The 288,358-nt window shown below is 38.6% G+C and overlaps 1 long non-coding RNA gene across 1 annotated transcript; it reads left to right on the top strand.

Annotated features, from left to right (window-relative positions):
• Positions 1–102,469: 102,469 nt before the first annotated feature.
• LOC131420646 (uncharacterized) lies at positions 102,470–237,715 on the top strand. Its single transcript, XR_009223608.1, has 3 exons — positions 102,470–102,709; positions 131,930–132,028; positions 237,664–237,715. It is a non-coding gene; the product is annotated as an uncharacterized LOC131420646 (long non-coding RNA).
• Positions 237,716–288,358: the final 50,643 nt, after the last annotated feature.

The raw sequence follows: 288,358 nt of genomic DNA, 5'->3' as shown, positions 1-288,358 counted from the left end.
TAAAGAGTTTTCGGGACAAGATGAAATTAAGCAATTTTTGAGGAGGAAAAGGAAGATTGACCCCTAAACAGAAGACAAGCTATCAGAGAGCAAGAAAGAGTTACTGAGAAGGAGCTGTAGGGGAAACAACTAAAAATTTTATCTCTGTCTCTGTCTGTCTCTCTCTCTCTATCTCCATCTCCCTCTTAAATGATCCTGAAGGTATTAACACAGAGGCAGGCTCAGAGGGACCAGAAGTGAACAGAGAAGATGCAAAAGATTAAAACATTATCTTTTACACTCAATTGAGAGTGAATTTCAAATATAAATGACTCAAAATCTATCAAATCAAACTGAGGAATAGATTTTCAGGAACTAAGCCATTCAGTAAGTTATCAATGGGTCAAATTCATGTTTATTCAATGATTTGGTTAGAACCCAGTCCAAAAATAGCTTCCATGGTAAATAAACACAAAAACTGAAAAATATCTTAAAGCAATATGCAAGGTGTTTCTTACTAAGTTTAACTACCACATATCTAATCTATATCTAGATTAATATAATTTAGGGAAAGAGTTTTAACATAGAAATTGTGTGCTAAACTTACCCTAGTTTTATTTAATGTAAACTTCCAACATAAAAACAAAAAAATAAGTTAAACTTTTTGCCCTGTTCTATGGTGATGTTTATTTGTGTATTCATATGTGTTAATTATCAGTATGTCATTGGTCATTTCAGCATTGAAAGGATTAGGTACAGGGAAGATGGAAATGATATGTACTGCCTTAAATGTGTTTTAAGATCGTTAGAGTTTTTCCTTTGCTCTGATTAAAAAAAAATATTTTTTGATGTCATTAATAGTATTCCAGGCCCTTCTGGCAAGCGTAAATGTTGGGAATGACTTAACAGAGTATTTTGAAGAGATGACATTAATATTGTGTTGGGCAGAAAACCTAGGAATGTCTGAATCATCTGCCAGACCAATAACCCCTCCCTGGGAGGTCACTGGGAGAGATAATGTACAAGACAATGAGTGGCAAAAGCAAGAATTAATGCTTTTTATCATTAGCTAGCCTAATAGTCTAATGCAGAGCTTCAGTGAGTCAGGAAGGATAATGTACAGGAGTCTTTTTCTTTTTATTACAGGTAGGTCTTAAAACCAGAGCAGGCCATAGGTGAGGTTTGTCTACTTCAACCCTAAAGACCAGACCATGACTAGGATCCTCCCACTGCAATGGAAGAAGAGAGAAATCCACAGCATATCCATCAACACAGAGGCAAGGGACAGAGGGTGACCAAGACGCACTGGACAAGGCCGGCAGCCCTGGGCTCCACTGCCGCGTGGAAGAATAAACATTCTCAAGAGAAAAGAATGAAGGTGGCCAGAGCAGTCCTGGATCTCTTATCATTCTGGTTGAACAAACGAAACACAGCTGCTTAGTGCTATGAAGAAAAGAAAGCAGACTAAGGTGACGGAAAGTGACAGGGCGACAGCGTCTATTTTAGACACTGGAGACAGAAGGGGACTCGTTAAGGAAATGACATTTAAGTAGATACCTACCTCACGTGAAAGAGTAACTCCAGCAGAGATGCGGAGAAGAGTGTTCCCAGAAGTGGGACTATGGAGTATAATGGTCTTGATATGGAAACAAGCTGGAGTGTTTCAGGAGGAGCAAGAAGTCCAGCGTGGCCGGAGTGGTCTGAGGGCTGAGGAGAGGGCTGGAAGATGAGCCTGGAGAGGAAGGCAGCGGCCAGTAAGGTAGGGCCTTGCAGGCCATGTAAAAGAGCTTGGATTTTATTCTTACCATAAGGGGAAGCTATTGGCAGACTTTTAAGCAGAGTGCGATAGGAACTTTGTTTTTAAAAGATCACTCTGACTATTCTATTGACAATAGATCCTGGGAAGGAACAATGGATTTGAGAGACCAAGAAGGAGGAAGTTCCTGCATTTGTTTAAAAGATGATGGGGGTCTGCCCAGTGGTGCAAGCAGTTAAGTGCACGCGATCCGCTGCGGCGGCCCGGGGTTCGCCGGTTCGGATCCCAGGCGCGCACCGACACACTGCTTGGCAAGCCATGCTGTGGCGACGTCCCATATAAAGTGGAGGAAGATGGGCACGGATGTTAGCCCAGGGCCAGTCTTCCTCAGCAAAAAGAGGATTGGCAGATGTTAGCTCAGGGCTGATCTTCCTCACACACACACAAAAAATGATGATGGGCCTGCAGATTAACAATCCAGCACTCAACTAGAGATGGGGCCATCACCCTTGAGAGACAAATTTAGCAAAATGTCAGAGATGTCCCACCTGCATCATTGTGGGGCTGTTTTCCTAGTCTTTGGCCACTATGTCGCCACAGGGGACCAATGAAACGGTCAGTTCAGTCCCCAAGGCACTTCATGAATGCCTGTTTAATGTTGTCTCCAGAAGCTTCTGAGAGGGCTCAGTACAGGATATGAATATTCCCCCAATGTAACATTATACAGTATCTCCAATTGTTACCTTCCATTCTATTTTCCATCTTGATTTATGCTCTGCTCTAATTCTACCCAGGTTCACCAGAAAGGGTTATACAATGAGTGCTAGATTACAACAGAGACCGAGTAACTCAATGCCAACATCGAGTGTCTGGTGTTTCCTGCCACCCTATAAAATTTAACAATGCAACCCGCCCCCCCATTATCAAACTCTCACGAAGTCCCTACAATGAATCAAACACCCCATTCTCCTACAAATAAATTTTATCCCCTGCCCAAAATGAATCTTCCCTCCCTTGATCCCACTAAGAAATGAAGGTCTGCAATATTAAAGTCTTCATACCAAGGCCATCTCCCTGTCTGTTTCACCCTTTCTGTCAGTGAAGCTTGTGTAGCAACTTCAGCAAATTACAAAGCTTGATCATTCCAACTCTATGTCTGTCACATTTTTCACTTTTCCAAAATTCTGCAGGGTCAAAAGCACCTGTAAGAACATCACTAATCTAACCTCATATCCATTCAACACTAAATATAAAACATTCAAGTGTCAATGCCATTATGCAATAGGAACCTTTTCTAGAATAAAAGATTGAGACCCACAGATATCCTACAAAAGCCTCTCATCAAACTCAGAGTAAAGTAACTCCAAACCATGGCTCCTGGTTTGGAGTGATCTCGTCCCTATCTACCTCTCCAAACTCATCCTCGGTCAGAGCTGCTCATTTGGCATGTCCAGGAACATAGAGAATGACCAACTCTTCCCAGTTTGCCCAGAACTTTCCTTGTTTTAGCACTAGAAGTCCTGCGTCCTGAGAACCCCTCCCGGTTCTGGGCAACTGGTACGGATGGTCAGCCCACACAGCTTGCTTTCTTTTTCTTACATATGCAGGCTGATTTCTCTGCATGGAGCATTCATCTCCCAGATGCTTTACTGGCTCACTCCTTCTCATCATTTAGTTCTCTAGTCAAATAAATTTTTTCAGAAAGGCCACCTCTAACCACCTGTATTATTAGTAGTAGCATTCATCAGTATCTGATACTAGATCTTCCATTCTTCCTTTTAATTATTTATTGCATGTCTTCTCCTCTAGCAGGTAAACTCCATGAAGAATTTTACCTTTTTCTCTGCTGTATCCCCACCTCCAAGAACAGTACCTAATACATGGTAGACTCTCCAAAAATATTTGTTGAGTCCATGAATAATTTTTTCATTCTTTTAAAATAAATAAATACACATTTATTATAGTCTTTATGTCCTGAACCATAGACATCATAATCATCACTACCAACACAGTGATTTTACTCATTCATTCAACAATTTAAAATTTCAGAGCTAGTAAAATTTTATGAACTATGGCAAACCAGCAAGTGGAGGAAGTCAGTGAATTCAGTCAGTCAATGATGAAAGGCGTAACCAGATGGACAAAACATTTAAGTGGTACTTGATGAAGAGATTGCTTCCTTCACATCCTTCTGGAACTGTTATGACTCACCTTCCCCTTTTCTAATATGAATTGGTTCTTTACAATATGGATACCACTTTCTGCAAATATTGTCTGTGGTCCTACAGAGGGCAGAAGGCTTGCCATGTCCTTGAACTTATTCCAAGCACACTCAGTATCAGACGCCTAGAAGTTCTGGAAGCTTCCTCAAGTCCCGGTCTTTTTGTTGTTATTTCTAATTCTAAGATTTTCCAAAATAGATGTGGAAGACTTTTTCAGCTCAAATTACCACACCAGGCCTTTTAGAAACCCTCTCTCCCCCTCCCCCATGTTCCTACCTAGGTTCTTGGGTTCTTGAGCTGCTACTAGAAAGTCTATACACCATAAGGTTTTGCAACCCCCAAAGAACATTATGCATGAGAGACTGGGATACAAAAAGTCCTCTTTTACCCTAAGCTCCGTGCCTATGTTGCCGGGTTTATAGCTTGATGACTTGGAAGTCCCTCCCAGCAACGGACGACTAACCTCATTTGAAAAACTAATCGGAATAAACCTCACCCAGGCCAGCCTCTCCCTAGCCTTACAGATGAACGAAAGGCTGGAGAGGTGGAGAGGTGGGGATGGGGAGGCTGCATCACTGACCCTCCAGAAGGTTCTCTAGTGACCCTGCCACAAAGGTAGGTGGACCCCTGAGGATAAATAAATTGGAAGAGCCTATTTTAAAATAGGCTCCGGGAACCTGGCTGCACAATGTTTACTGGGTCGTCTCCTGGAGGTGACTAAGCTGTCGGGCATCTCCCGGAGGCCGGCCAGGAGAGCCTTCCCCGCCTCCCACACTCCAGTGCCGTCCTGCCGCGGGGCGGGGGCAGTGAGGCGGGAGATACAGCTGGTCTACCAGAGGTGCTCTCAAGACATCAGTGGGAATGATGAAAAGCTAAAGGGAGAGACCACAGCTTATTTTCAAATTCTGTCTTTCGAAACCATGTTTCCCCCTAAAACGCGTGGTCCTCTTTGGAGGATTGTGGTGTTGGCCTGTTGCTTGTGAAGAAGGCCGAGGCGCATCCTCGTCCGGGAGCCCCCTTGCAGACTGCAGAGATTCCGTGGTTCAGGAGCGGCCTTCCCACCTGGCACAGCTCTGGAATTTCAGAGGCGGAACCCAGCCCCCCTCCCTGTTTTCCCTCTCACCAGACCTCCATCCTCCTCAACCTCAGGGGCTTTGGTCTGGGCAGTAAGAAATGAAACATATTTCCCAATGTGTTTTCTTTCTTTTTTAATAAAAATATCAAAGGCATAGTTATCCGTGGCTGAGGAGGGAAAGCTGCGGCAAAGGCTATTTTTTACCTGGAACATGCCCCGTGCTGTGACACACTCATCCAGGGGCGGCGGAAGATTGATGGCTGGACATGTGGAGGGAACTGCCACTGATTGAAATCAGACAACTGCAAGCTGTGAGGGAGGGCGGGGGAAACCGGTCCAGCCGCAGCCAGCCCGTCTTAGCACACTTGGCCTTGGCCGGGCGTCTCCTCGGCCGGCCTGCCGTCTGCACCACGGAGCTCAGAGGAGCTGGGCAACCAGGGGCCAAGCGCAGAGCGAGGGGCTGTGCCGGCCTCCAGGCTGCGCGCGCCTCCATGTCTCCATCTCCCCTGCATCTTTCTAAAAAGCCCACGGCCGAAGGGAACACTCCCTGTCAATCACCCATCACAGGCTCAGGACTGGACAGGAAAAACAAGCAGTCCACTTCCACCAGCAGAGAAAAGAGATAAACACGATAAACCCCACTGCCTCCCTGGCCTCAATCCCTGATGCTACTGTCCTTAATTTTGTGCGGGATTCTTTTATTTGCTTTTCAATGGGCAGGGGCTGAAAGGAAGTGAGTCCTGGGAAATTGTCAGGGCGCCGCTCGGTACCCATCACCAGGCCCGCAGCCAGGGTTCAGGGTGGTTCACAATTGTGCAGCTCTGCACTTGAACTGAGACATTTTTATTTCATTAGGGGTGTCAGTTTACAGCCATTAGCTGAGCGATCAGCCAGGCCCGAAAGGCCTTTTTGTGCCTTATCGCCAGATCTCTCTTCCATTATTCAGGTCTTTAAAAAAGAGAGAAAGGGAGGGAGAGCAGCTTTAAACACATTATGTTTTGTGACTTGTCTCTATCCTCTGGCCCGAAGAGTCTAAAATCGGTTTTATTAGAAATCGTTATTTAAATCCCTGCCCAGGAGCATATCGATCTCTGGAGTATAATGGTTCCCAGATCAGGGAAAGTAGCAGAGAGGGTCTCCAATGGGCTGACATAATGTCACTGACAATTCATTTTTTTCCCAGTTAGGATGCTGGTTTAATATCCTGAAAAAGGCACTTAACACCACCCTTTCATAACATCTGTCAGGGCCCGGCCAGTGGCTTGTTCCTCACGCTGTGGGCTCCCAGGCGTTTGGGGCCCTTCTCTGAAACACACTTCTCTCAGAGGCCTCGGAATTCCTCAGACATTCACCCACCCCAGCCCCGGGCCCAACACTCGCAGACCAGCTGTTACAACTTTCCAGGACACTCCTAAATTTTCTAAATGTGTGCCATATAAAAATAAAATTTAGGACGGTGAGTGTTCAGGAGCTTTGTCTGTAAGGATATAACTCATCCAGAGTCTGGGGTCATTATTCCACATGCTTCTAAAGCACTCGCGGCTCCATCTTGGTCCTCAGAACATTCAGCAGGAATGCCAGGACTTCAGATTTGGGTCAAGGGATCATTTTTTTCCCTTACCTTTTTCTAAAGTCCCATTTTTACTTGGAAAAAATTTTTATATACAAAATGTTGAGAGAAAATTATAATATACACTGGGATTTAGCAATTGTTAAGGTTTCATCTCAATTGCTGTAATTTGCTCAAACTGTTATACTCACGCATACATTGACACACTATCACACATACTCACACACAAACACACACGTGCAAAATCACCCTCACTCACACACACACACTCATGCAGTTTTTTCTGAACCATTGAAACTAAGTTGCAGGCACCCTGACACTCGGTCTCTAAGTGCATCAGTGAGCACTTTCTAAGAGCCATATCACAGCAATACCTTATCACACCTAAGAAAATTAACAATGATTTCATGATATAATCTAGTATCCATTCCATATTCACATATCCCTAATTGCCCCCCAAATACTTTGTAGCTATTTCCCCCTAATCCAGGATCCAGGGGAGATTCACGTATTGCATCTGGTTGTTTTTTGTTTTGGTTTGTTTTATGATGACATTTTTAAGAATCCAGATCAGTTGTCTTTTGCAGTGTCCCTTCGTAGTTTTGGTAAACTGTGTTACTGAAATATAACATACAGCGAAGTACACAGGTCTTAAGTGAACAGTTCCATTAATTTTTACAAAGTGAACACACCTATGAGCTTGTACCCAGCTCAAGCTATGCAACGTTAGCTGGACCCGTCAGCCCCACTCCAGCTCCCCTCGAGTCGTTGCCCTCCGCCTAGAGTCCCCACCCTTCTGACTCCATCCCAGTAGACTCATTTCCTCCCTTTCCTCCTTGGGCTCTGTTCAGTGAGTGCTGCGGTAGCACAGGGAGTCCGCCGTCGCTGGAGTCTGCTGAGATCACTTTGAAGCATCTATCCCACCAGAATTGATCTCTATTTCAGGGCCCTGGTATAAACTCTTTAAAAAATAATTATGCAAAGGCCAGTACAATAAAATCTGCATAAGCCAGTAAAATTTAAAAATTTTAATTGATTTTTCCTCCCTTCAAACTGCAATTTTGTCACGCTGCTTTTTATAAAGTTTTTAAGAACCTATAATATGTTAAAGTTTTAATATTGTTTTCTCAATTAGATAATAACTTATAAAGATGTTTTGTTAGTTGCATTGGATTCCTTGGCAAGTTTAGCAGTGTTTTTATTTTTTAAACAAGAATAAAGGTTTAAGAAACCTAGACCCTAGGATGCTTTCTAAATGCTCTCTCCTTCCCTTTAGGGAATTAGACCATAAAACAAAAAGAAGATTGCTGAGTGGAATACATCATTATGTTATAACTAAAAATTGTTACTTAGAGCAATTGAAAACAGGTTCTTCATGCATAAGCCATGAAAGAACATTTCATATAGCCCTGACCTTCATTTAAAGCCATGGCTGCTCTCTGATGATTTATTTTTGCCAAGAAGCAAAGAATTATTTGTGTCTTTTCAAAGCTATATTCTACATTCATTATAGTTGTTGAATCTCTCTGCTCATAATATTCAGGGAGATGTGAAAGGATATTTTATACTAAAATTTTAAGTATCAGGAGGTAACTGATGATTTTTAAATATCCATGTAATATTTCTACTCCACATGTAATCAACTTCCATCTGACTGAATTTGACCACAGAGGGATGATAGTTGCCTCTTTATTATGGTTCTTTAATTCCCTGACAAATGTTATTAGTGTTTTGACTCTGAATATAATCTTATTTTGGAAGCCTGCATGTAATACAAAAGGAAAAAGCTCAGAGTTGGCTCAGGTTGATTCACAGTCTTTGTTTGAATGCCACAAATTATAGTATTTAAGAACTGGATCAGAGTCATCGTTTTGAAGGAAAAAAACGATGACAGAGTTCAAATAAAATTGGGGCATACATTAGGATTTGATGTCACATTCTTATAGAGAGGGTCCTGAAATCTTTAAAGCAATAAGAGGTTAGGAAGTAGGGTTTGCCGTCTCCTTTAAGTAATGGCCTCTTCCACCACATTAGGGGTTTAACCAATTTCCAACTTAAACCTGAGAGCAACTACTACAAGCTCCATCAAATCATCACACGTTCTCAACGTTATCCAACACCAATTTGTTTCTGACATTTGTCAAAATCCCAATATGGCTACAGATTCATAAACTGTTCCTCAATCTTCTCATTCAAGTCGTCATTGTCTTTTCTCTACGTAAACTGTTAACTGGTTTCCCTAAGTAACTGAATAAGGCATAATTATTAGCCTTCCACACTGAAGCTTTGAAGTAGAATTTTCAGTTTTAACCTTGGTTGGGTAATAACACAACAGTTACATCTAATTTTAGCATTTCAGTGTAAAATTATTCTGTTATATAAGCAGAAGAAGAGACAGTACAAAACAATGAAAAATATTCAAACTGTTTCAACAAACCTAGAAGTCAAATGCTACTGATAAGCAGTAGAAGCTCCTACAACTCACGTAATAGTCACACATTGCAATATAGTTGAAACACTTGCAGAAAACAGTGATCAGTAGTTTTCAGTACACAGCGAAGTGGTAAGATCTCTATTGTGATTTAATATTAAATGTCTTCTTGTCTAGCCATTTTATAATATCTTACTTTTTTTTTTTTTTGTGAGGGAGATCAGCCCTGAGCTAACATCTGTGCTAATCCTCCTCTTTTTGCTGAGGAAGACCGGCTCTGAGCTAACATCTATTGCCAATCCTCCTCCTTTTTTTCCTTTCCCAAAGCCCCAGTGGATAGTTGCATGTCATAGTTGCACATCCTTCTAGCTGCTGTATGTGGGACGCGGCCTCAGCATGGCTGGAGAAGCAGTGCATCGGCACGCGCCTGGGATCCGAACCCGGGCTGCCAGTAGCGGAGTGCACGCACTTAACCGCTAAGCCACCGGGCCGGCCCTATCTTATGTTTTTAAGGATATAAAAAATGATGTATTAAAAATATATTATAGTGAATATATTTCCTGACATGTGTAATGCTTATTACTTTTATCCTGGATAATTTGCTATAAAATGCTGATGCTCGATGAAACAATGAGAACAAAGAGAATTGAAAAATAGAATCATGCAAAGAAATAGTCTTTCAAATATGAAACTGATGTTAATAACAATAGTTAATAGTTACCATTGCCTTCATAGAAAATATATAGTTATTTTTAGTGGAAAGTGATCTTAGAAAATGTTAATTAACATTTTATTTTATAATCAGAGACATTAAAATGATATGATTTGCCCCCAGTTTACATAGGGAGATAATGAAAAATTTGAAAATCTATTCATCCAATTAATATTTCCTTAGTGTCTACTGTGTGGTACACACTGCCCTTGGTCTCAGGATTCCTAATCCATTAATTTTTCTCCTATCCTAGAAGAATGTTTTGATTGCAAATAATGTAAATTTCAATTCAGACTGGCCTAAAAATAAAGGATATTTATTTGCTCATGTGACTGAAGAAATTCTAGAGGAAGTGTGGTTATTTTATCTGTTTGTTTTGTTTTCCATATGCCCACTTGATACTTTACCTAGATCCCCATAATTCCAAGAATAGATGCTTTCTTACCTACATTGGAGAGAGGAGAGAGAGTGGTAAAGAGAGAGAATCAAATTGGAGTAAGGCTGAATAATATTCCCTTGTAAATATATACCACATTTTCTTTATCCATTCATCCCTCAATGGACACTTAGGTTATTTCCATATCTTGGCTATGATGAATAACACTGCAGTGAGAATGGGAGTGCAGATATCTCTTCAAGATCTCAATTTCAATTCTTTTGGGGCGGAGTCAAGATGGCGGCGTAGGCAGACTGGGAACTCACCTCCTCCCGCGGACACAGCCAATTTACAACTACTCGTGGAAAAATTACCCCTGAGACAGAACTGAAAACTGGATGAGAGGAACTCCTGCAACAATGGACAATCCTAACTGGGGTAGAAGAGGGAGAGACTCCCTTCTGGAGAGGAAAAACGCCGCCTTCACAAGCCGCCAGCTTCACGGCCGCCGGGAGCAGCTCACAGGTCCGCAGCCTCCCTGGAGGCGCGGGGTCCTGAGCCGGGGAGCGCCCCCGCTGGGGGCATTTTGTGGACCCAGCACAATCGACACCAGCGGCATAATATCTGACTGTGCCTGCTACTAAAACACTGGGGAGCACCCCCAGAAAACCCGGTTCACAAAGAAACTAAAACTGGCTCTTAAAGGGCCCGCGCACAAACTCACCCGTTCCAGAAAGCATTCTAAAATCACCAGAAAGAAAGGTGCACAGTGCTTTGGTGACAAAAGACTCACCTAATAGGCCCTGAGTGCATCTGGGTGAGGGGTGAGACCTCTCCAGGGACTGGGACATTGGCGGCGGCCATTGTTGTGGCCTGGTGTGAGCGTGCTGACACAGACGCCATTGGAGTTCTCCCTGAGGCCTGCTAGCCCAGGGTCTGCTCCACCCCCCAGAGCACCGATTTAATCCAGTTCAGCCAGGGCAGGCAGCCCACCCTAGAGACTGGCCCCACCCAACAACAAGCCCTCAGGCAACGTGTGGGCCTGCATAGATTGGTGACTGGATTCTCTGCAGCCTGGCAACTGAGCTGACTTGAGCGGGGCAGGGTGTGCACAAGGAGCGGGTGGAGAGTGTGGGGCTCTTGCCTTGGAGAGACTGGGTCCGCTTCGGGAGGTCGGGGCGCTCACACGGGGCAGGGCTGTGTTGACTGTGTGTGTGGACCTGTAGGCGGCAGGGCTTGTCAGCCGCAGAAGACTTGTGCTTCTCAAAGACCCACATAGGAGGTTTGCCCCACCTTCCAAAGCCTGAAACAATTGGGTGCTCCTGTGCCTGAGGCCAGCCCCACCCAGCTGCAATCCTCAGAGAGCTGACAAGAGACATAATAGGCTAGAGGCTTACTGCAATTGTAAGGCCCTGAGCCTAACAACCTGCCACGCTGGGGGCTACTCAGTTAAAAGAAATACTGCAACACAAATGTGGTATTAGAACTTACAGCCAACTGTGCTGGGGCTCCCCACACCTGATAAAGACACTGAAGGGCCCACAACAACTACAAGCAGCTGAGCATTACAACAGCTGGCCAGAAGCATAACTCAGCCTCCCTGGGTGCCTATAGGGAGAGCTAACAGGCCACAATAGAAGGACACACGTAGCCCACATAGGAGCCACCCCTGGAACATTGAGAACTGAGGGAAGCACACTGGAAGCCTCCTAAGGCATCATTTACATAAGGTCACCTATCCAAGAGCAGGAGACGTAGCTGACCTACCTAATATGTAGACACAAGCACAGGGAAAGAGGCAAAATGAGGAGGCAAAAGAATACATTCCAAGTAAGGGAACAGGACAAAACCCCAGAAAAGGAACTAAGTGAAACAGAAATGAGCAACCTACCCGACAGAGAGTTCAAACTAAGAGTGTTAAGGATGCTCACTGATCTGGGGAGAAGAATAGATGAACTCAGTGAGAATGTCAACAAAGAAATGGAAGATATAAAAAAGAACCAATCAGAAATGAAGAATACAATACTGGAAATGAAAAATTCATTAGAGGGACTCAAAAGCAGAGTAGAGAATACAGAAGAACGGATCTGTGAGCTGGAAGAAAGACTAGAAGAAATTACCCAAGGTGAACAGGTAAAAGAGAAGAGAATTAAAAAGAGTGAGGACAGTCTAAGGGACCTCTGGGACAACATCAAGCGCACTAACATCCGTGTTATAGGTGTCCCGGAAGGAGAAGAGCGAGACGAGGGGGCAGAGAATCTATTTCAAGAAATAATAGATGAAAACTTCCCTAACCTAAGGAAGGAAACAGACATCCAGGTAGAGGAAGCACAGAGAGCCCCAAACAAGATAAACCCAAAGAGGCCCACACCAAGACACATCATAATCAAAATGTCCAGAATTAAAGATAAAGAGAGAATCCTAAAAGCCGCAAGAGAATGTCAAGTTACATACAAAGGAAACCCCATAAGACTATCAGCTGACTTCTCAGCAGAAACCTTACAGGCTAGAAGAGAATGGCACGATATATTTAAAGTGCTAAAAGGAAAAAACTTACAGCCAAGAATACTCTACCCAGCAAGGTTATCATTCGAAATGGAAGGAGAGATCAAAATTTTCCCAGATAAGCAAAAATTAAAGGAGTTTGTCACCAAGAAACCAGTGCTACAAGAAATGTTAAAGGGACTGATTTAAGGGGAAAAGAGAAGACCACAAATAGGAAAAATTATCTATTTCCATGATTAGAACGTAATGGATACAAATACACAAAAAAGAGGTTAGATATGATATTAAAAACATAAAAGGAGGGAGGAGGGGAGTTAAAGAGTAGAGCTTTCAGACAGAGGTCAAACTAAAGTGACCATCAATTCTGTATAGAAGAAGTAAGGTACAGAGAAGGAATACTAAAACACTGAGAAAAAAAAAAAGTTAAAAAATGGCAGTAAGTACATACTTATCAATAGCTACTTTAAACGTCAATGGACTAAATGCTCCCATTAAAAGGCATAGGGTGGCTGACTGGATAAAAAAACAAGACCCATATATATGCTGCATACAAGAGACACACTTCAGACCTAAAGACACTCACAAACTGAAAGTGAAGGGATGGAAAAAGATACTCCACGCAAATGGCAATGAAAAGAAAGCTGGGGTAGCAGTACTCATATCAGACAAAATAGACTTTAAAACAAAAACTGTAAAAAGAGACAAAGAAGGGCATTACATAAAGATCAAGGGAACAATCCAACAAGAGGATGTAACACTTGTAAATATCTACGCACCCAATGTAGGTGCACCTAAATATATAAAGCAATTATTAACAGACATAAAAACGGAAATAGACAGTAACACAATAATAGTAGGGGACTTTAACACTCCACTTACACCAACGGATAGATCATCCAAACAGAAGATCAATAAGGAAACATTGGCCTTAAACGACACACTAGAACAGATGGACCTAGTAGATATATACAGAGCATTCCATCCAAAAACCGAAGAATACACGTTCTTTTCAAATGCACATGGAACATTCTCCAGGATTGATCACATATTAGGCCACAAAACAAGTCTCCATAAATTTAAGAAGATTGAAATAATACCAAGCATCTTTTCTGACCACAACGGTATGAAACTAGAAATCAACTATAGGAAGAAAATCAGAAAGGCCACAAATACGTGGAGATTAAACAAAATGCTACTGAACAACAGCTGGGTTAACGAAGAAATCAAAGAAGAAATCAAAAAATACCTGGAGACAAATGAAAATGAAAATACGACATGCCAGAATTTATGGGATACAGCAAAAGCGGTTCTAAGAGGGAAGTTTATAGCGATACAGGCCTATCTCAACAAACAAGAAAAATCTCAAATAAACAATCTAACAATGCACCTAAAGGAACTGGAAAAAGAAGAACAAACAAAGCCCAAAATCAGTAGAAGAAGGGAAATAATAAAAATCAGAGCAGAAATAAATGAAATAGAGACCAAAAAAAAATAGAAAAAATTAATAAAACCAAGAGCTGGTTCTTTGAAAAGATCAAAAAAATTGACAAACCTTTAGCTAGACTCACCAAGAAAAAAAGAGAGAAGGCACAAATAAGTAAAATCAGAAATGAAAGAGGAGAGGTTACAACAGACACCTCAGAAATACAAAGGATTATAAGAGAATACTATGAAAAGCTATATGCCAACAAATTTGACACTCTGGAAGAAATGGATAAATTCTTAGAATCATACAACCTTCCAAAACTGGATCAAGAAGAAGTAGAGAATTTGAATAGACCAATCACCAGTAAGGAGATCGAAACAGTAATCAAAAACCTCCCCAAAAATAAAAGTCCAGGACCAGACGGCTTCCCTGGTGAATTCTACCAAACATTCAAAGAAGACTTAATACCTATCCTTCTCAAACTCTTCCAAAAAATTGAGGAGGAGGGGAAGCTCCCTAACTCATTCTACAAAGTTGACATTACCCTGATACCAAAACCAGACAAGGACAACACAAAAAAAAGAAAATTACAGGCCAATATCACTGATGAACATCGATGCGAAAATCCTCAACAAAATACTAGCAAATCGCATACAACAATACGTTAAAAAGATTATACACCATGATCAAGTGGGATTTATTCCAGGTATGCAGGGATGGTTTAACATTCGCAAATCAATCAACATAATACACCACATTAATAAAATGAAGAACAAAAATCAATTCTTTTGGATACGTACCCAGAAGAGAGATTGCTGGATCACATGGTAGTTCTAGTTTTAATTTTTTAACAAATAACCTGATTAAAAATGGGCAAAATACTTGAACAGACCTTTTTCCAAAGAAGATATACAAATGGCCAAAAGGTGTATGAAAAGATGCTCAACATCACTAATCATCAGCGAAATGCAAATCTAAACCACAATGAGCTATTACTTCACACCTGTTAGGAAGGCTATTATAAAAAATAATAATAATAGCAAATGTTGGACAGGATGTGGAGAAATAGGAACCCTTGTGCACTGTTGATGGAAATGTAAAATGGTGCAGCCATTATGGAAAATGATTTGGAGTTTCCTCAAAAAAAGAGAAAGATAGTTGTAGTTTTATGTGTCTCCTTAATCCTTCTACCTCATACTCATCATCAAATGCCAAAAAAGAAACAACAGTTGATATCAAGTGAGATGTAAGTGTGGTGTTTGGGTGGGATAATGAAGAAAATTAAAAAAGAAGAAAAGCTATCTGGGCAAACTACGAGAAAGGAAGCAGTTTGAAGTGAATTCAGAATTTATGGTCATTAAATACTAGAAGCATCAACAGTCATGAAGCTTCCATAGATAACGTCAATGATACTTTCCCTTAAATTCCAGAATCATTATCTTCCAACTTATTTGGGTTCTAAATCTAAGCATAAGAGGACAAAACAAAAGAAGAAAAAATGTAGATGTGACCCTAGTACACTGAAATACGCAAGGGCACCAAACTTCAAATATACGTTTTATGTAGATACTTGCCAGAAAATAAAGAAAAATTTTAATGCCATTCTCTTTTTCCCATCAAAATGAAAACATATTGGAAATAAAAAAGATCTGATTCGATCAAGGACAAAATTAGTGGTAGGAAATATGTCAAATTAAATTACTTCTCAGTCTTAGATTCTCTAGTTTACTCAATCACTTCACTTTACTGTGTAAGAGAGCCACAGGGCAATAAAGTGAGAAGATGGAAAGGAGAGGAGACGTTACACAGAAGGAAGAAAGTGGAGAATCACCATGGAAGACACTTTGGAACCATTTCCATCCAAAGGCATTCCCAAAATTTGACTTATTATCTCAAGTTTCTTGCTGTATCCATGCCCTTGCCCCTGTGACAATTCAGGTGACAGAAACCCAGTGGGTCATGAACTGGTTTGATTTTTTTTTTTTAATGCTGTCTTCTGAATACAGCTATTTTCTCTAAAAGTAGTTTTGAGAAAGTATTAAAAATTGGCTTGGTTTAGTTTTAAAATGTTTTTCTAAAACAATGTGGTCTAACCAGAGTTCCTTCCTCACTACTTCTCATTCTTTAACTCCTTAGCTATTTGGCTTTCAACTCTAAAAAAGTTTATCTATCTCCATCCTTCTCAACTTCTTTCTAGTCTGTGGTCCTCAAACATGACCACACCCCAGGTGATTCTAATGGGAAGCTCTCATGGAGAATTATTGATAGCTGCTCATGATGACGATCACCTGAATGCTTCCGAAACTCTTTCGTCCCTTCGCCTTGGTGACTGTGCTGCTTCTTTTGCTAGAATTCTAAGCACTTCCATGTCTCTTGCTTCTCCTGACTCCCTAATCCTAATTGCCTTCTCTGCTCATCCATGCTCAAAGCTTTAAAAATCCCCTTGCAAATCAACAGCTCCTCCTCCATCTTCTTTCCAGAACTCCAACTTACATTTCCTATAACCAGCTGGAACTAGCCACCTGAATATTCTAATAACCTCTCAAATTCAAACGTAGCCTTTCTTTGCTCACCAAACCCATCTCTTTCTGCTGGCCAAACAGCTCATATTCTTGATTTTCCTTTTTTAGAAAATATTTTAAATAATAATAATACAATTTAATAATTAAAAAAAAACCTGATGTCGAAGTCCTGCAAGAGACAAATGAAACAGGAATTTTGAGGATGGAGCCTGTACATCAGGATTTTAAAAAGCTCTCCAGGTGTTATAATGTGAAGGTTAAGAAATATTACTAATCAAAATTCAGCATTTCATGAACATCTCTGCTTTTACTCGTGTTTTCGGTTCATCTAGAGCGTAACTCCTCCAAATGCCAACCATAGAGATACTACATATTCTCCCAGGAAGTTTATCTCAAACACTCCTTCTTTCTTAAATACTTTCAGATGCTTCTTGCCGGGCATAATTTCTCCCTTTTAAAAATCTAAATAGCAGTTTCCAGCTCTCCTGTTATGGAAATTAAATTATGCCATGTATCATAGTAGCTTGTTAGTTTGTTTTATTTCTTCATTGAACGGAAGCTTGAGATCAGTGGTTCTCACACTTCAGAATACATAAAAATTGCCGGGAAGAAGGTTAAACTACCTATTTCCAGGCCAAACCATCCAAAATTCTTCTTCAATAACCTGGATGGTGCCCAGGTTATTGACATACAGCTCTGCTGTAGATGGTGCTAGAACCACCCCTTGAGAAACATTCTCTCAGACCAGAAATCTGTGTCTTTCTCACTCCACTCTGTGTGTCCGGCAGCAGCTTGTATACAATAGATGCTCACTGTATGGCGAATACTGGGTCAACATTGGTGCTTGATTAGTAAGAATCACCTCTCTTCAGTCAAAGGAACTTTGAGCCTTCGTCCACCACTGGTTGGCTACAATTCCTCCAGACCTTGAAGCTCTTGGTGAAATGCTATGAGAAACCACCAGCAAAGATGGTGCTTTTCCAGCCCTCCCCTCCCACGTGTCACTCCCTAACACTATTCCCATAGAAGCAGTGTACTTCCAAATCTGTTCAATCTTATCCATGAAATAAGTTGAGAATTTCTCACAGTGAGAAACACTTGACTTTGTTACCATGCCAAAGCTCTCTGAATTAATCACACTGTCCAGAGATTGGAATAGTTCCACCAGTCTGGATTTCATAGTTATTTAAAGCCGAGCAGACAAGAATTGCTCAGCTATGGAAAAGGAGCTCACAGACTCTCTGAGGCATAATCAATTGGATTAGGAGCCTCTCTTCCGAAGCTGGTTTTGTAACTTTGTCCCTTCTGAATTTTCCCAGTCAGCAGTCGTTTGGCCTTTCAAGCCCAGTTGAAGGAAGATGACTTGCTCACATGATTCAATAGGTAAAAATAATCATAATGCAATTAACAGCAAATTTAATTGTCACAATGGTATTTCTGTGCCAAATCAAAGGTTAAAAATTATAGATTTATCTTGTGTTCAGATTCCTCAGAGAGCCACAGAATTGTTTTCTTTGATTGACACTGTAATGCTAAATGCAATGCAATGTTGTTCTTTATTTCACCACGGCTTAGTGTGAGAATGTTTTCATTAAGGTAGAAAGCAATAAAGAAGGAAATTTGAAAAAATTTGGCCTGATTGTATTACCACTCTTTATCCTCAGCAGCCTTTTTAATTAAGAAAGAACAACCATTATACAAAATCAAAGTGGAAAACCAGGAAGTAGCGAATACCTTGAAAGCATTGTGTTGTTTTAAGATTACCTAAGAAAATATGACAAAATGAATTAAAATATAACTACACTATTACTGCTAGAGTAAAAAGGTGGTTTTAAGTCAGTTTTATTCTCTTATTAACAGTTTTATACATTTTTTTTTTTTTACTTAAAACACTGGCAATGTTATGATCAAATAACTTTGTTTTAACTCCCATAATGGGAGAACTAGGATATGTGAGCTGTATGAACATCAAGATCTCACTGGGCTCAGAGAGAGATACAAATCTAGATGATGGAGTCTGTGGAATAATTTATTGATGGAAAGTATGATGTAAACCTGTTTCTCCTTTCTAGGAGAGATGCTTGGATGATTCCTGAAATAATTTTTACCTTCAGGACATATTTAGAACAGTAACAATAGTTGGCTCTTGTGTATTATGATTTTATAAAAGAAATTTATATTTTTACCTTTTGGTCTTGAGATCATACATTTACTTAACAAAAATTTATTGAGCTTCACTACCTGCTGGGGAGAAAGTCAAATAAAGTAGTCTCTGCCCTCAAAAGCTCACAGTCAAATGGAAAACATATATAAGATAAATAATGTCAACCCATCAAGAGTGTAATCATAGTAGCTTGAACAGGGTGCTCTGGGACTATGGAAGAGGTAGAGCAAAGCTCCTTGGTGAATTGGAGAGAAAACTTGACAAAAAGTGATTTGAATTTTTCTCCAAGGGATAATCAGGTGTCTGTCTGACACGTAAGAGAGGTAGAAGCTTTAAATCAAGGAAAAAACTATGTTTGCACAATAAAGGAGTTCAAAAAATTATAGTTTCTTGGGAGAACTCCAAGTTATTCTACATGGTAGGAACACAGGATGTGCATGGAGGAATTGCAGAAGACCATGTCATCAAAAACCTGACCAGCCAAGGGGCTGGCTTCTTTCTCAGGCTATGGAAGCTCTAAAGAATTTTAACCAGGAAAGTGACATGATCCCATTTGTTTTATTGTTTTATAAATAGCTTTACTGTGGTTTTATTGTTATATAATACACTATTTTTGCATGGAATTATATATATCTATAGCCACTATCAAGGCAATGATCATATCTATCACATCCAAAAGTATTCTTGGACACTTTTGTCATCCCTCTCTTTCTCCTCTCTTCCACAACCAAACCCAGGAAACCACTAAACCACTGATCTTCTTTCTGTCACCATAGACTAATATTTTCTAGAGTTTCTATGAATGGAATAAGACAGTATGTACTCATTTTGTCTGGTTTCATTCAGCATAATTATTTTGAGATTCATCAATGTATGTATCGATGAGTCACTCCTGTTTATTACTCAGTTGTATATGGACACACCAGAAATTGTCATCCATTTACTTATTGATGAACATGTGGGTTGTTTCTAGTTTTTATTACAAATAAAGCTGCAATGGATACTCATGCATAGGTCTTTGTAAGGACATATGCTTTCATTGTCTTGGGTAAATACCTAGAAGTGGAATGGCTGTATCATACGATAGATCATGTTTAAATTTTTAAAACATTTCCCAATAGTTTTCCAAAGTGATTGTACCATTTTACATTCACATCGATAGTGTATGAGAGGTCCAGTCCCTCCATATCCTCGCCAGCAGTTGGTGTGGTCAGACTTCTAAATTTTAGCAATTTTAATAGGTGTGTAGTGTTATTCCTCATGGTTTAAAAATGCATTTCCCTAATGAATACTGATATTGACTATCTTTTTATGTGTTTATTTGCTACCTGTATATCTTCTTTGATGAAGTGTCTATTCAAATCTTTGCCTGTTTTTTAATTGGAATTTTTAGTTTCCTTATTGCTACATTTTTAGAGTTCCTTTGATATTCTCGATACAAGTCCTTTATCAGATATATGAGCTGGAATATTTTCTCCAGCAATGTGGCTTATTTTGTGAAGAATAGATGTTTTTAATTTTTATGAAGTCCAACTTATGTTTGTTCTTTAGTGAATCATGATTCTAGTTTCATTTCTAAGAAATCTTTGCCTAACTCAAGGTCACAAAGATTTTCTCCTACCTTTTTTTTTTTCCTAGAAACTTATAATTTTCTACAATTTGTGTGTGTGTGTGAGGAAGATCAGCCCTGAGCTAACATCCGATGCCAATCCTCCTCTTTTTGCTGAGGAAGACTGGCCCTGGGCTAACATCATGCCCATCCTCCTCTACTTTATATGGGACGCTGCCCAAGCATGGCCTGACAAGCGCTGCATCTGTGCGTGCCCAGGATCGGAACCGGCGAACCACTGCCCGGCGAAATGGAGCACACACACTTAACCGCTACACCACTGGGCCGGCCCCTATAATTTTCTACAATTTTATAATTTACCTTATGTGCATGATCCATTTTGAGTTAATTTTTGTATGCTGTGGCAGGTGTGGATAGAAGGCGGTTTTTTTGCATATGGATATCCAATTGATCCAGCACTATTTGAAAATATTTTCCCTTCGCCGTTGAATAGCTTTTGTACCTTTGTCAAAAATCAGTATTCCAACCTAACAGACATCTATAGAACACTTCACCCAGCAACAGCATAATGCACATTCTTCTCAAGTGCACATGGACCATTCTTCATGATAGACCATCTGTTAGGCCACAAAACAAGTCTCAATAAACTTATAAAGATTTAAACCATACAAAGTATCTTCTCCGACCACAAATGGAATGAAACTAGAAATCAATAACAGAAATAAATCTGGAAAATTACAAATATGTGGATATTAAACAACATACTCTTCAACAACAAATAGGTCAAAGAAAAAATCACAAGGGAAATTAGAAAATGCTCTGAGATGAATGAAAACAAAAACAAAACATACCAAAACTTATGTGGGGCAGTAAAAGCAGTGATCAGAGGAAAATTGATAACTGTCAATGCCTATATTAAAAATAAGAAAGATCTCAAATCAATAATTTACGTTTACACCGTAAGGAACTAGAAAAAGAAGAGCAAACCAAACCCAAAGCCAGCAGAAGGAAGGAAATAATCGTCCACAAAATCCTGAAAAAGAGAGAACAAAAGAGGCAGCCTGCTTTTTGACCCTCAGCATACTGGATATATTATACACTTAAAATAATGGCATTGTCATAAGGAAATTTTATTGTAGGGTCAAAATAATAATAGATGTGTAGCTGTTAGGTACATAATAAAGTTGACATTTGTATGTCATTTATTATGAAAGAGACTATGACTTTGGAGAACATAGATTTAACACAACTTGACCCCAAAATTCTACACATGGTGTTTCCATAGTACAGATGTTCACTCTGAGCTTATAGCTTATTACATAACATACCAGTGGGAGAAATATTCATTTCAACAATACGTGGCCAATGTTATTCACCATAAAATTCTGTCTGAGCAACAAGTCCCTGAAATATACCCTATTTGTGCATTAAAAAATAGACTGGAAATTTTAAGAGGAAATTATAAGGTTGGATTCAAGTAAATTTTTTAAAAGATAAGCATAGAAATCAATCTCATGGATTTAAGAAAGTGTGCTCTTACCCAGAGTACTTTGAATTAACATAAAAATGAAAAGTCCTCCACATCTGTGGATTATGGAGAAAACTGAGTAAAATCCAGTTTTATATATGTGGGGAATGTTTTGTTACTGTTCAGTTTCTGGGAAGAAAGAGAAAGCTCTCTGTTTGGGCTGATGTACTGAAGAAGCTAGATGATTATCCTAAGAGCGGCTGCAGGAAAACCACTGTGAGCTGTTGCCATGTGCTATAAGATTTACATAAACTTAAAACATACAAAGACCTGAAAAAAAGGATAGAGTTACATAACAAGTAAACAAAAATCAGTTCTTTTAATTTTTCTGTATACGGTCTCGTTCATACAGCAGACAATGCCTGGTCATAAGCATAACAGATCACTACCTCTGCCCTCCACACCATGTTCTACATGAAGCTAGCTGAGATCCAATGTGGTAAATCACAGGACAATGCTAGCTTGAGATCAGGTACTCACAGAACATCTAATATGAGCAGTGCAAGGAAATCCAAGATCTGATATAGCCAGAGGGTCAGGGCAGCAGCATTTCAATTCAAAGTCTGAAGGAAAATAGTCTCAGTAGAAAATCATTGGGTTTCAGGGCCATCACGTACTCTAGACTTAGGTACAGTTTCCATACTGTCAAAAACTTCTTAGCATCCACTCTTATATGGATAATCATCTTTTTCCAGGAGGTGGAATTCACAGTGTGTGAATTCTTAAACAAAAATAAAAAGGAAAATATAAAATAACCCATTTTAGAAATTCAGGAAACTCAGGAAGACAGGAAGTTAAATCTGGAGTAGGAATACCTTAAGATTTAGATATTATCATGTTCATCCCTTTATTCAATAACCAATTATTGAATATTGTTAGTGTGTGAGATGAAACAAGCTGTCCCAATTAACTTCCCATGTGAGCAGGGAGGCTGAGAATACTGGTCTTGTCTGCATTAAGAGTCTGGGGCTGGGTGTAGGATTGAGCTGGAATGGTGACTGGCTGTGGAGCATCCCAAACCACAGAGCTGTCCAAAGCATCACTTCCTAAGGGGAAATGGGCACAAAAGGCAAAGAATCAAGACTTAGCAGAGAGATTGGGGTGCAGCAAGATTGTGCGGGCAAGACCACAAACAGGAGACAGAACCAAAAGAGACGGCTTCAGACATCAGCATGGAGAAGGCAGCCTTCCTGCAAAGAGAACTATCTTGTGCAATAATGCAACGAAGACACTAATTCTTGTTTTACGGCAACCGTTGAAGACTTCTTAAAATCTTTTCCGTTAACTCCTTAATCAAAATATAGTGTCTTTTGGGAATGGACGCTTATATATTTAATTTTATATTTCTAGCCACCCACTCAGTGTTTTACAGGCAGTAAGGGCCTAACAATTATTTGGTGACATTGGATTTAAATTTATTATGTAAACGTTGTAGCAGTCCAATATATCCTTGAAACATCTGACTATGATAAATTTCTGGACATTATTGCCAAGTGAATAATCATAACTACCTGGTGCCAGATATTAGGAGTTGCTGGGTTTCAGCCTGAGAGTTTACAAACACTGTTCTGTGCAGCTGGATCTTCCTCTTATAAAACCTATACTGTTGAGACTCGACTCAGCAATCAGCACACTGATTAGGTTTTCTGCCAGCAGAGCCAGGGGGTGGTGGTGTCTAAACACTTTCTGGAGCACATATTTCAACGCTCTGCTGAACCCATTGGACATAAATTTCTGCATACACGATATGGACAATATGCATTTGAAAAGCTGCTTCTTTAATATTTTGTGATACGAAAAGTGTGTTTCGTACTTTAAATAATCTTACAACAGTCACCAAAAGCTTTCCTGCTAGGAGAGACAGAGCTGATAATAAATCATCTTACTGTATATCATCAACCACAGGGGTTTTCCCAAGCGCACCATGCTTCTATTCAGGATTCCAACTCTTGTTTGTCTTTGATATTTATTCTAACTTATTAGATACAAAGCTGAAACTTTCAGATCCTCTGTTAACATAACCAAATAACTCATAGATTTCTATCACATTACTTTAACTCCCATATTTATATTCAACACATAACTCCTCTTCCTTTTTCCCATATTCACATCCAACACATAACTCCTTCCTCAACACAAAAACTTCCCTCCAAACATCTACAATCAGTCTTATAAGGAGGAAAGACATAGTCTCACACAGAGGAAACTTTATTCAAAAGATGCATAACAAGCCAGTTACAGTAAAGAGCAATGGGCACATGAGATTCAAGCTAGATGCCAATGACACATATTACAGAAGAGTTCAATGTGCCACAAAGTCATTAATTTGAATTTAATTCTCCCTTGAAGAAAATAACTCTGTTTTTTCTCTTCTATCCTCTATTCCTCATCTCTTCCTCCCAAAACACGAAAGACAACCCTGGCAGAACGACCAGATTGATCTAATTACTGTTTTGTTTTGTTTTTCTGGCCAGTGACCACAACTGATAACAGATATGAAAATGTAAATGCAAAACTCACTGAAGAAAATTGTTTGTAATTAGATTTAATCTCCGAATAAATATAATATATAAGCCTGTGTACCTATGTGTGCTTCAAGTTAATTAAGCTCAGTTATAAGATCACTAATTAACATAGAAAAGTCCATCAGTGGCAAGCTGTGTTTGACTTTAGAATATTTTTCTTCTGCTGCTATGCTCTAAGAAAGAAATGTTTGATCATATTTGCTTTAGTAGTAACGGTATTTGACACCCGCATGGTGTTTTACACATTTTGGCAGCCCGTATAAAAACAAACTCTGGATCTATAAACAGTATTATTATACTGAAATATACATAGCACACACACAAAACTCATGAAGGTGTGGCCTTCATGTCCAACGCCACCAAACTGAACAAAAAGTATAATAAACCGGGTCATGACTTGATTGCTTTCCAGAATGTTAAGACAAAATTTTTTATCTGGAATCAAACATTTTCAGAAATGCTAGCCTATAATAAAGTTTTAATGGATAAGCTCTCCTTATTCTTTGTAGGAAATTATAGTGATTTTTCTTCATTGTCTGCTTCAGATATTTTGGTATTATAAAATTATCATTACAGCTTTCAGGAGACCATCCTCCTGGATGGCACTCGAATTGATTCCTAGGAAGAATCAGGGGAAAGTTGATGAACCTGAGAGCTTGAAGGTGAATATTTATTGAATTTAGGATGTGTCCCATGATGTGATATAGATGTGTCATCTAGACAACATTTGGACTAGAAATAAGAACATACTGGACTGTCCAGCAAGAGTAACAAAAGTAGGTAGCAGTTAGGCGTGGTCAGAGAGACAAACAGTGTAGACGGCAGCAGGCTTTGGGATGGCAGTGCCAAAGCTGAATCCAGACACCGGCTTAGAATGTAAACTGAGCTGCAGTACCTAAATTTGGAAGTGATGACTTCAGGGGAAAAAAATTGAATCAGAAAAAAATGAGTGGAAGAAGCTAGGACATTGGAGTCATCCAAAAAGAATAAAGAAAAAGATTATCAAGACATTCCAGGTCCGGCCCCGTGGCTTAGCAGTTAAGTGCGCGCGCTCCGCTACTGGCGGCCCGGGTTCGGATCCCGGGCGCACACCGACGCACGGCTTCTCCGGCCACGTTGAGGCTGCATCCCACATACAGCAACTAGAAGGATGTGCAACTGTGACATACAACTATCTACTGGGCTTTGGGGAAAAAAAAAAAGGAGGAGGATTGGCAATAGATGTTAGCTCAGAGCCGGTCTTCCTCAGCAAAAAGAGTAGGATTAGCACAGATGTTAGCTCAGGGCTGATCTTCCTCACACACACACAAAAAAAGACGTTCCAGATCCTGGGGAGGAATCTTTGGGGAGGTCATAGAAGAAAATTCTTATCTCAACTAAGAAAGCAAGGGCTACCCACAGAACCCAAGAAAACTAGAAGAACAACATAATTGAGGAAGCTCAGCTGATTGGCCAGAGGAATCAATCTTAGGGCCAGGACCTGAACAAAAGTTTTAGAAGTGAGTTTCCGAAAATCCCCCAGATTTGGAAGTCCAGTTTTTCCCCAATCTATCTATTGCTAAAGGCTGTGTACTGTTGTCTAGCGTTCCACCAAGATAAGACTGGATGTGCCTTGCTCCCAAATTGGAACCAAAGTAAACAAGGGAGCCCTTTACATGTTAATGAACTGAAACTAATATCATTAATACTTCTAAGAAATTCTGTTGGGCTGGCAGAGTGGACATGAGGACCAGTACTCAACATTGAGTAGGTGCCTGAAAATTCTATGCTGTTTTACTCTCAGGTGTCATAACTAACCCAGATATCCTCTCTTCCAGGACTATCCTCTGCTCAAAGGCACCAAACAGGGACCTGGTCACTTAAAATCACTGTGCAAGTCACTTCAGGGGCGTGTATAAGTGATTTTGTGAATTGGTGTTTAAGACTTTTTGTGTCAGAGTACTTCTCTGTTGGCCTCTCATCATGCTAGTCTCTTTAATGTCTTAAATAAAGCAAATAATAATATTAACTCCACTAGAAGGGTGTTATTACTGGTTTCTCAACACCTTGGAGATGACTTTTTGGTGACTCTGTGGCTGCGTAGCTGAGATTCCTTAAAATTACAACAGAATTTACAAAATATTTTAGAGACTGCAATGGCAGCCATAAGTGATTTCACATGTCCTTGGGAGATGCTCTCTAACAAATTGGTAAAATATAAGTAACTTTACTATTTGTTGTATTTAGGTAATCTCTGATTACTTTTGGTTTCTTTCAGGTAAAGTGATCCGAGTGGTTGTTGTAGAGACAATGGCAAAGAGACTATCCTGCTTTGTAGGATAAGAGCACCAAATGGAAATGAGATGGTGGTAGCTGTAGACAGGTCAGACACCTAAGGCCTGAAGAAGATGAAAAGGGGTCAGTAAGATACCTAACTTGACCCTAAACATTATCCTAGACCTTTAAGTGAAAAGGAGCCAGTGTTCCACCCTCAAAGCTATACTACACCAATAGTTCTCTGATTCTGATGAGAAATCACTGCGAGGTAGGAAACAGTGTGCTGAGTATACACAATAACAAAAGTTTCATGGGTGATCTACAGAAGAGTTGTTTGAAAAACCTAGTTATCAACGGAAAGAAAGAAATGGTGTCTTTCTTTCTAATTATCAAAAGGAACAAAAGAAAGAAATGGCTACATGGGAAGGGAACTAACATTTGCTGAGAGTCTTCATATTATTACATTAATCTCAGCAACATTGGTGTAAGGTAGGTAATTAATCCCGATTTTCAGAGAAGGTAACTGAAGCTTTAGAAGGTGATGCAATTTGTTTGAGATGTGGATTTAGATATGTCCGCTGAGTTAGGGCTACAGTGAAAAATGCAGGTGTGGCCTCTTCTTCTTGATGTTGATTATCATAAAAATGTATCTGCTTCGTGCCTATTAACTCTTAACACCTACAGCTGAAAGACTAAAATAAAACCTTCGAAGCCTTGTTTCCAGGCTTTGCTTTTCAGAGCCTTAATCTCCTCCGAGTTGACTCAGAAATCATCTTAAACAGCAAAAACTGGGCTGAGCTGATGAGACTCTAAACTCCACTTTGATCAGAAACTTTGTCTTTTTATATGCTGGGATATATAAGAACATTTAATTTTGAGGAAGGTCTCTACTACTAAGAAAAGTTTGAAAAATAGATATTAGAAGTACCTAAAGGCAAACCACCTTCATGGAAATTTTCAAAAGACAATACAACTGTTTTAGGAAAAAAAGTGTTTCTTTTTTTGAAACCAGAGAATTTGCTATGGCAAGAATCAAATAATTTCTTGAAAATATCTATGCCATATTCTAATTGTCAGTTGATCACAGCTTTTTTGTTCTATTCAACAAGAGATAATTTCATTGCTTGGGAAGACACCTATCTTTAAACCAGAAGACCAGCACCTGGGTGCCTCTGTGAAGTCATAGTACAGTCTGTAACAGGCCAAGGAATGGAGTGGCATCTTAGGCAATGGTAGAGGACCTGGCTACCATGCAAAGGCCATGTATGGCGGTGCTGATCAGATAACATCTCTCAACTGCAGTAGCTTTCTCTATGTGAGTGGATGAATCAGAGGGGCAGAAAAACTAAGCTTCATTTCTCTGCACTCTCTGGAAAGGTCTTCTTAACTGGTATTTCAAAAACATCTTGGAAGGAAGCTTACTACACTTTCATCCATTGAATCTAAAACATTAGTCTAAAAGATTACCTTCTGGAAGAATGACCTCCAGCAATCAGCCATTTGAGTGTTTCAGTCATTTTTCCAGTTTTTCTGAGGTTTGGTGAGATATGCTAAATAGGAAAAAATGACTGACATATTTTGAGGCAGACTTGTCCTCCACCAAAAGCTAAAATTATTAACTTTTAAACAAAGACCAAGTTGGACAAGAGTCCCTTTAATTTTAGAAATTTTTGTGGGAAGGTCTGGAAATAAAAAATGACAAGTGAATGAGTTGGAAATTACTACAGTAATTATACAACTTTGAACTTACCACCATAAATTGTGGATGCTTGTTAGAATGCATACTACAGTTTCAACAAAGCAATACTAATGGGCATCATAAATCTTCAACTGGAGCACCCAACTATTTAAAACAAGCACTAGACCAACCAAAGAAAATATTTTAAATGAGCAATGCTAAATGAATCAAGTCCTTTTCAGGTAGCATGTGTCTCCTGGATCTCACGGTCTGGAGCATACCAGATGGTTTTTGCACGTGTTCAAATCCTATTTGTGAGTATTAGTAATGGGGCAAAAAGTAATAATGAGATAGAACATTAAGGATGTAATAGAAGTTCTAACACTGTTCAGGCCAATGATAGAAGGTAAAAAATTAGTAGGATGTTTTTAAATGGAACAGTAGAAAAAAAGAAAGGAATATAGAATACTTGGATCTTTATTAGAAAGTCATCCACACAAGAGTAGTCATTTCTTTTTTCTAAAAACCATTACAGAAATAAAACTAAAAACTTTTAGATAAATGATGGCATGATCACTAAGTATTGAAAAGTAATATAATAAACCTATAGTATCTATATTGTATATAAATTCTTGGATCAATGAACAAGACTCAAATGCTTGACATATATCGTGTAGTCATTCATTCCTTCAGAAGGATACTTTCTTCTCTGGCCCCCCTGCATTGATCACTAGCTGTAAGGAATATAGAGCAATTGTTCTGAGAATATGAAAGTGCAACAATAAAAACTAAAGTCTACGTAAGTTGTCAGCACTGTTTTTATAGATGCAAACAGAGCATAATTACTTGGTGTGTTTGCATTTCTCATTTTCCTTCCTCACCAGTACAATGGAATGGCTATTTTAAACCATTTAAACCAATTTCAGCTATTTCCACTCTCATAATATGTGTTTGTGATGAGAAATCTGGCATCGTTCGCTGGGAGGTTTACATAGTTGGCAGACTGAGATGCTCTCTTTCAAGTGTGTGTGGGGAAGTGAGGAGCGGGGGCAGTATGCATGAGTGGAATTCACAATGCTGAAAATTTTAGAAAAAAGGGGGAAATGGGAAATGCCTTTGTTACCTCAATCATCTTCTGCTGACAGTAGCCTAGCCTTGGGGAAAAGGAATGCATTTATGTGATTCTCTTCTCTATTAACCTTCAGGCTGATTCAAACGTGGATTTTCCTCTTTTACTCAACAGGGTGCAATGAACCTGATTTCCTCTTTCTCTCTGGAGGACCTTGGCTGTTCCCATTGCTGATGAATCTACGCAAAACAGCCCTGCAGAATAGCAGAGGCTATCCTGGTGCTTCTTACATCAAGTCTTATTTTCAAATGCCAGAAAAGGAGAACAAATAGTCTATTTGTACTTTACTTTATCCCTCAGCTGTGGGGAAGTGCTCAGGGTCCCGCTCTAACATCCTGATTCTCTGTATTTCTACACACCAGTCCATAGTGAAGGGCATTTTAATGCCATGAAAGTGATCAGAGTCATCAGTATTCTTCCTCTGCCTCTTGAGTCTTTTATTTTTAAAAGACTTTATTTTTTAGAGCAGTTTTAGGTTCACAGCAAAATTGAAAGGTACAGAGATTTCCAATATACCTCCTGCCCTGACACATGCATAGCTTCCCCCATTATCAACATCCCCCTCATTATCAATATTTGTTACAATTGATGAACCTTCTCTGACACATCACAATCACCCAAAGTCTATAGTTTACACTAGGGTTCACTCTTGGTGCTGTACAGTCTATGGGTTTGGACAAAAGGATAATGACGTGTCCATCACCATAGTGTCATACAGAGCATTTTCACTGTCCTAAAAATCTTCTGTGCTCCACCTATTCACCCCTTTCTTGAGTCCTTTTTATTTCCAGCTCAATCTATACATGTCACACAGTGGTGAATGTTATAGCTCTTAACAAATATATACTGAATTAGTAAGGGAGTCTTTGAAAGATCATAACAACATGCAGGTTAACTCAGCAAAGATCAGCTAGGTTACTAACTTTCTGGTTCAAATAGATCTGAGCCTTTTCTCTCTGAAACACATGACCTAGGAAGAGTTTTTTGCTTCACTATGCCACCGGTGCAGCAAATCAAACACAGAGGAACAGCTGGGAGAGGAAGAAGCTGTTACGAAGCATTCCACGTGATAGCCCCTTCTGCTACCGTCCATTCATCGGAAATAATGTCAGGTAGGATGTGCTCAATAAGTATTTGTTTTGATTAATAACTTGTTGATTATAGAAAATAGGCGAGGGTTTCTAATAAATAGTTTGTTTACACATGCTATTGATTTTAGTTCTAAGCCTTCATTACTTAGTTCTCGGGAGAATAACCAGGAAGTCACAGGTGCTCTGTGAGCAGCGGGCAACTACAACAAGCTCAGAGAGTTCTCTTAAACAGTGTTTGATGTTCAGTGCTGGACCTGCCGGGGAGAGAGCCTGGACGACAGCAGTGGATCACAGGCAAATCAATTTCCTCCTGCAGTAGTACTGTCCTCTGCAAGCCTCTTACCACGTGTCACGTCTAAAAATCCAAATAGTTTTGGCAGGGAATGCTAGGCAAGTGATTTTCTTGTCCCATCTTGAGTCAAGTTAGCAGCTGGTTTTTACGAAGCTGTAATTCTGTAAAGTGAAATCCACTATGTGATGCTCACATTCATCTTCTTTTCCCAAGGGAATATGCATAAGTGGCAACAAATATTATTTTTGAAAGAGATCTTATTTAAAAAGCTTCTCAATGAAAAATTGGTTCATAGTTAGAAGTTATAGTTTTCACATTAATGTCACAACGTGAAACATTGTTTTTATTAATGCATTAAGTATGTAAGTTAAAAGAAAACAATGATTTAAGGCCTAGAGTCCCAAACTTTTGTTGTATGAAGATCTTATTTTATATGTCAAAAATTCCATAAATTGCCACGTAATATAATCTGTGAAACTCTTACTACCCCTTGATTGGAAACTTATATATAAGGGGAAAGACGTGAATGAGTTCAGTGGTGTTTTCAATTGTTAGTATTTTGTTAATCACAATAGAAATTCATTACATGTGAAACTCACATTGCATAAATGTGCAAAATATATTGTTCATTCACTCAATAGCCAATGCTCGACTTTATTGGAAAATGCATTTGTAGACTCTCCTTGCAACAGCTTTCTGACCCACTGGATTTTGTGGCCACAGCTAGGGACCTACTAATCTAGAGAATAAACCAGCTTGTGTAAGAAAGATCTCATCAGTATTTCAGGAGGCCATTAGACAGCCTTCTGGAGGAGAACCTTGGGAAATACTCTTTCTGGATAAGCATCTGTACAGAATGCTGTGTGTCTACACGATGGGGGCAGTGAGCAGACCACACTCCATGTGGACATCTGAAGGCATCACTCATGGACTTTTCACCTCATCCATCACTGACAGTTTACTGCCATTACCAGAAAAAGCCACATAAACCTCTGTCCATTTACATCAATCCAAATAATTTTGGAATTCAATTCATATTTTGGATAGGTTGATTGGAAACATTCTTCACAATAATAGTTTAAAGAACACACATACACAAGGATTTTTGAATGGTTCAAGCCTGTTAGTGGTAGTAATTAAATTTTAAGTCATAAGCTATGTATATGATACCAAAATAAATATAGAAAGGACAAATTTATAAACTATGCCACTTTTTCATAGATTTATAACAGATATTATATTAAAATTATGACACACAACAGTAAGCTTTTTTCTATTAATATTGACAAAAAATCTCTTAAAAGAAATTATTAAAATTCATACTCTCACTGAGGCATTTTGGAAATGTCTGATATCCAATAACTGAAACCATGCTCTTTGGTACATTAGTGACCCAAAATCTTTAGCTTACAAGAAACTCTGACATTGTAGATTCCATGCTTTAGAAGAAGTTTTATATAATTATATGAGTTTCTATGAATAGGAAAAGACATAGACTAGAGTTTAAGGAATTGAGAATGTGATTTATGAGAATAACTAAAATGTAGGCTTCCAAAAAAACATCCAACAAATCTAAGAAATACAGACTGGAATACAGTTTCATTGGTTCAATTATCATTAAGGTAGAAGCTTTTATTAAACTATTAGCCTGAGAAATTGAAGACTAAACAGAACTACAATATACAATCTTGCCAATTACCGTCCCCTCACAATGGCCATTGTCTTCAACCATAAGAAAGTACCTCACTTGGGAAATTGTTCTGGCAAAGATATCTACCATCCATATGGAGTCTGTAAGATTTTAGTGAGCATATCAAACACAGTTTAACAGCCAGTATATTAAAAAGCTAACCAGATTAATATAATTTTTCATAGATTTAGAACAATTCTATATTATATGCTATATGTTATATACTAAGTTCACACAACACTTTACATTTTATATACAGAAAACCTCCAAGTGCATATTATATTTGCATTTGCTTAGTTTTAGTTATAAGACATTTAGATCATGAATACAACCAAGAATTATTCCACAAAAAGCTGTTTTCTAATTTTCATGTTTTTTCTTCATTTTTAAGTACCGTATGTTAATTTTTATGCATTCTAATACTACATTGTGCTTGACAATGGTGGAGAGAGTCTTGCTTTCCAGGTATGATTTTAAAACACAAGTAAGCTAGAAATTGAATTACAAGGTATTTTATACCTCAGTAAACAGTATATTTAAAATTAATTCATTGAGACTGTCATTCTCATACTCAACAAAAATTTATTAAATTTCTACCATAGTCTGAGCACAGTGTGAATAGAAATATCAAGTCATGTGCCCTTATGGAGCTCAGGTCTAATAGAAGTGATAGATACCTTATGTAGTGACATACAGTAAGATAAGTTCTGACACATGTACATATGTGGCCTGCATCAACATGCCAAGATGGGCACATGTACTCAGAGGTCCAGCAGGGTCTAGGAGTATTAGAAATCGTTCACATCCATAAATGTGATCAGAAATGCTTTTAAAAGAAAAAGTGAGTCACTGTTGGGGCAGAATGAGGATGGTGGAGGGGCATTTTCTAACAGCATGAGGAATACCTACTCACTATCATGTTAGGCCTCAAGTGACAATCCTCAATGCTCCTGGAAAGAGACCAGAATCTCCAAATCATTCTCAGTAAACTTAAGTACAAAATGACTGAATCAAGAGAAAATGCGAGCAGAGAAATGAACACACAAGCGTGGTCTCCTTAGTTCTTAAAACACCTGGGAGTCACTATGGAGCCCCTCAAGGCTGTGGAATGTTGTGAGTGTAGAAACTTTAATAACTGTATTGTAATGGGATTTGTCCCTCTTGGTCAACAGTGAGGAGAGTGGATTCCTCTAGAGGGTCATAGTGTAAGCTATATTCCCAGGGGAACTGGGAAGTAATCTGACCCCCCTATAACCTCCACAGGACAAGACTTCTATGTTCTGATTTACCAAGGTGGTAGGCCACTGTTGCTCCCTCTTTCTGCCATCGCTGTGGCCTGAGGCAAACCGGTCCTGTGCACGCCCAGCTTTGGCCCTGTTTCTTCAATCCACCTCTGGAATGCTAGAGTATCAATTTCTACTTTGTTTTGTCTTTTGTTTTTCTTAGTCTTGGGAAGATGATGAGGTATCAAGATGCTAATAAGCTGGGGCCGGCCCAGTGGCTTAACGGTTAAGTGCTCGCGCTCCACTACTGGCGGCCCGGGTTCGGATCCCGGGCGCGCACCGACGCACCGCTTGTCTGGCCATGTTGAGGCGGCATCCCACATACAGCAACTAGAGGGATGTGCAACTGTGACATACAACTATCTACTGGGGCCTTGGGGAGAAAACGGAAAAAAAGGAGGAGGATTGGCAATAGATGTTAGCTCAGGGCCGGTCTCCCTCAGCAAAAAGAGGAGGATTGCCATGGATGTTAGCTCAGGGCTGATCTTCTTCGCACACACAAAAAAAATGCTAATAAGCTAAAAACAAATAAAAAATTGGATACAGATCAAGGGAAAGACAAAGCTTTAAAATAAATAGAATAGTGATAGAAAGAAAAAAAATTTATTCCACAATAAGGTCTTGACTAAACTTTGATTCAAATTGCAATCCTCAATTAATCCAATTCATTTTCTTTAAACTGCTTTTAGGGGAAACAAGCAAATCATAAGAATTTTTGAATGCTCCCAAATATAACTTTCATGGTATATACTTGGACAATATAAATTTATCCTAAATTTCTATATTTCCTGTACCTTCTTTTATTGTCATAGCAAGAGAATTATTTGCTATTCAGTACACTGTTATTATAAAATATGCATTCATCAAAAAAATCACTAATATTCAGGATTTTAGTGTTTATAAATGTGTGGTATCACATTTTATGAATATTTCAAGAACAAAGATTGAAATCTATAACTAGAATGTTTCATTTCCCAATGATCCCAGAGAGTTAGAGTTTTACTATATGTGTATCTTGTCTGGGACATGTTCAAAAGAATCTATTCTGACCAATTTTTAAGAAATAATTTATTAGTGTGATATATATTATTATTAGAATTATACCCCTATTCCTTCCTTAGAGCTTTTATTTTTCAGCCAGTTTTAATAGGCAAAGTTAAAATGGTGATGTTTATGGTTTTAGGTTACAGGGAGTTTTGACTCCAAAAATCTAACTTATAAAAGGCTGTTCCCATTATAAATGGATCCATTCATAAAGCAAATATTTGTTGAGCATCAACTGCCAGGTACTCATCTATGTGCTCATGATACATCCATGAACAGAGCAGACTAAACTCCATGGCCTCTGAGACTTACCTTCCAGAGGGGAGAGACAGATAACAGAACATAATAAATAAGAAAATTACATCGAATCATTATGTTGTATTCCTGAACTAATATAATGTTACATGTCAATTATACCTCAATAAAAAAATTAAAAATTAAGAAATAAAAGAAAATTACATGTATGTTGGAAAGTGATAAGGGCTATGAAAAAAATAAAAATGCTCAGCAGCATAAACGGTGCTGGGTATGCTGTGGTCGGGGAGAGCGTGAAGAAGAAGGATGGATTGAGTCTTCAGTTGGGCAGGCAAGGTGAGCCTTTTTGAGAAGGTAAAAGGTGAGCAAAGACTTGATGGAAGTGAGTGAGCAAGTGGGCATTTGGAAGAGCAGTGGTCCAGGCAGAGGGAACAGGGGGAGCAAATATTCTGCTCCAGAAGTTCCCTAGGGAACTGGGAATGTCCCCAGATGGTGGACTTTAGGGTTGGCTGAGCCATTAGAAATCATATTTTTTCAACTTCTTTCTTCACTGATAATGAAACTAAGGCTGCATAAGGTCAATGATCTCTCCAGGATTCCGCATCTAGTTAATGGTAGAGGTAGGACTAGAACTCAAGTCTAACAGCTCCTAGCCAAGTTCTCATAAAATTCCACCACACAGACTTTCTTACAATTATCTTCAAGAATTAATCTTCAAGATAGTATTGAACACTTCATTTGAGATGCAATTCCACAAAATATTAAATGCACTTATTTTCTATAAAGGACTTAAAATTTAGATATAGAAATAAGATTTACATAAAATAAGAGATAACACTTGGTAGTGAATAATTAAATATTAAATCGTTTAACATGGTTTAAGCTTGAAAGAGTTTAAAGATGAGAACAATCAGTTACTGTGGAAGTGATCAGGAATGAGACATGAGCTGTGCCTTAAAGGAAGGATCCAGTAGACCAGCAAGCATGAGATGGGGGAATTCCAAATAAGGAGATCAGGGTGAAATCAGTCATTCAATTGTCCCTTGAATCCTTCATCCACAGTCCCCAGGGACTGTGCAAAGTACTGGATTCAGAGGTGCATGAAACCCTGCCCTCAAGAAGCCAGCTCTTAGAGCTGAGGATGCACAAGGACAAGTGGAGAAGATACTACCCCGTAAACAGGACGGGGCTCGCCTTGGTAAGACCTTGACATCATGTCACAGGAGTGCTGAGTTTCAACAGGTAACAGCCAGAGAAAAGAGCGGCATGGATGATTTTAAAGGGAAAGGAACCATTATAGGAGCTTGGGAATCAGGAAGGAAGGGTTTCCAGGGCACGTGTATCTTTGTAAAGTAGGAGCAATGCTTAAGACATTAGGTAACAGGCCATTCAGAGACTAAAATCTTGTATTTCTAAACTTCTCGCTGAAGAAGGTCCCAGGGCATCTGCTGAGCATGGTGGTAAAGCCGAGAGGTTATTTGGACATGGGGAGAGATAAGGTCTAAAAGGGCTACTATTAGTACAATAGGAAAATCAATCAATAATGAATAAAATAATCGCTGGGATTTAGCAAAGCCCAGGTTGAAGCTGAACATTATTCATTTGTAGAAAACCGTATCTCCGCATTGTTCATATTTCTCCAGTATCCTGAGGCCTGGAACTGGATTTGGAAAAGCAAACAGTAGGAGGTTCGGTACTGGAACTATGAAAATTCAAGATAAGAATTTTGGTAGCATTGGGATATCTGACAATGAAGTTGAAGAAGAATTTAAAAAGGGGGCTAGCTCAAGCTAATCTTATAAAGTCCACCAATACTGGTCAATGGACTAGCTGCATCAGAATCCCCTGGGGGGGTGGTCAATAATATAGATTCCTCGGGAGTAACGTCAGAGATTTTGATTACACAGTCAAGCTTGGAACAAACTGGCATCGCCCATAGTGGACATAATGGATTGAAGGGGCAGTCAGGCTTAAAGAGTGGCACAAATCAATGGCAAAGCTATGATGAGATGTGAAGAGATGGCGGTGGCCATGCTTAGAGCATCACCCTTAACTGATTTGAGTGGAATAGAAAAATGTGGAGCTTCTCTGGAAGAGGGCAAGTGCTACAGTGTCACAAGACAGTGACCTTTCAATTAGGTCCTTTCAATTAGGTCAAAGACTTCATAAGAAAGATTTGGTCTTGGGTAAGTTTTATATCAGTACTACAAGTGGTGATATAAAATGAAGCAACAGCATTTGCCAAAGGACCTACCTTTGGCAAAATTGTTAAGTCATTGAGAAATGGCCACTAGCTCAAATTAAATCTAGAAAATCATTTTGTTAAGGTTGAAGCATTTATATGTGGACAGAGTCGCACCTCTTCCCTCTGGTTTTGGTGTGACTCCTTATTCTATAGCTGTAATCTCCAAAAGGTCCTTAATTTCATGCTTTGGTCTTGACAGGAAATGAGATAAAAGGTGTATGCTTGTCGGGTTTCCTTATTCCCAGTTAGCACTGTCTTTCCTATAGCCAAGATGCTCGCAGAGGCACAACTTCATGCTCGGAGGAGAAGTCACTGAAGAAGTCCTTGGGAGAGTTGATGTGTCCTGGAGTAAAGTCTGAGAAACTTTCCGGGAGTGCTCAAAGTGGGCAGAGAGCTCAGACCATGGAGGAAGCTCCACAGAGTGTTTGGGTTCTATCCCACACACGAGGTGATGTAAGTGGAGAGAAATATTTCCAGGCTTCTTGTTGCATGCCTAGGAGGTTAGGAGGAAAATACAGCTGTATGAAAGAGCAAGGCCCTCTCCAGAGGGAATTCAAAGTCGATATGGTGTAATGTTCTAATTATAAAGTTTACGATCCTTCCACTACATTATACTGCCTCTGACTATCCCCGGTGTCTTTGAATAGCTCCACCATGCCTCTTCTATCAAATTATTATAACTCTTTTATAACATTGCTATAACGTGTATGCAAGGGGCCGGCACAATATGTTACACATTTACTTCTCTCCCTTTAAGATTTTTAACACGTGTCAATACATATGGATAGAATGATTGTGGAAAGTATCGTTTATTGCCTTTCTGAGATATGAGGACAATTTAAATAACATTTATTTAATTGTACTATTTGTTGGGGGTGATTTGAAATGGCACAACAGTTCTAAGGGGGTGTGGGTTTTCAATCTATAGCTTAAACGCTTGGCATTTACCTCTTGATGTTGGCTTTCTCTGAAAAGGGTGTCCTTTTCAGGAAGACCCGCTGCTTTTAGTCATGCTATGTAAAACAGAATCTAAGTATCTTGCAAAGGCTATTGCCTTTCACCATTCTCGCTGAGTCCTTTATTCCTGTGCAAATCAAGCCAAGAAGAATCAATGAAGCGCCACCAGGCAAAGATCCAAAGATTCACCACCCTGTTGGCTAACCTAGAGACTTTATTTTCTCTTGGCATGAATAGCCCAGATCTATAACAAATCACCTACATGACCTAACTCTTCCGGATGTTTAGAATTACTCTCCCGGGTCCAAGCTAAACACAGAGCCATCACTCCATGTCGCTTTTAAAAATTCACCAAAGACAAACTATAGCAAAAATCTTGAAACTTTAGGGAGAATATGGAGAAAGGGTTGCCAGCTAAAATAAAAATAAACAAACAACATTTTAGTATAAGTATGTTCCCCATATTTCATGGAACATACCTATGCTAAAAACATATTCATGGTTTATCTGAAATTCAGATTTAACTGGGCTTCCCATATTTTTATTTGGTAGATCTGGCGATCCTAACTAGGGTGAAAGAAAATCCATATTGTGTTTTCCTTCAGCTGGAACAAAATTAAGATCTGGCTTAATTTCTGGGTTTGGAGATGAACAAAAAATTCTGAGCTGAGGCTGCTTACCATGTATCGGGATACTTCATACCAACTTTGACTGTTTGGACAGCTTTCCATCAGATTCTGACCTGATACCGATACCATCTGATGGCCTGTATAAGGCCCTGTTAGTCATCACGTGTGAATGAGTTCCAGTTCCAGCATCTCTCAGCATCGTCTAGAATAAAATCAGCTACTGTTCCCTGAGTTGAAAGGATGCCTTTTTCTTTATTACTCAATCTCTTGAAGCATCCAGTCCCTACTTCCTACTCTTTACGACAGTCAGCATACAGAACTTTTTGTTCTAACAGGTGTATAATGATGTATCTGACTACTTATCACAAGGCATTTTGTTTTTCAAGACACTAACAGAACGCCAGTGTAAGAAGCCTGGTCCTACTTCAACATCTACCAAGAGCTGTAAAATCCTTAAACGGAGAGGTGTTTTGCTAGATGTCTTTTAGTTTATTTGAGGTCATGTGCACCAGGCACATTATCCCCCTTTGTTTGCCTGCATAAACAGCAAAACTAGCTTAGCGTGTTGACCGAGAGTCCTTGTCTAAGCCTGAATAAGAACTATCAGCTTTCCACCTATTTGATTAAACAAAAAAATTGTACTTTCATTCCATTGTGTGAAGTGGAAACAAATTAATGACATTATTCTTTCAGTTCAAAAAAAAACCCTCTCCATAATTTCAGAGCAACAGTGGTAGAAACATTTCATTATAACAATGCAGTTTCCACATCCTATGTATAGAATTGTAGTAAGCGAAACACCTGTAAAAATACAAAATCAAAACTTAAAATAGCATATGAATGGGACCATCCAAACATCTGTCTCCAGAGACAGGATGCAATGCCTGATTAGAGACTCTATATTAATAATCAGACAATATCCGTGCTGTCCGGTTCATCACCGTTAGAGTGGGGCAGGGACCTCCTCCGAATCTCTATAGCATGTACACAATAAAACTCGTAGTTTTGAATTTTTATAAAGAGTAGAGAAATATATTCTGCCCATTAATACTTTTACAAAAAATGACAAGTGTAAATATTTTAGAATTATAAACGTGCATAAAATACAATTGACTCTACAATGTCTGATATGCTCTTTTTAAGAGTTATTTACTAAGTCATCCTCCATCACCTCGCTAGGTTAGCACCAAAATCACAATTGCTTTTGGAAACAATGTATTGCTACACTTTGTGAAACCTAGCAAATGCTCAGAAACTTTTTTCAAAAAATATATTAATAACAAAATTTTTACATAAGAATATTGTCTGAAGCATGCATGCATGTTAAAATCTGCCACCCTTGTGAAGTAGAATATTTCCAACACTTTGAAGTCCCATGCGTACCCCTGAAAGGGTTCATTGCTATTCTCCTGGATTTTACATTTATCACTGTGTTCCTTTATGGTTTCACCACGTATGTATGTATCCTCCCAAAAAATGTTGCCTAGTGTTTTATACATTTACCTCATCTTTCTTTTAATAGAATTTGAGTGGTTCTCAGTATTTTATAACTATAAACGACGTTGGTAAGAATTTTGAGTACAGGATTCCTGTGTACATGTGAAAGTATTTATCTGGAGTGGAAATGCTCCCAAGAGTGCACCTCTTAAACTCTGTTAGAAAAAGCCCACTGTTCCCAAAGTTGTTGCATTTATCTTCCCAGCAGCAGTTATAAGTGTCTTTGCTTCACTAACCCTTGATGTTGTCAGACATTTAAAAATTTTTCCCATCCTAGTGGGTGTAAATATATATCTCAGCGGGATTTCCTGAGTACTAATGAGATCAGTATCTCTTCTTGTTTATCAGTCTTTTGAGTTTCTTTTCCTATGAAATGTCTATTCAAATCTTTTTTCTACTTGGTTATTTGCCTTTTCAAAAATCAGTTTGTAGGAATTCCTTATACATTTTGAGTACTAATCCTTTGGCGACTAAAGATATTGCAAATAATTTCTACCAGTTTCTGGCTCATCTTTCCACTTTCTATATGCTGTCTTTTGATAATAGAATTCTCAGTTTTAATATTATTGAATTTATAAATCTTTTCCTTTTTAGTTTGTGCCTTATTTAAAAAATTCTTCCCTGTGTCAAGGTTACAAAGATATTCACTCACATTGTCTCCTAAAAGTCTTAAAATCTTTGTCGTTCACATATGTTCATAATCCATCTGAAATTTATGGCACAAGTTAGAGATTTTATTTAGTTTTCGTTAACAAGTGGGTAACCAACTGGATACGTTACATTTTGTTGAACTCTTTTCCCAGTGATCTGTTGTCCGTCTTGGTCATGTATGAAGCCCCTGTGTTTGCATGAGACCACTGAGGTCTCTGTTCTGTGCCTCTGGGAGGTTTGTTTGTCTTTGCACCCAATCACACTTACTAAATTGTAGTTACTTTATCATGAGTCATGATATCTGTTAGTTCTTCCTGTAGACAATCTTGACTGTACTTGACTTTTGTTCTTCCATATATATTTCAAAATTAACCTGGGATTTTAATTGGAATCAAGTTAAATATTTTGATTATTTGGAAAGAACTGATATCTTCCAAATATTGGGTCTTCTTATGCACAAATATCGTCGGTTTCTCTATTATTCTTTTCTTTAATGTCTTATATTAAAGCTTATAATTTTCTCCATAATGGTCTTATCTATCTTTTGTTAGATTTATTTATAGGTACATTATATATTATTGTAAAACAATACTGCTTTAAAATTTTATTCTGTATTTTGTTGCTACTGTACAGAAATGAAATTGAATTTGATTACTGACCTTATATCAGCAAAAGAGCTTAAAAAGTTATAACTTCTGCTAATATCTGTGAATTATTTAGGATTTCTATGTAGATGATCATATTATATGAGAATAATGACAGTTTATTATTCATTTTCCAATATTTTGTATCTTATTTATTTTTCTCACATTATTATATTGGTGAGGTCTTATAATTCAATGTTGAATAAAAATGATCATAGCAACCATTCTTGTTTTTTTCTTGACTTTAAAGAAAATGTTTAGTGCTTCCCCATTAATGATGCTTACTATAGGATCTTTTTAGATATTATATTTATCAGTTAAGAGATTTTTATTTTATCTTTTTTAAAGTATGAATGAATATTGAATTTTGTTGAATGCTGTTTCTAAATGTGAGAGAAGTATATTTTTTTTTAATCTGTTAAAGTAGTGAATTACATTAAATCATTTTCTAGCATAGTAATGTTGCTTTCCTGAGATAAATCCAATTGGTCATAACATAGAATCTTTTTATACATTGCTAGCTTCATACGCTAATATTTTGTTTTTATTTTTCCCTCTGTGTTCATGAGTAAGAATGTCCTATAGTTTTCTTCTATACTTCCTTCTCTGACTTTTTGAATCCAGGTAATCTCTTACAAAATAAATTAGGGAATGTTCTCTCATTTGTTTGGTCTCTGGAGAGTTGGTGGAAATGGGAATTCTCTCTTCCTTGAATATTTTATAGAACTCATGATTAAAATTGCTCAGTTCTGTTGTTTTTTTCTGGGAAGATTTTAAATGACATTGATTTTCTAGTACGATAGAACACTTCAGATGTTCTTTTTTTTGTAGTCAGCATTTGCTAGTTATATTTTCCTCGAAATTTCAATTCAAGTTTTCGAACTTAGTGGCATAATAGTCATCTTTTTAATCTGTTCTGCAAGTTCAATCTTTCTTTACTTCCCAATTTTGCTTATTTGTGTCTTCTCCAATTTATTTATTTATGCATTTACACATGCATGCATGTATATATCTTGTGTCTAGTAGTTTAGCAGTTCTACACTCTATTTTTATTCTATTAGTGTTTACTCAAGAAATTTTAAAATTAGTAATTACCTTAATAAAGTCCACATTTAATCAATATATTTACTCCTCTCAAGCAATTCTAGAAATTCAGAATGCATTCTAAACACCCTTTTCCCCAATTTATGTTATTCTCACCCATCATTTTAGTTCTGTTTTTTTAACCTCATAGATTAAACAATTATCATTTTATATAATCAAATTCTGTGTAGATCACCTTCACATTTATTATTTTCTTTTGCTCGCCATTCCTATTTGCACCTCAGACTTTTCTTTTGGGAACGTTATTGTTCTTCTTGAAGCTGGTTCTTTGGATGTTCCTTTAGAGAGGGTAGGTTGATAGCAAACTTCCTTAGTTTCAGTGTAAAATATTTTTATAGACCCTTTCACATAATTCTAGGTTTGCAAGTAATTGTCTCAGGACTTTAAAGCTCTATCATGCTGTCTTCTAGATGTTTTTCTTCCTGTTGAGAGATCAGCCTAGCTTTCATTCCTTCATAAGTTATCTCATTTTCCTCAGTTCTTTTTGTCTTGAAGTGCTTTTACTACAATTTGTTCAAGTGTGGATTCCTGTTTATATATCCTGCTTGGACTCATTAAATTGTCTAAATCTGAATTTTTCTATCAGTTATGGAAAGATCTTGGACATTACTTCTTTAAATATTGTGTTTTCCACATTCTCTGTACTCTCTCATTCTAGAATTCCAAATAGTTGTGTTTCACCTTCTAATTCCACCTGTTGTTAATATTTCCTATCTCTGTGTCTCTCTGTACTACAAGCTGAATAACTTCTTAGACATCTTCCAGTCTACTGCATCTCTCTTCAGCTGTGTCAAATCTTTTATTTAGCCTATCCATTGAGTTTTCATTATAATTATTCTGTTTTTCATTTATAGAGGTTCTATTAGTTGGGTATTTTCCCTCAAATATTCCTGAACATTTGGGATAGTCTGTTATTTCTTTTTCATACTCTTTCTACCTTTTTTTCTTCCAAGTGCATTGAGCATACATATTTTACAATAAGTAAATCAGTAGTCTATGTGTATTTTCTAATTTTTCAATTGAGACCTCACATTTGTAATATTTTATAGGGATATCTTTTGTGGCCCTGATTTAACATGTTTTCCCCATAGAAGATAAATGTTTGCTTCTGCCAGGTGGCTAGAGGCACTAGCAACCCAGGATCAATTTTAACTAAATTTTCATCTTGGGGTTTTTAGACCACACAAATAGAATGAATTCTGGTCCAGAACTTGAGTAATGCCTTGCTTGTGGTTACAAATTCTCAGGAAAGGCTTTTTTTCTCCTTCCATCCACAGCCAAATTTGTTAGTTTTTCTCTTTGGTGTGGTACTAATTCTAGTTCATTCTTTACTAAAGATATTGCCTTTTGAAGGTTCTGGCATGATGAGGACATTTATAATTAAATTTCCCATCTTAATTAGTCCATAGGCTTTACCACCTATAGCCCACTCACTTGGTCTGTTGAAAGAAAGCTCTGGGCCACCAGGGCTTGGCAGATGTCCCCCCCGGGCAGCTGTCCAATTCAGTGCTGTAAGAGATCTCTGGATTTGTGCTTGCTTGTTCTTTTTGGCCTCTATGAATCTGCCTCCTTTATTTCTTGCCAGAATAGTTAAGCATTTAAAAAGATGTTTTTTTTAAAAAAATTTATCCAGCATTTTTAGGATTTTTGTACAAGGAGTTTTTTTTTTTTTAAGGATATCTAATCTGCATATTGTCAGCAATGAAAGTCCAGAAACTATCTATGCAAATAATTTCATAAGTCTCTCTTTCTTCTTAAAAATATCTGAAGGCAGTTTTACGTTATAATGTTAAGAGACAAGAAAAAGGTTGCTAAATCAGGTTTTCACTTGTACTGTGTTGCTTAAATCATAAATTTGAAGGCTCACTCTTTCCATATCTGAAGTTTATTTAACTGTAAATATTTTTGCTTATGTTCCACTATGAATTTGCTTCTTCAGAAGTGTATCCAGAACTCACAATGAAACCTATTACGTGTTTTGATTCACACACAACTATGTTATAAGAACACATCATCTTATCATGAGAACCGACTCATTTTTCCACGCGCTCTTGAGGATTTTCATCTTTCAGTCTACACTTCCGTGTGTGGGAGGGGCAGCTGGTGGAGGGTGGTGGCGCTGGGGTGATTTCAGCAGGTAACCACCAACATTCGTTCAAAGCCATAGGTTTCAAAACATTCTAAGGACATTATTCCCAAACTTTTGAGTAGGAATAATACATTCACTATTTTTCAGTATAAATTATAATTTCCATTGCAACTTTACCAGATAATTCTTTCAGAGGAATTTTCAACCTCAAACTACATGTGTATTAGCCCAACTCTGTACAGTGGGCTAACGCACTATACCATGAATCGGAATTGACTGTGTTCCTTTAGAAAGAAAAAAAAAATGTCTTTAGCCAAAAGTAATGAAGATTACTGAAATGAAAATTAAACACTTCCCAAAGTTTAAGACTAAGAATAGGGCAACAGTTGAAAGGGCAGGGTAGTAGACAATGCCCTTTTTCATCTGAGTTTTATTTCTCCCATTTATAACAAGAAAACTGTCCTACCAGTTGAACTGATCCGAAGTAACCAAGTACACTTTGCAGTTACTTTTACCTACTAATTTAGGGTCATTTTTACTAAATGTTGTTATTTCATCAAAAAGCTACTTAAATGCTAATTATAAACACATTTTAACCTTCCTAGAATTGAAATAAATGTACTAGGGCATTTGACTTGTATGATTTTGGCTGGACAGTCTAGGTAAATACTTCTCACAGTCTGGATACTTACTTAAGGAATTGTTTTAAATTCATAGTTAGTAACATATTATCCTTGAAACTTTTTGATCATCTGTGAAAATACAGAAAAATATAATTTTTGAAATTTGTTCCTTGGAAGGATGCATAGGATAAGCTCTCTGTGAATAATACTGGGAGGGGGAAACATTTACTTTGTGTTTTCTTTTTATCTTCTATGTGTGTTATTTTTTAAAGAATTATTACAGATGTGTTGACCTTTGTGGTTAACTTGTATCCTTTTTGGTGTCTACTTTCCAGGTAGGCACAGTCTTTTCCAGTCGCTAAAAGTACAGTTTTCCTATGATAGCTGTATATTCAATCTCTAGTATAATGTTTGGATTAGGATTAAGAAGGTATTCTAAAAATAAGATAATTTTCTTTTTTTAAAGGCAATGTGTTTTTTTAAATTATTATTAATTTTCCAGTTGATTACCTTGGATTTTCCAGATTTGTACTGTATTCTCTGTATGTGTACACATATATTTATACATATATGTTATATATAATTTTATTACAAATGTTATTTATAATAATAACAAATTCTTAATATTTCATCCTCTTGTGCAACTGGATTGATAACTCCTCAAGACCAATATCAGGAAAAAAATTGTAGTTATGTGAGGTGATGGATGTGTTAAATAATCTTACTGTGGTAATCATTCTGTAATATATATATGTATCAAATCATCCCATTGTACATCTTAAACTTACCCAATGTTATATGTCAATTATATCTCAATAAAGCTGGAAAAAAATATCAGAGATGGCAATCCTTCTTGCTTCATTCCTGAAATAATGGCAATACTTTGTTTCACCAATAAGTATGCACATTTTAATTGCATTAAAGTCTCTTTTTAGTCCAAAATGAATGTAAAATATTATCAGATGGTTTTTGCAGAATTTTTCAAAACTATCATGTAGTTTTACCCTTTTGATTCATGGCTCTGAAGTACTTTACCAGTAGATATCTAAATTTAAACCATCAAGTGTTCTCGGAATAACCTCATTGGGAGCCTTACATAGTCACTCCCTTTGACTTCTCTTCTCCTCATTCTTAGTATGAATTTATCTGAAAATGATAGTTACAATATACTGCCTGCCTCATATTTTACATGCCTTATCTCATTTAATTCTCACAACCAGCCTGCTAGTTAAATACAATTATCCTAACATTTTGGAATTAGAATATGAGGTTCAATGAAAGTAAAGAACTAGCTTTGTTTCTAACAGCTGGTGACCAGAAATGTTTCCTGCCAAAATTTGGGCTCACCCCACAGCACTGACTACTGAGCCTAGGATCAAGTCAGTGGATGTTAATATTTATTTCAAAGACTTCTGGGAAAAGTAATGTGGTTCTGAGCTCCACTGTTCTTCCTTGCCAATGGCCAAACTTCTTACCTTCCTGGCTGTGCTGAGTGCCCCTCACCAATGCCCCATTCCTATAGATGCTCACCCAAGAATATCCACAGTACCAGGAAAGACATACAGATGAGGCCAGTTGATTTTCCCTGTGGAGCCTAGATGATTATGTAAACACCTGACTGAAGTCTCTTCCCCTCTTTATTTCTTAGATCCTTTACTCTTTCTTATATCATCATCTACCTTTTTTTCTTGCTTCTGTGTCATCTCTAACTGCCGCCAGACTGAGCCTCTCCTGAGCATGTATGAGATTGTTCATTCTTATCATATTGTAGGAAGTACTAACAGTAGCAAGTATGATTACCCATTAGTTGTTTTTTCCCTGATTCTAAAAGTTCCATCATCAGAGTTACCTTAAAATGACATATTTTCATCTTCCAATTCTAAATTCCAAGAAGAGTTCTGGAAAACCAGAAGTTGAAGCCAGTAACTAATTTATCCAAAGTCCACAGAATTTAGTAATTCTGGAAAAGTTTTTTCCAAGTAAATAAAAGATAGAGCATAGGTAGTTAACTAAATATCAAACTTAAAATAAAGGCGATGTTAGCTTTGTAGAGGGCAAAGGTATATTTTATTACCTCCATTATGTTCATCAAGTTTGAAAGCCATTCCATGCACCTTTTAAAAAATATTTGTGTCTATGAGAAAGCAAAGGAGAACACTTTTTAACCATTACTGTTTAATCTTCCTTGAAAGGCAAAATCAAACATGGGCACTGATACATAATTATCTGATTTCTGCTTTGAGTGTGTCATCTTGGAATGCAATAATCTGATTCTCAAACTTGATAAAATATATCGTATACATTCTCTTTGCCTGCATTGAGCTTCTAAGAAGACTGTTTCTGTCTTGCAGGGTGAAGAGTGTGGCCGGGGGTAGGAAGTGGGGGGAGTCCAGAAAGGTAACAGACAGCTGAACAATTTAAAATACATGGCAACTCCAGAGAAAGAAAGCCATGTGCACATTTCATTTTGATAACAAATAGCCCCATTTCTGTTGCCTTTACGTTTTTAATCTGTGTGAAGAATACACGGATTAGGGTCAATCTTTCAAGGACACAGGAATATTCTCTTCTAGTCCTAAGTTATTTAAAAACATGGATCTTATTCTTCTCATCACCAAGCATGAGATCTTGTTCAAGAAATATTTCATTCAATTTCTCTTCACATGCACTTAACAACTAACTCTAATAGAGGCTAAGCACATAGGATAAAGGAAGGTAATTTGGGAACAGGTACGGGACCTCAGCATTTTGAAAGTGTCGTGAATAGAATAAGGCATTAGAGTGGGGAATTCTGAAAAGCACCACAGATGGAGTACAGCCATCAGTAATGGCACCTTCGAGCAGACTTCTATAGAAGCTGCATAATAAGCAATGGTAAACCAAAAGTGTTCGTTCAAAACCCTGTGTTCTTGCAACTGTGTTCGTTGAAAAAAATAGATGTATGAAACGCAACCCTTGTCCTCTAGGAGTTAACAGACCAACTCAATTTAAAAATCTCTCTCCACATATCTTCAGGTGTTGGGGGAGGGGGAAACTCTGCTCATCCTATAAATGGAATCATATCTCACGGTGAATTACAGTAACGATGGCGATAATAGCAATATTGGCCAATTAATTACTAATATTTTCACCAAAAAGCAAATTAGAGAAATATGTTTTATGCTTTTTTTTGTGATTTATTTTAAAAGTAGTTTACCATTTTGCACAAGTGCACACGTTATCTTATACATATTTTAAGAGGGGAGGCATGCGAGAAAATATAAACACCCTCTTAATATATGTGTTCTAGTTAATTTACGGAAAATACATATCACCAAAAAGTGAGGAATAGTTAATTTAAGGACCATGAATGTCTTCATGTCTTCTAGAATTTCAAATGCATATATTTTTAAATTTCAAAAGAACAAAGATTTGTGGCTGAAAACAAAACAGAACACACTGTCACCGTAGAAGTAGTAGAGAGATGGAGCATATAACTGAGATTTCACTTTTAACCACAAATTCCTGACTATTAGTAAGAAGCTGTGTGATCTCTACTGGTCCCTTAGCCTCTCTGGGTCTCCTTGACCAAAGGAAGCTGGAGTTAGATCAGTAGGGTCTCTCTAGCCCTTTCCCACTTCCGAATCATGTAATCTGCTGGACGTCACGCTATAGAGCAGAGAAAACAAGGTTCAGGGACCAAGAACCTGGGTTCCAGTCCCCACTCTGCCACTAATTTCATCCACGACGGTAACGTCATTAGGCCTCAGCTTCTGCACATCTAAAATTTTGAACTCAAATCAGATTATTTTTAATATCCCTTAAACTTCTGAAATTTGATATTGATTATGAACATTTGGAAGTATATTTCTGGGTACATCATGCGTTATTGTGAATCAATAGGGGGAGCTCTCACATTGCTTTTTTTATGTATCCCACAAATAATAGACTTTACATTATGTTAATTGCAAAGATTGGGGTGGAGTATTTAACTACAATCAGGTATTTATAAGCCCTGGGAATCTCATTACCCACCACAACAGTATTGAGGTAGGCCGTCTACTCAGCGGTGCCCCCTTAACTTTGAGAGCTTTTTAATCATCCATCAAAGCACACGCTTGTTAGTCTGTTTAAGCCATTTCAGAAGTTGTTTTGTTTTCTGTTTGTCTTCTGGCCTCCAGCTCCAGATGAAGTTAAGGTCCACGTTTGATTTGTATTCAAACCTATACGAGTTAAAAGCAGCAGGAAAGGTTTATGGAGATCAAAAAGCAAGATAGCGTTTCGTTGGGTCTGTGCTTCTGTGGGTTGAGCTTGCTACACATACAACCTGACGTGTGTCCTTAAATTATTATTATTCAATTACATATTTCAGGGGTTGCCATCTTTGTTCTTTATTGTTTTTTTCCCAAGTGTATTACCTATAATTTACTGCCCTCGCTCACAGAATATAAAAGCAGTTCTTCACTGAATCTTTAGGAAGTTTGCTTTCTTTAATTGAAACTGATCTCTTTTATGTTAATTAGAATATGAAACATGGGTTGTGAACTGTTAGCTTTCAAATGAAACTCATACATTAATGTTCAGGTAAAATGAAAACGAGAAAACACAATTTTAATAGATAGTTCTTCAATAAAGTTGTGGTTTATTTTAGGACGGAATTTTATTGCTTACCGTGATTTATACCTACTTTATCTAAAGGTTCGTGGTGGCCAACAAATAACGGCTCATATTTTTGGGCCATTTTTCCCTGAAAACATAACTACATTTTAAAATATGGAAAAGTAATTTATAAGGGAAATGAAAAAAGCTTACATGGAAGATTACATAAAATACATCTGTCTTTTCAAGCCATTGAGATATATAAACAACTCGTTAAAACCTTAAAATGCCAAGAGGAAGAACAAAAGATTCTTTTATTGCAAGGAAATTTGAAAATATGTCTTTTTTTAACTTTAGAGGAGTAAGATTTTACTTCACATCTAAATAAAGATCTCGATTAAATGGGTGTGCCTATATATTTTAAAATAATATCGCTTGAGGATCTTTCTTCAAAGAACTCAGTGGTAGGGCAAAAACATAGGAAAAATAAACATGTTTAGCAGCCAAGAATCTTTTTTCAAGGAAAATCCAGACTTTTGTTTTTGACAGCAAAGGGTTTTCTTTCTATGTCAAATGAAATTTTAAGATCACCTATGAGTTTGGAACTGAATCCGTTACTGCCAAATCTGATCCCAATCCTTAAAATCTGTTTTTGTAATACTGCCAGCAGTGCACTAACTTTAAATAGGTAGCCAGACATATTGGCACAAATATACGTGGTTAATCAAATAAAACTATGTAGCAGTTTGGGACCAATCAATCAACTTTCAGAATCTTTTAAGTCTGAAGCTGCTGTGAAGACATGGTGGCTTGCAGTGAAATACTGCAATCAAACTGCATACACAGCTGCTTTTGAATTCATCTTCTCCTTTGTTTTTAAGTTTTCATAGACCTGCCTCTTAACTATGAATTTTATAAGCTTTTGAAAGAAAAAACCTGGCAGGCCTGCTACTTCAACCAACAAAGAAACGAGAGCTGGAATCCAGTTGGAAGCTGAACGCCCTGCGAGAACTGCCAACTTGAACTTATCTGGTTAACTATTATCGTATGGATTGCACTCGAAATTCCTCCTGATGACTGACGTGATCACACTGAAAAAGAGCATTTGTGTGAAGGGACTTAAACATCTTTTATTGTGCTTTGTAACTTGATTGTGATTCTTTTCAAATAAAAGATAGCTTTACCTAAAAACAAATCCTGATACCCAAATATTAACATGTTTCATTCTTTACAAACTACATTTCTGTCATGTGAGAAAATTATTACCATCCTTCATTACATGCCAATGCCAACCCCACAAGGACTCCACTTATTTTAAAAATTTTTTGGTTTTAAATCGGGAACCAAAATTGCATTTTACAAATGAACTATTTATGAAACAATTCTAGGCCCTGTAGTTAGAAGGTTTTACTATTTATTTGTTATGCATTCTTCTTTGTTGTAATTAATTAGAATTTTAAAGATTTGAAATGCTAATGAACAATTTGGCTCTATCAAACCAAAATGTTGGGTCTGACCAAAATTAAAACTCAACTTCTAAACACTTGAACAAAAACGTCCCCCTTCTTTTCGGTGTCTGAGGCCAATTTTGCTGAATCTCGATAGGGGCCAATAACGTCAGCTTCTAACATATTATGATTCTGCATAAGGTTTCTTCAAGTGTGTGTGTGAGATGGGTTCTCATTTTAGTAAACAGTCTTAGGATGTTTTTTCTCATACATTTTATCATATAGCCCCAGATTTATTCATAGATGAAAATCTGAGAATTATGTCTGAAGTGGAGAAGAATGCATATTTGGAAAATACATGGCTTACAGTGGTAAAGTTTGGTTTTGAGCAATGCTCATAAAAGCATAGCAATGTTAGACGTAATGCTGAATTCAGAGCTGGAGAAAGAAAACTTTTGGTGAAACAGCTAATTTATAATTTAAACATAAATATACCTGTATAGCGAGTACTCTTGTTTTCTTTAATAAAAGCATCACCTATGGAAGTCAAAACGTAGGATATCATAAATAAAGCCAAGACAAAACAAGAGACAGACCAACCCCTGGCTCACCCACCCTGTCCCCCAGCCCCACCCTTGGCTGCCCGGACTCCTTCTAATTCCTAAAACGCAGGAGAGGAGCCTTCTCCGCCCAGATCTGAGCATACCCCTCTCTCCCTTCAACCCTGCCACTCCTTCCACACCCTGCCTAGGCCAGGTAACCCTCTCGGCATGCCCCAATTCCCTTCCCGATACCTGTATCACTGCACTTGCAATGTGTTTAATGTATATTTCATGTGTATCTCTTCATTTCCGACTAAACTGTAATCTTGAAGGTAGAATTGCCTTATCATCTTGTCATCCCCAAGGTTCATAAAATGCTGGCCCAAAAGTCATGGACTGAATGACTGCATAGTTAAACCACACGTTCTACCCAAAGGCCTCGTACTCACAGGGGCAGACTCAGAAGCAGTTCTAGCCAGTTGACTAGTAGAAAGCTAACCATAGAAGAGAGAGGAGGGGTGATGAAGGAATGACAGCTTGGTTATTCTAGGCTCGCACACTTCAGGTTCCGGCAGGAAACGGTAACCGAGTCTTGTACAATCACTCCTGCCGCAACCCAGTGCTCCGCTCCTGTCAGTGTTCGCTGTGAGGGAATGTAGGTGTGTGTTGCCAGAGCTTAAGACTTTTCGAGTAATTGAGAAGCTTAGATTTTTTCTTTTAATGTAAAATATCCTGTTTTTTAAATTATGTCTTAGTGTTTTTTTAAAACACCCTGTGAGCCAAGAAAATATGAGAACAAGCCATAGATGGCACCTGGGCCATGAATATGGCCTCGAAGTAGGAAAAGGATGCCATGAGCATCATCCTCGAATTAAAACAGCAACGAAAATAATCAACAACCTTCCTACCAATTTGGAAAAATATATTTATATGTATGTTTTTGTTATATTTAAACTTATACTCAAGCTTATATATAAACTTAAAATACTTATACTTTTATTCAAACAGATACACGTTTATATTTGTATTTATATTTATACGGCCAGATTCGGCAGGTTAGGGCTCAGACTGAGAAAATTTAAGGTCAGTAGAGACCTGGATGGCTACAGGAGGAGTAAAATTGTAAAAATGCCGACCTTATTACTTGGGTTTGAATCCAAGTCTTCAGACAGCTTGTTTTTCTGACCTTTAAAACCACCTCTGAATCTCTGATCAGCACAGAACTAAGCTGAGAAGAAAAGGTATTTACAACAGCACCTTTGGATAACTTGAAAGCTGCTCAAGTATTTTTGCAGCAACTGCAGGGGACGGAATGCTGGGAAAATAACAGCGTTGGAAACAAAGCTGACTGGTTTTACCTGGACTTTTATATCCAACTGAAGCACACTTCACCTGTGAATAGTGATGATTAAGTTTCTTTCAGGGGACTGGGCTGGTGATTCATGAATGCCACAGGTGTGAGCCACCATGAGCCCTTTTCTCCTGTGAAAGAACGTTAATCATTATTCATGGGTGACATAGTCCATTTATTTCTCAGCAGAGAAAGAATTCCTTTTTTTATCTTCTTAAAACATGAGACCTTCAATTTTATAAGCTTCACAACAATAAAAGATTCCTTCCTAGAATTATGTTTATTAGGCTTGTTCTCATCTCATGCTTGATTTTTAAATATCTGAATTTGTGTAGTTACTAAAATGTCAGGAAGAATCTGCAGTTAAAAATAGCAATTAATTACTCAATAAAATTTCCAAAGACACTGGTTATTCTAAACCAATATTCATACCTATGAACACAGAATAAATCCCATCAGAATGAAATCTGAGGGAGTGGTTGTATTGGATTTTGTTGGTATCAAGTGTTGCTTGAAACAAGTGAGTTGTTGGCTGAAGCTTAGACATCTTTTGATTGTGTAGAGATTTTAATTTGTTGTGAAAATCAACTGACAGTGTACATTCATAAATATTATATTACTTGACAAGCTTTTACCTAATATTCTTATTTAATTCTTCACTTCATACATTTCACCATTTTTCTAGCCATTTTTTTCAAATATTGAAAATGTATTTGAAGTATATATACTTCTTTATATACGTATGGCTAGTCTTTCCTTGTTTTTATTTTCAACCAACAGAGTACACGTGGTATAAATTCTTTCAGTTCACTTGGGTGTCAGATTGGTGCTGAAGACAAATCAGGTGTTTTAATGGTTTAAAATCATTTTTCATTTGCCTTTAGCACTATCATGCCAGATTAAAAACAAATACTTTACTACCTAACCAGATTATGTTCAGAATATATGCTGAGTGACCAAAGAGATTACTTCTTCCCTACTGAGGTACAGATTACATATATGATGTAATAGAGAAATTCAGTCATGTCAAACAACGAACGGTTGCATAAAACTATGAGAGATGTTGGAAGAGAAACTGTAAATATTAAATTAACAAAGGCAACAACTAAATGGCTGCTTTATTCAGTTTAATCAGGTTATCTATTTATATACTGAAACCGAACACCAAAGTAGGGATTAACACCATATCCACTTCTCACTAATATTTTACTCTTAAAACAAAAAGACCCTGTAATCCCAAATGTGGTCAGAGAGAAGATGGTAAGGTAATAGTTTATGTTCCTCTTGAAAGAGTTAGACAAGGTTTGTTCTGTGTTCAGATCTATGGAGATTTTATCTTAGAACTAGTCTAAGTAAGTAGGCATCTCATCTAGATTTGCGTTTATTTTTTTTTTCACTTTATTTGGGAAATTTACCCAAATATTAGCCAATACATATTGAAAGTTTGGGCATGTTAGCAGGGAGTATCAGTTCTTTGGGGGAATGACGGGAAATTTAGCCACTACAAGTCCAGAAAAGTATTTGTCTTTCATTCACTGGAAAGACCAGACTCACAGCCTATTCTACGATGTTCTGTGACAAGACATTCATTTATTGTAGTGGGGAAATGGCCTCCCATATTTCATCAATCATCTGGGTGAAGAATCACAAGGTAGTTCTCATGGCTATGTCCAGCACAAGGACCTAAAGCCAGAGACACTCATAAATAATAAGCTATCAGCCAATCATTCCACAATTTATTTCTATTTGCCAAGAAAATGTGCCCATTAAAATTCATAGAGAATTGAACCATCTTCTCCAAAGGCAAAGATAAGTCAGACATTGCAGACCTACACATTCATCAACTGTATCGTAAATGTAAGAGCTTCAAGAGCCATCTTAGCTGACCTGACTTCTCATATCCAAATGGCTTCTTGTTGCCCCTACTGGACTGTGATGGTTTCTTCTCTAGCTACGTGGTGCAGCTTCCTCAATCCTTCCTTGGTGACATGAAACATGTTTACTGCCTCTCTCTTGCTCTCTCTCCTTAGGGGTGTGAATTAAATCTATTTTTAGGTCCTGCCTATTCTTCAGACTGTCTCAGTCTTGGCTTATGAGAAGACCACTGTCCAGTTCGGAGAGCTGTCAGAGCACCCCACCAGTGTATGTGTGGTACACTTTCCATCCACTGAGAAATCCACTTCCCATTAAAAAGCAAATTCTAGAAGGGAAGATGTATTTCATTGTTACATCTTTCCAAACTTGGTTGAATCAACACAAATGAACTGGATTGTTGAATTTAAACACTTGGTCTGTATTTCTCAAGAATCGTCGGAGAAACAGAGCCGAACCGCTTCCCCAACAACTTTCGCAAAATAAAGTAGAAATTGCTCTCAAATGCTAGTTATAAATGTGTAATCTGAACTCCAGCCACTCCACAGGGCTGCAGAAGAATTTACGATGTGCTAAATATTTCCTTTGTTCTTCCCAGTAGTAGCCTGCTGTAGCAATTAGAAAGCAACTGGCTCCACATGTAAACTGCTAGAATTTTCTAAAGAATTGTTGATAACTGTTCAACAGTCTCAATGAACAGGATTTTCTTATTGTGCAGAATTCTGATTTTTAATTTCCTTTCAAGGTCGTATTTTCTGAAATGTTTTCTAAAATTTTCTTCCTGCTTCCCTGGTGCCTTTCCTTTGCCTCTTTACAAGGAGGGAGGGGGGCCAAGATGACTGTCGTAAGCCAATGGAAGCTCGGGTTCTCAGACTCCTAACACTGCAATCCTTCTTAAAGCCATATAAAGGTCCTTTGTGTTGCTATCAAAAACACCTCTGACCTCCTCGTTCTCATTTTCATAGAAAGTGACAGCCCAGTCCCATCCTTCATAAAAAGGCAAAAAAATCTGCCAATACTGTCCTTCCTCAGAAGCCAGACACTATTAATCATCAGCAGGAGGCAGTATGGCTTCAATTAGCTACATAGTATACAATAAATTCTCAGTTATTCAGTGTGTGTGTGTGTGTGTGCACACGTGGGTGTGTGTGGTGGGCTTATTCAGTGCTGGACACTTTTCTAAGTGCTTTATATGTATTAATTCCGTGAGGATGGTACTATTATTATTCCCATTTTAGAACTGAAAAAAATTAAAAGTACAGAGAAGTTAAACAACTTGCCCAAAAGCATGTGGCTAGTTAGTGGCAGGGCTGAAAATGGTTCTAAAATAAAGGACTCTGGTTGAGAGATCAAATGTTTTTGAGAGGTGGTTTGGCAAAATGGTTAACGGCTAAATTGTAGCATTTGCCACTCAGTTGCTGTGTAATCTCAAGCAAGTTCCTGAGCCTGTCTGTGCCTCTGATTCATCATCTATAAAATGGGATAATAGTAGTACCCAGCTCATTTTGTGAAGATTCAATGAGTTAATCCCTATTAAGCACTTAGAACAATGCCAGGCATACCGCATGCACAATGTAGATGCTACTTTTTATAATCCACATTAATTTTTCTAAGCCTTAAAGAATAGAGGGAAATTAGCTGCACCCTTACTTCTAGTCTCCTTATTTAATCCCACACACTGAGCTAGTTGCAAGAGATCCAGGATGAACTAGATACTGTATCCAACCTGAAGTGTGTTAGAGTTTCATGGAGAAAAAAATCTGTACACAAATTATAAGAAAGTATAATACATATGATAACACATGTGATATTGATAACACATGGATGTTAAATTTTTTTAAAGCCAGCATCATGACAGCAGGATAGTGAACACCACCACTTCCACGTTTCGGGAAGACTTCCTAAAGTGTGTTAGATATTATCCTATGTATTCTGAATGTGATTAAAACACTTGAGACAATCAGCATTGAAGGAAGAGTAGGAGTTAGTCATAAGTGGGGTAGAGAAATCCCAGGAGTGGGAACAGCATAGGCAAGGGCAGAGAGGAGAAAAAGCTATGGTGGATGTCAGGAACACTTGGTTATAGTGTCTGTGTGTGTTTGGATATAGGTCAAAGGAGGGAGGATGTGGCTAGAGACCTTGAGAGGCTGATTCACACAGATTACTCTTGCCGAAGGACAATTCTCATCAGGACCCTCCCCTATAACAAAGCCACCAACATTTCCTCACTGATGAGTGTGGAATTGTGACCCTCCAAAATTTGTATGTTGAACTCTTGACCCCCAGTACCTCAGAATGTGAGCTTATTTGGAAATAGGGTCATCATAGATACAATTAGTGAACTTAAGATGAGGTCATATTGGAGTAAGGTCAGCCTCTAATTCAATATGACTGTGTCCTTATAAAAAGGGGACAGACGTTTGAACACATAGAAACACCTAGAGAGAACACCACGTGAGGATGAAGGCAGAGATTGGGGATGATGCATCTGCGAGCCAAGGAAAGCCAGAAAACCACCAAAAGGTAGGAGAGAGGCCTGGAACAAGCTCTTCCTCATAGCATTCAGAAGAAACCACCCCTGTCAACACCTAGATCTTGGACTTCTAGCCTTCAGAGCTATGAGGCAATACATGTCTGACATTTAAACCACCCAGTTTGTGGTACTTTGTAATGGCAGCCGCAGCAAGCTAATACACCCACCACTACAACATAATGACTGCATTTCTAATTTTTTCCCTGAATTTCCTAAAATAATTGGTAAAGGCAGTGGAAATTAATAAGGAAGTAAGAGGATTGTACCTACGCCAGCTCCCTTTCTGACATTCTGAACTGATATGCCTCCTTCCCAAATTAATGAACACCACTCCAGCACTTAGTACTCTTAAAACATACTGCTCATTCTCTTGTATTCTTGCCTTCATTCTTAATCATTTCTTATATCTAGAATATATTTTCTGAGCCCCACAATTCTGACTCAGATTTCTACTCATTCTCAAATACCCAGGTGAAGTGTCCCCTCCTCCACAAAGCATTTCTCTGAGCCTGGCTCTTAAATTTTATGTTTCTTTATGGCACTTCATATATTCAGATATTCTGCCATGTACCAGACAAATAGCAAACCTCCTACTTGCCTTCTGGCTCTGAAGAGAATTTGAAATCCTTAAAGCAAGTGCAGTAGGTACTTTTGTCCTCATTTATTACATGAATTATTATGGTATTTGACATATGGTAAGTGATCATTACTTGCATATGCATTGCTCTTTACATTGAAACTATACTGACCGTAATTAGTGATTCATAAGATGGATTTAGTTCTGCATTATTGTGGTTGGACTCCAATTACACACATGTTATCCCACTTGACACTGTCCCTCATTCACTGATACTCTGTTCCTCTCATTTCATAACAGCTGTTCTAATGTCCCTATGTACTAATTCTATCATCTTTGTCATTGCTGGATCTGTTTCTATTGATTGATTTTTCTCCTCATTACAGGTTGTATCATTGTGCTTCTTTTGCTGCCTGCTAAATTTTGATTGAATGCCTAATTTTGATTAGGTGCTAGATATTTTATACTTTTTTGTATTAAATTTAATATTTATATAATTTTAGTCTTTGTTCTAGCATACAGATAAATTTTTGGAATCAGTTTTAAGATTTGCTTTTAAGTTTTGTTAGAGTATGTCCAGAATCTCCTTTAGTCTAGGCCTAATTTGTCTTCACTACTGATGCAATACCTCCTAAAGATTCTCTGCCTCATATACCAGGTCCTTGCATTCTTGCTGAGAACACAATCTATTCCTAGTCTTGTATGAGCTTTGGGGAGATTTTTCCAGATATTTCTTTCTGGTGATTCTTTCTCTGAATTCAGGTATTTTCTTCTCATGTATCCATAGTGTTCAGCCAGAGATTTAAGGCAGCTCCTCTATAGATCTCTGGAGTTCTCTTTCTGTCCAGATCCATTTTCTCTGATTCTGCCACTCAATTCTAGCCACCCTAGCCTCCCCAAACTCCCAGCTCTGTCTCCTCAACTCAACGGGACCATGAAGCCCTGTTTGGGCTCACCCTCCATTCACCGTGGCCTGGCACCTCTCTCCTAGCAGACAACTGGAGCGACTTCATTTGTTCCCTTCTCTCAGGAATCACGGACTGCGCTGACTGCTCTCTCGTGCCTGAACACCGTAGTTTTAGAGATTTAGTCTAATTTTCTAGTTGTTTAATGGAGAAGAGTAAGTTTAATCTCAGTTACTCTACAAAAGCCAGCGAAGTACCTACACTGTGTACTGTGAACACTGATTAGAAAGTGCTGTACAGAGTACAGTGACTGAGCTAAATGAATGTGCCCTTGTGAATAAATATCTGGCGTTATTTATTGCCTCTGAATCTTTCACTTTGTTTCTTTTTTCTCGTGGCAGGACTATTTAAAATAAAGTTTGGGTGAAAGATCTACAAGTGGATAAATACAGAGCTTTGGAGTTCTGCAAACCTAGGTTCCAATTCTTTTTTCACCCCCTCAAGCACCATAATCCTTCTGAGCTGCCCTTCATCAATTGTAAAATAGAAGCTAACACAATAATTCCACACGGTTATTGTGAGGATTAAATGTCTGCCACGTCTCTGCAGCTTCTATGGTGAGGCTTTGTTCTGAGATCTCTGCAACAGGATGGATCAAGAACTGGATGTGAAGTTCTTAGTGGAGTCTACCCCAACACAAGCACCTAGTAAGTTCCCTTCTGCACTGTCTTCCCCTGCAAACTACAGGAAACTTATTGTATTGGGAATGCAAGAGAGTTGAAGGTCTAATTTCTGCTAACGTCTCAAATTTTGGGTATTTTTCAAGGTGCTTCTTTACTCAAATAAATAGGCGGATAAACCTATTTTACCACTTTGCATCTTGAATATGAGAGTCTGAAGTGTAATGATGAATTAGTCCATTTTTCATTTTGACAGGCTTTCTTCGTATTCTTCCTAAACTCTTCTTCCAGGCACCTACACCATATGATTTTGCTTATAGTTGAAACAATATTTCTCTTACCTTTTATTTCCTGTTTTACAGTTTCTTCCTATTCTCACTTCCTTCACTGGGCTTCCCCAAAGATTCATTTGTGATCCCTGTGCAATATGCTAGTAACTCCCAAATATTCACTTTAGTTCTGTCTTTGAAATTCCTGCTGATACCATTTAGTTATCCTTTATCAGAGCTTTATTCTCAATGTCTCATCGCTTTCCCCATTAGCACACTGTCATTCCAGTCACAAAGACTCGCACGTCTTCTTCTAATGTTCTCTTATTTAAATTCTCGCATTACAAAGCCCTGACAATCATTCCTCTGTGAGACTTCACCCATAGAAAATGCCTTCTCACAAGAAGTAGTTTGTGGTGAAGTGGAAAGAGCATAGAATGTGCTCACCAAAAATTCAAGTTTAAATCCATGTTTGCAACACATTAAGACCCAGGGTGAAGTCCTTAAACTCTCTAAGCTTCAGTTTACTCATCTGTAAAACAATGATAATAATAAACCCATAGAGTTGATACAAAAATTAAAATAAGATAACCTATGAAATACTTAATAGAGTAATCAGCATATAGAAGATGCTTGGGGCAAGCCCTGTGGCATAGCATTAAGTTTGGTGTGCTCCATTTGGGCGCTCTGAGTTCACAGGTTTGGATCCTTGGCACTGACCTACACCACTCATCAGCCATACTGTGGTGGCAATCCACATACAAAATAGAGGAAGATTGACACAGATGTTAGCTCAGGGACAATCTTCCTCACCAAAAAAAAAGAAGAAGAAGATGCTCAATGACGGTTAGATTGCTTCCTGACTGTATATTCCTAAATCCCAAAGCTTCATGCTTGGACTTTGGTAAAAACTTTGTGGTATTTTCTTCAGTTTTAAGTTTTTTCTTTTCTATTTTTATTAGCAGGGAATATTCATCCTGAACAATGTTGCTGAAGATCACATGAGCTATGTAAAAATTGTTTTGCATATATATCAGCTAAGATGTATTTTGCTGTAAGTAAAACTACTCAAGCTTAAACAGTTAAAAAAAAAAATGAATTCGTTGATATAAGAAAAAGACCAGGGATTGTGCAGGATTCTGGGATGGTGGATTCAGCAGGTTCTTTCCATATCTCCTTTCCTCCAACAACAGCTGACTTTACCTGTGTGTGATGGATTGACCAGACAGGAGAAGATGGAGGAGAATCACATGTGATCAGAACCACAAATGGTTTCTTCAGGCCACGGGGACAAGTGAGGCCCCTGGGCTTGAAGGCCACTGTACTATGAATCAGCAGAAGGCAGGTGTTGTGAGTGACTGCCTCTGATTTCTGTCTGGAATCAAAGTGATTCATCTCCATGAGGCAAGTGAGTGCTACTGGCTGCTCCATCCAGAAAATAAGCTTCTCAAACCTGAGACACTCTATGCCAGGGTTCAAAACACAGAGGCAGCCCAAGAAAACCTTTTTTTCCCCCACTTATTAATAATGATGGAAATTGCAGCTTAAACCTAGCAACTTATAAGGAGCAGCAATTATTTTACATTAACAATATATCATTAGCATAATTTTTTAAGAAAGAAATGCCAATATATTGACAGAGTGGCTGAGACGTATTGTTTACTTGTAGAGTTTAGATTGGAGTAGACTCAATCTCGCAGGGCTGGCAGGGGCAGGGCCAGGTGTGAGGAAAGCCCTGCTGTTCTATACTTAGCACACGGGAAATAGGCCACTGAGGGTGGCCGAGGAAACAGGCTTTCCCCTTATAATGAAAACATTCTCTGCCTTTGCCACATATCTCTACTGACATTTCTCTTTTATCATCTTTCCAAGGAGTCCACTTGCTGGACAAAATGCTAGATGGTAAAATTGGAGACACTGGAGTTAGTTCTTCCCTTTGGAGGGGGACCAAGGAATGAAGGAAGTTGGTTCTGTGCCCAGAAAGAAGCCAACTTGAAGAGCCAAAAGTTATGCAGAAGACAGAGAACATTAAATGGGAAATTAGCTAATTTTCCTACCCTCTTACGTGCTAATGACAATCTTTTAAAATCTGTATAACTCAAACTCATGCCAGCTGCTACCTAATCCTCTCCTTGGAGCTTCCTTCCAACCCGCCCCCATTTCAATCTTTAGCCTCAGCCTTCCTCACATATGCAAACCCACTTCCATCAAAACATTAGCAAGAAACCGTAGATTTCATTTTAAGATGAAGAGAGGAGAAAATTTTATCATAAAACCAGCAACCACTGTTTGAAATATTTCCTTAGACATTTCTACAATGTCTCCGTCTACTGAACTGCCTGGGAAGTTTCCCCTTTTCCCCTCCTCCCCTCCCCTCTCCTTCTCTCCCCTCTTCCTCTCTCTTCAATCAGGCAGAGCAATTCTGCCCAAGCTACCAACTTGCCAATCACTCCTGGTTCTTAGCAGGGAAAAGGTCTCAAATTTAAAAGGAGAGGGTATCTTTATTCCTCTTATTATTGTATCTATATAACTTTGTTGTTTTGCCTACTTTCCCTTTATTTTTGCTATCAGTGAAAAAAAAATCAGAATAGCTAGGTGAGGGGGGCAGTATTTTCATAGTTATATCTGCAGCAAATTGTGGGACTGAGAGAAGCCTCAGAATTTCTTTCTGAGTGTTTCTCGGTGAGTTTATTCCATGCCGGCCACAGCGTCGGGTGCCGGGACCTCTGCATTGCAGCAAGTGCCTGTACAGTGATGGAGCCCAGCCCAGCACCCGTATATCTCAGATTCTGAACAGTGATATTTCAAATGAGCATTTCACAGGGTGTCCTCAGGCAACTCTTCCCCATGGTCCTAACAACTGGCAGGTGAATATATTACCTTTAAAAATTGTTGAAAAGAGGATAAAGTAGGAGAATTTTTCTTGGTGTTGAACCACTCTTTCAGTCCCCCCAGCCAAGATGCTGACTACATCCCAATCACGGCAGAAAGGGAGCATTTGGTCCAGACCTCAACTGGCCCCAGAACTAATCTGTCAAGACCCAAGGTAGAGAAGAATCCAGCAAGTAGTCTTTTACTTGCAGTTTGAGTCATAAATTCAATCCAACTGTGGAACTCAAAATGAGAACTGGAGGTAACGAAGTGGCAGGGCCAGGTACCAAATCTGTGAAATGAAAATGAAAGGAAAGGAAAATGAAAACGCAAGGCCCCTTGCTCAAAAGGCAGGAAAACGTGTTGTTAAAGGTTCTACAATAGAAAGCTTTTCCCTTTCTTCTGTGGTCTCTCTCTCAACTTGTCATGGTGTTTTTTTAAATTTGCTTTTAACATTCTAAGTAAAGAATAATTAAAATTTCTAATTAATGTGAATTTTGCCATTCATCTTCATATGTGCATTGCCAGTTTTAAATGCAAATATAACAGCATTTAAGTTATATGTGAAATCACCAAAATCACACAATTCATATTTCATAGCTTGCACATGCATATGTTGGTGGTCTAGTGGTTAAGATCTGGCACTCTCGCAGTCATGCTCCCGGTTTGTGTCCTGGCTGGAGAACCACACCACCCATCTGTCGGTTGTTGTACTGTGGTGGCTGCATGTTGCTGTGATGCTGAAAGCTCTGACACCGGTATTTCACATACCAGCAGGGTCACCCGTGGTGGTAAGGTTTCAGCAGATCTTCCAGACTAAGATAGACTAGAAGAAGGACCTGGCCACCCACTTCCGAAAAATTTGGCCATGAAAACTCTGTGAATAGCAGCGGAGCGTTGTCTGATCTAGCACCGGAAGGACACTCAGGGTGGCTAGGAGTCGGAATCCACTCCATGGCACTAACAACAAAGAATAGCAGAACCGCTGCACAAAACACAATTATTTGTATCTCATTCGTGATACGCATACATTCCTACCAACAGTCTCTACTTTTGGCTTCCTGATGGATAAGAAAGACTGAAAGGAAAAGAACCAATGAGTTGCCCTGTTTTTCCCTTTCCTCCTACGTCATCATTTTTAGCACAAGTGGTTAGCTAATTGAGGGAAGCAGCGCAAGGAAGAAAGGATATGAGAGGTTCTTGGCCATTGTGTTTCTTTGAACGTCATTGTGTGATTTCTGCATTGGAAATATGTTCTGCTTCTTAGGGAAAGTGTGGTCTCTTGGACCTGTCAGCACCCTGCTCACTCAGCTGTAGACACAGCATACTTAGCATGTACTCAGAGTCTCGATGAACTCAATGAGTCCACTGGAACTCTGTGCTCCTGGGGAGGTGAGGAACAGTGGACACATATATTGAGCATATCTCCACTCTCAAATGCTCAATTGTCTCGTTAGATTTCAGTTGTAAAACACAAGTTCAAAAATAAAATTATGAAGAATTTCAAGATGGTGACAGCAGAACGTTAACCCAAGTGTGAGGCCCTTCTGAATGTGGGGTCCTGTGCAACTGGCCAGCTTACGTGTGCAGGACGCCGGCCCTGAGAAGCGGCCCTTATGCTTTATCCCTCCCACCACTGCCCCCCAGTTATCCTCACCGGCATTGGGCATCTACTCGGCCAACTCCTCAGAATTGGCAGAGAAATTTTGCCTTCTCCTTTCTTCCTCATTTCCATGGTTCTTCCCTTCTTTTATCTTTTTGGTTATTCACCCCACAATCAGGCTCTTCTCATACTAGTTGGCAATATTTTAGCTCCATGTGTACCTGCGAAAATGGGTAGGAGTGGTTTGAGAGAAAGATCCCCATGCTAGTGGACCTTCTTCAGGAGGTGCTGTAGAAGTAGTCGGTCTAGTATGCCAAAGGTGAAGGATATTTTATGATGTTTTTGGAGCGTATGCTTGCTTGGAATCACTCATAAATACAGGTAATGTGGAGCCACGGAAGATTTAAAATAGGAAAGGAAATGGAAAAAATAGGAAATATTTCCTTTTAGGAAAGTCTTTCTGGCATATAGCATGGACTTAAATTGAAGGAATCTGGAATAAATCTTGGAGACTAGTTAAAAGGAAGCCATTCTCACAGCCCTTCACAAAATGTTAGTTGCCCACATCTCTAGTACTGACAACACTATGATACCTTGATTTCACTTACGTGGTAGGGATGAGGAGTCAAGAATTATTTAGTTCACAGCTTCAGGACTGGGGAACAATGTCTCCCAACTAGAAGCGGCTGATGGCAGAAACGGGACAGAAGGCAGGCAACTCTTCCAGGAGCTTGAGAGGAGGATGACTGGGCCAAGAGACCTGGTCTTCACAAAGTCGGCGGGCAGCTGTGGCTCCTCACGAGGTTACACCAGCTTGGGGGTGGCATTGAGCCCGTTGTGTTGAACAACCCTGGAATGCCTTGGGATATAAGTTTCCGGAGTCCAGCGCCTCCCTGCCCCGCTTCCGGATTGAGCTCTTCTGCAGTGCTCTCACACCCTCCATAGTGGCTCAGTCTAAAGATGGGAGAAGGTAGAGAAAGTCATCACCATTCTCTACAAAATCTACAGACTCATAGGCTCTTGAGAGCCTACTCCCTGCCCAGACAACTGAATTAACTGAACTCTTTGTTCCAGCCTATTAGAACCGGAAGGAATCCTATTAGTTAGCAGAAGCTGTTCCATGTAAGTTCCGAATTTACCTGGGTGTTTTGGTTTCTGCTTTTGCGTTTTTGGGTTTTGGTCTTTCTTCATACGACGACACAGGGAATTCAAGGGATTTCTTGGGATGCTTACCTGCATTTGGCTTGTGAAATTGCTTCTTGTTTGAATTAAAGCTGTGTGTGGAAGACTGAGGGCATTGTTGGGCTCTTGTACCATACGTTTTGGATTTTAAGAAAGTTTAGGTAGTTTGTCTTAAATAACAAAGTCAGGACAAATGGAAACAAAACTTGTGAATGCTTACTGTTGTTTTATGTCAATCTTTTTTTACTTACTGTTAGCATAGTGTAAAAACTGCTAGTGAAATATCATATGCCTGCTACCTCATTTGGAAATTCCCATGTGAGAATTCCAAGTTAACATTTTTAAACGAATAAATACAAATAAATCAAGCTCTGAAAGGTAATATGTTTTTTGATTCTACTTTTGTGTGTATGTGTGAGGAACATTAGCCCTGAGCTAACATCCATTGCTAATCCTCCTCTTTTTGCTGACGAAGATCGGCCCTGGGCTAACATCCATGCCCATCTTCCTCTACTTTATATGGGACGCTGCCACAGCATGACTTGACAAGAGGTGTCTAGGTCCATGCCTGGGGTTCTGGGCCTGCGAACTCCGGTGCTGCCCAAGTGGAGCACGTGCACTTAACTGCTACACCACCGGGCTGGCCCCTTTAATTCTACTTTTAAATGTATAAATGAATCCAAATTTCTCCTTAAAATTTGATGACCTAAAAACACTTTTAAAAGTTACATTAAAGAGGTAACGTAGTTAGAAAGACCCAGAACATTCTTTCCTCCAAAGGTTGATATTCTCAAATCTAGAAATAAATATAAAATTTCAGCAAAGTGGAATTTTATTATACGGTTATTGTCCATTCCATGGAATAAAGAATGAAATGTATGTATTTTTGTGAAAGCTTTCCAAACCATGCCCCAAAGATACTCCAACGTCAGACTGATATTAGAGAACGGATAGTACTTAGAATTATTTCAGAGTCAATTCTATTCAAATATTTCAAAAATCCTTTCAAAATTGCTTTACAAAAGGAATTTAAAGATATTGTTTTGACTATACTATATTTAAATCACTATATGTTTCAAGTCCTGTGTATAACTATTTGGCAAGCAACGCAACAGTCAGATACAGGTAAAGTAGAGGATATTATGTGTACCACTCAGGCATCCATAGTTTGGGACACCAGACTGATTCTTTTTATACTTTGTTTGCCAGAAACTTCGGAAAATGTCTTATTGCTTCACATCGTCAGCACAGCCCCAGCCAAGTTCTTCACAGATCTTTAAAGACTGCTAAGTTGATAGGCATTCGCTCACCCCGTCCCTACAAGAATCCTGGGGTTGATGGACAAGAAAAACCACTTCTTTGGCTCTCTCTCTCTCACTTCCTCTTGCTCTCCCTCGCACTTTTTCCCTCTCTTTCTTTAATGAAGCAGTTGCACTCTAAACTTGATCCCATGTGGTCCTATTTAAGAAAAGAAGGGGGAAAAAATTAAAATCAGTTCTCACTAATTAGAGGAAAATTGTAAGTAACTAATTGAAAGGGCTTTTCATGCCTACAGCTGACGTTTCTACCAAGGCCTTAGCTGACTGCTGGGTCTAAAGGTGTTTGTGCTTTTTTTAAGCGACATGTGCTCCTCGCCAAGTACTCGCTGGGACATGCTGTGAGTAGTGTTAGATCACCAGCAGCTCTTGCTATTTTGGTCCAAGTCACTGCTTGAAGTTGTAGTTAATTTGGATGGTCCTAAAAATCATAATTATGACAGTTCTGATATTTGATAAGAATAACTTACATTCAGTCTTGCCAAGAAAGTCATGGAGCTTTTAGCAGAAGGGCAAAAAAATCTATACGGTGACAACGAATATCTCACATAGAAGCAGACCGCAGAAGCCTTGACAGGGCTTAGCTGATCCTTGTGAGTAATTTGTGGAATATTCCGTGCTTACTAATTAATTATTCTGCATTTTAATTGTATTTTCTATCAGTAGTGTGTGTGTTGCATTTGTTTTTGTTTTTAATCTAAAAGCTCATTCACGGACAACATTTATAGCCAATGCCAATTTAGCTCATTCTTGTACATATAAATGACATTTGTACCCACATTGCACAGTATTTCATTTTTTTCTTAACTAAATCACCATGATAAAAAAAACACTAGTATCATTGCTACATTTCTCTCTTTTTTGCTACTGATTTCTTTTCTTCTTTTTATTCAGTTTTACTTGTAACAGCTAAGTTCCCTAATAGGTTTTCTCATTCTTCAAACTATAAAAGAAAAAGAATGTAGAAAGGAAAAGTTTAAGGTTTAAGGAATGTCTAAGATGTTGAAGTATGATCTTTTTCTGATTTTGAAACATTGAAAAAAAGTACTTTGCCGGTGTAAACACTGATCTTCCGAGCACTCATACATTTTTATAAAGTCTCTCTGAAAATTACTGAAAAATTATACTTTTAGTATGTGTTCCTATTGGGTTGATAATGGGCTTTGTAATAAATTATTTTTTAGAAAAACATTTATGTAGATTCATTAGAGTTATAGGTGCATGATTAAAGGAAATGAAATGTAGTTTAGAGTCAGAGTTCTGTGTTTAAATATTGACTGTGGTCTGTATCAGCAGTTTGATTTTTGATAAATTATTTTCTTTGAACCTCTGGTTCTTCTATAAAATGAGGATGATAATAATAATAATCTACTCCACAGAGTTGTAAGGACCAATAAGCACAAGAATAGTAAAGTAGACATTGACAGTTTGTATAAACAATTAGTCAAGAATTAGTATTCTAGTCTACAAAAATTGTTTCTTGCTTAACAGTGTTTAGGGGGGAAATGACTAAATAAGTAAAGAGGGGAGAAAGTATAAACTAATTTGTTTTTATTTCCTTACTGGTTTTTTATTGTTAATTTTTTTCATATTTATTTTAGAAAAGTTGATAAGCAGGAGTATGACTTTATTATGCCTTTAGTACTAAGCAGCAGTTACGAGGAGGTAGTGAGTGCTGAATTGATAGAACTGTGTTCTGTTTTCACCCGTTGCTGAGTCGGTAGAGCCGGATAGAAGGCCTTGCACTGCTCCAGGAGGAGGCCGGCTCTCCGTCCATAAAATGGGAGCAGTGAGCGTGGAAAATCGAATCACGCCCGTGCATTGCTCTTGCTCTCCCGAACCACACAGGGGCCCGCTCTTCCGAGTGGGCAGGACTCAGTCGTGCGGGGAGCTCACCTCCCTGTCACCTCCCTGAGGAGTCCAGAGGGAGCAGGCGCTGGGGGTCAGGCCTCAAGTCTCCTACCGGGCGCTGGACACCTGCAGCTCATCCCTGCCTCCCTGATTCACTTCCTCGGGGCTGCGGGATGCTCGGAGGAGAGGAAAGCCGCTCTCCTCCTACAAGCGTTTCCAGGCGCGAGGGTACCAGAACCCGTTCTTTGTACCTCGCGGGATGGCGTGCGGCTGTTGGGTATGGTCCTTCAGAGTGTTTGCAGCTCCTCCTTGGAGAGAAGCAGCCATAATATAATATAGGTGGGTGTTTTTGTTTTTTGTTTCTCTTGAGGTACTTTTTTTTTTTGATCCTCTGGAAGAAATTGTTTACTTGCTTCTTGTGCCATGATTTTTTTTTTCCTGGTAATGTGAGTAACTTTGTGCTCCTAGGAAGTAAAAAAAGAAAGAGAAAAAGAAAAAAAGAGTTGCACCAGTATATGTACATAATAGGCTCCAAATGAAGGAAATTTTGCGTTTGTTCTATGGATTCGTGTAAACCATATTTTAGAATCTGATATTTCTTTCTGCAAAGTGAATTTCTATGTAGTAGTAAGTTTTGAAAAAACTGCACATACTTGAAAGTACATATTTTTATTTAGATGGATGCATCACTTTTTGTTTCTCCTTTAGAAAACTGATAAAAACACTCAGTTAAAATCTGATATATTTTAGTGGTAAAAATATTATTCTAAAAAATAGCTTTGAGCTAATACTTTTCCAGAATATAAGCAGCCCATAGCTACAGAAAAAAAAAAAAAAAAGCTAAAATGCTGTGGATTTACTTTTTTAGTTGACATTTCAGTTCTTACTCCTCAAATCCTGTTACTTTTATTTTTTTCTAAATACTACTTAATTTAGATTTGTAATAGGAGTTAGTATGGGTTGCCTAGACAGTAACTAGATATTAGTTATGGGCTATTTTGTTTTTGTGGTATGTCCCATAAATGAATGACTTGAATATTCTTAAGTAAAAATTTTTAAAAACACTCTGTCATTAAAAATATATCAACTAAAGTTTTCAATAATCTTCTTTTTTAAGAGTACAATCCATGCTCCTGAATTCAATTTTACTTGCTCTCTATGTTCGATTTTTATTTCCTTCACATCACATTTCTTTGCATGCTTTCTCTCAAGCATACCTACAATAAAGCCATCTGTTGTCCAAGGGGTCGTTCCTACATGAATCATGCTCTGTCAAAATTTTGAGGTTATAAATGTTCAGCTAATTGAGCAGTCTGACTAGCCGAATACTTGTAAGTGCTTTATAATATCTTTCAACACTTCAAAACTCTGGCCCACTTAAAACTCCAGAATCCCAGAGCAAATGGGACAAGTCATTCACATGGATTCTTGCTGATAAAACTAAAAACGTTTATGAATTTCTCAGAATTTGGAATAAAGTGAATGTAGTTCTACTCTTAAATGTTTAGTTTTGAGCTGTGTCTATATTGTGCCATAGCAAGTGGTTGGGAAGTGAAAAATTCATGCAATCAGCCAATTATTTTGACTACTCCATATTAAACATTAACTTGACTTTTTTTTTCTCACCAGTTGGATGTTTTGGCATCATGAATGCTTGTAGTTTCTAAGAAAGAAGTCAGTCTCTCTCTCTCTCTCTCTCTCTTTTTCTGTCTCCTTCAATTCTTCTCTTTTTCTGCTAGTGAGGAGACACTGAAAATGGATGCACAAATAAATAAACACATCCATAGCTTACACGCGAGCGCAAGCCACCCACCCCCTGCTCTTCCTAAGATTTCTATGCCTTCCTGGGGGACTTACATTTTCATGGTCCCTTCTGGCCTAAAGTGCCAGATTTCACCCGCTTCTGAGTCTCGCTGCTGTATCAGTGCCATTCTTTCTGCTTGGCATCAGTGCAAACAAGGAACTAAATCAGCCCTTTTCCTTGATTCCCTCAAAAAAAGAAAATCTGCTCACAAAAAGTATCTTTCAGCATAGCTGACTTTACTGAAAATTTGACGAGACTAAAGCAGTTTACATAGCAATTACACAATTTTGAATATTGGTGATTTCTCTACTTAAAAATATGTAGGCCTCCAGCCGTCTATCACATGGGCTAAACACCCTCTTCTTCTCTACAGGATAATTCCACTTTCTTTGACCAACCTCAAACTTGGCTCTGAGTTTCCGAGACACGTACAAGGACTCCCTGGGTGTACTTCTGAACGTCTATTTCAGGTAGTACCCATTCTCAGTCCTTCACCAATCTCTACAAGGGGAAGTGAGGAGTATAAAAAGTTTCACCTCACTCTTAAGAAATATTCATACCCAAGCCACACACTCACACACACGCAAGTGTGTGCCACTCGCCCCACACTCACACTCTTAAAGGCAGAAGCATCTATAGTCAGTTTGGGTTTTAAGCAAAAATTCCCCTTGAATACATTCATATTAATGTTTACAAGCTCTTAGTTGTTGTAGATGTATAATGTTTCAGTGGAAACCCTTGTTCTCCCAGCTGGCCCTTGCCTGTCCCTCAGGCCAGATCCCGTACCGTGTCACCCTGGCCTTCTTTCTGTTCTTCAAAGGGCAAGCTCATTCCCTCTGTTTGAGTTTTGCGCCTCCTGTCTCTGTGCCTCTCAGCATAGCTGATTTATTCTGATGATGTGTGCCTTAGCCCAGATTTCTGCCTTTTGGAAGTGACCATCCAGTCTACAGCAGCATCTTCCCACCCCACAATCACATCACCCAGCGTTCTCTAGAAAAATCACTCTTTTATGTCTTTAAAAGAAATTACCACATCTGGGATTATCTTTATTTTTTTATTTAAATAGTCTCAATTCTCTATCCTTACGTACAGCGTCCTTTTTTATATTGTTTACTGCTGTATCTACAGGACCGAGAAATGTGGGTGACACTCAGGAAGTGCTTAATATATTTATTAAAACAAATAATTGTGTCTGTGGTTAAAAAATGAAAAAATAAGATTTACTTAATAACTTTAAAAAGTACAACTTATCTGATATATTTTAAAGGGCATATCCTATTATCTGTCCCGTAACAGTTAATATTAATTGAGTAATAATTATGATTATTATTATAACCAGGACTTCCTGAAATGTGATGGTAAAGACTACTGTTTACTATGCTCATATTTAGAATGTAAATGTTCAGAAGAAATAGTAATAGCCTGTGAATTAAAATAGCCTAGTTAAAGATTAGCATCATGAAATTCTAACCCAATCCTCTCATTTAACATTTGTGGCAACTGAGACATAGAAAAACTATCTTGCTCAATATTAATGGCAAATTTGAGTCTAGAATTCAGGTTTCTTGAATCTCAAATGACTAATTTTTCCCCCAAACCATGTCCCCAGTCCTAATCTCAGAGTAATCAGTTACTTCATGTTTTCATTTATAGAATAAGCAGGTGAAATTAGATGAGCTCTCAGCATTTGCAGTTCAATTATTCTCTTTCTTCCTTCCCATCTGTTCATCAATTATTCTACAACTTTACTGGAAGTAATCTCCTTAAATTCTCATGACGTTGTCAAGCTCCTATTCAATGATACCTTGAGTCCCTAACAGCTCTAGACGTCTATTACTCAGGGGTATTGGTGGCATCTGAATGGTTGCTGATGATACACAGCACAGCGGAACTCACAACTACTGAATCTACACAAGTAGATGATAGGATTGGTTGACCATTCGCACGCACTTCTTTGGAGGACTTCCTGAGTATTGAAGAGTCAGGCATAGCCAATCAAATATAATGTAATAAGATCAATTACACTCAAATGAAAGTTAAAGTTGCATTTAGTATAGACTAAAGGTAAAATTAAAGCACCTGAGGATGACATTGTTAGGACTTTTTGGTAACCAGTGTATTTGATTTAGAATTAAATTGCCTTGTTCATCGTGGGGAGATAGTTTGTCCTGTCTGTTTCCTCTGTTCTCAGTGGTACTAGTTTTGGCTTTCAAATAAAGCAGATTACCTATAAGTCTATGAATATTACAGACTATAAAGAAATCTCATTCACTGATGTAAAAGCCCTTGGATGAATCAAATTTAGTCTACTTTAATTAGATTTTTATCAGTTTATTTTAATATATCACAAAAAAATCACAAAATCTACCAGGTTAGTTTTCTGTAGTCTAGTAAAAACTTTTTTTTAAGAAGGAAACTGGATTGAAGTGCATTTCCTAAGCTGTTACACAAGTTTAGAACCTTTAATTTTTCTATGTTTTAGAATTTTCAAATACGCCAAAGAATTAAAATTTTTTTTAATGTGCTATCTTTGTGGCTGAAGAGGAGTTTCCTAACACTGGTTATATAAGAGTGAGAAAAAAAAGGATAATTTATCCTATACACAGAGGTAATCCCCTGCCTTGTTCCCTCGGTTGCTCTCTGCAGAGTCTAGAGCGTTTGGTTAAGTCAGCCCTGGTCTAACCATTAGAAAACAGTAGAGGTGTATACAGGAAGTAATAGAATGGGATAAAAAATCTGAGGGGTGTTTCATAGGAATATAGAACAATTGAGATTTACTATGTTTATATTATATGATACTCAGTGTTAATCTGGGATCTATGGCTCTTCTGAAACATTCAGGGGGAGTCCATACACTCCCTGAATTTTAATGTAAAATTGTGAGTGTGCATTTTTTGGGAGGCGAGAGACAATCCATAGTTTTCATTGTATTTGCAAAGGGGTCTGTGACCCAAAAGGCTAAGAAAAACACAATATTATTTCAATAGGTTTTCAGGAAATAAGCTCATAAAGATGGAAAACAGTTAATTATAATTAAATTAGCATATCTCCTCTTACCATGTCCACTGGTATTTGACATTTTTCATTCCCAGACTTGGGAATCATATCTAGCTTAGGGCTGTACAGCTGAGGAGATGAAGATAATTTAGTGAAGATTTAGGGAAGAGCGATTAGGATGAGTAAAAGGTATGAAAGTAAGATTTACTGGGAAAAAAACAAAAATAAGTTTCAACTAAATGGTAAAATAATAGTGATTTTTCTGTGTAGCAAACTTTAATATAAATATCTGAAACAACTGTTTTCCATCCCCCATTAAATTTTGTTTCATTGGTAACAAGAGCCAATATCTGTTGAGAACTTACCATGTGCCTGAGATAGTGCATAAGCATATCTTTTTACATTGAGTTCTTACAACAAACCAACGGAGGAAGGAAATTTTTCTCTCCACTTTTCAGGCATGCAAACCGTAAGTCATCCTGGCAGATCAGGAAGGACTTTCAGGAGATGATACTTAGTGCTGAATTTTAAAAGACCAGTGTATACATTTGGGGAGTGGTATGGAGTTCAAGATGGAAAGGAGCGGATAGAGGGGCTGGCAAAGGGGCGGAGTAGGAAGATTAACAGCAAAGTTAGATTTCAAATAGCTGTGAAGAATCTGCTCTTGAGAGAGACTGTTGAAACCAGGAAGAGATTGATGAGGAAGGCTTTGACATTTTGTCTTCCAGAGATCTGCAACAGAAGAAAGTTACATTGAATCAGGATGAGGCTCTACATGAAGGCTGGGGAATGGGCATGTGTAGGATTTTTTTCCACGTTTCTTCCAGCTTTGATTCTTCAAAAGCTAAAATTTAAGCCCCTTTAAGCAAAATGAATATTCAGAATTTATAAACAAGTCAAAAATGGTAGACCTTCCTAAGAAGCCTCTTTTTATTGTTTTGTAAGAAATCTTTCAACCCTTCCAGGGTAGAGAGACATGGAGCGGAAATATGTTGACCATGAAGACTCCAAGGGGAGGATATGGTGACACTGTGTTCCTCAAAACAGCAAAAACCATCTTTAAAATATGAAATAAGGGGGCTGGCCCGGTGGCGCAAGCGGTTAAGTGCGCGCGCTCCGCTGCGGCGGCCCGGGGTTCGCTGGTTCGGATCCCGGGCGCGCACCAACGCACTGCTTGGCAAGCCATGCTGTGGCGGCGTCCCATATAAAGTGGAGGAAGATGGGCACAGATGTTAGCCCAGGGCCGTCTTCCTCAGCAAAAAAAAAAAAGAGGAGGATTGGCGGGTGTTAGCACAGGGCTGATCTCCTCACAAAAAAAAAAAATATGAAATAAGCCCATGGGTAGATCTGAGAACTTATTAAAAATGTATAGAAAGAACCCAGAAATAACACCTCTGGGTGTATACACAAAAGAATTGAAATCAGAGACTTGAACAGGTCTTTGTACACCCATGTTCATAGCAGTGTTATTCACAACAGGCAAAAAGTGGAAGAAACCCAAGTGTCCATTGATGGATGAATGAATAAACAAAATGTAGTCTATACATACAATGAAATATTATTCAACCTTAAAAAGGAAGGAAATTCTAACACATGCTACAGCATGGATGGACCTTGAAAACATTATGCTAAGTAAAATAAGCCAGTCACAAAAGGACAAATACTGTATGATTCCACTTATATGAGGTACCTAGAGTAGTCAAATTCATAGAGACAGAAAGTAGAATGGTGGTTTCCAGAAATTGGCAGGAGTGGGTAATCGTGAGTTATTGTCTAATGGGTACAAAGTTTCAGTTTAGGATGATGGAAAAAGTTCTGGAGATGGATGGTGGTGATGGTTGCACAACAATGTGAATGTACTTAATGCCACTGAATTGTACAGTTAAAATGGTAAATTTTATTTTATGTATATTCTATCCATCTATCTAGAGAAAAGAGCTTAATTTATTGGATATTTTTAAAACAGATTTCTGTTTCTAGTCTTTAAATACATATATGTAATTAAATTCCATTCTGGAGAAGGCTGGGTTAAAAATTATACATTTGTAAAACATAGTAGTTAATAGATTTACATATGTACAGTCAACGTAAATGTTTTGCCTTAAATTCCTGTATGTTATATAGCTTAATTTAAATATGCTTAAAATATTATATGGTGAACATTATATATCTCTGGATTATTTATTGAGTATAGTCAACTTAGAATTTCATTATCCAAATTGAAAATGTTGTTTGACATGGTTGATGACTAGTGGCTTATGTGGTAGGAAAATATTGTACCAGGAACTCTTGGCTAGCGGCAAGGCCAGTAAGATGTATTATCAACACTTTAAAACGGTGGTATAGTCACAGAGTGCACCCAGTCTAATAGACGGCTAACAATTTGATAAATATCATTTTTAAAAAATTAAATACCCTGGAATGTCTTTATAATGTTTTCCAGGGATCTGGAATTTTTTTCAGTGTTAACGTGATCCTCTTTGGGCCCTTAGCCAGCCCTTTAAAAAATGAACATTAGCTGCAGGAAAATGTTAAATGGACGCATATTGTGATGAATTTCACTGTCTCATATTTATTTTAAAGAGTTTAACCTAATATACAATAGAGTGAAACTTTGCTTTCTCGTACATAATGTATCTAAAAATCTAGTCCCTTAGAAAACATTACCAATGAGTCACATTGGATAACAAATCCATATACTCAGAGCTAGAATTTTTTCAGTACAGTTTATTTTTTCATAGCTGTCTTGAATGGATATTTTAAACTTAAATGGGTTCCATTTCTCCTAAAATAAAGCATCTTTAGAGGAGAAGTTTTAAGGGAACAGATGAAATTTCGTTACCATGCTTGTGGTCACACCTTGTCAGAATTTGGGTCCTAAATTTCACTGTGATATTGATATTTGCACACATTTAAAGTGACATTATTTGGCAAAAGAACAAGTACCTAGTTTGAGTTAGTGGTGCACTTGGTGATGACTAACCACGTACTACAAGGTTAAAACAATTTTTAAAATCACTTGTTAATGTGATAAGACCAGGCTTGTGTTTTTCCTAACCTCATTTTCAATGGCCCTTTTTGTTCAGCCAATAGGTGAATAAATGTTTGCAAGTGACAGATGTATTCTTTACTCAAATGGAAAGGACATGAGGGTGAGATATTAACTGGTTGATTCACACCTTCGTGGGCATTAATCCCTTATTCTAAAATTGAGTAGTGTTTTTAGTATAACTGTACCTAGTTGGAGCCTAAACCAAGGATTTCATCTATGTGAATGGACTAATGGGATTGGTCTTGTTGGAAAAATGTATTTCTGGAAGCATTCTGTTCCAGAGAATAATTTATTGAGTATAAAATTATATTTGAATTTCTCTCCTTTCTCCCTATTACTCCTCCTCTCTCAGATCATCATTCCACAAAAAACAATCTGCCCAGCTAAACAAATTCTACCAAATGCTTAGACTTTACCTTCTTTGTTATTCTCACTCTGCAGTGGTGTTCCGCATGGTCAATGAGTCTTTTGGATATGGAATTTAGTAGGTATTTAACAGATTCCATTTTGATTTTTTTTAATGTTTGTGGATTGACCTTGTCAATGATCCTTAATAATTATTTAAGACATTTTTGGTTTTGTTTGATCATTTGAAAAATTAAAGCTTGTCTTTATTATTTTTTTGTCTAAATTTTGCCTTTATGATTATGGTCACTGTTGCTATGCAATATATCCAGTTGTATCTTCCGTTCTTCCTCTCATTTTTCCCCCCCACCTCCCATGCTCCTAACACAGCAAACTCTGCAATCTTCCTTCACTGCTCTGCTTCACAGGAGCTACTCTCTGCTGGGCCTCACGGAGTCTTACCCTGTACAGGCAGAATCCAGACCAAGGCCAAGGAAGTGATGGAATCCCCATGCATACTTATCCCCACCCATCTGAGTAGCTCCCACGATACTGGGAACCTGTCTCTCAAATTTCGTCTTCTTCCACACCTTTGAAATCAGATAATTGCCTCCTCAGCTACACAAAGTTACTATGTTTTATTTGGGCTCTATCTTCAGATACTCAAGTTCAGAAAAGATGAGGGTCTTCTCATACTTTTCCATTCACTTAAAAATGACAGTTCTTTTGCCTGTCACCTATTGCCCAATGCTTCAAAAGTCTCTATCACAAATTTTATCCATGTTTATAGTGATTAACAGTGAAAGGACAATTTCTTAGCAATTACTATATCACAATCAGAATTGGAAATCCTATAGAATTCTTTTAAAAAATTTTCTTTAGATATAATTCACACATCACAAAATGCATCCTTTTAGAGTACACAATTCACTGGTTTTAGTATAGTCACAAAGTTATGCAACCATCACCACAATCTAATTCCAAAGTTAGATTTTCAGCACCCCAAAAAGAAACCCCGTATACAATAGCAGTCACTGCCCATCATTCTGTTCCCTTAGCCTGTGGGGGGCTAAAATATTTTCTGACTCTATGGATTTGCCTATTCTAGACGTTTCATATAAATGAAACCATGCAACATGCAGTCCTTTGTGACTGGCTTCTTTCATTTAGCATAATGTTGTCAAGGTTCATCTGTCACAGCATTTATCTGTACTTCATTAATTTTTATTGCTAAATAATATTCCATTATTGGATATATCACATTATTTATCTATTCATAAGTTGATGGTCATTTGGGCTGCTTGTACTTTTTGAATATTGTGAATAATGCTGCTATCAACATTCACATAGAAATTTTGTGTGGACACACATTTATATTTCTCTTGGGTATCTATCTAGGAGTATCATTGCTTAGTCAAATAGTAAGGGTATGGTTAACTTTTTGAGAAACTACCAGACTGTTTTCCAAAAAAGCTATACCATTTTAAATTCCCACTGTAGTGTGAGGATTCCAATTTTTCCACATCCTCACCAATACTTGTTATTATCTGCCTTTTTGATTACAGCCATCCCAGTGGGTGTGAAATGGTATCTCAATTTTTCTGATGGCTAATGATGCTGAGTATCTTTTCATATGCTTATTGGCTATTTGTATATCTTCTTTGGAGAGCTGTCTATTCAGATTCTTTGTCTATTTTTTATTTGGGTTATTTGTCTTTCTATTATTGAATTGTAATAGTTATTTACATATTCTAGATACAAGACACTTATCAGATATATGGTTTACAAATTTTCTCCCATTCTGTACGTAGTCTTTTCACTTTCTTGATGGTGTCTTTTGAAACACAAAAGCTTTTAATTTTGATAATGTCCAGTTTATCTTTTGTTGTTGCTGCTGCTGTTACTTGGGCTTTTAGTATCATACACAAGAAACCATTGACAAATTTATGGTCATTATGCCTCTGTTTTCTTCTAAGGGTTTTATAGTTTTAGCTCTTACAGTTGGATCTTTCATCAATTTTGAGTTAAATTTTGTATATGGTGTGAGTTAGGGGTACAATTCCACTCTTTTGCCTGAGGCTGCTGGTTGTCCCAGCACCACTTGTTGAAAAGACTATTTTTCCCCCATTGAAATGTCTTGACACCCTTCTTGAAAATCAACTGACCATAAATGTGAGGGTCTATTTCTGAACTCTCAATTTTATTCCATTGGTCTTCATCTCTATATTTAGTCCAGTAACACACTGTCTTGATTACTGTAGCTTCATAGTAAGTTTTCAAACCAGGAAGTATGAGTCCTCCAACTTTGTTTTTTTCAAGATTGTTTTGGTGTTTTTGGATCAGATGCTTTCGTATGAATTTTAGCATCAGTTTGTCAATTTCTGCAACAACAACAACAACACTGAAATTTTCATAGGGATTATGTTGAATCTGTAGATCAATTTGGGGACTATTGCAATCTTAACAACATTAAGTCTTTCAATCTGTGAATATGAATGTCCTTCCATTTACTAGGTCTTTAATTTTTTCCAACAATGTTTTATAGTTTTCAGAGTATACATTTTGTGCTTTTTGTTATATTTATATCTAAGTATTTTATTTTTTTATTGTATTGTGAATAGAGTTGTTTTATTAATTTTATTTTTGGTTTGCTTATTGCTACTGTATAGAAATACAGTTGGTTTTGTATATTGATCTTGTATTCTGAAACTTTCTGAATTGGATTATTAGTTCTAATAGTTTTTAGTAGAATCTTTAGGATTTTCTATATATAAAATCATGTTATTTTCAAATGGAGATGGTTTTACTTCTTCCTTTTCAATTTGAATGCCTTTTATTTTATTTTCTTGCCTAATCTCCCTGGCCAGAACCTCCAGTACAATGTTGAATACCAATAACATCTTAAAGTCTCCCAACCTCCAACCCCAACAAAACTAATCTCTATAACTACACTCAATAATTCAGTAAAGACACAGTTTCCTCAGTAAATACTGAATGTACACAATGTATAAGACACCGTTTTAGGGGTGGCTTCTGTTCTAGGTGACAGTGGTCTTTATAAAACACAGATCTAACTATGACGTTCTTCCATTTAAAACTCGTTAGCGATGGTGCCTCATTACTATTAGAAAAAAGGCTAACTTCTTAACAGGGCTCCCCGGATCCTACCTTTCCTGGCAGGAGAGTAAATCTCCAACGTCTTTCCCTGCTGCTTCTCTCTTCAACACTCTGATACTAGGCAAACTGAATTTATTTTAGTTTTTCCAAACGCGCAATACAGTTGATCCTCATTATTTGAAGATTCCATATTTGTGAATTCACCTACGGGGCTAACATTTCTTTGTAACCCCCAAGTCAGCACTACTCACAGTACTTTCACAGTCATTTACAGATATGCGCATGCACACAGTGGCAATTGAACAGTTGTCCTTTTCATGGTCTATTTAGCGTGACATTTTTTGCATTTTTGTTCCTTTTTTGGGGATTTTGCTGTTTAAAATGGCCCCCAAATGCAGTGCTGAAGTACTTTCTAGTGTTCCTAAGTGCAAGAAGGCAGTGATGTGCCTAATGGCGAAGATGCGTGTGTTAAATAAGCTTTATTTCGTTATAGTGCTGTGGGCTGAGTTCAGTGTTAACGGATCAACAATGTATATTAAATAAGGTGTCTTTAAACAGAAACTCAAATAAAACAAAGTTATATACTGTTCAGTAGATGGAAATATTGTGACCAGAGGCCCACAGGAACCCAACCCTGTATTTCCCTGAGGGGCAATGAATCAGTATTTGTTAATCTAGTGTTTGAAGGGACTTTTTAGATCATACCTACTATAAATAATAAGAGTCCTCTGTATGTCAAATGATAATGACAATATAAAAATAGCTAACATTTGCTGAGTGCCAATTATGTACCAGGCCCCATGCTAAATAATTTACAGGCGTTATCTTGTTTAATTCCCATTATCCTATTTAACTCATAAGGTAGGTACGATTATTGACTCCATTTTTTAGATGACATAACTGAGGCTTAGGGATATTAACAAGTCTCCCCACGAAGCTGGGATTTTTCTCCCCCCGGTAGACTGAATTCAGAGCCAGGGTTATTAAAAATATTTCTTGAATGATGAATGCCTTTTGTTATGTTGCATTCCATTCTATTTGAACTTGTAAGTATAGTCTTTAATATATTTCTTGGTTATTTTCATTTTGTTCTCTAATTTTCATTTTGTTCTCTAATAATAAAAATAATAAGTTGTAATTTACTGTAATTATCTCTGATCATTCTAACCATTGGCATATTTAACAATTTCTGTGTTCAATTTGTGCCATTTTAGAAGTCTCAGATTGTTTCTCATTCTAGAATATGTGAAGAATAACTCTTTTGAGGGAACAATGATTACTAAGTACCTAGTTCCTGATGACATTGAAAATGACAGATTTCCTCAAAAGGAATTTTCTCCCTCTATAAAATAGGGGAATTTTAAGGTCTTTTAACAACTCTGTAATTCTTTTTTTTATTGAAGTATAATTCACACACAATATTAATCTCAGGTGTACATCCATAATTCTTTTTCTAAAAAAAAAACTTTCTCACTATTAAATTTCAGGAAAACAGACAATGCATAGAAAATGTTATTAATTTTCAATAACTTTTTAAAATAATATTCCAATTATTTGAAACACTGCCCAAACAATATAATGAAGAGTTATTTTAATTTTATTGATAAAGAAAACATGAAGTTTAGGTAACCTTCTCAAGGCATTGGCTATAGAATCAAGGAAACTAAGTTCTCTTCATGAGTCGAGATTTAATCAGCATTATCCTCCTTCAGCATTAATGTGACACATCACACAAGGTGTCCTTAGAGAGAATTACAGTCTTTGATTAACACTGGAATTATTCAATAAGCAAACCAAAAATAAATTAATCCTAAGGAGGATTATGACAAGCCTCAAAGGGAAAATGCCTTGATGGCCAATGAAAAACAGAACCAAAAAATGCACAACTTTGAAAGCAGAATTTTATATCTCGTTTAGAATTCTGTCCCAAAGCTCTGTTCAGATTTCTGTAGAGTTTCCTATGGGGAGTGGGGGAGAGGGTCTCAGCAGAATGCTTCTAAGACTCAGAGCCAGGTTAACCAAGGAAAGTTGGGCCAGCCCTTTCCTGAGAAATACAAAGTCCTCAAGCAAACATCCATAGATCCAGCTTCACTTCCTAAGTTCAAAACAGCCTGTTAATATAAGGATATGTGTTTCTATTTCAAACTATGAGGAGCCAAGTATCTTCCTAAAAAATGGGGAAATTGGCTATAGGAAGGCTAAAGGAATAACAGGATTGGAACCCTATGGAGATTAAGCAGCGTTTTTGTTGAAAGACAGAAGCAAAGTGTTTAGTGCCAAGAGGAACCAATCACTCAGAGAGGAGAGAAGTTGAATACCTCTAGTTAACTTGACTTTGCAGATCTTGGGTTGAGGCCATCTTTGCTATCCTTGACTGAAAGAAGTAAAGGAATCCACTGAGACTGAAAACTACTTGGGAACTGTGGTCTTTGTTGCAACCCAAGAGAGTAACAGGTCCCAGAAAAATGAGATGAACACAACTCACTACTGTACTGCGTGTTCTCCCCATAGAAATAGTGCCGTTTCAACTCGTAGACAAAAATAAACACCTTCAGAGTTCCATTACAAAGGCTCAATATTCGCATGGTAATACTGTTAAACATACAAGGAAAAATAAACATTTTTAACTGCTATCAGAAACATATTCAATAGAATTTAAAGTCCAGGATATTTTGTACCATTTTATTTATTTCTCAATTCTTTGCCATATTTTTGAATCATCAGAAGGCTTTCTAAAGAACACATTCTATTTGGGTGCATGCCATCGTTTTTATTTAAAAATTTTGTAACTTTTATTTTAGCATAATTTCAAATTCTTTGAGGCATTCATGCTTGAGATTGTTTCTATAGTTTATGTTCTTATGGGTTTGAAAAGAAGTACCTAATAGTGGCATATGACAGGAGTTCATCAAGCATTTATGAAATAAGTGAATGAATGAATATAGAAAATTGTTTTCCTTAAATAAAACTAATGATCTCCTGAACAACATTATTGATTAAAGCCCTTGTATTTAGTGTTGGAACTATTTTAAGTTGCACTGAATTCATATGTAAAATCACATAGTCCTATTGGCAAACCTTCACTGCCCAGGATCTCTATGGAATGAATGTTCTGTATGGATTTAATCCCACTTATTTCCCCCAATTTAAGCCCCTCTCTTAGTGAATTGATAATGAAAAAGTAAGAAAGAAACACTGTATGAGACCACCAGGCCTTGCAGGGAGAAAGGTATACTGTTCTGAATTATTAGGGAAAGTTTAATTAAACTCTGTGTCACTTGGAATAACATCAACATTATTTTTGAGTCGGTCTAGCTCTGGGTAAATTGTGAAGAAAGAGAAGTTTGTTTTTAGGTCCTACCCTCCAGCTTTCCGTTCTGTATCCCAGCATCTCTTGCTCACTTCCATTGCCTGCTTGCACCTGCCATGATCCAGGCCCATTAAGGTATCCACATGCTGCCTTCTGGATGCCACTGCACCCACAGTAGCTCTCCATCTAGACCTAATGTGAGCTTCCCTGTGCTCAGAACCCCGTCAGATTCTCTGTCTTCTTCCCATCCCTATCAAAACTTTCTTGTCCTGAGTTCTATCCTGTCAAGACCCCACTGTCTTCTTTTTAAGGAGATTGCTAACTGATCTGATACGTGCAACCTCACTGATGTGAATCTCTGATTAATGTGTTGTGGAAGAAGCCTTCCCTCACCTCTTTTAAAAAATAATTTTATTGAAGGAATAACATACATTCAGAAAAGGTGCATTAGTCACAAGTGTGCAACTCAATGAAGGTGAACACACACATGTAACCAGCACTCAGATCAATAAATAGAACATTGCCAACAGCCCAAGCCCTTCTCCATGCAGTATATCCCCCAAGAGTCTGCTCTACTCTAACTTCCAGAAGCACAAATATTGTCCATTTTGTACTTTACTTGAATTGAATCACATTGTATGTACTCTTTTGTGTCTGGCTTCTTTCACTCAACATTGTGCTTGTGAAATTCCTTTATATTGTTGCATGTGTTTGTGAATTATTCTCGTGGTATATATAATATTCCATTATATGAATATGTCGCAATTTTATTCTTTCTATTGTTGATTGGCATTTGAGTAGTTTCCAGTTTGGGGCATTAGGAATAGTGCCAAGAATATTCTTCATATGCTTTTTTGTTTGTTGATTTTGTTTTGTTTTTTGGTGAACATAACTGTGTTTCTGATGGATGTATACCTAGGAGTGGAATTGCCAGTCACAGGGTACACATATGATCAGCTTTAGCAGAGACTCAGAGAATGTTTTCCAAAGTGATTAACCAATATATAGTCCCTGCAGCAGAGTGTTAGAGTTTGTTTTTTCCAAATCCCCCCTAACACTTAGTATTGTTTGCTTTTCCTTTAGTTATTTTTGTGCGTATATAATAATGTTTCACCATAATTTTAATTTGCATTACGCTAATGACAATGAAATTTTGAGCATCTTTTCATGTGTTTATGAGTTGTCTATATACCTTCTTTTGCAAAGTGCATATTAAAGACTTGTCTGGTTTTCTATGATTGTTTTTTTCTTGCTGATTTATAGGCATAACTGTATTTAAGAAAGGAACTCTAACCAGGGAAGCATGGAGGTAAGCAAGGAGTAGAAAGCCTGGGAAAGAGGTCGAGACCTAGTGTTGTTTCCATTTGTCTCAGCCCTCGAGGGTATTTCTAGGGAACACAGGAACTCTCCTCCTGTCCTTACCCTCGTAGACCATTTGAAGCAATACCCTCCCTTAGAAAATGGATGACATTTACCATCCAAGTTACACATTTATGTTATTTTTCATCTGAGAAAAATCTGGTTCTAAGTCAAGATTCTGCTGAATTGGCATCAAATATCAAAACCCTAATGGGAAAAAGACTGCAGAGAACCAGAATTGAGGGCGGAATGGAATAAACATCCTAGCCTTCGCTGTTGTGTCTCTCGGCCATTGATGCCACTATGGTAATGTTATCCTACACGTGTGGTCACAGTAACTAAAAGCAAAGCTTCACTGAAAGGCACCCAGAATGAGCCCACAGCGTTTGAACCAGCCTGAGGAATTTTCCCATCAATGGTCCTCCTGAAAGAATGCAAGCAGCAATGCAGGGAATAACAAAAATGCCGAATTACTAATACTGTCAGCTGTATTTTCCATTTGATTTTTTCTTTAATTTCTTACTTAGTCACAGGACTGCTATAAGTTCCTAGGTTTGGCAAGGATCTCTTAGTTCAATTTGTATCAGGTTGGCCCATCAGTTGGCTTGGAAAGGTGGTGCAAGAATGCTGGTTAGTGACGATTTCAGTTCAGCCTGATTCAATTTAACCTCAGACTCGGAACCTATAAAACTATGTATTTTACATGATTTCATAAATGCCACAGCAAATAATTATCTTTTGTTTTTGTTTTTGTCTGTTTGTTTTCTTTTCCCCAATGGTATGAGCCAACCAACACCCGACGACCCTAGTGGGCTATCTCCCAGTTGTTTGGCAGTCCAGTTCCAGAGCCTCATGAGCCAGGATGTGAGTCTGCTGTGCTCCCTACTGAGCAGAGTGAGCTTAATCAAGTGACTTGACCTCTCTAAGCCTCCGTTTCTCATCTGTAAAATGGACTAAAGATAGTATCCACCTTTTAGAGTTGCCAGGATTAAAGGAAATTATGCAAGGAATACATTAGGTATGCACACAATAAAGTTGGCTAATATTACTACATACTTTACCACACAAAGATTACTTCATAAAGATGTGTCTTTAACATCTAACATTTATCTGTAGTGTTTTTAACTTTTCTAGTATTTTGGTAATGTTTCTTCTTTACCAACATGCCCTTTAGCCATTGAGCTTTCTAGAGTCAGAAATTAGGAAAAGTGACTTTTTATCTCTATGTTAGATTTAGAGAAATCAATCAATAGACCTGTGGTCATCCTAATTTATGAGTGAACAGAATTAACAAGAAAATTTTGCCTCATGCAAGTTCCCAAGTGGTGAAAATGTAAATAAAATGCTTTAAGTACTCAGATAAAAGAATCAGAAGCAAGATTTTATCAAAAATACCCAAGATGCAAATATAAGCTTGCAACAGGCTCTAAATAGAGCAGGAAGTTGACTAAATTCTCCTCTCTCCCCGTCTCCTTCCCTTCCTTCTCCTGGGGTCTGAGGGTCTCCTCTTGAACCATTCTAGTTCCCATTTAAATCCACTGTGAAAGTTCTCCCAGAACATCGCTTCCCCAGCCACTTAAACATAGCTTCTCCCTAGCTCATATCAAAACATCTTTACTGTGTGATACACTCTTCAAGTGTGCCCCACTTTGCTATCACATTGGAAAAAGAAAAGTCCTGCTAAAATAGCTTAAAAGCATTATGGGACCACCTAACAGAAGATCTGTCCACATGAACAGGCAAATCTTGGTTTAACTCAAAGGAATCAATTCTTGATGCTTGGGAATCTCTTACAGAGCTGTGGGTGAGACATTTTGGGAGAAAACAAATTTTCTAAATACGTCAAATTAGTCAACCTGTCAATGACTATACAGCCCTGTGGGCAATCCCAGTCCTGATTAAACACATCCACTGTGTGTATATATCTCTGTGGGTTTCCTTTAACTTTTCCAATACTTTTTTCACTACATGTTATTATGTCCACTAATATAACTCACATCTTCCCCTCCTCCCATCACTTGAAAGTTGTTACAGGATACCATCTGAATAAGGGCCATACTCGCACACCCATGACAAGCTGGACCTGAAAAGTAATTATCCTGGATTACCCCAGGTCCTCTGATGCTAAATTAGCTGTCAGATCCATGCACACAGTTGCTCTCTGACCCTCAATTACTCTTCACAGAAAACCTGCAGAAACCCAAGGAGAGCAGTCCCTATGCTATTGGTTTAATTTGCTTACCATTTATAGACCTGGACTCAGTTGGGAAACAGATTTATTTAGTCACTAAGAAATTCATCCAACCTAGGTACATATTAGGCAACAATTAAATGCTTATTCATTGGCTGGCAAATAAGCAACTTAAAAAAGGTGGGGGGAGCAGAATCAATGTTAACACTGGAGCAGGCCTTAGGGATAATGACTGAGCTCCATCCCCTTCTTCTGCAGATCAGGAGACTAAACACAGAGAGGCAAAGTGACAACAAATGGTACCCAGGGCTCAGGATCCCTAGTGTAGTACTTCTTCCACTGTGATCTCTGGTCTGTGTATCAAAAGGAAAAGACTAGGGCATAAAACACAGTATGATGTTGTAGCTATAAAATTTTATCACCAATTGTTAAGGAGAGCTGCATATCCCATTGATAGATAGACACCTTAAAAATATGCTTCGCTCTTCTAACTCTGTGACTATAATGTTTATGATAGCTTCCATGCCCACAGAGTTTCCATTTATATATTTAATCATTGTAACTCCAATTCTAAGAAGAATTGTAAATTTGTTTGCAGCTGGCTCAACAACTGGATGATGAGATAAACCTAAATGTTCAGTGGTGGCCGGTATTCCTCTAACGGAGTCATCACCCTCAGCATCACTCTGGTCTTGATGAATACCAGTAACAGTACAACACGTGACGTGTCCAAATCAAAAGCTCCAGTGCTCAAGAATAGAAGAAGCTATCTATTGGTACTGTAGGGAATGTCATGAGTGGCAAAATTGAGGGAATAAAGCGTGAAATGGTTAGTCTAGTGTTAACACAAGGTTATTTGTACTGAAGTAGGAGATAAACAAGAGCAGGGAAACTTGAGAGCATAGTGGAAATAATTTTGGATAAAACATTGAAGTTAACCTGTTTATATATTACATATCATTTCTTCTTTCCTATTCTTTATTCTGCTTTTTTGTAAAGTGGCAATTCAGTGCCTAAGGCCAGCCCACAGCACGTAATTTAGCACCTGCTGACTCCTGTCTGCTCACTAATTTGGCATCCATGGACTTTAACATCATGTGACTTTTCATTTTGATTCAAGGATGTTAAAATTCTGCTATGAATCACAATTCAATCAAAAAGTGATTTATGTAAACTTTCTGGTAGGAAACAAAATTGAAACATTCTCATCATTGAGAGAAAATACCCTGTTGTCCTCTTGCCCGTTAGAGAGTAAATGAGTCCCTCCTAAACTCCTCTCTGTATAAACGAGACAACTCCGAGGACCAGGAGGCATTGGTCCTGCATCCTCCAGGGAGGCTCACATTTTCCAGTAAAAGCGTGAGAGATCAGTCTCAGCCAGGCACAGATGGAATTCACATAGTGCTCCCTACTGTCCCTAACCATCACCCCATTTCCCCTTGTCCTGTGTGTGTGACCATCTCTGTGACTTTTTAAAATAATGATTTCAAAATGGAAGATGCTCAAAAATGAAATGGAAACAGTTAAAATGGTCTGTATCCAAAGGAGAACAGTGCAAAGCATGGAAATTATGGGTTTGGGAAAAATGTTTTCTTGGTTTATTTGATTAACACTTTGCCACTGAGGAGAATTTTCCTTTGAGGTTTCTTATTCTGGATAGTTTTTAATGTAATTGGTTTAAGTAATACTTTACTTAAATATATCTTAAAAAGAAATCTGCCACTAACTATAAAATTTTCATGTTCAGTCCAATTGACTTCAAAGTAATCCAAAATACTTATTCCCAAGTGACACCTATCAGTCTCCAGCTGTGTTCCTGATGGAGACTGACATCTGAAACCAACAATTAAAGTCACCTAATGCCAGGACTCTCTAAAGTCTGAACGGCTTTACAGTACCCTATCAAAGCTGCTCATAACCAGCTCATTCTATTATTGTTTCTATAAGTGTGCTGGGAAGATTAATTTCTTGACACTCATTTAACATTACCCGAAAAATAATTTTCAGAGCCGAAAGGTCATTCTTTGCCAAATCAGCACATTGAAAATAGTCTGTTTTAGTGAAAAACTGTAAGCATCATTAAGGCTTTGACTATTTTGTGTGTATTCCATAATCATCCTGGCCTTTTCTCTCATTATCTATGTGACATCAACTAAGAGATGTTACCTAATTTTAAAACTTACCTTAAAGAGATAGAAAAGCCAGAGAGAGAGAGAGGAAAAGAAAGAACCCCCAGGGTATACTACCACTCAGATTAAGGTATAACAAAGCAATTTTCTTGTTCTGGGATGTAGAAGTCTCAAAACTCATGCAGCCATGACTGCCCCAAACCTCAGGAAACATACAGAAATATCATTAGTATCAAGCTCTAAATTTGAGATTGGATTAATTTATTCATGCAACAAACTTTTATTGGGTACCTACTATGTGCCAGGTCCTGAGATGGGTTATGGATGATGTCAAAGGAATTCTTGCTGAGAGAGGGAAGTGGACATCCTGAGCTATGAGTGCAACTAGAATCATCACATAACTCCTTTATCCAACCCTACCTCCTTCCCTCTACTTCCTACCAGTGAGGCAGCCCCTTCTCCAACTCCTTCTTCCCTTGATTTTCACTCATAGGAATAAATTACCAGGACCACATGGAATGGGTTAGAGAGATCTGAAGGAACTTAAAAATGAAACTGTACAACTGTTGGGCACAATGCATACCTATCAAAGTGAACAGTTATGGTACTGGATATCTGGTAGATTTCCAACAGATTCTCAATTTTTCAAAAGTTTCCAGAGGGGATACTCCAATCTGTAGTAGACTGATGAATCCCAATTCCATATTACATAAGCAAAAATAACACATAAATAGCATATAAAACCACTGGCAAGATTATAAATGTTGAAATACAAACTCTTTTGAAGAAAGAAGCATACTTTTTTTGCTATTGCTTTTGCCTTTTATTTGTTTTAGGAACTAAATTCTTTCTGTATCAAAGATTGCATTTCAAATAATAGGTTTTGCTCTGACATAGATAATAAGTGACTTTCAGCCAGAAAACAGAACAAGATAAATGGCACTTTTGAGGTTTAGTATCAAACAGGGTGCTAAATAGAGAATAGACAAATAATATTTTTGAAGATGATTTAGAGAGAGAAGCGTTCAGTTAAATATCTAATCTTCTAGATGATAGTAAGCCATTCTAGTCAGTAAAATGTCAAGTAAACATTTGGAAGAATGTTTTAAGGCTGTGTGCGTGAACAGCTTTATGGAGGTGGATTTCAGGGTGTGGATTGCAAGGCAATTGATGTAGCAAAAGTACCACAAACGATACTTTGGCATGATGACTTCTAAATTATAGGTTACAATCCTGGAGAGATAACTGTAATAATTAGATTATTTCTGAAGAAATTGCCCCAAGTGCAACCATCACAAAATATTTTGTTACATTCTTGACATTGTTTAGAAATGTAAGAGAAATGGTTGTTCTACCTTTGCCCAGAATTATGGATCATCTGCATCTGCAATGGGCTTACAGTTTTGGTGACTATACTCCATGAAAATCTGATGGTTTTTGAGAAAGTCCAAACAAAAGGCAATTGCAGTTGAATTTTGTGTGGGTTCATTCCTTCATTTTATAAGATGATTGGGCCTCTTCAGTTTCCTCACAAGAAAATTCTAGAGGCCTTTTAATAGAAGTCCATGAAGTTATGAAGTTATGAAGATGCATTAAGAATATTAAAACAAGGCAGCAGTTTTTGCAAGAAAGGGATTTTTTAAAGTATAGATTAACTCATATATAATAATGAGTTATTAATAAAAACTGGAATTTTGGGGTCAATTTAATAGGCAGAGATGACTATTTTGTTTGCTAGGCCGTCTCAGATCTCACGCTGTGTATAAATTTTAAAAACAAGAAGAAAGCCACAGACACTCATTTTGAAACCAGTGTACAGTCCTTGAAAGTACAAAATTCTGGGACTGAGTTGAGTAATTCTTTATGAGTTTTAATATGATAAATTATTCATCACTAATACTTTAACAGAAATGCTAATAACATTAAAATAACAGATTTGCTGTTTAATGAGTTGAGGGATATAAGTGAAATACAGATTGAAAAAATGAAGAGAGAACATTGTCCTTTATGTTTGATCAAGAATGGCACCAAAGTACAATCTGTCGACTCCTTAACAAGCAGAAAACCTAAACGAAGAGTTAATCCAGCCGGTTACTCACGGTGCACAGACCATCGAGGGCCACGGGAAGCCAACCATTTCGTGTAAGCACACACTTCAAAGCTACAATGACATGGAAAAGCAACTAAAGCAAGTTTTTCTTTGTTTTGAAATACAACCCTCAATGAAGCATTGTTTGCATATTGAACTAAATGCATAAACAATGCTGTTGTGGGTTTAATTTGTGAAATGAGTGTAAGCCTTGATGAGCTGTGATGTTTGCTATTTGGAAATAGAAAACTACTTTTAATTTGACATGTTCATCTGAGAACTGATACAAACATAAAATATGTAGGCTTCGCAAATTAGCTTAAAGTTCGATATTTTTCTCAGTAAAAATTTAAATGATAGCACAAAAAGTGATTGTTTTAAAAATTACATGTCATAGGTTATGAAATTTTATGACAAAATACCCAATAAAAATATTTTTAAATGCTCCAATATTAAAAACACAAATGAAATACTTTCAGTTGTTGGCAATGGGTTAAGCCCGGCACAATTGTGTCCTCAACCTACACAGCCAGTCCTTGTGTGTTGTGTGTGCATCATGCTTGTTTTCAGTTTGATGGTCTTTTAAGTTAAGTATCACTGTGATGTGTTCAAAACGTATTCACATGGTTTTGCTATTTAATATAAATATGAACAATATAAATATATTAATGAATAATATTAAATAATACATTAAATAATTTAAATAAATATATTCACGATACATGTAAATATTTCTGTTTATCTAATATTGATAAAGCAGTCACATATCAAACATAAACATCTTTGAATTTTGTTTTGATACTAAAAATAAAACTGTAATTTTAAGTCCTGCTTTACTCTAAAAATGGTTAATATAAATTTTAAATTAAAAAGCTTTATATACACACATAACACTTCTGGTTTATTCTTATTTGCCAGTTTCAACTTGCCGATGAACTGATGTCCAACTTCTGTATGTAGTATTAGTAAAGAGAGTAGGTCACATTCTCCTGTTTTTAGAAATTTGATAACCATGGCAAATGGAGCTCATTCATGCCATTTTTGTAGTAATATTCTGAATTATATACAACAGGAAACCTATGCTAAAGAATGGTTTTATGGGTTTCTGATTCTAACCCAAAAATATAAGATGCTACAAAGAATCAATCTGAAAAACAGAAGAAAAGGGGGACTTTTAAGAATGGATCTTGCCAATTATGTTATTTTTCAATTAGTTGCACATCTTTATAAAAATAATATTATATTTAGAGAGTTCCTGTTAAAATTTGTCATCCGCAGGCACAATAACACACATGTTCCGTGCTGAGTGACTTCAGCCCACGTGGGAAGAGTCGAGACCTATACTTTACTTCCATTTCTCCAACAATTAATGAGCAGATCACTTAACCTCTCTGTGACTGGAGTTTTGTAGCCAGAAAATAAGAGGTTTGGGCCGGATGACAACCAAACCTATTTATAAGTTTATAAAATCAGTTATTCTATGACAATTATTATCCTACTGTTATCGAGAAAAGAAATGAATTATCTGAAACTTTTTGGTGGGTTGCTGACAAGGGTGGAGTAAGCACATTAGAGAAACTGTGGAAGGAATTACTTCATAAAAATGAATGATATATTTCTTAAAATGCAAGATTCCTAGAATTCTAGCCCTAGATATACTTTGATGAACTTTGCCCTATTTTTTGTTATGTAATCTTTCAAAACAGTGTGAACTTTTTTAAAAGCTATTTATTTATAGGCAGCTTATATGGACAAAATATGATTAGAAAACAAATTAAAAGCAGATGAGAAAGAAGAAAGGCAGGGTGGGGGCTTAAATGGTGCAGCGATGAGGCTGGTACAAAAAGACGTACCATAGCAGCCTCCGCCCTTGCTGGGGATGAGTCCCAAATGTGGTTCTAAACATTTTAGCAGTAAGTCAAAAGGAGAAGCTTAACTACACAAGTCTCAGTGCCTTCCAGATGTAAGAAGCCTATCATTCCGATGATACTAAGTCTTCTTTGTCTTCACATGCCATGAACTAACTCTCAACAACAGCCTGTGAAGTAGATGTAAGAACTCCTTCCACGGGCCTATTCTCACCAATACGATTCCTTATGTCTTTTTTTTTAAATTATAGCTATACCAATTAATACAAATGTATATTTCAATGAGACCCAGGCAATCTAAGGAGGCTCCAACAGTATGCCTATAGTACATCTATTAAAGAGTCATCACTGGTGTCTTCAACACGTCTTTATGTAGTGCCTACCATGTGGAACATTCTACACTGAGCACCATAGAGGATTCAAAGATGAATAAAATAGAGCCTGCCTGCCTGCAGCCTGCTATCAGTAATCATCGTACCTCAGAGACTATTAGCCACAGCTAAGACAGACACAACTATGGAGGACATTCATGAGAAAGACCAAAGATCACCCATGGCTGGGTGGCTGGGTGGCTGAAAGTGCAGCAGATAGTGCTGGAAAGACAGGATGGGACTGGAGGTGGGAAGCTCCGGAATGTGGGCATAAGGGTTTATTCCCTCAAAAAATAAAGTAGTGCCATGAACAGAACTGTGTTATAAAGTGAGTAATCTGATAGGAGAAGTGGGGAAAGGCTTTAGCAATGGGAAAACCAATTATATGGCTATGGAAATGGTTTGTGTGAGAGTAAATAAGGCAGAGATTAAGTGAGCATTAGCAAAAATACAAGGAGGGAACAAAGCAAAGCTTATCAGGACTCCGCGAAAGATGGGACCAACAGGGCTAAGGAATGAAAGGACTCATGTCCACCTCCAGGTGGCTGGGATGTTCTTGGTGCCGTTAGCAGGTTAGGGAACACTGGGAGAGGAGTATCTTGTTTGGAGGAGGCTCCAAGGGAGAGACAATGGCTTCTACTTTTGTTGTATTGAATTATACGTATTCCTAGGTATAAACACACTTCATGATCTAAGGCCGGGTCCAAGTGCTACCGCCTTCATTCCGCCAGCTGGAAGCAGCTCTTTCTGCTCTGAACTAAAATAGCCTGTTTGTCAATGTTTCTCTTAAGGAGCCTGACACTTTCTGTCTCATGTAATAACTATTTTTAAATGCCCTATTTCTGCTCTTGACTGAAATTTTCTGGAGGACAGGGACTGTGCCTGATTCATCTCTGGACCTCCTTACATGGAGCAAGCATGCTTGAGTACTAGGAGCAGATGCTAAGGAACATCCGCATTTAAGTGACCAGAGGGGAGTCAAGGAGAGGATGAAGAAAGTGGGCAGAGAGTTGGAAGTGGTCAGGGCCAGAGCAGACCCACAGAAGCCAAGGAAGAAGAAAGTTCCAGTGAGTAGCTTGTCAGTAGGGCCATTCACCAAAGAACTGGCCTGCCAATAGGAGGACTGAGCAAAAGATTTGACATTGAAAGAAGAGAGTTTTGGGAATCTGATATCCTGAAACCCAGGATGACAACTGGGCGATGCCACCAGGCCCTTGAGTTCCTCAGGACTGACGTCCTGGATGGCTTCAGTCTTGGCAGTTATGAACAATTTTTTGGCAATAGGACCAATTTGGGGAAAAAATTATTAAATGTTTATGGGGTTTCTTTTCTTATCCTTCGTTCAAAATTAAAATAGCTTCATTGGCTCCGATGGGGACAAAGGGTCTATTCTTATAATTTAGACTGCCTCTTAGTTGAAGGTTGATGAGAAGAATGCTACAGCGTTTTAACCACTCAAATATTCAAATGAGGCAGAATTGAGGCGCAACAGCACAGAGGGCTCCCTAAGGCTTGTCTCACACGTGTGTACAGCACTTGAGAGAATATAAAGTTTTTTCTCCGTGCACTAGCTCATTTCACCTTGAAATAAAGGCGTGTGGGCTCCTCCTTTTGTTTCAAATGGAGTAACCGGCTCACTTTAAGTTACAATCACGTTAGCCAGGGCGCTGTGGCCGGATCTGTTCATTTAGTTCAGTGCAACAATAATGGGCATGTATTAACATCTGAGCTCCACATGAGGCACCACAAATAGAGGAATGAAGGACGTCATCCTGAATCCTTCCCTCCTGCCTTTTTCTAACCCAGCCCTCCCTCTCCTGTCTGGTGGGTGGGTTGTCCCCAAGCTCCCCTCTTGAGCCACGTGCTCCAATCTCTTTGTTTTTTTGAACTCATAGACTGCTTTGGAAATTCTATCATGAAGCTGGGATGGTTCATCACTGATCCTGAAATGTGGGACATGTGCAAAATGCTTTATCTCTCTAATGTAGAATAGTGAGAAGCAGAATACAAGAGAGGAAAATTGTTTGGGGCTTAAAGAGTATATCAAAGTGCCCAAAGGGGATCCTACATGAGTTGGCATTCCCCCAAATCAAATTAAACATGTAAGAGGAGGGTCCCCATCACACTGAATGTTCTCTGCTCTATTGCATTCTGGTTATCAACTGGAGTATTTGGTCACCCTTCATTTAAGCACCTCATTTTTATCATTTTTTAGTAAATATTTGTCAAGTGTTAGATACAAGTTAGCGTGCGTGAGAGGGAAAGGAAGATGTGAGGTTCTAGTTTGCCACCTCTGCTCTGGGCAGTTCACTGCTGGGTTAAGATATTTGCACTTTATTAAATAGACATTTGGAACCTACTGGAGATTTTTAACTGAGAGAAGAGCTATACTTTAGAGAAAGAAGAACTCATATCTCTGTCGAGTGGAATGGCAGAGAAGGGCCTAAAGGAGGAGATGCCAATTATGACAGAAGAGGCAGATGCGGAACTGGGCCTGGGGAGGCAGCAAGGATAAGCAAATGGAAGGATAGATGAAGAGACACTGCCAATATAAAATAAACTTGTCCTGTTGACTTGTTGTATATGAAAGGGAAGAAAGAAGAGTGAAGGATGAATTCAAAGAGTTGAGCCTCGATGAAGGTGGTGCCATTAACAGGATTAAGTCAAGGAGAGCTGCTGGGAGGGGCGGACAGGATGGGTGATGCATTCAGCTTTGAGCATGTTCACCTTGAGATGCCAACCGGCCCTGCAGTTGAGGATGCCCAGCCTTCTAGGAAGGAGATTCATGTCCTTAAATTGCCCATTTAGAGGTGAAAGAAGAGATTGCAGAAGTGAATGAAATTGTAAAAGGAGAGAATATAGCGAAGGAAGAGAAGAGAACCTATGTCTAGGTCTATTTCTTAGTAGAATTAAGAGAAAAGGGGAAGCTCTGTAGGAACCAGAGATGTAGCAATCAGAGAATAGAGACAGAATCATGGAAGTTGAAAGTGGAGAAGGCTGCTGAAAGTTAGCAGAAGGTTGCTGTTGATAATACCAAATGCTTCCTGGAAGCCAAGGCTGATGGAGACTAAGAAATGACCATTAGAAGACCACTGATGAACTCAAGGGGAGCTGTCTCAGTAAAGGGAGGGGAGCAGAGGTCAGATTTCTAGGCCTTAGTAAGACTGAGAAGCAGATGCTCTGAGTGCTGACCACGTATTTTGAGAGAGTTGGTGGCAGAAAAAAGGAATCAAGTGAACAGGAAAGTCATTTTAATGCAGGTTAGGGTGGGGGTGGGGCTGAGAATGTACACTTAAAATTGAAAAACACTGTATAAAGAAATTGTTTTTAAATGTTTGTGCTCTAAAATATAGTGGAAGGAATGGACATTAGGGAACTTTCTTTACAATTTTCAGTGATATTATTTTATAATATTTCCATTCCAAAACATTCAGTCTAAATGGATTATTGCAATTTAGTAATCTTCCTAACTTTGACATTTTATAAAAATAAATAGATACTGGAGTTAACCATTTCAAATGCATTACGTTAAAGTTGTCAAATGGATTTATTTGCCCTCCATGAAGTAAAATTCCTCCTTCCACCAATCATTGAATTGTGTATCTGGAGACTTTCAAATTATAATCAGCAGACATTTTTCATAAGCAGATAAACATCATAAGCATATATAATAAAGATCTATATAAAAGAAGAGATTAATTGGATCTTTCCTGTTTTGAAATGTAGATAGTTTTAAGCCAATGAAATCGAAAGGACAACAAAGTCATATTGTTCATATTTTGACTACTATTATCATTTAAATCTGCATCTGACGTACTTGAGAAATCAGGATTGTTATGGTATACCAAAAGAAATACTATGTGAAGTGAAAATAGAGAAAAAAATTATCTGTAAGTTTGTTAGAATATGAAAGTAGCATGTGTTGGTGAGAATTTGCACTGAAGCCATAACACAATGCCACAGAAGAAAAAACAAGTGGGACTTATTTAGAATGCTAATGAGACCACACCTGGAACAATGCATTCAACGTGGGATAACTCTAAGGAAAATGAACAACTAGGAAACTGGAAAGAGTTCAGAGACAAGCAATAAGAATGATTAAGGGCTTGGAGAGACTGAACTGAAACAAGATTAAAAGGCCTTACATTTGTTTAACGTGGCTAACAGATGACTAAAAGTGGGCATGATATCTGTTTATAAACATCTGAAGGTTGGGCGTAAACATGGAAGATAGAGTAGAATTGCATAATATGGTACTAAAAGGATTTAACTTGAGAAAAAACGTCCAGAGAGAATTGAAAAGTAAATATCATGAAGCTGTCTCCCCAAGAGTGTGCATTTCCTTTTCTTTAGAGACTCTGCCAAGAATGAGGAAGTTCAGCAGAGAGCCTGGCAGAAGAGAATGACCCAACAGGTCCGCTGCAGATCTGATTTCTTCATTTTCACAAACTAGTAGGAACCTTTTCAAGCTTGGTCTGTTTGCACAAAATTACTCAGAAAGTGTGTTTATTTACAGATTTTAGAAAACCAGCAGCACAGCACTTTAGATTCCCGGGAAATCAGGTTTTATCCTCATTGGTTCCATACTCTGTCACTGGTAGAGTAGTGGAGTAAAACAGTCTTAAAGCTGGTCCATATTGATGCTGGACCCTCAAAGTCCATTCTCTCAAAGCTCAAAGAGTTTGGTTTAGGATTTACCTAAGAAACAACTGAATGACTGTATTTTTTAAGAATTGTGTATACTTCCAGCTAGACTTCAGAGGTACACCAACAGGGAGTTAACTCAAGAGATCCATTTTGGGATTATTTCTACAAACATCCAGTCTTCTGTTTTCGTTTTTGTTGAATGTAATGTCTTATTCCATTTTTTTTAGCCTAACGTTTGTTCTTACTAAAGTGAGGGAATGGTTTTCCCTTAAGGTTACTTTAAAATGAAATTAAAATAAAAATTATGTTTTGGATTATGAACTCCTAAAGGGCTTTGTTTGTTTAACTTGACTCATATAAAACCCAATGCCAAAACAGTGCCATGCACACTTGAAGAATAAACAAATAGTAGATGATAACTGCAGAAGCATCCTGCCCAGGGCGGTTGGTTAAGGGAATTGCTAATAAGTGAATCTTTTATTTCCCCTGATTTTCACTATAAGGTCACTTTTTTTCTCGCTCCACAACAAATGCCCTTTATCAGATGAAGTTGAACATTTATGGATATTCTGATGGCCTGATTCAGGTTATGTGGGACCCACTAGTGTTTCTGAATTACTTCCAGAATTTTCCAGCAGATTTGAGACTTCAGAATTTCCCTACATATCCTCTCAGGCTCTCTGAGGTTCTCCCATGGATCTACTTTTCCTCTTCACTGCCTCGTAGAACTTTGTTGCAGCACCAGCCTGGGCCAGTAGATCTGCCATGTCATGATGTTAACAGATGGAAAGTTTCTTTTACGGTGGTTAAGGCCTCAGATGGACTGTGTGTTGAGGAGGGAAAGTCGATGGAGAGGGAGGGTAATGGGTAACTGGTGTCTTCTCTCAGGAGAGTAATTTGGTTTTTAATTGTGTGCTTATGAATTGTTTGAATTTTATCACAAGTAAGATAGTAAGAAAAACAATAAAAAATAAATTAATTTTAAAAAAATTTCAACTTCAGATACTTCAAGTGTATTTTAGGCAAGGAAGTCAATAATTGAATAATAACAAAATTTAAAAAGTAATATCTAAAAGTAACTTGGACTCAACATTTCTCAACAATAATGGAAAGGGAGGGCTTGAAACTATGTTTTGGAGAGCCTGAGGGACATATTCTTTAAACCAGTGTTTCTCAAACTGGTGTGTCAGATAATTTTGGGTGGTGCAGGATAAATCATTTTTATTTCCATAATATACATTCATTTGCAAGGTCATCTTCTACTCATGGCAAGTTACACTGGTTTTCCATTTATGATGAGGATAAAAAGTTGCCTTTATTAGATAAACTTATTTAATAAAAATAATTTAAAGAAAAATATTAAGCAGATAATATTACAAGGGTGATATGGCAATAATTATAAAAGTGGTATTCAATGGAAATGGTGGAAATAATGCCTTGTTTAAACAAGCAATACAGTTTTGCCTATGCAAACGAAATTCTTTGTTTCCTATGTTCAACTTCTTATTTCAAATGTGGACTGCAAATGTGACATTTTGTATCATTCCTAGTGGTATGCATGTAATATATGTATATTTAAGACTAGACAGATTGGAAGGTAGTCATAAGAAACCGAATAACTAATATTGTGATACAATCCTATTTTCTTGGAATAACTTCTGTAAACATATTCTTATGGAGATGTATAAAAAATTATGTGGGAGAAAAGTAACTTGAAAGAAAGGTCGGTATTGCTGAAAATCTGATTTTAGTAGAGAGTAAAGAAATGTGCTAAAAAGTTATATTTGTGTGAAAATATGCTGTACTAAAGTATGATATGAATTTTTATTTTATCTAAATTGTGCATGTCCTCACCTATATTTAGAGGTCACACTGACACATAATGTTTTACACCCAAATAAAATTTAAAAAATTGTGGCTTTATGAGGAGAGTATTAAATTCAGCATTGCACTTAATTTTTACATGATCTTTGCTATAGCCACCGAGCGTTCTTAGACTCTGAATGATTCGAAAACATTTAAATTGCATATTTTGCCCATAGCATATACACTGTACTAAAAATAATTACTATTTTTCTGACTACTACCATTAATACTGATAGCCTCACGGTCGATAAGAGTGGTCTTCGGAGTTACACAGATGCTGGTTTGAATCTTAGGTCTGCCATTTATTAGCAAGTTGTTACAAATTCTGAGTCCTTAGTTTTCTCACCAGTAAAATGGGAAAAGAAGATCCGCAAAGTTAATTAAATGTGCCCATTGCTATTTCCCTCTTAAGTGTCTATTAACCGGCATTGTCTCCAGGCCAGAATGTGCTCTAGACCAAACCCACCTCCAGAACTCCTTCAACCCGGAGAACCAGAAAGAGAAACATTACTCCTGGCAGTGCCGAAGCCCTTCAAAATAAATCTGCAGGAAAGAAAACCCAGTGAGTGATGAGAGCAGCCAGGAGAGCCTTTATCAGTTTAAATTTACAACCTCACCTTTTCCACTGCCTGTTAATAATTGTAGACAATGCCCCACTAATTGAGAAATAAATTGAAACTACAAGTATTTGTTTTTGCTTTTGAACTTGACGGTGTCCATGTCAGCTGCATAAGATTACACCCAAGTAGCCGGTGAAATCTTTTTCTGAGCTTTTCTACAGAACATAACTTAGTTGATAATATATTAAAACTAAATTTTCTTTGAATGGGAGTAATTTCTGCTAGTTAACTTGTAATCCCTCAGGCCACCTCTAAGGCAGTGTGAGGCTTGTTGAATCTTAGGGTTGGTGTTTAGAGACCAGTGGGTTTGTCTTTGGGAAAGTTACTTTCTGAGGTTTCTTTGGGCCTCAGTTTCCTTAGCTCTTTTACGGGCTTGAATAACCACCACAGAGTTGTGAAAATTCAATGAACCCATACGTGCCTTAAGTGACCGGTGTAGGACTGACAGTAAATTCTCAATGAATTAAAACATTTAAATTGATGTGACAATTAAAGAAGATGCCCCGAAAATAGACAATAGGTTTTAGGAAGAGGTGATTGAAAGCATGCAAAATGTATGTATTGTTTATCGTCTACTTTGCTGCGGCTTCTGGCTGTGATATTCACACGTGTGCATATAGAATGCTAAATCCTATGCGGGTGCATAATGTGCAGAAGGCTCAGGCATGAAATGTCGCTTCAGCAATGTGCCTGGGGAAGCTCTGACGCTGCCTTGGAAGTCAGTCGTCGCCGCTTGACCTTTGGGCGTCTGGGAGGGATGCCTATACCTGCGCCCAGCGCTGGAAGGGGCCCAGGCCCTTCCCAGCACAGCCTATCCCCGACTGCTCACTCGTTCCCAGCACATATCTTCACGGAAAAGGGTATTTCCTCCCTTCAGAGAAAGCTCCCCAGTCTGGCGTGGGTCGGTTTTTATTTTACGTTGTTGCAAGTAGGCGAAGTCCCTTCTGTCACCACCCTTGGGGTAAGTGGAAAGAGTCCGGCTGGGGGCCCGCAGTGGCTCACACTGGGCACCGGGTCCCGCGGAGTTACAGACCCCTCAGGGGCTGCCCCGCAGAGGCAGGTGGGGACAGACAGCGGTTCCCAGGTCCGGGGAGGGGAGTGCGGCCGCGGTTCCCTCCCCCAGCCGGGAGGTGGCAGGGCCGGCGCCAGGCCGGTGGGGGCGGGGTGGGGGCGGCGCGGAGGGCGCGGAGATTACCGCGGCGCCACCGGGGACACCCAGGGCCCCGAGCGGTCCCCACGCGGGACCGCAAACCATGACAACAGGCAGTCCCCCGAGGTCGAATAAAAAGGAGCCGGTCCCCCGCGCGCCGCCGCCCCCCGCCGCCTGCCCCGAGGTCCCCGGCGGCCCCCAGTGGCCTCGGGCGCCGGCGGCGGCCCCCGCCCCCACCCCGCGCGCAAGTGCGCGGCCGCCCGCCGCGGGGCGCACGCCCGGCCGCTCCCGGCCTCCGCGCAAAACTTCGCGGCGGGCCACGTGAAGTTGTCGCTCCCCTGGCGGAGGGGACAGAGCTTCGGGGCAGGCTGCAGCGGGACGGCGGCGGCGGCTGGGCGCGCGCTCGCTTTTTCTTTTCTTCTGTTTTTTTCCTGTCGTCAGTCCGGAGTTTTGGCTGCTCGCCTTTCCTCCTCCCCCTCGGAGCCGGCTTCTCCCCCGCCCCGTTTCTCCCCCACTTGAGTACGCTATTTGTTGCGGGGTGGCCGAAGGGGATGTCCTGTTTCCACCAGAGGCACAGCGCGAAGGGGAAACTTCGACACTGGAAGGAACGAGAATAAATATCTAAGTAGCGACGCGCGGATCCGCGGCTGGGACACGCGCTTGAACTTCGGGATCCCGAGGCGGCCGGGCGGCAGGAGGTGAGTGCCCCTTCTGGCAACCCCCGTCCCAGGCCCCGCGGGGGTCCGGGCTTGAGGGACCCCGCAGACTCGCTCGGGAAAGTGTGCGCGGCTCCGCCGGGGCGCCGAGCGCTGGGGACGAGGACGCGCGGCGGGACGGTGTGGGGGCGCCGAGTCCCCGGGCGCACCGAGGCGGAGTGCCGCGCGCCCGAGGGCCCTCCGCTGGGACTGCAGCGCGGCGCTCTGCCCTGCAGGACGCCCCTGGCCCCGAGGGTCCCCGCCGAGCCTGCGTGTCCCTTGCGGGGCGGCGGCGGAGCCCGCGCGGAACGGGGTGCGCGGCTCCCCATCTGCACTCCGCCCCCGCCTCGCCGAGACGCGCGCCCGGGGTCTCCCTCCATCCTCGTGTGACATTTATTACTTTGTGATGACCCCCTAGGTCAGCCAGGCGCAAGGATGCTGACCCAGGTCCCCTGGAGGCCCCAGCGCCCGGGTTTCCCGGTGCTGGGGGCTCTGATCCCGCGGCCCGAGCCGGATTTTGAACGGCGGCCGTCCTCCTGCCATAGTTTTATGTGGCGTGGACCGAGTGTCTCCTGCAGTTTGCCAGGGTCCGTGAAATTAGAGGCGCCTTGTCAGAGCAGTCGCGTTCATTGGCTCGGGACGCGGATGCCATGGAGGGATTATAACTTCTCTAAACGAAGGGACCTGGCTGGGAGAGCAGGTTTGCTCTCGTTTCAAAGCCTGCTGGGCCGGGGGTGCCGCGGCACTGGAAACGGCTCGCTGTTTCTGCGTCGTTAAGCTGCATTTGGAAGTAGACCCTGTGTGTGCTTGTTTTATTTTGCGCCACACAGTAGCCAGAACTTTCGTTTAGTAGCACTTTAGAGATGTTTCTTTCTTTGTACGCATTATTCGGAACAGCTTGGAGCTATTAGAGAATTTGCGGACCCAGTCCGGTGGCAGAGCGGTGGCGGCACCGGAGAGGGCAGTTAAATTTTTGTGACCTCTTCCCTAGTTGGAGTGGCAATGCCTCCGCTCACGACCACCTCTCTTTCCCCTTCCCTTGAAGGCTAATGGGGTGTGGGCTTCGGCGAGCGTGTGTGTGTTGTTTGGAGACGATCTTCTCCCCTCGCCCCCTGCGCCTCTCCCCTGGACTGCCGAGCGGGCAGAGTCATTCATGAATCCTAACCCGAGGGCAGCGAGGCGCAGAATAGGGACGGGGCGTGTGTTTTGGTTTCAGAGCACTTCCACGTGGAGCACCTCCGTGTGCGTGTGTGTTGTGTACTTGATCTGTGAGGAGGTATCAGGAGTCTCGTGTTCAAACCCAGTGGGCCGTTGGCCATTAATTTGCTTTCCTGGTTGTCATTACAGACACTTCCAAAATCTGATACCTAAGAGAACCAACAGGTTAGGTTTCACATTAAGAGCTCATACTTAACAGTTTTCTTTCTCCCTTACCCCTTTGGCTTGGCACCCTGGGCTCAACGTAATTGATGGAGCGAAACATACCTTCTCCAAGATGGCATTTTGTGCCTCTTCTCGTCAGCGGCCACTTTTTGCGCTCTGGGGCGTTTGTCAGTTTCGGTGCGGGCTCCTGCCGGGCTCAGGTGGGGGTCCAGGAGCCTGGCACAGCCGCAGCCTCCCTCTCAACAGCCTCTGAAGTTTCTTTTGCACGTAGGTGACTGACAGCGTTGAAAGTTGATGGTGGTTTTTTGTTTGTTGGGTTGTTTTTGTTTTTAAAACGTCCTCAGAACAAGGATATACTTGGTAACCTTTCCCGGGTAGGACTTCTTAAGCAGAAACATTGCCTTTATTTTTTCCTTTTAAAATATTTCTGGCCAGTTTGTAGCTGAAGAACCCAAAAACTAGGAAAGAGGTCAGAGAGAGAATCCTAAAACAATATATTTGATATGTGGTAGAGTGCGTTTTAGGAGACTGCATTCAAAGGCATTTGTGTATTTTTTAAAATAACATTATCCCACGTAGCAGTAGTAACAGACACAAACTGTTTTGTGTGGAGCTAGACTGCCAGAATCTGATTTTTATGGCAACAATACCAAAGGCACTTATAACTACATCCATTTTTATTGTTATTATAAACCATAAAAATAGTTTGTTCGACTCAAAAGTTGTAAGTATTCAAAGTTAAACCAACTTTTAGAAATGACTGTACAAGATAGTTAAAAACTTTGCCAGTTACAGCTTTGAAAGTAACATCATTAGATTATCTGGAAACTGCCCTTTTTTCTGATTATTAGGGATATATACTTGTCTTTCATAATAAGTGGGGGTCTAAAGGCCTGTTCTCCTTTCTCAATTACTTGAAAATAGTATGCTTCACCATTTTTAGGCCATCGTTATTAGAGGTTGTTTCACAATTATAACTGAAATAAAAAGATTTACTTGATTATTCTCTTTTTTGTTAGTCAGTATTTATTTTATTGGACATTAGAAACTTAATTTCTCCTTTACGAAATGAAAAGTTTTATGTATATGTATATATTCATAGCTAATATTAATTTTAAGTAATATGTTCAAGTTTAAAACTTTTAAAAACCCTGAGATTTGTATAAAAAGAATTGGTTCAAGAACAGTCGTTATTCTTATTAAGAAATGCAGGTACTGCATTCTAGCAGATTTGTAGAAGCTAGTTGAAAAGAATTGTCTTTGCATGAAAGTTTGTTTTTTGAAGGGAGGCAGATGAATAGTTTGTCATTTTGTTATAATTTATTTTTTCTTTTAAAATAACTACTTTGAGGTGAAAAAAAGAAAAACAAGTTCTCCATTTCTAAGAGTTTCCTTTTTATTTATATTGTAATTTGGGGTGTAAATAAATTTTACATAGCCACGAGAAATAGAGTGTCCAGTTTCATGTTTTCAATCTCTGTTGCAAGCTCTAAATGACTGATGCTGTGTCTAAAAATATATTTATGTGGCTTGGTATTTCATTTAAAAAATTTATGCTCTGAAATTAAATTACCCAGAATTTTTAGAAAAGTAGAATGATAGAAAAACCATAACTATTGTTATGAAAAGTTAGGATGGTGGCAAGTTCACATTTTAACTTTCAAACAATAAAATTAAACTTATTTCACCCAGTGGAACCTCACACTTTTTTATAGAGAATTCAAGAAAAGGGGAGATAATCCTTTTCAAGACTTAGTGAAGTGTTAAGTAATTTAAGAGTGCAATATTTATTATGTTTTTTCATTATCTTTTTTTTCTGTTACTTAAATGCAGGAACACTGAACATTCAGTAAAAACAGGCCCCCCTTTATAAGGCGTTTATTCACCATGGTTCTGTATTGCAGCTGCTGATCATATTTCATGGAGCTGTTAAAGCACTTAAAACCTAAAATTAGGTACTGTCTGGTTGTAAATATTTCAGATCACTCATTTAGGAAATAAATAGAAAAGCGTGCTATCAAAAGTAGAAGACATTTTGAGAGCTCTCGTTGAAGAGCTCAACAAACCTCTATCAAACACCTTGTTATTTTAGTGAGAATATAGTCATGACAGTTTCTTTTTCAAATGGATATTATTCTTACATGTTCTGAACTCTTACAGTGTGTCTCCTGTAGAGTATCTTAAACTAATTGTATTCAGAAATATAGTTGGGGGATTTTCTTACAATGGTTACTAGGTGGATGAAATCAACACCAGGAGGAATGGATGACGTTACAATGTACCTGTGTCTCATGCATTTTTCTCGGTGAACTAAGATATGACGTTCTCTTTCAGGCGTCTGTTCTAGGGAGGGATGAGATGCAATGGTGTATGTAATTGCAGCATATATAATACTGCATTTTGCAGTTAGAAGTGTTTTCATATATGGGACATTGAGTATTCGTTAAATTGCACGTGGAGCTGAACTTGGCGTCATTTAGTTTGCACTCGAGTGGAAGAAAATAAACAAGAATCACATATTCAAAAGCAGTACAGTACAATCAGCAAAAACTGGTTGCTTTTAAGAGGTTTGAAGACTTTGTAAACATTGCTGTCACCTAATTTTGCTGTGGCACTGCACAGTCGTATCTGCTTTGGTGACACGCCATTTTACTCTTGAAGTTTCTGATTCTTACTGGATCCCCATCCCTGTTTTTCCTGGGAGAGAGGTACTGAAGATGAATACTATTACCCTTCCTCTCCTGACTCCTCTACTTCTTCCAGAAAAGAGATGAAATGGATTAATTTAAAAATAGAAACCATTTTGAGTTATCAAAACCACATTTCTGTGGTGGTTTGAAATAGTTTCAGAGTGCACCTCAGAGCCTCACTGTAACCTTTTCTGTCATTGAAAGGTGCTAATTGATCTTAGGGCACTGGCATAATAGTATAGTTTGATATTTGAAACCTTTCAGCATTGGTCTGGCCCTTTTCTCGCCCTGAGATTTCAGTCCATGGCTGATGAAGAATAACACCATATTAAAATGTCAGAAATTCTAATTTTTTTCCCCCGTATGAAACATTTTAATACAACATACTCATTTTTAAAGCTTTTATTTATGTAAAGTAAGTAAATTTATTTTAATGTACTTCTGGGCTGTGAGAGAAAGACCTATACGTGTTATCATGTTAGGGTTTTTAAATATTATTTTTTCACAGGTTGATTTTGGATTGAAATTTTTAGGCAAAGTCTGATTGCTGTGACCATATTTGAACACTTTCAAAATGAAGTTACATTAGTCTAATATAGAATATCCATCTTGAAATTCCATATCGAAAGTATATATTTTTAAAGTGTGTTCAAATCTTAAAGTATATTTTAAAATAAAAGATGTCTGTTCAGTTTTTGTGTAGTTGTAGTTTTTCTAAGTCGTCATCATTTTCATCATCATAACATCACAGCTAACATTTATGGAGGATTTACTTTATGCAAAACACTTTAAAATATTTATGTGGATTCGATAATTTTAATCTTCTCAACTATGCCATAATTTAGGTACTTTTATTATTCCCATTTTACAGATGAGAAACTGAGACCCAGTCACTCGGTGCTGTGGAGCCAGGATCCATCTCTGCTGTCTGACCCCAGATCCCTGATCCTTAAATCTAGGCAGTTACTCCCACCAGTGATACATGAGTCATTTTAGGTGGTACCCAAACAAACATTTTATTTTTGTATTGTTAGTTATGTTTTTATTTATAAGGGTATTAGAAAAATATGTTAAATTTCATATTAAACCTAAGACAAAGCCAAAAAAGTATTGAAGTAAAAACAAATTTTTAAAGCATCTATTTAAAGAAACATATTAAGTGGCAGTGAACAAGTGCTTGGCTAAAATAGCCAAAATCATGAAGTTTGGTGGCAAATGACTGAATTTGGAGAAACTGTTACTCTAGAATGCTTCCCAAACGTTAAGAACTTATGGCCAGATCTTTTTAATGTTTAATTTACATGTAAAACTTTCCTTTGCTTTTGAAGACTTATCCATTGGTTAGATGTTATCAATTTTACAGGGATTTTGTTGTTGGTGTCATTTTAAGCCTGAATGCTGGTGAGGAATCTCAAATCTACACATTCATGTTGAGCCAGCTAATAAGGACTTCATAATGAATTTCTAGAGGCAAGTTTAAGTCACAGTGGGGTCACCCATATTTTGGAAATACTTTCAATTTATACAGATATCAGACTTTGCATTTTTAAGGTTTTTTTCTAGGTGAACACTTTTGCTGTTGATCTGTTCTATAACTTTAATATATTTTTCCATTTTCATTTTTTATTTATTTATTTATGTATTTAGTCCCAGACCCCTTGATTCAAGTGAAAGCTGAGGCTGTGCCCACTAGAGCAATACCCACTGCTCCGAGTTAAAGAGGGTCGCAGGTGGCCTGTGAATCGCGGCCAACACTGCCCTCCTACCGTCGCCACCTCCCAAAGTCTCTGTAAGGGTCTTGAGTGTGTGAAAGTGGCTGCAAAAACGAAAGGGGTGAATTTAGAGGACCCGCTGTAGTATGTCAGTATGTCATCCATTTAAAAACAAAATGCAACAAAAAACAACTCTCAAATACGCAAAATATCTCCCGGTGTCATGTATGGGCAAAAAGTATGTCTGTTCACCCTAGTATAACTTGACTGCTTATTAACCAATCTGCAACTTTATTTCAGTTTAGTACTGAGAAAATAAAAAGTAGTCAGAATGTTTCCCACATTGAGTTAGAGGTCTGAATGAGGCACACGGAATTTGTACTTGCAAAGGTTTGCTTTGTTAGAGAGTCTTTTGTTCTTTAAAGACTTTATGAAGAAACATCAGCGCTGACATAAATTGATGTGACCTTGGATAGTCACTTAAATTATTGCTACTGTTTCTGTAATTCTTTCCTCCTTTCTTTTTTAAAATGAAAGGGACATTTCTTATGAAAGGCTACAATTAAATCATAAAAATTTACATTCATGTGCCATTAAGTTTAATTCTACTCACAAAAGCAATAGCATTAAATTTGAAATTCTATCCTTAATCAGGTGGGTGTACCACATACCGGGAGGGCTTATTCTCCACAAGGTCATACACACAATTCACAGACCTCTGCATATACCCAATGGAGCGATCTATTCATTACATTTTTCCTCTGCCTCTGAACTCCCTAATGTTGAGGGATTTGAAAAGACCTGAATGGTCTGACTAAGAGATTGAATATTAATGTGGCCAGTATGTTGAAAATGATGATGACTTGGGGAGTCAGGAGGTCTCTGAATTAGCTAATTCTTTTCACTTAAAATTTTATATTTTAATGCAAATCTATATTCACGTTTGATTATGACTCAAGTAATTCTAGCCAAATTTAATCACAAGGTGGGTGAGTCACGTTCAGATTTCCTTTTGCAGGTTTTCAGTAATCTCAAACTGTGCTTCTAGTAGGTAACTTAAGAATGTGAACTTCCGTAAGTCTGTCAAGAACAGCAATGCTGCCTCAATTTTTTACAAGAACTTTTTTTTTTTTTTTTTTTTGTGAGGAGATCAGCCCTGAGCTAACATCCGCCAATCCTCCTCTTTTTTTTGCTGAGGAAGACCGGCCCTGGGCTAACATCTGTGCCCATCTTCCTCCACTTTATATGGGATGCCGCCACAGCATGACTTACCAAGCAGTGCGTCGGTGCGCGCCCGGGATCCGAACCAGCGAACCCCGGGCCGCCGCAGCGGAGCGCGCGCACTTAACCGCTTGCGCCACCGGGCCGGCCCCTACAAGAACTTTTAAGTGTTAAGAGATGCTACTGTTTTATTTTTCTCAGTTGACCCAAGAAGAATTTTAATTTAGATCTGTTTTGTCTCCTTAATTGTTGACTTTCGTTCTTAAAGGCTTCATTCATGAAAATATGTAGCAAAATTCTAGGTACATGTAAATGCCTTTTTAAATGCTTTTTCATTATCAGTGTTGTTGACATGCAAAAATTAGAGTGAGGTGAGTAGGTTTTTTCTACTCTATATAATTTTGAAGACTTTGGGATTTTTAGTCTATTATAATAAGTTTTGCTTTTTCTTGCCATATACCATTCGTAAGGAATGGTTAGCACAGTAAGTTATTTAACCATGGTAACCAGGGTCACAAGTTTAATCTTCAGATTATCCTGTTAGCTTTAGGTGGACACTTGTCCTATACACACTTGGTCATATTGTCTTTGTCATGAAGAGTATAGTTGTGGTATCTTGACTGCCTCTCCTGGGGAACCATTCTGGACTATGCTGGATCTGTCTCCAAGATTCCCCTCCCCATCCCTAGGATGTTCAGCCACATTTGTACAGCTTTTATCAGGTCCCTTTTGACTTAAAATTCTTTAAAAAATTCCCTGTTGCCATAGAATAAATTCCAGACTTCTTAGCAGGGCCTGCAAGGCCCTTCATGCTGAGACCCTTGCCCAGGTTGCCATTCTCCTCTTCACCACCCTCTCCCAAGAAATCTCTTCTCCAGCCACGTGGAAAACTACAGTGCTGAAAGACCCCTGGTCGTTTCCAGTTCATTGCTTTGTGCATGTGGTTCTTTCTACCTGGAAGGCATCTCTCCTCTGCCCCTGAAACTTCCTTTTCTACTTCTTTTTCAAGACTCAAGATGCAAAATGTTACCTCCTCTGGTGAGTTGTTCTGCCTCCAGAGGCTGAGTTGGATGCTTCTTTTCTCTTTGCTCCCAGAGCACCCAGTTATTAGCTTTAGCCTGGCACTTGCCACGTTGAAGTGTAATTGGTTACATGAGCTTCAGTCCTGCTCTAGACTGAGAGGTTACTGAAGCTATTACCAGTATTTGTCATGTCGATATCTCCAGTATAGGGGTCAGTAAATTCTTGTGGAGCGAATGAGGAAAGATAATGGGGCTGAAAGCGGTGGTGGTGCACTGGACATCCTCTGCCATAGGACTGGGAATGGTGGGAATGGGTGTGACCATGACAAGGCAGGACAGCCTTGAGAACAACCTCAGGGCTTTTTGGTATTAGCAGCTCTGAATCCGGGCCCAGCTTATGTGTATGTGTGTAGTGATGTAGAAATGTATTTCCCACATGACCAATGGGACTTCAGTGATCTAGTGGATAAGCCAAGGATCCTGAAAATCTCTGCAGATAAGAATGTTTCATAGCACTTGAAATCTGAGAGACCCAGTTTTTTTTTTTTTGGTGAGGAAGAGTCGCCCTGAGCTTACATCTGTTGCCAATCTTCCTCTTTTTTCACTTGAGGAAGATTAACCCTGAGCTTACATCTGTTGCCAATCTTCCTCTTTTTTCACTTGAGGAAGATTAACCCTGAGCTAACATCTGTGCCAGTCTTCCCCTATTTTGCATGTGGGATGCCTCCACAGCATGGCTGATGAGTGGAGTAGCTCCGCGCCCGGGATCCGAACCCATCAACCCTGGCCGCTGATGCAGAGCATACTGAACTTGAACCACTTGGCCACAGGGCTGGCGCCGAGACCCAATTCTTTTTCTAGCACGGTGGTTAAGTACAAAGAATATGGAGCCTGGCTGCTTGGGTTCGAACCCCAGCTCTGACACTGAAGACGATGCAATGATGAGCATGTTACTTAAACTGATTTTGCTTCAGTTTTCTCATGTGTAATAGAACATGCTTCATAGCGTTCTTATGAGAATTCAATGAGTAACTAAATGTAAAGTAGTTAGAAGAGTGTCCAACATGAGTACTGTGAGTAGGAGCTGTTATGATTATAATAATTGTAATTATAGATGATATGTGCTGTTAATGATTCTAATGGTTATAATTATATAATATGATATGAGCTGTTATGATAATAATGGGGTGCCCTTCATTAGACTACTCAAAAAGTTCCAGAGATTTTTAGAGCTGAAAGTCCTTTTGGGGGCTGTAGATTGGAGACCATAAGTTGAGTCCCCAGTGTCCAAGTACAGATTTGGTGCTCTGGGGTGATCTTGGCAAATCTGAGGCTGTGTTTGGAGCCCTAAGAGAAGACATTAGAGGTGCTCAAAAGTCAGCTTTGACCATTGACCTTGTGCAGTATTTCTTTTAACAAATACTTCCACCAGCAGTAATCTAAAATTGATAAGGCTTTGATCTATGTGGTTTCTCAATTACTCTAAGCAATTATAAGCACATTGTATAATGGTACTTTAATTTATAGCCAATATTTAAGTTTCTTCAGTTGCTTTTTTTTCAGCCTGAAGTTACCAATGATAAGAATTTGTGTAATTATCAATTGACAGTGGGCTTGATGAACTCATGGTAAACTTTTAAAAAGATAACTTAAAATATTGCTATGATTCTTATCTTCCTGGTGACAATAGGGGGTTATAAGCACCTCTGTTTCTAGCATTTATCACTCCTCAGATTCAGATATAATGACTATATGGCAGAGTGGGGCTGAGGGAGGAAGGGGAGTTAGAACATTAATTGTCAAAGTCCCATTTTTGCTGCTTACCTGCAATTGCTGCCAGGTGCATCTGTATAAAAAATATGGTACTAATATTGATGTTTTCCCTGAAGCCCTCAATATATTTAGATCAGGGTTTCCCAAGCTCTGGTTAGTGACAAGTGGGGCTGGATAATTCTCTGTTGGGGTGTGTGTGTGGCTGTCCTTTGCATGCTGGGGTGTTTAGCAGCATGCCTAGTCTCTACCCACTAGATGCCAGTAGCACCCTTCCCCGAGTGGTGACGGTGTCTCCAGGCATTGCCAGATGTCCTCTGGAAGCAAAATTACCCCCAGTGGAGAACCCATAACCAGAGTAGATCTTAAGATCACTTGATACAGTCAGAAGATTCCTAGGCATCTGCATGAGAGGACGGTTCTATTTTCAGTCAAGTGTGGAGAATCTTCATACCTTCCTCCCAAGTTAAACACAAAGTCACACAGCTCTCATTGGTCTGTGTCGATAGGTAAACTTGACATAGACGGGATTCACAGATAGGCTTTACCCAGGTTTACTATCTTCAGCATATTTTCCTCTTCCGGAAATAACATATGACTTGGGGGAGCAGAATGCCTGAGAAAGTGTGTGTAGGAAGTAGATACCTATTTGAATCACTTATATGTCTACACTTTCTATTATTTTTACTGTTACTTGTCAGTAGATACTTTCAATTCATTTTTAATAATGACAGTTTTTTGTCCTTTTCAATAGATAAATATTCAGTAATAAGAAACTTTTTCTTTATTTAGTCTGTAGTGTCAGAAAGAGTAAAGCTACCTATAATCACAACTGCCTAAGATTAAAATACTTAATCAGTTAAATCGTTTGTTCATTTGTAATGCAAAATTCTCAAACGAAGTATGTCTTAACTTTCAGTTTGTACCAGTTTCAGGATCTTGAGTTCAATAACGTTGGTACAGTCTGCAGAAAGTAAAAATGAAAATATTTCGTGTAAAAACTCTTTTCGTGAATTACTAAATCCAAACTTATGTTCTAATTCTACAGGTTTAATCTGGACATACACATTTTATCTATGAATTGATATGCAGTTGGGTGTAAGTAATGTGGCTGTAGTGTAAGTACCACCTCTGACCTCTGCCTAGTTTAGGTATATGTGAAAGATGTTTCAAAAATTACTGAGCAAAACAAAATGGGAACAAATAATGTTAACTTAAAGTAAGAGAGGATAAATTTGCCTCCATGAGTTGTGGGTTGAATGTGAAAATTATTTTGAAGTATGAAACAATATTATAAATATATGATTAGACTAATATTCATATGAGGTTTAAATGATAAAGAATTTTTGTTTTAATCTCACTAGTTATTGCAAAGATACTTGAAATTCCAAACACACGTATTGTCTAATTTAGTGGTTTTACTGTAATTGTATTAGGCGGGTAATCATGTTACCTGGAAGCAGTCAGACTGAGGGATTTCACATCATTTACTAATTGATGCTCGAGCAGCCAGGGCCGAGTGCTGTCTGTCTCTTAACTCTCCTTTGATTTGTGTTTTAATTTTTGAAATATACTCTTAAGAGGGGAAAGTGGCTGCAAATCTAGCACACTGTGTGTGTCCAAAATAGCCTTCTGTTTTCTAAGAAGAGAACCCCACACAGCTGCTTGTGAGCAGAGAGGTGAAGTGGGTGCTGGGCAACCCAGTGACAGATGGGGGCCATTCCAGGGGAATTAGGGAGATGTGAGTCCGGGGTTGAAATCATGAGTTTTCAGACAGTGGAGGAGGGTTTTGCTCCATGCTTTGACAGGAAGTACAGAGAAGACATAGGAAACCTCAAGTCCATCCAGGCACTTTCTGCCTGACATTGAACAGGAAGCCTGGTGGCCCTTTAGTCATTGGAGAACAGCCAGCAAACCAGAGGTTTCTGTTTTTCCAAATGAACACTTCTTGGGTTCATAAATCAGAGAACCCTCGAGAGAATTCAAGTCCCATATCTACTTTCTCAGGTTGATTCTTTGTACAGTGGCTCCTAATGTAAGACTAGCCTACTTTTATGAATGCTCCATGGCATAAAATACAGTTAGGCACTTCCGTTCCTCTCCCTGGAATATTCTCACCACCCTTGTCCTCTACCCCCCAACTGCCTTAACCTACTTGCCTCTTACTCTTTGCTGCCTACCTGGACAAAAAATCTACTCATCTTTCAAGGCTTAGCTCAGATGTCACCTCCTCTGGGAAGCCTTCCCTAAGGCTCAGGCAGAACTCATTCTTTCCTCTCTGTAATGCCATAGCACCTTATTTGGGCTATTAGTATAACATCTCATTGTACTGGGCTAATTATCTGTGCATCTGTCTGTCTTCTAGAGAGATTCTGAACTCACTGAGGGGAGAGATCCTGTCTTTCCCTCTCTGTAGCCCCAGTGCCGGGGCGTATCGATGGAAATTCACTCCCTGCCCTGTTGCATGCATGTGTTCAAGGACACACATCCAAAGCCAGACAATTACAAAGAATGAATCCTGGTTACATTTTAGATACTGATTCTCTTTGCTTGTGGTCATGGAAGCCAGTTTATTGGTTATTTTCTATTCTAACTTATTTTAAGCTTCGTTTATACCAAAGTATTACTGATTTTCTAGCAGAAGAAAAGATATGTCCAGCATGAAGTGATATTTTGAATAAATTGAAATTAAAAAGACAGATTCTAATTGAGGTTTCTGGTCTTCCTGTTCCCACTTTTCTCCAGAAACAAACTGGGACCTCTTTGGTTGCTTTCTGCTGAGATAAATTTCATGTTATTTTGAAGAATTTTTAACTCTCAGAATTATGGATTTCATCTGAGAGGAAGCATGTTCTGAATTTGTTTATATCAGTGTTTCAAAATGTGGAGACCCAAAATCCCAGATGTATCTGTTAAAAGTTTATGTGGCCTTTTGGTGAGAAAAATTAGGTCTTTTTTCAGGCACAATTGAGGAAGGAAAATTTTTTGTTTAGTTTCTAGTGGTTTGTTTTTAGGCATTTTCCACAAAAAGATGAGCAAGACCCTTCAAAACCACCAACTTGCTTATTTAGGGGAAAAAAAAGCCCTCCTATGTCCAAAAATAACATTAAATTAAAATGATTGTTTCCAATAGTTTCAAAAATTGTGGTTTTATTTCCTCGTGTGAGTCATTTCTGAATCCAGCACATGATTGCACTGCATCATGATGAAGCATATCTGCTCCATATTTTAGTAGGTCACATCGCTTATCAGAGAATCAGATCAGGAGAGGAATGTAGCCTGACTCTCCATTTCACAGATGGATACTGGATTAGGGATGTTAAGTGATTTATTCAAAAGGAAGCTAAAAAGAGAACCTCGTGCTGGAGACATCCTAGTGCTCTCAGCCCTACATCTCGCTGCCCTTATTTTTCTTTGTTCGTGTCTGACAAGGGTTTGCAGATCCTCGAATGAGACCACCTTTGTGTGTATCCAGGCCCTGCCGCCATTCATAGCCATGTAACCTTGGGAAAATTATTTACTGAGTTGCTGTAAACCATAGTTCTGACATGTATAAACGGGGAAAAATGATAGTACCTGCCTCATGGAGTTGTTGTAAGGAATAACTGAATTCATACAGGAAAGATACTGAAAATCCTTGGTATATATTTTGAATTGATTTCTTTGAATAAACAGCTGAGTGTATTTAATAGTATTCAAAAAAGAGGCGTTCATGCTACAGAAGCAATGATTTTGTTTTAAATCAATCATTTTTTTAATCCAGACATTGTGTAAGATACTAAAACAGATGTGATAGGGGTTACCTTTGAAGGAAGGAGAGAACCTTATGGAAGGCTGATAATGCCCTTTATCTTGATCTGATTGCTGGTGACATAGGGGTGTTTGTTTAATAATAATTCGTCAGCTGTCTATTTTTTGCTGGCACATTTTACTGTGTGTGTATGTTATGCTTTATTAAAAAGTAAAAATATCAGATATATTTAAAGTAAAAAGTGGATGCCCCCACTTTATTCATCTCTTCCACATTGTACAAATCAGGGTAAATTGTCTTAGCTCAGGCACTTCCTTCCAGACATTTTTTTTCTATACATGTGTAAATGTGAGAACTACACGAGCATGTCATTTATTTTTATTTTATATTTTTAATCCAAAATGGATCATTAATTGTCTTAATACTTGCTTTTGACCTGCTGTATCTTCATACTTTTCCACAAAAGTACACATCTTTGGGTACTTCTACTGAGCAGTCCTGGTGTCTAGTGAGTAAGATCCGGTGCTCTCACCGCTGCGGCCCGCGTTCGTGTCCCAGTCAGGGAACCACACCACCCGTCTGTCAGTTGTCGCACTGTGATGGCTACTTGTTGCTGTGATGCTGAAAGCTCTGCCACCGAGATTTCAAATACCAGCAGGGTCACCCATGGTGGACAGGTTTCAGCAGACCTTCCAGGATCAGACAGACTAGGAAGAAGGACCTGGTCAATCACTTCTGAAAAAATTGGCTGTGAAAACCCTATGACCATGTAGCAGCGAAGCAGTGTCTGAGCACAGGGTTCTGCTCAGTCCACAGGGCTCTAGGAGTTGGAATGGACTTGATGGCACTAACATCAACAAACTTCTATTGAATGTATGCATGTGTTTTATCATTTATCTCTTCTCTTCTTGGTACATATATAGGGTGCTTCCAGATTTTTACTATTACAAAGAATGTTGCAGTGATGATTTTTATATATCTTTGTACATTTGCCAAAACTTCCTGTAGATAATTGTCTAGATGTAGGATTAATAGGTGAAAGAGTTATGTGCATACTGCATAGATGGTGCCAAAATACTTTTCAAAAAGGTTATAACACCTTGCATCCCTGTGATGATACTTGCATCTTTCTCATAAAAGCCAAGGGAAATATTTTCTGCTTAACGGAACATGTAATTATTTGTGCTCTGGTTAGTAAGAAGGTTTATAATAGTAAATTCCTTGAGACTTGTACATCAATTGAAGTAGTTCACTGATAATAGCAAGTAATTCTGTCAACCGCGTATATAAAATCTGTTATATATAGTTAATCTCTTACTTAAGAATTGTTATTACTCAGTTATATGACCGATTATTATATATATTCATAGTTCTTATACTAATTGTTAGGAAGAAAAAAATCAGTACATATCATATTCATGATATTTTTTTCACTTAGCACTATATAATATTTGCCAAAATCATTAGGAAAAAGAGCTCTAACTCGGATGTTGTTGGTGAGGATTTATGAGGAACTGTGTGTTGTTGTTCCATGAAGAGCCAACTATGTGCCAGGCACAGTCGTGAGCCCCTTACATATGTTACTGTAGCTTTTTAACATACAGATGAAAGGTGTGGACATTGTATTGTTATAAATGAGATTACTCCATTCTGAATGTATGTTGATAAATATTACTATATTTCAAAATATCAACTGTGTCTTATCAATGTACTAATTTGTAAATCTGTGAAATGTTATAATATGTTTAATATGAAAATTGAACTTAGTGCATCAAAATACAGAAAATTGCTGCTCAAGTCCCGGCTAAAGTAATATGATACCTAAAGTTTAAAATGAGGTATATTAGTCAGTTGGCTTTATTGTTAGAGTCTTATATATAGAAAATCCTGTCTCCAGAATATTTAGTTCTTGTAGTTTCCGGTTAATCAGATTCTGGTTAACCTTTAATGGTTATCTAATGCCATAAAAGAGTAATCCAACTCAAAATGGCTAACTTATTCCTCCAGCATTGGATAAATATGGCTATCAATTTTTGTGGGATTTCTTTTCCTGCAGAATTTCCTGTTATTCTAAGGGATTCAATAGGACTTATACACATAAAACTGAAAATTATATTACTATGGGGAAACTGCTTTGTGCCTTTGAGAAGGAACTCTCTTGCTAACTTAAGTACTATATGTGTGTAGAATAGCTAACTTATTCCTCCCAAGAAATTTCATGTATGCAGTTAAAACACTCTTAAATTGATTAAGGATTTGTTATATATTTCCAGAAGCACTCAAGAGTACTTTTATGGTTATAAGAGTGGAGTGCATTAGAATGCCAGAAACCAGTGAATACGCTAGAGGCCTTCAAAACCATGCCCAGCATTCCTGCCTGTACCATATAAACATGTGGGGCAGCCTGGAAAAACAGAACAGCTCCCCTTCCCCTCAACATAGGTAAGCCTATGATGATAACACTTCAGCTGGCTTGAATATTAATTTGAAACTTTTTCTGTTAGAAGTAATTTTTATTACTTAGCAAATGGAATGGTGAAGTAATAAATATAACTGATATTTATTTCTCAAGTAAAGTATTATTTTACATCAGATTTGACCAGTTACCTTTATATTTTTTGGAAAGCATATTATACGGCTACCACAGTATTTTCCCTATTAATCAGGGAAGCTAAAAAACGCTTTATAAATGTTGAATCAAAACTCTCACTGCTGTGAGGGAATCAAATTTCAAGCAATATACTCCTTTTATAGGGTGAGAAACTAAAGTATGGATAAATTACAAGGTTTTCCTAAAGCCGTACGTTGAGTCATGGCAGACATGGAAATCAACAATTCTGTTTGTCTGGTTCAATCTGAAACTTCTTGAAATTAAAGTTATCTATTTCCTGACATGGGCCTTAGGAGTGTTTCCTTATTTATTTATTCATTCTTTGATTCATACATTATATAGAAATCAGTGTTTTTATAAGATACAGTCTTGATGTAGGGACTGTAATACTTTGAATTTATATATCTTAGATATTTCCTTTAAATAAACTCCTTGTATTTTTTTCATGACCATGAAAAAGTGAAGGCGTTAAAAAACAAGGTGGATTGTACAGGTGTGGGCCACAGCAGTGTGTAAGAAGTACTCGAAGCTTCTTTAGGAGCTAATGTGGTTTGTTCAAGTGTTGGAACAAGAACTTGGCTGAAGCCCTAGATAGTCTGGAGCATAGATGGTGACCAGGAAAAACCACAGCAATCATCTAGAGTATGGAAAGGACTAGAGTCCACATCTCGACAACTGAGTGTCTTCGTCTTTGGTTTAATCAAGAGGGAGAAAATTATTCTGCTGCTCTCTCATCTTCCTGAGTTTCAGGTCTTACATTTGTGATTCTAGTTACTGTGATCTTTTTCCTGCTAGTTTAACCAGTATTAAACTTTCTTCATCCTCTTCATTTTTTCCTCCAAGCTTTAAGAGGCACAGTTAAAGCAAATGGTATTTCTCTTGGTCAGAACTCACTTCTCCTTGATTGAACAGCTGCTGCCACAAGTAACTTCAAATGAGGAAATTGTCTAGCACCTTCCCAGCACAGCACCCTGTAACAGAGAATCCAAAGAATATAGGGATGCCAACTGCCCTCAACCTCTTCTGCAGAGAGTTTAGTGAAAAAATTTTTGATGGTTTGTTTGTTTTCTTGTTCTTTTCTAGCAGCCCTGAGACTTAGGACTCCGACTTGATGGCTGGCCAGCTCTTCCCTTGGAAGAGTTCTTTCCCAGGAGGCCCCTCAGGCCCCAGAGCCTTGGAGTCCGGGGAGCCAAACCCATAGATTCTACAGACAAGGCCAGGCATATCCACGTCCTAGGCAGACCAAACCTTCCTGTAGTTTGAACGTTCGTTTTTTTTCTTCTTTAATTTTCATGAAGAATAATTCAGTCTTAAACAAACTAGCAAACAAACAAAACCCTAGGGTCTTTCTGAAAGGAGCATTCTTAATGCTTTGAAATTCATTGTCATTAATTTCCATTTCAGCTAACTGGATTTCTTTTACATTTTTGTCTGGGTGTAAATATGATATTTGGTATACATTAATGCTGGTCTATATTAATTTAATGTCAGTTTATGATTGAGTGATTTAAAAATAATGATGCACTATGACCTAGTTCGTATCTACCTTCCATTTAATGCATTTTCTAGGCAATTATGCTTTTGTGGTTGACTAAATTCATCCATAGTCCTTGTTGGGAAACAAAGATGTTTTTATTAAAGATGTGGTCTTATTAACTAGGGATACTTAACTTGAGGACAAAAAGGGTTAGGGGTGACATGAATGATAGCACTCTCTTAATATCTAACAGCCCGCCACGTATGAAAGCAGGGTTCAGTTTATGCTTTCTGGCCTTGGTGGGCAGACCGGAGTGGAAGTTCTGAAAGGTAGATTTTAAAACTAATATATAAGGAAGAATTGAAAGAAGAAAAGAGAAGACAGAAGTGGTTCTATTCACTGGAGCTAAGGAGCTTCAAGTGTTATATCTACAGACTCATATTATCAGTTTGTAAATAAACCCCACTTATTTCTATGCTCTTCATGATCTCAAGACAAAGAAATAGGACTCTATGGATTCCATTCATCTTCTTTCTCTGTCTGTCTGTAAGTTTGCCCTAAGGTCAAAACATACAGCAGGGAAGCACAACATGGAGTTGAACCACAACGTGAAATTTACTTGAGATGTTATTTTTTGAATTCTTACAACTTTAGCCCTTAGAAAATTCTTTGGATTTTTAGAAGCTATAATGGCAGGTTTTTTGTAAATGTGATTCCTACTTTGAATGCAGTTACAAAGTCAGTGGGATGCTTTTATACTCTAATGCTGCAGGGAAATATATTGAGAGAAAAGAAGGTGTTCAAACATTCCTAGATGCCGCAAATAAAAATTTGGACAAATAAAATTCTCCAAAGGAGTCCCAAATTTTAGGAAGGCAAATAGCATCATAGTCATGTGTTGTTTAACCACAGGGACATGTTCTGAGAAATGTGTCATTAGGTGATTTCGTCACTGGGCGAACATCACAGAGTGTACTTACACAAACCTGGATGGTACAGCCTACTACACACAGGCTCTATGTTGCTAATCCTGTGGGACCGTTGTCCTATGTGCGGTCTGTCATTGACTGAAACATCATTATGTGGAGCATGATTGTATTTAATAAATCGTTAACTAGTACTCACTATAGATACAATTCAAGCAAGTAACTTGGCTTTAGGTAAATCAAATTTGCTGCTACGTTTTATCTCTCTCATGTTTACTTTGTTATATATTGCACCCCCCCAAACAATAAAAAATATGACTTTCAGGTGTCATAGCTTGATTCCTGAGAAATTGGTAATATGGAAAATTTGAAAGGAAAAGATATATTTGTGTTGTTATTGTTTTTATCATTAATTTCATTTATGGGGATGGATACTTCCTGAGTTTAATCTTCTACTTCACAAATTATTTCTTTAGCAGAATCTAATGTGCTGTTTAATTAATTCATTCATTTCTTTTTTGAAATTTCAATGCATATATTTTTAAAAACTATTTTTATGGTTCTTTTCCAAATTTGTGTATTTGTTTTTCCTAATGTGTGGTTCCTTCAGTTTTGTTTCTATTCCTGCAGTCTCTTTAATTGTTTTATGTATACTTATTATATGGCATTTTTCAGATTGTCCTATAATCTCGAATTTTTGGATTCCAGTTCTCCTGTTGTTGCATCTGCTGTCTCTATGGTGTTTTTTTTCCTTAAGGAGCTTATCATTGTTGATGAGTTTCTCTCTCAGACTCTTCAGTGCCCTATGGAACAGTTTTGTTTTTGCTTTCCCTTGAGTCTAGTGATTTTAAGCCCTGGATCAGTCTTGATTTTGATTTTTTGGCTTAGGTTTCCATGCCACAGATGCAGTACAATTTAGAATTTACATTTGTGTGAGGCTGAGGTTTTGATTTATCTCAAGTAAGTATTTTCTTTTATTCTCTTCCCAGGGGCTCCATCATATGACAAGCTTCCTTGCTGAGTCTGATGGTGGGCTGAGTGTTTCTAGCCCTCCCTCAATAAAAGGGACAAGCTTCTCACACTCCCTCCTTTATGCATCCCCTCTGGCTTTTGTTCCCTGCCAATACATGAAGATAATGACCACAAAAACAATAACACACAAACATAAATATATCTTTTCCTCTCAATTTTTCCAGATCACCGTTTTCTCAAGAATCAAGGTGTGACATCTGAAAGTCATATTTACCTCATCAGTTATCTTCATATATTTTCCATGTCCTATTGCTGTGTCTTTCATGTTCTCCCTCCTATCTACCTCTTCTCCAGGCTTCTTTCAGCCACCACATCAACCAGGTTCTCTTGATTTCTCACCTACTTCATTGCTACAGCCTTCGAGTTGCCCCTTAGTTCTGGCTACTGTTCATCTTGTTTTTCAGAAATCTGAAGTAGATGTGTTGTTGCAGTTATATCACAGATGCCATCCTTTATTTGCATTTTAAGGCTATCAAAATATGGTAGTAGCCAATTGTATTTATTTGCTAGTATTTAGCACTTTCCTCCTACTTTTGCCAATTCAAAACTTCTTAGCATCCCATTAACACTGAATGCTCATTCCTCTCTCATGCTTTCTTTTCCAAAAACATGTTCCCTTCTCTTTCACATACCCATCTATAATTCTGTCAGCAGCAGCATCAGTCTCTCAACACTAAGGAAACCACACAGCGTTGATGTTTTGTAGAATGGCAAACCAAAAAGGACAACGGCAAATGACTTCATCAAGATATTGTTCATTTTTACAAACTTATTTGAATTCAGAGAATTGGTAAAAGACTGGTGACTTTTGACTACTATCTAAATATAGATAGTTGATGCAGCTCCTGGAAATCACTGATTACTATAATATTCTTAGTTGAGCAGAGTTAAAAATCATTACATTTTCACAAGAAATCGCATAGTACTACTCCACTGTACAGTGAAAAATGTTAAAATGTTTTAAATCAGTATATGAAGAGCAAAATATAAAAGCAGAGATTTTATTTAACTCTGTCAGTGGTAATCAAATGGCTTGCATTTTTGAAAAACGTGATTTCATTTAATCCTAACAAAATATAACACAAGTATTATTATTGTCCCTATTTTATGGATGAAGAGAATGCTATTTAGAGGTATTAATTAACTATCCCAAGGCCATACAGTTTTCCAGTGGTAAAGCAAGGACTCACATGTAGACCTGTTTGATTCCAAAAGTCTTTACTCTGAATTATTAAATTTATATTCCCTCTAGCAAAACTATCTTTTAGACCTCTGGGGTTTCAAGAGTTGAATACTAAACTTTGGAGATCTATTCTTAAATTCTTTCAAAGTGCAACAAATTTTCCTCAAGAGGGGCATAAAGTCATCAGATGTGTGATAAGTAATATATATTCTTCATCAAAAAAGGTTCCCAAGTATGGAAGAAAGGTTTATGGCTTAGAAAAAAACAGACAGTTTGTAAGAAAGGGCTCAAATCATTCTTTTCTGCCAGGCTACAGGAGAGCTAGCTGAATGAACCATTACGATGTGTACAAAGGCTCAGCAGAGTAATTGTGAAGTATAGGTTGGCAGGAACAGGAGGGCAGTGCCTGAGAAGGGAAGTTGGTCTTCAGAGTCAGCCTGCGTTATCTGTAGGAGTCACTGAAGTTGCTCAAGCTCAGAATTCTTTCAGTCGTTTCTCTGGGACCGTCCGGTTATAACTCTGTCTGTGTTTGCCAGGATAATTGACCAACCATCAACAATTAGCAGACACAAACAAAATAGAAAATCTCAGCTGGCCATGCTTGTCAAAAGTCAAGTGATCATAATGGTAATTCCAGGAAGATTACTGCCATCAAATGAACTTATCACTAATGACCCAAATGATTATCATAAAATTGAGCTCGTTACAGTGTTTTAGCATGAGAAATTAACCCCATTATTATTAAACATTTTGTATTAAATGGACCATTTTGCAAAGTCCATGCTCTGTCTTAATAAACAGTTCAAAAATAGCCCAGCATCTAGTTTGTAGCTTGGCTCCACTTAAGGAGATTGAAGTCAGGCAGTGTGCTCATTACTGTTTGCCCAGATCTGTTTCTTGGACACCTTTGCTGTTTCCTTTGGGATAAGCAGGGAAGAGAGTCACGTGCATGGTCAAAGAAGGGCCATCTCCACCTCTGAACAGTAGGCCACAGAATTGGAGCTAGGTGCTCTTTGTGCTGTTGGCTTCCCTCTCTGGCATGCTGCCTGAGCAGTTGGAACCAACCAGTGCCTGACCCAGCTTCACAGACCCATTAATGAAATTTGGAGGGCAGTGTGGTAACCTGGTGCGTGGGACATGAAAGCATTGCACTTCTTGACTGTTGATCCCAGCCAGAATTTCTCAACAATGTGATGAGAAAGTAAGTTGTTAGATTTCCTATACAATTGCAGTTTTATGTTAGGGAATATGCTTAAGAAAGGAGAGAATTTAATTGAAGACTATGAGCGTAGCTTGTGGTATCCAAGGAAGAATTAAACAACCAAGCAGCACCAGGAAGGGCATAGAAACAGGGAGACTTCTGGAGTAACAAGGTCCAGGTCCTTACATTCTGCCAGGACTTTCTTACCATCCTCGCTTCTGCTCCTCTTTCTGGGTCAGCTCCCTTCTGTCTCTCCCTAGCAGACCACGCTTTTTCCATATGGCTGTAAAGACATGTGGAAGTTTGACATCCGAGACATTTTGCCACCGAAGGAGGACGAGCCTCGTACTTTCCCAGGCCCACATCCTAAGCAATAGGAAGGAATTGTGATGAGTCATTCAGTGGAAGTGATTCAGTGTAACTGGAAAAGACTGGGAAATCTAACAGGTTATAAGCTGAATATGGATTAGTGTAAGATGTATCTTATATGTGTATAATATACCCCCATGCAAGCAAACCTTAACTTTCTACACAGTATGTTTCTGAAAATATACTTGCAGTTTGAAAATCTGAAAGTCAAACAATAGATTAGCTATCTGAATGATAAAATATCATGGAAGGACACCTCCCTGGGCCCAGGAAATTCTGCTCATGTACATAGATTCTTCAGAGCCCCCACCTAGGTTAAAAGGGGGCTGTGCCAGAGGTTATGGGCAGGAGGCAAGGGTGGCCTCTGCTGTGCCCGCACCCTCGCAGGTGACTCCTGGTGCTGTTTCCAGCCATTGGCTGCAGGGCACTGTGATGGTAGCGACAGGGCGAGGGAACAGCAAGACAGTGGGACATGAAGTGCAGGAGAAGGGAGGTGGAGCTCTCTCCCAGGACTCCTATTTGGGACAGACAGTGGCCCCAGGGAGCAAAAGCACCCGATTACCGGTTCCCCTTCCTGGGACATTTTGGCAGAGGGGTCAGCTAGGCACCCCACAGCTTCAAGTAGGACTAATTAAAGAATTTCCGGTTTATCCTACGGGTAGGATAAAGCTCTGAATTGTTTTAAGAGATACAATCAGATCTTTATTTTAAACTATTCTAAACGCTCGGGAGGCTGTTGCGCAGGCCAGGCAAGGGACAAGATGACTGGAACTGCTGTCGTAGCAGCGAGGAGAGGGACATGGAGCGTTGAGTGAGCTCTGTGAGGTATTGACTGGACTTGGTAATTTACTGAATGTGGAGAGGAGTGGGCACAGAGTCAGAGACAAAGCCTAGGTGTCCGGCTTTAAAGAGCAGTGGAAGGCTGTGCCATTGGTGTAAGTAACCCAGAGGCGCAGCCTCTTGCCCCGTCCCCCACCAGCCCTGGTGCAGAGAGCCCCTTCACGTGCGTGTTTTCAGCCGGAGTAGCGCAGGCCCGGACAGTCGCGCTGTTCTTGAAGGTTTGATTAGAAAGACGGAGGACTAGGGCTGCATCACACCAGCTCTGCAGGCTCCTCGAACTTTGTTCAACGTCTTCGCTGTCTTTAAGGCGCGGGGTCCTGTGTGTCTCCGTCACCCGGATCAGGCCTCAGTACCTCCTTCTATATCTGAGAATTGTTTTAAAACTTGATAGATGAAATGCGTTATATATTTAAATTAGAAGAATTGTTGATTTTTTTAATTCTAATTTTCTAAGACACAAGAGTTTATAGCTCATTTCTAGAGCCGAGTTAGAGAAGGATATAATCAATTTTGCATATATTGAAACTCTAACTGCAGGAGGAATAATCTGACTTGGAATGGATGGGGTTGCTGTTACTCCTGGTTTAAATTCACCTTTTCTTGGGGAATGGCCTTGAAATAGAGCTGGGAACTAGATTATTGCCTCATAAAACAGCATGAGGTTACTGTTATTCCTTAATTTTATATCTTTATTATGAGGTAATACTTCTCTTACTGATTTGAAGAGTGTGCTTGTCTTTTTCTCATATATTTGTGAAAACTAGATGTTAAAGGATTTAGCATAACAACCATTGCTAAATTATGATGTAAAATAATACTGTGTCTGCAATTAGCCTAGGTAGTTTTACTTGGTTCAATAATATAAAATCACTGGGCTCATAATATTTTAGTACCTTAGTGTGTTTGGCAAAGAAAGAAATTCATGTTACCATAAAAAAGTTAAACTAAGTAACAATTAATCTCAACTTTAAGGAAATATAAAGCAAAATATTATGTTGTAACATGGAACATTGATGCAAATAGCTCCCCAACTGGAACATTAAATAGATTCTGAACTGGTAGTTAACCAAAAAAGGCTGGTCTTTGCTTAATTCTCTTATGCTCCAGCATCTTTCCTGAAGTCTTAATTTTTAATTTCACTTGAGTTACCACCAGTGCCCTGAGATGTGGTCCTTCTAGAAAATGATCACTTCTTTCCTAAGGATCAACATCCTTAATTTAATTCTTATGCATCCTTTCTGGAAATATCACATTTAAACCTTGATCACGTCTTAATAATCATTTCACTGTGAATAACTGTACTTGTGTTGTGGGTTGAATTGTGTCCCCTAAAAGATATGTTCAAGTTCTAACCCTCTCAACCTATGAATGTGGCCCTATTTGGAAAGAGGGTCTTTGCAGATGTAATCAGTTAAGATGAGGTTTTACTGGATTAGGGTGGGTCCTAACCCAGTGACTCGTTTGCTTATTAGAATAGGGAAGAATTTGGGAGCCAGCCTGGTGGTGTAGTGGTTAAGTTCACGCACTCGGCTTCAGTGGCCCGGGGTTCGTGGGTTTGGAACCCTGGGTGTGGACCAGTGCACCACTCATCAAGCCATGCTGTGGTGGCACTCACATACATAATGGAGGAAGATGGGCACAGATGTTAGCTCGGGGCCAATTTTCCTCAGCAAAAAAAAAAGAACAGGGAAATTTGGACACAGAGATACACATGCAGAAGAAGGCCACGTGAAGACATGGGCAGGGAGAATGCGTGTGATGATGGAGGCAGAGATTGCAGTGATGCATCTACAAGCCAAGGGATGCTGAGGACTGTCAGCAAACACTGGAAACTAGGAAGAGACAAAGGATTCTTTTCTGGAGCCTTCAGAGGGAGCCTGGACCTGCCAACACCTTAATATAAGACTTCTTGCCGTCAGAACCATGAGACAGACAGAACCAACAGACAATAAATGTCTGTTGTTCTAAGCTACCCAGTTTGTGGTACTTTTTTACAGTAGCCCTGGGAAACTAAAACAACGTGCTGTATTATAAGTAAACATAGATTAAATTGGTATCAAAACTCATTTTATTCTAAGTATATTTTATTGTTAGGTCAGGTGAGTAGGAAAATACCTGGCGGACTAACTCTTAATATTGGATTTTCTGAAAAGTTACAATACTCTAGCTTAGCAAATAATTTGTCCCCCAAAGTTTCTATTACTGTCTTTATACCAAGTGAAAAATATTATGAAGTCAGTGATGTACTTGAAAAATGTAGGACAAAACAGAATTTTTATTAAAATAGCCGCATATTTGAGACAGGATTTTCAAAAGTTAAATTATCTGGCTGTTTACATTTTTTGTTCATGTCATCAGATACATTAGGTATGATTTAACCCACCATTAATTGTGTCATTCGTTCAGTTGATATTTATTAAACATCTGATGTTTGCCAGGCAGCAAGGTAGTGCTGTAGAGAACACTGGTAAATAAGAGAAAGGGTGTCAGCCCTTGAAGACATTACTCTGGCTTCAAAATGTAATCCATGTAGAAGAGGCCACAGAAGCCGCTTGGAGAAAGAGTCTACTTAGAAAATTCATCTTCACTGCTGTAGTTTCAACTGATCTTGTAAAATCATGTTAGCATCATTTGCTTTTACTTACTCTGTGCTCCTGTATTATAGTGGAAAAAAATAAAATTTTATTTCTTGCACAGACAATAAAATCAGCAATAATCAAAGTATGTGAAACCAAAAATAGAATTCTTTATCAAATTAATTTTTAATGTTTTCTTTTCATTAATATCCAAGTGCATGCTTCATTGTACATGCGTTAGAATAGCTAAAATTTTGTGTTCTGATTTTTTCACTTAGTACACAATCAATAATTTTGCTTTTCCATGTCGTTTTTATAATTAGTCTTTTGATCATTAAATTATACTATATTAAATTGACCACAGTTTGTTTAATCAATCCTTTACAAAGATGAGGCTGTTTCTAGTTTTTATTATCATAAATAACACTGTAGTGTATACTTTGTGACTTTTTTGGGAGGAAGTTTACTCCTTAGGAAACATAATATCGGGTGAAAGAGTTTAATGTATTTGTAGCTTTTAAAATGCAGTGACAGATTGCTTTCTAAAGGTGTTAGAGAACTTGACATTATCACTAGCAATTGAATGAAGACACCATTTCACTGCATGCTTTCTGACAAAGGGTATTATCAATATTTAAAGTGGTTTGATTATTGAATATGTATACGGTAATCCAAAATGTATACTTGTTGCTTAAATATATGTCTTTTGACAACTATGAGAGTGGACACTTTTCCATATGTTTGTTTATTACTTACATTTTATTATGTGATTTGTGTTTTCATATCCTTGCTTAATCATTTAACAAGCCCTTGAACTTTTCCTTGTCAATTTCTTTGTTCTCCATGTCACATTTATAATATTGACTGAAGATATTTTCCATAATCTGCTGTGTTCTTTTACTTTTTGGCTGTTTTTCTCTATTTAGAAATGTAATTTTGTTTTGTTTTTATTTAGCTGAATCTATTATCCCTTACCTTTGTAAGCTGGTACAGTGTTTTTACCATTCATCTTACCTATTTATCTATTGGAATGAAAAGAAACATCAGATTCTCCCCTTTAAGAGAGCACTTGGCTAATGTGTTGTCCAGGTAGTGAGGAGAAATGGCTCTAAAGGAGATGATCGGCCACAATTCCATCCTGGAGGATGAGGGAAGGGCTCGTGAGGCCGGCAGGTCAGCATCAATTGAACTGGTGGCTGGCACTTACTGTGGCGTGCACCATATCCAAGGCAAGCCGGAGCCAGAGTGGTCCTGGGTACCGGGGGAGGCAGCAGTGTACAGAACTAAAGATCAGGAGGTCCGCTACCATAGGAGGAGCAAGCAAGGCATCAGCAAGAATTGGGACCAGAATGAGAGACCCAGATCTGATTTGAGGAACGAGTCCATAAGAAGATGGGAGAGGGTGGGAGAAGAAAGATGGAGGTTGAGCCAAGAGACAGAGATGGGCTTTTTCAGGTCACCATTTCTCAGGCCCACATCGCAACACAAAAGTGACATCTTTAAGTCTAGAACTCTCTGCCTCCTTACCTTCCTGAATTCAAATGTACGCTGCCACACCTTTCAGTGTGCTTAATATCTACCCTTCCCCGTTCGCATGTCATATGAGCTTTAAATTATGCTTTTCTCTGACATGACACTTCTCTGGTTTTGCAGTATTTTTAATCAGTATGTTATTAAGACTGTCACGTTGCATACATATAAGTTGCCATTACCATTTTATGACTTTTAACTCTTAAGATTGGAAAAAAACTTTGATCTGTGTCTGTGTGTTTGTATATGCATAAAACAATTTATAATTCATATTTTAAATTTCCTTTCTAATTTTTAAGATGTCTTGTATTCTAATAAAGAAAGTAACAGGGTTATTGTAGAAAATATTGCAAAGCAGAAAAGAAAAGAAATTAAAACCATGTCTACCTGGTTGTAATAGGGAATACGTGAATGGATTTATGTAAAATTGAGCAAAACCCTGCATATGCTGAATGTTCAATAAACTGATTTGGGAACATATTGTTTCTGCAGATTGGAATACTTACTTTTCACTTAAGTTATATTTTCAGAAATTTTTGATATCACTAAATATTCCTTGAAATGTGTTTAATAATTTATGCCTGTATTTATGCCTGTGATGAACACCTTTTATGTAAATATTTTTCTAACCTCCCATATTCTTTTAATTTTATTTTTTGAATTAGAATTTGAAGGGCTAGAAGTGTATCATTTATTAGTGAGTTTGGACGTTGTTTTGTGGTGATGGACCATTTTTCTGTAGGAGTGTGTGTGTGTGTGCCTTTCTGTTTGGATTGTAAGAGCTCTTTATATGTGAAGGACATTAGCCATTAGCCCATTTGATATTTGTACAGATATTTCTTTTTATATTTTCGTGTATCTTTTTTTTTTGGTGAGGAAGATTAGCCCTGAGCTAACATCTGTTGCCAATCGTCTTCTTTTTGCTGAGGAAGATTGGCCCTGGGCTAACATCAATGCCCATTTTCCTCTACTTTATATGTGGGATGCCTGCCATAGCACGGCTTGATAAGTGATGCGTAGGTTCACACCCAGTATCCAAACCTACGAATCTTGGGCTGCTGAAGTGGAGTATGAGAACTTAACCACTACCCCACTGGGCTGGCCCCTATTTTTGTGTATCTTTTAATTTTGTTTATTGTGTGTGTGTATGTGTGTATTCAAGGGGGTGTTTGGCTTTTTTGTACTATATTCCATTGCTTCTATTATAAAATCCTTCTCTATCTGGGAATTAAAAAAAGATATGCCTATTTTTCTTAGAGTTTTTTAAACTTCAGTTTGCCTGGAAAATTTTTAATGTATGGCGTGGAGTAAAGATTAACTTTATTTGAGTAGGTAACCAGTTGTCTCACCATAGTTTATTGAGCAGTTGTCCTTCTCATGTATGTTTGTAATATCTTCTTTATCCTAATAGTCTTATTTTCATTCTCTTTTTAAAATTGGGCATGTATTTTATAACATTATATTCTTTAGAACTGAATAATGATCATCTGGTAATTCAGACAAATTTTCCTGTAATAGGAAGCTGTCGTGTTAACATGCACATTGCATTTCCTCAGTTTTATGTTCTTAAGAAAGTGAATGGTTAATGCAGACTCTTAATTTTTAATCTGTCAATTGCTTAATGACAGAGCTCTCTCAGCAAAACAGTGTACTAAGTGTTTATTACAGACCATGCCTCCAAGGTTGTCCTCAGATGTTTTAGTTAATCTACAGGGTTCCTGAGTAGCTATTCACATATCCCAATTTTACCATGATGTGATTTTCCAGATCACTATTTCTATCACCTATGAAGACAATATTAATGAATTTTGTTCTTTAAAAATAATGCTTCTACAAATTACCAACTATCACTTAAACCATAGTGTGTTTTGGTAATAAATACAGATAACTTTTTCACTTTCCGCCTGTGTGTCCATCTTTTTGTTCTAGATAGTCCACTCTTAATTGAAGGAAGCTGCTTCTACGTGGGAGTGTCAGGAGAAGTGAGAAAACCACATGGAAGACACCCAGGATTTAAATGAACAATCAGTAAGTCTGAATTCAATCTCAGGTTTGCTGAAGAAAGTTGTGATAAGACTACTCAAACTCATACTAAAAGGAATATATTGTAAGAAGCAAGTTTTTTGTTAAATGTGTTTTTTAGTCGATTTTTTAATTCTCTTTCAAGACCATAAAACAAACCTTTGGAAATTTATGGTGCTCCTGCTTAACGATATCACATTTTGAGGTCTCCCTTGATTGACTACTTGTAAACCCAGTGGTAGAAAGACTAGAGCCTTGAAATCCTACTAGGGGATTTATACAGTCTAGACAGGTTTACACACTTCCTGGATGAGGGTTTATTCCAGAGTGCTTAGATAGCGCATGTGTTGTTGAATCTCAGAAGCATAAGTATATCACCAGCATGCTTGTTGTTCATTTCAAGGATGGCAACCGCAGTCCTCAAGGGCTTTCCTGATTGTGCAAACCTCTTTGCAGAGTGAAGACTGCACAGGATTGGTGGCAGTCATTCTAAGATTCTGATTTCTCAAAGAGAAAGGATTTAGGTGGCCTTTCTGCTAACTCGTCAGTAGTGTCTCCATGACACTAGTTCTTTAGTGTGTGGAACTGGAGTCGCTGAGAGGGCTTCCCCCACACTCCCACCCGCCTGCCAACTGCGGCCCTAGCTGTTCTCCCCACCGACAGCTAGCCATGTCACAGGTAAGGGGACATGTGTACCCACCAAGTATGTGTTCTGCAGGGTGATGCTCTTCTTTACTAGCTTGTATGATCATGACTTGATCTTAGAGTCTAATGTTTCACTCAGACAGCAGAGGACAGTGTATTTGTGTATAATAATGTGGTTATGATGAGTCCAATTTTAAAATACAGAGGAATATGTGTTCTGGTGTATCCATGCTGTTCCAAGTTAATTTGTGTTCTGTTAAGTATTTCATTTAAAAGAAGTGATAATCGAGTCTTTAACTTGCATACAATGACCATTGTCTAATTTCATTGTGTATTATTTAATTTCACATGGCATCATTACAGAAGAAAATGTAACAAAAAATTACAAAGCCATAAAACTATAAAAAATCTGTCAAGTAGTAGAGATGTTATTCCTCAAAAATTGCCTGACATTTTTAGAAATGTAGATAAATGGCAGCAGGAAGGCAGGGACTTCAAAATAGTTGTTTGATTTTTTTTAATGCTGGTTATCAAACTTAAATATTTGTAATGTGGACTCTAGCAAAATAGATGATAGTCAGCATGACAATATGTCATCCATGCCATCGCATGTCTGTAGATCCCAGTGGTGTCAGAGGTCTGTGGGTGTGACCATGTAGGTACCTGAGTGAACGATGGTGTCATCTTAGTGATGATGGTTCAAGAGAGAGCTATTGTTGATCTATACTTTGTTCTAACACACTGAGGGTTACTTAAAGGTTTGTGTGGGTGTGTGTGTGCATGTGTGTGTATGTGTTAGATTGAACAACTGTCCTTGTTTTCCAGAGACCTAGGGGTTTCCCGGGACATGGAACTTTCAGAGCTAAAGCAGGTGGAGTCCCCGAAAACCGGGATGGTTGACCGGTTGACCACACCCTAGGGTGTGTGTTTACTCAGTTTTCAGTGTTTGTTTTCAGTGCAGGGGAGGTCAAAGAGAGTATGTTTTTCTGTTTAGCTTTAGAGTGAGGTTATTACCCAGGATGCTTCATATCACCTTTTACAAAATGAAACCCAGCACTTGTAAATCATCTAGTTTCCTCGCAGGGATATTTTAGGGTTGTGAAGCTCAAGATCTAAAAAAAAATCTTTTTTTAAGTTTCCGGTGTTGCTACTGTGCTGCAGCCAGGTTTGAGAACCAGAAATCTAGGATGACCTTATGGCCTCTCAGCTCGAACCGAGCTGCTGAATTTGTGGTGTGAACGGAAGAGATTTTGAGAGAAGAAAAGAATGCTTTTCACCCTCCCCTCCTCTTTCCCCTCTCCCACATTAACTCTCCGCTTGAGGGTTGTGATCTGGTCAGAGTCAGATTGGGTGCTCCTGAGCTGTGGGGTGGTGGACAGGCCATCAGGAGTGGGCGCTTCTGCTTTAGACCACAGGAAGCTTGACGTTTGTGTCAAGAGTTAATGGCAATGGCTTTGATTTTATTAACATGGTAAATTCTTCCTCCTCCTTCAGCATCCTTAGACTTAGGAGAACATACACGCCAATTTGCTCATCTTGTTCATGTGCAAAGGGATGCTTGGGACTGTTCAGTGACTTGCCTGCGTTGGCATGGCTGGTGAGCCTCAGATTTGGGAGTTCACACAGGTCTTCTGACTCCAAGTCCAAAGCTCTCTCCATAACATCAACATGCCTTCTCGCTTTTGGGTTTTCTTATTTTGACATTCATCACTATAGAAAGGGCAAAAAAATCAGAACCAGCTCCCTTTACATTGAGATTATTTCTACTTGAACGAAATCATCAAATGACTTTAAATCTTGCGGAGGATATTAACATCTCAAAACTTTTGGAAAAATGATACTTAGTTTTTGTTGATATAGCACAAATAGGATGGAATTAAAATAAAGTTCATAATAAGATGAAAGGGAATTTACTTAGATCATAGCTATTTTTCTTCAAGAAGAATTCTTTCTCTAGGCACAGATATAGCAATAGGTGCCATTTATGGCTCATGCCCACTCCATCTAGCATATTCCATACACTCTCTGCAATCCTTACCATATCCTTGCAATGTAATTGTTATGGTCACCATTTTACAGATAAGGAAATGGTGGCTTAAACAAAGTCAAACAACTGTTAAGTAGCAGAGATTAGAATTGAACCCACTTTTATCTGGTCCTAAAACCTGTAATGGATTTTGCATGATACAACGTAGTCTAGTGGGCAAGGGCTGAGCTGTGGAATCAGACATCATCTCTGACACTTAAATACCTCGTAATCATTGGGAAATTACTTAGACTCTTCCTCATCTGTAAAGTGGGGAGGATAATAAAAAGAAGTTATATGAAGGGCTTAGCACATGCCTGGCTTAGAGTAAAAACTCATCAGTGTTAGCTGCTGTTACAATACCTGACATCTTTAGATGGTCTTTAATGAGCGCGTTTTCATTCTTGCATATCCAACTAGCTTCTGGTGGACACCCTTGCCTAGAAGTGCATAGGTCTACAAACTCAGCAGATGAAAACTGAACTCACCAGCTCTTCTCTCTCCCAGTTTTTCTCCGTTTCCGCTCTGTTCTAGTTCTTCTCATCTCAGTGGATGGCACCATCCGCTGCCGAGTAGCTTAAGTCAGAGAACGGGTGGTCACCCTTTTCTCCTTCATCCCTGTCTCAAACTCCTGTCCATTCTTAATTTTTAATATCTCTCAAAACTGTTCTCTTTGCTCTAGCTCCTTATTTTGGATCTTTATTTTATCTCTTCACTGTCTTTTTCTGCTTTAAGTTGCTTCTAGAGTGGTCTTTCTAAAATACGTACCTGATTATATCACTATTCTACTTAATATCCTTCACAGGCCGTCTCATGCCCTCAGGAGAAGGTCCCAAGTGTGTGTTAAAGCACACAGCCTTAATTGCTTACCTGTATTGCTCCCATCCTCTGTCTGGCTTCTTTCGTTTCCCTGAATCTCACAGGTTCTCTGAGGTTTCTGCGCCTTCGCTGGTGCTGTAGACTCTTCCCAGATGGGCCTCTTCCCTACATGACAACTTGTAAATCTTGAAGACTCACTATGGGTTTTACTCACTCTGAGCAAGCCTCTTCGACTGCCTCCTTCTCCCTCCGCACACTGTCAGCCACGCCGGGTCAGGTGCCTCTACAGTGTGTGCCATATCCTTCGGCTTTTACACTGTCCCAGGACTTACCTTCCGGAACTGAAATCTTACCTGTTTCTTTGCCTCTCTACTAGATTATAAACTGCTTAAGAGTAATAGTGGGTCTTGTTCATCTTGTATCCTTACTTCTCAGCTGAATTCTTGGTGACATTCAGTAAAGGTTTCTTTCAGAAGCTTTTGTATACTGTTAGTAAGGTATGTTCATGAATAGCCTGAACAAATTTTAGAAAGCCAAAATGTTACTTCAGAATGGATTACTGACTCATGAATTCATGTTTCACTTAGAGTTTTAAAAAATTGCATATAACACATAATACTAGTTTAACAACAGGTGATCAAAACAAAGTTTGGTCTTTTAACAATTTTGTTTTTCTTGCATTATATCTGGATCTTATTTTGCATTCTGGCTTAGAGGATCTAGGGAATTTTGAGGTAAGCAATTAAAGTAAGATTTAACTTTAATATTTGTCTGAAATTCTGTGTTAGAACTTCATAATTCTTTAGAAGCGGTTGGTTAGATCCAATTATAGCTTACTATAATTTTTAACTAAATGTTGTTCTTGTTAATAGACATATGAATCTAGATTGTACATAGCAGTATCAATGTCTATACTAGCCATCCCTGGTGGTCTCGTGGCTAAGATCTGACGCTCTCACCACCACAGCCTAGGTTCTCCTCCTGGTCAGGGAACCACACCAGCTGTCTGTCGGTTGTCCTGCAGCAGCTGCCTGTTGCTGTGATGCTGAAAGCTAGGCCACTGGGATTTCAAATACCAGCAGGGTCTCCCAGGGTGGACAGGTCTCAGAGGAGCTTCCAGATTAAGACAGACTAGGAGGAAGGACCCAGCCACCCACTTCCGAAAAATTGACCGTGAAAAACCCTGTGAACAGCAGTGGAGCATTGTCTGATATAGTGCAGAGGATGGCACGGAAAGACCAGGTAGGGTTCGGTTCTGCTGTCCACAGGGGCCCTGAAAGTCAGAATTGACTTGATGGCACTAACAGAATGTATCTATACTGATAATCAGAAGTTCCTTTGATACTGTGAAACATGGTGTATTCCCAGTATTCAAATAAAGGATGAGCAATATTTATTGTTTTTATAGCTTCTATAGTATCCTTACACATCAAGATATTTTAAAATCCTATTTTGGTGGTGCTGAATATTCCCACAAAGTTTTTCTGGTCTGATTCATTCATATCAAAGTGAGACGGATTCTGGTCCTAAATTTATCATCAAGCTAGACAGTTTGAAAAAAAATACTGTTTGTTATGTTATACTATAGAACAGTAATGGCTACTAAGTAAAATGAGGTAGATTGAATAAGTTACAGGTTATGGTAGGATTGCATTCCCTAATATTAAACATTAAGGGTTTGAATATTCCTACATATGTCAACATTCTTACTGAATCAGTTGACTTATATTATTGATGACATATTTCAGTTAGTGAGGTCTAAATTAATTTGCATTCGTTGGATCAATATTATATGTTATATGTTTCAGCAATATTTTTAAGTTCATACATATTTGTAGATATTAATGGTATTTATTTTCTTCCCTCAAACCTGCTAACTTAATCATGCGTATTAAAATTCTAGAGTTAGTTTAATAAATTAATCTGTTTTCTGTCTCTGTTTTTCTCCATTAGAATATCAAATAACTTCAGATTGTTACTCAGCTCCTTGTTCTTAGAGATTCTGTAGCATCATCTTTGACTATAGCCACTGGCCCATCTTTGAAACCTATGGTGAGCCATTTGGACAGGTTTCTACCTGTTGTATGGGATTGAATGTACCACCCAGCTTATCATCAAGATGTCGCTTCAGAATCGCCAGTTTCTGTCCCTGTTTCATCATTATGCTAGAAAATTGTTTTGATCAGTTTCAGTTTAAATAATTTTTTATTTTTGATAATGTGGCATTATCAAAATCCTGAAATCTTACTGTTCTGTAGCTTTTTTCTTGGATACTCTAGATCAATTTAAGCAGAATACATGTAATGTATTTTATTCAGATCTAACTGAAATCAGATTATTCCTTTTGAGGCTCCACGTCTGTTTGGAAGAACTTGGCCTTTAAACTAGTCAAAAGAATCATGTTTACAACAAATATTTTTTACAGCATCCAAGTGGACAGTATACTTTAGAGTTCAGTGGAATTCTGCTTAAAGCTGAAACAATTTCAGAACTGCCGTAACTCCCAATTGCCAATTATAGCTTTACTTTGCAGTAATACGATAGAGTACTAAACTGTGAAATTTCAAAGTAGATACATTAGATATATTTTACTTTTTATTAGTCATTAAGACTTACTCTTTCATTTTAAACAATTTTCTAACTCTGAATTTCTGTATTTTTGCATGACTTTATAAGGATTCATAAGACAATTCCATGAATTATCTTCTATGACCTTCTAAAATGATAATTTAGTTTATTAAAACTTTTTCACAAATTTTAGAATATGTAGAGAGGGAGAGCCCCATATTACACAGAATATGGATTGTGATTGCATACCATTTGCCACACTCTAGAGAGGAAATGCACGTTAGGCTTTGCGTCTGTCAACTGTGCTCAGGTGGAAGCACCTGCCTATGTTGAGAAGGAGCCTAAAGCTTCCTCCAGGCTCACTGGAGAAGTAACATGATAAGTTTAGTGCAGTCTGCCGTGGACTTTGTAAACTGGTTATTGGTGAGGAGGAGGGGTGCACCAGAGCCTCATACCTGCTGATCCTGGATGGTTGTCAGCAGTTTTGAGCACTTTGGGCAGTATAGATACAAATAAGAGCTATGATATCCTTCAGTACCAAAGTCTCTTATCTGAATTTACAACATCTATGGTATATGGATTGTCCAGTAATTCTACCTTATGAATTAAAGTGAAAATAACTGTTTATGGTAGAAATATAATCTATTTCTTTCATGCTTTAATAATTTGGGAAATGGGAAACATTAATGCAGTGTAACTTTTGCTATAAGGTGTACAGCAAAAGGCCCATGGTCACTGATTGAAAGGGCTTGCGTTCATTGACAGGCGTCGTGCTGAGTGCTTTTTGTGACTCATCTCATTAAACCTCTCCACAGCACCATGTGGCAGGCTCTGTCATAACCCGTCCAAAGAAGGGCATGCTGAAGCTGAGCTCAGAGATCTTATTCAAGGTCGTGAGAGCTAGAAAGCTGTGCTCATGGAGTGTGAGCTCGCATAGTCTTATTCCAGAATCCCAGCTGCTAAACACACTCTCTTACCTGCTTTGATCAACTTAAATGGTTTTCAGACTCTTCAATAAAGTTGTTGTTTTAAAGTATGCATTAAAACTCAACTTGATCTCGGCATATTTAAACAAAGAGTAGAGGTTTTAAATATCCTGAGTATTGGTGAGAAATTTAAGTTATTCCACCATGATTACAGATCAACTACACGATCTTCATTACTAAATATTTTGAACAGGCAGTCGTAAGATAGTGGAATGTATGAAAATTGGATGATAATTCAACAAATTCAATTAAATAAATATTTAAGATTCTTCAATCCCTGTAAGGGACTTTGCTAAACTAAGGATTAAAAAATAAATATAATACGATTCTTGTCCTCCCCCAAATTTTAGTTTAGTGTAAGATTGCAAGATGTTATGACAAGTTCGAATGTTATTTTAAAATGAGATTTAGGCAATGGCTACTAATTGATTCAGTGAATATTTGTGGAGAACTGCTGAATTTGAAGCATGGTTTTAGATGTTGGAAATACTTGGTGGACAAAATGAACAAATATTATTCTCATAGAGCTTATATTTTAGTGAGAGGAGACGAACAGTAAGCAAACATAGTATGTCAGATAGTAATAAATGCATGGAGAAAACCAAATAAAACAGAGAGGAGCATAGGAAATTCGAGGGGGAAGGTGGGCGGGTGAGGAAAGCTGCAGTTTTTGGAGACTAGCTGGGGATCTCACTGAGAAGATGGCATTTGTGCAAAGATTCAAAGAGGTGAAGAAGCGAGCCATGTGGGTATCTGGGGAAAGTGGGTTTTGGTTAGAGGGCACAGCGACTGCAAACACCGTGAGGTGGCAGCGTGCCTGGTATGTTCCAGGAATAGAAAAGAGGCCAGTGTTGGTGGCAGTGGTGGCGAAAAGGCAGAGATAAGGAAATCATCAGGATGGGAGTGTGGAGGTGGAGGCGCACACGTTGTGGAGGGGTTTTAGGCCGTTATAAGAGCTTGGGCTTTTCTCTGAGTGACATGTGAAGCACTTGGAGGGTTTTGAGCTTAGGGATGACATGATGAGATTTAAGTTTTTAAAAGATCACCCCATCTGCTATATTGAAAATAGACTGTATGATGCCAAGAGTGGAAACTGGGCTATTGTAAGTATCCAGATGTGAAATGGACAAGAGAGCAGTGCAGCTGGTGAGACATGATTGGTTTTAGGATGTGTTTTGAAGATAGAGCCAAGATGACCTGCTGATGGATTGGATGCGGATTGTGAGAGACGCACATGACTCAAAGATGCCTTCAAAGTCTTTGTCGTGAGCGGTGGGAAGGATGGGATTGGCCTGTACTGAGATGAGATGACTTAGAAGGAACAGATTGAGAGTGGAGATGAGGAGTTCAATTTTAGGCATGGTAGCAGAAATATTGTGTTTTTACCAATCCTGTTTCGTACTCCTCTTTTCTGGTGCATTGAGGCCTACACTTCCTGGCCTCCTTACATTTGCAGGACCATATACTGGTTTTGGTGCATGAAATGCAAGGGGCAGTGATGTGTGTATCATTTCCAGGCTGAGGCAGTGAGAAGCCTGTGAGTGATTCTTTGGTCTCCATGTTCCCCCAGCATGATGAATGAGGAGGAGGCCTCAGGTAAAGATGGTGGAGCCCCGAGACTGAGAGGGGCTAGATTGCTGAGGTACTGCATAGAGGACAGATTCCCAGCAGGGTATTAAGCTCATGAGTTAATAGAGACATACTAAGTTTTACCTGATATTAGACATATGCGTGGAAATGTTGGGTTGTCCATTGGATATAACCGTTTGGAACTCAGGAGAGAAGATTGGACTTGAAATATAAATTTGGGAGGCTTCAGGGTATCAGTAGTATTTATAGAAATATTATTGGTTGAGGTCACCAGAGAGTAAGTCTAGATAGAGACAAATTAAAAGAACTGAGCCCTGGGGCACCCAAAAACAGGGGTTCGAGAGATGTCAGTTTACGTAAGACAGCTGCTTGATCCTGTACCATGACATCTGTAAGCATGAGTTGTGCCACATCTGTATGTTGCCACACTCAGTGAATCCTCCTTCAGTGTGCTTTCTTCCAAATTTTCCAACAATCACGTATTATATCTGGGTTACTGGTTGCTGGGTTCAGCTCTCTCAGGGGCGAAAGAGCCAGCATACAGCTGAATAGGTATTGAGACATCATTCACTTCTTTGTGTTTTCCATCAAAGTAACAAAAAGCCATAAATATTTAGAAGAAAATAGTCAACAAGTATTTATTATTTTCTCATTGCCGTATTTGTAGATGTGATGTTTCTAGGCGTTACAACTTAGCAAAGAATTGATCTCCATCAGAGTTTCTCAACTTCAGCATTATTGACATTTTGCGCCAGGTAATTCTTTGTCGTGAGGAGCTGTCCTGTGTCTTGTGTGATGTTTAGAACCATTTCTGGTATCTACCCACTAGATGTCAGTAGCACCTCCTTCCCGCCCCAACTCGCTCTTTGGTGACAATCAAAAATGTCCCTAGATGTGGACAAATGTCTTCTGGGAGGAAGCAAGAGTCACTGATCTATATTATGTCTGCTTTCAATGAGTTACTGGTTTATATACTTATTATATACTTATATACTTATTTCCCGCGAAATATTTCAGGAGGTTTCCCTGAGCATTTAATATAACATGCTATATTAATGCTAAATTTTGAGAGAACTGAGATGAAAAGACAAAGACATGCTAATACAGAACTTAAGCAAGAAAACAAAATAACATTGCCAGACTAACAGTATAGAATAATAAGTACTATGTTATCAACGGGGAAACTCTGTTCAAGAAAAGTCAAGAGAGGAATTCTAGATAGGCTAGGCCACCCCTTAACTGGGTCTTGAAAGGCAGGATAAATTCATATGGACGCAAGAGGACCTATCCTGGCCTGGCAAATAGCAGGAATTGAAGAATCAGGAGTGCAAACTTCAAGGCATTGAGGCCTGCGCAGGAACCGTGGATGGATTAGAATTACTGAAGCAGAAGCTTTGAGGGGTGACGACGCAGAGCGGTGGGAAATCTGGCTGAGACGTCCTGAGTCCAGGCTTAGAAGAGCTTTGCAGCCAAGCTCAGGTATTTACATGTTGCTTGGTGTCCAGCATGATGCTGGTCACTACGTGATGTATGGAGATGTACAGGATACTGCCCTGTCTTTTTGGACTTTTATCTTGGACATAATGGAAAGTCACATAATTTTTGAGTAAGAGAGTAATATTTTTAAAATGTTGTTTTAGGAAAATTAACCAGATGCTAAGAAGATTAGTGAAGGTGTGAAACTGGGCATGGAAGACAGTTTAGGGACCTTGAAGCAGTTTATGTGTGAGCTGAAAAGGGCCTGACGCAGGGACAGCAAACTTTTTCTGTAAAAGGCAAGACAGTAAATAATTTTGGGTTTTCTGGCCGTACAATTTCTGTTCAACTACTCACCTTGACTGGTGGAGTGTGAGAGCAGCCATAGACAATACATAAATGAATGGACATGGCTGTGTTCCAATAAAACTTTATTTGCATAAACAGGTGGCAGCCTGCAGACTATACTTGGCCAACTCCTGGCCTAAACTAATGATGTGACAGTGGAAAGAAAGCATGGAAAGAATCAATGAAAAGAACTTGAAAAGGAAGCTTTGCTGAACTTGGTAACTAACCAAACAGGGTTAATGGGAGGAAGGGTGAGTGGCGGATGGGGAGAAGGAAAAGGCAAGGATTATCCTGGAGTTTCAAAGTTAGGAGTTAGAGTAAGGGACTTCAGGAGCAGGTGTCAGTGGCTTCAGGACAGAGAAGGACGTGTCTGAATTTAGAACTTTTGAGAACATGTTCAACTAGCAACTGGTGAAGCTCTGTTGTGCTGTGGAGGAGCTGTCTAGGCTGGCCATGGAGAGCAGAACAGTATTTTCCTTGAGGTGCTGTGTGTAAGGGGAGATGATGTCTGTCAAAAGGGCAGAAAGATGAGGCTCAACCTAGGAGAATCCCATGTTTATTAGGTGGAAGGACGAAGATGGATCAGGAGAGACTCAGAAGAGATAGAGAAACAAAAGGAAGATCAGGTTACCACTGTCTTCAGAGCCGACGACCAAGATAACTTCCAGGAGGAATTGGTCATCCCTGTCTGACATTTCAAGGGTCAAGCAGAATGGGGACTGAGAAAAAGGCTGTTTCATTTGCTGATTAGAAGGTCATGGTGGCACTTCAGAATCCAGTCCCATTAGAGTTGTGGCGAGAAAAGACAGCTCAGAGATTCCATACAGAGAAGATGACAAGGAAGTAAGAGTAAGCTCATGAGTTTAAAGAAGAGAAACAGAACAGTCATTGAAGAGAGCTCCTTTTCCGCACAAGAGGAGGCTTGCATGGGGTTGATGACAGGGCAGAAGGACGCAGTGGAGAATAGACTCAAGTTGTTCCAGAAGAGATAATTAATGGGGTTTAGTGGAGGTCAGAATGATAACGTTGGCATGAGGAAGGGGCTGATTCTGAAAATGTTAGAGACTGTGTATATCCTTGCGTATTCCAAGGTGCTCTCCCTTGATGGCATTTGATTATTTAGTGATTTAGGAGGGAAGTACATTTGTTCACACAAGCTCAGGAAGTGGATGGAAGCATGGTAGGATTAAGGGTTTAAGTCATATAAAGAACATTAGCAATAGCCATTGTTTTAAAAAATGGTAGGTGACCTGCTAGAACTCAGTACATTGATTACTGAGAGACATTTTCTGCTTTCCCTTAGCAAAGTGGGTCACATTGACTAGAACTTAAGACTATGTGTTAACATTGAAAGTTTATTTTTTTTGCGCTGAAATCATTAAGGAATGACAAGAAAAAACACTTTCGTAAGTTATTGAAAAAGCCTCTCATCTTTGGAAGAAACTGCCTGCTCTGTTTTCTTTGGATATCAGTATATCCAACAAAAAGAAGAGTCTGTTTGTTTAGATGTGATTGGGTCAGATTTGACAGTAGAGTCAGACTAGAAAAGTACTTGTCTCAAAAGTACAGGAAATTCTATCATTTTGTATCTTCTTGGATTAAAGATGGGCGCCTCTGCTCAGACTTCTTCGGGATACAGGTACCTTGTAAGGGTTAATATGGTAAGAAGTTCATGTCGGTTCTCTGGGCAGGAGCCAGGGTAGCGAGGGGGGAGAAGGACTGTGCAAGGAGCAAAGGAGGTTAAAACAGAAAGAATGAAGACTGCCTGCTGACTGCTTGGCTTCCACCGTTTTCCCCGAAGTGCTGTGGATGCCACACGTGGACAGTGGGTTGGGTCTAGATTGTGGGCCCCCAGTGCTCACAGCTAACACTCGTGTGGTCCTCGCTGTGTGCCGTGGGTTGTCTAAGTGCTTTATGTATATTGGTCCTTTAACTCTCACTATGGCTCGACGAGGTGGGCGCTGATCCTAAACCCCAGTGTGTAGGTGGGGGTCACCCAGCTAGTGGGAGGGAGCAGGACTTTTACCCAGGCAGCCTGGCTCCTAAGCTGACAATAACTGCTGGGCGATTCTGCTGGGAAAGGGCTTTATTTATTCTTCAGTCCTCCACCCTGGCTCGGGCCTTCGACAAAAAAATTTGAAATGTTTTGAGTTTTAATACATGAGAAGAAGAAAAATTTGATTGTGTCCATGTTTTTTTCTATTAACATTTTCTTTAATTCTCAGATCCGTCACACCAGAAATGCTGTGAAAGGGGCAGACTGAGTCCTAGAAAATAGATGGTGTTTGTTTTTCAGTCTAATGATTAAAAAGGGATGGAGGTGGGACTTAGAGTCTGCGCTGGTTTTTCTACACCAAGATCTTGAGGAGGATTCAAAAGCACACTTGCATTTCTTTTACGTTAAATGTCTTGCCCAGTCTGTCTCCTTTTCATCTTGCATGCTTGATGCAGAGGGCTGGAGGGCTTGCTTTACAGGTGTAAGACCCTGAGAGATTACTCTTCAAACCCTTTATCTCGCAGATGCAGAAACGGAGGCTTAAGCACCTTATCCGGCTAAGGCCATCACAACAGCACTGTTTTGAAATAAGATTTTTTAACTTGTTTCAACATCAACACTAAAATTTGAATGCTTTTGTATACAGCTTTTTAACATCTGGAAATTAAAATCAGCCTCCTGAAAACTGCATTGAACTATTGCTATATTTAGAGGTTGGGGAAATGATTGCATTTGAGCTTGTACTTAGAGTTGTTGTAGGTCGGGGTCACGTAAGAAAGCTCAACAAAGGTGTGAAACACTTTATTTTACGTGTTTGTTTTTCTCTTAGTTGTTATTTACTGCTCAGTCAGCATTTACAGAAGAAAAATAATTTGGCTGCTAAGTTACTCTCATATAGGATTTCAAAGGACCTTATTAGAGAGAGATGTAATTTCATCCTCTGGGCCTTTTATATAACAGAGTGCATATTTGGGTTACTTCATTTTGACCCGGAATTAAACAATAGATTAAAGTTGTGCACAGGAAGTGAAGATATTTATTCAACAAAGATTTAAAAGTATATTATGGTTGTTTTTCAGATTGCTTGGATGTCTTTGTACTTTATAGCTTTACACTCTTAATTGAGTTAACTCTTGTCTGAGTAGCTCCTGCCTCAAAGAGTTTTCTGTTGATTTCACATATATTATCAAATGTAGGTATTTGATAACTACTATGTATAATCAATAGCTTTTAAATACATAACTTTGGCAAATTGATATACATTGTATGCTTTTACATATGGCGTAACTACATATGGTCATTTTGGTGATGGTATTCGGTAATGAAAAATATAGAGTAGATGTCACAAGTTGTAACAATGCTTCAAATATTAATATGAAAGGAAGTAAGCCTGAAGGGCCCTAAACTCAAAGTAAAAAGCCTTTACGACTTCAGTTCTGAGAGCGTTGTCATGAGATGAAGGAGACATCAGGGTTCTCCCAACCCTCGCTGTCTAGCCGGGTGTGTGTCCTTCGTGGGACTCTTAAAGGTGGTCACCTCTGCTCACTCCCCCCAGGACCGAAGGCTTCCTCTTTCTTGAGGACTCTGTGATTTGCATAATAATACCCACACTGATTCATGTTTGGGGTGATTGTTTCCATCCTCACTGTGAGATCCTGAGCTTATTTCTTTTCCGTGAAGTGCAGTTTTCGTTGGCTAGGATCCCAGCTAGACTGAGGCTTTTTTCTCCTTTTGTTTGTTTGTTTAATATCTTAGATTTTGAAAGTCATTCAGAATTAAAGAACTTGCATATTATCCTAGGAGAATAATTTTTGTTGGAAAACCCTTGTGAAAAATCATGAGAGGTGTTTAACTGTTTTTTAAGTAACTTGTTATCCACGGTTGGAGATGGAGCCTTTCTGGAGTGCTCCTCTGCTGAGCATTTATGTGATACTTACAGTGATTGTATCTGCTTACTTTTTGGATGATTCAGATACATTCCATTGTGCATAAATTAGTCTGCAGAAGTAAGTCAGGAATCATTAATGATAATTTCAGCTTATGCATAATTACTTTTAGAATGTTGACTGAATTTGCCAATCTTCAAGGGAGTAAATCTTACACTGAACGTTTCTAGTTTAATATTTTAATGCTAGACTTATTTTTTCCCCTTAGTTTATTATGGTTTTTTCTTTGCACGGTCATTGGAATTGTGTGTACATTATTTCATTCTTGAGCCCTTTAATGTCAGGCTTGAGATTTAAGGGAATTAATTGAAGGCTTTCAGGATGTTGGTGTTTGTTACATGAACATGGATTGAATGTTGATGTTGGGATCTTAAGCTGGAAGTTGCTTTGCTGTTAGATTCCATCAGATTGAATGTATCAATCTTTATACAAGGAATTGGGGGAAAAAATGTACTCCTAGAGCCTGATTTTCTCTGTTTTGGGGACAAGTAACAAATTTTGAAATCGATAGAAAAGGAATTTTCAGACTTTAAAACATTACTAAACAACATCCTTTGACATCTGGATGCATGTGAAAAAACTCCCAGAAATTGAAGTATGTCCATTTAAATATTTTTGTCCTTTTTCTAAGTGTTGCCCCTTTGGCAGCGTCTTTGTGTGTTAAAGCTTGAAAAGATCGCAGAGACCGAACAGTCCAACTCTATCGTTTCATAGATGTGATTAAAGTAAACTGAGTACTGGGAAGATTCAAGAGGTTGTTCAGGGAGATTCAAGAGGTTGTTCAGGGAGGTTTAAGAGGTTGTGTTTACACAGCCAGTGGGTGACAGAGTCAGGATTCAAGCTTGGGTTTTTGAGTCCCAGGCTGTGTTCTTTACAATGCCACTGTGCTGGGCTTTTACATGTCCCAGAGCATTCAGCTATGACATATGTTAAAGTTTTGAGTCTAGGGAACTTTTGTTGATGAATTCTTTTGAAATTACACAGGGTAAACCTTTACTGAAAGTTTCAGACTGATTCGAATCCACATCCACATCCATGTTCAATTCGCAGTATTCCATAACACACTGAAAACTCTGAGCCAAGATTTCTCATCCTCAGTAGAATAAATCTGAAGCTTCTTACACTGAACCCAACAGTAGTGCCCTATTGCACAGAGAATGTGAACTAATTTTAATTGTTTTCTCTGAAGAAAATGTTATTAGAAAATGGTATTAGTGAAAAAACTAGTCTGAAGAAATGATACAAGCATTGCAAAGAAAGTTATTTCATATTCTGTATTGTCCACATCAAAAACTATTTATAGTTTCTTTTCTCTTTTTGTTTCTTTGAGAGTCAGAAATCACTGTGCTTAATGGCAACAGTGGTTTTCAAACCCTGTGTTCTGGTACACTTCACAATTACCAGCACCTATGCCACACCCTCTCTCTCTTTCTTTGAACTTGGCTTAGATTATTTAACCTTTTTTTTTTTTAAGCATATTGTATTATAAACCACCAGAAATGCTTTTTTTTTTTGAAACTAGGGAGACTCTATGAATAAATAAACATTCATATTCATGCTTCTTTTCTAGAATATGGAGAATAGGGAGTTAATAAGTACATCAGTAATATGAAAAGCTGTTCAGGGTTTCTATTTAAATTACTAGCCAAGAATCGAAAAGACATTTTGAGTTGCCTCCTAAATAGTCATTTACTTCTTTTCTTCTTTGTTAACAGAATCCCGATTTTGTTCAGGGCCACCCAGTGCCCTACGTGTCCAATTGGTTGAAGCCAGAGTTATGGTAATCTTAGTCTTCTTTGGCAGTGATTGGTCGAGTGTTGGGCAGGTGACACAAGGGGCTTCTGGGGAAGATCTTATTCCATCTAAGTAGAGGGCTGCAGGAGTGAGGACTCCTCTCATCCATCATTGCTCACTGCTCTGGAGGCTGTTTCAGGAGAATGTGAAGCGTTAGCCATTCTCTGACAATGAGGCGATAAGCCTAAGAATGGAAAGCCAAAATGCTGAGGGTGGCCAAGCAGAAGGACAGAGGGAACTAGCGTCCTTGATGAAATTATCGAACCGCGAGGCTTGGCGCATCCTCCTTCCAGACTCTTGCTGGTGAGATAATTGTGTTTCTCAATTCAAATCTTCTGTTGTATTTGTTAAGACTTGTGTGTGTGGTTTCAGTCCCTGATGGAAAGGAGAGAAAAACCAGAAGTTATAGTCTCTGACCTTAAGGATCACATAATCCCATGCTTCTTGAAACCGCTTTTTAAATAAGAATCCTTCTGAAACTAGGGTTTGCCTTATTTAATTTGTTTTAACTTTAAAATTTTTATTGAGGTATAATTTATATGTAACAAACTGCGTGTGTGTGTGTGTGTATTCTGGATACAAATCCTTTATCAAGTACATACTTCACAGACATTTTCTCCCAGTCTAAGTCTTGCCTTTTCCTGGTCTTTGGAGCTTGTTAATTACAAAAAAAAAAAAAAATACAGAAAAGAAAAGAAGAGGAAAACGGGATTTTGACTGACATTGCATTGAACTTATAGATCAGTTGGGGAGAATTGGCACCTTAACAGTGAATCTGGGTCTTCTGACCCATTTATTTATGTCTTCTCTAATTGCTCTTGGCAATGTTTTGTAGTTTTCAGCATACAGGACTAACACAGCCTGTGTCAGATTCATGCCTTAGTCTTTCATATTTTTTTGATGCGATTGCAAAAGTTTTTTTGTTTAATTTTCAGATTGTTCATTGCTTGTGTATGGAAATAAGTTGGGTTTTGTATACTAATATTTTATTATGCAACCTTGCCAAATAATTATTAGTTCTACTATATGAGGTGTTCTATATAGATAATCATATTGTCTGTGAATAAAGACAGTTTTACTTTTTCATTCCTCAATCTAAATGCCTTTTATTTCTCTTTATTGCCTTATCACAGTAGCTAGAACCTCCAGTACAATGTTGAATAGCAGTTGAGAGAACAGACATCCTTTGTATCTCTTTACATCAAGTTGAGCGTGGAATCGTTAGTAGTCCATAGAAAGTCTCAAATGAAACTTCTTGGAAGGCTCATGATTGATTTTGAAAAAATCATTCATGTTTAGCATTCTTCTCTGTAATGTGTCTTTATCTTTTAAAATATAAAGTAAATTTTAAAAACTTAACAGTTGTCATTCGAGCACTGTCTCTCCCCTGACCCCAAATATCTATGAAAAGGAAGTTCCAGGAAGATGTGCTGTATTTAATCTTGTGATTTTGAGCATGTTTCTTAAACCTTAATTTGAGAATCAAGATAACATAATAAAATGTGGATCACTTATGAAACACATCTTGAAAATGCAAAGCAATGTAAAACAAGTGCAAGTTGTAGAGCACTGTACTGAATTATCTTGTAGGCTATGTATTAATTTGTTTATCTCAGGCCTTCGCAACCAGATTGTAGTTTCCTCAAGGAGGGACCACATCTTAGTCTTCATTGTGTCTACCACAGCCTGTAGGATAGTGCCTTACACAGAGTTTGTGGAATGACTGTTCCACAAGAGCTTCCTCAACTTGAGCATGTAGAGATTACTGGAAATAAGTAAGAGTGTGATTATGCTTAAGTGGTTAGCTTAGAAACCAGATTAGAAGAAATAGAAGTGTGTGTGAGTTGAGGGCTGTGGTTGGATTGGAGGACAGGATGCCTATGAAGTGAAAATAGACTGTATGTCCATTATGATTGAGAAATGATACAGAACAATGTTTCTCATATTGGGATCTCTATACCCAGGGGTCTGTAGATATGTTTCTTGAGGGAATGGGCTTAAGTTCTTCATAAAAACTCCTAAAATATTGTATATTTGAGAAAACAAAATTACTATCCATGTTTTTGGGCCATGTGAATGACCCACGACCTTATAACCACGTACCTCTATGAAATTTTAGTACTGTAGTTTACGTTTTAAATTATATTTTATTGGCTCCAACTGATCACACAAGTGTCAACAGTTATCTGGTTAACCTGATTACTTAATATTTCTCAAATTAGACTCCACAGATCATATTCTTAAAGGTCTTAAAGTCTGGGAAACACAGATCCAGGACAGTGAGCCAGAACAGGGTGGATGAGACACACTGTGGTACCCCAGATGTTTGTAGCCTCTCTGCCCTCTATGCCCCTGAGTCTTCCAGCTTTCTGAGATCAGCAGGGAGGAGCTACCATTCTCTTGAGTCAGTCCATGCTGCTGCTTGCTTCTCTGCCCTTCCGCAGATCTTTGCCGTGGCTCTCAGAACAGGAGAGGGACAGCTGTCCCTCTCCACACTGCTTTGCCTCACGCTGCCCACAGCCGTCTTGCCTTACTGCTGCCCTGTTCCGTGAACACAAGGTGGTTACTGTGGCAGATGCTTACGAACTTCTAGGGGAGATTGTAGAGTGAGTACAGTGAAATATAAGAGCTTGAAACTCCCCGTCACACGTCACAGTTTGTAGAAATTCATTGGTCATTCATTGCTCCCTGGTCATCCATCCCCAGAGGTCTCTGTCTTGCACTAGATCCCCATGGTCTCTCTTCTCTGATCTCCTTTGCATCTACTTGCCTTCTCTAAGTATTCTGAATTTCTCTTCTTTGTCCTCAATTTCTCTCACTTTATTTTACAGAAATTCAGTTCTGTCTTTGTCATGGACAGATGTGTAAGGACATGTCTCCATCATTATGGTATCATACGGGGTATTTTCACTGCCCTAGAAATCCTCTGTTCTCCATCTGTTTGTCCGTTTCACCCCCCATCCCCAACCCCTGGCAACCACTGATCTTTTTACTGTCACCATAGTTTTTCATTTTCTAGAATGTCATATAATTGGAACCATACAGTGTGTAGCCTTTTCAGATTGGCTTCTTTCACTCAGTAATATGCACTAAGGTTCCTCCATGTCTGAGGCTTAATAGCTCATTTCATTTAACACTGAATAATATTCCATTGTCTGGATGTACCATAGTTTATTTATCCATTCACCTATTGAAGGACATATTGGTTGCTTCTAAGTTTTGGCAATTATGAATAAATCTGCTATAAGCATTGTGTGCAGGTTGTTGAGTGGACATAAGTTTTCAGCTCCTTTGGGTAAATACCAAGGGGCATGATTGCTGGAATGTATGGGAAGAGTATATTTAGTTTTGTAAGAAACCAGCAAACTGTCTTCCAAAGTGGCTGCACCATTTTGCGTTCCCACCAACAGTAAGTGAGAGAGTTCCTGTTGCTCCACATCCTCACCAGCATTTGGTGGTGTCAGCGGTCCAGATCTTGGCCATTCTAATTGGTGGGTAGTGGTGTCTCGTTGTTTTAATTTCCATTTTCCTGATGACGTATGCTTATTTGCCATCTGTATATCTTCTTTGGTGAGCTGTCTGTTAAGGTCTTTGGTCTTTTTTTTAATCCAGTTTGTTTTCTTAAGTCAAAGTTAATATTTTGAGTTGTAATATGCTATGTGTGAAAGCTTGTTTGTGGTCAATACAGTTTTTTCCCAAAGTATACAAAATTAATGTTTCAAATGACATCTGAATTTCAAAAGGATCCTTTAAATGATTGGCTCTATCAATATGTTCTTCATCTGATTATATGTATAAGAGCTCCCCTACAGTGGTGATAAATGGAATCATTGATTAATGTTAGGACTCTGAACTCACCTAGAAAAAATAGATTTGAAGCTGTACTCCAAGAATTTCGTTTAGCCTCACCAGGGCGACTGTCTTTCTCAAGCAGTATTCTAGGGCCCTGCACTGAGATTGGGCTTGATCGTTAGAGAGAGATACAGCAGCAAGGTGTCTCCAAAAATAAAAAATAACAACACCTACTACTTATTGAGCACCTAATAATTATAAATCACAGTGATTTATATATGATATGTAATTGTTCATACATATTAAATATATGTGCATATAGAAAGAAACAAACAAAATATATACATTTGTCCTACAGTGGTAAGTGCTATGGAAAAAGAGCAAGGATGTGTAATAGGATAGAAAGTGATGGGAGAAGAGGCGTGTGTACTATTTTTCTGTAGGTTGATGGTCAGAGAAGGCTCCGTTTGTACAACTGACATTTGAGCAGAGGCCTAAGGGAAGTGAAAGGATGAGCCCTGCGAATATGTGAGGGATCAGCCTTCAGGCAGGGGAACAGCATGTGCAGTGCTCTGAAGATGGGAACTTGCTTGACATGATTGAGGAGCAAAAATGAGGCCAGTGCGCCTCAAGCAGAATGAGTGTAGGGGAGCAGGTGGGATATGGGATCAGAGAGGTGGTGTGGGGCCAAAACCTGTAGGCCTTGATCAAGATTTTGGCTTTTCCTCTGAGGGAGATGGGAAGTCATTGGAAAGACCTGAGCATATGTTTCTGACGTGATGTGACTTACATTTTAGGTGGAGAATAGACCGTAGGACAACAGGGAAGGATCTAGGGGACCAGTTAGGAGGCTATTGTAGTAGTTCAGGCATGAGCTGATGGTGGCTTGGGCTAGGGTAGTTTCTGTGGCAGTGATGAGAAGTGGTAGAATTCTAGATCCATTTCAGAGGTAGAGCAAATGGGTTGGATGTGGGGTGGGAGGAAAAGAGAGGGTCATTGAGGACTGCGTTTTTGACTCTAAGTACTACGATGAGAAAGTCTTCAGGAGGAAAGACTAGGAAGGAAATCAGGAGTTGAGTGTTTGTATGATGTGAGGAAGGTGTTTTCTCCCCTAAATGGCTAACCATTCCCAGCACATTTATTTGCCTGCCTTGTTTTTCATTTATCATCTATTTTTCATTTTTCATCTATCAGATATCCATTTATGTCCATTAAAGTAGATATAATTGTGTTGTTTAAAGCTTTCATATTACTGATTTTTTCACTTAACCTATCAATTTTTGTGGGGGGAGGGTCACTAAGTCTATTAATTACCGGGATGGGTGTGTTAAAATCTCTCACTGTGATGGTGGATTTATTGGTTTATCTTGCAATTGTGTTTTGGCTTTATACATATTAAGGTTATGTTATTGAGTCCATGCATATTTAGAATTGTTAATTCTTCCTGGTGAATTAACTTTGATCAGTATGTGTTAACCTCTGTATCAAATGCTCTAAGGTCTATTTGGTTTTTTAGTAATCTAGCTATAACCATTGTTCTTTTGGTTAGTGTTGGTGTTCTTGTTTTTGAGCTCATGTTGTTTTGAACTTTATCTGTGGGAATCCTGTGGGGCCTGGATTTAAAATATGTTCCTTCACAGAGAATTCGAATTTGCTCCTGCCAGCTGCCTGGAAGCCCTATCATCTGGGGTTAATTTAAACTAAATTTTGATTTAGGCTTCTCTGGCAACCCATGTAGCGTGAATTTTGATTCTCAAATTGAGTGATTGTGGGCTTGTGGTTAGGAATTCTCAGGAAAGCGTTTGCTTATTTTCCCATTGATGCCAAAGTCAAGACAGACGTGTGGCCCCATCCTCGCCCTCTGCAAGGTGGGACTTTTTCTGCTTCATCACAGGGGGTGCAGCCATTCAAGGGTCCCACCTTGGTGTGAATGTCCCAGATCTTAACGTCTCACCCTGTTTGGACTCCTGGCTTTGCCTCATTAAAACCCAAGTTTGGGGGCTGGCCCCGTGGCTTAGCGGTTAAGTGCGCGCACTCCCCTACTGGCGGGCCGGGTTCGGATCCCAGGCACGCACTGACGCACTGCTTCTCTGGCCATGCTGAGGCCGTGTCCCACATACAGCAAGTAGAAGGATGTGCAACTATGGCATACAACTATCTACTGGGGCTTTGGGGGGAAAAAAAAAAGGAGGAAGATTGGCAATAGATGTTAGCTCGGAGCCGGTCTTCCTCAGCAAAAAGAGGAGGATTAGCACGGATGTTAGCTCAGGGCTGATCTTCCTCACAAAACAAACAAAAAAAAACAAAAAAGCCCCACAAAACCCAAGTTTGAGTCCACTGGGCATTGACTCCAGGGCAAAGCCCAGCCTGTGGGCAATAACCTGAAGAATTTTCCAGTCTTTTCAGCATTGTCCTCTGAAGAACTCCCTTACTTTCCTGCTATCTCAGCCATGCTTTAAAAGATACTCAATTTTTATACAGCGTTTTTACATCTGCCTTACCAGGAAGGGCTTCTCTCAGCATCTGATTCGCAGTGGCTCTCGCTGGCGCACAAGGTTGAAGCACAGGAAGGTTTGAGGCCAGGCCCAGCATGGTGGTGTCTGTTCACCAGCTCTGTGGGGTCAATACCTTCAGGCTGCATGAAGATTCTCTTCTCCAACACCCTTCTCAGTGGCTTCAGCATTTCCTAATGATCATTGCCTGAATTAACTATTACACCAAGGGCTACGAAATGGTGAGATTTAAGACCTGTTGTTTCTTTTGCATGTATTATTTGCCATTTTTCTATAAAGAAGAGCTTTTTCCTCTGACCTATCTACCTTTTTTCCTCTTATTGTGTTCTCAAGGATTATCTTTAAATTAAATATGTTCTAATCCTTTACTGTCATTATTTTTGATAGTCAAACTGTCCTGAATTTGTGAAGTGGGAGCCCCTCGAACCGTCTCCTCTGCCCTTTTGACATGCCCCACTTACAGCTTTGAGTCCCTGGTTGATTTTTAGAGCAAGATGATGTCGTAGGCTTGCCCCTTCACTAGATCTGGGATCAGCCAGTGTTCCTGCTTCTTTTGGGGGAAATAGCATTTATAAACCAAGATCAGAGTTCTGGATGTGCTCATTGCTCCTGGAGTGTCACTGCGGTTAGGCTCTTTGGGTGGAAACAACTAGCAAATCTAATTTTTAAAACCATAAGTTTATGCTGATATCTTCAACTTTCAGAGTTTATTTGCTCTAAAAAAATCAAATACCGTATGATTTCCTTCATTAAGTAGTAGATAATAACAACAATAAACAAACACATAGGGACAGAGATTGGATTGGTGGTTACCAGAGGGGAAGGGGAGAGGGAGGAGGGTGAAAGGGATAATTTGGTACATGTGTGTGGTGGTGGGTTGTAATTAATATTTTGGTGATGAACATGATGTAATCTGTGCAGAAATAGAAGTACAATGATGTACACCTGAAATTTTTACAATGTCATAAACCAATGTTACTGCAATAAACAAAAAATTAAAAAAAAAAAAACTTATCAGAGGATACACTTAAAAAAAAAAAATCAGTGTCAGAAATGATAGCATAGTGGTTCATAATCCCCATTCTGAAATGTTATGGCCGTTTGACCTTGGGCAGTTTACTTAACCACACCGTGTCTTTTTTAGTTTCCACATCTGCAAAATCAGAATGAGTACCCACTTTAGGAGGTTGTTGTGAGAAGTAGGTATGTTGATATAGGTAAATTGCTTAGAACTGTCCCTGCCTCAGAATATGCACTTCATAATTATTTTCTAAAAATATTAAGTTGGACCTTATGGAACGACCACTATTTGACCATTTTTAATCTACAGAAGTGGTAATTTCGTGTGGTTCAACCTAATAAATGTATGAACACCTTCATTCACTGGGTGCCTGTTAGGGGCTAGGCCCCATGCTCTGCAGTAGACACTGAAGATGCGTAGAAGAGTCCATGCCCTGAAGGAACTGAGAGAGAAGTGATGGAGCTGTCAATAAGGTTTCCCAACAGTGCATTTCATGTAGTGGAGAGGGAGGCAGCACTCTTCTTAGGTTATCATGAGTCACTTGGGGGCAGGAGACAAAGTCTGGAAATCTAGAGAACGAGAAGGGTGGGATTTTAGATTGGAGCCCCCAGACTTAAGGTGGGAACCCCTATGGAACATCCCCAGAGAGTGAATTAGAAAAACAAACCACATGTGTGCAGTAATATGTGCAATTATGCAAACAAAAAAATTCTAATAATCATGAACTTATTTCCATAATGACAAAAATTAACATACACATTAGAATCCTACTTATTCCTTTTTTGACTCTTTTTAAAGAATTTTCTTTCTATCTTTCATGTGTGACACAAACTCAATTCTATAGTAGTATTTTTACCATTTAAATGGTGCCATTAAACACTCAACATATGGTTACCCTTCACAAATAGCACTACAAATAGAAATTTATGGGATGAATGTTAATACTTTATTCTCTGATTCTCTCTTCATCTCTTATTAAATGTTAATGTAATAAGAATAACACACAATTAGCGTTAATATGTGGCTGAAAATAGCTGATCTTTCTTCAAGAACTAGTGTCTTTTATTGGCGAATATTTAGTTAATTTCAGTGTTAATCACAAATATTTGTACAAAATGTACTGTAACTTGATTTCTTTTAGGAGTAATGCATTTTCATGCTGGCTGCCATCATTTCAGACTTGCTTTAATTGATGCAAGTGTCAGAATGGCAGATTGTTATGAGTAGCGTTTTAAAACTTGTGATGAGCACTGTAGTTAGTCACCACACTGCTCTGCTTGCCTTCTGTGTTCTGTAAGTTCAATGATTTCTTTTAGTCGTTATAAAATTAAAAGCAAAGTTTTTGTAAAATTCTAAGAAACTTCATCTTGCTGAAGAACAACTCTAGCTGGTCTTGACTTTTCGTACCATATGTTTCATATTTTATACACTTTTGACTATAATGAGACTGGCATATCCATGTGAGTCATGCTGATGAATAAGACTGTGTGTTTGTGTTTATGCTCTGTATGAGGGTTCTAGAACATATGTAATTATTACAATTATAAGAGTCTATTAAACCATCTTGATAAGAAACTTTAAATATGTAAACTATTCATTAAAAAAACCCTTTAGAGAGAAATTCTTGAAGGAAAACATGATGAATGAATGTTTGTTTTAAGCATTATAATATTGTATTAATAACACATGATGAAAATACCAACTACTGTTATCTTTGGCTGGTGAGTTTTTTCCTTTGTGTACATTCTGAATTTCCAGGTTTGCCCTTGGTGCACCAATATGACTTTTATGATTATCAAGATTTTAGTGGATTCCTGGATGCCTTTTGGGGTTCTTTTGTTATTTTATTTCGTGAAAAAAGCAATATCTTAATACAAAGTGGATGAAGGTAGCTGTGCATATGATCATAATAGCTGTCTTACTGCATATCAGGCGCTGTGCTGAATATTCTCTGTGCATTATTTTATTTAATCTTCTTGCAACCATATAAAGTAGATGTTGTGTTTGTCTCTGTTTTGTATATGAGGAAAATTCGAACCTGAAGATGTTTAGTAACTTGCATAATGTCAAAGCCAGTGAGTGGTGGAGCTGAGATTTGGACCGGTCTACAGAATTCAGCTTCTGATCCACTGTGTCATCCTTGGTTTATTGTGTTGGTTATCCGTGCTACCTTCCTTCATGCAGCAGATTTTTGGTCAGTCTGCACTTTGCATGAGGAAATGTGCTGGACTTCAGAGGCAGAAAGGCGATTATGAAGGAGCTGACAGTCTACTGGGTACACAGTCATTGAGTTCTGAGTACCAGGAACTGTGGAAACACAACAGCGCAGGACTGAATCTTCCTGGAGAAGACAGGGGAAACATTAGGTTAACTTCTTGGAGGAGTGATGTGTAGGCTTAGCTGGCAGAGAAGGGCAGGAGGGTAGTCCAGGAAGTGAGGACAACGTGTGCAAAATGGTGGTTTTGCAGATGACTCAGAGGCCAGATTTTGAAAGACCTCAGATGCCCAGTGAAGGAGTTTTGACTTTTGTTGTGTGAACTGTGGGAAACCATTAAAAGAGATTAGACAGTAATAGAATTAGATTTTTCTTTTTAACAAAGAATTCTCTAGCAGCCCTGTAGAAGCTTTGTTACAGTGGGGAGTTTGCAGTTAGGGAAAGCAGACTGAAGGCTGTCAGGATTCCATGGCCCAAGTCCTTTTGAGAACAGGGAAGAGATAAAAATATCTGAGTGCCCGAGATTTGAGTTTAAAACTAGAGTTGTAGTGCATTGAGCTGGTTTTTGGAGTCTAAACTACGTATTCTAATGCACCAAAATTAATAACATTTTTTACAGCTTACTCACTAAATAATTGTTTCATAACTGAAGGAATTTGGAATTTATTCAACCAGAAACTTTGACATTCTACAAACAAATTATTCATAACAAATGATCAGTTATGCTTGTTTTAATTTTTTAGCCTAGCTGTTAGCTTCTGCAATGAAGTTGAAACTTTTAAGAAAATAAATACACACAAATGCACGTTTACACAGCAGTTTACTATTTACTTGTTTGTAGTAAATTCTGAGTAGCTATAGATTTTAAAAACTAAAATCTTAAATCTTTGTGAACAGATGACGGCATTATCACCATATGATAATAATAAATTTATATTTATTAAATGAAAACGTTCTGAAAAGTTTGTATAATTAAAAGTTTTCTGTAGACATGAAATAATGTATTATATCAGCTACACCAGTCACAAATAAAAGATTTATATTATTAGCTTCATCCATCAATCTGTAGACTTTTTCTGTAAAGGACCAGTGAGTAAATATTTCAAGGGGCCAAATATTTGTGGGCCATATAGCCTGTGTTACAACTACTTCACTCCGCCATGGTTGGCTGGAAGCAGCCATAGCCAATATGTAAATAAATGAATGTGGCTGTGTTCCAATAAGACTTTTTTTTTACAAAACCAGGCGGCAGGACAGATTTGGCCCACGAGCCATAGTTGGCTGACTCCTCCTCTATAGTTTTGTATGCTTGCTTGTTTTTGATTCTTAATTTTATTAGGAGATGCAGGCTTGCGCTGAACAATATTGCATTTGGCTCTATTACATGCTTAGTGTAAGCATACTGGTATTCAGTGTTTTCTCAGTGATATTTTTTTCTTAGAAACATTGATTAGTTTCATATTTGGCAGAAGTAGATATATTAATTTTTTTGTTTTGGTTTTTATATTCTCTTCTGTTTGAAACCAGTGAAGAAGTTCTTCGTGGTGATTTGACTATGGTTTGTTCATTTTTTAATGATTTTGGATCTTCACTTAAACAGAGAGACAGTCCCATCAGAAGTCCACTTGGAGGCGGGTGCCAGAGCTAGACCAGTGTTTTCCAGCCCATGTTATAAAACTGGAGAGGCCATTGTTTACAGGCTCTCTTTCTACTACCTCCAAGATGGCAGCTATGACTAGGCTCTGTTCTTCTAGTCTTTCTGCCTTCCCCCATTCCTGGGGTCAGTTGTAGAGATTTTGGATACTTTACCAGCACACAGTAAAATTTTCACTTAGAAACACTAAATTATGCTTATAATTGGATGGAAAAGAGGAATTTCAGTGTAGTCCATCTTGTAAGATTTGGTTTAAGAAGAATATTCTTTTCCTTTAATATGAAATATAAATGTTACAATACCCCCAGTTCTTTCAGTTTAAGCTAAATACCACTTCCTTAATATCATCTTTCCTTCTCACTAGGGCCTGAAGTGATAGCTCATGTGTCACAGTCTTGGTAGTACTTAGTTAATATCATGCATGTGAAATTTACTGTGAGATAAATTTACTAAATTTACTATGAGATTGTTAGCTCCTAGTTGGAGGTAGCTCAGGTGGAGGAAGACTTATCTTCTTCATCTTCATGGTGTCAGTGGAGTCTGACACAGTACTTCTCACAGAAGGTTCAACTAAATGTATTGGCTGAGTGAATACAAAAATGAGTGTTCTCCTTGGAACAAGAATGGTACATATGATATTGTTGGTAGCAAAGGTTTCCCTCCCACATCCTAAACACATAAACTTTCTAGTGGGTTTCTGTAGCCATCATGCAGTTTAAACTTAATTGAATATCAGTCCTATGCTATGTATTACTTTATATTCTAGGGGTAAACTAATTAGTTAATTAGTTGATTATGGGGAAGACAAACATTAGTATATTGTTTTAATAAAACGTGGGAAGTCTAGCTGTGGGAACATGTGCAGGGTTCTATGATAGTCCAGAGGAGGGCACCCCACTCCAGAATCTCCTTCAGGAAGATGGACAGTCTTTCCTTCCCTTACATTCCCAGCCAAATCCTGAAATGTGGGTTCAGGAAGCTAGGGAAATAGCAGAAAGAAGAAGGGAAGAACATTGAGGCTGAAGAACTGGCTTTAGCAAAGGCAGAGGTAGGTGAGATGATGTGGCATGCACCAGGAACCACAAGCAGCTCTGTTGTTGGAGGGCTGGGAGCTGAGACTGGAGAAATGGGCCTGGCCGGTTTATGGACGGTTATGTGTATCACGGTAAGGGACCATGAACTTTATCTTGAGAGGAAGAATAGCATAGTGAGCAATTGTGCATTCCAGAGTGTGAGTTTTAATCCTGCCTCTGCAAGTTACCACAAGTTGAAACACCCTTTCCATTTTTCTTGCCTGTAAAGTGGGGATACAAATGGTCTATCTTCTAGGGTTTTTTCATTAATTCAAGAGTTAATTTATGAATACACACTATGTTCCAGGACTTTCTAGGCATTGGAAATACAGCCCTAAACAAATAAACAAAAATCCCCGTCCCAAGGAGCTTACATGTTGGATGAGGTGGGGTGGGGTGATAGACACTGAACAATATAAGGAAAATGTGTAGTGTGTTAATTGGTGGAAGGAGGATGGGGAATCCTGGGGCCAGGTCAGGAGTGGAGAAAGGGGGAGGTTACAGTTTTAAATAAAGTTGTCAGGGAAGATCTCTTGGAGAAGATGACCCTTGAGGAAAGACCTGAAGGAGGTAGGGGTCCAATCTCTGAGGGTATCTAGGGGAAGAGCCTTTCTGGCAGAGGGAACAGCCGATGCAAAGCCCCAACATGGAATGTGCTTGACTTGCTTGAGGAACATACAGAGTCACTGTGGCTGGAGCAAGGCAAGTGAGCAAGGGGAGATGAGGTCGGAGTGGTGACAGGGCCCAGAGTTTGCAGGTCCTTGTCGGTCATTGTTATGACTTGAGTGAGATGAAGCATTGGAGGGTTCTGGGAAAGCACTAATGTGATCTGACTGTTTTAACAAGAACGTTATGGCTGCTAGTTTGAGAATCGACTAGGTAGGGCAAGGTCAGAAGAAGGAAGACCAGTTAAGAAGATAGTGTGATAGGAAAGGAGTTGCGAGAAGCGGTCTTTGTAAGGATTAGACAACTTGTAAATCACTTAGAATAGTGCCTGGCACACGGTAAGCAAACAAAGAATGTTAGCTACTAGTTGATTGTTAAAACTTCCGATGACATTCAGCAAAAAGGGTCAATGCTTGTTCTTTGACTTTCCATTGCTGAGCACAGTGTCCTCCATGAATTGATAAGCATAATGAACATGTCTTTTTTTTGGAATTGAAGAGAAAACATATATTCCATTACCAACTGAGACATGACAACCTTACCTGCAAACAGCTGCCATGAGGAGTTAAGCATAGGGACTCAGCCAGCTAAGAAGATAATTGCTACTATTTAGGGAGCACTCACAGAGAGCAGGTAGTGTAGGCTCCTTAACATGTTTTCTACTTAATCTTCTGAGTAACCCAACGTGGTGGCTATTGTTATGCCAGTATCCGTACTTCAGATGAGGCTGCTGAGGAAGTTGAGTGCTCATAGAATTGGTAAATGGCAGCTTTGTGTTTGGAAACCAGGTCTGTCTTTTTTTCCACTAGGTAAGATTGCTGCATATTTATTCAAAATTTCAAGTAGACTATACAAAAGAATAGAATATATAAGTAAATAAACATATGGAGGACATATATGTTATATTTTTGCCATTATTCACAACACTTGAGTAATAGTGATGATGTATGTGTCTAATGTTATTTTGTGTGTGTATATATTTATTCTTCTAGATGGTATGTCTGATGTAGTTACAGTAAACATCGGGCCAAACATAATCACTTTCCCTAGCGGTTTTAATGATGTTGCAAAATTTTATGATGCTTCCAGGTCCTTTTCTGTCCCAGGTAGACCAGTGTATTCATATTGCATGATTTGTCATGAATTACAAAGCAAGGAGATAGGGCAAGGAAAGGTTAAATGCCTTGGTGAAGGTACTTGCCTGGGTAAGTGGCAGAGTTTAGATTAGAACAGAACAGATGGGCTCCGGAGCCTGTATCCTTATGGAATAGAGCACTGGAAGGCCTAGTCACAGGCGTGTGGTGTTAGAAGGGCCTTATAGACGAGGTCCTCATTTTGCACGTAAAGGAAGTGGGGTTCTGACAGTGGAATGACCTGCTGTAGCCAGTGACGGGCAGAGCCAGTACTGTAATCCAGGCCTCTCACTTCCATTACCCTGCACAGTCTTAATTTGATCAGTTGTTTTTCCAGGTGAAAAGTATATTCTCCAAGGGGGAAAAACAAGTGCTTCTTTTATTCTCTCAAAGTTTCTGAGCAACTTAGTTTTATTGTGGAGATTTAGTAAAAATGGAATCTTTAATTTGAAAACCAGATTTGCATCTTTTAGTTATGTTGTATATTTAATGATATTGAAAAATTACCATATTCAGAATTTCTCTTGTTTGTTGCATGTTAGTTTATAATATTTAACATTTAAAAAAACTGATACCAGAGCTATGTGTAAGTAGTTATTTCTATAAATCAAATATAAGGGATAATATATGCCTTATGTATAAACCACATCAATTTAAATCATAAAAGAACTGAACTGGACAGAGATCCTCAGTAGGAACTTTAAAAAAAAAGTATCACATGTGTTTAATCCACACTTTCCAGTCGCTACCACAAAGCAAGGAATGATTTATGTACAAGAAAAACATTTTTTATTATTTTTGTAGTGGGGTATTTATTGCACACACAGTAAGTGTTATACCCAAAACAAATATACAATTGGGACATTGTGTTTAAATTATCTTCTGTCATGTACTATATAAACCAACAATAGTTTGAAATGTATTTAAACTACCATCTGGGATGAAGCAAAAGCCGTTCCAGTATCCAGCACATAAGGAATGTGAGCCGAGTTTCATTAGGAGCCTCCTAGCACGTCTCTGCATCCTGAATCATTTCTTCCACGGTTTGAAAGAATTCCAACATCCGTCCCAGCTCCCAGAGGTTTTGAGTGTTTTTAATAGATCTTGACATTTTTTTCTGACCCCATAAAGAACTAAATCAATGAACTTAAATGTTATTGTGTTTAGATTTTCTTTTAGTCTAGAGAGATAAAGTTCTAGTTTGTGTCTTCTAAAAGCTTCAGCAGAATGCCCCATCTCTTGAGAAAATTTCTTACTGGGGTTTGACAGTTTGAAAGGAGCAGTCTCCCTTTTAGAGTTGACTCACCTGAATTGAGAACCTGCTGCCATAATAACAGGTAGGTATTTAATCAAGTGCCCCTTAAGTGCCGTGGGCTGGAGGCATTTCAGACCTGAATTCTGGCCCAGCTCTGATGGCTGTAAAGCCTGTCTGTTTTCCTTTCAGGACACTGTTTGTTGCATTTTCCCTGTATCATGACAACGATACAAATAGTGATGGTTACTGAGTCCTTTCTATGTACCAAGCATGGTTCTAAGCACTTTATACATATTATCTCATTTACTCATAACAACAGTCCTATAAGGTAGATACATTTATAATCACTATTATTTTACCTACGAGGAAACTAAGGTCATGAAACAGTGTAAATTGCCCAAGGTTACATGGCCAGAAGTGCTAGCCTTCTAATTCAATTCTCACAACAGTGCAGGCATTATCTCTATTTTTACAGATGATGTAACTAGGATCAGAGAGGTTTAAGCAACTCACCCGAATCATGTATCTAGTAAATGGAAAAATCAGGAGTTGAATCCAGGACTTCTGATTCCAAATTCAATAAGTTTAGGCTAAAACATCTTGTCTCATTTTCAGTAATTTTATTTTGACACATATAAGCTTTAATACACCTATGTAAAGTATTTGAAATAAGTTTAAAAAGCATTTTTTATTCAGAGAGGTTTTTGGAATTCTTTATGTAAATTGAATCAGAGAAGACGCAAGCTTGTAACTGTGGATTTGGTTTTCTGTGGGTACTAAACTCTCCAGTTGCACTGGAATATTGTGTTCACCCTTTAAACAAAATACAGCAAAAAATAACATGCACACAAAAGCATTCTAGATATTATGTTTGAAGAGATGCAAGTATAGTTTTGTTATGATATCCAGTATAATACAGGTTCCTTTAGTAGTTAAGCTAAAATATATTTTTTTGCTTTATTAAAACAGTATAATACTCTTTTATAGACAGTGAAAAAAATCACTGAACTGTGGAAAGCAAAGATATTTAAAGTGAGATTTAATGGAGATACACTTGTTTTCAGGGAACAAATTTCAATATATTAGAGTTTAAGTAGGTGGAGTCTGATGATGGTTGTGTGATAATCCAGAAGTGCAGTAATTTTAGACAGACCAAGCCTTGAAATTTAATAAAAAGATTTTAAAATAAATTAGGCATGACATTGCAATAATAAATACTCTCTTAAAATATCCAAATTTTAACTTATTAGTCATATCTTTATATATATGCAGATGTAAAAGAAAAACAGTTTTTTTTTCCATAAAAATTTTCTGTTTTAAAGCCCTGTAGACATTTTCAAATAAATCTTTGTTCCCTCTTCTGATTAAGGTAGTACTCCTCCAAAAGGCTTAGGAGTGGTTCTCATTAATTTGTTATTAATCTTACCATTCTGGTGTTCTTTCCTCAATAGAAGACTAATAAAACCATTTACCACAATAAGATAATGTACTAACATGTCTATTTGCTTTGAAACCAGATCTCTTTTTCTGGTTTGAGACTTGTCAATCACATCGTTCTCTGGCACAAGGAAGCCAAGGAAGGTTAGTCAGCCTGGCAAGAAGACTGCACAGTCAAACCCCGTGGTGAGAGATGGACATTTGGGGCGAGACCTTCGTCTTATTCCTTTGGTTATGAGACAGTGTCCTCTCCTGATGACGAAAGTAACAGGGAGAAGGTTCTGGGGATGTGCAGGGGAGAAGAAAAACGATATCTGGGAAAGCCTCTATGATTTGCTGATAATTAGCAAGTCTTAGACAGGGAATCCCCCTTTAGTGTGAGGTTTTATGATTATGGGGTGAGGGAGCCTTGTATTCACACCAGGAGCCTCGGATCACACAGTCTGGAAAGTGAGGAGGCATATTTTACTTATTTGCAGGTTTCAAGTGGAAAGCCTGTGTGAAAACACTGTGCTGTGTTTTGATAATTCCTGCTTTATAGGACCTTCAATAATTTCTACTTCCAGAAGGGAAAAAGCTTTTCTCTTAGCAGAATATTTATTGGTGAACAGGGATTTTAGTGCCTTGTTATTTCTCAACTACATATTTGTCGTCTCATTCTGACTTGAAAACAATTTAACTTCACTAAAAATAAATATTTCTGATTCTGAATAATTCTTCATTTATCTCCCATTAATATGTTATTGCAACATGTATCTCCTGCTCCCCCCAATCTATTAGTTGTTTAGCATATAATTTTAATATGATATGCGAGGATATGAATTTTGTTAGCTTGAATTTTAAATTTTCTTCCAGCTGTGATTGAGTGAACCATTAGTTGCCGTAAAAGCAAAAATGTAGCATAGACCTGACATGAGAAATGACTATCAAGTACTTGGTGATTGTTCTCTGAGGATTTATGAACTTGGATGTGGCATTACTATTTGGTTAACAGTATTTCTGTTGATTTCAAGACTTACGTGACTCTAAAATATATTTGGAGGAGTCCTGAGGAAAAATAAATATGAAAAAGCCTGAAAAGAAATGTGAAGCACCACAGATTATAACAAAATTATGCGATTTAGATGTGAAGTGTTTAGCCAAATTCAAAATCCAAAAATAGATTCTTGAATATTAAAATGTTAAGATAATTTAAAAACTATATGGCTAACATTAATTTTGTAGGAAACCACTGTAACTTTTATCTTTTGAGCTTTCCTTTATATTAGATTTCTAGAAGGTCATATATATATTTTTTTAATTTCCGTTTCTTGGAATTTTTCTTTTGATGACTGTCATAAGAGCTCAGAATTCTTTTTTTCCATATGTGTATTTGAAGTTACCTTATTTAGTTGTCTTTTTAGTACCTGAAACCTAAAACTAGCTCTTACTATTTTCTTCTTGCTCATTCTCCACATCCAGTCCATTACCATTATCAAGGTCTGCCCAGTTTACCTCCAAAATGTGCCCAGTGTGTTCACATCCTTCCAGCTCTGCTGCTTTCTCAGGTGCCCCTGCCAGGCTGTGATAATTCCTCTTCTGAATCTTTTCAGTTGCTTCTGGAAGGCATCCCTTTTTCCCCCTCTCTCCTGTGTCCTGTCTATTCTTTTTTTTTTTTTTTTGAGGAAGATTGGCCCTGAGCTAACATCTGTTGCCAATCTTCCTCCTTTTTTCCTTTTTTCTCCCCAAAGCCCCAGTAGATAGTTGTATGTCATAGTTGTATGTACTAGTTGCTCTTTGTGGGACGCCACCTCAGCGTGGCTTGATGAGTGCTGAGTAGTTCCACACCCAGGATCCAAACCAGCGAACCCCAGGCCGCCAAAGTGGAGCGCCTGAACTTAACTGCTATGCCACCAGGCCGGCTCCTGTCTATATAATGGAAGGAGTACATTTTTAAAAATTTAAAATTGGATTGCATCTCTCTCACCCCAAAGTCCTTCAGTAGCTTGCCATTGCACTCAACTGAAAATTCAAACTCCTTACCACAGCCTACAAACCTGTATGATCTGCTGCCCCTAGAATGTAAACTCCGTGGAGACGTTCATTCCCATTCAGGAATGTTTATAGAACTTGTGTACAACACAGATGCTGTGCTGGGTACAGGGGACACAGTTAGCAATCAGTTAATGAATAAATAAATAAGAATGAGAGAAGAAAAAGAAAAAAGGAACATATGTGGACCCTATATGCATGGAACTTACAGTCTAGTGGTAGGGTAAATATTAATCAAATAATCACACAGAAAAAAAGCCCTGCAAAAGTAAAAGACTGATAAATGCTACGGAGAATAGGTTCGTGGTTTTATGAAGACATGTGACAGTGAAGTCTTACTGAGATAGTCACGATTGAGGTCGTGAATAGGAGTTAATTATGTTGAGAGAAAGCGTGGAATGTTTGTGTGAGGGAGGAGGGGTGAGGAGGTGCAGGGAAAGAGTTTTACAGAAGAAAGAAGCAGTGTGTCAAAAGCCTCTGGTGGCAGAGGCAGACCATGGCCCAAGGGCCTAAGAAGTGACCATTTCTGCAGAATGTTTCGGTTCTCATTTAAGGATTTTCTAATGGATTGAACGTGGGGAGGCGTGAGGAAAAGGGAGCAATTAATAGGTTTTTGGTTACATTTGGGTGGATGTTGGCAAACATAATTAAACATTTGGAGACCTAGGTTCAAGTCTCCATGGTGCCACTTACTTGCTCTGTGTGTGTGTGTGTCTGTGTGTGTGTGTGTGTGAGAGAGAGAGAGAGTGTGTGTGTGTGTGTGAGAGAGAGAGTCACCAACCCACCTTACGCAAGTCACTTAACCTTCTGAATGGCAGATCCCTCATCTTATTTGTAAAATAGACATAATAGACGTAATAAAAATACTTAACTCATTGTGGTGAAAGTCAAATGAAATAGTGAAAGAACTTTACAAACTATAAGTTGGTATATACCTAGATTATTATTACTATTTCTCAGATATTTCCCCGTATTCCTCAATATTAGTTTCCAGCCATTCTGCAGCTGGATCGTCTTCCTCACCATACCAGTAGCATTTGCTCAAACCTTCATTTTCACCCAAAGCAAATGGTTTCACTTCAACTTATCCTCTTTATTTTTTTATTTTTATTTTTTGTGAGGAAGATCAGCCCTGAGCTAACATCCATGCTAATCGTTCTCTTTTTGCTGAGGAAGACCGGCTCTGAGCTAACATCTATTGCCAATCCTCCTCCTTTTTTCCCCAAAGCCCCAGTAGATAGTTGTATGTCATAGTTGTACATCCTTCTAGTTGCTGTATGTGGGACGCAGCCTCAGCATGGCTGGAGAAGTGGTGCGTCAGTGCGCACCCGGGATCCGAACCCCGGGCCGCCAGTAGCAGAGCGCGTGCACTTAACCGCTAAGCCATGGGGCCAGCCCAACTCATCCTCTTTAATAGCTTCTTTGCTTCCATCCTCTTTTTCTGCCTCTATTAAATTTATCTTCCTTTGTTGTTCCTTCCGTATTGTCTTCCTTTTTTTTTTTCTTTGACTATTCCTTCCATCTTGGGCTATATTTCACTTTCAGAATATGGCTTTCTTCTGTTCCCCTATGGTATTGAGCCTAAGGCTATGCCCTCTTTTGTTCATTTCATATTCCCTCATGGGGAAGAGGAGTTTAGGATTACATATGGAGATGTCCAGTCTTTCAAGATCATTCATATTCTTTTATATTTATTTTCATTTTCTTTTATCAACTAGGTTTTCTTGCTTTGAAACATTTTTCAAAGCTCATGTCTATAACATTTATTTTATTACTTTTTTTTTTTTTTGGTGAGGAAGATCAGCCCTGTGCTAACATCTGCCAATTCTCCTCTTTTTTTTTTGTGCTGAAGAAGACTGGCCCTGGGCTAACATCTGTGCCCATCTTCTTCCATTTTATATGGGACGCTGCCACAGCATGGCTTGCCAAGCGGTGCGTTGGTGCGTGCCCGGGATCCAAACCCACGGACCCCAGGCCACTGCAACGGAGCACGTGCACTTAACCACTTGCGCCACTGGGCCAGCCCCTATTTCATTACTTTTTTTAAAGGCAGAGGTTACATATTGGATTTATAGTATGTGTATAGTATGTGTAAGTACATATGTATGTATAGTATGTGTGGTATTTATAAGTATGTATGTATGTATAGTATGTGTGGTATTTATAAGTATGTATGTATGTATAGTATGCATAATATGTACATGTATGTATGTCTGAGTGTGCACGAGTGTGGCAGAGCTCTATTTGTTACATTTTGGTCTAGGGACAAGGAGATGCTTCTCTTCTTTTGGGATGGGAGGACATTGTCTCTCTTCCTCTGGAGAAGGGAAGTTTGCCCAAGTCGAGCCTGTCTCCTTCCTGGGGAAGGAGGAATGGCCCTCTGCCTGGGTCTGCTCTTCAGATTGCCCAGAAAAAGTTACCAGATAGGCAGAGCTTGAGGATCTGTGCAAATTATCTCCTTCTTACTCCAATTCACATCTTACATTTATTGTCTTTATTTTGGAAAAAGAATCATTTCAATTGAAGTACACCCCCCTTTTCATTTTGTCTCCCTACCCTCAGTGACCTACAATATATTTTCTAGGAGATAATAGATTTAGATGCTGATTAGGATGATTTAATGAAATATAAAATCTGTGTGAGGTTAATTGTTGCTACTCCCATAAAAAAATCAAACTGGATTTACTTATTGATTGCCAAAATATGCTAACCAACATCCAGCTGTTCAGACAAATTTGAGTCTATATAATTTGTTTTTGTTTTACTTTTGTAAACTCCCTTTTCCTTTCTTTGTTACAAAATCTACTATAATTCTCTGGCTTCTTTTCCTTATATAATTGTTAGATTGGGATTTTGTTTTCATCAGCTTCATTCATTTTATTATTGTATTTAAGCCAAACTACGAAGGAATCATTTCAGAGAATGTATGTGAAGTATTTCTCCCTTTTCATGAGGATCTTTCTGACATCTTTTTCTGAGGGAGACTGTAAGTTGACTTTGGTTAAAATGCTAATTTTTCATCTTTTCAAAATACCCTTTATGGACTTGAAAATGGCTAAATCCTAATGTAAAGCTGCATTTTTGAAAGCTATTTCTATATTAAAAAAACATTTCAAGTTGTGGAAAGTTTGGAGGTTCTACGTTACTGAGTAAAGCTATCAGTCGAGGTGTATGTGGTTGTGAGAGAAACATGAAAGTGTAAATATGGCCAAATCATTCATCTGATACAGATTACTTATGACTCTGAATTGTACTTCAAAAATTGAAATACACATTGAGCATCACTGATTAAATGTTATCCTAGAAGAAAAATATAGATGAGAACGCCATAAGTAGCATAGTGTATGCCTTTGTGTGACTATATGTGTGTATAGAAAAACTTGTATTTTATACACAAAACTTGCTAACTTCTGCAAAACTTATATTACTTGACCATTTTCAGTTTCTGCCGTTAATTTGCCTAATTTTATTATTCTACTTTATTGCATGGATTAATTTTCCCAGGTGGTAATAAAGCACTGTTTTTGTTTCAGGCACACCGATATAACTTGTTTCTGCATGAAAATGTTTCAGCTTTTAAAACCATATTTCTCAACTAAAATTCAGTTAACATAGCAATATTACCATCATCATCAAAAGCTTATATTATACATGATTAGTTTTATTTTGATTTTACTTTCTTCACCATTCTTTACTGTTAAAACATTTTTAGCCCATAAAACATTTTATACAGTAAAATAAAGTAACATATAGCTCTCTCCCTATGGTAGTTGGTGATGGGAAGTCCAGTCGAAATTACTAGGCACAATTGGAATCCATTATGAACCAATATCAGGAATGACCGTTTTCCCTGTTCATTTAAAGTGGGTGTGTAATTTTGGGTCGTGGCAGATTTTCTAATACAACTTTGTAAGTACATCCTATATAAACTTTTGCTCTCCCCCAGCTCCTGTCAGTGAAAAGGACATGTCTAAGCTGAGGGGAAACCCACCGCACGGAAAGGGTGGAACATGGTTAATGGAGCCTCTGGATGTAAAGATCTGTGATGACTGAAGCGGCACAGAATTCCAGCTTTCAGGCCAATAGCTCCACTTGGCTTGCACAGCTGTGTAGTCAGGGGAGGCTGCAGATATTATTCAGGATAGCAACCACAAAGTCTGTTTTTTGTGGAATATTTTCCCAGTGCTTTTGGAAACCCATCAAGTGTTAAAACTAAGTGTTTCCTGGGAAAGTTGATTTTTCTCTCCTTTTATGGTGATTTCAACCTTAGGTGACATATTTCTTTAATCATATATAAACCACATTTTTTAATTGGGAAAATACATTAAAATAGTTTTGTGGGAAATTATTGAGCAAGAAGGAAAAATCTATCTTTAGGTGAGATTTGGTTAGCAAATATTCTTCAATTCAGAAAATTTGCTGAAAATTCTCTCAAAAAATGGTAAGACAAGATTAATGAAAGACAAGTGCCATTGATAGAAAAGTGGGAGGATACTAAATAAATGTTAGGAACAGAAGTGATTAGAGTGACTGAGGCAAATTCCTAAAGCTTCTAACTAGACTAAAAAATTTGAACTATGTCTTGACTTAAACAGGAAGCTCGTGGAATTATGGTGAGAGATGTATTCTATAGCAATGATCAGAAGTATATTGGCTGTTATTTTAATTCATTTGAAAAGCATCTTTCTTTTTTCCACTGCTAAGATTTGTTTTATTGAAAAGATGTTTTGCGTCTCCTAATAGAAATTCATACTGGAATAAAGTGGCAGCCGCAGTGTGGTAATTTCTAAAAAGGGGGAGATGTAAAATCAACAGGAACAGAATGTTTTTCGAAGTGTCAGCGGAAAGGTCTGGCTAGCTGGAAAGCGCTGTGCGACCACGCGCCTCCCCCCCCCCACTCCAGACAGCTCTCCGCCTTCCCACAGGGCAGCCTGCAAACCCTGGCGGGCCCAGACGCCTTTCTGCTGATGTCACTGGTAGGTGGGGATGTGATTTGTATTCCTGTTGAAGAGGCTCTCTCTAATTCCCGCTTGGGTAAACTGAAATCTCTCTAATTCTCTCAAAAGCCTGGCAGCTTTCCTTTTGTCTCAGCAAATAGCTGATATTAGTGAAGGCTTATATACAGTTTCTTTAATATTATGAGGTGTGTGAACATGTAAAAAATAAGCTTTGGTACAATCCCTCCACCACGCATGCTTATAGGCTCCATGGTAAAAATCTTATAGCCTTAAGAACACAACCATAATCAATGTAGTTCTATAATCATCTGCTTAAACAGATGTTAGCATGGATATTTAGCTAAAATAGACTAGAGCAGATTTTTCTGGGTAGTGAAGTTGTTTTTTGGTTGATGTTGGGAGATGGTCTTTTTTAGATAATTGGATAATTTAGGATATCAATTCTCAAGTGCTTAATTGGAATATTACTTACCACTGCTCTCCTGTACTTCTTTAGTTCCTTTCCACTGATTTCCCACTCTACCTTTTCTTGGCCCTTCCTTACTTGTATATGGCTATTCATTAATACTGTGTTTTGCCTCTTACTCATCTCACACCAACAGATACATGCAGTATTGGTCTCAGTATTTTCCTCTCAAATCTCTATTTTGATGTGGCTGGCACAGCCTTCTTTTGCCTTGTACATGTTAGTTCAGGGTGCCTGTCAGCAGGAGCTAGGGCTCTGACCACTTCCTAACTGCCTGTCCATGACTTTGCTGTCCATGCAACATTCAGGCCCTCTGGTACCTTCCCTGTGTCTGAGTGGCTTCCAGCATTTTCTTCTTTTGGTCTGCATAGAAGCCTAGACTTGCTTTGTTCGTTTTGGACCATTGCGGCCTCATCTAAATTCTTTGTTCATTTTGGAACAGGAAAGAAAACAACAAGGAGAGACAGAGATGGGGGTTAGAGGGCCGGAGTCTACACTAGGTGATGTTATCACCATCAGGCAGCTGCTGAAAGCTGAACAGCTCCATTCATTCTCTGGGCATATCAAAAGGTCGAAAGGCTCTGGGACCTTAAGAAATAGAGATCCTTGAGGGCAGCTTGTTTCAGTATCTCATAGTACACCTGTAATTACCAAATAACAAGTGTCTGTAGACCTTCATGATGCTCCAGAGAATCTCAGCTTCATTTGAGGAATTATAATCACCCACATGGGTGAATGGCTGAAGATTAATTTAGCTGCCAGGCAAGCAGTGTCCAAATTGAGTTTGCTGTAACAAATCCAGTCATCAGTTCTGGGCAAGCATTGAGGCAAAAGTAATTATGATTTTATTATTAACAACTTGTATATGTACTAATAACAACAATGTATTTCTGGTCTCCCTCTTTGGTTTTATGTTGGAATTATTGTAACTTAACAGCATTCTAAGTTTATATTAATTATTGTTATACCATTATTTAGAATAAATGTGCTTAGATTAATAAATATAAAAATAATTATTAAATAATACATATCTGGTGTTCTGAAGTCAAACTGGTCTCAAGTATATGAAATAAAGAGAGTGATATCTTCTTCTCATCATGTCACTCTTAGGCCCTAGTTGAGAACCACATAATAGTTTGATGTGCATCCACCTGAATTTTTATATGACATTCTCAATCTCACTGTCAGTCATCCGTCTGTCCATCCATCCATCCATCCATCATCATTTATCTCTTATACACGTGTGACCATACTGTTTACCTTGTAATGAAACCTGCTTTTTTCGTGAAGTTTTGAAGATAAGTATATACTTTTGTGGAACTTGCTTGTATGTATCTGTTTGTTGATCTACAATTCAGGAGGATGGTGTACCAATGCTTTGTTTCTTAGCCTGTGGTTATTCACTTGGAATGTTTTTTTCTGAAGCTTTGCGATTTGTGAGCAATTGAAGTCCCTGATTTGCTGTAGGTGTCAGGCTCTTCTGCGAGTGTGACGGGTGATTGTTTGCTGGCTCCACTGAGGATAGAACTAAAGGGGGAAGATGTGAGAGGAATTATCACGAGTTTAGAAACAGAATTTTAGAGCTGAATGGGCGTCAGTGATTGTTTAGAATTTGATGTGACGATTTTTCCGGCAGTTAATAAACTGTTAAAGAAAACTGTGGTTTGTCTGTGGAGGAAAGCAAAAACCAGGGGCTTCTCTGCCTGTACTGGTTATTTTCACACCCTCGTCCTGGGGCACCTGTGTGCTGATCTTCACGTCTTCTCTGTCCTCCCCACCTGATAAAACTTCCTCTTGGTTTATTCTGTTTCCGGATGCTCTTTTTGTTCTGCTGTCTGTCTCCTTCCAGTGCAAAAAGTAAACGATTTTTTTCACCGTCCAGAGTCTCCTGAACTAATTTAGTTATTCAGCGTTTTAACTGCCCTTTAAACACCCAGCAGACCTGAGCGCGTTCTGTACCACTGTAGAGACTGCTCACACATGTCACTCCGGCTTGTTTTTACCTCGTACTCTCGTTTGTACCTAAGAGTTTCTGATTTTGGGTTTCCCTGTAAGTCCTGGACTGTGCTTTCTACTTTTTCTTTCACTTGCTTTGGTGCCATTCTCGTTTTTTTAATGCAGTCGACACTGTATTAATGTGATCACCGGAGCATAAAATACCATTTTTCTAAATTCCACCTGAATCTGTGGAGTTGTGTCCGAGCAGTGGATCCACCTACAGGAGGCCACGTGCACGGCATGGTCACCTGCCACAGTGGCAGCGGGCAGCTCGAAGGCTCTGCTGTCTAGGCAGCCCTCCTTCTGAGGGAGTCCAGTCCTAACAAAACCCCATCCCTTCATTCCCCCTCCGCCCTCCGCTACCAGATTTCAGACCCCAGGAAGCCTTTCTTCATAGCCCAGTCTTGAGGGGGCAGAGGGAGGAGTTCTTCATCCTCAGGGATTGGCTTAAATCTTGAGGATAGCCGCAGGGTGGTATGTTTTAAGAGGCAGAGAATTTCAGGACTAGATACAAGTAGGGGATCATGCTTCTGTGCTTAGAGTTAGTAGTCAGAATTTAGATGTAATCAATTGCCATGAAACTAGATGAATAAAAATCTCCCTTTAAGATTGTTTGTTTGTTATTATTATTCTTTTTTACTTTGTATATTTTGAAGTTAAGCTGCGTATGTGTATATGTTCATAATTATTGCATCTTTTTTTTTTTTGGAGGAAGATTGGCCCTGAGCTAACATCTGTTGCCAATCTTCTTCCTTTTTTCTCGCCAAAGCCCCAGCAGACAGATGTATGTCCTAGTTGTATATCCTTCCAGTTGCTCTATGTGGGATGCCACCTCAGCATGGCTTGATGAGTGGTGCGTATGTTCATGCCCAGGATCCGAACTGGCAAACCCCAGGCCACCGAAGCAGAGCATGCGACATTAACCTCTATGCCACCAGGCCAGCCCCCATAATTATTACATCTTCTTGGTGGATTTTCCCTTTTGTTACTGGACAATGTCCCTTTTACTCCTATTCATGCTTTTTTGACTTAAACTTTATTTTTCGTATCGACATCACAGTATCAGCTTTCCTTTGGTTAGTATTTGTTGAATGTTCCTCTTTGTTCTCATTTTAAAAACAATTGTTTTGCATGGTTTTGTTTTAGGGATGTCTCTTCCAAGCAGAATAAGCTTGATTTTTTTATTTTTAGATAGCTCTGATAATTCCTGTCTTTGAATAGGGAGTTTATTGTTTACATTTATTGTCTTTGTGGGTATCTTCATATTTATTTATATTTTCTTCTTTCGAGATTTATATTACCATCCTTTTGCTTTGCTCCTTTTTTCCCCCTTCCTGTTCTCTCTTGGATTGTTAAAGCTTTCTGTGTTTCATTTTATTTTTTTCTACTTATTTGAAAGCTGTACACTGTAATTCTGTTTCTTTAGGAATCACTTTACCTTTTAAATATAAAGAAATTATTATACATTTTAAAGTCTAAAGTTAATCTATATTTATAGTCTCTTTCTGAACATACCTTAGCGTGTTATAATTTATTACCCAATGAATAATTTTCATTAATATTGACTAAAGTTTCAGTTTTATCTTTTTTATAATGCAATATAATTAGTTACTATTTTATAGTAAACAGTTAATTAAACTTAGAATATTTTATCTTTTTTTTCTTTTATCCCGTTGTATCCTTATGGATTCATTTTACCACATACTGAAGTAGATCCTTAAATAATTGATTCAGTGATGGTCTAAGGGTGGCATTTTTTATATTTCATTTTTGAATAATAATTAGGTGGGTATAAAATTCTAAATTAACATTTATTTTCTCCTCAGCACTTTAAAAATGTTATCCTGTTGTCTTCTGCCTGGAACACACTAAATAAAAATGTTTTTGAGTAAATGAATGACGTCTGTTATTGCTGATAAGAAACTCCTCAGTCTAATGTTTTGTTTCTTTGTTAGTAATCTGCTCTTTCTTTCTCTCTAGTGGCTTTTGATGCTTACTAAACTTGTTGTTTGCAAGTTTATTATGTTGTGTCTAAGTATAGTTTTAGCTTTATTTATCCTACACGATATTCAGAGAAAATTCTTAACTTTAATATCTCCAAATATTCTTTACCTGTAATTTTTATCTTATCCATAATCTGTATATCTTTATCTATAAAAGATATTTATAATCTCTTTCCTACAACTCCTATCAGATATGTGGTCTTTATCTATAATCTTTTTTCCTGCAACTTCTAGCAGAAATATGGTGGACCTCTCAGTTGCTCTGCGATGTCTATTTCGATAGAAAATCTTAATTTCCTTTTGATATTTTTAATTTGTAATATTTATATCTCCTGTTCTTTTAAAATTTGTGTCAGTTGTTGTTTACAAAAGTTTTATTTTTCAGGAAGAAGGGCAAGGAACTTTTCCTTTTTTTTTGAAAATTCTAAATTAAGTTCCATAAAAGTATTTCATATGGAGAAAAATTAATGTTCAAATTGGTTGATTTTATTGGTTGTTTCTTGAGATTAGGGTTCCCTTTAATGTGTTTTGAAATTTTGGTATGCAGGTTTGTTTTGAGTAGGAAGATTTCAGCAAAAGTATTTTTTTTCCAAACATCCTTTCACAATTAGATGAAATTGAGTAGGAGAGAGGCAGTCGACTATACTAGCTCATAGTCTCAATTAGTGATCCTAAGTTTTATCCAATATCTTGTGTTGAGCACATTTAGGCTTGTGATGCTCAAGAGCCAAATTCCCACCTGCTTCTGGTCACGGAGGCCAGTAGGTCCACGGTTTCTGGCTCACTTACCACTTTTCCATTTCTTTTTTTTTTTTTTTTTTTTTTTTTGTGAGGAGATCAGCCCTATGCTAACATCCGCCAATCCTCCTCTTTTTTTTTGCTGAGGAAGACGGCCTTGGGCTAACATCTGTGCCCATCTTCCTCCACTTTATATGGGACGCCGCCACAGCATGGCTTGCCAAGCAGTGCGTCAGTGCGCGCCCGGGATCCGAACCAGCGAACCCTGGGCTGCCACAGCGGAGCGCGCGCACTTAACCGCTTGCGCCACCGGGCCGGCCCCCACTTTTCCATTTCTTGCGTGAAGATACTTAGCGATGTTTTAAGAAACTTCAACTATAGCTTTATGACTTTATATTTGCTTATGTTTATTTGTTACTATGGGTTTTGAGCCAGAGGAGGTGTGTCAGTGTTTGAATGTGTGGAAGCGTCTTGATTGGAAGTTGAGATTAGACTTGGGGAATAATTATTGAGAAAAAGTAAAAGGGTGAGCATTTGTTATTTAAATCGAGTGGCCACTTCATTTATTATTCAAACTGAGACACTTTTGAGAGTAAAAGAACGTACTACTAGTAAACCAAGTAATACCAGTTAGTAGGAGTAAACCAAGGCCACTACAGGAAAATTGTTGTATAATCATTGGGCTATGAAAGACTATTATCCCTTAATTTTTAAATATGAATTTTTGTGACTCAGTACCATAGTCATTCTTTCCATTGATGTCTGTACTCCACCCAGTTACAAGATGGCTTTTCCTACAAGAAACACATGATTAGAATATACATTTAAAGGCCAGTAGACTTTGAAAACTTGAATAATACAAGGCTATTGACAAGAAAGTGTGGTACAGGACTAAATCTGAAACTAATTTTATTCATTAATTTACTTAGCAAATACTTACAATTCCCTCTTTAAAATATTTATAGTGTTGCATCTCATGACAGTTGAGCCTGGTTTCCCAAGGAACAGACGCAGGAATGTCGGTCGTAGGAGCTGACTCTGAGGTAAAGGTGGTGTGCTCACTGTTGAACACATTATATGATGGGACTATGTCTTGACTATTATAATATACTATAATTGCCAGTGAATCTTGTAAATAGACATGTATAAGAGAAATTCAGAAGCAATATGCCTTGCAAATCCTGAGTGAACCAATATACAGAACTTTAAAACTATCAGCATAAAAGGATTATATTTTGCAAACACATTTTAGATTTTGTATGCATTACAGAATTGACTGCACATATCTGCTACTGATGAAACACAACCAATTGATCTCTAATTAACCTACTTTCTTTGAGATCCTATGATTCTAATGATTGTTTCTAAATATAAGTATTACCAGTTTATCAGAACAAAATTCATTTTTACTCTGTATATCTATATGTCAATACAAAATTCATGTGTGTGTGTGTGTGTGTGTGTGTGTAAGGATCAAAAACCCATGATGAATACAGGCTTTAAATTTTTTTACTCGTTAGCATATCTCCCCAAGCCAACATAATTCTTGTTTTTCTCTTTTTAGAATAAGCCCATGCCATCATGTTTGTCAGCTAGAGGGATAGCCATCTCATCTTTTGTTTGTTAGAGAGTTTCAATTATTTAATAAGTGCAAGTAATTAAGACATTAAGAATTAAAGTGGCTCCAGGAAGAGCTTTGAGACTCTGAACTGTCGTGTTGCCTGGGTTTCTGAGTTTGAATTTCAATAAAAGTGAAAAATTCTTGCTACAGGTTGTTTCAGATTTTTTATAAGGTGCAATATGTTGATATTTTTATCTGAATTAGGGACTGAAAAATTATGTGAACTTCAGTTAATTGGAACAGTTACAAAATCCAACCACATGCTTTTATTTCTTACTAGATTGGAATTATTAGTATCACCACATGGCTCAGTATCAAAGGGCGGTTTTTTGCTTGCATGTAATAACTTGAGTTGATAATTTGGTTCTAGTGGAAGCAAGGGTTATTATACGTATGAGCACACACGTGTGTGTGTGTGAGAGAGAGAGAGAGAGAGAGAGAGAGAAAAAGAAAAGAAGAGGAATAGGAGTGAATGTATGAAGCATCAATACTTTCAAAAACTTGTTTTCCAGTAACTAGCTTTTATGTGCTAATGTAGATAAAATAATAAAGGAATTATCACAGTTATTTCTGTAATCTTACAAATGCATAACAGTCTCCCATCAGGTTATAAAGCACAAATCAGGAAGAGGGGATACAAACATAGGTTCTTAATACAGATCTGTGAGAAGCTACATGTTGTAGTGTCTGGATATCTGGGTGGCCATTTTTCTTCCCAGATAATAAAAGAACTTTTTTGGGTTAAAGCTCATCCTCCATTAATTTTTTAAAAAATTTCCACCTCCATCTGAACAAGTTCAAATATTATTGATTTCTTCTTCTTTTGAAAATCAACCCCTCAAGTTTTCAATGACAACTTGAAAATTGGATACCAGCTCATATATAATGCATATAACCTCTCCCCTGCTGTCCAAACAGTCTTCCTGTAGCTTCATATTAGAAGCATAAACTTCTTAAATTCAGAAAAATGCATTAATTATTATACAGTGCATCTCTTTATATGACAGAAAATTTATACTGTATTCTATCCTCCAAAAAATAATTTTTAAGTGTCTGTAATTGTAAGTTATATTTACAATAACATTTCAGCTTCTGAAATGAAAAATGTAATTTTGAAGGAAATAAAAGAAATTTAAAATCTTAAGATCTTAAAATTCTATTTTGTGTGTGTATAAGAGAGAGAAGTGTCATATAATACTTGATTCACCCACTTTCTGTTTTCAAGAATTCAATTTTAAAACTGTTTCTTTCTTATGGAATATATAATGGTGGTTACTATTTTGGTTTTATGAATTCTTTTTTCTTTTTATGTAAAATAAATGTGTAAAATCATTCCACTGTGTGTCTGAAGTGTTAGGAAAATAGAAGATCCCTGTGGAGGTGAAAAGATAGAAAACCAGTACCAGGTTATTTCTCTGGTCCAAACTGGTTCCCAGCATAGGTCAGGGCATGTCGTAGGTCTGCAGTGAATACTTGTTGAATGAAAGATTGCATGAACTTTCTTAAATATGGGTCTTAATAATAATAGTAAATTAAAGGAAAGCTTTTCATTGGAAATAAACCAATATTTCAAAAAATCAAATTAATAAATCCAATGGCTTCTTTCAAGTTTCGTTAGTTTTTCCTGTAAACTTATAGAGCATATTTCAATAATTTTTTTGACAGAGGCAGTCTAGTCTCTGAAAGCCAGTTGGCACATTTCTAGGATGCCAGATTAGCTCACAGCTAAATTATCCATTATGGCAACCAAGAATCTGTTCGTACAATGGGCAGAGTGTGATTAATGCAGCATGGACAGTGGGGCAGGTAAGAGTGGGAGTTCTACAGGAAGACGGTTGTGATTCCAAGAAGCAAGGACTGATACAGTCGTGTGGAACGTAAACCTGTTGGTAGAGTGGGGGAGAGCCATACATGTATACGTAGAGAGAGAGAACTGAAATACCGTGTCTTATTGCTGTGGAGCATTTGGTTAGTATCAAAATTGCTATTGCTTATACTCACATCTGTGCGATCCATCTGGTTAGCGTGAGTTAGCTGTGGAGATTGACTTCGTGGTATTGTTATAGTCTGTCCTTTCGAGTCTTTACAATTCTACATTTTCATAGTTTGCACTTATTTCCGTGTATCAATTTGCATCTAGAAAGACTGATGTTTCTCTAAGGGAGGGGTCAGCAGACTTTCCATGTAAAGGGCCGGACAGTAGACGTTTAGGCGTTGTGGCCCGTTGTCCTGGTTGCAGTGACTCAGTCTGCCATTATAGCGAGAAGGCAGCCATAGGCAACAGGTAAACGAGTGGGTGTGGCTGTTGACTTTCCGTTAGCTCAGCTGTAGGAAAACAGGTCTGGTTTGCTGACCTCAACCCCCACCAACTCCCCCAGGCTCCCCGACTCCTGCCCCGTAGCCATTAGCTTTTCACAAGTGATAAACTGAACCTCTCTACCATCACCCACCTGTCTTACAGTTAGTTCTGTTGTGATGCTGTATCTACAAGTTCCTATTCAGTGGTCTACCTCTTTGCCTCCTATGCTTTCCAGAAGACCCTGAGGGGACTTCCATGCCTCTTTGCTGGTTCAGATTTGGGGAGAGGTGTGCAGCCTCTGCCTGTCTGTCTCATTCTCTCACAGACGGAGGCAGTGATGCCCAGAGCAGCCCAGTTTCAGAGCATCTTGACTAGAGGTTGACATGTGCTGGGGGACCTCAGCCCCTTCTGCTGTGTGGGGTGAGTTCTGTTGTGGGACCGTTGCCTGGTGCCTGGTGCCTGGTGGGGCTGGGTCCACGCTGGGCAGGGCTGTGCGGCTGCAGACCCTGCTGCTCTGCTGGGGTTGGGACCTTGCCTGCTTGACTGGACAGCATGATTCCCTCTTCTCCAGAGCTCTGATTATCTTCCTTGTACCTTCCCTGGGGGTGAAGTGCTGCTCTTAGTGGGCAGCTAGCCCTCAGCTGACTCCATCTGTTCTTGAGTACTGGTGGCATCCTGGTCTCCTGTGGCTGGGCCAATTCCATCACTTGGCCTTTCTGGGCTCTCAAGACCTGCCTGAACCAAGCCTCTTGGGGCTTTCTTCTTCGCTCCCATCTTCCCTGTTTCTTAACCTCCCAGTGGCACCAGTTTCTGAAGCCTCACCCCTGGTCCGGTGTGAGTTATGTCAACATAGAGATTATGTTGCTTCGTTTTAGTGTACTGATATATAATTTGATCTTTTGTTCAAATCCCTACATTTTACAGTTTTTTGTTAAATACAAGTAAAACTTACACTAGTATTGATTTTGAGATATTTTTCAAGGAACTTTAAAATCAGCACTCAAAGATATTGAAAATAAATTGAAATCAGAGAAAAGATCAGTGGGATCTCATATGGTCAGATACATAGAGAGCAGTTGGAGAGTCACAGGAGATAAAAACAAGGCTGACAGCACTGGTTTTCCTCGATGATAAGGGTGTACTAGGAGGTTTTCTGTTTTACATTGTCTTTTACAATTCAAGACTCAAAATACTTGATACAGTTCAGTAAGTGGACATATACAAGAGACTAGTGATTCTATTCCTTTTGTATCAGCAAATTTCTAGGAACAATATTGAGTCATAATAATTATTTTATTACAAAATCAGACTATAGAGACTGTCGTATGTGTATGGACTGGAGAGAGGAAAGATTGGATGCCTAGAGACCAGTTAGGGGCCTCTGTAATTGTCCAAATGGCAGACTGGGCGGGGTGAGACATATGAAATGGAAAAAATTCCTAGAGACTGCAAGCTGGTTAGTGTCCCTTTCACATGGGTCAAGCCGGTAGACATATAATAAAGTCAGGATCATTGATGTAACCAACGTAGCCCTTTGGGATAAAGGGCTGGTGAGTTAGGGGTTCTGGGAGGGCAGTCTCAGAGCAAGAGTTAGAGCTGCACCAAAGAGTTGGACCGCCTGACGTAACAGCAGTTCTGCACCTTGGTAGTGGAAAGGTTATTTTACCTCCCTATGGCTAGTTTTCTTATCCTTAAAATAGTGCTGTTAAGAGTAACCAATTTCATGGAGTTAGTTATGTAAGGATTAAATGAGATAGTACATGCAAGACACTTAGAACATTTGAAAAATAGGTTATTATTATTAGTATTTGGAAACCTGGATTTTAATCCCTGCTCTGCCATTTACTAGCTGTATTAACTCTGGGGAAATTAATTAAATTACCTTTGTTTAAGTATCCTTATCTTTATTGTGGGAATAATATTATCTAACTCATAGAGTGACTATAGGGATTTATTCAGATAAATATAGGTAATCTTTTAACACATACTAAGTGCTTAATAAATGAGAGCACTCATTAGCAGTCTCTAAAGAGATAAAATACCTGTTTTAAATACTCTGGTTTTAGGGAGAAAAAGAAATACCTGTTTTAAATAATCTGATTGGTTTTAGGGAGAAAAAGAAATATATATAGAAGTAAAATCTATCTCCTATATGTCATTTACTTAAAATTAGTTTATAGTTTTCCTCCATTGATAAATATTTTTAAAATGTAGTCACTATAATTAAATCCAGTTTAGTATTTTGTAGGGATAGAGAAATAGGTAAGAAATACCAGATAAGTGAGAGAAATAGGTAAGAAATACCAGACAAGTGAATATAGAGAGAATTGTCCTTCAAGACCCAATATAGATGAATTTTAAGATCTTGAAGATGGATTGTTTTGATAAAGCCACAGGTTTGTTTTGACAGACCATTACAGGTAAACGTTTGGCTTATAAAAATGGTATTGGGTGTTTATGCAAAAGTCTCAGCTGATATCAACTTCAAAACCTTGGAGATTTAACTCAGTTCAATAAAGAGAGGTCCTCTTGAGTGCAAGGAAATTTCTCTACTCAGTCTGTTTTGGAAGTATCCTTCATTTATTTGTGTAAATCTTTTAAAAATACTTTTAAGCAGCAACCTCTCCCCGTTCTTGAAATGGCAACAATTAATTCTAGTATCTTGTGGTTTGATGATTGTCTGTTTTTATACCATCCAAACTTTTCAAAGTTTTAAAACTTTTTTGAGCTTATTTTTTCCCATGTCTCTTTTTCCAATACAAATAATATTCACCTGAAGAGCCTTATCATGTGCTAACAAGTCCATTTCCAGTTAGAGCCCACACCTATTGAGTAACTACTACAAAATGTATACAGACACTAAAGAGGGATACCAAAAAATGGCAATGTAACCTCTCATAAAAGAGCTGAAATTCTAGCTGGGGAATTTTAAATTGAATGATAATGTTTTTGCCAATTCACAAAAAAAAATTTTTTTATAGCTTTGGAAAACCTTAGCCTGTCTACTATGGAAGAACAAGTCACAAAACATCAATTAATAGAAAAATCTCAGAAACACCCAGTCTTGGTTGAGTTGTTAACTTATTTTTGTGAGAACTGTGTATGCTCATGGCTGATTTTACATTGCGCATGTAGTCATAACGTTGTCTTGTAAAACTGTTCTTAGTTCATATTGATAGAATTAAATACTCAAATTAAAATTGAGGTATTTCTCAAAGGGCCCAGTGTTTTCCCACAAATTCTCTGTGTGTTATTTGCTTGAGACCTGCCATTGTAGTACAGTGTTGTACCTGCCATTGTAGTACAGTATACACCTGCGTGTAAATCCGCATGGTACAGACCACTTAAGGGCTGATGAGGATTCTTTGTGGAAGTGAATGGTGATGTGATGTCAAAGAATTCTGAAGTGGTGTGTTTGGGTTCAACTCTAAAGGAAAGAAGACATGATTTGTCAGAGAAGGAGCCCAGAATGCAAAGGAACGAACAAGAGCTATCCAAGAAAGGTGGGTCAGCTTGACCATTTAATGAAAAATGTACAGTGGGCAGGGGAGAAAAAGGGAAGAAAGAGAGTGGAAAATTGCAAGTGATTCAGAAAGGGCTTCTGTAGGAACTTTCTAATTCTATCAGCTGATTGAAAATGAAACAAGCTGCCAAAAAAGTTGTGAATGTCGCACTGGGAGAGAGACTCAAGTCAAGAGCATCTTGTTTCAGATGTTTGAGGAATCCACACATCAGACAAGATAGACTAGATGCCTTCTAAGATATGTTCCACCTCTGAGATGCTGTGATTCTTTATGATTTATATTGCCAATTAGCCAGTGAATATAGTATGTGAAAGATACGACAATACAATTGATTGCTCTGTAATTATAAATTACTCCCTCAGTTAACTACAATTAGTTTGTTTTTTCTTTTTAAACACTGCTGAAGCAATACATTTCTTTATGGGAAGACTATGTCACATTTTCTAACTTGATTTTTTAAAATCCCATTTAAGAAAAATCTGCCCTATGCTAGTAGAAATAACAAAAATCAAAACTACAGTCTTTAGACTGAGATTTTAATATATAAATATCTTTTTTGGGGATCAGAATCCTTAAGATAAACCAAGTAAAATAATTAAAACTTATATGTTTCGCTGATAATTTTTGGAATGTCCTAGATTTGTCATACACTGTGGCATTCAGAAATGCCCAGATTTTTCCCAAGTAAATAAAGAAATGTCTCTTAAATGTTTTCACCCCTTAAAAGTCTGGTTTAGTGGGTTTCATTTTTTCTTATGCTGATTTATCAGGATATGTATCTTGTGCCTAGTGCAGAGAGAGTGGTGTATTTATAAAACTGAAGTGTGTGGTAACCGGAATCACTTAAAATTGTGATTTATGTTGGTTCATGGCAAATTAAAAAAAAATACATTGACTTTGTAAGACTCTTTTTACTGGTTACTTTATATAAAGAAATCAAGCAAAATTCTGGTTTCCTTCCTAATGCTGTTTGATTATTTTGTATAGTTGAAGCCGTTTTTGTACCAGAAATGAAAAAATTAATGATTATTACATTCTTCCCTATTGTCATTTTGAAGTTGAAATTTTAGATTTTTAATTCTGAGGTCCCTTTTTATACTTATTCTATAAAATGAATAAGTTCTGTGAATTAAAATTTTCACCAAATGGATACATTTTTATGGCTGACAAAATGATGGCCCTGAACTTCCAATGGACCTTAAAAATGGTGTGAAATATCAGAAATCTTGGAAAAATATGACTTTGGAGAAGGATAATGCATAGGTGTGATCAGTATCATTTATTGTTGGCAGAATGGCAGAACCCTATCAATAATTCCTTTTCTTAAGGCCAGACTGATACCTAGCGAATCCCTGTGTCATCATCAGCATTATTTAAAAGATGGCACAGAAGGTAACATCTGGAAGCCAATTCATCATTTAATTAAATTATCCTGTAATGAAATCTTCTGTAATGAGATTAATTTTAATTATTAATCGGGAGTTGACATGGGCACAAGGCACCATGAATAATAAATGAAAGGCTTTGTCTGTTCCATTTCTAAGAAAGGACCTACTTTACTGCAACAGTGCTTTCTGTACAGCCCTGCTCAGTCCTTGCAATGTGATCATCCAAGAAGCTGGCTTGATTTTTATTTCACAACCTAGAGAGAGAATAATTGATCAATACTTTCAGATTTTAATTCCAAACCTATGCATTTCCAGTGTACACACTGATTTTTTTACTTGAAGTGATTTTCAGTTTTTAAAGTATTTTGAAGATGTCAGAGATAGAAAATACTTTTACAAAGTAATCTGAGTTAAAGTCCTAATTTTCAGGTACGAAAATGTCACTGTTTTTTCCCCAAATTTCTTGAGATATAATTGACATATAACGTTGTGTAGGTTTAGGATGTGCAATGTGATGATATATTGCGAAGTGATTACCACAGTAAGGCTAGTTAACACATCCATCACCTTGTGTAATTACATTTATTTTGTTGTGATGAGAACATTTAAGATTTACTCTCCTAGCAACTTTCAAGTATATAATACTATATTGTTAACTGTAGTTGCCGTGCTGTGTATTAGATCCCCAGAACTTATTTATCTCATAACTGGAAGTTTGTACCCTTTGGAAAATGTCACCTTTAATGGCTAAAAATAGTTACTGCAGTCACACTTGGTATCAACTGTAGATATGTAATTGTGCTCTCTTGTGAATGGTCTGTCAGCTCCTGACAAGTCTGTCCAAGGGGGGTCATTGGCCTCCAACCAGGCTTACACTGGTCCTAACAAGACAAGACAGTGGATGAATCAGGAGACTGAACCAAATTCAGTGGGGACTCAGCAGTGCCCCGGGAGTACTGGGCATCTCAGTCATGGTCACCAGGTTGAAGCCTTCCTCAAGACCCTGGCCATATTTGCTCAGATCTTATGGCTTCCCTTTCCCTTGGTTGCCTGAATGGAAGACAGTCATAAGAAAGAGGAATGAGGCCTACTCTTTGTGGACATAGAAATCAGGATGAGGGCCCAATTAACATGACTGCAGACTGAAGGGTCTTTTAAAAAAAAACAACAAACTGATAATTTCATCCCCCTTGATTAAAGGTCTTCAGTAGATTCCTAACTTCATTTAGGCTAAAGTCTAATATTCTTAACAAGGCCTACGAGGCTTCTGTAACGTCAGCTTTCTTTCATCTGCCACCCCCACCCCCATTCTGCTATAGTCCCAGTAATATTATTTTAGGAACTGGAAGGTGCAACAATTTTTCCTACTTAGATGCTTTCATAGTACAGTTCCTGTTGCCTTCTCCTGGATATTTTTCAGATGTGCTCCTGGTCATACTTTTCAGGACTTAGCCTAAATGCCACCTCTTCTGAGAAGCCTTCCCAGATTCCCCAGTCTACACCATTTCTCCCCATTTGTTATAGTCTCTCATCACATCTCGATTGATTCATTTAGTATAGTGTTAAATTATTTTGAACTTACCATGTGCCAGGCAACTTTTGCTTTAATTCCTATAACTTATCAAAATGTGTAATTATATAGTCATTTTCTACGATTATTTATTTATCTCTCCCACTAGACTGTAAGCCCCAAGAAGGTAGGGAACATGCTGAAACCCTGGCCCAGTACTTGGTACATAGTATTCCCTCAATGAATACTTGATGGATGAGAACAACAGAGATGAGAACTTTTTAACAATCAAATCTCCCAGACATCAGACTGAGCTTCCTTAAGAGGCGTGCACTTTCCATCCGTGGAAATGTTTATAAAGAGTCTGGACAACTGTGCGTTAGAGTTTGTCTCCAGAAATAAGATTTAAGCATCAGAAAGGAAATTGAAACAGATGACTGTACAATTTTATTCTAATTCTGTGTGGTGATTCTAACATCTAGGAAATAATAAATATTTGCTTACTAATTAATTGCCTAAGACAATTATTACTTCTCAGCGATGGTCTCTCAATATTTGCTTCATAGAACAAATTGAACATTTTCCTCATTTATTCCTTAGGTGTTTGTTGAGAATACTACGTGACAACTGAGACTACTGGCTCAATATGTTAGCCATAGCAGTGTCTAACACTTTGTCCCCTGCGATTCTTTTTTCCCTTTATTTTCTACCAATTGTGTTAGCAAGAACACCAGTCTTAACATATTAGAATAGTGATGAATGTATAGAAAAGGGAAAATAAATAACACGATAACTGTAGTGAGTAACATCACATTCTATAATCAGATTAGGTTGTACTATACATTTTGAGTCTTATTTATGTGTAATGACAAAACTTTGGCAGATAAAATTATCTTGCTTTCTGAAAAAATTCCTTTATGATTAGGAATTTCACTGGTGGGCTATGTATATCCACTAAGGAACTCTTTCTTTTTAATTGGTAAAATTCCACTGCTCTCAGCTATCTCTCGATCTTGACCACTTGGAGTAATTAAAAAGTCGGAGCAGAAGAAACCACGAGCTTCCGTGCAATTCTGCAGCCCAGTTTGTGGTTTCGATCCGTGACAATGAGTCAGTCTTTGGAAAGGATATTTCCTACCCTGCTTAATAGCCTTCAACTTATAATATGACAGAAATTTGAATTAGCAGATGCATATGCTAAAAGCAAAGCATATATTTTTTCGTTCTGGTTTTACAAACCTAAATTGTCAGCGCATAGGGACAGAATTCACGTAACTCTCTCGTCACACCCCTGTGTCTGAGAGAAGAGATCCAAGCTTCAGTGTTTTGCAACCAGAGATTTAAAATAGTCCAGTTCAGAACAGAACATTTCTTTCAACATGACCTGGTTGCCTGCAGGTTGGTAGCCATAGTAAGACTTCCAGAGCAGGAGTTTTTTTGGTTCTGGCATGGTCTCTGGAGATTATATTAGTAATTGTGATTAGCAGCCTCTGCCTGAATATATTTTCCTGCTACCGTGCATCTCGTTGGCTTGTGTCCCTGGGGCTGAACAACTTTAGCATGAACTAGAAGCTGTATTGTGTTTCTATAGTTTTCCTACGTGAGTGTGCATTTGCCAGTCTATTTGATCACTCTTAGCAAGGAAAAAAAAGTCCCCTAGCGGCCTCCACCGAGTTCTTTATAAAATAGCTAGTCTATTTCATTAAGGTTCATTTTATTAAGGCTCTGTTACATACCCTGAATGTATTGATGAGTATGAGCATAAATATTAGAAATAGTACCTATAAATGTATCATAAAATATTCTTTATATCTTTGGTTGAAAAGTTACTTACATGGCTGAAATTTCAAAATCTAGCCAGTAACTGAACTACATACAGATCTAGCCAATAAATAATACTCTTCAGCTAATTTTAGGAGTAAGAATGTCATCAAAGCTGTGACAGTTTTACATGTCTTTTGCTATGGCACAATGCCTTTGTTGTAAGCGAGAATTCTTTATTCTACAAAAGAAAGTTATTTTTAGACATGACTGATGACCTGGTAGAGGCCTTTCTGCATTTCTGTTTTTTCGAGGCACTCCATTGATCCAGATCACTAAAAAGTAAATAATTTAAAAAAAAAAGAACTACAGCAGTGGTGCACCCGTGTGCCTAGGGCTCTGCTTTTCCTTTCTAGCTAATTATAGATGGACTCAAGAACCAGTTCTGGAGACTTTGATTGCTACTTTATACATATTTACAGGCACTTCCATTCTGTCTCTATACAGTTCTAAAGGTAAATAAAAATAATTAGTAACATCAGCCATCAGGTTCATTTATTCGTTTATTCAACAGGTATTTATTGAACATCTACTGTGTGCCAGGCACTGTGCCAGGTAAAAAACTACCAGATTCTGTTCTTGCCCTCACGTTGCTTGTAGTCAATTTGGTAAAAGAAGGATAAAGCAGATAACCGTGCCAATAAATGTAAAACCCAGCTGTCTTAAGTACTACAAAGCTAGGTAAGTAGGTAAAAGGTTTGTCTGAGGAAGGGGTTGATTAAAGACTAAAAGTGATGAATAGGAGTTAACTAGGAAGAGGTGCTTAGGGAGCACATTCTAGAAGGAGGAATAGCATGCACACTCTGTAGGAGGAGGGAGCATGGTGCTTTGTAGATGGAACCCTGAGAGCAAGGTAAGCTCTAAGTGCAGTAAAGCTGTGCAGGTGAGCAGAGGCCGAATTGCAGGCACTTGTGGGCTAAGTTAAGGGTTTTTTTTCTTTTTTTGTCTTTATCCTAAGAGCAATGGGAAGCCCTTGAAATGTTAAAAATGTGTGTGTGTATTTGTGTGTGTGTGAGAGAGAGAGAGGGGCTGAGAAAAAGATTTGCTTTTAAAAAAGATAACTTGGGCTGCACTGTAGAGCATGGGTTAGAGGCATTAATAAAGGATACACAGAGGGCTGGCCCCGTGGCTTAGCGGTTAAGTGCGCGCGCTCTGCTGCTGGTGGCCCGGGTTCGGATCCCCGGTGCACACCAACGCACCACTTCTCTGGCCATGCTGAGGCCGCGTCCCACATACAGCAACTAGAAGGATGTGCAACTACGACATACAACTATCTACTGGGGTTTTGGGAGACAATAAAGGAGGAGGATTGGCAATAGATGTTAGCTCAGAGCCGGTCTTCCTCAGCAAAAAGAGGAGGATTAGCATGGATGTTAGCTCAGGGCTGATCTTCCTCACAAAAAAAAAAAAAAAAGGATACACAGAAATGATTGTGATTTATTGTAGCACAAATGGAAGAAATTAAAATCCATGAATCCATCGTGATGCTTAAGGGTAGGGTGCGGTGGAAGAAAGCTCTTCTTTATTAAAAAATGCCAGCTGTTGTAAGTAGAAGGAATGATAGAAAGTCGCCATTTGGGCAGTTCCAATATAAGAACTGATTGGGGGTCATTAACAGAACCTAAAACCATTAGATGAATGCCTGCTGGGGACTCGTATATTCATATGGTACCAAAAACTCACCCCAGAGACTGAATACTAATTACAGAAGAAAAATGTAACTTTCTAGTGGCAGGTCACCTCTTTAACCAAGGGATTAAATTTAGCTTCACTGATGGTGGGACAACCTGACATTACAGGCTTTGTGATGTGATACGATATGAAGTTCCCAGTCTCACATATGAAGTATTGATGCAAAAGGAAAAAAGAGTTTACCCTGGCTATAGTGAAGCCTCTAGATCCAACTCTGAGTTTGTGGAGAATATAAGAAATGGAGGATAAATTAAATGACACCATAAGGTGGGAAATTCTATAGGACTCCTGGCCTAAATGTTTTAGAAACGTGGTATCATGGATTAAAATGGTGGGAGGCTGTTCAATATTAAAAGAGATTAAAGAGATGTAACAGCAAAACAACTTGTGAAAATCTTGGTTGTATTTTGGTTTTAAAAAGCTGTTATAAAAAGACTTCCTTGGGACATTTGGGGATATTGGAGGATTTTATGGTATTATTAATTTTTGTAGGTGTGATAATGAGCCTGTTCTTAGGAGATGACATGTTTAAAGCTGAAATGTCAGCTTACTTTCAAGTGATTTAACAGCAATTATAAATATAACGGCAATTAGAAATAAAGATAAGTAAATATGGAAAAATGTTAGGAATTGTGGAAGCTAGGAGGAGAATATCTAATATCATTGCATTATTCTTTCAATTTTTTTTGTCTGTATGAAAATTTTTATAATAAAAATTTGGGGGCCAGCCCCATGGCGTAGCAGTTAAGTGCTCGCGCTTCGCTGCTGGTGGCCCGGGTTCGGATCCCAGGCGTGCACCGACGCACCGCTTGTCAGGCCATGCTGTGGCGGCGTCCCACATAAAGTGGAGGAAGATGGGCATGGATGTTAGCTCAGGGCCAGTCTTCCTCAGCAAAAAGAGGAGGATTGGCATGGATGTTAACTCAGGGCTGATCTTTCCTCACACACACACAAAAAAAAGTTTGGAGGAAGAGATTAAATGGCAACCTGGGTAGTTACTTGACTCAGGCTATGCATCTGGTCACAGGGTTTCTGGTACTTGATGAACTTTAGCTGGTGGGCTAATCCTTTACCAATTCAGAAAGTCAGCTCAACGTCTAGAACCCCAAATCTGCCAAGTGCTCCAGGTCTTGAACGCCTGGAGTGTAATCACGTCGGCAGTGTCAATGCGTGTGGTGTGGTATGAATCTCAAACCCTACGTCCCTCTACTGAGAGTTTGGGGCTTACGGTTGATACCTGCCTGCAACAAATAGGCTTAAACAATGCAGGAAGAACAGCTGTGGATACCAGTTAGGAGGCTGTTGTAATAGACCTGAGAATAGATAACATGAGAACTGTGTACCAGGATGGTGCTGATGAGAGGGAGGCATAAGATGTGAGAAATCAATACATTTTGAGAGGTAAAAAATGATTCCACTTAATATTATATTGTTAATGAGGAGTAAGACAGAGAGGGGTCTAAAGGATGACTCCTAGGTGTCTGACTTACATAACTGGAAGAATGTTGGTGTCAGATATGGAGGGTCAGAAGTCTGAAAGTGGATGAGTTTGGGAAGAAAGATCCTAAGTTTGGTTTTAGATATCATTGGTTTGAAATATTTTGAGAAATTAAAGTGGAAATGTATCATTTGATTATATTGGGTCGTTAAATGTAATTTGGCTGGAAAAACAGACCTTTAGAAAGTACTGTAGTGCATTTCTTTTGCACAAAAGAGCACTAATTTGCACTAATTTGGTATACTTCCCTAATTGCTCTCACTTAAGACAGTTTCCAGATGATGAAACGATAAATTCTTTTTAATGGTAAAATTTTTAAAAGAGCTTTTCTGCACTGTTTATTCTCTATGAAGCTATAGTATGTAAAAATATTATATAAGTAATTTTTTTTTCAGAATTTCTCCAAATATAAAAATTAACATTAATTCTGTGTGGGGGTACTAACTTTTAGAGCTTATTTTGTGGACTGACCATCTAGTCATTAGCCAAAAAAAAAATTTCCAAAATATTTCTACCACAAGTAACAGATACTCATTTTAGAAACGTTCAACAAATTCTAATGAGTTAAGGGGAAAAAAATGTTATTCATAATTTTACTAGCATATGATGTAGATAATTTATGCTCTTTTTAAACTCAAATTATATTTGAGTCTTATACGTCGTGAATGGATTTATTACTTTTGTACTATCCATGTATGTTTTACTGTATTTATTCAACAAGAGGTAACTGGATGGTTTGTTTCACTTCACCTGAATGTGTATTTATATTCCAGGATGGTTCCATCAGGAAGGTCTCTACTTAATTTACATTGATAGCAATTCATTAAAAGTAAGCCTTTTATTTTTAACTCTAAAAGTCAGTTAGATGTCATAACCATTTAGGCTCTATTAAAGCTGTATCTGCAAACAAATGATAGATAATTTAACATGAGACCACGGCCCTTGATGCAACACTTTGGTTGTGTTGTACTTTTAGTCATTCCCACACTTGTCCCTTAAAATAATTTCTTAGGAAACATTATAGCAGCCGTACTTGGCAGTGTTGAACTTAACTTTGGCATAATGACTATAGAAGAAGCAACAATTCTCTTCTTGCACAAATGAAGAACAAGTGTATGCATGCACACGCACACAATAAAATTTAGAAAATTTTATTACTTATTTTTTTCTCATCTCAGAAATAGGCAGATGTATTATGTACTAAAAATACAAATTCTTAAGAATCATGTTTATCCTGTGAAGAAGATGGTGTCTTCTGGGCATCATTCATCTGTTATAAATTGATTGTCATAGTCATTTTTATCATTATCAGAAGACCTTACTAGATGCTGACATCACTGCTGGGAATGCAGGATGTGGTAAGGGAGGGGTATTGGGCGGGTGTTGTGCTGGGCATCAGGACACCTGGGTTCTCTGCAGACTGGACCACAGACTTGTCATATGTCTTTGCGCAAGTCATTGCAGATGAAATCATTGTTTCCCGAGAATTTGGATGGTCTGTTTAGGGAACGGGGTAGTGGCCAAGAAAAGAGACTGTTGTTTGGACTTCAACTGAAGCAGCACAAGGTAGTGAAGTCCATCAGGGTAGACCCAGTTCAATTTTGTTAGGTCTCTCAAAGAGACAAGTTCAGATACTCAGTCCAGGAGCTGGTGGAGTGAGTGGAGCTGTAGCTTCAGAGTATCTAGCAGTTGCTGTGAACACCAGTGTGTTTGCTGCCTGCCTCTAGAGACCAGCAGGTGTATGATGGCTGCAGTTAGGTCAGGCTGGTTTAGATGCCCAGAGGTGGTGCAGAGCCATCACCGGAAGAACATCAGATTTGTTTGTTTCTAGAATTGGGGAAATATGATTGTGTGTCTCTGCAGCAGAGGTCATCCCTGGGGAGGAAATGGAAATATGCAAGAGAAATGAGGGGAAAAAGTCATTCTTGCTTATTAGTAAGATTATCCTCTGAAAGGATGATCACGGATTCTTGGCTGTCTAATGAAATACGACAGCTAGAAGGGGCCTATAGCCTACAGTTATGGCAGAATGTTCAGGAGACATGTGGTTTTGGAGTGATAAAAAGAGAAGAGCTTATATTTAGAGAGGGCCTACTAAGAGTTCCAGCTTTGACTGGCTGATGAACAAGTTATGACAAGGTCCCGGTAGGTGTTCATAGGTAGCTAAAGTGGAGAACTGGGAGGTCACTGACTTAGAGGCAGGGAAGGGCTGTGCTTCCAGAGGGCAGAAAAGGTTAGTAACATGATGTTGAATCATCAGGAATGATGGCCAAGGATGGATTACAGAGGTGTGAAAATAGTTGCTGAAACCAGCAAGCAAGTTTGGAAGATTGCTCCCGGGATTGATAAAATTTAGCAACCAGTATGGGTAGAGGTTATATATGGTGGTGAGAAAGACTTAAAAGAGAAGAGGGTGTTAAGTCACAATATCAGAATTTGTCATATCTACTAAAGAGAGTTAAAAAAGTTGTCACCAATGTTAAGAGTGTACGTAGGCTTAATGTGTTAAAGCGTACACAGAAGTTCATTCCACACCTCTTCTGTTTACTGGAGGGATTGTGGTTATAGACACAAAGAGAATTTAAAAGCAAAACAGCAGTTGTATAATCTCATGTCCCGTTTTTGCCAAATTGGTTTTGGACCATTCCTCTAGCTACAAGAGTGCTTCTTCTTCTGCCTTTACCCCTTTGGACATACACGGCTTTCACTCAGGACTGGTGTCATTTGAAAGGGCGTGGGCTTGTTTGACTGAGATTGTTTTCAGGGTCGCCCTAATTACTTTCCTCACATTTGCACAGCGTGGATCTATCAGGTACCTGGGCGTCTGTTTACTGTGCTTATCCAGCGCTTCCTTTTGCAAATCTTCCTTGGAAGACTGGAAGGCCTTCTTTTAAAATGTGTGTTCAGAGGGGCTGGCCTGGTGACGTAACAGTTAAGTTCACTCATTCTGCTTCGGTGGCCGGGGGTTTGCAGGTTCACATCCTGGGCATGGACCTATGCATTGCTTATCAAGCATGCTGTGGCAGCATCCCATATAGAAGAACTGGAAGGACCTATAACTAGGATATACAACTATGTACTGGGGCTTTGGGGAGAAAAAAGAAAAAGAGGAAGATTGGCAGCAGATGTTAAGTCAGGGCCAATCTTCCTCAAAAAAAAAAAAGAAAAAAAAGTGTGTTGAGGGTCCTCAGTGCAAGGTTCATGTCCAGGGTCTATACCCCAGCACATGCAAGTGTGGGAGGAGTTAGATTTTATCATTTCATAAGTTTTTGGGTCTGTGATAAATAACTTTTATTTAAAATCCAGTCCATCAGCAAATCACATTGGCTGTATCTTCAAAATACATCCCTACTTCAGCACTCCTTACCCCCCGCCCCAATTTCACACGGATTAGTGGCCCAGGCTTGGAGTAATCTTCCTGTGTGTTCCCTCAGCCCTGCACATGCCTTTCTTCACACAGCAGCGAGAGCGATCCTTTTGAGGACTGACATCAGTCATGCCGCTCTCCTCTAGTGTCTTCCCATCTGACTGGCAGAAAGAGCCCAAGTCTTCATTGGCCTACAGGGCTTGAGATCATCAGTGTCACCACTCCCTCTGACCTAAGCTTGGAGTCCCTTTCCTTTCTCACTCCTCTGCGGCCACATGGCCTCCTTGCTGTTTTCAGACACTCAAAGCACCTTGGGACTTGTACACATCCACCCCCTGGAGCGGTCACCTGCCAGATACACTGAAACTTCCTTCTCTCGGGTCTGTGAGGTCCCTGTACAAATATAACCTTATCAGTGGGGCTTGCCTCCCCCACTCCAATCCCCTCTAATCTCCTTTCCAGCTACATTTTCTCATAGTCCTTATCACCATCTGACATGCCATATATTTTACTTGTTCACTCGTTTATTGTCTGTCTGACTCCACTAGAATGTAAGCACCAGAAACCCAGTGACTTTTGTCTCTTTTGTTCATGCTTTATCCCTGAGTACCTACAAACTACTTGGAACATGGTAGGTATCCATTCAAATGTTAGTTGAATGACTAAGTGGTTGAATGGACATGTGGATGAATTTAACCTATAAGGTAATTTAAATTATAAAGTAAGTGGTAAAGCCAAGATTCGTATGCAGGCTACTGTTTGGTCAAAGCCACTGTTCTTTCTACTGTACCATGTGAACTAGTCTGGATCCTTTCCTGAGAAATGTCGATGAAACATTAGCAATGGACCCTTATGTCGAGTTCACTTTAACGTTAAAACTTAAATTCCAACTGGATTTAGCTTTATGGATTTCCAAATAAAAATAGTCTAATAAATTCTAGTTTAGAGGTGTAGCACTGAACAGAATTTAGAAAATTCTTTTCTATCATTGAAACAAAGGACTTTTGCAATAGTTGAATAAAAAAAAAACATTGACTCACAAATGACTAGCTAAGGGAGAGCAGGATTTCTAGATAAGCAGGACAAAAAATTTCCACTGTTTCTCACCAACTATGTAGCTAATGGGGATGGTGGCTTTAAGCCAACTACCACTTAAGGGGAAAAAAAAGCTTACCATTCAACAAACGAAATAGTTAGTGAGGAATGGATAGCATCTATTGAAATTTGATTTTCAGCAGTCTCCCCAAGTGACTGAATAAATTTTTTCAACCTGTTTACTTTTGAAACATGCCTTCTCGTAGTCAAATTCAGGATTAATTATATGACAGAATGTGGTCTGATGCTATTGGATTTTCTCAAAAATTCTTGAAGGGTCATTTGAAACGTGCTGGGACCATAAATGGGCTGACTGACGTAGGAGCATTAGCCTGGAATGGTCTGGACTTGGGGGAAACTTACTGACTGTAGGGCTGAGTCCCAATCCAGATCATAAAATCTCAGAAGCTGAGTTGAAATTGAGACCAATCTAGTTTGGTACCAACACCTGTGGGTTTCTTCTTTGGCAGGTGGAGTCAGATGGGTGGGACCATGAAGCCATGTTGGGTATGGGTTGATATAAACCTAAGGATGAATTCTAGCCAGTAGGTAAGATGAGGACACAGGCAGGTCCAGTCCCCAGAAGGGCTTTATGAAGCCTGGACACATTTTCAGGGTCCAGCCAAGTGGGCTGAATTTCAGGACAATTGTATGGGCCCATCCCGGGTAAAAGGAGATAAATACAGGTCAGCAAGCCATTCAAGGGGCAGAGGAAGGCTGTTGTATAGTAAGCATCGAACTTAGGTCTACATTACTCAAGATGACCTGATAACAAGGTATGTTGCTGCTGTCCAGTTTAAGGCACCCACTGTAATACATGTGGTTACTAATATTTTCTGAACTTAACTGAACTTGGCTTAAGGCATATTGAACTTATCCTGCATACTGTAATTCCTTAGCATTTTTATATCTGGGCCTGGCCAGGGTAAACAGATATTGACAAGAGAATTTAAGATTTCTGAAATCTTTATTCAGTGTACCTGAACCATGAAGTAGACTTGATATAAACTAACAGCACTGATTTATTTTATTGCTGAAAATTCCCTTATATTTTGATGCTAATATTTCTTTAATATGGTACAGATGATTCCCAGTTGTGCACTCCACTATATAGAACTATATTCTGGACACTATTTTCTATATTGGGCTTACTGATCTTTATGATTTTGATAGAATGATTTTGTGGTTAATTTATTTTATAAGTTATAGAGAAGTGAATAGTTGCCATAAATATGAATATTTACAGGTCAATGGCTATTTTGAGTTATTTGATTTATTTTATAGGTTTCTGCTCAGGAGGTGGAGAATAAATTGATCTTCCTTGAAGTGTCTTATGAACTATTCTAGAATATGTGCAAACCTCCTGGGAAATGAAAGGATGAGCTTCTTTAAGAAGAGCTTGACCTTAGGCCAACGTAACAAAACCTCAACTGTGCACCTTAGCAGATGTAGTTCCTGCCTGTGACTCCTCAACTGAATTCACCAGGAAGGGTTTGCAACCTTTTACTGTAGATCTATTATTGGTTTTCATTTTCTACTTACTTGTATGCTCTTTACTCTGTCCCTACTCTGCCATCCTTGAATCTCAGCCCTGTCTCTTCTTCTTTTATGGCTTTCTTGGCATAGACCTTGATCCTAACTCGGACTAGGTTTCAGCTGGTGTCCTAGGTCAGTACTGGTCTCGTTCCCTAGCAGCTAGCCCCACCCTAGCCCAGCAGTCCCTCTACCTCCACCCCCAGCACCTCCCCCACATACACACGTACACACATTGGTACATTGTATTCTGATGCCTTTACTTTAACAAAGACTAATAAAAGCAGATAACATACCACTTTACCATTTACAAAGTGTTTGCACATTTATTTTCTTATTTGAGGTAGTGGTTGCTGTTTCAAAACAGAGAAGGAAGAATGTGGTATGAGTTAAAGAAGAATTATATTTTTTATAAATATTTATACATATTCACATATAGGTAAGAAAGCGTCCACATATGTTGTTTATAAATGTTTTCTTGTTATAGGATGGGAAATCAAATATTATGGACTCTTATGGATGTACAAAATTTTGTTTGCTCATCAGAAGAATATTGCCCCCAAAGTCTTACAATTTGATAGTCATTATTTATTAATAAATTTTGTGAATTATTAAATAAGTCATTACTTTGGCCTTGTTTGTCATGCTCTGTATAAAAGTGACCTCTTGTTCTGGAGATGAGAGGCAAGAGGAGGAGAGTCTTCATCCGGTACGGATACAGATGAAGGTGACGAAGCAGAGCTAGATAGGAGAAGAGACAAGCTTGTGTTGAACACTTGCCAAATGTTAGGCACAGTTACATGCCAAGGGCATTGGACTGGAAGTCAGGAGACCCAGGCCCTTGATTACATGATGTGTCTGACTTACATCAGGTCTTCAGTTCCTCACATGAAATATACTGGAGCAGATTTAGGATTCTGTGATATCAAGTATATGTAACAAGGGATGTCCATGCCCCTTTCCCTTTTGAAAAGATTTATTGCATTTTTTGCTTTTTGAATAATACAATCTCACAAATTTAAGAGTCCAAAACTGCATTTCAGTTTTTTGATAATTTTGCTTTTGCTTATCACCATAGGAACTTATTCGGTTATTTCAATCTTAGTGGATTGGTCAACATTTCAGGTCAGTTTTATAATCTATTTGTTTTGGTTCCATTTATACTTTGACCTGATCAATTTTAGGTAATAAACCAATTAGGGATGAAAACTACCTTTAGAAAAAATTGGTATTTTTAAGTGAGATGACATTTGAATATAAATATTATATATTTTTATATATTTTGCATTTATAGGGTATATAAGTGAAACATATTTCAGTATAATATTGCACACAAATATGCATGTATACAGAACCCAAATTGTGGATTCTAATATTTCTTTAATCATATCAGAGTTGCATCTCTTCCTTTACTCATTCCATTCTCAGTTGTTGTATAACAACTTGAAGGATATAAAATGTTTATGGCATTTATGTAATGTTGCTCCATATATCAATATCAGTGGAACTGAGAAACTTACTGACCTTTCTCCTAAAAAGGCCATTAATACTTTGGGTGTTTTCTCCTCTACTTAATCTGGTTAATAGATGGCTTCCAGTTTGGAAAGAAAGAGTCTCATTTCTGAAAAGACACTGGATGTTCCTTCAAGTTTCTTTAGTTAGGCAAAATTGTTAGCTCTTGACGTGCTGTTTTCATAAGTGTGTGTAGATATGGAACTGTGATCTTATCTAGCATTTTAAAATGAATCAATGGAATTAAACAGTTTAAAAGAAAAGAATGTGTAAAGTTATTCTATGGAGGAAAGAAAACGGTTAAGCACTGTCTTTTCATATGATGTGGAGGAGAATCAGCAGAGATGATGAGATGGGGGCTCTGCCACTTCTGTCTTATGGAGAATCGTATTTTGTGGCATGGATCATTTGGCCAATCTCTCTTAAAACTAAACTTTCCCATAATTTTGTGAGAAACATAGATACTAAATATGATGTATATAATACATGTTTGCATAGACATACACACATATAACTGAAGATTTACTGAAGTATTTTTAATTGTAATGGTAAATCCAAAATCTGCATACTCAACTTTTAACTTCCAAAGACATGCTATCAGCTTTTTCGATTATCAATTTCATTCTCCTTTTCTTTTTTTTTTTTTATAATTTTATTTATTTATTTTTTCCCCCAAAGCCCCAGTAGATAGTTGTATGTCATAGCTGCACATCCTTCTAGTTGCTGTATGTGGGACGCAGCCTCAGCATGGCCGGAGAAGCGGTGCGTCGGTGCGCGCCCGGGATCCGAACCTGGGCTGCCAGCAGCGGAGTGCGCGCACTTAACCGCTAAGCCACGGGGCCGGCCCTCATTTTCCTTTTCTTTTAAATCAACCAGAGAACAGCATATTGAAAGAGTCTATTGACCAGCATTTCTGTTTCATCATATGTTTTAGTAATGAGTGACTGTGCACACATTTAAAATCGTATTTTAGTTGTATCTTAAGAAATTGAAATTGAGAGTAATGGTTAACTAAATTGTGGATTTGTCTGTTAATTCAGTTAACTATAAGAAAAGTGATTCTGTGGAAAGGGCGAAAGTAGTAAACATAGTCTATCTAGTGGATTCTGCGTCAATTTTCAAGGCTTTCTGAGGCATATTTTACTGTTTACTTCTGCCACAATATGTAAGAGAAGATAAGGAAGAACGTCTTTCGAGAAAGAGACTGTTTCTAATTCGGTTTCTCCAACACTGGTTACCTGCAATGGAAGACTTGGTAGCATACTGACCCGCAGTCAACATGCATGAAGATGTAGACTGCGTGGGTGATGGACACTCACCTGTTCACTCCTTCCTCAGTCAGCTGCACTTACAGCGGCCTGTATGGGAACTGTGTCAGGCTTAGTGATTCTGAGAGGAGACTGCTCTGGGGAAATGGTTACTTGATACAATTGAAGTGACTGGTTTCTCCATTAGTCTTTTTGGGCTTTCTGGTTATATCTCCACTGTGTTCTGAAAGGTTATTTTTTTAGTGATAGGTTTAAATAATTTTAATTTTGGTCAAATTTGGGGGTAAAATTTTATATAGATATTGTCTTTTTTTTTTCCCAAGCAGTAGTTATATAATCTTTCTTGACGTGTACTTAGAATGTACAGTTTCATGGGCTTGAAAAGAGTAGAAGTAAATAACTGGAATTAGCATTAAAGTAGTCAGAGGAAGGCTTATTCAGATCAATAAACCACCTTATACGTGTTCTATGATTTTTAATATCAATTGACTGCAACTTTTAATATCAATCAAGAACGTTTTTTCCCAGGATATCAAATTTATTATACTTAAGAATCTTCTGGTTAGAAATCTTGGGGACTCAAAGTTATAGTCTTAGGATATTACAGAAGTATTCTCTTTTCTGTTTATTTGTGCAGTTCCTTAATTATTATCCTTTTTACAAAATAATAGCTAATATTTATTGAGTGCTTCCTGTGTTGCTAGAGACTAAGTGCTTCTCATAGTTTATTATTCCGTTCTCTCTTCTATCAGCTTTATCTGGCAGGCAGGCCCATCTTACAGTGACAGAACAATAGTTTGCCCGAGGTCGCACAGCTCAGGAGTGGCCGCTTGGGGATTTTCATCCCGTCAGGCTGACTCCAGGCTCTGAGTCTAACCCACACCACACTGTGCCCAGGGTGTGAACTTTACACATGATGCAGAGGTTGCTACAGTTTCCTCTTGCTACAATTGTATATCTTATGCAAACAGAAACATTGTTTTTGTGATGAGATGTGAACAAATTACATTTAAAAAGTTTTTGGTAATATGGTATTGTAAAGATGAAGATCCAATCCTTCCTCTAAGGAGCTCGTGGATACTGGAGAGATAGTTAACAAATAATTGCGGTGTGTTATTACAAGGGTCAAAGCAGAGAGTGGCAGCTGTGCCACGAGGGGTCTTTAGAGAAGACTAGATGCTTGAGATTAAGTGGGAGCAAAATACTCTGTTCTGTTGACCTTCTTCTGGCAACTTGGTCCAGCATTTCATGGTATCCTTCTCATGTCTCAAGTCACATGAATTTCTGATCATGGTATTTATTCCAAACTATGCATTTCTCTACAGTTTCATTATAGTTGGTTTTTATATGCTTTTCGGTTTCTCTTTATGACTATTTAAAATGCATATTTTACTTTATAAGGTTCTTGGGGAAAGATAGTGATTATTCTGTTTTTTTCATTTTTCCCCTCAGAATATATTTGTATTTGATTCTTTCCTTTTCTAACTTCTGATAGTAAAATGTGTAAATTATACACTCAAAATGGAGAGTTATAGGGGTAGTGTGTCATGTGAATGGTCCTTATGCATGCCTCCCCATATCCTCTCTCTCATCTTATAGCTATCATATCTCATAGTAAATACTGAAAAGGGAAAGGTGGTTGCCCAGATTTAGCACAGTGTCTAGAAATAATAATTGCTAACCTTTATCATGAATTACTCTATGCCAAGCGTTGTTGTTAGCATTTTTCAAAGATTATTTTATTTAATCCCCACAACTCTATACATAATTAACTATTGTTATGCCCATTTTAGAGGTGATGAAACTGAGGCACAGAGTGGTTACATAATGTGTCAAGGTTCCGTGCCTCGCTAGTGGCAGAGTAAAAACATGAACTGAAGACTTCTGAGTCTAGAACCTGGATACTCTGCTTCCCTGGGGCTCTTGGCTGTGAGAGAAATCTGTAATTTATGAACTGGTCGTAACTGTATTTATTCAGTAAATACTCCAAATTAGAGAGTTCTTTTTCTCTATGAATATGGCATTGCTTAAATGTTAACAGGAGAGGCAGGTAATATAGGTCAGAGTAGCTCCGTCAGATGTGCATTTTTCAAGTCTGGGCTCTGCTCTAACAGTTGTGTGACTTTTGCAAAGTCCCTTCACTCCAGCCCTCAGCTTCCTAGTTTGGCAGATGGTGTTTTAAGTACCTTATACCTTTAAGAGTCGATGATACAAGGTTGCTCTAGTATCATTCTTGCTGAAACATGATGTAAGTTGAAACCTTCAGACTCACGTAATGGGCGCTCTTCTCATCTTTTCCATCTTTTCACGTGAGAGATTCCCTTTGTGGTCTCATCCAGTCTCTGTGTTTTAAATACTATTTTTATAATGAAGATGCACACTTTGTTATCTCCAGCCTAGACCTTTCCTCTGGTCTGCAGACATCTAGTTCATTAGCAATTCTGTTGTCTCTATCCTTAAACTATAGCCAAAATTCCATCAATTTTCAATACCTTTATTTCTACCACACCTGGTCCAGGGGCTTCGTCTCCATCTGGATGACTGAAGTAGCCTCCAGACTTGTCTTTCTCTGGTATGTTCTCTGCACAGCCCAAAGTGAGCCTTTTAAAACTTACGTCAGATCATGTCCCTCCTCTATTCAAACCTTCCACTGGCTGCCAGTGTCACTCAAGGTAGAAGTCACAGTGTTATAGTGGCCTACAAGGCTCCACGTGATCAGGCCCTTGATTGCACCTTTTACATTATCACTTATTTCTCTCCTGCTCGGTAATCTACTCTAGCCAAATTAGCAGGTTGTGGTCTTTGAATACACCAGACCCACATCTGCCTCAGGGCCTTTGCACTTCACCCCCTGCCTAAAATACTCACCAGCCAAATGTCTCCATGACTTATTTCCTCATCCATTTTAGGTCTTTCCTAAAATATCTTTTGAATGAGGCTTTTCCTGACCACTTATTTTATAATTGCTCCCCGCCCCATTCCTGATTTTGCTGATGGTAATGAACATCATCTAGCATAGTAAATTTTACTTTTCTGTTTGGCTACTTTTTGTATCTCCATTATTAGTATGTAATCTTTATGAAAATACAGATTCTGTGTGTTTTTATTTCAATATTATATATTCACTGCCTGGAAAATTGCTTGACACATATTAGCCACTCAGGAAACATTTATTGGGTTAATGTATGTATGGGTGAATGAATGAATAAATGAATGAGTGACTGTGTCTAAGTTTCATTAGGAATTTGAATCTTTATTTGAAAATAATTACAAGTTAGTATTGGTCTCTTTTTCTACTATTTAGGGCCTATGAGCATATACTGAAAAGAAATGCCTTGAGACCCAGGCAGGTAATGAAAACATATGAAATACTTTGAGTATAAAGCAATTCAGACGTGTGGGGGCTGTGGCAAACCAGAGGGGTGAGCCCCCATTTGGGGGCTGCACCTCACTGCTGTCATGGGCCAATGGTGCATCACGATTTGACTTAGAAGAAGCAGCTGGAAATCCAGATTTTTATGTGAGCTCCAGAAATTTATAAATGTTGACTTCAAATTCAAAATTGTGTACAGGTAAAACAAAACATATCTTCTAGCCAGATTCAACTTGTGGGCTGCCAAGTTGGGAGCTCTAGTAAAAAGAAGCATAAACATCAAAGATCTACCTATTTTAGCAAACCTTATCTGTGTAAAATATCGTCAGAAAAATTTGTAAAATAACATGGAAAATGTGTAAAACATTAAATACCAAAGAAATCAAGAATATTTGATGAAAAATAATTCCTAGAATGTTCTGAAACATTTCTGATTCCCTTTACCATTTCCGTTGATTGCTATTCAGGGTGACAGGGGCCTGGTCTATGATGTTGACAGCATAATTGAACAGAGAAACAAGCAAATAAAATTCGTTGAGGTCCCATTATGTGTCACACACAGTTATAGCTTCTGGGGTTACAGGAGTGAAGACACGTAAGTACATCTTGCTATGAAACTTCCAATCCATTTTGGGGGAGAGGGTGATAGTCAGTCATCAAATTAACTAATGCAAAAGCTAATTTTATATACACCTAAGTGCTATAAAGACATAAAACAAAATGTTCTGTGACAGAGTACTGGGGTTGGGGTGGTGGCTAATTTGCAGAGTAGTCAATGAAGGTGGCTTTGAGATGGTGACATTTGAGCAGACATCAAACTGACAAGAAAAGCCAGCGTTCAGAGATCTGGGGCCGAGCTTCTAGGCAACAGGAGCATTAACTGAAGACACAGAAAAGCAGGAAGGAGCTGACTGTGTTTGGGGAACAGCACACAGGACAGGACTGGAGTGCAGCCAGTGAGGGGAGAGCTGAGTGAGATGTGAGGCTGGGGAGGCAGGCAGGGCCCACGTTAGAACGCAATGATGAGGATGCCCTTAGAGCCCAGGAAGTGGATTTGGATTTTGTGTGAACTACAATAAATGGAAAGGCGTTGGATAGTTTTAAGCATAAATTTATATTGAAACAGAAACCTTCATACTTTTTTGATTTAGACTCATAGAAATATTTTATGTAGCGCGCGCACACACACACTTTAAGTTTTATGAAAATATACTTAACTTCATTATGCACAGGACACTCTGGTATTTTCTTTTCTATTCCATTGCATTAAAAAATCCTGGTTTTGATTTTATGCCCCAGTAAAGAGTCTGACCCTACAGTTCGCAGATCAGTGCGTTTAAGGCGCTCTCACCGGTTTGTAGATGAATTGTGGTAGGTCAAAAATAGAAGCGGGGAGAAGACGAAGACGGCTTTTGCAACAGCAGAAGAGGTCAATTATACTCTCTTGGACTAGGATTGTCATCATGCAGACAGAGAGAAGTGTAATGGATAAGAAGGACTGAGGGAGAAGGACAGGCTGACAGAGATTTTTAAAAAATCAAAATTATTGACATACAAGTTACCTACAAAAAACTGCACACATTTTAAATATAATGTTTTATGTTTCGACAAATGTATACATCCGTGTAACTACCACCATAATCGAGATGTAGAACATTTTTGTCACTCCAAAAAGTTCCTCATTCCTTTTTGCAATCAGTAAATCCCCTGCCCCTGTGCCCAGGCAGCCACAGATCTTTTTGTAACTAGGGAGTAGTTGTGCCTTTTGTAGAATTTCGTCGGAATGCGTTCATACAGTGTGGTATTTTCTTGTTTGGCTTCTTTCTTTTCACATGATGCTTTGGAGCGTCACCGAGTTCTTGTGTGCATCAGTCGTTTGTTCTTTTTATTGCTGCATAATATCCACTTGTATAGCTGTACCACAATTTGTTTACCCATCCAGCAGTTGGTGAACATTTGGGCTGTTTTCAGGTTTTTTGGGTTGTTATGGATGAGCAATGGATATTCATATACAAGTCGTAGTGAGAATTTATAGTTTTATTTTTCTTGAGTAAGTACTTAGGAGTAGAATTGCTGGGTCATATGGTAAATGTCTGTTTAAATTTATAAGAATCTGCCAAACTATTTTCCAAAATGGTTTTACCATTTTACATTCCAACCGACAACGTCTAAGACTTCCAGATCTTCCACATTCTCACCAACATTTGGTATTGTCTTTTAAATTTTAAGTTTTCTAGTGGGTGTAGTAGTGATATCTCCTTGTGTTTTTCATATGCAGTTTCCTGTTAATAGTGATGTTGAGCATCATTTCATGTGGTATTAGCCATTATGTGTCTGTTGTGTGTGTATGAAGTGTCTGGTTAGTTCTCTTGCCTATTTATTATTGGATTTCTTATCTTCTTACTTTTGTAGTAAGAGTTCTTTACACATTCTGGGTGTAAGTCCTTTGTCAGATGCATGTATTGGTAATATTTTCTCCCAGATTGTAACTGAAAGTGTCATTTAAAGAGCGGATGCTTCTAAAATTTTATTTTCACCAAAGTTGGAAAATTTTGGGCCATTTTTATGCAAACACTTTTCTGCCCCGCCCCTGCCTCAATTATGTTTGATGTTTGATTGCTTAATATTGTCCCACAAGTCCCTGTGGCTCTGTTACTTTTCTTATCTCTTTCTTTTTTCTCTCTGTGCTTCAGTTGGCTATGTCCCCACGTTCGCTGATCTTTTATGTTTTGGTGTCAAATCATTAATCCAATTCAGCTAATTGATTTTTATTTCAAATAGTCTATTATTTTTAGCTCAAGAAGTTCCATTTCATTCTTTTTTTACACATTTCTTTTTATTATGCTCATATTTTCATTTAAATCCTCAAACTTATTTATAATAATGGTTTTAAAATCTGTTTCTCCAGGGGCCGGCCCGGTGGCGCAAGCGGTTGGGTGCGCGCGCTCCGCTGCGGCGGCCCGGGGTTCGCTGGTTCGGATCCCGGGCGCGCACCGACGCACTGCTTGGTAAGCCATGCTGTGGCGGCGTCCCATATAAAGTGGAGGAAGATAGGCACAGATGTTAGCCCAGGGCCGTCTTCCTCAGCAAAAAAAAAAAAAAAAAAAAAAAAGAGGAGGATTGGCAGATGTTAGCTCAGGGCTGATCTCCTCACAAAAAAAAAAAAAAAGTAAAAAAAAAAAAAAAAAACTGTTTCTCCAAATTATATTATCTCTGTTACTTTTGTGTATATTTCTAATGACTGATTTTTCTCCTGGTTTATTTTCTTTGCATGGCTAGTCACATTTCAGGGGATGCTGAACATAATGACCATTCTGTGGTTGAGTGTCTGGATTTTATTGTCGTCTCTATGGAGTGTTAAACCTTGTTTTAGAAAGCCATTAAGAGCTTCTGAATCAGCTTGAATTTTGGAGGCTTGTTTTTAAGAGTTGTGAGGGTGAGTCCAGTGTAGCCCTTCATCTAGCATTGGTTTTGCCTTGTCATTAAGGTGTGAACTTCCAGGGTCTCAACAGAACGTCCCAGATATTCATCGAGGTCTTTCCACTCCAGTTTGGTGGAACTCAAATGTCTTCTTAGCTCTCTGGAAACTCTGCACATTGTTAAGATTAGAGCTCATCAATTGGTCATTTTTTTTTGACCTGTCACGTGGAGTTTCAACCTATACATGTACAGTTTAATTTTAGCAAACTGCGTAGAGGGACCCCAAGCAGATTTCTGGACTCTTTGTCTGCATAGCTCTGTTATCCTCAGTGCCCTGCCCGTGTATTCCAGGCTCCCTATCCTTCCAGAAATGTGATATCTGACTTTTTATCTATCTGCTCCCTGCATCACAGTCCAGAAAGTGACTCTAGACAGAAAGCTAAATGATCCTCCCGCTCACCTTCTTTCCTGGATTACTCTGCTGACTTTGTCTCTTATCTAAAATCAACCATTTCATATATTTTATCTGGATTTCTAGTTGTTTTACTATGGGGGTCAAACATATATGCAAGCAGAGAAAGGTCCCTGATGGACTCTCATACCACTGTCCGTCTTTAACAGTTAACAACGGAATACCAAACCTGTTCACCTAAGCCCTCTTCCCACTCCTCTCACCCATCTAAGATTATTCTTAAACAAATCGTGAGGAATAATTTAAAGTAAGAAATGGCAAGACTTCATGCTATGTTAAAGACAAAAATAACAGAAGAGAAAATAGTATTTATTGAATCCCTACTTTATTTATTTGGTACTCATTCTTGAATTCCAGATCTAAAACTTTTTTATCTCAGAAACCTTACAGCTTAATTTAATCTTTTTGAAGGCTGCCAATTATTTTTTTTAATAAATAAACTTCATTTTTTAGAGTAGTTTATTTTTTAAGAGCACGTTCACAGCAAGATTGAGTGTACTATCCAGAGCTCCCACCTTCTCCTTGTCCTGCCTCACTGTCCACCCCACAGTGGTACATTTGGTAAGAATTGATGAACATGAGACACATCATCACCCAGAGCCAAATACTTTTTAAATATACGTTTGATCCGTGTTTATATTTTTGTTGCTAAAAAGCATGACAATTAGGCCAATAGTTTCAATAGTTTATGTACCTTAAGCATTGTCTGGTGTACAGAATTGCCTTGTGTGTCATCTAATTTGGCTAAAACTGGTAAAACACAATAATCTCACAATTCAATGGCTGCCGTGGGAGTGACCCACAATGTCTTGTTCTAAAGGAAGTTTGTACTGAGATTTTTTATTAAGATAACTAGTCTGGAATTTAAAAAGATAAGCAATGAAACAACGTGGAAATGTTTTAAGATAATATAATACTTAATATCAAGTGGAAGAAACTATGCAATATGTTCGTGTACATTATAGTTTGTAGTATCTATTCTACATATTTTACATAAGTGGTTAAAAATGTCATATACATACATATAAAAGTGATGTAGATAATGTGGTGGATATCTTAAAAGGAATCTAGAAAAAATAAATGTGAATAGTTTTTCTGATGGAATATTTTTTCTTTCTAAATTTCCTTTAATACTGTTTCATTAATAAATACAAATTAAAATAAATGGAAAAGAAAATAATTGGACACCCATAATTAATGAACATAACCAGTTGACTTAATTTACAAAACATGATGGTGATGAGGCCAGAACTGCAGCTGCACTGAAAGGAGAAAGTCAGAAAAAAACATTAAGTTGAAGCTAAGTTTTAATAAAAGGAAGAGTCTTGTGAGAGAGAATGAAAGTTGGGAAAGCAATTACCCAGAGCTAAAGCAACAAATTTAATACCACTAACGAAGCTCCACGTGTCTTAGCTTAAAATATCGCAGTTGGCAGTTGTGAAAAGTTGATAATCTCATTATCCCAACACTAAAGATATTTTGGACATGTATGCACAAGTTCAAATGAAAATAAGTGTGTAGCTTATTATCAGTGAAAGCACACATATGTTACAGTCAAAATCCTACTGTGGGTAGTAGTTTCTCTACTTTGAAGTAAATTTCAATGTGTTTTTAAAAATCATGACTGTACATTGTGCTGAGAATGTTTATTTCTTTAACAATGGGGAGAATTTTTCTAAACAATGTATCATGATTAATAATTATTGAGTCATTCTTCCATTTCAAGTTCACATAAAGTTTCTCAATTATCTGCCGATCAATATTCCATTTCTGACATCTCGTCAGTGGGCAGCACTAGTGTGTGTGTGTGTGTGTGTGTGTGTGTGTGTTATGAAATGACAGCTCTTTTGTTCTGTTAGGTAGTTAACATTGAAACAAGTGAGGGTTATTCACCCTCCCTTCCAAATCCTGCTCCTAGGTCAAAATCAAAGAAGTCTCAATCACATTCTGCCTTCTATATAAAAATGTGTTCAACATTTGTTAGCAAGCAGCACAAAAAAGATGATCCCATAGTTTTTTCTATAGGCTCAAGGAACTTCTAGCTTTAGATCCTTTTAGGTGTTGGGACCACCACCTTGCATGAAAGCTTCAGTTGATGCAAATGTCAAAATTCCAAAGGCAGGATTCTCTCACGTTATGGCCAGGATTAGGCAATCAGAATCTTCTATGGTTCATGACTTGGCTTAGGATTGCTTAGAGAGTTAGCCAATGGCGTCTCAAAAGTAAACGCTACAGGCTTCTCTGATTTTTATGCTTGATTTATGCAATAGTGGGAAGTATTGCTAAAATATTTTAGTGACCCACTTATGTTAAATACTTGTAATTTCATCTGTGTGAGCTCGTTTCTAACATTCACAGTGCTACTCAAGAGGCCACTGTGTTTATCAATGAAAACTCATTTCTGATAGTAAATATTCTAATTTTTAGAATATTAGTTGTTGATGGAAATACAGATACCAGAAGACTTTTATTAGCCACCCCAGGGAATGTGGGTTTTCTGATGAGAGGGTCACCCCTCTGTTGTTGCATTTTTTTTAATAGAATGCTTATTATGCCTAAATTATAGCTTAATCTGAGTAATCCATACATAATAATACATTGTATATGCTACAGTATTTTAAGGAAAATTGCAGACATCGTAACAGCATATGTGTTTGTAATATTAAGGGCAGGGTTACATATGCTTTATAAATCCTTGGTTACAGCTTCTGTGACAAAATGCCGCCTGAATCCTTGAATGAACCTTGTCTAACTATGGATTCCAGAGAGGTGAGGTTGCCATCTTTATCAGAACTGAACACACCACCAGTAATAGTAATAGTTACTATTATTGTTTCGAGTAGTAGTGGCAGGGGTGGACTGAAAAGTCACAGCAGTAATAATAGGCATGATAGAGGAAGAAAGTAAAGCCCGGCTAATGTTTCCTGAGTGTTTGCTCTGTGCTGTGTACTTCAGGGTCCTCACCTTATTTAGTCACCATGGTGTCTCAGGTGCTGTTATTTTATCTTAACTTTTCTGATGAAGTTCCCATAATTGCAAGCAGAAGAAATGGAACACTAATTCTCTACTTTCTGATTCCATAACATGTCCTCATTTCCACTGCCTTATTATACTGCTTCTTCTTCTGTCAAAGCTTTTATAAGGATTCCCATAAAGGTTTTTAGATGCATTTCTGTTAGGACTTCTGGAATAAGAATAGTTTATAGGGAAAGAAAGGATCTAAAGTTCTTCAGTTTCTTAAAAGTTGTGCCAAGGGAAAAAATGTGGAAAACTTCATTTCTGTTTATGAAGGCATTCTGCTTCTGTATAAAGATATGAGTCAGATCCATTGAAAATAGATTGAGATGTAGTTTTTTTTTTCACATGAAGGTTTATGGGAAATCACAGAAACAGGGCCTCTCTGTAGAACCTGAATTTTCCCCAGAGCACAGTCAGCTTCTCATGAAGACTGCCGCTGAAGCTTTTAGACAACAGAATAACAAATCTACCTTTTGGGCCCATAGGCATCCTAATAAAGGTTCAGATAAATGGTTTTGAAAAATAGTTCTTTAATGATGGTAGTTTCCTAGGAGTGAACCACAGCCCTAAACTTGCTTACTTTTCCTCCTGATTGCTCTATAAGTATCTTTGATAAGGTCTCTAAATAGCTTTATGTCAGTTTTTGTGTTCAAAGGTTAAGCTTCTTATTTTGAAAAATCTTTTTTATATTACGTGCTTCAAGAATTCAGGATCTTGAAGGTGTAAAAACCAAAAAAATAAAAAATAAAATAAAGGGCATGCTTTTATTAAAAAAATAATTACCAGTAGGGTTGCGTTACAGAGTTGCATGTGGTCTTAGCTCAAGCTGCCATCACAAAATATCATAGACTGGGTGGCTTAAACAACAGAAATTTATTTCTTATAGTTCTAGAGGCTGGGAAGTCCAAGATCAAGGTGGCAGCATGGTTGGTTGCTGGTGAGAGCTCTCTTCCTGGCTTGTAGACAGCTGCCTTCTCCCTGTGTCCTCACATGGTGGAGAGAGAGAGGCAGCAGGCTCTCTGGTGTCTCTCTTTGTAAGGGCACTAATCCCATCATGAGGCCCCACCCTCATGATCTCACCTAACCCTAATTACTTCCCAAGGCTCCCATCTCCAGATACCATCACACTGGAAATAAGAGCTTCAGCATATGAATTTGGGAGGGATATAATCATTCAGTCCATAACATGTATCATCAACTTTAAAGTCAAGAGTCATACCGCTTATTTACAGTTTTTCACTCAAATGGAATAACACCTGTGAATTATTAAAATTGACACATTTTACTCAAATTATATTAATACATACTTTGATGGTCATGGTGATGATGTTAGGGAAATCAGTACTTGAGCAGAACTCTCTATGGTACTTTTCTTAAACTTTTTTATTTCTGAGGTTATTATTTATTGTTTATGACTATCACTACGAGAATTATGCAGAAGATAGCAGAAGTTGACTGCTGCTGAGGGGAGAGTGATGTCTCCTAGCTTCAGATTTAGAAATGATAGCTATTATTATGAAATCTGCTATTTTGATATGATAAGGACCAAACGGGATATCGAATATGAAGGTGTTTTGAGAATGAGCTTACTAAAGATTAGACTGCTGTCCATTAGCATTCAGAGTGTCAAAGCATGATTGGGCATGTTTTAAAGAGCGAATGAAGAGCATTGGTTAATCCAGTACGTTTTTTAAATGCAAGAGCCTCTATTGTATTATGGCATCATAATAACTAATGGGAAAATATTTGACAAGAATATAGTAAATACCCCCATAGCAATAACCTTAATTATCTGTTATTATAACTAATGTGTAGTGGAGTTGTTTAGGAAAAATTAATTACAAGCTTTTAGTTAGACTCAGACAATTCTTCTGACAATCAAATTCAGTTGTCTGTGAATGGGGCTCCAATTGATATTTTCATTCATGATCCATAATAAACTTGGTTAACAATAGTTATATATTTAAAGTTAAGTCAGTAGTTTTTCCTGTATATTTATAATTACAATTACAGTATATTTAATGGTCTTTGCTTATTAGCACTTAAGCAGTCTTTAACTCTGTATTTTTTCTCTTTTGGTTAAACTGAGCCTTTCCGAACTGAGTTAATCCTATTTTAAAAGTTTATTTCCTATTATAGAAGAGCAGAAAAAATTAACTGGTCTCATTATGTACGTATACACTCTATGAGTTTCATTTCCTAGCAAAGAAAAGGGATGATCTTTGTATTGATCTCACAAAATCTATTTTGCAGAAATATCTGAATGTTATTAAAGTACCAAAACAATTTTATAGAGGTAAGTTTTTAAAATCTAATTAAATGATAGTACCTAATTTAATTGTAGGATAATTTTTGAACTGAAGAAATCATTTGGAAAAGTTCCTGAACTGTCTTTCCACTCCCACACCGTACGTTTCAGAATCTGACATAAATCCAAACACTACCATTTCCAGGTCGTGTCAGAAAACCAAAACTGTTTGTTTTGCTGCAGTTTGCAAAGACCTGGGAGGCCATTATCCAGAGCAGCTGTTTTCTTACTAATACTTGTTTCTCTTAGGGTGTGTTCACACCAGATGGGGCCCTTCATCACTGGGGTTGCTGTGTTTTGTAGTTAAGGGCAGGTAAAGGGGTCTTTCTGATAGTTTTGCTTGGGACACAGATTTCAGTTGATAGTAATGCTTATTGTCATTTTGGGAACAAAAATAATAAATATAATATTTACTTATATATTCATAAAAATATATTTACTTATATATTTATGTATTATGTTTAGGAACAATAACTCTGTGTATGTCATATATATTTTATATAATATCAGTAGGCCCGGCTTACCTGAGGTATTATGAAGTCTTGCTACTGTATAATATTTTCCTTTCAGTATGGTTTGGATTGAAGGAAATGTTAAAGGTAAAACAAACCCTGAAGTGAACCTCACTGATAACTTCATAGCTTCTGTTGACTTACTGTTAATTTTATTGAAGTTCTTGCTTCAACACAGCAAAGCTGACTGGTCTAAAACCGATTGAATAATAAGAAACCAGAATGTTCTTTTTCCACTCTCTGATCAGAGCTTTCTCTTTAAAGGAGAGGTGGCATAGTATACTGGAGGGTCCTGGACTTGCATCAGAAGACCTGCATTTGAATCTTGACTATCGAGTATTGTTTTTGTGACCATGGGGAAGTTGCAAAATATCTGAATTTTCAATTATTTTCCTCTGAAATTTGAGATAGCAACTATCTTACAGGATCAAATGAGAAAATGAGTAGGTGATTCTAAAAATCTCCTTTTTTTTTGGACTGGAAAATATATGTGTAGAATCATACTTCTACATGAAACTCAGTGAAAAGGAGTCATCCATTTTTGTTGGTTTTTACAGATATCCTAGGTATTACCCATTTAAAGAACCAAACTTCTTTCTAGTTGAACTATTTTGATTATTTTTCCTTTCTATTTTTTGTGTGTGTGTGTGAAGAAGATTAGCCCTGAGCTAACATCCGTGCCAGTCTTCCTCTATTTTTTTGTATGTGGGATGCCTCCACAGCATGGCTGGTGAGTAGAGTAGGTCTGCACCCAGGATCCGAACCCACGAACCCAGGTCGCCAAAGTGGAGCGCATGGAACTTTAACCACTCAGCCACAGGGCCAGGCCCATTTTGATTAAGTATTTTTCTAAAACTTATTTCACTTATATTTGCTTCTTATAATGCACAGATAGTATGGCCTTATATTTACATGTTTGTTCAATCAATCATTAACAAAAATTTGCTGAGTGCTCTTCTGTGCCACGCACTCTGCTGGACCCTGTATATGAACTGATGGAAAAGCAGACATAAGTCCAGTTTTCACAGTGTGTGAACTAGTAGGGAGGCAGCCATTGGAGAGGTAAAAACAAACAGACAAAGGCATACAAATTGTGATGAACACTAGGAAGGAAATCAAAATCCTGCAAGGAAGAACAGGGAAAAGTGCTTTAGATTGAGTGATCGAGAAAGGTCTCTCTGAGAAAGTGAAATTTAAGCTGAGATCTGAAGGATGAGAGACAGCCAGTCTTCCAGAATGTGGGGGAGAGCATTCCAGACACAGGAAATGTGGATGAGAGGCCTTAGTAAAAAAAGGGCCCATTTTGTTTTCAAGAAACTGACAGAAATCTGTGGTGGCTCGAACAGAGTGACATGGAAAAGAATTGTCTGATGTAAGACGTAGAGGCCGGTACACTTTATAAAGCACACTACAGAAAATAGCCTAAGGCAACCAGGTGAGACACATAAGACATTGTTTTTTTGTTAGACAAATATAGACACTGAAGGTTAAGGAGGATGACTTGCCCAAGGTTGCCTTGCCAGTAGGTTAGATGAGAGCTGCAGTCTCTGACACGTAGTCCTGGGCTCTTTCTCCTGTGAAAATCTCCTGGCTGAACATTTTCATACTTTGCTGATGCCCAAGGTCATCATTGTGCAATCAGTTAATGAACTGAAACCTTAAGGGCCAGTTGGAGTGTGGGAGGCCAGTTGCCCTTACATAAAGTCTTTTGGATTCTTGCATTTGAATCATAGTTCTCTGTTTCTCTGCTGTTGGGTTAGTCTCTCACTTGATGTCAGCTATTCCCTTTTCTGTTTTTGAGGTGCTGCAACATGGAAATTAGCATATTTAGTTTCTTAGGCATGTGTAAAGTAATAGTAAATAGGTTCTAAGTAAGACTCCATTGGACTATCCTATTAATATAGTCCATGGATTCAGGTGTGTAGACTTCAATATTTTTTTATGACTGTTTAGGAGCAAAGTTCATTTGGTCCTTGTTGGGGTCTTTTCCTGATAGATGAAGTTGTGAGGGTTCAGTATTAGATAGCCAGGGCGTTACTGGTGTTTGGGAGTGAAACTGTGTGTCTCCCAATATTTTGTTGCCATCATCATTGGCAGTGATGTCTAATTATTTCTAATTGTAAAATTGATTTTATTTGGGAAATATTTGCCTGTAAAATAAAATATTCCTCTGTAGCCAAGGGCAGCCTGCTTACTGCCCATTATAAAAGGTTGGGGTTCCCTGAGCTCAGGGCTGTTTTACTGTAGTGCAACCCATTGCATATGCAGATGTTGTGTTACCCTGTGGAAATTGAAACTTAGAACTGTCACAAGAAAATGCTGATATTTTGGCTTACACTGTTGCTGTGAGTAATAAAGTCCTTTGTCTCTGACCCAGAAGTCTTGCGTATTCTGCCAGCATCTGTGAAATTGTGGCAGGCTAACTTGCTAGTTTGTAAGTAGGGTGAATCCTCAGACCCTTCCCAATTCTTGGCAGTATTGGTGATGAGGATGGGATGCTGATAGAGACCTGGCTTCCTGGAAGAGAAAGGATGAGGACCTCATGGGCCAACTAATGGGATTTGAGGGAAATCCATGGATGTCATTAGTGAATGTGTTGACCAACTTGTTTGGTCAATTGGGGAATAAATGGTTATCCGTTTTATTGCCCGTTAATGAGAACTAAGTGGGGAGGTGGTTGTAATCCAAGTACCTGGAGGTAGGTTGAAAGTGAGCTACCTGAAAGGTGCCTTGGTTGTGGCTAACTCCCTTTCCAGGCATGGGGACTTCCTTGCCAATCTTGGGGTCAGCTTCAGATCCAACCCATTGTGAAAAGTAGTACAATGATCTATCCTGGTCTGGAGGAAGGTTCTGACCCTCTCCAGACAAGTTATAATTTCATGCACTAAGCATGAAAGAAGGGAAATTCGAGACCATTGAGGGAAGACACTAAGCAAATAGAACTTTGGCTACTTCACTTGGAAGATAAAGGTGTGGGGTGTATAACACTTGTTAAGGAAGAATGGCAATAGCAGGTCTGTTTTATGGCTCACCCCTCTTGTAGTCTGTCATACCAAACTTAGATCCATTAGGAGACGGTGAAAGGTCTTAGAGTTCTTGCAGTGAGTCTGGGCTGCTGTAAGGGAGCTTCGGCCCTCTTGGGGAGATTTCTCTGAAACAGAAAGCTCCATGGAAAACCATCAATGAAGTATTGAGTAGTATTTGGGCTCTTACTGCCCTGGAATGCTGATGAAGGTGACCTATTGGAAAATGAGAAACTGACCCAAAGATATCTAGACAAATTCTTGCAGTTATCACTTTTGCCTTGGAAAACACCCATAATTCTTATGTTGAAACAGGGATAGAACTTTAGAGATGTTATCATAATAATAGGGCAGTAAATGCCCTCAATTAAAACCCACTCCTTAAAACAGTCACTGCTGTGCAAATCAAGCCCAAGTCAACCCAACAGAGCGAACACTATGGGCACAGCCAGAGTGGTTATGGTTGCCAAGTCTAGGGGTTCCCAGACTGAAACAGAGTGTCAGTGATGATGATATTGCTGCCCCATAGAGTGTTGCATGGACTGACAACATTAGAAGTTCATTTGATTGAGCCCTGAGCGAGCTGCCTGTCAAAACTGAAAGTAAATGCACCTCGTTCACTAACATAGAGTTGTTCTCTTCCTCCGTGTGCCTAGATCTCTCCCTCCTCCTCTCCCCTAACTTTAGCTTCTTTAAGGAGAAAGATGGTTAGGAATGAGGCTGAGGTCTCCCTGTCCTGAAGGAGGACCAAAATTCTTACACACTCATCCAAATGGTGCATAAGACATATGTAGTGAGCTAGGAACCCCTGGGGAGGGGAGGGACTTAAACTTTTATGGCCATATTAGATTCTAGTGCCCCATTTACCATCCTACCCATCCTATGGAGCGAGGGGATACCTGAAGGCAGCAGATGTGGCTTGAGCTGAGTTTGCAGCGGGGGAAGGAAGCTAACAGACCTTGTGGATGGGCCCAGTGGGCAATTCAGTGTCTCATTGTTGTAACTTCCATTACTGAATTTTACATGATTATACTGTGAATGCTTATAAAATCCAGAGGGGATTCTCCTGACCTGGAAGAGCTGTGTGTAGAGAAGTGCTAGTGCCTTTGGGGCCCCACAACCCTAATGACTTCTTTTGAGCCCCAAGTCACTATAACTTTGCTGATTGAAGCCTCTGGCAAAAAGAGGGTGCCTCCATCCGGAGGTACCACTTGGGTTCTAGACTCATCACATCCCTGACATGGATGCCAGGTACATTCCTTTTGAGTCAAAGTGAATGCCTGGCCCATGGAGGTCTTGTAACTCTTCAGCCTGATATTCCCACTTGGAATGGGTCAACTCGTACTTGATGAGTAACAAGGTGGGGAGGGCCCCGTGAGCCTCGAGGGTTAAATGGGAATGGTATAGTCAGGAATGCAGCCGATCTGACACCAGCAGCATCTTAACTTCACATGAAAAAGTAGCAGCTCTCCTTTTGGGGAGAACTTTATCCTCCTGATTCACAGGATGTTCCCTTAAATGCCTCTTGTGGATCTGGTTCACTGATGGATTGGCTAAATTGAAATCTAGTGGTATATCCACTGGCCTGCTGTGGCTGTTCAGCCTCACCATCAGCTGTGCAGAAAAATGGATATTGTCTCTGCTCGGTGCAGAATTCAGGGCAGTTCTCATGGCACTGGCCAATACTCCCTTAATGAATCTTATTATATATTTACTGTCTCTGGGAGTGTTGCCAATGACCTAGTTGTTTGGTGTGCCACTTGAAAAACTATAAACTGGCAGATTAAAAACATCCCTCTTGGGGCCGACCCGGTGTTGCAAGCTGTTAAGTGCGCGCGCTCCGCTGCGGCGGCCCGGAGTTCGCTGGTTCGGATCCCGGGCGTGCACCGATGTATTGCTTGGCAAGCCATGCTGTGGCGGCGTCCCATGTAAAGTGGAGGAAGATGGGTACAGATGTTAGCCCAGGGCCGTCTTCCTCAGCAAAAAACAAAGAGGAGGATTGGCGGATGTTAGCACAGGGCTGATCTCCTCACAAAAAAAAAAAAAAAAAACATCCCTCTTGGGGGCCACAAGCTGTGGAAATGGTTAAATTGTCAGGGTCATTTGTGAAGATGCTTATGGTAAGGGCCTATTCTCTGATGAGAACCAGCTGGAATCAAGCTGCCTGTTCGGTTTGCACCACCCAGATTGCCGCTGTTGCTGCCTCGATTCATTGTTGTACTGGACATGCAGCACACCCAGGAACTGGGCATGAAGTAAAGCACACTTGTTTCTGATGCAGAGGTGACCAGCATGAAAGACTGGTGACTCCTGCTAACAGTTACCTGTTTGTCTCGGTGAGGGAGGGCACATTTGATGGGGGTCCACCCCTGCTGTTCCTGACAGATTGACTGCATTGGACCTCCTCTTGGGACTGTTGGTGGTACCTCACTGCTGTTGACATTTTTTCAGGTTATGGTTTTGCTGGTCCATTCGAATCAGCCAACTCCAGCCACACCAAGTGGCCCTTGAGATTAATCTATGTAAGTCTGACAATGGTGCACCTTCTATCACAGCAGCCAGGGCTGATAGGCAAGGTATTCAGTGGCCCTTTCGTGCTCCCTATCGTCGACAAGCATTTCATATTGTTGAGTGTTGGAACAGCCTCCTTAAAATCAACTCAAAAGATATATAACTCTGCCTCCTTGACCTCCTTCTGGCCCACGTCCATTAATCAGACACTATGATTAGTGAATCCAACTGGCCTCAGTTAGGGATCATGTATCGCCCACTTCCTAGGTTATGATCAGGATGAAGGGGGTGTGAGTTTATATTGAATTTTATATTTTGAAACTTTGGCATATCATCCTGACCGTTCCTAGACATGAGGGGTCTTTCTTTCCCTTGTTAGCCACCCTAGACCTGCCTGTTTGGTACATCCTCTGGGTGGCACCCTCATCAAAAAGGGAAACAGAGGCTTCAAACTTATTCTGGTTCGGCCATTTGAATTTTCTTGTTAGACTGAATCGTCCTGGATCATAATGATATTGATCACCTGATTGAGTCAACTGCTCGCCAAGGCCCCTGAGAGTGGACCTTGTGGGCCACAGTGGGGAACATATGGCCCTCTGTAAGTTTCATAAAAATGGCCTTGGCCCTCTTGCTCTTCACCTTTCTGGATGAAAGGTCTGTGTGCGAGTAGGGGATGATTGGGAAAAAAAGGTGACGTTATAGCTACTGGAAGGTGACAGAGGATTTTGTGGTGATGAGAGGAGAGCAATGACTCTGAATCTGTGCATAGAAGACCTTAGACCTGGGAGGTGTGGTCTTTGGAAGGACATTAATGATTTTGTCTTTAGGAGCCACTCTTAGAACCTTCGTCTTGAAGGAGAATGCCCTAGTGTGGCTCTCCTGTACTGTTGGAAGCACCTTAAGTTTTACTGACTTCTGGCTCTGCTGTCCTCCTGCCAGTCAGCTCTGACATGATTTGAACACTGTTTCCCTTAACCTTACCAAGAAGTCTATTAGCAACAGCAGAAGGTGGCCCAGCTCCTTCGCCTCTCATGCAGAAAGCCTTTAGATGTCTTCCCCATCATTCCTGCAGCTGTTATTCATTCATTCCATGGGGCAAATAAATGCCACTGGTTAGTCGTGTGGACAAACAGAGATTGAATTAAATGGTCCCCAAAACAAGACTAGACTCAGTTATTGGAGCTGAGCTGGGAATCGTAAGGCCTACGAACTGACCTAGAAGCCACTTTGGAGGGACTGCCCACCTGTGCTTCCCCAACTGATGTAGAGCCCACTTGGGGGGCCCCAACAATTGTGAAAAACACTTTTTCTCTGGAGGCTCTGTGTGCATCTTGGAACTGTACTTGTTGTTTAGAAGATCTTATGTTAGGGGTGTCATAAGAGATGCTCAAGTGTTGAAGGATTATAGATCATATAGTCATCAGACAGATGTGGAGCTCAATCCCAAATGGAGCTATGCTTGGTCACTCAGAGGAGTTTCATGGAGGGGTAGCTGACTCATTGTTTATTGTGCCCTGTGGGCCATTATCTCTATCTCCAGTTAGAAAAGGTGATATGAAATTTGTCCTCGATTTTAGGTAATCAATGACACCACCTTGGCCCTGGAATGCATTCAGCCCAGGCTCAACTCACTGGCCAGGGTTGTTATGGATGACAGAATTGCAGTAGGGTTCCTCCTATGGGGCACATTGGCATCCACAGACCAGGTGGAAAGATCAGTACAGAAACTTAAGGATAAAGCCACCTTTTTATCACCACTCAGTAGGTGATAAAACTTTGGGAATCTACAGCCTGTGGATGGTATTTAAGACATGAGAATACATGAATTATCTACGGGGGAAGTATAGAATTTGAAAGGTTTGGGCCAGGTTGTGCACTTTGCCAGTAGCCCCACCTCTGCCTGGCCTGCTCTGCTCCTGCAGATCGCCCACTTGGCTCCTGAGTGAACTGCAGTTTGTCAGTCTTAACAGAAAAAGGAGGAAGAAGACTAAGCAAATGGCAAATATAATTACTGCATTGAAAACTATATGGTATTTATTATACAATGGCATGTACATAATTTGCTAAATGTTTATTTAACAATAGGCTCTCAGGTTTTGGATTTTATATTCTAATATAGGCACCACATCAGCAACCTGGCTAAGGAGGCTGTTATGTTGGTGGAGGCTGTTCAGTTTTGATTCCATATGGTCTTTTTCAGATCAGCAATATGGGAGCTAATTGTACATCCAGAAAATTTAAATTATTTTCCTCTCTCTACGGTTTTTCAATTGTTGTCAGAATTATATGATTACATTTTTGATTTTCTTTTGTTCTCTGTTTTGTTGACTCTGTTTTTTCTCTTAATTTCTAACATCTTTCCTTGGAATTTTTCACAAAGCTGTATGATGGTTAATCAGCCAATCATGAAAGGTGGCAGGAAATGCTGTCAAAGAGATTGGAGGTATGTGAGAACTCTGGAGAGTGTGGGTGCTTGACAGATTACTAGACAGTGTACGAAAAACGAGGCCACTGAGTGGGGGAGAAATGAAGAGTAGAGAGTGCAGAAGCACCCACGTGTGCTAAATGCTTATGGAGAGGGAGCAGTCAAGGCGATTTTGAAGGATGTACCCCAGGAAACTGCAGTAACTGATTTTTTTTTTTTTTTATTTATGTGATTTCTACCATACGTAAAAGTTGTCATGATTCACTAAACTTAATCTCATTTTGCATATTTACTTCAAAGGATATTTACACATTTAACAAGTACCGACGTGGCACTGACACGGTGCCAGTCACAGCTGTAACGTACCGCCTGTCTGCAGTTCATCACAGCTTCACTTTCATCAGAACGTGGGGCAGGCCTCAGGGATTGCACTTAAATCACCGAAAGGGAGAATTGGAGGGACCGTATAGAGGTTTTGGAGGTCAAAGTGCCATTTTCAGTATTTTAAAACATAAGGAAACCAAGCATTTACCCATAATAAGGCTCTACTGGCTTTTAAAAACATCTAGTTCCTTTCGTTTTGGCTATTTTATTAACTCACGTGTTGTACCTACAGGCTATATCATAATAATTAGCAGCCTTGATTGACAGCTATATGCCTGATTTTAAGCATGGGTAATGAAAACAACTACTGTTAAATGAAATACACTTGGTAGATGGAGTCTTCGAAAATATGTGATTTGTGTTGAAAAAATAAATACTATACCAGTGACGCTCTGAGATGGAAACTTTTATTTCACAGACGGGGAAATGGATGCTTAGAAGGAGTGGTTTATCTGTTCGTTCCAGGTCACGTAATTAATTGGTGGCGGTACATTGGGGCTAGAAGGGCATCCCAACAATCTGTGTTCATCAAATGTTATTGAAAAACCACCGATGTACTTTTTCCTCCTTCGTTATAACGGTGTCAAGTAATGGTATACCATTTACTTGTATGATTCTAGGAACACTTGGATGCCCTGATGTAAGCTGAGATAAAAATTATATTTTTCATCAGAAAAACTGTAGTCATTTGTCCTCTTTAAGATTTGAAACTACAACTGACATTTATTTTCATGTTTATATATCCCTTATTTACAAAATTTTCACCACACGTTGTTCATTGCCCCCTCTTACCCCCCACCCCCAGCCCCCAAGATTGGGAAAGAAAATTACCAGCCAGCCAGCTTTTCTTTCATTTATGAAGAGCTTCTCTTGCCCTCCTCAGGGTTTTAGATATGGTTCATTGGGTCTCTATTGTAACAGAAACAGACATAGATTTTTGCTTCAATGACTATTTCATCAGCTCTTAAGAGTTTAGAAAATATTGAATGACTTATAATCTTTTAAGAAAGTAGCTATTTCAGAAGCATATTCTGTTGAACTTAAAAACTTTAATTTATACCACAATAACTCAAGAAGCTCTAACTACTTGAGAAGATTTGGCTGCAAAGAAGACACTACTTTAAGTGATCCTATCCATAACAGGAGCAAAGACTTGAATCTGTCAAAATGAAGTCTCTCAAATAATTAATCAACACGTTTTATTAACTCTAATAGAGCCAGGCAGCTCTCTGTCATGTCAGTATTGTAGTGGCCTCAAAACCGGGGCTGAACATGTGCTGCGGGGTGGAATGTTCGAGCTTATCCAGTTTCACAGCAGTAGCAGCAGCAGCTGACACCATGGGGAGACAGCGCTGTCTTCAGTTCCTGAGGGTGCTGGGGTTTCCACAGTGCTGCCCAGACCTGAACTAGGTAATGGCTTTTCACTCAGTTTCTCCCTTGAAAATAAAAACGACTTCAAGAAACACTTGTGCCGCAGATTCCTCGGAAGGCGGCATTTACTCCTTAGCTGTAGTCTTGATTTTGTACCCTTTGCCTCGCTGTATCATTCAGAGCAACGCTGCAAAGAATCAAGAACAACGAAAGAAAAAGAAATCATCCCCGAATTATGTAGACAGATTGGAGGCAGTCATTCCCAGTATGCCTGTAAATGCTAAATTGAAATATTGTAGGAGGAATTTATGAAACAAGCTTAGTCTTTCTTTTGAGATCTGCAAGACACAATTTTAAAGGGATGAATGGGGAAAGTTGCATAATATTGTTTTCTCTAAAGAAAACAATTCTTTTTTATAAACCATTAGAAAAAAGGGAACCTCTGTACCAGAGAATAGACTTATTTGCATTCTATTTCTTGAATTTAACTCTTTTTGTTTCCTTTTCTTTCCTTAGAACTTAAGGTATCTCTTCTTTTGTAAACATAAAAGGCTTTATTTTAGATAGCATTTTACGTAAAATCATAACCTTTGGGCGAGCATTTCTAATTGTCTTCATCCCTTCCTCTACCTCAAATAAAAATACATAAAAAATGAATTAAATAAAAATGCCTGTAATTATCTCCCCACTTTGTTGGCATGCACGTGTGTGTGTGCACAGGCTTAGGGTAAGAAGAAGAAAATTTTGTACTTAATGGAGAGATGTAATAATGAAAGTGAAATCTTACAAGCCTTCTCCCTCATCCAAAAAACCAAAAACAAAAGAACAAAACCCATAAAATGTTCGTTGGGGACTTTAAATGAGTACCAGTTCTTATTTAATTCTTATTTAAATGAGTACCAGTCCTTAACTTGCCAGGGAGGTATTTTTTCTATAGAAATGCTTTGCTTTAAATGAAGTTAAAGTAAAACATACTTTTAGAAAATTTAAGGCAGGGATTTAACTCTTCGAGTAACTATACCAGTGGGTTGTGTATGTGTCACCATGACAGCAGGCTGACAGCCTAGGAGTCAGGATAAACGCTGTAGGTTGGATCTCACTGAAAGACAGGAGCTGTCGATGGGGATGACCTCTGAGGACAAGTCATCTTACTATAAACAGAAGGGCGTGGAAAGCCATTGGTTGGATCCAAGAGTGTTTACTCTCCAGGTCTCCTCCTAGTTAACCTGAATAACTGGACTGTTTCTGGAGCCCGAAGTTCATGCCGGAGCAAGGTGTTTTTAAGGTTACCTGGGTGTTGTTAAGAGACTATAAGCCTCTCCGAGTGCGCTGTCATCCTCGAACGGGATTTCATTCCACGGACACTGGAGAGTGGAATTTATTGGCTGTAGAACTTCACACACACACGTAAAACTCACTTCCAAATAAAACTGCAATGCGTTTCAAGTTTTCAGACTTTGCATAAGGTGAGTTTTATCTACTTTTGATTAAAGAATTATCATCATTTTTATGTTATGTGGTAAAACATACACATAACATAACATGGTAAGTATAGCAGTTGTATCTTAGAGAAAAATATTAGTTAAAATAAGTGGTTTGGATTTTTCTAAGTTTTAGCACAAGGATGATAGAAGAAATATATATGTAAAAATTGAGCCAGTAGGTCAATATAGAGAAAATCTCTAATCTGCCCTTGCTGAAACTTTTAAATACATTTTGTCTTTATAAAATTCAAATACTGTAACTACGTTATGTTAATGCTGGGAGAAATGCAGGTAATACAATAATTGATAATAAATAGATTACATTTTATTAGAAAACTTTAATTGACTTTGAGGATTTTTGCCTTCTTGGTGCATGCTGCAGGATTTGAAAAATTAATATCAGTTATTTAAATGAAAGGCTTTTTTTTCCTGGATAATTTTTTGCTTTGAAATTTTGTTCTGAATTTGGATTTTTATTAAATTTCAAATACAGTCATTTCAATGATAAGTGTTTTCTACTTTTTAAGAGAACAAATATTTCCCTCTATTTATGGAACCTTATTAGTTTTTTCCTGAAGCCATAATAGTAAGATCACATTTAATTTTAACTTCTTAAAAAAAAATCCTAAATTTCCAGTTGGTTTTACCTTCATTTGGATGTGCACTGGAACATGTGCTTTCATTAAAAAACCTTGATGTGGAAGCCTTCAGTATGCTTTGGTTTAAATTATTTAAATATTTTTTGTATCTTTGAATCTCACGAAGGAAGAGTGTGAATTGCTGTTTTGCTGCGGCAAGGGGCTGAGCTCTGGGTGAACTGTCACGTTAATTGCAGTACCTTAAAGATTTCTTTCATCCACAGCTGAAGAAAGCCCTGTGATGTGGGTGCTATTTTATTATTCTGGTGAGAAAAATTCAGGAGGAGAAAATATTCTCTAATACCAAGTGTCTGTGAGAACTGATTTACTGCAGAATTAGATTGTTTAGGGGACCTGTTTGAAGGAGGGAGGATGAATTATCACAGCCAATAAGTGTTCCTTTGGTTTCCAGGGTCTACTGGGCATCAGTCCTCACTATCCAGTTCCCTGCTCCTTTCTTAGTTGCAGTTACTTTTTTCTGAAATCCTCTGTAATTGAATAATGATGTTGCACTACCTTATTTTGCTTTTGGCGTGTTTGTTTTTTCACTGAAACTTTCCTAAGTTACTCAAATATTACTTATCAAAAATGGCAACAAAAGTAAATACCAATAACTATCTAATGCTTTGTCTTAGCGAAAAGGAGGGAAGGGGGGGAGGAAAGAGAGAGAGGCCAATTTTTAAATCTCTGTTTGATTTTTCTCTTTCCTCCTCCAAGTTCTTTATAAATTACTGTTATTAGAATTTTCAAAATGGTGTGATCTGACTTTTTGAGCTCGTAGGCACCTGCAGAAGGAGGGTGGTTGTGTGTGTGGGGCAGTCTCCCATTTTGCTTTGGGGAAATGGGACAAGCCAGTTTGGAAGGTAATGCAGCTGTTGAAGAAATACAAAAGCCAGATGACTTCATAAGTGCGTATTGAGGAAACCAGGATAAATTGTCCTTAGAACCTGCTCTCAGAAAGCCATTTTAATTAAGGTCAAAGAGGAAAAAATCGTTAAGTATATCTCAATTATTTATTAGGCTCACCTAGATGAGACCTCACTACAGATAGACCTACTCTATAATTCCTTTTCTCTTTAGCCCTTGGATTTAACCGCTGTGTGGCCTCGTTTTACATTGAGACTGCAGAGGGTACTTCATTCTTTATGATAGACAAATATTTAGGGCCACAAAAACTGTGAAGTTACCTGACTGAATTTCACTTCCATCTAAAGGATCAACTTCTGCATTTAAAAAGGCTTGTAATAAAGAGCTTAGCTTGTACTTGAGGTTACACAGTTAATGGGACTATTTCTTCTTACACATATTTGTGTATGTGAAATACGTTTCCCTGGGAACCATTTTGTCTTATGCCCTTAGCTTGAGGGTAATACAAATTGTTACTTCAATTTGGTAGAAAATCTACTCAAACAGAAATTGCATAATTGGTGTTTTTTAGTGTGTAAATTATGCCACAATCTGTATTTATTAACTCTGCTAATGTAGAATTTCATTTTAGGATTAAAACCTGAGTAAAGATGATATATAAGCTTTTTATAACAATGCTTATACAAGATGGATTTAATATAAAACTACTTTAGAATAGATTTTAAAACTCAAAAAAGGGTGCTAAAATATTGTAAAAAATATCAGATTAAAATCCAACATGCTGCAAATACATTTTTTCTTATTGTATATAGTTTAATTTTAAAAATAAAGAACTTGATGCCAGCACCCCAGAATTTTCTCTTTCTAAAAGCTGCTATTTTAATGGAAAATCAAGAACTTAAAATTTACAAAATTTGAAAATGGATCTGTCTTTATATACTTCTTTTATCAACATGCTGTGCCAGAAATATTTACATCATATGTAAATTAATCTACAGGTCTTCAGATTAATCTACAGATATATACAGATATATGCTATTCAATTTAAAATTGCCTTAAACATTTTATTGTTTACGTTCTATCCATCAATTTGTTTTTAAAGTTAAAGAATTTCTCAATTTTCCTTAAGAGTTATGGTGATACCTTTGGGCTCATTAGGAGAATTTTTACATATTTGTTGAAAATATCTTTTAAAGTTTATATATGTATTCAAACTTAAGAGATTTTTAACAGAAACTTTTACTAAAGTTATTACATATAATTCAACACATATATTAATAAACCAGACCATCTCTATATTAATTATTGTTTAAATTGAAAAGGTTAGTTATCAGTTATACCTAATAGACAAATGATGTTGGGTGCACTAGAGTATGTTACACAATGATTGATATTTGTGCTTTAAAATAAATGATAGCTGATCTCTGCCTGTGGCCATATTCTTTTGAAGTGTCACGACTAAGATGAGCTGAATTTGTTAAGTGGTGGAGGGCTGCATTGTCTGGGGGCCTGTTGTGCCTGGCAGATCATGATAAATGGGGAAGTTTTTCTTAACCTTGTGGCCAAAACATTCCAAGATCTAAAAAAAGAAAAAGAAAAAAAACCCAGCAAGATATAGAGATGTTGCTAAAAACATTAGCAAGATTTCTCTATTTAGGGGGATAGAGTCAATTCTTCAGATTATTTTTAAAGCATTATTTGTGTGAATTCATAAATCTTCAGTTGAAGGGAAACCCGAAGCTGAAGGGTTTGATATTTAATACTGGTGAAATTCTTCTTTCCCGGCTCAGTGAGAAAGTGTACAGTAGAGTCAGCAATTTAAGTTTAATTGCAGTGGATTCTACCAAATTAACATTATACTCATTAAGTACTAGGTCTTGGTTTACAATGAATATTCCATTTTGTTCTTTTGTTGTTTTAATACCATCTGTCTTGTGACACCCAGGACTGCAAAGAACTATGTAAACAAAAAGTATAAAGGAGACCAAGCTATATGGGTAAATATCTGTTAGATGTTTATACAGCACAGTTTGTGAGAAAAAAATCCTTTTAACATTTATCATATTTGTGCAAAGTATTACGGCTGAACAATCCAGTCTTGCTTCCAAACTTGGCAGAGTGGGGGGACTTTCATATGAGCTGTAACGGGATACGGTAAGGCATCTTATGGTCCATTTCGTGGCATTTTAAGTACTTTGTTACCTTTGATATAGTCCCTGTTGGGTAGTAGTGAAAAAACATACCATTAGGAGTTTCAAATTTTCCTGAATATTTCACGTAGTATATGTGGAGTTTATGGCAGGTGACAAAGGACAACGGCATAATTAAGGAGAAAGTGCGGTTCAGAATTCTTGAAAAGCTTATGTGGTTTGACATTTGATTTAGTGCGTATAAACTGTACATAAATAATTATGCTTTGTTTCCCTGAGTCATTGTTACTAAGTTGCTTTTTAACTATATCCAACCTTACAATGAACTCTGAAATAATTTGAACGCCATTGTGATAGTTGTAGTTGATGTAGAGTTATAGCCTATAGGATTTTTTACGTTTAGAACGTACTTCTTCCCCGGTGTGCGAGTTTGTATAACCCCCCGCCCGCAAACCTGGGATCTGGAAGGCCCCTGCATTAAAGGCGAGAAATCAAGTAAGATCTTGCCTATGGCAGTTCAATACTAGAGGGTAAAATAATTTCCACATCAGGTTTTTAGTAGTGGATTTTCATGTATTAACCCTCTAACTCTACTATTAGTGTATACGTTTATTTTGTTTACTGTTGCAGTTACAGAGTATTCAATTGTATCTTTGTACTTTATCTGTGTATGGCAGTTAAAGAAGAGGTATAGCAATTTTTCTTTGGACTGAAGTAGACGCAGACCTTCAGTGATGCAGTTAAGTTCTCTCACTTTTATCGTAAATAAGTGGTAGCGTGGGCTTTTGGAAACTGATGCTAGGTGTTATGGGGGAGAAGCTTGGGCAAGCAATGACAAAGAGATGGAAAAGGGATATCCTAAGAAAAAAGAGGAGTAAAGAAACTTTCCTAACTCCATGAAAAGGATTTCAGAAATGTATGTATTTTAGCTGCAAGATTTTTGTTTCTAAGGAAGAATGACACTTTATAAAAATAGTTTTAGATTATTTAGTAAGTAGATTTTTATAAAGTCTATTTCTAAGACTTTAACTTTTTGGCCAGTGTTTGGCAAAATGGCATTTTATTTTTTGGTAAGCCTCTCAAATTTGTATGGGCATATTAAAACAGAGATATATTTTCAAAGACTCTATGTGACAACTTTTGTATTCCAAAGATTTTTCTTGTGCTTTGAGTTTGTAGAGGTCAAGAACTGAACTGTAACATATGTGAAAAATGTAAAATAAGTTTTGTTGAGAAATGTGGAGACATTTTAGTTGAAGCCAGTTTAGATAGTATCTCTCTGTTTGTATCTGCATGAGACTAGCAGCATAGCGATTCTGTGCTGATCTTCTCAATATAAATTATATTTACTTGGCTGCACAAATAATCATAGGTTATCACATAAACGTGTGCATCTTATGCTAAGTACTAGAGTGGTATTAATTTGTAAACATTATATTCAGAAAATGAACATATATTTTCTTTCACTACTCTAGGTAAATAAACAATAACTTTTGGCAAAGGCCTCTATTGTAAAAATTATATATTTTTTTATAATTTGTTTATAATTATATATTATATATTTTGAAATTGAATATTTCAACTATTATTATTTTCACTCAATTTTTAGATTAATTCATATATCTGATTTTATATTTTCTTAGTTATGTTACTATGTGCATTCTGAAGTAAAATAGAAAAAGACATATTTTAATTCATATTTATTTAATGCTGCTGACTAGAGAAGAGGGGGATCTGGGGAAACCCATCCAACTCTATCAGTTGGTTCAACTAATTGAAAAAAATTAAATGTGTAAAAAGGATTATCTAGTTGAGATATATTAAATGAGAGCATAATTTACATTCTAGAATAAAGCTAGAATAATTATAAGAAAATACTTTTTAATTCCATTATATAATTTAAAATTCAAATATGACTGACTTCTAAGTATTAGAAAACAGAAAAAAAGTCACATAACATTGATATTTCAAGAAGTCTCTTATTTTCACTAAATCAGAACTTAAAGGTAATTAAAGTTAGCTACTCATTCTCAATCAGACAGTTATTTACAATAATTTTATGCAACCCAGTCATAAAATACATTTTATAAAGTATACATTAATACAAGACTCTAGGCATTGACACCCTATAGTATTTGTAAAAATATTGTTTATTCAGTCAGATTCACATTTTATAGAGTATTCACATTTGAAATACAGCCAAAGCTGGCAATCTAAATTATTGTTGTTGACAGTAATTCTGTATCAATTTCTGTATTGACGGAGAGTTTTGCATGCAATAATCTACAATATAATTTGCATTTGGGGGACAAATTTTATTTTTATATCTATCTTTTTATCCATTGTTTTCCTTAAACCATAATGCATTCAAATCTAATTTACGTTGTGTTTCCTATACAGTCCAGTGAAGAAATAAAGATTGTCTTACATACCACCCATAAAAATGTATATAATAAAAATGCGTGTAAGTTATTCATTACATCAGCAAACCTTCACTGCTGAAGTTTTCATCTTGAATTTATAGTTGCAGAATTGATCTTTTATTATCATAATATAGTATGTTTTAAGAATTAATCATTAAAGTTCATTTCAAAACAAAGTGAAGTTACAAAAGAGGTCTTTTCAAATGTCTTCTTCCATTATTCCAACCTTTACATTTTTTTATCATCTTTAATTTTTCAGGACTTATAAACAGCAAGATTAAGTAGAAAATAATTGGGGTAATTGGTTCCAGCTTTATTAGAAGATGGTAGATGGGATAAAAAGAAACTTGTTCTTCTTTGCATTTTTTTTGTGAGTTAATTCTGTTTTTCCTCAAAAGATTGTAAGCTTCTCAAAGCACCTAGTGATTATAGAATATGAAAAAATTTAAGATGATGTTTATACTTCAATTTCTTGGTCATAATGCAAAACATTCTAGAGATTACATTTTGTGCATATTTTTTCCAGACGTTTAAAGTATTAATTATTGTGAATACCAAATCCCAGATTCTTTATAATTAGTTTACAAAGTGCAATTTATGTTACTCATGTACATACAGCCTAAAAAACTTGAAGAATGAATGGTGTTGTGAAATAGGAACAATAATGTTTTATAATGGTTTAACTAATGAAATATTGTTGACCAGTCTTTTCTTCCCCTTTATTCTGCTTTATTTTCTCTCGACACTTAGCACTGATGACATTACGTGTTTTATTTACCTGTTTTCGCACTTATTGTATGTTTCTTCCACTAGAATGCATGATCCGTGCAGGCAGGCTTTTGTTTGTCTAGGTCAGTGCTGTTCAACAGAAATATGGTGCAGGCCATATAGGTATTTTAAATATTTTAGTAGCTGTGTTAGAAAAGTAAAAGGAAATGGAAGACATTATTTTATTTAACCCAGTATATCTAAAATTTTATTTCTCAATATAAAAAATATTGAGATATTTTCTGTTTTATTTTTTCATACTAAGTCAGTCTTTGAAATTCAGAGTGCCTTTCACTCTTACAGCACGTCTCAGTATAGACTAGCCACATTCAAGTTCTAAATAGCCACCTGTGGCTAGTGGCTACTGTGTTGGACGGCTCAGGTCTAGTTCATCTCCATGCCCAGAAGGGTACCTAGTATACTGAGGCATTCAGTAAAGGCTTATTGAATGAACGGATCCTAATATTTCAGACATAAAACAACAACAAAAAGACAGAAGCTGTTTTTCACATTAGACCTTTTTTGCAGTTTTGGGGGGGTATTGGTGGTGGCGGTGGAGGTGAGAGGTATTAGGATAATTTCTTCAAAACTCCATTTTACTTTGCTTATATGGACTTTAAATGTTACTAGTGCTTTGTAAAACCTGGTTACTTCAGTAGTCCAATTTAAAAGATTTGCTTAACGGCTGATGTATTACAAGAAGTAACTAGTGGGTTCTTTATGAATTGTTCCATGGAATGTTAGTTCCAACTCCTAGTTTTAAAACAACTTAATAAAAGCAACTGGCAAGGGGCCAGCCTGGTGGCGCAATCAGTTAAGTGCACGCGCTCCACTGCGGTGGCCCAGGGTTTGCGAGTTCGGATCCTGGGCGCTCACCGACACACTGCTTGTCAAGCCATGCTGTGGTGGCGTCCTGTATAAAGTAGAGGAAGATGGGCACGGAGGTTAGCTCAGGGCCGGTCTTCCTCGGCAAAAAAGAGGAGGATCAGCATAGGATTTTGGCTCAGGGCTGATCTCCTTCACACACACACAAAAAGCAACTGGCAAATCATAAGCGAGAAAGAAAGGCTTGATGTATAGCATTCCGTGCTAACTCCAGCCCTGTTAGCACTAGCTGTGGGACACTGGACGAGTGGTTTAACCTATTTGAGCCTTAGTTTTATCACTTGTAAAAGGAAGATTTCATCCATCATACCTGTCTTCATAGATTAAATGAGATTACATATATGCAGAGTCCAGCACAGTGTGCAAAAGAATAATTGCTTAATAAATGGCAGCCATTATTATTATGATGCAATAAAAAATTGAACTTTTAAATATTAGGATGTTTTGATCTTCATTTTAAACATTTTAGTTTATGTTTTATGAATTTTAGGTTCTTGGCATGTACTGGCTAAAATGCCCTCATAGACCTGGATTTGAAGTTTTTTACACAGCTTGCTTGCAGATTAATGTTTCTGGTTCTCAGTAGTATCACCTGTGAATTGGGGAAAAATAGCATCTACCTAAGCCTTGTGCCTGGCATATAGTAAACACTCAGAAATTTTAGCTATTATTCATTCATTCATTCAAAAAATTCAGTGTTTTGATATATGTGTGTTCATTACATACTAATAGTTATTTTCTTAAAATAGTTAAACTTTTATTCTTTTTTGTCTTGTTTGATTTTGCATGTACTTTTATAACATTAAGTAGGCTTAAAATTCACATTAGTGCAGCCAATTAGATGCATTTAGCACTATTCATCTTTTCCCTCTTGACATATTTTTTGCCCACCTCTTTGTGTGTTTTATGAAAACTAGGATTTGAATTTAAATTATGGGCATGAAATTCTGCCTCGTTTCTTGGCTAGCTTGTTTCAACTTTATTCAAAACAAATTCAAAACTAAATTGATGGTCCTTGGAGACAGAAGACTCTGTATATTTTGTAAGAATATTCTTTATTCTGTAACGTGTATGTTTCAGCAGTCACCACCTAATGAAGTGTTGTTGAGCTCTCAAATGGGAGCGTGTGTCCACATTTAGGTAAAACTGTCCATTTGGCTTCTAATTCTGTGACAAAGACACTATAAACATATAAGTTTCATAATGATTCATTTAACTTTTCTCCATCAATTCAGAAATAAGATAGGATTTTGAAGTATTTTAAAGAAATCATAAGTTAACATTTTTTTTGGTCTTTGGTATGACTAAAATTTCTTTTCAAGGACAGATTAAAAGGTAAGATCATATTCTACTTTATACTTTGCTTCAATCAACAACAATATTCTGCCAATTCTGTCTCAGAAATGTCTGTCATAAAGGTCCCGTCAGCTCTCTCCCCATGACTCCTTGTCTTAATTCAGGTCTTCACCATCTCTCACCAATGTATTGAATGACTCACTTAGTAAACCAGTGTATGGGGAGTGTCTTAGTCCATTTGGACTACTCTACCAAAATATCACAGACTAATTTACAAACAACAGAAATTTATTTCTCACAATTCTGGAGGCTCGGAAGTCCGAGATCAAGGCGCCAGCATGGTGGTGTCTGGTGAGAGCTGCGTCCTGGTTCATAGCCAGCACCTTCTCGCTCTGACCTCACTTGGTAGAAGGGCTATGGGGGTCTTTTTTATAAGAACGTTAATCCCATTCATACAGGCTTCACCCTCCTGATCTAAGCACTTCCCAAAGGCTCCACTTCCTAATCTTTGGGGTTAGGATTTCAACACGTGAATTCTGGGGTGATACAAACATTCAGACCATAGCAGGGGGCATCTGCTCAAGGCTTGGGATGTAGTGATGTACAAGACCATTGCCATTTCTGCTTTCATGGAACTTCTACTTTCTCTTCTGTTGCATTAGACTCTTACCTGTCTTCAGCCCTCACCTTGCCCCCTTCCACACCATCTCTACCCAGTCTGTTTCTTAAAACTCTTCAAAGATCTTGTTCACCCAAAGATTAGATTCCAAATTCTTTACCATTTATAAGGTCTTCATAATACGGTTCCTCTGGCAAACCCCATGATGTTGAAATACCTACCTTTCTCCAAAGTTAGTCTTTGAGGCCCATATCCTTTAAGACTCAGTTCAGAAGTCACTTCCTTTGTGGCCGTCCCTTCTTCCTTTGACTGCAGTAGGTTGTCCTCTGAATACCCACAGCACTGCATAGACCTCTCCTATAGTAGTCATGGTATCCTCAATATTATTCTTTCCTCATTTGACCATGGATGAACTGAATGAAACCCCTGAAAAGAATCACTTTGAAGAATGCATAGCTAAAAGAATATCTGTATCGACTTCAGTCCTTCATCATGTACTTGTTAAGCGTTAGCTGTGAGTCTGGAACTCTGTAGGTACTAGATTACTAGAAAGTAGTCAATAGATGTGCTCTCTGCCATCAGTTACTACGTGGAGAATAAATTAACGTAATTGGAACTTTCTGGTTAGGTTTTTGGAGAAGGATGCTTTGTAAAGCCATGGGTATTAAAGAAAAACATTCTTTGTTTTTTAAACCACAGGAAGCTTGTCTGGTTCTGAGCCTTGCTTGGGAGTATATGTCTAGTTTGCTGTGTGGTCTGGAGCTTGTTCAGTCAGGCCCCAAGTCACATCATCATAGTCTTGAGGAAAGTGACTTCACTTTGAGGTGATTTCTGCATATTCATTGGGCAGTTCCTATTGTTTCTGGTGATGAATCAGGGAGGAAAAAAGGGTTTATTCTGGTATCCTTCTCTTTTAGTTCTTATTTTTCTTGGACAAATTTTTAATGGACATAAGACTTTTGTGGGTTTTGTAGTGAATTTTATGTTTGTGTTTTAAGAAAGGTATCCCTTTTTTCTCCTTTCCTTTCCTTTTCTTTTCTTTTTTAACTAATTACTCTTGAAAACATTTCTTCACCCTTCCATCTCATGGTGCTGAGTTCCATGTTCAGAGCATAGAAGGGACATAATAGGACAGGGATGGTAACCTCTTTGCTCATCAGTTCTATTTTCATGTTGTATAAATGTAAACACAGGATGCAAAAGAGAGGACAGTTAATCAAGCAAATAGTTGATTTACCAGATTATAAAAATGTCTAGGCTTAGAATTGAAAGCAAAAGACATAGATTTTTGAAAGTGTAGGCGTTTTTTGTGTGTTTGATTTTTAAGCATTCTTCTGAGTCAGAGGAGGAAAGAATTGCTTTGTGAGCTGGAAAGACAATGCTGCATCTTTAAAATTCAAAACTTGGTCTTAAATGATGCCATTCATATTGCAGTTCACACCCCTGGTATGTGCCACAGTGAATATTCAGTGGACTTATTTTTCACTTCCACGCTACATACTAGAATTTAAAGCCTCGGATTCTGTAGGCTGCATAGATAGATTTTGGCAGTATAAACGCCTAGAGTATATGACAGTGGCCTTGTAAATGTATATTGTTCATGCTACATATTCTAAGGGATTTTTGAAATTGAGTCTACTTTGTATATAATATACCATTAAGACCATAATAACCAGATATAAGTATCTATGCTTGAAGATAAATTATGAAAGGCCGTGGATTTGTGCTTTACCTTTTTTAGAGAATGTGTCACACACTATGGTGCTAAATGGGTAGCATGTCCTAGAAGTAAAGGTTATTTTCATTCTTTACCTTTTGTGGGTTAAAAACCACAAAGTTGAAATATAGTCAGCAAAATGTACTGCAAATATATGTGAGAAGTCTGTGAGCAAGGCTGAAACTTAATTGATATGGTGAGAAATATATAAAACATACAACCACTGGATTGAGAGAATGAAAATTAATATATGAATGTTTTAGCTAATGCTGCGCTTTGCCCCCAGAACCTGGTGTTTATTATGGTGCGCTTTAGTGGGAGACAGAAAAGGTATCAATTGGAAAAACATTTCTTAGTGAACTGAGAACAGTATGGCTTTCTAGTTCCTAAGTGGGAAACCTGGTTCTTTGGTTTCTTTGTTCCTAGTTAAGCTGGTCCCAAGCTATTTTAGCTGAACATTTTACATACTAATGGATTCTAGGGAAGTGCCTTTGGCAGCTGTTCATGGGATAATAATGAAATACACTATTTAGTGTATTTCACTATTACATGAAGCAGGCATGGTGCTGCTGTAAAACGTGGGAGTATTTTATAGAGATCTTAGTGAGCAGAGCTGTATTTGCTTTAAGTTTAACAAGTGTGTGAACCTGAGTGAGGAAGTTGTATTTTCCTATGAAAATAACTGGTGCTCTTTTCTTATAGGTGAAGAAAACGTGCACAGAATCAGATGTTTCAGAACCTCAGAATTCCAGGTACGGTAAAATAAAGGCCAAGACTCTGCTAAGAAAAATTGCAACTCTGGAGAACTAATAAGATGCTATACTCCAGATACTACTGTGATTTGAAACACTGAGTATCTTTAAGAACTTATCTGTATGGGAATTATTTATGATACTGGCTAGGGTGCCGTTAATCTTACTATTAATAAAGAGAACACTGATTGAAGTCAACTTTAAAGACTAATAGTAGAAACATCTCTAGAAATACTTGAAAACGTGTTCCCTTAGCATTCATTATTTTATGTCCACCCTCGTTTTTCCTTCTAATCTCTTCTTATAATGTATTCACATCTGAAATTTTGCCAGAAACTGAATAACTTTCAAATCTATGTTTACCAAAAAAAAAATACAATAGTTAGTTTTCACTCAAACGTTGCTAGATTTTGAGAATGCTATCAAATTGGAAAAATCAAAATTAACTTGGCATTCTCTTTTCAGTTATTTAGAACCTATGGAAATGATGAATTAAAGTGGTCAGGCCATGATATACAGGAATTGAGCACCATTTAGTTGTTTGTGGTTGGACCAGATGTCCAACAGATTTTTTTTAGGCCTACACATTCTCATTTCAAAATTCAGGCCTCAATTAAGTGGATAAGTGAAAAGTATTATAAATACCATTACAATAAAATAATAAAAAATAATATGATATAAATGATATAACTTAACCTCTTGCATTGAGAAATTGTATGTAATGTTGAGATGTTATTTCGTCCTACACCCTCCACCATATGATGGCTTTAGTGATATTCTTGGTACAATCAAACAATACAGCTCTAGGTAAAATGTTAGTGACCACCACGTTTTCCTTTTGGAGAACAAGTGTATATTATGTACTGTTCATTTACAGTTTGAGTAACTCTGCCCTTGTTTTATTTAGTATGATATTCCTATAATTAATTCCTGTACATATTACATTAAAATGATTGTATGTGGTCTTTTCTTTTGGATCATCAAAAATATATAATATTATATAGGATTTTTGACATTTGATCTTTGTCCTTTATAATTAGGTATCAAAATAGACCAAATAGTTTTAGCTTATTGGAGCATTAGGAAATGGAAGAACCGTTAAATTTTTTCCTACAAAGCAGAGTAATTCCAGGATGCGTGGAGAGAAGGAAAGGCCCACGCTCTGTTCCTTGTGGGCATTGTCTTCCTCATCACCTTGCTGACCTCTATGAGTGACCTACCTGTGACTTGTCATTTAAGTAATTAGATAACATTTGCAAGCAGCTGCAATATAATTATCCTTATTATTAATATATCACATCAAAATTTCTTATCCTTGAGGCCACTCAGGATTTTTTGGACAAATAGTGTTATGCTTGAATAAATTTTAAACAAGCAGAAAGCTACCAGAGTTGTTCAGTGTTCACAGCTGATATCAATAGAGAAGAAACAGCGAGTTCAGAGCTCAGTGTATTTAAACCCGGAATCGTTCTCTTTTATCTAGCAAATCCCAGCCCATATGGCCTTAAAAGTACAATTTTATTTTTAAGGTAAATACTGATTATTTTTAAAAGACTGTTTAAAATATATTTTGTTATTTTATAATATATATTATAAATATTATTTTAATATAATATATTAGTATGATATCTAATATACATATCAGTTGAAGAGTGTCTTGACTTCCTGGAAACCAGGAGTTGGTCACCATGGATTAGCTGCTTCTAAAAGTTTCCTAATCTATAATTTAAATGGGTAAAATTAGACAAATCAATTTGTAAGGACTCTAAAGTTCGTGATATCAGAAACAAAAAAACAAATAAAAAAATCCTAAAATAAAATCTGAGATGGAAACACCCTCAAGATGACCTGTAATCATTTATTGGTTCCATGTTGCACAGACATTTTGGTAGTGGCTGGTCTCTTGTCCTAATGTCTGGTACAAGGTTAGTCTCCACACCCTAGTAGTGTCCGTAACAGAAAGATGTGGCTATTCTTGGATTCTCTATTTATTCATGGATATTAGGTCTGGGAGTGCCAAAACGGCACTTAGTTAAATGCAATGATGGAATGCCAAGAAGAGAATAAAGATATGCTAAAGAACATTCTGCACAAAAAGGATACAATAACTTACTGAATAGTCAACAAATCAAAGAATGCCAAATATAGTATTTATTATATGCATGTACTGAGGTTCAGTTTTTATAACCTATCAAAAAAAAAAAGAAACCCATACCAAAATGCCTTTATTGCAGACACTGGGCAGCATTACTTTAGCATATACATGTATCAGTACATTCTTTCTTGCTCATTAAGAACCACAAACGTTCATATATTCTCTCTCTCTCTCCCCCCCCTTCCTCCCTCCCTCTCTCTCTCCCTCTCTCCCTCTCTCCACCTCCCCCTCTCCCTTCCTCCCTCCCTCTATACCCCTCCCTACACTCCATCCTTCCTTCCTTCCCTCCCTCCCTCCCTCCCATCTCCTCCTTAGGGTGTGTGTGTGTGTGTGTGTGTGTGTGTGTGAGAGAGAGAGAAAGAGAGAGATTGATTGATTCAGATTGAGATTTGAAGCCTGGGGCGGCTAGGTAATTCTATTCTAAACAAATCTCAAGTAAAGAACTGAGCTCAAAATGAAATTCTGTATCAGCGTAAAATGCATGTGAGCTGGAGACCCACTGCCTTATAAAATGCTGCCTCACTTGGAACCTAAGCTACTATCATTCATTTATTTAGCTAACTTTATAGTGTGTTGGTTTTGGATTTGAGCAGATTAGAATGAATGCAGATGGAAAGTGTTTTTACAGTAGGGAAGTAATTAAATTGTGTGTGGAGACTGTCAGGAAAATTCTTGGAGTGACATACGTGTATCAGCAAATTCTTTGTCTCACTTGGCCTTAATTCTTCTTTTGGAAAGAAACACTTGGACTGCAGATGGTAGATTGGGAAAAAGAGAATTTACAAACCCATGCCATATAAGGAAGGTAAAAATGTCTCCCTAGAAATCATGTTATGTGTATATGCTAAAAGTCAGACGTTGGAGACACTATTTTCTCAGTTTCAAAAAACTGTATTGAACTTGATATCATATGGAAAGGGATATAATGTACTTCTTAGAAAAATTGACGTTTCTTAAATATATTTTTTTTATTTTCCTTTGTGTTGCTAACCATGTCCAGAATATAGTATTGTTGGCCTTTGTTCCTAAAACTGTTAGCCATAAAATGGGTACATGAGAAAACTAAAATTTATATTTTTCTCATGCTTTATCTTACCTTAAATTAAGTCTGTTATTAGATAAACCATCTTAAAATATAAACTGAAATATCATTTTTATGTTGATTTTGTTTTTTCTGTGTTCTTGGTGGCTTTATTTGTGTGGATTTGTGCTCATTTGAGCCATCACTGAAATTACATGGTTCTTGTTTAGTTGTAATATAATAGATAGCTCCTCACGGAAGTTTCTATGAGCCTCAGTTTTTTTTTTTTTTTTTTTTTAAGTCTTCTACCTTCAGTCCTCTTCATTTCTGATGTGAGATGAGGAAGTAATTTATTTCATTCTCTAATTGCAGTCTTGATGAGTCTCGTGGAGTGCCTACCTGTTGGAATAGTCCATCACGCCCACGTGATTTCTTGGTGATCTTCTGTTTCTGTTTCTTTTTCCTTTTTGGGCCGATAACTAGTAGAGCGTTTTCAGCAAGAAGAGATCACAAACATAGAAAGGAAATAAAACTCAAATCAGGCAATTTTGTTTTGTGCTAGTTCCGGTAATTATGGAGTAAATGGAAATAAAAATTTTGGTGAAATTGGGCTGTGAAGTGACTTCTAGGAAACATACCAGTTATTTCCTGTTGCTGCTTCATCTCGTCCTGGCTACAGCACTGCCAGCAGGTTGCGGTAAGCAGATCTAAGGGAGAATATTAACACGTAGGAACTACTTGCGGTCGTATGAGCGAAGATGATGGTTTTTCCACGTGGAGAGTGAAGAGATTCTGTGGGTCATGGTGACAGTGGACTCTTCCCTGCTTTATTGGTTAGAGAAGTTGGGTTTGCCGAGAACTTAATGATTGCCTGAAATCAGCCGAGGCCTTAGCTGTGTCTTCTTGACCTGGTCTGTACTAACTGTACAGTTACCCGGAGAAACACACAGGATGGTTCAGCTTTTAAAGAGGCATTGGAATTAGTCTCAGTTTACTATCTCATATTGAAGTGAGCCTCAGGAAGCTCATCTATTCAATGTGTATGTGTAGAAGTTTAAAAAATGCAACTAATTCATCTTATGTAAATAGTTATGATTTGACAATGTTATATTTTAGGTATTAAGTTATACGTGGTTATACAGTTGTGCATGGTTATTTGTTTGTAAAATAATTGTTGCAGCACTTCCAGCAAACTGAAGTGTGTATCTATATATAATTGCCTGTCAAAAAATTAAATATTATATTGTTTTCATAGCAGTGAAAGCTGAGGGCGCCTTTGGGAAAACACACATAGTATTTCACTCTGTCAAATCAGAGGTCCATTTGGCCCAATAGTCGGTCGCCAAGAAGCATCGAAAATCATTACTACCAGGGTGTGTTTCCTCAAACTTGAAAATTTCAAGATGTAGTTCCAAAAAACTTGGATTCTCCCAGTAACACAGTCTCGCTGTACTGCCCATGGAATTCTGTAACCATTTCTCAGACTTTGTTACATTGTTATCATGTACTATCTTTTTGACTAATGAACCCAGAAAATTACTAATTATAATGCAAATTAATTAATTCCTTCTAGTTATCTAAAACCACGTCTTTCAAGTTAGATGATATACTTCCCCTGAAAATGATAGAAGACTGATAGATATTCTGAGGGTGTGAGGTAATTCTTTTGTTTGGGTATTTGAAGATCTAATCAAGACTCCGTCTATATATTTAGTAAACCTGAGTCGTAGTATAACGTACTCTTTTTTGTCCCCATTTGGAGAGTGTTGTCTCATTTCAAAGCCTGGCCTCATGTGGACACCTCTTTAGTCTCTTCATCGTTTTGGCTAGCTTTCACTGGAGCTTTTCTGAATCGATTTCGCCTTTTCTGGTCTGTGTTGATAGATTCCTGCAGGTGTGGAGCAGCTGGGGTTCTGAACAGGAGTGGATCATGTGTTCCATTGTGCTGTTAATCGTCTCCTCAGTATCTGGGATATCTTGACCCTGTTGGTCATGGTGGCATAGTGAGCTGATTTCTTCAAATAATTGTCTGAGTATCTGCTAAATCCCTGGTATCAGTGATAATTGAAGAATTAAGGAAAAGTCTCAAAGCAGATGATTGTTTCCTCAATGCTTTGTCATCCATATGCCCGGTGAGGCCTTTCCTCTAATTCTTGGGAACTCCCGGTAATTTATCTTTCTTAGCCAGCATGGATGAATAAATGAGAGCAAAAGAACACATGTGCAAGACCCTCACACATTGTTGCTCGCAGAAGAGTTGCTGATTATCTGTTTAAAACTGAACAAGACTGATCCTTAAGCCCAGGAAGACAGAAGAGTAGGCTTAACTAAAGGGAAGATCCTCACTGTTGACACTCTTCACTCACATACATGTTTTTAGCCTATTCTTCCCCATTTTCACATCCCTAGGTCTTATTCTTGATCTTTCTGCTTTCCTTTCATTGCATGTTTTCTTGCGTATAATCTCTGTTCACCACTTTTGACATGGCCCACGACGCCTAGCTGCTCTGGCCGCTTCCTGCTACTCCAGCCTCCGTTTCAGTGAGGCCTGCCCCCGTAAGGTCTGCCTCACAGATGCACTGCTCCTCCTTCCACAGATGCTGGACACTCCTTTTGTGCTACCCTCCCCCTCCCAGCTTTGCTCATCTCCTTGATTTTAACTCATCCTTCAGATCTCTGCTCAGTCTTCTTCCTCCGGGAAGCCTTCACTGGCTAGCCAACTGGTCCAGTCCCACTGTCATGTGGCCCCATAGCACCATCTGCTTCTCTTTCAGAGGTGCCTCCTTTGAGTAATGCCTGCTTCATGCACTACATTCAGCTCCACAAGGTTAAGGATTATGTCTGCTTTCCGTAGTTCACTGTTGCATCGTTAGTACACAGCACAGGGCCTAGCACTTGCAGGTCTGCAGCACCTACCTGTTAAGTGAATGAATAGCATCCTAATACACAAATCCAGCTTGCAGTCTCTCCTGGAGCATCTCTTGTAACCACAAATTCCTAGTGTAATTTTTTTAGGGATTTCTCTCTGCCATCTCAAACTCCACTTGTAAAAAATTATGATTATTCCTTTCCCTCTCCCAGGATCTTTTCTTTCCAGTGATAATTCTCTCAGTTGTCCTGCCTCAGAACTTGAGAGCAATCTTTGACTTATTCCTCTCTTTCCTTTCCCAAATCCTGCTGGTCATCAAGTTGTATTTAACTTTCCTCTGCTATGCTTTGAACCTCTACATCCTCCCCCTCCCGCTGCCACTACGAAAGTTCAGGCTTTTGTTACCTTACCTCTGAATTAATACAACAAATCCCCATGTGGCTTCCTTGGATATAGACTTTGACTTTCTATTCTGCCAGGCTGTCAGACGAGCCTTTCTTAACGACACTTTCTATTTGAGATTGCCCTGTTGGTTGATCAGACGGAAAATGTTTAGGAGACATCTAGAGTATACACAGAAGCAGGAACAAATTACCTTAAAAATAAAATCGTGTGCAAATGGTAAAAATGAGGACATAACACTATTCATGCCTAATTTCTGTCTGCAAGAAGTCAGAAATTATCTGGGATACCTGTTATCTGTTCTCCTGTTGCCCTTATTATGGTATGTTAGCTGTTCGTTGAGTTCCATTTCACATTCTTCCTTTAGTTCCAAGCTGACGTAAGAGTACAGTCATGTGTCGCTTGATGACGGGGCTGCATTCTGAGAAATGCATTGTTAGGCGATTTCGTTGTTGTGCGAACATCACAGAGTGTACTTACACAAACCTAGATGGTATAGCCCGCTACACACCTAGCATATATGGTACTAATCTTATGGAACCACTGTCATATATGTGGTCCATCATCGACAGAAACATTATGTGGCGCATGACTGCATACACATCTAACACAGGTCTTAGAATGTACATTTCAGAAAAAAATATATACCAGTTACGTAGGTACCTTGATTTTCATTCTTCCCTTGTCCTGTCCCCATTTCGAACATAGCCATTAGAGTAACATAGGATATTTGTGGATTGTGTGGTTACTCAAGAGCATCTATTTTCGGGCAGTACTTATCTGGTAGTTCTACAAAGGAGCTCATTTCACTAGTGGGATGGAGGAGAGTAATCCTGCCGGAGTGCAACGTGAGCGCTGAGCACTGTGGGCCACAGAGGTCAGAAAGAATTTCATGAAGATCTAGGGCCATCACTGAATGTCAGAGTAATAGGATTAAAGAAATGGAAGAAAGAGAACTCACAGTGAGATACAAACAAGGGACTAGAAACTGAAGTGGAAAGGTATTTTTGATGGATGCTGAGTAGTCTCCCTTGATCCGTGTGGAGAAATAGATGAGATTGGAAATGGGTGAATTAGCACAGATTGTGGCTGGCTTGGACTCCTAGTTCCTTTAGTTAGGACTCAGTTGCAGTTACCAATATGAGCCAGTTTAAGTAGAAAAGAGGAGTTTTTTGTTGTTGTTTTTTTGTTTTGAAACAAGGGTATAATATCTGAGAAAAATTGAGAAGAGAGGGCTGCTGGGTCTCATAAGGTCTGGGAGCCTGGGACCCCCTTCCTCTCCATCTCTTGCCTGCCAGTGTCCTTACTGCTTAGCTGCTTCGGTGTCTGTCTCTCTCTTTATAAAGATTAGCTAATCAGTCTCATTTTTTCTCCAGGCCCCACAATAGAGGAAAATGTGACACTGCTCCTGATTTTAGAATTTTTTCCTCTTTAGGCACCCAGACAATAGAATCTCTCTCTTTCTCTTTATCTCAGTTCCAAATTTCCAGGGAAGGGAATACTATCAGAAGGGCTTTCAGAAGCCACCTCTGGGAGCATATGGATCAGGAGTGAGAAGAACTTCCAAGGATACCGAGCGGATAACCCAACAAGTCCCTCTGCTTTCTGCCTCTTCCCTGGCAGAATATATAACTCGCCTGTTGTAGCCAACAGCCCTATCCCCAGGTCCTTCATTTTATGTAACCCAGCATGTATCCCTCTCCCCTTCCCTAATTAGATGTAACGCAGTGGTTATCCATGTCACTAGCGTGGAGACTTGGAGCTCGATTTCGTGGGTCAGACATCTACACGCTATGATCTGCGAAGCAGATCTGGCTCGAGAGCCTTAAGTGGAGTGGCAGCCAGCCTTCAAAGTAGGAGGAGCTCCATTCACCTCTGTCCGTAAACGCTTCCACCAATTTTTGATCTTCCTATCCCCATCGCCAAGCTGACCAGTCACTATTCAGTGGACCTTCCGTTCTCAAATACCGGTCCAGATGTAAATTGCTTTCTCCATTCCCTGTGGTTAATCCAGGTGTTAGATAATTGTCTAATGAGTGCACTTCAGACTGCAATTTAACTTATTTACCTTTCTGAAGGTAATTTTGCCAAATTGAGTATCTAGGTTTGGACTTTCTTTTAAAACCAACCTTCAAACACGCCTAAAGAAATAAGATCAGCAATCAATATCCTGGAATTCAAACATGAAATTTTGGCAACCAGTCTTTCAGATATTGGAAAGTCAGCAGTTGATTTCTGATCAGGTAATAACATGATTAAAATTGTACTTGTGATGACAGGTCAGCCCTGGCACAGGTGCCTGGAGGCAGGGAAACCAGCTATGAGACTTACTTAAAAGGCCTGAGTGACATTTAGCAAATTGTGGTTATTTTGGGGAAAGCCTTTTACACTATTTTTTCATGGTTTAAACACATTTTCTAAATTTTCTACATCATGTATTTTTTTTTTTGGCCTAAGAATAAATATGTATATACACAGTCATGTGCCACATGATGCCATTTTGGTCAACGACGGACTGCATATACGACAATGGTCCCATACGATTAGTACCATATGTGCATAGGTATATGCAGTAGGCTACACTATCTAGGTTTGTGTAAGTACACTCAATGATGTTCGCACGACACAATTGCCTAACAATGCGTTTCTCAGAACATGTCCCCGTTGTTAAGTGGTGCATGACTGTGTGTGTGTGTGTGTGTGTGTGTGTGTGTGTGTGTGTATATATATCATGAAATAATATATTCGGCTTGAAATAGGCATGGCAACAGTGGGAGGGATCTAGCTTCTTCTTTCCGACAGCTTGTATTATTCTCCAAAGATGAGAAAATGCCTGATTACCCCACATATATTAGTGATGAGTTCCAGAGAATGTCTGTGTTTCTGGTCAGCCTCTCCTACAGTAAACTGAGTTCCTCTGAAGTCTTTATGGTTAATTATATGAAACAGTCTTTCTGGAGACTGTTAGCTGCTTTGAATTAATTTGGTTGGAGTAACACATGATGTAAAGTAGCATTTGTTTAGCGACTTGTATCCAGAGGACCAGAGGAGCTAAGACAAAACTCTATTTTGCGTCACAGTAATAATTAAAATTGTTATGGATGGGGCAGCGACGGTCTCTGAGTATGTACCGTGTTGGCTGATAGTCTGCTCAGGAGTTACTGAGCTGCATAAATCCTTATGGGAGAGGCCGGTCCCGTGGCTTAGCGGTTAAGTGCGCGCACTCCGCTACTGGCGGCCCGGGTTCGGATCCCAGGCGCGCACCGACGCACCGCTTCTCTGGCCATGCTGAGGCCGCGTCCCACATACGGCAACTAGCAGGATGTGCAACTATGACATACAGCTATCTACTGGGGCTTTGGGGAGAAAAAGGGAAAAAAAAAGGAAGAGGATTGGCAATAGATGTTAGCTCAGGGCCGGTCTTCCTCAGCAAAAAGAGGGGGATTCCATGGATGTTAGCTCAGGGCTGATCTTCCTCACACACACACAAAAAATCCTTATGGGTATTCTGGACTTGTGGTACCTATAGTACAAAGTTCTAGACTCAGTGTGAGGAGAAACATGGAAGCTTTTGGGGATCCCACTTTCTGTTGGGCCAACCTAAGGTGGGAAGAAACGAGAGGATTTTACAGTTTTCCTTTCAGTAGTTTAATTGTAGAACTTAGTCTTGCCCTAAAGGTACTATTTATTGGGCGTCTACGATACGCAGGCATGGGTCTGGGGGCCTGAGCTACTTCAGTGAACGGAACAGGAGCGTACGTGATAATGGAGTATGTTAGAAGGTGATCAATTCTAACATACTCCTAGGGCGTAAAAGGAGGATGAGGAGTATTGGGGGGAGCAGGTTGTGGTTTTAAAGTGGATGAGACTTAAGTAAAGGCTTCAAGGAAATGAGAGAATAAGCCGAGAGGAAGGGTGGGGAAGTGCATTCCCTCGAGGATGAGCCTGTGCAGGACCTTTCAAGAGAAGCCTGCCTGGCACGTTCAAGCCACAGCGGGGAGGACAGTGTGGCTAAAATGGAGTGAGCCCAGAGTTGCAAATTTGAAACAGCAGCATTCTAGAAAAAGCTACTATTTTTAGTTTTTCTCTATTTTGAAAATATTTACTTGGAATTTTAATAAATCAGTTGCACATGATTTTTTCTTGACTTAGTGGTGGTGTCTCACAGGCACCTCATCCATCGTTCCTACAAGATGGGGTTGATCCCCAGCCAGCAGCGCCTTTCTTTGCCACACCACACGCATCCTCCAAGACAGGCTCTCTCCTGATGGGAAGCCTTCAAGCTGCTTCAGCAGCAGAGGTCAAAAGCCTGAAGCCTATTTTGTTTGTTTCTTTTTAAGTATTGCTCTTAAAATTTCAGCCATAAATAGATGAGGGCTTAGTAAGGATTCCAAAAATTTGATTCGTAAAGGTACAGAGATTCTGCTCATTATCTCACATTTAATCATCACATCTCAGTTGTCTTAGCAACCTACACAATGTTCTCATTTGCTTTTCAATAAGCCAGTGGATGAATGGATTCTTTGTTGCTGTGTTTATGAATTTCTATCACCTGATACTTGGTGTCTTTCTGGCATGCTTACTGTGCCAAGGAACTGTCTTTATATTCTTAAAATTCATGTAACGAAAATTAAACTCTTTTTTTCCTAAAAAAACTAAATTTCTAGTGAGAAAAGACCCAACATAAGAATAGTTGGAAAAAAACGGTTAAGGTTATATTATAAAAATGCTTTCATTTTAATTGTAATTAATTTCCAAGGCTCAGCAAACTTGGCAAACTCAGTTATCTAACAGACTTCAGTCACACCGGTGTATTTGTGAACTACAGAGAAAGGAAACAGCCTGATGACAAATCTGGGCATCATAGAGTTGATTCCCCCAAACTCACATGCTCACTTCTCTCAGATCTGTCTTGGAGTGTGTTCTTTCTCACCTTACACACAGTTCTCAAGTTTTCAAGCTCATAGCATATGGTGGATGTGGGCGTGCCCATGTGGCATGGGGGACACACAGGGCAGCCTGCCTGAGTTCACACCCCCCCGCTCTTTGACTGTGTTGCAAACTACTTCCCTTCTCAGTGCCCCAGATTTCCTCCTCTGACCAAAGGGGATAATGCCATAGTATCCCACGGGGTTATTTTAAGGACTAAATGGAGGAATATATGGAAAACACTTGGAGAAGTACCTGCCACGTATTAGGTGAATTTAAACGACTGCTCTTACTACAGATAGTTGTAGTGATGGTTTTGACAAGTAACAGTCTACAGACTCAAAGAAATAATGAAACATCAATGTAAGAATGCAAAATGCTTAGTCACATGGGGTGCTTTGGCATTGATGCTAGAAGCCCTATGTGCTTTAGTAATCTCTGAGGGCATTGGCCTGCCTTAGTTCAGTGTAATGTTTCTCATTAGTGTTGATCACCTTGATTCTGTAAGTAAAAGTTACATTATGTTTAGCATCAGAACACATTTTTGAATTATTCTACATAAAGCCATTCCATTTTAAATGTGCTATGGCTTAAAATGATGTACATCTCAGTGACACAGAAAATTTGACTAGACCCTAATGAGTATTCCTTGAAGGTTCTGGATAGCTGAGGTTTTGTAGAATGGTTCATTTTTCCCACTAATAGGAGCAACTCAAGTGTCTGGATCATTTAGGGATTTTCAATCCAGTTCAGTACCTGGCACATAGTAGGAAAGCAATAAATATTTATTATGTGAACAAATTAATGAATAAATAAATAGCTAGATTTTACATTTTTTTTGGTGAGAAGTTGTTCATGTCTTTATGTACACTATTCTCACTACGGCATGCCACATAATAACTAATAAGGCTTAAATGTAATTTGTAAACATGGTCAAATCTAAGAAAGACCTCTGAGTTTGCTGTAGGAGGTGGGGAGTCTCTACATCCCAGCCTGCCCCAAGTTCAGTCCCAGTTTACACCTGCTTCGCAGTGTCCCCTCTGGTTGGAGACACTACTTTTAAGAAAATCCTAGTTTGCTTGATAAAGTTTATGGTTACTCTAATTAAAAATCATGATGCCCTCTCCAAATTTTCTGAGATAGAAATGTACCAATCAGTCTCTCTTTCTTCATCCCCTCCCCCTTCTCTCTTTGTTTCCTTCCTCTCTTTCCTGTCTGAGGAAGATTTTTATAATGGGGCCTTGCACTTTTATCTTGAGAGCAATGCAATATGTGAAAATGCTCCTTGGAACAAAAGATCACTCAGGAAATAGTGGTCCTGTTCTTACAGGCTTGACTTAAATAGACAGCTCTTGTGTCGCGTTCTGCCATGTGATTAATTTGTAGAAATTCCATACTTCTCAACAATAATGCCATCGTTTCAAGAACACACTCAGTCTTCTTACACGAAGTGGTGTAATCCTGTATTATTTCTCTCTCCTGTGTTGCGCATTCTCTCATTTTCGGTTATTTTTCAGAGGGATGATCCAGAGTCCCAATGATGGGGATGTTAGCCATCAGGCTAGTGCCTGGGAAAGGATGATTAATGTGGTTTGGTGGAATGCCAAGGCAGATGCACCACGCCCTCCGTGCGGCAGCTGTTGTAGTGAAGACTCCAGGCTTTAGAAGGGAGCATCGTGTCTGGCATTGGGCAGGAGACAAAACAGGCTGCTATAGCCCAGGCACTGACTTGCACATATTCTTCTCCATAATGTTACATATGTGCTCTTGGGTAGTTGTTGTCCTGGGTTTTCTCATTATTTATTGTTGTTTCCTTTCAAGAGAAGCAGTGATGATAAGCCGTGGGGTAGCGAGAAAGTGAAGTGTGTGTACGACATGACTGGATGGCCCAGTGTGTGCATGACCCACTAGAGTTTCTCTGAGGGGGATGTGGAAGAGTCAGTTCTCTCTTTGGCAGGACTGCCCAGCACGTTGTAGGACTGTCCGAACCTGACTTCTTCCAGATCTCAGGAGTGGCCCCAGGCGGTGAGAACCCCAAACTCCCTGGCATGTCAGATACTCCCCAGGTCCCCAACAGATGTCTGATTGTGGTCAGAGGAGGCTACTGTGTGTCCTAGAAAATTCATATGTGTCTCTTGGACTTTCTAGAAAAGGTTTTAGAAATATAAGGCTTAGAAAATGGTGCTAGTGAAGCCAACCTTCTCAGGGCCCAGAATGAGTCACTCAGCATGGCTGGAAAAGCTCTCTCTGCCGTAGTCTCTGACAGTTAACCTTAGTCATGACTCTCGTAGACACTTGACATTGGGACAAGGGCATCCATGTGACAGAATAGGCAGCAAAGCACAGCCCATCAATGCCTTAGAAAAACAACTCAAGGTCAGTATCACAATGACATCATTTGACGGTAGGTGCTGCTTAGACAGAGACAGTAATAATCTCCAGAGCCGGAATTCAAGGCCTTCTCCCGACAATGGAAGAGGAGCAATGCGAGGCTTCAGAATTATTTGCCAAATTCCTGTATGTTCAGTGCCTTTTTACTCTTCCCATGCCATTTCCAGTCTATCTGTTGCATTCCCTCTAACAAATGCTTGGTATTAGGGCACGTGAATTTTTATACAATTGAATTTTACTTCATGACAGAGATTTTTTTCTTCATGCAGTGGGAATTACTGATCTTTGAGGAATATTAGAAACAGTTGGCTTTTACGTGTTGATAACCTCTTCTTGATTTATCATTTATTGGTGCTCTGAACGGGAGTTGAAAAGTCTTTGGAACTGCTGCTTTCTTTTACTTACACATATGATATACTCCCAAATTTCTCACACCACATTCTTTGGTGTGTCCTTTCCCCTGTGGTCATACATTGAGGGTCAGTTTAATTAAAGCATCTGAATGGCTGCTAAATAAAATGGGAAAAAAGAGAGGAGAGTGCAAAATGTTGGCCTTGTCTTCAGGGTGAGAATCAGATGAATAGCGAAAGAGTGCTTGTTTTCCATCTCTGCAGTCCCTCAGAGTGACGGAACTGGTTTTACAAACCATGGGAACTGATTCTGTGTGAATGGTCAGGGGTGAAGGGGCTGTTGAGACTAGTTTATTTGAAGTATTTTGAGTGTTTTTTACTTCCTAAATAATCTTACCCCTTTTCTTCCGGGAAAGGAAGTTTTTTTTTATGCAATAGAGTTTCATTAAATTGGATTTTTACGTCCAAATTGAAGCTGCAACAGTTGGTTGGGCTCTGGTTAACGGAGTGACTATCAGGACAGGTTTCCATTCCTTCTTAGTTAGGGAGTCTCATTTATCTAGCTGCTATTTTTTTCTTCATCTTTTCATGTTACTTTACTCAATTGGCTTTCCTGTCGATATCGTCAGTAAGAAGAGTTAGAACTTCTACGTCTGACATGTATTTCTTATTTTGAAGTTCTCTCCTAAAATTGCTCCTTTTTCATGCATACTATAGATTTGTTTAAAAACTTTAGGAAGGGCCGGCCCCGTGGCTTAGCGGTTGGGTGCGCGCACTCCGCTGCTGGCGGCCCGGGTTCGGATCCCGGCTGCGCACCAACGCACCGCTTCTCCGGCCATGCTGAGGCCGCGTCCAACATACAGCAACTAGAAGGATGTGCAGCTATGACATACAACTATCTGCTGGGGCTTTGGGGAAAAAAAAAGGAGGAGGATTGGCAATAGATGTTAGCTCAGAGCCGGTCTTCCTCAGCGAAAAGAGGAGGATTAGCATGGATGTTAGCTCAGGGCTGATCTTTCTCACAAAAAAAAAAAAAAAAAAAAACTTTAGGAAGATTCCAAATTAGTAGAGTACAAAATTTCACTAAAACGATGGACATTTTCTTTGGTAAATTGTCTATACTGTAGGATGGGAAAGGCCAGCTTCCTAAAGAAAGTCCTGATATGACTTCTTTGGGAAAAAAGCCAATTTGCAGGTTAAGATTGTATTTGGTAAAATCTTGCCCCCAACTACAACTGGCGAAATGTGCACACAGAGGAGGGCTATTATTACAGCTGATGTGATTGGTGTATGATGCAGGAGGACTGGATTGTTTAAAGATTAATCGTAAAGCACAGGAATGAAAGTTAATTAAATAAGTATAAGGTATAACATCACTACATGGTTATTTATCTTTTGGCTAAACGTGTACCTTCCGAGGTCTGCAGTCTTTCTCTCTCCTGTTTATAGAGTGGTGCCAGCTCAGGTCAGCTCGCGCCCACACCGGGTCATGCTAAATCCAGGTCAGTATCCGAGGGGAATCATCTTGCTTTGCTAGTGGATTTTCTGGGCATAATTTATAAATGCTCATTTTTTTTCAATGTCAGACCAAACATATTTATGTGATAATTTATTCTTTATGATTGTAAACCATTTAATTTGGAGTGAATATAAATTATTCTTAATGAAGCACTAGGGACAGAAGGAAATTACTTTTGTTAAACTAGTACTTTAGTATGTTTTCCTCTCTCAAGTAGAGGATTACTGTGAGAAAACCGATATTCAGTATCGTTCATTATCTGGTTAGTTCACTGGATCAAGATGTCAGTGTGTGGTGTAGAAAGATGGGAAAATTAGGGAGTTAAAAACAGGTTGATACAAGTTGTTGAGGAAAAAAAAGTCAAATGAAGCCTCTTATGTTTTAAATCAAGAATATGTTTTCAGTGAAAATATTTTCTAATAATTCACAGAAGAATGTTGTCAACTTTGACTACATCTGCTGAAAATCAAAACGTAAGTAGTTACATAGCATTGAATTCTGGTGGGAGTCTCTGCTGTGACATGAAGCAAAGTTCCCATTAAATGACAATCCTTTTGTGTTTTTCTGGCTTTAAAAGTAGTTTCCTGACTTTAAAAAAATGTTAACAGCGTTTTTTCTCCTCTGCATTACACGGATAAATTGGCAGCATGCCTGTGTGATTTCCAGAGGTTTCTTAGAATAGTTTCAATGGGAAGATAATTGTTTAATGTCAGTGCCACAGTTTAAGCAAAATTAAATAGAGAAAATGCAGAGGTGGTTTTGTATAACTATTGGAAAAACGTAGATGAAAGGAACAATTAGGCAGTTAGATCTGAAAAAAGTGGGAAGAAGGGTTTCCAAATTTTATAACATTCATAAGGAGTCCTTGCCTTGTTCTCTGACGTTGCTTGATTTGTATGTTTCTGAATTTGCACATCAGAATAGCAGTGTATTTATCTAACTTATTTCTTGCTTTGTGTGTGTGTGCTTATATATTCTCTATTTAAAAGAGTTTCATACGCAAATGAGCACACCTAATACATCAAAACAACATCATTACTAAAATATAAATTGATCCAGACACAAGTTAGAAGATTGTGTGCAAGGCCCCTTGTGTAAACAGTCTGTGCTAATATATGGATTTTTATTTAGCAAAATCCATGAAAATAGACTTAGTATTTGTGCCCTGGACATCGTGTTGAAGGCTATCACGCTTAAGTCAAGGATAGTAATATAGTAAACAAAGTATCACTGGTTACCTTCTCTTTTAACAATGTTAATTTTTAAATAGCTTGGAGATGTTCTAAATTATGATTTGGGTTCAAACCAACTTTAGTTAGCATCTGCCCCTTTTATGTTAAACTGTAGATTTTTTTCTTACTTGTTTGGCATAAATTGTAATCAATTCTAACCTCTTTGTATAAGGAAGAGAAAGAGTTTGAAATGGTTCCTGTGGGCAGCTCTGGTTGTGAAATTAGACTGACGGACACAGCTCCGGCTCTCCTACCTTGTTCTATCCCTCTCTTCTTAGAAAATACATCAAATAATGAATGCAGACTTCAGACACAAAAGAGCTGAGTTCAGATATCATTCCCCTGCTTACTAACAGCTAAGTGTCCTGTCCTCTTATGCCCCAGAGATCTGGTACCTTCCTCTTCTATTTTCAAGGAGACTGAGTTATGACGTTTAATGTTTGACACATAGTAAACACTCTCTGAAAGGTAGTTATTATCTTCCCGGGTGGACACAGCTGATCCCAGGGAATTATGACTTGACCTGTTGAAATGTGGCAGAATCCAGGGCTCAGCTTTCCTAGGAATAAGCAGCCTTGGATCCAGAGTCTTTTCCTGCTGACCTCTCTCTAATATCAGAAACCCAATATTTTAGCAGGCAGGGAAAAGATGACAGGCAGCAACATGCCACGGGTGGACTGCGCTGCTTTTCTCTCCTGTGAGCAGTAACCACAATGAACTAAGGGGAGAAGAGAGGAGAGCCGGGGAGCTGGCTGTTCATGACCTCCTTCTGACCAGCCGTCTTCACTGGCTGTGGGAGGACTGTCCTTTACTCTTTTGTTCCAAAATTTCAGCCAAAAACATACTCTTTTTCAAAATTGTCTGTATGATTCTTGGGAAGGGGAATTTACATATGTGTATGTGCACATACACACACACACATACATCTTGTTTATACCATTGTAGATCTGGGGACCCAACATGTACACCTACCACAGATGGCATAATGACACAGAAGGATGTCTAATGGCAATTCCTAAAACTTTTCCAAAATACCTTATTAAAGAGAAGTACTTTGGTGCCTCTGTTAAGTCGCTGAGTGGCAGGCTCTTATGTTATCTTTATTATTTAGTTAGTAGCTCCTTATTTAGTAAATAGCTCTCTAAATACAACATCTGCCCTTTTTATTCCTTGTCAGATTTCTAAAAATGTAGCATTCATAAAATAACACAGTCTCGTAAAAAACATTCCAAAGTGAGAATCTGGTTAAGTATCTGGAAGCTAAATTCAAACTACTTAGTTATCAACACGAATGTTGAAACGTACTGAAACAGTTTAGTCAGTTTTCCCCTCAGCAAATTCATTTTGATGAGGCACAGTGGAAACTTCTGACTGGAATTGGGAGCCAGATGGTTGCTCTTTGTCTAGCCTAGTGACTCAGGGAGCAGTGCTGTAGAGGCGTGACCGGGAGGGGAGGTTGCTCCAGATCAATGCCTCGTGTAAAAATCCAGAGCCATCACTAAGTATGCTCTTTATATATTAGCTCAGTCAATAATAATTAGGATTATGTTAGATACCTATTAAGCCAGAAGGATTAGAATTTAAGCTCAAAACAATAATGAAATAAATCCATTTGCAAATATAATAAAAATTTCATGTTTATAGAAATAAGAGGGAGGAAACCGAACAGACAGCATGGGTTATAGAACTGTTCATTATTTGATACTTCCATTAATTGTGAAAATCATAGTACTACTAATAAATACCTTTTGTTGAGGGCTCGAGAAATGGCATTGTGCAGAGGCGAGGGCAGGGCCGTGGAGACAGACAGTCTGGGTGGAATCCCGGCTCCCTGGCATTTGCTCTGCCACCTGTGGTCCTTCTCTTGACCTCTCAGTGCCTCTCAGTTCATCACTTTCATCACTGGGATAATAACGATGCCTGCCTTCTAGAGCCGTCGCAAGCAGTAAATTCACTAAACTAAAGCACTTAGAACAGCATCAAGTGCTCTCTTTATTATTTCTGTTACTACTACTGTGTTTATGCATTTGTGGAAAAGGAAGCATTAATATTGTGCAGGACAAATGGTGAGGGAAAAAGTGTTTTGATAAATTAGAAGTTATGTGGTTTTAGTGCACTTGAAGGTAAACAGGATTCTGAGATTCTAAAAACGGAAAAGCTTTAAAAAAAAATCAAGCTCTTTTCAGACCATCCTAATTCATTTATAAAGAAAAACAGAAATTGACCTGATAGTGAATGGAGACTGTGAATTAGCTAGCTACCTTGCTTTATTGATATTTGCCACAGACGTTATTTAACTCCTAAAGACTTAGCCTACACAATAGTGTTTTAGAGTGCGTAGTCATATAAAATAATCCTTCTGTTTTCCTCCAATGCCTTCTTTAACTGAAGGGGAAAAAATTAAGACTTGTCTGGTCTTTTTTTTTTTTTTTGTAAGGAAGATCAGCCCTGAGCTAATATCTGATGCCAATCCTCCTCTTTTTTCTGAGGAAGACTGACCCTGAGCCAACATCCATGCCCGTCTTCCTCCACTTTACACGGGACGCCGCCACAGTATGGCTCCACAAGCAGTGCGTCGGTGCGCGCCAGGGATCCGAACCGGCGAACCCCGGGCCGTGGCAGCAGAGCGCGCACACTTAACCGCTTGCACCACCAAGCCGGCCCTATGGTCTTTTTCAGTTAAGGGTAGTACATATAGTGTACAATGTTAGTTCCATATGAAAATGACAACTGGATGAAAGTGTTACTAAGAAAGATTACATTTAACTTCAAGGATTTTCCCTTATATCAAGCAATATTGATTTTTCATGATTGAGCTCATCTCCTTAAAATAATCTTTCAAATCTGAGTGACTATAGTCTTCTATTTGCACATTCATAATTTAGACTGCCTTTTATAAAAGAAAGGAAGCTACTCCACAACGAATACTTTAGAACTGGGAGATATCTTTTCCTATCATGTATTCTTAGTAAGAATGTCTTGGGAATTTAAACTCTTGATGTCTTTGGACTGCTTCCCATGTTCACTTTTTTAAATTTAAAGTGAGTGTTGCCAACCAGAGATAGATTAAATGTCTTTTTTCTAACTAGATGTCTATTTTCTATTGTCTCTTTTCTAATTCTGATGTTATTTAGTGATGAGGGGGAGTAGATAAGATCCCCAGCTACTGAAGCAATGAAAAACTTCCTTCCATTGATTCATGGACATCCACCTAGCCAGTATTTGTTGAAGACTTTCATTCATCCCTGTCACGGTGCTCCTTCTGAAAAGACAATATGCACTCTTAATGGGCTTGACAAGTAGTGGTTCCTAGTTCAGTATTTTTCTCAAAACATTCAGAGCTGATTTTTTCATGTTATAAATGTAATGCATTGTAGATCCTTTAAATAGAAAATACTAAATAAAATAAAAATCATCTATAGGTCAAGCTCCCACAGTCTTCTAATGATAAGAAACAATTCCAGTTGTTGGCTTGAATGTTAAAAGCTTTTCCTAATATAAAATACTTGAGACTAATAATTTCATATCCATTTGTTATCAGCTACTATAAGTCTATAAGTACTAGAAAGCTTTTCCATTTCGTTTTGGAGTGGACTTCTGGGTTACGTGGGACCCTGCTTCATCAGCCATCTCAAAGTGGTTTGCTTCGATCCAGCTTTTCGTCTCCTTGGCTATTCATGTGAGGAGAGAGAAATGGGAAACCCTGATTCCTGTTCTCTTGATTCAGCATCTACTATTACATTCTATTTTGAAACTCTCCCCGGACAGTACCTGCTCACTCATTCTTAACTGCTGTTAAATGTGCTATTCTTTCTGCATGAACACACTCCCTTGGTTCTTCCTGTGGGTAACTCTTACTTTTCCTTTTTTACTAGGAACTCACTTCCTGAAAATCATTTCCTAGTGTCATGAATTTGAGGTGCCTTTCCTACCCACTCCTGAATGCTCACCACTGCCGTACCTCCCCATACACACTGTGCGAGAATGTTCTCCAACTCCCTGCCACCCTAACTGGACTTTGATTTGGTAGAGACCACGCTTCTTATCTGTGTTCCAGGATCTTAGCTGTCTGCTGGCACATGAAAGTGGGTGTCATAAATTGGATATGTGAGTGAATGAGTAGATCAGCATCATTTTGGCAGCCTCTCTCTTCCAATAAAAACCAGAATGGAATACACTTCTTACAGTCTGAATATTTCTGACCAGATATAATGGTTATCTTGGTGGTAGAAAGCACCGTTGTTCTGAAAAACTCAAGGCTGTCTAGTAACTTATTATATTTATTCTTGCATTGTCGCAGTGAGGTGACTAATTTCTACAAGTCTCATAAAAAATTGTTCTCCATATTTTATATTCTATTACATATCTATGAAATGTAAATATTCTTGATCCATTAATTCAATAAGTGAATTCAACAGATATTTATTGAATGCCGATAATGAACCAGGCACTATTTTAGAAGGGAGTACCCCAGGTATAAAACAGACTAAAGTTTCCCCTTTGGAGCTTAGTGGAGGGAGGCAAAAAATAAGCAAGATTAATATATAAAATAGAGTATATTAGGTGATGGCAACAGCTATGGAGACAAACAAAAGCAAGAAAAGAAAGAGGGAATGTGTGGGGACGGGAGGTGACAATTTTGCATTGTGTGGCCAGGGAAGGCCTTTAGTGAGAGCATTAGACAGAGGAAATGAGGGGCTTGGCCATGCAGAAATCTGGGAGAAGAGTTCTAGGCAGAGAGAATAGCACGTGCAATGGTCCTGAGGTGAGAGCACGCTTGTTGTGTTTAGGAACATTGTGGCCAGCTGCAGAGCAGTGAGAATGGGAGCGAGTGGTAGATGATATGGTGGGGGGTGGAGTCGGGGGAAAGGCAGTTCACCTAAGGTCATTACAAGGGTTTTACCTTTTACTCTGAGTGAGCTGGAAAGCCAATGGAGGGCTGTGAGCTGTAGACTGAATGGTCGACTTTGTTTTTAATAGGATCACTTTGATTTCTCTGTAGAGCACTGCTATCCAATGTAACTCCCCATGATGGAAATGTTCTATAGTCTGTGCTGTCCAGTATGGTAGCCACTGGTCACATATGGCTGCTGAATGCCTGAAATGTGGCTAGTGCCACTGAGCAACTGAATTTTTAATTTTAGTTAAATTATATTTAAAGACCCACATGTAAGTGTTCACTGTGTTAGTGCAGATATACAGGAGAGACTGAAGGGAAACCTAATGTCGCTGTCTGTATCAAGTATTACCTTGTATGTATAGTGTAGACTGTCAAACTTCATTAATATTCATAATATTCATGAATTTAACAGACAGTTATTCAGCACTTAGCATGGGCCAGTTTCTGTCCTAGGTATTGTAGGGAATTTAAAATCTATTAAATGTGGTTCTTGCCCTAAAGAGGTTTACAAAATAATAGGAGAGATAAGACACGTACGCAAGTAGTGACACAAGATAGACCATCCTAAAGAAATGACCGGTAGTCGTCGGAGGAGGAGGGAGAGGATGAAGTCAGGGGTCTTGGAAGACTGGCATCCAGCTGTACCTGAGAGGCATCCAGTGCCAACAGAACGTCACGTGCAGTGGCATAAATACGGGCCCGCCTGCCAGGGAACTTGCAGTCCTAGGTCTGTGAAAGCAGGAGTGGAAGGTAAGCCTGGAAAGGAAAGCCTCAGTCAGCATCGCAAAGCTTTTGAACCAATATATAGTTTGGAATTCTCTTCATTAAAAATGTCCTAAGATTTCGCATGACATTCAGTGCCTTGGTCTTCAGAATCCTCTGTTGTCCTCAGCTGAATGCTGATACGTATCGATTAGATTGCCTAGCCCATACATGTCAATTAGACTGCATAGCCTGTATACACTTTCAAGTCGAAAACTGCTAACAAGTTGTATAAAACTTGTTTTTATACTTTAACAAAATATATAATGTCCAGGCACACTACTATGATTTTTTAATTCTAGAAATATTTCCATCACAATTAAAATGAAATATACAAAATTTATTTATCATTTCACTCCTCTTATAATTTTCTGAGTTGAATAATTTAGGAAGAAATACAGAAAAATTTAAATTAAGCTTACAATTACAGAGAAAAGCTGACAAGAGAAATAACATGTCTATAGCATTGGTTTTTCCAGAAGTTGGAAGATAAATCACTTCTTGGACTTTCAACTTTCAGATCTGTCATCTGTGTTTCTCTTTATTAGATTTTGCATAGAGCTGTCGGTATAATATCTCAGAGTAATACCCATTACATTATACCTTTGGATTTAGAAAGAAAGAAAAAAAACTTTGCTATTACTTTTTTAGTTAGGGAAAGGATTAATTAAAACCCTTAAATCGGACTGTTTAATTGTTTAAATGCTAATTCAGTTTTATCAACCACACGTTACCACATGGTTTTATCAGCCTACACTGTTAAATAACTGAGTCTAGATATTTTTTTTCACTGAAGGAAAGGTATTCATTACAAGAGGTTTATTTAGGTCATTTTATTTAATCTTGTTGGGAGTCTGTTAGCATTTCTTAAATTAAAAGAAGATTGGACTAGATGTGGAATGGGGGCGATGGCAGTGGAAGGAGACAGACCCTACGAGCCCAGACTCTCCCTGTCACCAGGACTCTGTTCTTGCTCACTGCCTGCCTTGCTCCGCAAGCCCGCTTGTCTCCCCAGGGGCCTCACATTACAGCAGGCTTAACGGAAGCAGCCCAGGGTGCCGGCTCCCCTGAATAATCCCAAGACCCCCTGTGCCGCAGAGATAAGGCAGTAACAAACCTTCTCAGTTCCAGTGATTTCAGTCTCCTAAATTCAATCACACTGAGCCTAGGAGGAATTTGTCAATCACACAGTGAACTTGATGTCGATTCGAATTCAACTTAGGGCTCCTAGGTTTGTTACTGATTTTTTTTCTTCCTGGAAAAAAAATAAATAACACTGCTGCTGTTTTCCATTTTTCAGCTTCCTTGTAAAGATATTTCTTATTGAAACCAAACTCGTATTTCTTAAATTCCCAGACCGCTATCTGTCACGCAGTTCAAGTCTCTCTTCCAGATGGTAGAGTGCCAGAAAATCAGAAGCTGCTTGTTGTAGTGGCCTGATTTTCCCTAGCATGCTTTGGAAACTTGAAGTAGGAAAAACACAAAAACCTCACCTATATTAAGAGATAAATATGAAAGGGGATTAGGACTGGCTCTGACTTATTCAGTTATGCAGACCTTCCCAGAACTCTGGTGCACACCTTTCTAGGGTTTCTTTTATTGTGAGTGCTGCTGTTTGGATTTCCCTAAAGAGCATTTATTACTAAAGATGCAATGGTTTTTACTAAGCACGTCATGCATTTCACGTTTGGAACCTCTGTGTGGTGAGCAGAGCATCCCTCCTCTGTCTTTTGCTGGTGAACACCCAGCCGAAGGTCTGGGTGACAGCTAGGGAAGGTGGTCCTCCTCCAAGGGCTGCATCTGGCTCCGTGGCAGATCCCTTGTGTACTTTTGTTAATGGGCTCGCCTTTGCCCGGAGTCTTTTATGTGGTTCCATTGCAGATGGACTGTCTGCATAGTCTCGCCCTTCTGAATGATTTGTGTGCAGGTTTAAAAAAAAATCTTTGGTTTGTAGAATCTACACGTAAGATTGAATGAATCTCAGCAGGAAAAAATTATAGTTGTTCTTACAAAGGCAATCTAGTGTAACGGCAGAGAGTGTAAGATTCTGGGGCCAGACTGACTTATTGTGAAACCTGGATGTACCGCTTGCTAGCTGTGAGAATTTCAATACATTACTTAACGTCTTGGTGTCTCAGTTTCCCATCCAAACGTGAAGTCCTCCTAACAGTGCCTGTCCCAAGCATTTCTGTGAAAGTTAAACCACTTTACCCCCAAGGCCTTCAGGACAGAGCCTGGCGTGGACTGAGCACCCAGCGAGTGTTAGTCCCGATGTGAAGCCTGTCCGTGGTACTCCTCAGACTAGAGCATGTTCTCGGTTTTATGTGATGTAGGATAACATTTGGCTTTAACTATCAAGTCGTTTAAGGCTATTTTTTATTTTTGGTGGGGCTCATGGAGATGTGTGGTCATTTTTAGTGGGGAGTAACTTCAATTCCTTTTTAAGTAGCGAAAAAGGAGTTCACCTTCCGCCAGCTAGACTTTGATCTTGCAAAACCCCCGTTTCAATCTGGGTCATATTATAGGTGAAAATGAAGTTGGCGAGTCGGCGGTCCTTGGGTCTTGGGTCCGTAGCTGCCATGGTGCATGGAAAAACCTTGGGTCCTGACTGGCAAAGAAGACATTTGAGGCTGGATTCACAAAATAATTTGGAAGCATCCACTGCTCCCAACCAAAATTAAAGCATTAAAATTCATATTCACTTCTTTCACGGTCATTTGAATAGACTTTAAAAAAAAGATAGAGGAGTATTAAGCTTTTGAAACACTTCAGCTACAACCAATGCATGTCTGTTAAAAGTTTAACCTAGCTAATTTACTAATATTTGCAAAACCAGATCATGACCTTAGCATCATATGTGCTACCAACAACTTGATTAATCTCTTTCATGAATTTAATGAGATGATAGTGGTATACACTGGAACCTGCCTAAGTGAACAGACAAGTTAGCATCCTAGAAAGCTTCCTGTTGAATGTGAGATGAGTAAAATCCTCATGTGAAATATATTTTTAAAAACTAGGAACGTGTTGGGGCCGGCCCAGTGGCGTAGTGGTTAAGTTCGTGCACTCCACTTTGGCGACCTGGGGTTTGCAGTTTCAGATCCCAGGCGCAGACCTAGGCACAGCTTATCAAGCCATGCTGTGGCAGGTGTCCCACATATAAAGTAGAGGAAGATGGGCATGGATGTTAGCCCAGGGCCAGTCTTCCTCAGCAAAAAGAGGAGGATTGGCAACGGATGTTAGCTCAGGGCCAATCTTCCTCACACAAAAAAAAATTAAAAATGTAGGAATGCGTTTCTTAAATATAAATTGCATGCTGTGCTGCTTTTTTTCCAAATTTGATTTAAACTTCAGACTGAACAGCAGTGTATGAAGACTAGGAGGAGAGAAAACACATTTTGAGAAAGTAGTATTTAAGTTGGTGTAAATCCAGCTTAGTTAAGGATGTTGGATAATTCCTATTCAAGTCACAAGTTTTCAAAAAAATTACCACCAAACATAAAAATTAGCAACTTCTTCCAAAAGTAAAAATTACAATTTGACTACGAAGGAGCTCCTTCTTAGAGAAAAATTCTCTGTATTTTTTCATTGAACCAAGATCTTAGTTTCTTCCATCAATCATGAGGCTTCCCTGCCCCCTTGAAGGCTCCCCACTCTCTCATGTGGCCGCGCAGTCCCTCCTGTTGACCTGGCTCTTGTCTTCCAGTGGGCTCCCTGTAGTCCACTTCAAACGGGCTCTGGTTCCCCAGTGGGCCAGCTAAATGATGACCCCCAGGTGTTGATTCCCCATGGCATTGTTGGGTTTTACCTCCTCCAGCCTTGAATATGGAGGAGGGAAAGGGATTGGAAGAAGATCAAAGTCGCATTGTTCTAGTTGGAGCCTTAGAGGTGGGGTTGAGCCCTCAGTCCTGTCTTCTGCTCCTCTTACCGTCCCCCACGACCCCTGGACCTTCCATGCTCCCGAGCCTAATCAAAAGACAGACTGGAGTCTGTGACAAAACCACTGTGCAGTTAGCGGGATTTTATTTTTACTTCTGAATACAAGCAGCGGAAGGTTGAATGCTGCCTGATGTTTATTTAATTGTATAGCAAATTATAGAAATAGAAGATAACGATTGAGGTCTTGATACTTGTTTGATTTTGTATTTTTCGAGGATATACTCTGTTCTCTGCAGGGTCCTATGGGAAAAAGTTAAGTGAGTAAAATATACCCTTGCCCTCAGGCAGCCCCAAGTCAGATAGTTAATACAATTCTATGGAGCGGAACACAGTTGTTACTTGTGTTGTTACAAAAATATGAAACTCCATGAGAAAAGCAAATTAAGATGCAACACCAGCGTGATTTTTTAAATCTATAATCAACCAAATATTGCATACTCTTTTTAGAAAAATTTAGGAAAGACGAAATTTTTTAAAAGAAAACCAAAATCACTCTACCCAGAGATAACCACACTTTGATACAAATTTTTTGTAAATAATTGAAATAATACTGTATATTCACTTTTTCTATCTTGCTTTTCTAAAAACTCTACATTGTATTATGAACATTTCACCATGTAATTGAAAATTATTTGCATAATTATCAGATCGCAGGATATAACAGTTTATGGCATCATTTCCCCATTTGGGGACATTTCTGTTTCTTTGAAAGTTTTCCCTCTTATAAATAATTCATGGACTATATTTATGTGTAAGTCTCCTCATATTTCTGATTTTCTTAGAATGAACTTCTAGAAATGGAATTCTAGGTCAAAGGCCATGCATATTTTAAAGCTCTTGAAACATGTTGCCAGGTAGCTGTCCACCAGGCTCCTGCCATGTGAAAGTCGAGCCAGTAGGGCCCAGGAGCTCTTGTCTCATGCCTGCCAGCATCAAGAATTACTGTGGTTTTTTAAAACTGTAACTTTTGCTCTTTTGATAAGTAAAAATGGTACATATTTTTTTCACTTGGGCAGTTTTAAAATTTAATTTTTGAAGCGTAATATACATACAGAATTGTGCACATTTTATAAGTGTGCAGTTTTGTGAATTTTCACAGAACTGGACACACCCATGAAATCAGCACCCAGAAAAGGCAAGGAACAAGACCCACTTCCAGCAGCCTTCCTCGAGCTCCCAGCCCAGTCGTAACCCTCTTTTCTGACTTTTAACATCGTAGTTTAATGTTATGGTGGTTTTTACTTTGGGTTAGTGGAATTCTATGTGCACTGTGTACTTTTTTAGTGTTTGACTTCTTTTGCTTACCTCTCTATTTGTAGAATGCATCCATATTGCTGTGTTGGTTGTATATTTGTTTCAGTCTCCATTGATTTCTGTGAAGTGACAGTAATGTTGTGTGGGACCTCATTAAGGCACCTAGTCTGTCGTTTCCAAAGGATCATCACTTGCTGTCTGGTGTAGATCTCAGGCTCCCCTTTTCAACCACCAACCTGTCAGTGGTCCTGGTTTCCTTTCCTTATTCTCTTTATCATACCCTTAGCAAAGTCACAGCTGTCTGTCCTCTCTGCTCATACACTCAAGGCTTCTGAGTGTTTTAAGACTTAATCCATGTATTAGTTAGACTATAGACTAATGAAGAAATCTAGAAATACCCGAATTAAACAAAATAGATGTTCTCTCACGTAACCCTCCAGAGGTGGGCAGGTGATGCAGGGCTGGTGCTGGTTCTGCTGTCCTTGTCCCTTGACTTCCATTGGTGGCGCCATACTGCTAGCTCTAGTTCCCGGGATCTCCCAGCAGTGAAGAGGGGCAGGGAGGGCAGCCGAGGTGGAAGCGACACGTCTCTTACACTCACTCCCATTGGACAGAACACATCCTGTGTGCAAACCTCCACATCAGAGATTGTGAAGGGCAGAACTGTGTTTGGCTGGCCATGAGCACAACTCAAACCCTGTTTACTATGAAGGAAAAAGGGAATCACAGAATCTCGGGGGACAACTGGAAATATGCCAGAAAATTCTAAAAGTTCCTCTTCATTGTGCACTAGGCCCCTAATCCTGCCTGGGGATTATTGTGAGTTTCACAGACAACTCTCTTTCTCATCTCTGGGAGTATTTATTTAAACCCCCTCCACTCTCTGTAAGCCTGCTCCACCTCACCTTCCCTCCACGTTCCCACATGTGAAGGTCTTGCCTCCTACGTCACAGATAAATTAAAACTGCAGGCCAGGAATCTCCTTGATGTCCTCTCTTATCTGTGTCTGCAGTCATCTCTCCTTGTCTCTTACCCTTGATGTTATGGCACAATGTGCCTCATCCTGTCAAAGGCCACTTCTCTCCATATATGTTCTGGATGCCCTGTCATTTCAGAGGTTTCCAATAACTTCTGGTTAATCCAATGGATTTTTTTAACTATCTTGAAACCATACCCTCTCGGCCTTCCCAACATCTCTTGATTCTTCTTTTCTGATGTCTCTCTTGTGTTCCTCTTTTATGCCCATCCCCTAAGTAACAGTGCGTCTGGGGATCCTATGACGTTTATCCTCTCACTTGGTACCATTTTATTGAGTGACCTCTTCCATACTCAGAGCTTGAAGACCCATATATGGTGGATGAATCTCAGATCTGTTTACAGCACAAATCTCTCCCCCAAGCTGGATATTGACTGCTGGATATCTCTACTTGCGTGCCGCATGCACACCTTAATCTCAACATGTCCGAAATGGAACTCATATGCATCTCCAAAATTTCTCCTCGTTTTTTGCTTCCTATCTCAGTGAATAGTGCCTTCTCTTGCACAGAAATCTGGATGTCCACCTTTGAATCCTTTCTCATCCTCTCTCCTCATATTTAATCAATCATAATTTATTACAAAAATGCATCTCCCTAAAATCTCAAGAATCTGTTGACTTTTATTGATCTCTACTGTTAGTACCCTAGTTCATACCCAGAATCCATCATCGCATAACAGAGTCTCCTGATCATTTCCCTGTATCTGGTTTTCTCTTCCAGTTCATTTTCCACACGTTAGCCAGAATGATTTATAAAAATACATATATAATTAAGTAATTTCCCTGATTACACCATCAGTGGCTCCCTGTTGCCTGCAGGACTAATCCAGTTTTCTTAGCCAGACATATAGGGTTCCTCATGATCGGGTGCCTGCTGACCTCTCCACCACCTCCTCTCTTTCTTCACCCCTTGTATGCTCCAGGTTCTCCATGCTCATTCCCATGTCTGGGCTTTCCATGTGTCCCCAACTCTGCCTGGATGGCTCTACCTTCCTTTGTTTAGCTCCTATTTAGATTTTCGAACATCTTATGATTTTCTCTGCTAAGAACCTTTCTCTGATCTGCCCCTTCCAAGGGTTGATGAAGAATCCCTCTATATATTCCCAGATGGTTGTGTGCTTGCCCTTAGTGTAAAGACCTTAAAAGGCTGTATTGTAATTTTCTGTTTACTTCTCTGGATACCTACTAGGCTTTGAGCTTCTTGAAGGCAGGAACTCTGTTTTATTCCTCATTGAATCTATAGATGATATTGAAGATATTTAACACCAGCTACAGCATCAGCACAGATCCAATAAAAGGATGCCAGTTCCCTGCTGTGCCCCCTCTATCTCCTCAATTCGCTGGGCTCCACCTGTTTCCTCCTGTCTGCGCTGTGGCCTGAAAACCCTCTCTGGAGACTCAGAGGCTGGAGGCCTCACCCGGTTTGTCTCCCATCTCTCAGGGATCACTGTTCCATGTGGCCTGACATTCAGTATCTTGAGAACCATCATTTCATATATTTTGTCTGTTTTTTTTTTTTTTAAGTTGTTTCCAGTGGGAGGGTAAATCAACTCCCTGTTACTCCGTCTTGGCTAAAAGCAGAAGTTACATCCTGTGTTTTTACCTATTTGAGGTGGGTTATGAGGGGAATTTGGATAAGGGCCATTAGTAGATTGGGCTTCAGATAGAATTTCAACATCATGTAGAAAAGATAAAGCATTATGTATACCTTATATTACATTAATATCACAGATAAGCAGACTACACGTGCATGAGAATTTACACACCTGTATTTTTGCATTAAGAGCAATCGGACTTTTACATTGAGAATAAAAGCCCCAAATCTGACTACTCCAGCTTGCTTGGCAAAAAATAATAGAATCACGTTCCTTGAGGTACAATTGCATATTCCCTTTGTGTTGCTCTACACCTTAAGTACTGTGGCTCACACGTGTATGGGAGAGTAGGGCACAGCATCTCAACTACGGCATCCAACCCAGTTCCACGGAAAAGAGTGGTGGCGGGCCAGCTGCCCTCTGCGGTGAGGCCGCCCTGAGTTCGCATGCCTGCTGGGGTCCCTGCTGCCCTGTGGACGAGGGGGAAGCACTTGGTTGATAAGGCAGTTGCGTGCCATTGTTTCTGTCCTGATCATTATTTAATTTGGGACCGTTCTCTTGACTATACATTTTTGCAATGATGTTTTTGATGTGTTATTTGAATAACAAATTTAAAATTAAGAATATTAGAGTTGGAAGGGACCAAGAAATCCTTTAGATCAAATCTACTCAATTTATAGAGGGGAAAACTGAAGACCAGAGGGGTTAAGGGATTTGCCCTGTATTGGGGTTAAGGTTGAAGCAGAACTGAGACTAGACATTAACTTCTTGGCTCTCACTTCAGTTCCTTTCCGCTTCACTCTGTAAGCTGTGTGGCACCTAATAGGGGAAGAAGGAAAACCATCTTTTAGGAAGGTGGATCTATTGGTAGACTAGGAGTGAAGGTTGAAGTGAGAAGGTCTGGATAGTAGTGTGGCAATTCAGACCTGAGACAGAGGGACAATGTGGATTAGGGTAGAGTATAGGGGAATAAGAAATAAAAGGTGAATGTGGGGCCTATTTTCAAGAGAAACTCATAGGACTTGTGATGAGTTGGTTAATGCACAAGATTTGCATATGGTAGACAGTCAGAATATATATGTTGTGGAATGGTGAATGAATAAGGATATATGTATGGTGCATGCAAAAAATATATATATATTTACACAGCCCTCTTACATGTCACAGATACACTCCATATTGGATATTCATAACCAGGCATATTAGTGTAAAACAAAACAACAACCAAAAAATGATTTTTCCCTTTAATCATTTTAATAACAACTCAGATATTGTTCCCACTGTATAGATAGAAATAAGGCTCCGAGAAGTTAAATGTTTGCCTAAAATCGCAAATTACTGTGAGGAGCTGAGCTAGGACTTGAAAACAGATTTTTTGAATTAAAATCTGGATCTTTCTACAGGAGCCTTTCTAATTACCCCAAACATATAGAGAATATTTCTGTTTTTTTCTGCCATGGCTGATTTTTAAACCTGATATGTCAGTCTGTCCCTTTATTGCACGCAGTGCATAGTATTCTTGCTTGGAAAACTTACTTATTCTCTGATTTTCCAGATTTGTTTTGTCTTCACTGCTTTTCCCTGTTTGACCACTAACACCACGATGCTTAAAGATGTGCTACTGCATGTGGCATTAGTTTTGCTTGTGGTCTTGAGTGTTTCTACTTGAGCTTTCCATCCTTCAGCAGTTGGGGGAAAGCAATACACGTTCTGAACCCATGAACCACCAGCAGAGTCTGTAAAGTCCCTGTGGCGGCTGCCTGCGTTCTAGGAGTCTGTTCCCGAGACCCTGACTCTCCAGGGTCATGCCAGAATAACAGCTCACATTGTTCACAGAGCGGATGCGACAGCTGCGGCTGAGCTCTGAGCTTTGTTTTGTATCTCTTAGACTGTTAGACGTCTTGTAAATCTCTTCTCTCCACACTGCCCACCACAGCACCTTGCACGTACTAATTGCTCAAGAATATTTGTTGCATGCATGATTAACGAAAGTTATCATTGTCATTATACTGTGAACTTTTTTCCTGACTATGACATTTAACATTAAAATGTATACATACATACATACACATACACACATCATTATGTATATACACAAACAATATAAACTATCCATGTTTATTCTCAATACATTTTAAATACACATAGTTGATAAGACAGCACACAGATAAACTGTATGAAGTCTGAGACATGAACTTACAGTTTTGTTCAACATAAGTACTTTATATTTGAGACAGGTTTGCTGGGGAAATGGTGGAACAGTAACCAAGATAACTATAAACAGATCAACCAAATAGATATAATCAGGCATCTAAAAATTAATTATGAGTTTATAAAGTTTACAGTTTTGGCATTTCCAGATTAGAAACCTGTATACTTCTTTCTTTGATATATACTTGAAAATAGAGAAAATAGTTAATCTGTGAGCAATAATTTCTAAATTGATGAAGACTTAACTGCCATGGCATTCCATTCCTTTTGTTGATAGGTGTAAACAGAGTGATGTAATTTCCTGCTTTCTCCCTCTTGTCTCTGGGCCACTGTTAGGCTGTCTAATCATATCTACTCATAGGACACAGGATGGTCATTTCTTCTTGTTATGAAGGGTGGAATTATACCATAGTATTTCAAGCCTCCTTCTAGCAATTGCTCAGAATCTTTAATTCCTGATGTAATTTCACTGGCTACAGACTGCACAGCCTTACACACGAAGGAAAGGGATGGAGACTGGGAGAAATGTCCAGTAGCACATTTCCACTTACATAAACTCGTGAACCAGTGTGTCAGCAGCTTTACACTCTGTTAGGGCATGTGTTTGCCCAGCGTTGTTGATCCTCTATCAAAATGGAAATAGTTTCTATGCAGATAATTTCCTTTTGCAACTTATTTGTGATTTGCCAAAGTTCCTCCTCTGTGATATATCCCTATCCTATCCTGATAAGATGTCAACAGTCTTCTGTCTCAGGACCCCTCAGGACACATCTTATCTGTGTGTCATGACTGGGTCTTTATGATACACCACCTGGTATTGTCTTTTCACCTGTTTGTTATGGTTTGGCTTCCTAACTAAAATGTAAACTCTTACAGGAAATGATTTCTAACCTACAAAACTCAGTATCCCCTAAACACCCCAGATGAAGTAGATTTCAGATACATTTTTGTGAGTTCATGAGATAATTTCATCCTGTATGAATATAATTCCATAATGGAAGACAACATGCGGATACACCGTGAATACTCTGTTTCTCCCATGTGCATTCTCTCCATGGGAAAAGAAGAATCAAACAAACCAAAACATCATACTACTCAAGCCGAAAGGATTTCTGTGCATTTAAAAAGGAGTGTAATACAGTCCAACAGTGTATCAGCCTGACAGTCCGAGTAGGTGTGACCTCATTGTGCAGGACAGACGCTACATCTTCTCTGTCAGGTACACACAGGGCAGCACACTGCCCAGCATATGGTGGGCATCGAGGAAAGACATCTATGAATGAACGAATGGCGTGCCTCACATCTGAAAACTCAGAAGAGATGCTTCGTGTTATTACTTCTGCATAAGGTTCTGTTTAGTGTGTTGTGGGGGAAATATCGTCTATGTAAACATGGGGAGAACATTTCTGAGGTGACCTGCCATGGTGGAGAAGCTGTGGGGATGTATTTGGGCAAGTGACTCTGCACAAGAAAGCTCTGATGAGATCTGTAGCTCTAGTCTCTGGAACATTGCCCAAAAATCACCCATAACTTAGCTAAGGAATTTCCCATAATTTAAGAGACATTCTTTTGGGGGAAAAGCATAACTTTATGCATTCGTTCTTAAGTCTGTGAGCATTTATTCAGGATCCCTTGTGGGCAGATCTGATAGCGTATTGATAAACATCCCAGTATTAGGTAAAGACTGGAGAAAGAAGGGGTACTTTGTAAATATAAAGTCTCTCCTGATTATTATTTTTGCCATTATTATAAATAATATCTTGCATTTGCATACAACTTATAATTTTAAAAGCATCTTCCCAAACTTATGTGCTGTTGCCTCCACTCCCTCTTCCTTGTTAGGCAGGACAAGAGCTGTTCTCCTGGTTTATACATGAGGAAATGGAGGTCAGAAGGCTGTAATAATGTCACCGCCTGAGAAAGAGTGTAGCAAGGACTAAAGCCCAGACCTTCCAGACGCACTGTTTGTCCTGCTAGGCCACTGGGGCTTTTAAAATAGGCCTCTGAAAGGGGGTTCATAAGTTTACCTTTTGTTCAAACAATGTTTGAAGGAGGGACGACCTTGATAATGTTGAGCAACTTGAACACTTGTGTAAGCACAGAGAAAAATCCACTCTGCCAACCTTGCGGTGCCCGAAGGTGACTGTGAGCTGAAAAGCTAACCCTGTGGGGTGGCTGCATTTTGAGCTGTGTGCAAATTGCTAGAGTTCACATTAGTCATGGCACGAGCCCCTGGAATCCAGTAAGCAACGCTATAAGCTCTGACACTCAGTTTCATGCAAAAGGAGCAGGCCCGCAGTAGTCTAAGAGGTAGCCACACACTCGTGCAGAATAGACCGCTACTTAACAGCCTTTTCTGCGCTCGTACTGCTGTTACTGCAGTCTGCCCTCCAAGTCAGGCTTCTCTGCAGAAAGGATATGGAGCAGCCTTAAAAAAAATCCCCCTTCCCTCCTTCTTCCCTCCATTTGGCTCATTAGACTGTACCTCCTCTGCTGTGAAGACACAGCTAGATGCAGCCCAGCCACACAAGAGGCAGGTCTGAGTGAGCCGTCCGCCCTCCCCCTGGGCAGATGCGCTCAGCAGAAAGAGCTGCTGCTGTTCCTACCGCATGCTCATTGTAGTTGCACCTGGAGAAGTATTCCAATATAGATGTCATTCAGATTAGCTTAGCGCTTCTATCCAAGAACTCCTGTAAGATCTTAGGAAGAAGAGCGGCTCAGACTGCCAGCACGTTAATCCAAACATGCCAAGGAGTCTAAATCAATCAAGGAACATCTCATTTGGGATAAGGTTTAATGTGCTGAGTTTGTGGTGAGCACAATGTTTTGAATTTATTCCACATGCCTAAAATCTGGTTACAATCGGTGTTCTTTAGTGTGGGTCCCCAAGAGTGGCCCAGACTCTTCATTTCAGCATCTGTGTATCCAGGCGGTCTGTGAGAGTGTCCCAAAGCTCCAGCTCACTTTGAATGACACTGAGAGTAATTGAATTGCCAAGTCCAGAGTTTTCTGAAATTGGGCATCACATTATGGGAAGGGATTGAAACCAGGTTTATCTGTTGTTTAGCTTAAAGCTAAATTTGAACAAGAGCAACTCAGCTTTAGAAAATGTTTTCCTGTAAGAACATTCACATTATCAAAAGTTGAACCATTTATGTGATCAGCTTAACCAGGACGCTGTCCTTGTGTTCATAAATTCCTAGATGGGGTGTGAATCCAGAAGGGAAACCTGGTCAGCCTTATTTACCTCTGTTACAACTGAACTGTTGGCTATTTTCCATTAGAATGGGGTTTTAAAGGTATCATATGTCTACTCTTTTTTTATCTTTACCCTTTTTTTAGTAGAAAAATTGAAATTGTTTTGGTACCAATTCTTTTGGTTTGAAACTGAATAAAACTATTTTTTACTTTTTTATCCCCTTGTAAACATTTGTACTCATCCTCTATCTCTATGAGATCTTCATATCAGTTTATATTCACTTTGGATTGTAAGAATAAACAGTGCAGGCACTGCTGAAGATCCTGTGTACTCCTCTCTCCTTGAGAAAAGTACTATCCTGAATTTAGAACTTATCATTCCCGTGAATGTATATATTTTTACTACATATTTATGAATTCATGAAACAACATATAATATGCGCTTGCAAATTTTTAAACTCCATGTGACTATAAAACAGTTTGCATAGCTCTGTGGCTTGTTCTTTTTCTCTAAGGTCATATTCTTTATCCATGTTAATACATGTAGCTCTAGCTCATTTATTATAAACATTGTATCATATTCTGTGGTATTTATATAACTCAGATAATCTGCGCATTCTTTTCTAGATGGACATTTACATTGTTTCGAATTGTTTACTCTTACAAACAAACAATGTTGTGGAATAATTTTTCTGGAATTGAAAGGGAAAAGAGGAATTTGAGGATTCAGTGCATGGTGTTTGCTGTTCCAGAGCAAGTGACAACATCAGCACTCAGCCTTGGTCCTATAATGCAGTATTAGTAACAGTGTTTTAAAGTATCAGATTGTGTGCATTCAATAAACACATTTTAGTGACACATTTTGTAAATATCTGAAACATCTCAATAAAAAATTAGTAGCTACATGTGGCCAGCCCGGTGGCACAAGTGGTTAAGTGCGCACTACACTGCGGTGGCCCGAGGTTCGTCAGTTCGCATCCTGGGCGCGCACTGACACACTGCTTATTAAGCCATGCTGTGGCGGTGTCCTATATAAAGTAGAGGAGGATGGGCACGGATGTTAGCCCAGGGCCAGTCTTCCTCAGCTAAAAAAAAAAAAAGAGGAGAATTGGCATCAGATGTTAGCTCAGGGCTGGTCTTTCTCACAAAATAAATAAACAAATAAATAAATAATAAAAAATAGGGGGCTGGCCTGGTGGCGCAAGCAGTTAAGTGCACGTGCTTTGCCACGGCGGCCCTGGGTTTGCCAGTTTGGATCCTGGGTGCACACCGATGTGCACTGACACACTTCTTGTAGAGCCATGCTGTGGCAGCGTCCCATGTAAAGTAGAGGAAGATGGGCACGGATGTTAGCTCAGGTCCAGTCTTCCTCAGCAAAAAAAAAAGAGGAGGATTGGCATCAGATGTTAGCTCAGTGCTGATCTTCCTCACAAAACAAAACAAAATAATACAATAAAATAAAAAATTAGTTGCTACAAATTATAAAATTGTGAACTATCCCTCTTGCTACTATTGGCTCTGCTGCTTTTTGGGTGTTTATCACCTCCAGAATGCGCTTGGAATTGCCATGTCTGCTGTGACCCTGTAAGGGCTTCAGTACCTTCCTGCTGTGTCTACTTGATTCTGTGGCCTCCCCCGCCCATCTTGGCCACTGTCAGACTGTCCCCATTGCAGAGGGGAGGTGTCTTCTTCAGATGGCACTTCTGATCCCTGCTCAGCCTTTTTGGATGGGTGTGGGCTGGAGAGGTTGAGATGGGGAAGAGAAAAGGAGCTGTTAAGAGGCAAGGGGTTTCCAGGAGTGGTCAAGTGACTGGAGGGTTTCCGGTGAGGCTGTCGAGAGGAGAAAGAGGAAGGAAAGAGGAAGGAGAGAGGGTTTGGAGAGAAATCTAGGAGGGAAAAACTAAACTGTGGCAGTCTGAAATATCAACATTTATACAAAATACAAAATGTGTGCTAGTACTTTTAAATGGCACCAATAACAAGAATAATGGAAAATTGAAAATTGGTTCTGCAATCATTAGTAGTATAGACACATTTTCAACTTTACTAGATATTGCAATATTTCTTTTCATATTTACTGTACCACTTTATATTCCCACCAGAAGTGTGAGACTCACCCTTCACCACACTCTCGCTGACATTTGACCTTATCTGATTTTGTAACATTTGCCAGTCTTATGGATTTGATACAATATTTCATTGTTGTTTACAGTTGCAGTTCCCTGATTATTAGGAGAGTAGTTGAGTACCTGGCCAGTGTACTTTTTATATTTTTTACAATTTTTAAAATGAATTTTATTACAATGCTAATATAAGGTTTTATAGCATCATATTTAAAATGTTAAAAAGCAAAAGAAGAAAATGAAAATTAACTCATGACACACCACATAAAGATACCTATTATTTTTATTTTTTAAAAACAGCTTTATTGAGGTATATTTAACATGCATATTTAAAGTGTCCAATTTGATGTTTCTGACATATGTATATGCCAGTGAATCCATCACCACAATCAAGATAATCAATTTATCCATCACTCCAAAAGTTTACTCCTGCATCTTAATAATGTATTCTTACCTCCCTTCCACTGGGAACCACAGATCTCCTTGCCTAATTCTTTTCAGATTCTTCCATGTTGTAAGCATCTATCAATGGGTCATTCCTTTGTATTGCTGAGCAGTGTTCTTTTGGGTGGTGGTACCACAGTTTGTCCATTGATGGACATTTGTGTTGTTCCCAGTTATTGAATTGATTGACAATTTAACCCTTTTTAAAGGAAAATATATATATACATATTTGCCCATATATTTTCTCATAAGCAAACATTAAACGTGAAATAATCCCTGTCATTAATCATAACTGGAGACAGTGTCTGTCATGTAAGGGGGTTCAGTAATTATGTGGGGAAAGAACTAGGCATCTTTTGGCAAATCTAAATGCTAATTAGGAAAACAAAGCAAGCAAACCTAAGAAGCTGAAGAGCATGGAGCAGGTGAACTGAACTGACATCAGTCATCATCTTCTTTTACCCACGTGTCCGGAGGTCCCGCGCTGCTTCCCGGGAAGTCATTCCTTTCCTTCAAAGCAGCACATCGCTCATCTTTCCCTGAAAACAGTCCCTCCGCTTTGTTCCATCCTTCTCCCAACCCCCGAGTTCACAACCTCCATCATCTCTGGAATTGCCCTCTCCTCACATCTAATTAGTTTCCAGGTTCTGGATTCATCTTCCTAAGTAACTGTCCTCCTGCTTCCGTTTGGTCTCTGCCCATCTCCCACCTCAGGAGGAGGCCAGTCGTCTCCCATCTCGCCTCTCTGACTCCAGCTTCCCCCACTCTAATTCAGCCTGCACGTGGTCATCACATGTGTTTCTGAAATGTAATTTTGACCATGCCACTTTGTTGCTTCCAGCTCTCCCTTCTCCGCTCCCTGCCTGCAGACAACAATTCAGAGCGCTCAGCATGGAGCTAAAGGAGCTCTGTGCTTCTCCCCCTGCTCCCCCACCTCTGTGATGCAGAAATATTTCACTACTGGCGGGAACCTGGACACACTGGACCGTTTCCACGCCTTTGAGTAAACCTCTCCTCTCACCTTCCAGAATCCGTCACCAACTTTGACCAGAGAGAATAACTTAGAATTCAGTTTTGAAGTCTTCTTTTGTCTCTGCACACACGTGCATATGCATTCACACAAAACCCAGCAAAGCTAATCACTTCTCATCTGTGCTTCTCATCTGTCGGGGACATGGGTCCCCGACACCGTGCCGTAGTTACGTCTTCCTTACACTCCTTACAGAGTGTGGAGGCCACGGCCTTTTCAACTTTGAATCTGGTAACAGGTACAGTGGCGATTGCTGGGTGCCTGATAAATATGAGTAACTCAAATCGTGGTGCTCAATACGTACGAAGAAGTGAATGTATGACTTAAATGCCTGATCGTCAAGTTGTAATTTTCCAGCCAAAATATGTTTAATGTCTTTCACTTGCTTTCAATCCTGTCATCACCACCTCAGTCAAAAACCATTTAACTTCCTGCCTGAATTGTTGCATCAGCTTCCAAACCAGCCTGTGTCAATAAGTTCTCCCTCCTTTCTAAACCACAGTAACGCAGATTAGCTGGACTAATCTCCTACATGACGGCTTTAATCGTAGTACACCCCTGTCAGATTCCACTGCCTGGCTTTCAAAAGCTCTAGCTATTCTAGAAATTACACTTTTTTCTGTTCTCCAACACACATTTTCCATTTTAGTTAGCCTGTTCTTCCCACTTCCCCACGCCAAACTGTGTTCATTTCAGCTTGTGTGGAGGGCTCAAGTTTATCCTCTCGCGAGAATACCCTGTCCTCTCACCTCCAGCTGTCTGAACTCTGCTAATAATTTATGTCTTGCTGAAGCTGCACCTGTGAGACTGAGCCACCTATCCTGTGGACTCCTTTGGTGTTTCTGATCTATAGCATCCAGGTTCTAACTGCATGGGGGACAGTCGTATAAACAGGTGGAACAACCCATTGCAAAATATTTCCAAGTGAATAGCAGTTACAATATAAGGGAAGGTATAATCTTCTCCCCTACCCCACACTGGAATGTGAGCTCCACAGAAGCAGAGAATTCTTGTTTGTTTTGTTCATAAAAGAAAACCAGGGACCCAGGCACCCAAATATTTGTCACATAAATAAATAAAGGTATGAAATTGTCTACTACATAGTGGGAATTCAAATCCTTCTTTCTTCATTAAAAAAACTTTGAAGGAAATATGAACAAATTTGAATGATTTCTGAATTTTAAAGAATTTGATACTTTAGAAGTAATTTCTTAAATGGAATCACAAGACCAGCAAATCACCATATTCATTTATCTAAAATGTATTTAAATTCTGAATTTTAGAGCAACTTCTGAAAAAGTCGTGATTTCTGTACCTGACTGTATCAGTCAATCATATGTTTTCTGGAATTTTTATGCATTAATATAAGTTGAAATTAACTAAAGATGGTTCTAGTACAGGTCTAAATAGATGGAGCATAAAAATGATATGAGAATATTCTAGCTCAGAGTAAAAATAGATGCAGGTTCTTGGATTTAGAGTAATGTGATGATACCTGTATTTTGCCGTGGCTGAGGTAGTTTACCAAGTCTTTCCTAATTTAGATGATTTTTAAAAGAAAAAAATAACTCACTCTTTCAAAGCCCTTAGCTCAGACTCTGACATGTAGCAGATATTTGTTAAATATTTGAACTTAAGCCGCTAGGGAACTTTCTTTTTTGCCAGGATGGGAGGGGATTTAAGAAAGGGAGTGACATAGTTATAGTTGTTTTTGAGAAAAGTAATTCTGATGATTGTTTGGAGGATGATTTGGAGGAAACCCAGGAAGCTGTTCGTTCATTCATTGAGGTACAGTTAGCATCTGCTCCTTGGTATGCACTGAAGAATCAATGAACTGTTAAGATTCTGTGTGATAAGCACAGCAGGTAGGAAAAGTTTAGGTGAAGAATTATGAAGACCTCAGTAGTAATTAGGATGAAAGAGAGTGAATATTTTGGAATCTGTTTACGCTGAAGCACTGAGAGTATCTGGTGAACTAGGTTAAGACTGAGGGCTTGAGGATATGTGTCACCTAGTGTCCTGATTTGAGTGACCAATTTATTAGTAGCTACAGATAAGAGTGTATGAGTAGGCATGAAATGAATGACGATGAGTTTAGCTGTGAATGTATAGTGTTGGAAGAGTCTGGGAAAAATTCCTGTGGAGATAACCAATATAGAATTGTAGATAAGATCTGGTGCTTAGAAGAGATATGAGCGCTGAGGAGGAATGGGTTTTGAATTGGTCAACAATAAATAGTTGTTGAAGACATAAATACATGTGGAAATTTCCCAGAAGGGTGCTTACCTGAGTGAGATGAGATGAGGGCTGAGGCTGAAAGATGATGGACATCAAGAGGTTCAGAAGACAAGAATGACACACAAAGAAGACTGAAAATTAATGGCCAGATATGACGTCAAGAAACCAGGAAGGAGTAGTTGTATCAGTTAAAACGGTTTCAAGTGCAAGTAATAGAGAAGCTGACTTCACCTAGCTTTAAACAATAAGGTAATTTATTAGTCCACATAACTGGAATTCCAGAGGTAGAATGGCCTTGGGGATGGGTGATCCAGGAGCTCAATAACATCCAGAAACCACTGTCCTTTGTCTCCTTTTGCTCTGTCATCCGGGGTTCTGGATTTGCCCTAAATCTGTTTCTCCTCTGGTCATAGAATGACTGGTGGTAGAAATTAGGACCGCATGCTCCCTCATTCCCATCCAGCTGAAGATGCAGTGTGGCTCTGGAAGCTCTCCTAGAAGAGTGAAGAGGAAGTTGCCCACAAGTCTCCAGCAGAGAACTGGTGTCCGTTGGCACAAATATGGTTACCTAATGATTCCTGAGACTGTCATTAGCTTGGAAGAGGAATGAGGCTGCCATCTCCTAGAGCTCACAGTGGATTTAGCTTTCCCTGGGAGTCTGAGCGTTGTTGGTGAGAGATGAATACCTGAACAAAGATTAAGATTCTTTTAGGTAAAAGGAAATGGAAAATGGAGAACCTATAACCAGGCAGCAGGCCCACTACAGAAGCATTAGGTAAGCCTAGGAGGAAGAGAGTTTGAGGACAAGTCATTAACGTTGTGAAATGCCAAAGAGCCGTCAAAATAAGAGTTAAAGAAAAAACTGAAAACCTCCTTAGGTTAGTGATTAGGAGGACGTGACTCTAGATACACTCTGTGATTCTGATTGAAGTGGAGATAGGGTGACTCTGAGGTGAGAAAGAGGAAATGACGCATTGACTCTAGTTTGAAGATTCAGGGTTTTGAAAGGAAGAGTAATGATAATATAGCCGCTAGAAGGGGAAAATGAGTAAAAGGAACACCAATTAAATGTTTCAGTCTACTCAGGGGCTCCTAGTCAGGGTCTGAGGAGGGCTCTTCCAGTGACCACTTGTGTGAACTTCGTCACCTTGTCAAGCCCTCTTGAGTTCTCATCACTTTAAAGGGAGAAAAAGAAAGCTGATTTTTTTTTTCTTTTTATCCCACAGAGTTGGTAAATTTCACAAATATTTTAAAGAAGATAATATCATTTATATTTTAGGTGTATGCCTATGTGTGTGTTTAGGAGAGATTTTAAATGTTATATTCCACTGAGGTTTCAAAAAACTATTTATTTGGGGACTGAAAATAAAATATTTTTACTTTCTATCTCATTGCTTGGTGCTATGGTCTGAATGTTTGTGTCTCTCCAAATTCATATGTTGAAATCCTAACCCCTAAAGATGATGGTATTAGGAGGTGGGCCTTTGAGGGGTGCTTAGTTCATGAGGGCAGAGCCCTTCTGAATGGGATTAGTGCCCTTAGAAAAGAGGCTCCAGGGAGCTCTCTAGCCCTTTCTGCCAGGTGCAGACACAATGGGAAAGTGCTGGCTATCAACCAGCAGGGAACTCAATCCTGCCAGTGCCTTGATCTTGGACTTCCAACCTCCACAACTGTGAGCAATAGATTTCTGTTGTTTTTGAGTCCCCCAGCCTATGGCATTTTGTTATAGCAGCCTGAACATACTAAGATACTTGGTCTTAAGCTAAAATTTGTATTTTGCAAAGAATACAAGAAAATGTTTAATTTCAGGTAAAACTATGTTTTTACTAAAACTAGATAAAGCACAGTGCCTGATACATGCTAGGCACTCATTAAATAATTATTAAATTATTCTATTCTTCAAATTTAAGGATGAAAAATATTAGAACTTCTCTGTCAATCAAACTATAAAATTCTTTATACTTGAACCATATTTTTTAATTATTGGAGAATTAATTCTAAAAAATAATAAAACGATGCCACAGAAAACTGATAACATTGAGCAGCGCAATAAAGCCTAGGTAACTAAGACTAAATTGGTCACTTGAAATTCCTGGAAAACTTATTCACACGTTGAATGACTGTTAATTGAACCCTGACTCTGTGCCAGGCACAGTTCTAGGTGCTGTAGAGACAGCGGTGAACAAAAGTTCCCTGCTCTCAAGGAGCATACATTCCAGAGGGAGAGACGATTAATGAGTAAATTAATATATACTAGGTCAGCGGAGATAATTGCCTTGAAGAAGAATAAAGCAGGGTAATGGGATGGTAGGCGATTATTGGGTGGGGTTGTTGTAATTTATAAGGAGGGCAGGGAAGGGACCTCTGAATAGGGGATTTTTGAGCAGGGAAACAGGACAAGGAGGGTGGCTGGGGGAACAGTTCCAGGAAAAGTTCCAGGAACATCCAGTGCAGGGAAAAGGGAACACTGCCCTGGGAGCCTGTTGGGCATGTTTAAAGATCAGCAGGTCAGGCTGGGGAGATGGGATGGAGGGGGCTGGAGGAGCTCCATGAGTGAGGTCAGGGAAATGGGGCATCCGTACATCCTGTAAGGAAGGAGGCCTTCCAAGCCAGGAGAGGAATTGGGAATTACCCTAAGAGGGACGGGAAGGCAGTAGAGGGTTCTGAGCGGAAGACCAACTTGGTTCCAGTTGGTTATTACAAAGCTCTCTCTAACTGCTGTGGGGCCAATGGGCTGTTCTAGGGCAAGTGTGAAATTGAGAGATAAAAACAAGTGCAACTTTTTTTTCTCTTAAGTACGTAATAAAAGTAAAGTTACCCACCTAGTAAGTTTGTCCAAGTAAGAGCACTGACATATCTACTCTAATAAATAGACAATATCAGTTTATTACTATTAGCACAGTAACAATTCATCTAGAAATAATCCAGTTGACAATAGTTAACCATTCCACAGGCAACCTTACTTTTGTGTTTGGTGAACTTGCTTTGTAGCAGGTGACTATGAAACACACCCTCCCCCTCAGCACCAACAAATTACAACAGATTATTGAGGTTAATGTCCTAAAAATTAATGACATGACATTTTGTTGTAAAGAAAAAATTACATTGTAGGTATTTTTGTAAAGCGTCTAGAAAGTGTTCAAGTGCTTTAAATTCGGAATATTGTGTGTTCCCCTTAAATGTTAATGGGTGAAACACAGCTAAGTTTACGCAACATGTAAAAACCTTTTTGGCAGGGAGATTCATGGGACAGTGATCTCAAAGTTTCTCTCATCCTACATCTTCTAGGCTAGCCAGCAATTTATTTCAGAACTTAGGGGCAGCCATTTGGATTTTTCAGGCAGAAGTTGCAAAATGATTCTGCTTTGGAAAACAAGAAGAACGTAAAGATTGCACGTGAGCCTAACAAAATATTCAATTTGCTTGATATGTTTTTCCGAGACTTTCGTGCTGAGGGCTGCCCCTAGTGCATTGTTTCACACCCCCAGCATTTGCAAACCGCCAGTCATTTCCTAAGGGAGCTCTGCAGACAGAAGCATTGAATTCTCTGCAGTCAACATTGCCTCCCACCTGGGAAAAAGACAGCCCTGTAATTGAATCCCAGCATATGCATTGTCATCCCTCCTGCCGGCCCCTCTGGTGCTGCCGCAAATTAAAAGATCTCTAAGGCTCAGCCTGCCTTCCAGCTGCCAGCCCCGGTAGACATGAGGGAGCCAGAAGGGACCAGGTGGAGCCGTTTTGAGTTGCACTAAACACACAGGGCGAGGAGGTTGGCCGTAACTTCCCAATGAATATTTATACCAGCCCCATTTCTCATCTTGCTCTTTGGCACAGATCAGAGTGCTGAGCTCCTGCTGAATTCAAGGGCCCTGCATTGTGTTTGGACCAGCTCCGTGAAGTTTTGCGCCAGATGAGAAATGGGCCCGAGGTTCCAATCACCAAGATGGCTGGTTGACTTTTGTTTTAATGGAGACTATCATGTTATGGTGTCATAAGGATGGGGCGATCAGGGAGTTCCCTGACGTCACCTGGCATTGCTATTCCTTGAATTGCATGCGGCCTCAGTCCCTGCTTCCCGCGGAGTGGAACTTTGCTTGTATTAAGAGCCACAAAGTACTCTGGTTTGTATATTGCTGCATTTTCTTTGTCTTTTTCTTGGAGGTTTTATTTTTGTTTGCTAAGGTCAGGCACTTATCACGGCGCTCTCATCACATTTCACATTCTGATCCCTTGTGGCAGGTGGTAACTTCCTAGTGCTCAAAGTGAATGGGTTGAGTAACCTCATAAAGATACAGAATGTCTTGGCATAGAGCGGAAGGGAGCACAGAATGCCTCTATGGAAGGCTCACAGTGTTATTTAGAGAGCCTGTAAACCCGAGAGGATGTTTGGAAAACCGTCTACGCGTACACCCATTAACTTTTTCTCCGTCGTAGATCATAGACTTAAATTCATGTTGCTGATTCCCAACCCATATCATCTAATAAAACACATACCTTGTGTATATTTTATCATCAGATTTGCTTAAGAGAAATAATTTTTTCATTATTTCTTTGTGTGACAGAATTATAGGCCAGTGAACTTCTTGTGAGTTGTTGATTCTAAAATTACATTCTTAGATAATAAAATGTAAATAATTAGAGAGGGGGCTATGATCTCAAGAATCCAGCAGAAGTTCTCCAAGCAGAAGGCATACCGGAATAGCCTTGAAGCCTTTTGTGACAGCAATACCAAAAAAGAGGAACAAACGCGTGCATTATACTTAGTCCGTATGAAATTCAGTAAGGTGTGTGTCAAAGGCTCTTGATATGTTTATGAGGAAAAGATTAAAAAATAGAGACTGAATGATAGTACAACTGTCAGCTCAGTAACTATTCCTGAAGAGTTGATATAAATCTGGAGATAGACCTCCGGTGCCCTCTTCAAGATTTGTCCTTGACATTGGCCTAATCAACATGTTTATTTTGATTTGGCATTGAGGGCAGGCTGAGAAAGTGTATGGGGGTCATAGTAGGGGGAAAAGCACGTTGACCAGAATCACAATCTTGCAGGACAAGCTGGAACAATGGGCTTGGCCCAATGAGGTGGCTTTTAGGAGGAACATATGAAAATATGTTCACTTGGGTTCCAAAGGCCGATTGCATGTGTTGTGGCTGGGAGGACACAGGGCTCTAAAGCATCACGTGGACAAAGACTTAGGAGTTTCGTTGGCTGGGTTTCAGCACGTATTCATACTGTGATGTGTCTGATAGCAAAGCTAATATCCTCTTCAGGCTGCACTGACGTGCCCAGAGTAAGGGTTGTAATATCCCATACAGTATTTTATACCGTACCTGCAAGAATGGGTTCTTAAACTGTGGGTCCCACAGTTTAAGAAGAAGCTTGGAGTTTTCCTCAGAAGAGAACACTAGAAAGGTAAAGGAGTTTGAAATGGCCTGGTGGACTGATGGTACCAGAGATGCCCAACCTGGCAGAGAAAGGCTCTGAGTCAGGACTGCCCAATTTGATGTTTGAAGGGCAGTTGTGTGAAAGAAGGTTTAGATTTGACATGTGTCAATGGGTTAAATTTCTTCTAGGAACAAAGTGCCATGGAAACCGTGTATAGAAAACTTTCTAATAGTAAGATTGATCTGAAAATGAAATGGGCTGCCTCTTAAGAAAATTATTTTCCTGATATTACAAATTTTCAGACAAATCAGGCATTCATTTACAGTGTTTTAGATGTGATTGTGGTAATAGCTAACATTTATTAAGATACACTATATGCCACATACTGTGCAATTTGTGTTGTGATCTTATTTGATTCACACAGTAGTCCTCCAGTAGATATTATTATCTCTATTGTTGACCTAAGGTCCAATCACTGGTAAATAGTAGAGGTGGAGTTTAGAGCCCAGGTTTGAGTCTACAGTACAGGCTCTTAACACTGCACTCATGGCTTCAAACGTGGAAGGGTATTTTTGCATTTGAGGACATTCAGTGTCTCCTTGGACCCTGAAATTCCATCATTGTAATAGGGAACCAACTTTATTTTGTACATATGTCAGTGCTTTGCTCTTTTTAGTTGAAAATTCTAGTATTGAATAATCCTCGTTCATTCATCCAGTAAAATGTTTGATCCTGATTGGTAGAGTTTTTTCTTAGAGAAAGAGCCCATATATTTCTTGGTATAGCTGATAGCATTAGATGTTTCGATTGTGGCCTTATGGCTTTACTACTTGCTAGAGGGAAATAATTTCCTTCTTCATTAACCATGATTTGTAACTGACCTCACAGAAACGTGAGTCCTGTACCATTCAAATAATGCTTGGAGAATTCATTGGATTTCTTTTCTTTGCTTTCACATTAAGAGGGGGCCTTTGAAAACCTAAATTTAGAGATATGCTTCTGTCCTTTAAAAATATTTACTGACATTTCTTGGGTGGGGAGACCATGTTTTACCTGAATAATTTGTTAGAGTCATAGTGAAGAGAGGGACAGGGGTACAGGTCTCAAGTCTAAGCCCTGGAAAGGAAGGACTATAAAAGTGTCCAGAGAACAGAGTGTTCAGGGCTTTATTTGCTATTACTCTGGGGCCTGAGGTCACCCTGGCAGACAGGTCACTTGCACTGCAAGCATTCATGCTGGCCTCAGGGACAGGCATGAGGTCACTGGCACATTGCAAGAACAGCTCCCATTATGCATGGCCCACTTCCCTCAGCCTTGGCGTTAGGGGTCTTCTTCCTCCTACATTTCCCTTTCTCTGCAGCAGAACCCAATTCTGACCATGTCTAGTGAAATGGGCTGACGAGGGCCTCCTGGGATTGTCTGTCCATCTGACCAATGACATAGACACCATGCAGCAGAGAGGATCTACATCTCCTAACCTACCTCCAGGGGAGAAACTGGCTAAGTCTGTGGCTGTGGCAAGAATTTCTTGGATCCTAATCCAAGATGTGTTGGTTTAAGATGGCCTGGCATTGTTACCTGATGTTTTTAAAAGGCCAGTGCTTTTTCCAGAGAGTGAGAACTGGTACTCAGGAGTGACATGCCCATGACTTGCCCAAGTTGCTTTATTATTATTTTTTCTTCCACAGTGGCTTTCTGCACCCATGCAGAGCATCCTCCCCCACCGTGCATGCATACACACACCCGCCTATCTCACTCGTTTGGGAGAGCTAACACTGCACATGCAGTTATGAAAACTCCCACACACATTCACATCAGAGAACTAATCCTTGTCTCCTTCCACTTGTCTCTTTGCTCTCACACTAGCCTACAACCTCTTTGTAGATACTTTATGTGTTTATAGAACTGTCCCTAGAAGATAGTAGATGCTCAAGCAGTGTGTGCTGAACTAGACTACATTTGACTCAAGTAACTCAAATCACGTCATCTTCATTTTTCCTATTCCTGTTTTATTATTCATTCGTTAGCTCCCACTAAGTACAATTCTAAGTGCAGGGGAAAAAGCAGTGAATAAAACAAAAAATAATCCCTGCCCTAATGGCTCTTACATTCTAATTATTTAATTAGAAGCTGATATTGTTATTCCTACTTTTCAGCTAAGGAGAATTAAGACTTCTATTACATAGAAAAGGAAGTTATGAGCAAAGCAAATACCTGAATTTTTGCCCTTAAACTCATTCTGATGGTCAAAATGAAAATTAGCTAATTAGATGGACTCTGAGAACACGGGACAGAGAGCCATGCATACATACCATACACTTCTTGCAAATAGGAAAAGCTGGCTTGAGAGAGAGTCTTTGAAAGTCTGGGATGCTTTTGCATTTCTTGGGTCACGAAGAATGGGTGGAATCTCAGCCTGTAATAAACAAGGTATGACTCATTGCCAGGATTTGTGCAGAAGGAATCATGGTTTCTGAGTTGGAGTAGTTTCTAAAATGCACACATGTATAGCTTACTCTTCCTTGGGTTTGAAGAGGATATTTCCATTAGAAATAAATTAGTCCATTAGAAATAAATTCCATCTGTGCTACGGAAGAATTGCAGAAAACAGCCGAGAAACATTTCTTGTGACCTGCAATTCTTCTTTATTTTCTTTTTTTAATGAGTTTTTGTGCGTATGGGTAAGTTCATTTTTTATGTTGTCCAGATAGATGCTAGTATTCACATGGTCTTATGACATAAGGACCACTAAAAAAGGGTTGAAATAGACATCTTGGGAGGAAAGAGGTTCACCTTTAAATATGATAATGACTAGTGTAGATTTGGCAGAGTAAATGCTTGCGTTGAGTTTAGTAATTTTTGAAAACCATTCAAAATGTTTTATTGCAGGGATATGCATTTCTGATTGTGGTTTCATTTCACAGAGTGGAGGAATTAGTCACTTTTTTAAAATGGGAAACATACAATGTATGATATAAGGAAGCTGGGCTCTGGCATCAGACAGACATGAGTTCAAATTCTAGTGCTGGTCTTTCTGCCTGCATGATCTTGGGCATGCTCTGTATCCTCTTTGAGCCTCAATTTCTTCATCTATAAATATGGAAAATAACATGCATATCAATGTGTTATTGTAACGGTTAAAGGAGATAATATATATGAAGTACTGAGCACAGAATGTGTCATACAATATGTATTCAGTAAAAACTGGTACCTGTTAATTATTTTCTGCTGTTGAATTCTAAGGTAAATTTTACATTTTATATTTTCTATAAACTAGACTTAAAAAGAATCTGAAGTTTTAGAATTAAATTAATTACAAAACATACAAAAGGAAGTACAGCAATATTCTTGCTATGTAGTTTAGCAATAATGGAAGTCTGGTTGCTAAAGGCTCTTTTACTTGTAAGAAATATCAACCCACTAAAACGAATTCAAGCAAAGTGGACTTATTGTAAAGATCCAGAAAGCGGCATTTCAGTTTCCTGGGAACTGGTATATAAAATACCAAGGCTAGGGGCCAGCCCAGCGGTGGAACGGTTAAGCTTGGGCATCCCGCTTCAGCGGCCCAGGGTTCGCCAGTTCGGATCCTGGGTGCGGACCTACTCACCGCTCATCAAGCCATGCTGAGGCAGCGTCCCATATAGAAGAGCTACAACTCTAC

The sequence above is a fragment of the Diceros bicornis genome, chromosome 23 (genome assembly GCF_020826845.1).
Source record: "Diceros bicornis minor isolate mBicDic1 chromosome 23, mDicBic1.mat.cur, whole genome shotgun sequence".
Classification (NCBI taxonomy): domain Eukaryota; kingdom Metazoa; phylum Chordata; class Mammalia; order Perissodactyla; family Rhinocerotidae; genus Diceros; species Diceros bicornis.
The sequence above is the reverse complement of the archived record's forward strand: the minus strand, read 5'-3'. Positions and strand labels throughout refer to the sequence as shown.